This window comes from Uloborus diversus, chromosome 3, assembly GCF_026930045.1.
Source record: "Uloborus diversus isolate 005 chromosome 3, Udiv.v.3.1, whole genome shotgun sequence".
NCBI lineage: Eukaryota > Metazoa > Arthropoda > Arachnida > Araneae > Uloboridae > Uloborus > Uloborus diversus.
In genome coordinates, this window is record NC_072733.1 from 25,106,746 (window position 1) to 25,355,242 (window position 248,497).

Genomic DNA, 248,497 nt, shown 5'->3' on the forward strand with positions numbered 1-248,497 from the left:
AAAAAACAACTCTGCAGAACTCCTGAGCTCCACAATCGGGTCGAAAATAAATTGCAAAACTATAGGGGATGCCATCGGTCAGAGGACGACTAAATGAAAAAAAAGACGACTAAAAATCTGTCATTCGCCACCTCAAAATTATAAACTAATGACCTTAAAATATGCATAAGGCATTAGGCAATTCGTAAAATCTTTTCAACTAAAACCAAAATGCAGTCTGTTGAACTAATTTTTTAAAAATACTTATTAAAAATTACTTGCGTGAATTAGAGTACTTATGGTTATGCACTTCAACCAGGCAAAAAAAAAAAAAATATTGGTTAGCACTTAGAGTGAAAAATGTAGGAACTATTAAAAGTGGCTTTTTATAAAATTGCTACTATGAACGCTGGCAACAGAACATTTCTCCAGCTTTGCCCAGGGGCGCCTCGAACTTAAATTTTGGGTGGGCAGAAATTCTCAATTTTCAGAATAGAACTCCAAATTTTTCTGAATGATGATAATTTTTCCGAATAGAACTTCAAATTTCGCTGAAAAAATTTAGCCGAATGGAACTTCAAATTTTGCCGAATCGTCAGACAAAATTAGCCGGAAAAAATGTTTTCGGAGGTCACGGTGACCTCTCACTGGTGTCATCTCTGGATTTGCCCTTAAGTTAAAAATGCTTCTATCTTCCAGATTGGTGCTAAAGGACAGATAGTTAAATGAATTTCAACTGCTGAAAGATAGCAGATTCATCTTTTTTCTGACATATTTCCAAGTAAAGATGGTAACCCTTTGACACACGCAGACGGTCCTTCAGCTTGCTAGTTGAGTGCAAATTACTCACTCAGTAAAGCGCGACTTCCCTATTTATTTTCAAGTGGATAGTGGATATTTGGTTCACAAAAGCACCAGCCTTATGTGGAGAACATATTTTCTTTTCATGGCTGTTTTCGATGATCTTTAAATAATGGATACTTCATTTGACAGTTTTTCTCTAATGAAAAATTAATTAAAGAAGGTGAAACAAGTTCAAGTGACATCAAAACATCAAGTGACATCAAGTGTCAGTCAATTTAAATTAGTTAACTGTTCTATTTTGGTAAATCTTATTCATTGCACTTACGTTTTAGAACTAGTACCAAAAAATGGCGTTTAAAGTCATTCAGTAGTCCTTCTTTTGACAACCAAATATTACTAACACATACTTACATTTTTTGTGAAATTGTCTGCGTATTACTTTTAGTATTTGTTAAAAATTTCCTTTTTTGAATTTACGAAAAATATCGATTATTGTTCCTTCTGTCTTTCAAAGCTATGATACTGACAAAAAAAAAAGCTTTGTGCTAAGAAGTAATGTACAGCAGTGCTTGTTCAACGGAGCCATATACATTTTTACAATGCTTAATCTAAAAAACTCAAGTTATTTTCTTTACTTTACCCCCAACTACTTATTGCTGTTTTAAACTATCCACGTGCGTTTGTGCTTAATTAATTTCAGAATCTTGATTCCAAAATCTACATACTATTTAAATAACTTTAAAAAATAAATTTTTACTATATCTACTTTTGCCCCATAGGGGAAGAGAAAAGCATCTAAATTTCAAGAATTGTAAAAAGTTATCTCCTTTGCCTCATGCGTCATGAATTTCGCATCTGTAGGATATTTAAAAATGACGTACAAAAATGAAGCGAGTTAAAAAAATAATGAAATTTCAACATTACATTATGACACACAAGTCCTCTAAAGTGCCATTTATGAAACTAAAATCATTATTTCTGTAATATTCTTAAAGTATAGATAAACGAGCATCTTAGATATTTTAAATTTATTTTGTGCCGAAACTAACATTGAATTTTGTGTTTTTCTGAAGAATGTTAAAGTTAAAACACAACAACTGAGAAGTTTTATTTCGTTTTTTTTTCATATATTACGTTATCGAAGCATAAATGTAGCTAAGGTATTTCTTCTCTGCAGAACTTTCCTCACAGCTAGTAACAAACTAAAAAGCGTTTTGAGAATTTTTTTAAAAATAATTTTTAAGAGTAAAATTACACGCAAGAAAGTACCTGTCTTCTTAAGTTTTGGTTTGCAAGAAATTTGATCCGTGCGTCATTTCTTAATCACCCTTCCCCGAGTCAATATCATTTTAAAAATTCGCTTTATCAACACTAGCGGAGAAATATATCTTTACTAATCTTTAAAAAAAATGGCAGTTTTTGTTAAAAAAAAAAACAAGTTAATCTTGTGTTCGTAATTGTGTTTGGAATTAATTCAACGGGTACTATCTTTGACATTAATTAAATTAGTTCAGTATATTACATGTCAAAACTTATATAACAACTTAGTATATAAGAAGAGCATTGGAGATTCTTTTGCATGTTTGCAAGCTTTCATGACCGCGTCTGATTTATACTATATTCAAATATATTTTAGTATTTTGAAGATTAAGTATGCAAGATATCAATACATTAACCTTCTTTGACTTGAATCGGATTAACAACTGACCTTACTATGTTTTAAAATGTTTTTGAGAAGTGAAGAAGATTCGTCCTTAAATGAATGAATGGGAGCAAATATATAACTGCTAAATGATTTAAATTAAAAAAAGAGGTAAAATGATGAGTGTTGCTATTATTTCTCGATATTTTCTTAATTTGAGAATGGTGATTTGGTGAGGCATAAATTCAGATAAATAAAAATGAATTAGAAATAGTGCGTATCTGAGTTGAGCCATATGTTTAAACCATCTGGCTGACATTGATCTCAGTTTGAAGACATGACAAACTGAGGTGATGGTTAACGGTAAAGCGAGTCATTTACCAAAGTTTCCTAAGACTGCTCTGGAGCAACCATGTCAGTACTTATAAATAATTAATCTGTTGTTTGAAGCAAATTTAGAGTACATTATTCCTGAGATCAGGTATGAAAGGAAATCAGGATTGATTATGAGCTTCATTTGAGGACACACCTGATGCTGATCATTGGGATGGTTAGCGATCTTTCTAAATAAAAGATAAAGTTGATTAAAGACAATAGTACTTGCATGTCTACTTATTTGAAGAGATACATTATTCAGTAGTAAGTACATTCTTTTTTAAAAGAGGAAGTATTTGAGGAAATTGCTGAACTTCGAATAAAAATGTTTTGTATCGAAAGCAAGGCTGTCGGAGTAGGAGTCATGGAATCGGACTGATTTTGGGGTAAATTCGACAGTTAACGATCTTTATAAAAGATAAAGTAGATTAAAGATACTACTAGTACTTGCACGTCTACTTATTTGAAGAGATTCATTATTCAATAGTAAGTACATTATTTTTTAAAAGAGGAAATATTTTAGGAGATTGCTAAACTTTGAAAAAAAAAAAAAAATATCGAAAGCAGGGCTGTAGGCGATCGGACTGATTTTAATGAGTCGGAGTCAGAGGTCGTAGGTTTAAATTTCCAAGAATCTGAAACTGTTATTTTCCTTCTCCGCAACTCTGCTAGTGTTGTGGAGTCGGGGAGTCGGAGGTTCTAACACTTCCGGTCATTTTTCCTCCGATTCCTCATCCCTGATCGAAAGGGCGTTACAAATCCTAAAAAATACACAACAAATGAAATCAGGACGGATTACAGCTCACAATTAGGTAAAGACTGGGAGATTTGATCTTTGGAAAAATCTATTTTTGGACGTTGTCAAAGAAGAGTTTAAAGCTAGTTAAAGATAGCAATGCTTGCACGGTTATTTATTTAACGAGATAATTTATTCAATACTAAGTACATGTATCTTTTAAAGGAAATACTCGTGGAAAGGTCTGAGCTTTGGCTAAATTATTGCAAATAATGTTTCGAAAGGATGTCACTAACCCGAAAAAATACAGCAAATAAAATCTGCATTAAGTCAATGATTTTCTTTAGAAAAGCAAACTTGGCATAAGTAAGTTTGTGAGTTTTTGAAAGGAAGTACTCGCGGATATTGTTGAGTTTGAATAAAAATACTCAGCTTTTGATAAAATATTACAAATATTTAAAAGGATATAAAAACAAAGTATGGACAGAGTAAGCCTCACAATTAAATAAAGTCTAAGAGATTTAATCCCTGAAAAAGAGCATTTTTAGACCAAGTCAACGAAAAAGTTTCAATAAAGCACTACTTTTTGAACAAGGGCTGAGCTTAATTTGCTTCACACCTATTTTCAATTCTATGTGAATTTTCGTATAATCGGTGGAATTCAGGCTATTTATGCATTAAAATGTTTTTGAAGACTACAGGTCTCTCACACTTTTTTTTTTTTTTGTTAGAAATTAAACCCAGAATAAATGGTTTTCAGTTAAGGATGAACATAATATTATTGACACTTTTTATCAAACATAGAGTTTTCCTTGAATTTGAAAAACCTTTGAGCATGTATCCGGCATCATTATGTGTTGTTAATCTCTGGCTTTTCATTGTCAGATGCAAACGGATGTGCGGCTGCCCGCGCAGCTAGCACCCATGGAAGACCTTGGAAGCAAACTTTCGTCACTAAGCAGAAAGTTTAAACAATTGATTACCTTTTATTACATGTTCGTAGCAGTCGCAATCAAAACAAAGAGTTTAAGTAAACGATAGAAATATCTTATTCTGAATGTATTATAAACTGCAAAAAGATCAATCAACAAGCTGTGACCATGGTAACTGTTTGTTTATTTTTTCTACGTGCATGTTACTGACCAGTGCGTTGAAGGTGGCTGACCATTCTCCGTTTTCACACGGTTTTCTTACGCAAGTGTTTCTTCTTTATTGTGTTTTGCTCGATAGTTATAATTTGGATTTGTTGCGTAAATCATGTAGCACTTATAGTCAAATGTATTTTTATGTAATCAAAAAACCAAAACCAGCAATGTTTTTTTCTTAAGACAAGGTCAGTTACTTTTTCATTTCTTATTTCCCCATCAATTAGCGTCAGTTTCTTTTTATAGCTTATGCGTTGGTTATTATGGTTGCTTAAGTGCGTTCTAAATATTTCTCCGTTTTTTGCGTTTACTGCTTTGCACCAGAGATATTGATGTGATTTTTTCAAATCGTGAAAATTCTGCATGACATTTCTCATTTGAGTAAAACTCATTTTGGAGGATAGAATATATTCCAACAATGAAGACCATAATAGAGGTAAATTCCTTTTCTAAGGAAGAAATGTAAGATGGTGGGGGAAAAAATCGATGCATACTACACATTTTGATTTTTAACATTTAGAATTTTCAACTTTTCATACTGGAAAAAAAAAAAAAAAAAAAAAAAAAAAAAAAAAAAAAAAAATATATATATATATATATATATATATATATATATATATATATATATATATATATATATATATATATATATATATATATATATATATATATATATATATATATATATATATATATATATATATATAAGAATGACATTTCAAAACTACTTATAATTGCTTTTTCTCTGCAGTGTTCACGATACTGAATTTTCTTTGAAAAACAAAGCGCAAAAATACGGGTGACACATTTTTTTAACCGTATTAAAAAAAAGAAAAATGCGTGAAATACGCTTGTAGACGCGTTTAAAGTATTTATTAGGTTCGCTTGAAATTAAAAGCTTGGATTGAAAACAATTATTATTTTTTACTTATTTGTGGCATTAAAGGCGTTTTTATTTTATTTTTGTATGGTTCAGAAATCTGTTAAACTACATTGCAAAAAATTGCCATAAAGTTATCATTTATTTTTGATACCTTACTTTTGAGTTTAATTTTCAATATTTTAAGGAAATGCGTTCAATCATTGCTTGTTGAAATGAAGCCATGATTTAGACAAAAAATACACTTCTGTGCAAGTACTGTTTTAATGAACTGTGACAAAATTGATGACTTTTCAAAATTTTGCAAATGTCCTGAAATATTCGAGATTCTTGTTTATCAACGTTATCAAATGAATAATATATCGTGAAATACTTTCTTCAAACTTTTTCTTTCATATAAGTGTATGTAAGAAAAATGTGCTTGTATTATTCCTTGCAACAATAAAATAACATGTATAGCTATTGATATTAATTTGTTCTTTAAAAATGGATAGTCGTCTTATATTCTGAAAGGAGGATATGAAAAAAATGAAGTGGGAAATGTATTTAAGTGCTCCGCAGCCAAAAGAATGAACAAAATATTGATTTAAGAAGTGCAGAAAAAAGAAGAAACTAATTATAAAATGCATCGTTAAACGTACGAAAAAAAAATTAATTATTTACAACTTCTCAAAGTTGTACATACAGTAGTCTTTTGTGCTAATACACAAAGCAAGATGATCTCACCAAAGCACTAAGATACTTTTTGCTTTTCCAAGAATTTGGTGAAAGTGTTCGATTTGAGGCTACTCGTTGATTCTTTTTTTTTATCATGAAGTTTCCACAAGTGCAATCAAATGTCTGAACTACATTGAAAATCACAAATAAATTTTATATTCGGAGTAAAAATAACATAAACGGGGGGGGGGAATGCACTGAAACTAAATCTAAAATTTAAAACATGTCATGCAAGATCTGCGAAACGCAATTTCATCCCGTTATAAGCCAGGTAGGCGAGAATTCAGTTTGCGATATCATATTACGTCTGGCCAGTAAAATAAGACGCCTTTTTGCCACCGCACACAGACCTAAACACAATCTGTACGGACTCCCTTACCCATCCTCTCAGTGTAATCTGGGATTCAGATATGCCGCAGCTACTGGCTTTTTAACTCAATACCTGAAAGATTCCTCAGTCACAGCTTCATTGCCAAGCAGCCATGGACGAAAGCCGACTCTTGTGATCTTTGTGTTTTGTAAGAGGAGTAGGGGTTATTGTAAGAGGGTATTTCTGAGCATAAAGAATGCATGATTCACGCTCTGTTTGAAGAAGTTTTTGCCTCCTTGAATATGCCTCCTGTTTCTTTTATCATTATTATTCTCAAAGGAAGTGAAAAATGTATTTTCATTCAGATCTTTGGAAGTGATTGCTTTGACGATTTTGTTTGCTACGAGGATTTTAGATTGTAAAAAAAAAAGTTAGAGATAAATTATTTCATTAATTCCAGCATCTAAGATAGCTTTATTGATATATATTTTTTATTTAAATTGTTAACATAAATTGTTAAAGTGCAAAATGTATTTTCATTCAGACCTTTGGAAGTCATTGCTTTGACGATTTTGTTCGTTAGGAGGATTTACGATTGTGAAAAAGAGTTGGAGATAAATAATTTTACTGATTCAAGTACCTAAGATTTTACATAAATTGTTAAAGTGAAAAACGTATTTTCATTCAGAATTTTGGAAGTGAATGCTTTGACGATTTTGTTTGTTAGGAGGATTTTAGATTGCCACAGTGCAGAGGTTGACAAATTGATGTTTTATGACTATTTCTTTTGTAGATTTATTAATAACAAATTTTGTATACATTCTTAAGATGTCATACAATAATCCAAAATATTGATCTAGCTCATAAATACGACTTTTGATACTGATATAAATTGAAGTTCCTTAAGGTGATGGCATTCCCCCAGTCTACAATACTTTTGACTATTTTATTATTTTCTTTTCAATACAAAATATCAAACATTTTAAACGTTAAAAATCAAAACAGAACACGTCTCTTCTTTCCCTACTATCTTCGACTTAATTCTTTCAAGATTATTTATTATTATTATCATTATTATTATTATGTAATTGATCCTTGCAATGTTTTTTATTGTTTTCGTATATTTTACTTCTCCAAATTGAGCTCCACTCTTCAAAAAATGCCAAAAAGTATTTTTACGCTTTGTAAAAAACAAGTAGTACAGTCGAACCCACTTATAACGGGCTCGAAGGGACCGCGATATTTTCTCGTTTTACAGAGTGCTCGTAAAAAAGCGGGTTCGTGAAAAAAAATCATAAAAATGTATACATGCTTGCTTTGTTATTTTTATATTTCTGTACAGTACCAAAGAAGTTGTTCATCTGATTTGTTTTTGAGGAACGTAAGATCCAAACAACATCGTCATTTGCATCCGTGGCTTCAAAATGGATTGCAGTTTTTCTGCACTTAAGAAGCCAAGTATTGTCGAGGACTATTTAACTTCAAATTCTTCACATTTGTCGTTATGGTAATCGCTTACACATTTTTTTCTCTCTCTTGACGTTCAGCAATAATATCTTCAGAAGTATATATCTCAGAAATGACGACATTCTCTTCAACAAATATATAATTTTTAAATGTTCCTCCACTCCATGAATTTCAAAAACAGGGCTGTGTCAACACTTGTTCTCATGATTTATGTCTTATCTCTAACTTCCGGTTAAATTCAAAATGTTAATGGAATTTTTCCAAAAAATAGCATATTCTTTTCTGAGGAGGAAGTCAACAAACATTTTATAAATTACAAAAATATTGCTCGCTTTAAGCGGGGTTTTGCTTATTAAAAACAAGTTTTGTTCCCATGGACATTGTACCAACCAAATCTTTGATTTCCTCGCTAAATCCGAGTTCTCGTTAAAACAGGGCGGGTTCGACTGTATCTCTGTATACAGCCAAGCAGAAGCTCCATTTCTTTTTTTTTAAACTTAAAAGGTCGAGTTTTCTATTTATTATGAAATAAAAATTAACATTTTCTATTCACTCGTGGATGAAAGCTTTTTATACCCTTCTACCATTAATTATCACCATACTCCTTATTTCTTCCATGTCTATCCCAACCTTACCATGTTAATACAGTGCATTTTCTTGAGCGTTTGATACTTCGAGAACAAGACTAACAAGACAGTAGAGGCCCTGCGTATGTATGAATAGTTACTTAATGTAAATAGTCGCATATTATCACAATGATGCTATGTTCAACAATTTTTTTTACGTGACATTCGCAGATGATGTGTAACAAAGTAAAACTTATAATTTTCATACTTCTACCAAAACAAAGCTAAAATGAATTTATGCTAGTTGGTATTAAACTCGAATCATGTGAAAAGTTAAATATCTTTTTTTTCTCTTTTGAATTAAATAACACAGTATTGGAGCGAATTTACGATATTTTGTTTGTCCTATAAATGAATTAATTATCGATCCAGAAAACTATTTACGCAAAAATCATTTTTCTTTTCAATCTATAAACATATCTGGCAGCAAAATCTGATGAGCATATAACACGCAACTATAACCATTGACCGAAAACGGTATTTGAATGCTTACTTGCAGATATGAATCTTTATAATTTGTTAATTTTTTACAGGATACGTTTAACTTAAGGGTATTTTTAACGATGAATATAGTGCATGCATTTTGATATGTACCATTAAAATTAAAATTGCAGCCTGTTAGTTTCCAGCCTCTGTGCATGAAATTAACTCTCACAGGAATAAAAGTTAAAATAATTAAAATATGAGGGTAAAATATATTTTTTACTTACATAATTTTTAAATTTACTTCAGTTAGTGAGTGGTGTTAGAAGAATTTTCAACCCAAGAAGTAAAAATGATTGACGCATTCAAATAAATATATTTGTGTTGGGGAAAAAAAAAAATAAGCGAACTTTCGAATAAATAAAACTTCTTTCAGAAAAACTGTTTTAAAGCTTGTTTTTAAATAGAAAAAAAAAGTTTGCTTTTGATGTGCAGAAAGTCTCGATTTGTGAAACACCAGATGTACAGCATAATTTTAGAACTAATTTACACATATAAAACCTCAAACTTAATATTGAATTCAAAGAAATGTTTTTATTCTTTTAATTTTTAGGAAAACACATAGCTTTTGATTCATACTTTACCACTTCTTTTTCAGAGCATGTTAAAAAAATTCAAAATACGAAGCAAGTTATAAGTAACTTATGATATAACTAAAAGTCATTTCTAACTCTAAAACATGATGATGATAAAAGATATTCTTCAGCAGATTTGCTTCAAATTACGTTGAAATAATCTTACGTTTTTTTGATTATTTAAGTTGTTACTTTTTCCTTTTTTTTTCAATTTAAGCCCTAAAAAATTTAAGCTTCTCTAAACTTCGTGTAATTTATTGAAAAAGAATTTTTGAAGTTTTACGGAATCTAATCAACTTTTATTCTGTTTTAAATGTTTATTCTAATAGACATATTTTTTCCTTTGCAATCTTCTGGTAGAGAAACAATAAAAAAAATGTACTTGTTATATGAAAACTTAGTTTTATTTATAAACTGTCTTCTATATTCCTTATTTCGAAACTGAAGTGCGTTCAAATAGAAAATGTTTTTTCAAAAAATTAAAAAAACTTTTCTTTTTTTTTTCAATTCAAGCCAAACTAAGAAAACTAAGTTTTATTTATAAACTGTTTTTTTTATATCCCTTCTTTCAAGACTGAAGTGCGTTCAAATAGAAAATGTTTTTCACAAAATTAAAAAAACTCATAAGTGTTATTTACTGTTGACTGCCAAGTTATAGTAAATATAGTTTAAAGGCTACTAAAACATAGGTAAATATTCTTTTCGGATCAACATAATTGGAAAGAAACAATCTTGAATTCCCTTGGTAGTTTTTGTTTAAATATAAATAAAGCACAATTCCAAGCGTTTTTTTTTTTTTTTTAATTTTTGATTCCTAAAAGCTTTATTTACCCCAAAAAATGTTCACGTCATTTTTCGTTATTAAAATTACCCTATACAAATGCGTTCTGTGGAAACGTATTTTATTAATATTTTTAATGGCGGTGAGATGCATAAAAAAATTTTTCCAATCAGAACCCCTTGAAGTGAAATTATTTTAATTCTAAATATAGCTAAGAATACAATTTCTTTTCTGGTGTTAGTGGCTATAAATATGTCAGTTATCGCTGCGAGATACAAGTAGTCAGTACGTAATGTTGCGGAAGAAGCTGTTCTGAAAAAGAAGTGTTACCATTTCATCTAAACAAAATGCTACGTTACACGCGATACTCTCATTTAGTATTGTTTCTTGAAGAAAAATGAATTCAATTCCATCCCATTTCTTACTCCTTGGCCTTTTCAAGTTTATAAAGTTATTCTTTGTTTTAAATATTGGCTTTGTAACCAAGCACTGTTATTTTCTAAGAGGAAAAAAAAGAATTTACAGGATAATATTTTCTGTTTTTTTTTTTCAATGAATTCTGCTGCAAGCGATTTTTTTAAATTAAATTTAAAATGCGTTACTCATTCGAATTTTAAACTTCCTCTTTTTAATTTAAGCATAGCTGTTGAATTGTCTCTTTTGAAAAAGCCATAAGGCGAAACTTATAATATGTAGTTCATTTTAGATTTTAAGGGTACATAAACCTTATCCAGCGGTCAACTCGAGCAACTCAGTAAAGAGGTTAAGAGACCAGTTCTGTTTTTCACGAACAAATAAATTTGCCGTAAACCATTTTTTAAGTCGGATTTGAAAAGCGTGCCTCATTAAAATTTTAAGCTTCCGCATTTTACAAAAATATAGCCGTAGACTATATTCTCAACTGAAAAGCTTGACGTCCAACTTTTTTTTTGTTTGCGTTTAATTTTAGCTTTTAAGAGTGCATTAATCTTACCCCGAGGTCTACTCTGGTTATTCATCAGTTAAGAGATCGGTGGGATTTCAACACATTATTGTAGACCATTTTACACAGTCTCATTCTCTCTCCAGAAAACCCTGTATCTACAGGTACGCATACGGGGGTTTCTGGAGTGAGAATGTAACAACGTAATTGTTTTTTTTTTTTTTTTCAAATTCATGCGTGATTAACTTTCAGTATTTATGCACTGAAGAGTACTAATTGAATTACTAATTGAGACTGCATAAGAAATTTCCTCAAAAAGTTCAATATTTCAATGCATTTTCAAATTATACCCTGATAAATTTTATTTTGCTATGTGCAGTAAAATAAAAGATTACTAGATGAGTCTTCTTCAGATATATTTTAAAAAAATCCTTTGTTTCATTGTGCTTTGAAACCTTAAAGCATAATGTTCATTAGTTGTGCGCGGTAAAATAAAAGAATGCTAAATGAGTCTTTTTAAGATACTCAAACAAAAGATCATGTATTTCAATGGTTTCTGAAACCTTACCGTGATAAATATGCAATAGTCATGAGCAGTAAAATAAGATTGCTAATTAAGTCTTCGTAAAATATACTCAAACGAAATATCTATTTCAATATGTAATAAAAACTCACCGTGCTTAATATTTATTAGTTATGTACTGTAAAATAAATGCGTATCTGAATAAAATTTCTATCCTTAAGCATTAATCACACACCGACCACAAATTTAAATTTTCCGTGTCTAAAACTATTTGCCGACCATCTATTATCGGGGATTCGACTCTTAGCAGGCTTTTCTACTCTACAGCAACTTAGAATCTGTAATGAGCCTTTTGCTATTTTCCTGCTACACTAAATAATATTGAATTTTGCATTTTCCAATACTTCTCCAGCATTCTTAAACTGTTATCTAACTGTGAGTTTTACAACCTCATGTTGACTATGACGAATGGAGCTTGCTTCAGAGACCAGTCTGCCATTTTTTATGTTTTTTGTTTTCGCCAATTTAGGTTCTTTTCTTTGTTACTGTATTGAGGGTGGAAAAATCTATTTAAATTAAATATTGCTCAATGAAGCTTCATAAACTGTTTTTTCTGAATAATATAATGTTTAACTGTGATTCCTAACATTGCTGAAATCAACATCATCACTTGATGTAAAAAAAAAAAAAAACACGAGATGACAAAACTAAATGTTTTTAAAATTTTGTTTCAAAAAGCACAATTCCTACACAAAAACTGTTCAGAAAAATTATGCAATTATTCAGAAACAGAACCATTTAACAAGGAGTATTGATATTTCTCTAAAAGCTAAAACTTATTGTACCAAATATTTTTACACTTGTCTCTCACTTACTTATTAACTTCATATAAATGTAATATTTCAGAAAAAAATATCTATGAAGTATAATATTTTTAAGAAAAAAAAAGAGGAAAAAAATCAACCGCAGAAACTCTTAATTATTTTGCCCATATTTCTAATCCTAGAATGGTAAATCATGAACATGTAAGGTCTAATATTACTCAAAAGACCCCCCCCCCCCTTTCTCCCAGAGAAAATTTTGACTAAATTTCCCCCCCCCCCCCAAAAAAAAGAAGTTCTGGTTGCCTTGTGTAGTACGCCATAGTTAAATTATTGTAATTTTTATTATAGTTGAAAATTAAACATTTCAGCGTCACTCAGGAAAAGACATTGCTTTTGTTGATGAAGGAAAAATTATGTAACAAATTTAAATTTACCTATTATTCATCAAAACATTGATTTTGAATGAAAAAATGTCAGAATTTTTTTTTACAGCAACGTTACTGTTATGTATTTTCATTTCAAATGCATATAAAGCTTGCATTTTCAGGTAATTTGCTTCAAGGGATATCCTAAATTTTACCAAGTATAACTAGTTTAGTTTACTTCATACTAGTGATGTTAAATACCCGGGTATTTATTTTTAGGGGTAAATACCCAGGGTATATACCTGGGTAAATACCCAAAATGGGTATTTACCCGGGTATTTATTTCAAAACTTTATATTCAACTAAAATACTTTTCTGTATGTATTCCACTATGTATATATAACCAACCATATACAAAACAACAAATTTTTACCCTAAAATTGTATTTTGATATGCAATCATTTTAAAGAATTATATTTTATATATTTTAGATATTTAAAGAATTATTGTGTGAAACAACTAAGCAATCTAATGTGATATTCACATTAAATGTGTTGGATATGCCTACTCAATGTTGATAGCCAAATTTCAGACATAAAAAGCTATTATATAAAAAAAGAAAAGCTTAACTTGTTACAAAGAAAAGCAAACATCCCATTTAAGTTTTAGAATAGTTCATTCTAAATTCTGACAGTTTTTTTTATAAGATTTCATTAAGCCTTTAATTAAAAAAATAATAATACATTAATTTTTTAAATTTTTAATCTTTCATTTTACGGTTTATGTTTTAAAAAGAAAATCATCATTTTTTGATACCTCCCAATTTTTTTTTGCAAAATGCGCAATTACTAGGAGATTTACCCTGCTTTCGGATGAATACCCCAAAAAATATTTACCTTCCCACCCTACGTCACTTATTGCGTGTATTAAAAATAGTTTGAATTATCTTCATCGTGAAGTACTGGGGAGCAAATGAGCAAGGCAACAGAAAACAATATTTTGATTTTTTTTTCTTATTAATGTGAAAACTTCCAATAAAATAATTTAATAACATCACAGTCTTAATAACTTCTTAGCTTATTCTTCCAAACATCCCTCATGCTTCCTTTTTTTTTTTTTCATTTTCGATATGACTAACCTAGATTGTGATTTTGAAATTCTGAAGTTCATCATTGAATTGCTTATACTTCTCCAATTATGACATTGAAAAGAAAGATTCCTTGTTTCACGATATGTTTCTTTCATAATTTCATCAAGTCTTTCAATAAAAAATATTATAAACTGTGTAATACATATGTTTGTATCAGTTTTACCAATTATTTCATATTTAGATTTTTAAAAAAAAAATCCCATTCACTTTTTGCATTTTTTTGTAAAATACCCAGTTTTTGGGTATTTACCCAGGCCTTGGGTAAATACCCGGGTAAATACCCAAAAAATATTTACCTACCCGCTGGGTATTTACCCAATCCACATCACTACGTCATATAGAATTCTTCAAATGCAATTTCGCGTTCAGATAAACAGGACAGTGCAAGCATTTATGACCTGAGCCATTTACACTGCATTCTCAAATTGCTTTTAGCCAAATAAAAGATCTTTATCCGGTTTTGAGATGAAGCATTCCATTAACGACTTCGATAAATGGCTGCCTAAAAGAAAACTTGAACTTTGTACATAGTTAACCTTTTAAGAACTCTAAAAACTTAACACTCATATATCAAATTTTATGCATTAGTTATTTTCAAAAAGGTAATAAAATACAGCTAGAAAGATATAGTAGGCTTTCTATTTTGCTAAAGCGATAAAAGAACCTTCACCCATTTAAAGAAATGTCTGATAATTTTTCTACACTAAAAAATATTTTCTCCGATTTGTTTCAATGTATTACATTTGTTTTTAATAAATATGCTATGTAAGTTAGAGAATTTAAAGATACTTTTAGGGTGAAAATGTTGATAACGTAATTAATTTAGTTGTGGCAGATTATCATTCCTGATGCTGCAAATGAAGACTTCAGCTGCTCCAGAAAAGCATAGATAATGCCACTTTGCTTTGCTAAAGAAAACTTGTGAAAACTTTGTATAATTTGTTATGTTCATGACTATGTGTATATTGCACTTCGGTGCAGGACTTAGTATGCGTGGTAACTCACTGGAACTCGGATCCAGCTCTTCTTGTCAATTTTATGCAAATTTACCCATATTGGACAAGATTCACACTATTAACGCATTAAAATAAGTTCTGAAAACTGTGGTGATTCTACACTTCTCTCGTTAGAAATTAAGCCCTGTTCCGGTGCTGAGAAATATTTTGAAAATTACAAGTAATTATTCATGTACACGACTTAAGTACTCTTTTATTTTAGCAGCGGTTATGCATATATCACACTTTGGTGTTGAGAAATACTTTGAAAATTACGAGAGGTTATTGATCTACCCGACTTATTTAATATCTTGTGCTTATGCATCTGTTATGTGTATATCGTGCTTCTGTATTCATAAATATTTTTAAAATTACGAATAGTTGTTCATGTGTCCAATTTATATATACCTCGAACTTTAGTGAACTATGCGTTTATCGTGTTTTGGTGTTGGGAAATATTTTGAAAATTTGTACACAACTTATGTATCTTTCGTACTTCAGCATCATTCTGATGTTGGGAAACATTATGAAACATTTGTTTCATTCGCCTTGCAAGTTCATTCGCTCTTTTTACATTTTTAATTATATGTGGCCCGTTCTGCACAAAACATGTTAACGTTTCCTGTATCATAAGTACATAAAGCAGTAAGTACATTTTTCAAGTATAAAACCAACGTGTATATTGCCCAAATGATATGTTTTCACGAAGTCAATAATTAACTATTTGAAGGCTTCAGAAGCCCTTTCTTTAGTCCTAGCCAGCACTTAAGAAAGATGAAAGTAACTTTGTTTATTGCCTCGTTTATCATCTGGCTGTTTGAGTCTACCACCGATGAAGAAGCTTCCGAAGCCTTGAGACAATTGTTACCGTACATGCACATTTTTTATTCGTGCATTGCCCTCGTTGGTTTTGCTTTACATTTCATTCTTGCGCTGAGATATTTCTGGCTTTATTTACTACTCCTTTCCATCCCATTATTTTACAGCACAATGCTGTCCATTTCGAATATTAGGATACCATATACAGTGTGTATCACAAGTTCCTCCGTGGTTTAGATGATTTATTAAAACAAAGATATTACCAATACAGCAATACGTTAACCCCACTAGAAAGAAACACTACAAATTTTGTTTCACAAATGTTTGAACCGTGAAACTTTCATGATGCGGCAGACATTAATTCTAAAATATAATTCTTGTTTCACTCGCTGTAAAATGTGACGATCAATAGTTGTTCACAGAGGCGGTGATTGAGAACAATAAATAAATAAATAAATAAAAATAAGAAAAACGAAAGCTTAAAGCCATTGAATTTTTAGCGGCAGCAAAAAAGTGAATGAAAAAAAAGGGGGGGGAGGAGGGAGTACAAAATTTGCAAAGGCTGGTTTTGAGAGCATAGGAGTGTTAATCGATGTAAAATCTAATAGCTTAACTCACGTTTTTTTTTTTTTTTTTTTTTTTAATTTTGATGAATTATGTACACAATAACTTTCCCTGAAGCAACACTTAAACATGAATTAGACTTACATTCTTTACCCCAAAGTATTTTGAGATGTCACAAACACTTGGTAATTATTTCATTAAGCAAGTATGGCTTGTTTAAGTAAGGGTCATTCCATGTCAGTTCAACCACACCCCAACACCCACCATCTCAGATTTCAATGAAACTTTGTATACTTCTATGGTTCATAGTCCTAAGTAACCTCCTAAAGTATTTCTTCTCTACTAAAAATAGTTTTTATTTTATGACCCTTCAAAGTTTTGAGATTTTGCGTTAGTTGTCATTCACAGTTCTCTCAGAATGAACTGCAGCTGTTTGCAAAAAAAAATTATTTCTCAACAACTAAAGATAAAAAGTTTTTGAAAATTTTCACATTATACATTAAGACTTCAAGCATTTTAGAAAAAAATATATCAAAAATCTAAATTTATATTCAGCAATTAAAAAAAAATTAACAAACTAAAAATTTGAAAAAAAATTCTATAAAAAAATGATTTTCAAAATTTTTAATTTTTTGGCGTGAGGGTCTAAATTAAAATAATTTATATATTTTTTTAAATGATCAGTAACATGTGTGCTAACATATAAAATGAAAATCTTTAGGGGACTTTGAGGGATTCTGCCCCTTGCCCCCTTATTTTGATAAAAGAAAAAAAAATCGATCACAATCTTACAATCTTAGCTAATTACTAATAGCATCAAAGAAAATTTGAATAATGACATACATTGGTGTTTGAACCCAAATTTAAACATTTTAATACTCAAGATTTTTTTGAATTGAAAGTAGTTAATTAAATAAATTAATAATAAACAATAAAAACAGGTTATCGCAAAATTCGAAATTTTCCTACAACAATTTATGCATACTAAAAATTATTGTTTAGTATGCATTAAAACAACATAGAAATTTTAAAAAGAAAATCATCTAATTCTAATTTATAACTAAGCAATTAATACAAAGTATTACAAATCCTATAAATACCAGCTCATAGTTCTTAAATTCCTTCTAAATTACGTCTGCTTTCCTACTAAGAAGATTAGAAAAAACGTATGTCATTCTAATTGTTGTGTTGTGTGTAATCAGATCTAGGCCAAATACAAGTAAAACTTTGATATATGTCCAGTAATGATTTCTCTAACCAACTGGGCAAAGAACGGACTAAAAGACAAATTCAAAGCTAGACACTTCTAGTTCACAGAGCTTTTAACTTCTTTCATTAATCTAATATCAAACTGAAACATGGATTTGTTTTCCGCTCATCAAACAGATTACCCCAGAAAAGTTCAATTTCCCGTGCCTTCTCCAAAAGATTTTTCTGTATTCGTCCCTGAAGGGCGGTATGTTGTTTAAAGCCATTTTTTATTTTATACAAATGATTTATAAACATTCTACTCTAAATATTCCTGTTTAAATACAGTGAAACTTCAATAACTGGACACACTGATAACCCCTGTAACTGGACATTTATTTTTCTTAGGGTTGGCCCAGTGCAAATTTAATGGCTGAAAATCTATCTAACTTGACACACATTTGCGAGAACCCCCTATCAGTCTGCACCCAATTGCTATTCTAGTTCAATTTTTGCTACCAACATTTTTTCATATTAAAACTTTTTCTCAGAGTTTTAGGAAATCTCTTTTAGAGAATTCTATCTTTTATCCAGGGGAGTAAGCAACCACTCTGTGCTTTTTTCATATTAAAACTTTTTCTCAGAGTTTTAGGAAATCTCTTTTAGAGAATTCTATCTTTTATCCAGGGGAGTAAGCAACCACTCTGTGCTATTAGTGCAATTCTAAAAGGATAGCATAAAATATACCAAACTGTAGAGAAAGAAGGCACCATTATACCTGTATTCTAAATAAGTGTGAGCAGGACTTTTTATCTTTAACAGACATGACTAACAAGAACTTTTATCTCTTTTCAACAATTACATATTTATTCTTCACAATATATTCAAATATATTATTGATTTTACTATATACTTTTCAAAGAAAGAAAACGAAAAGAATAGAAAATTTCTTTACTAAAATTAGTTTTCATAATGTGAATATTAAGCATCAGTAAGTAAGTGATACTCACAGAAACTCTTTAGGAATTAAAATTTTGGAACCCCAGTAAGTTGACATCCACTTAAGTCGAAATTTTTTCATGTTTCCTTGGTTTGTTAAGCTATGGAGGTTCCGCTGTAGTTTGAATTAGCACATTTTATACCAATTTTTTTTCTCTATTCTATTTATTGCACTTAATTGCATTGCACTAGTGGACACCCCCAAAAGCAGTTGAGGAAAAGATGCAAGTTATGTTGGGGGAGGGGGGGGGGGGAGATCCGGACAAATATTGTTTTTTTTCCCTTGCAAATACTAATTTCGTTTCTTATTCACATTAAAAAATATATAAAAATTCATTGAATATGAGAGATGCAATTTATTTCCTCATTTGCTATGAAGGGAAGGGGGAAGGTAATTTACTTTATTTAGAACGTATTATTAGTAAGCAAGTCTAGGCTATTAACTTTTAAGGCGTGTTAACTGTAATTTCAAGAAATGAAAAGGATGAATTTGTTGCTGTACATCAGTAACACTAAAATGAAAAACAGTTCCACTATAGCAATTTTTCTCAAACATAAGGGTGGCGGTGGGAGGGGGGGGGGGGATCCTGAAAGTGCTAGAAACTGCATGATTATGAATTGGTGTTAAGACTTAATTTTTGTTTTCCTTTGTCTTAACTAAAATGCAGTAATCTGTATGCAGATATTGTTGTCTGTAGCTTTTAAATTTCATGATATCTTATTTTCAGAATGTCTATATTTTAAACAATTTTTAATTATTTCAAATTAAAAAAAAAGCTTGAATATTAAATTTATATATCTGACTTCAATATTAAACACACTTTATATTTAATTTTTTTTAAATTAATTGTTGGGAACTCTGTTTTCAAAGACATAGAAGAGCTTTTCTCTTTGATGCTTTCGTTTTTTCTGAAGGGGGGGGGGGGGGCAGAATCCCTAAAAGACCCATAACTTTTTTTCATAGGGGAAGTTAGGACACATACTCATGATCATTTTTCATTGTTAAACATGATTTTTAAAACTGACCCTGATGTTAAAAATTTGACAATGGCTTTTTTCACCAAAAAAAAAAAAAAAAAATCAAAATTTTTCTTTTTCCAATTTTTTTAAAATTCTTAGTATAAACCAAGATTATTATAATATTTTTAATAAAAATATTCAAAATCTAAGCATTTTTTATGAAAATTTCCAAAAAGGTAAATTTATTAGTTGCTAAGAAACAATTTTTTCCTATTAAACAACAGTTCAGTTTGAATGTCTTAAAAATGACAAAAAATGCAAAATCAAAAATTTGATAAGTCTATAATATCAAAATACATTGAGATTGAAAGAAAAAAAACTAAGGGGCTGCTTTTTACCACAAAATAAGGAAGTATACCAAGTTTCATCAAAATCTGAGATGGTACGTGTTAAAATCCCATTTTTACGGTAGATTTGAGGTAGAACTACCCCATATTTTAAGTTATTTCAAATGAAAAAGAAGCTTAGATTTTTTTACATTTGAGTTCAATGTTCAACACACTGTATATTTGAATTTTTGTCGTAATTGCTGACAATTCTGTTTTTAAGAATATGGAAGAGATTGTCTGTATGATGTTTCCTGCTTTTTTTTCAGAATGGGGGGGGGGGGGGGGCAGAATCCCTCAAAGTCCCCTAATGTTTTTCATTGGATAAGTTAGAACACATATTCATGATCATTTTTTTAAAAAATTATGATTTTTAAAGCTGACCCTCTTGTTGAAATTCAGAATTATGTCAGCACCTTTTTTTGACAAAAAAAATTTAAAATTTTCACTTTCCTAATTTTTTAAAAATTTCTCATGTAAACTAAAACTATTAAGATATTTTGTATCAACATGTTCAAAGTCTTTACATTGTGTGCAAAAATTTTCAAAAAAGATTATAGCATTAGTTACCAAGAAACAATTTTTTTAATGAACAACATCTTCTCAGTTTGAGTGTCTCAAAAATGATAAAAAAATGCAAAATCGCCAGATTTCAAAAGGCTATAAAATCAAAACGAATTGATATTGAAAGAAAAAAAAATTAGGGGGTTGCTTGTAACCATAAAGGGATGAAGTATACCAAGTTTTATCAAATTCTGAGACGGTGGGTGTTAAAATCCCATTTTTGTGGTTGATTTGACTTGGAATGACCCGTAAAACAGTTTATTTTTAAATATCTAAACAATCAATACATAAACTAAAAGTTACTACACGCGCTGAATAATGTTTCGTAAACAGATATACAAAGTAAAACAAACAATTATGATCAGAAAATTTCGACATTTCTGCTTTTTTAAAATAATTTCTAGTTTTGGTTACTAAAATGGAAAATAAAATGAATAAATGAACCATTAAAAGAGGGCTGTTGCCCCCCTTTGCCCCTCCCTTTCCCCGAATCGCCGCCACTGGTTGTTCACTTTCCAACTATATGGGGCACCCCTCCAATATCTCACAGAAGTTCACCATTTCCTCAACAACGAGCTTCCTGGTCGTTGAATTGGACAAGATTCTGACGACGACAATCGGACTGCTTCCGTGCCCACCATGCTCTCCGAACCTACCTGCAATTTCTTAATGGGATTACAATAAAGATGAATGTTTATGCAACGTTTAGTAGGTCTACGCCATAGGATCACAACCGTATTTGCAACCATTGATCGTAGCACGTTACAACAACTGAAACAAAAGTAATACTTTAGATTTGGTAACTGCCCTAGCACGAAAGATTCCCGTATCGAACAATTGTGAAACAAAATTTACAAAGTTTCTTTTCCACTAAATGTTGCTGCTGTATTGGCAATATGTTTGTTTTAATAAGCCTTCTAAAATTCGGTGGAAATTGATACGCTGTAGCGAACATATTGTTCTGTACGTAGTACACATTCTTGTGGTTAGGAAGCTGTACTGCAGAATATACTTGAGGTGGGGGGGGGGGAGAAAAAATGTAACAGATTATAAATAAGGCTTTAAATAAAGCTTTAAAATCAACAGCAATACTTAAGATGCTCGGGAATAACATAATGGGTATAAAATATAAGGAAAAAAATAATCGAACACAGAAGTTAAACATAAGAAAAATAAGTGTGTTCACAGAACTTGTGTCTTCATTATAGATTTGTACGTAGTCAAAATTTACATATGAGTCAGAAAATAATATTTTGCTATCACATTGGATGGTGATGTCTGATTAGCTCCTGTCTCTGCTTTTTTTAAAATATAAATACACGTGATGATTGTCCTTTGGGTTGAATTCAAAGAGCCAAAGTACAACTTTAATATATGAGTGAAATATTGTACCATTATCAGGGACGTCCCGAACTTAAGTTTTTGAGAGGGCGGGAAGTCTCAATTTGCCGAATAAAGCTTCAAATTTTACCGAATGATGATAATTTTGCTGAATTGAACTCCAAATTTCGCCGAATGATGATAATTTTGCCGAAGAGAATTCCGAATTCTGCAGAATGATGATAATTTTGCCGAATCATCAGACAAAAATTGCGAAGTGAAGACACTTTTGGGAGGTCACAGTGGTTTCCCATAACCTCCCATCGAGACACCCCTGGCCATTGTTGAATTTTAACAGAATATTTGGTAATATTTTTATTTTGCTTAGCACTTTTGTTACTTTTAATATTCTATGAGTTCAAAACACTTTTTCAACTGTAAGTCTTCACAGTCGGACCAAGTATCTAATCAGATTCAGGTATACGTAATGAAATAATTCTTAAAATGCCGTCATAAACAGTATCCTTTAATTTTCTATAAGAATAAATATTTCGTTAAATTTTAACTATGCTTCTCGCCTGGTCTATGCATTTTCTTGGAAATTAGAAATCAGATACATCCATTTCTCATACTTGCTTAAGCAGTAAGGCTTTATCATTTCAAGATCGCATTTTTTCTTGATAAGCTTTTAAGGTTTATAACAATTCGTAAGGAGAATTGCTACAATAAAATATATAGTGCAGATAATAACTAAGTGCACAGCAAATTTTGGAGTCATTGTAATGCTTGTACCTCAAAACGCTCTTGCGGCTGAAACATTTCTACATTTAATCAACTATTCTATACTCCTGTATTCAGATCACCAGATAAAATAAAGAGAACTGAGATTGGGAGGGAGGAAAACAGAAATGACTTGTATTATAATTCAGTTTCTTTATGAGATTTAAGTTTTGAAGCTCATTTGAAGTCTTATTTATTGCATGACTTGATGCATTGCTTAAACAAGTAAAAAAAATTTTGAAATGAAAAAAAAATAGTTACGTGTTTTATTTTCTTAAGAAATGAAATTACTCACTATTTCTACAATATGAATGTGTTTTAAAATAGGAAAAAAAATAGCCATTTTCATTATTGAAAAATATTAAAAAGAAACAAATTATCTTTAACAGTAACTTTAACAATAAACGAAATTTACAAAACCCCTATGTCGCTTTCCTCTGACTCTTCGCTACTAAATATAACTGCTCTTTTTTCTTTATCTTTACGATCATCTTCGTAAAAAAAAAGCATAGTTTCACATCCATAGAAAACGTTGCCGATTCTACATTTTAAAGAAAGGCTTACGGCGGTTAGTTCCTTCACTGTTTACTAAGATGTCTTAAATCAACTTACCCTGTCAAACATCAAAGCTAGTGCGTATGACTTTTTAAAGAAGACGCAAAGTTTTTTCCTTTCAAATAAGCTCACATTTTTTATGACGAATTTTTAAAATGCGCCCACTATTTGGAAAAACAAACATTTTATGAAGCGATTTTAACATTTAAGAATAAATTCTTATTATATAAGATTAAACGGGTCTCTTTGCTGAAATAGCCATTGAAAGAACTAATTTCTTATACTATTCTTTCTTCTATAAAATGTATACAACTATAATGAACTTATGATGCTTTTGATCAGTTACTTATTCTCCAATACATTGGTGAACACACAATATATATTTTATAAATAAAACTAACAATTTTTTTTAAGTAGCGTAGTGAAGCTAAAATTAAAGCAAATAAAAAAAATAGGATGGCTAGAAGAAAAATCAACTTATTTGCTTCTCGTCTTGCAATAATAAAATTAAGCGTTTTATCAATTGAATTAACTTAAAGGGTAAACTTAACTTAAAAAATAGGGAAGAAAAATGTAAGTGTTGGTGTACTTATAAAAAAGAAAAGAAAGCCTAGCATATGTTTTAAAAACCTGAAAAGTCAAATACAAACATGTTCGTTTGTTGTAGTTCTTAAAGTTCCGCTCAACCCAACTCGATGTGTGCAACTAAACACATTCTGTCAATTTTTCAGGAAAAATACATTGATTAAGCATATTACCTTTCGCTTTAGAAAACTTATTTCAAACTCTAGAAATCCAACTTTGCGTACGATCCGCTAATGGGTCTACATAATGGGCAATTCACTTTTTTGTTGTAAATCTAACTATAGCAAAATCATTTTTTTCATTCAAACAAGGTTTTGACTTCTTTTTCAACTTGTTCAAGCTCATTTGGCTGATCAGAACGGAATTCATCAGTAGAGTCAGTTTATGTTTAGATGTTTGAGGTGTTATGTGGGTTACAAGTGCCATCTAAGATTTTAATTTTTTACCGTATTTACTGCAGTGATTACTTAAATCTATCACTCATACTATGATAAATTTTATTATGTTAACATAGTTTTGAATGTTTAATGTTAATTTTAACTAAGTAAACAACAGTTGTATTGTTTTCATTGTGTTTATAATGTCATATGGATACTTGATCCCCAGGATCATGTATTCCTCTAAACGAAGGGATCAAATATCCCTAATATGCGATTTTTACAAACATAGTTGTTCTATTATTGACAATAAGTGGCAACTAACTAAAAACATGTCTCAGTTATTAAAGACTGTCTATACTTTAACATTACACTTGGATAATTTTTTAAGTTGTGTATATAACGGATAATGTAAACTTCAGAATGCTTTAATAAAAAAAAAGTTTCCCTTGACACTTTCAGACAATCATTTCTTGAGCTAAAACAAAATGGCTGAAAAGAACAAAGTGTTGCCAATTTTTATGTACAAGTATACCTTTAACTTAATTGTCAAGTTTTAAATCTCTACTTTATGATTTTGGTACATTTTTGGCTGTGGGATCATTTATCCCTAGGGATCAAGTATCCCCAGTCTCTCCTATATATTAGGTATTTCTTGGTTAATTTATGAACTAAAGCACATAACGACATTGACTCTACCAGTCATATAATATAAGCGAAATGCTTATCCAGTTATTTGCGACAGATTAGCAAGTTGTAAACAACCTGAACAAAAAGTGCAGGAGTTCAGTCGGAGGCGGCGATTGGGACAAAAAAAAGGGGGGGGGGGAGCATCTAAAAGCCATACAACTTTTAGCGGCAGCGGAAAAAAAATTAAAAATAAATAAAATAAAATAAAAAAGAGGGGGGGGGGGGAGAGTACAAAATTTTACGAGGGCTGGTTAAGCAGATGAGTGGTAATTGATGTAAATCTAACAACTTAACTCACGTTTTTATTAAGATTTTGATGAATTTTTTGCACAATAACTCTCCCTGAAGAAACACTTAGACATGAATTAGACTTACATTATTTACCCCAAATTATTTTGAGATGTCACAAGCACTTGGTAATAAATGTATTGAACAAGTATGGCTTGTTTAAGTAAAACAATTGATTTACTAATATCTAAACAATGAATACATAAAGTAAAAGTTACTGTTTGTGCTAAATTATGTTTCATAAACATATATATATACAGTAAAACCCCTCCTAACGGACACCCCTCATAGGCGGACAATTTTTAATTTCCCTGTTCCAATGCAAATAACATTATTAAACCCCTGTCTTGCGGACAAAAATATTTGTCCCGTTAGTGTCCGCATTAGAGGGATTTTACTGTATATATATATATATATATATATATGAGCCGCTCAGAAGTCAATGCGGTTAAGTCCATTTTTTGATATTTTCTGATTTTTGGAAATTTTGATGAAATAAATGATAATCTTCTTAGATATTAAAGGATTTACTCGTTGGTTACTTTTTTCTAGGTTAGACAGCACTTTTTTTAATAGCTTCCGAAATTATTGTATAATAATTTCAGAAGCCATTGTGAATAAGTCCACCTTTTATCAATATTTTTTTACATAAACTTTGAAATAAAAATTAAATTATTCTTCTTTCAATTATTGTCATCAAAAACATTAAATAAATTTTTTTAATAACTGTAAAAACTCTGACTTTTTAAAATAATAAAAAAGATTTATTGTAAGGGTATAAAAACTAAAAATGTCAATGGAAATATAATATAGTGAAAGTGGTACGATATTTCATTCTAATTCAAGGAGAGTTAACTGTATTGATTCCGATACATTGTCAGAAAACGAATATATAGACAATAATCAAAATAACGGAAAAGTTGGTAGAAAACGCAGCAGGAATCCTGCGAAATGGTCGAGAAACGTTGAGAAACAAAAAAGGATACAAGGTAAACAATATCAAAATAAAAGAATACTTCCTGCAAAGAAATTTGATAATAAACCTTGTAACTGTTTACGACTTTGTAATCGCAAGATGACCTTTTATCAAAGAAAACAGGCGACGAAATTTTTTTACAAGCTTAATGATCATCTTAAGCAAAATTTTTTTTAAGTGAGTTAATTAGAGTTCATGCTATCAAAAGAAAACGACCCAGGAATAACACCAAATTACCAAGATCTCAGTTTTTTGAATATTTTATTAGACATAACTCCCAAGATGTTGGTGTTTGCAAAAAATATTTAAGTTCAAACAGAATTTTGACGAGGATGATACCTTTCATGTAATTGATATTAAAAAAAATCATAATAATAATAAATAAAATACAAAAATAGGTAGGCCAGTAAATTTTAAAAATATAACTCAACCTATATTATATCCTAACAACAGAACATTTTCAAAAGAAACAAAAAAAGACATCATATGTTTATTAAAGTATATACCTTCAATTAAACACGACTTTTACAGGACATTAAGGACAACACGTGGAGATCAAGATTTACATTTAAATACCTCGGAAGAAGATGATGTTTGTTATGATGAATAAACATAAAAGTTATGACAATAAATGTTATTTTATTATTTTTACCTAAATTTCTTATATTTTTCAGCTGCCAAAAGGTATAAGTCCTCAAATTTTTAAGATGCTGTCATTATTTCAATAAATACTTACGTTTTTATTAACACATCCTATACATATCTTGTTTTTTTGCAGAGTTTATACCTTGAAAAAAGACTTTATACACTTTTCTAATTAAATTAATAAACCAAGAATTTTAAAAACTTATGTATCAAAAAACATTAATTTTCTCAATTTTTGTGTTTTGGACTTAACCGCATTGGCTTCTGAGCGGCTCATATATATATATATATATTAGGGTGGTCCTTATTTTTGAAGTTGCAGATATTTTACGCGACGCCCCCTCAAGTTGTTCCATTATACAAATAAATGATCCTTTCAAAATTTTAAGACAATCCATGAATATTAACACGTGCCCCTAGGGCCCCCTTTTTTGAGTTTCGGAGAAAAAATTGCGGATTTTCTCATTTTTATGTAAAAATATTCTAACGTTTTTTATTTAAAGTAATTTTGAACCTCAAATAGGTGCTGCTACTTCCAGACTGACCATTCTCTCACTTTCATTCTGTAAAATTTAACATGTTATAGAGGGTACATGTACACCAATGGCTTTGGGTTAAGCCGTACCGCTTTTCTGCGCTTGTTCCAACCAACCGGCAGGGGTAACGTTTCCTCCCACCAAGATAAACACAAGGGATTCTATAGGCCATTAATAAATGGCCCAGGCCATTAATGAATGATCTTTGACAGCAACAAATTGCCTCCTCCAGGCTTTGTGGGTGTTGATTTTCAAAATTCCCTGTGTATGTAATAGGTGTGGCAAATAGAGTCGCAAGATTTCAATGATATAAATATAAGAAATTGCAATTATATTTTAATTCGCTGTTCTTTAGTTATAAACATACCTAAATGCTTATGCAATTTTTAATTTTTAAAGTATAAATTTCGAAAAATCCTCGATTACTCCTAACATAAAAATATACTGTATTTTACATAGCTAAAATATAAATTAAAAAAAATATCCAGATCGAACAATGTAGAAATCTATAAATTAATATTCTTCTACTTCAGTACATAGTCCTTTATTATCATCAAATTCTTGCGATTCACAAGATTTAGAAACCGAAATGGGTATCTATCCTAACCTGTTGAACATTTGGTTTTCTACAGCTGGTCTACCACAATGCAAAAAAGCTTGCCAACTATTGATATCATCTCGTCTTTCATCACTGTTAGACAAATGCTATATTAGGGATAAAGATGCTCATTTATTTACAGCCTATGTAGATGCAGTAAATTTAAATCCAAATGACCTAGTGATCAATCGTACATTCCTTAAGAGAGCAAGAAAAAATCTTCGAGAGATAAAATTAAATTTCATGAATTTAAATTTAGATTTTGTAGTTATTCACTGGGATACAAAGCTACATTCAGATGTAACTGGAAAAAGAACGCCGACAGGATTACCATGATAGCTTAAGGTCCTAATATTGAACAGCTACTCGGAATTCCTTTGATATTTCTTCAGTTGTACATGATATCTTAGATGATAGCACTTTATTGCTAACTGCTCTAGCTGTAGTGTTTGATACAATGACTTGCAATACCAACCGTACAAATTGTGTATGCAATTTTTTAGAGCAAAAACTGAACGGTGATATATTACATTTGGATTGCCATCATCATGCACTTGAAATCGTACTGCAGAGTGTGTCCTTAAAGAAGTTCTTGCCTTTCTTAGTTCTAGATCAGATATTCAATTATTTAAGCGCTTCAAAACTTTGTGGAATGATCTCCATCATTCAGAACTTATAACATTTCAATCAAGTACACATACCACTTAAATTCTAAAAAAACGAAGTTGATGACATATTATTGTTCGTAAAAAGCAGAATTGAGAAAGATTACAGAGAATTCTAGTAAACTTGTAATAATATTTCCTGGTGAATTTCCTCCTACAGGGATATGTTTTCGGCAACCTAGAGCTTATCCCTGAGCCACATGGGTGGCAAAAAAAATTTTTGTTTGAAAATTTTTATATTTAGGAAACAATTTAAATTGACCTTACATGAAAAAAAGCCCTTCAATGCTGTTTTACAAAGCTGTTTTAAAATTAAATGCTGTATGAAGATATGGTTTTTCGCAGCAACTCAATCGAGGCTCCTTTGAATAATATAATATGTCTGAAAAACTAGCAGCGTACAAAATGATGACAAACATGCAGCAGAAGCAGTGATTGGAAAATTCATAAGTCACTTATGGTATTTAGGGGATAAAATAGTAGCTTTGTCGGTAACAGATGAAGGAATTAACTTTGAAGATAGGAAATGACTAGTCCAAAAAATGCCTGTGATAAGGAAGACGTGTCTGATGACTGTTTAACAAATTTCAGATATCAGTCGATGATTTGGAATACTTTTTTAGTAAAGATCTTCCTCTTTATAGAATCAATTACGAGTCAATAAAACTGTTTGATAAGTTACAAACACTAAAAGATTTTTTTCCTATTTGATCCTGATTCACGGCAAAATGAAGGAAGCTATTTAATGGGAAGAGTGATTGTTAAAATACTGAAAATTGGGAATGATACAATTGAAGGAGGAGCACAATATTAATCGAAGAATTTCGCAACTAATTTACCAAATAATGAGTCACAAAAACAATTGATTTTATTGACCGTCCAAAACTATCGGAAAAAAATACACGCTATCGAGGTACATTGAGAAAAGCGTACGATTAAGGAACGTTTCTAAAGCATTATTTCAATCTTATTCATTGTAAAATCTTTAGATGATGTAAAGTAATTAAAAAGATTAATTTTAGTGCTACCTCACTGTAAAAATATTTTGCAAACCTAGGAGAAACGATGTACTGGGTCTGATGTAAAAACTCGAAGATTTGTGAGAAAATTATCATAAGTGTTAAAGTTCAACGGCCTAGGGGCACGTGTTATTATTGACCGATCGAGTTCTAATTTTGCACACATTACTTTTTATTATAGTGTCACAAAACTAGGGGGCGTCACTTGTTGAATTCCGAAAAAAAAAAATTTCCCATATAAATAAGGACCCACCCTAATATATATATATATATATATATATATATATATATATATATATATATATATATATATATATATATATATATTATATATATATATATATATATATATATATATATATATATATATATATTAAACATTTTTTATTTTGATATTTCTGCGTTTTTTTAAAAATAATTTCTAGTTTTGGTTTCTAAATTAAAAAAAAAAAAGAACCAGGGGCATTTGCCTCCCCCCCTTTTTTGCTCCCCCGGATCGCCGCATTTTGATTTCAGTTATTCATAAAATCAGGCTACATAAAATATGTGCAAATCCAAGGACTTCCTTCAGCTATTTTTTAATGGAATCGAAATGTGCTATTTATCTCGTGGAAAAAGCTTTGAAGTTGCTATATTTTTAGTGAACAACAACGTTCGTCGACGGAAAGTTACCAGGGGAAAAAGTAATTTTTAGGGCACACACTAGCTCAATTTTTCGTTTTGCCATGTTTTCTGGTTAGGTTGCTTGAGCGAAATGAATCTTCCGCCTGGACTTTAAATATCTCATTGGAAAGACTTCTAAACTACATTTTACGTATCTAGTTCAAAAGTCGATACATTTTTATAACACAATAGTCGCATAGAAGCAGATCTGTCATTTAGGGGTGTCAAGGAGGGGGGAAGTTGTCTCTCTCTCTCTCTGGCTTTGAGAAGTTAATGTGTCTATACGTATGTGAGGGTGGTTTTTGTTATCTTTCGACTTAGTCCACATTGTGCACGGTACATACCTTTTACCCCCTTGGAGAAGTATGAAATGACGGGCTGGCGTAGAAGTTAGTGTACATGACATACAAAAACTACATAATCATTTCATTATTACGAGCTTGATATCCATCTAAGTACTTAAGCGAAGACTGAAGAAAATACAAGTAATGTAAATGAAGCTCAACTCCCCAAATGAGGCAGTAAGAAGCAAAGGGATGCAAGTGGCAAAATTAAAAATTTGGAGATAACCAGTAAATATGAGAGGTTAAACCTATCCTCTGTCTTGGGGCAAGAGATAGTACTAGTATCCCTGGTTGGTGCTTCAGTACAGCATCATTTAGAAAACTTTTCAATGAAAGCCTACCTTGGACCTTATCTTTAAACGCGTTTTACTCATAACTTGGAAATGTTCCCTTACATCCCTTTGCTTCTCAGTGCCTCAAATGAAATCTGCTTGAAGTCCTGTTGTAGATTCACGAAAAAGTTAAAAGACGTCACGAACTTTTCTGCAATTATATTTTATCTAAAATGCGAGTTGCATTTGCCATTAAGACGATAATTCTAATGACACTAACGATACATGCAGCTATGCGTTATTTTCTTGTAAATTATTGAAACCAGCAATGGGCATAGCGTGATGATGTTAAAATATTTACCAGAACTCCAAACGCTGCTTTCTTTTTTCTTCCGTGAAAGCAGCTTTCACAGTCGTTGACGCGATGCGAATGCGTGATAAACCACAGAACACGCACGATTTCCAGATCATGTATACATAAAGACCGAAAAAATCTGTTATTTATTTTTCTCATTTAACTCGGCTCGAGTTTCCTGCTTTGCAAATAAGATGGGTTATTTACAAAGGCACATCATATATAAAGCAGCTGTCATATGAAATAATATATGTAGTACCAAGAGGGTTCTGGTGCAGTTATTTATTTAGTTTGAGTAATCGTTGAATAAGCTTTAAAGCTTGCACTGTACATGCAAGGACATGTAAATGAAATTACATAATTTTATTTGTAATATTCAATTATGGGAACTGATTTATAAGAAAAATTCTAAGACTTTAAAAGCATTTTTTTCTTGTAGTAATATACTCTGATTTAACTCCTAGTGCTAGGTTTGGTGATCCGTGATTACCTTTGTAGCATATAACTGCCATACGTTACAAAAACGTCATATGCGTGCATTATTTATTCATACACTCCTCTACTCTTCTGAAGATTGTAGTTGCGTTTTGTTTCGAGTTCTTTAAGATTGTAATATCTTGCTTTGCTTAAAATCCTCTAAGATTGTAATTGTGTGTTTGGCTGAGAATTTCTGAAGCGTAATTACATATAGTACATTGTACAGAATCCTGTAGGATTATAATCAGGGCTGCGGAGTCGGAAGGAAAATGGCCGACTCCGACCCCGACTCCGACTCCTGGATTTTGAAACGCCCGACTCCGACTCCAACTCCAACTCCGGATTTTTTTTAAATTTTTTTAATTGTATTTTTTAAACTCCCTCTCTCCATTCAAGGGAAGGGGGAAAACCTCTTAACAGAGATTGAAATATTAATTCCTTTTTATGAAAATTTAGCATTTTGTTTTTTATTGTAAACCCAAGACGTCATACAACGATAGAAATTCAATTTAAAAATCAAACTTTCCAATAGTTACGAGTTAAAAAGTGAGATGACTTAAAAATCCCTTTTAAAAATTTTGAAAATGATTATCTGTAATTTGCCCCCCTTTAATGTTTAACAAATATATATTGAACAAATCGTGTGCTTTCAATTTTTGAAAGCTGTAACTTGAGAGAAAAAAAACTTTTTTTCTAAATCCAAGTTCTTGAGAGGGAGTGGTTTGCCCCTGGTGACATCCATCTAGTAGATGACACCCAAAGTTAATTTCAGAGTTTATAAAAAATATAAATACTTTAATTCTGAAAATTTTCACGAATATATTTTAAATTATATTTCATCAATAAAATTTCAACGAAAATAGGGCACATATGCGTCAGGAGCTAATTTTGCACAAAACGCGGCGGTATACAAATTTGTACGAATAGCTTTTACTATACCTATATTTCTTCTTCGCTAAATTTTTAATTTAAATTTTATTGGCTGCTTTAGAATTAACCTAAATATGAAGATTTTAAGATTAACTGCAATTCTTGAGTGTTGTAATCAAGAAATTTTTTACACTTATTTTGTTACATACTTTTTAGTGAGAACCAAGCTTACAGAAATAGTCTTAATAAAGAAAAAAACATTAGATTATTTCATCGAATCTTTTGGATTCGTGCTTTCGAGCCAGAACTTCTTTGAATTTGCAGATCACACTTAAACGTTTCAACCTTAGCTACAGGCGTCGACTTACTAATTTGTTACGTTTCTTTTACTATTTTAAACTGAGATAGAACAAAACACTATATTTCTATTTTTATTTGAAAGTGATTACTTGAAAATGTTATTCAACAAAACCGTTTGCTGACAGTTGCTATTAGTTAAGTTAAAAAGCAAGCAAACTAGGGGACGGCTACAGAAAGTTCGGTAAGCATTCAAGCTAACTGATTGCCATAATGGCAGTTATTTTCTCATAAGTATCTTTTTATACTTGTAATCGAACCAATTGGTAATCAATTTTTAAAAAATGCAAGGAGAGTCAGTGAAAAGGAAAGAAAAAAGAAGCCCGGAGTCGGAGTCGGAGTCGGCATGTTTTCCAACGACTCCGACTCCGACTCCTTTATTCCAAAATCAGTCCGACTCCGACTCTCCGACTCCGACTCCGACTCCACAGCCCTGATTATAATCACGTGCTTTGCTTGGAATCTTCTAGGATTCTAAGCAAAGTATTATACAAAGTATTACCAATTAAGTGCTTTGCTTAGAATCTTCAAATAATGTAATTACGTTATTTGCTTAGAATCCTTTAGCAAGGGTGGCACGGGGCCATGTGCTCTGTTATCTCTATCTGTAGTCAAGTCAATGCGCAACCCATACTTTTCAGATTCTGTAGACAAATCATTGTGAAGTAAAGATTGTGTATTGAAATGTCTACTGGTACAGATGTATCTTATACAAATCCAGTTTACGTAGGATCTTTGCCAAATTTGGCACAGAGCACAATTTTTTTTTTTTTTTTTTGGCCACCATTAGAACGAACCTCTCTCCCTTTCGCCAGAAAATCATTGAAATGGAATGTTTATGCTTATTATTTATTCTCCTTTCGGAGTTCAGAAAATTACATTGTCTGAACTTAATAATCCAAGGAGATCTAAATTTAAGTTTTTAGTCATAAACTCCTCTTTTCTGCATGTTGACTGGATATTTCACTTTTTTTTTTTTGTTTAAACCTGATTATTGAACATGCGTTACTTGACACAACTCTTATTTTCATGGTAGACCGTGCAAACGCAGATACGTAGTTTTCTGTACATTTGACAAGGTCACAACCTAGATTGCACATTGCCTTTTTAGACTATTACTATTTTAAGCAAACTTGAAATGAAAACCATATACAAATTTTGCTTTCAAAAATATTTAAACTTTTAATCATCGCTCTACGTTCTAAGTATAAAAAATGCAACTTTACTTTATGAAATTAAGGCTAAAAGGCACACTTTTAAATTATCGAAGTATAAGCTATCGAAAAAATTATTTAATATATTACGTCAGACCTTTCCCCTTTTCTGAACAGTGTCGTAATTCCAGGCACGTTCTTTGGAAATTTTCAGGGAGTGCGGAGGAGCAAAGGGTATGTAGCTGTCCAATGCAAATTATATTGAAAAACAACAAAAACCGCATGTTACTTTTCAATACAATTTGCATTGCAATACCCCAATTATATGTAAATATATTAATTTCTTAACGCTAGTGGGCATTTGACTCCTGCTGACCCCTTTAAATGACGATCCAGCTAGATTCTTTAAGTTTTTTTTTAGATTGTTCAGTAGATTACGCTTAACTTTCCTGTGCTTCGATTCTAGGCTTGATCAAAAAATTTAAAATGCTTGTAAATATATAAATACTTGTAAAATATTGGTTGAAATATGTTAAAATAATAATAGAAAAAAATCGATACCTGATTCGGATATCGAGTTATTCCAACTTTTACAACTACAGCACGAAATTAAAAATAACTGTATAAAATTAATGTCATTATACGTAAATATAAATAGTAAAACTATAAGAGCTTCATTTTACGTCAAATCTACATAGCGTTTGAACCTCAGTATCTGAATATTTCGCGAAACTAAGTACAGATGTGCTATTTGTTAGTATTGGACATAAAAAATAATGACATTTTTCTGAGACATGTTTTAGCTATAAAAAATTCTGCAAAAGTCACTAACACTTTTCACACTCTATCACAGATATCACGGAAAAGTTATTTTTTCAGAAAAGTGGAAGTTTCGAGTAAAAAGTACATAGTTCAAAATATAATCCATAAATAAATGTGATTGCAACATTTTAGAAGTAATATTGTTAACAAAATATCAGTTTATATTGTTTATTATCGTTTCTTGTGTCACAAAGAGCAATTGGTAGGCTTAACCAAAGAAACCTACACTTTGAATGAAAACATTTTAAAAAAATAAATAATTTAGGCTTTAAATATAGAGTTACTGATTGAAAATTTACATAAACCATTCTTTTAAAAAAGTGAAATAATAAAACACAACAGATATATTGCAGAAACAGAGACTCAAGAACTGAACAAAGTGAAGCTAAACTAGTTAATTTGAACTCTATCGTTCGAAATCGATAAGTTAAAAACAACTAACCATGTGATGAGGAAAATAATAAAATTGATTCAGGGTTTTTTTTTCGTTTATTAAATGGGAATTCTTAACTTCCTGAAAGTGATGAAGTACTGTTTATGTTTGCCCTGAAACTTTCGATTAATTGGAAAGTTTTAACGATAGACCTTCAGACTCTGAAAATGATCATCATTATTTGTTTTCTGTTAATTATTTGACTGAGCATTGACTTACTGTAACTTTCAAAATTTTGGGATTAAAGAAATATGTGTTGTGTGTAAAAAAAAGAGAGAAAATATTAAAGGTTTTATTTTGGGGCCAAAAATAGCTATTAGTAAATTACCTTAGGGCAGAAATCTTCAATCTGAGTTCTTTCATGTGAGGGCAGAGTCCTTCAACCAAGTTCCTTGGAATTTATACAGGGGTTCCACAAGTAATCACTATTTTCTTAACCAAAGCATCAAATTTGTAGAAAAACTTTAACTTTTACGAAAGATCGAATTAATAAAGGTGGTTTGCTTGTTAAAATAAATATAAAAAAGCTTTATTTGTAACTTTTGTTTACTCTTCATAGAATAAGCAGTAGTCTCCGCTTAATGAGATCACTTTGACACTACACGATTTTGATAACAATAAATGAATCAGTAAAATAGATAAATTTACCAATTTGAGCCACACATAATCAAAACTTTCAAAATAAAATGAATAAACGCATCTAGTAAAGCTTGCTCACGGAGAGATGGCGGATGACCTTAAAGCAGAAACAGCCTTTGTATTAGTTGTAATACGAGGTTTGTTATTTTTTATAATAGATAGGATCAAGTAGGACGTGCCTCTAACTACTTGGCGCTTTCTGACTGATTCTACCTACTACAAATGATGTTTTCTCTTCACGGTTATCCGCCATCTCTCCGTGGTCAAGCTTTATTTATGTACTGTGTACTTTCATAAGTTAAACAAATCATACATAATTTTAAAAAATCATTTATTGTACATGTACATTGTCTATAATTTTCCAGAAGCTCATTTATAAACTTCTTGTCACCACAATGTGTGACTAGTACATTTAATTTCCGATTATTTAGAGAATTTTTTGTATCGAAGAAATGCGTAGAATGTGTATAAATTATTGTGAAAACAACTGAAGGAAAATTCCTTGTAAGCAATACTGAACCATTGGTTTTCTGATAGTTATGATCACAAAGCTTAGATTAAAATGAAACTTCTATTTGGGGGGGGGGGGGGTAAAGAGAGTTTTGAAAAAGAAAAATTATTTTTGAACACATGATGTTGTGGAAAGAGCACATTATTGTTTTGTTCATCGGTTAAGTATCTTTTAGATTGAAGGATGGGGGAATATGTGATGTGCGCGGATTGTTGCGAAAATGGACAAAATGTGTATTTAAATCATAAAACTATTGTGATATGTGACATTATAGCAAATGCAAGAGTACATAGATAATATCTGCTAATCTTAACTGCAAGTGTGTTCTAAATGAGATAGAAAAAGCTGCAATTGAAAAAAATTTTGCTACATGTAAAGCAACATTTTTTGGCTCAACTTAGTCCAACGCACTTAACCTTTTGATACTAGTTGTTGCTTTGTATGCTACTAAACTTACATTCAATTGTAATGGATATAAAGTTAATTCAGCAGATTAGTGCTGTCAAATTATTTATAGATGGGAACAAATAGTTTGGCAAAAAAAATGCATTTATCAATAATAGCCACCGCTTTTTTACCGCGAATTTCAATAACTAGCAGTTCATTTTATTTTCATTTAATCCTCGTAGACATCTTTTCTTTTTACCTTATTTAATACTTACGAAAAAGCTTAAAAAAATAAATACAAGTTCCTTACTACAGTTTATCAATTAATTACTTTAGCTACAAATTCATGCTAATGAATAAAGAGCAAGTGCAAGTTCCGCAAATACAAATTAAAAAAGATAATGATATTGAAAGCTTAATTTAAAAAAAGAAAAAAAACTTATTTGTTGCACGTTTTTCATTTTACAATAGTAGAAAATGGTGAGGCAAAGTGAAATTTTTCAAAATGAACAAATTGAAAATTTGTTTTGAAAACTACAGTACATAAAGGAATAACAATGTATGTATTTTTTATAAAACTTGCATTGGAAACGTTATTTTTTTATTTTTGGCAGTAAAATTACTCTTTCAATAATAGGTGGGAAATTTCCGCCTTTTTTTTTCATGGGGGCAAAGTGGAAAATGAAATATTTTTCGAATAAAATCTTTTCTATTCGATTGTATAAAATATTTTTTATCTAACAAATAAGTAAATAAAAGGATGAATGAATAAATGAAAAGATAATGAAACAAAAAACTAGTTAATTAATATGTGAGGAAAAATAAATGATTGAATGAAATAGGGAATGAATAAGAAAAAAAGCAAATGAATGAATAAATAAGTGAATTACTATATGAAGGAATATAACTAAATTAGTTGATTAATGAATTACGTAAGTAGTTTAGAAAATGATTGAATGAGTAAACGAACTAAACTACTTCACCTTAGCGCCACATTCCCCTACTATGGTTCTGTGCTAGTAATACAATAGATACTTATTGTACATTTCATTTATTTACACGGAAAATATTTTTATTTTTAGCGTGTCTCGTTTTCATTATCTAAAGATTTATAAATATGTGTAAAATTTAGATTGCATAGCAAAATAGTACATGCTACGCTATAGATATAAGAAGGAATTTGGAGGTGCAAAAAATGCCAATGTTATGCTTAACTGATCAGAGCTTCCACTTAGATATTATACTTTTGAGGTTAACAAACATTATTGATAATATTCGATAATCAAGAACTATCGACTAGTATATACAGCTTCACATCACTAATTACAACAGCATCATTACCATTAGCAGCATGAACTACCAAAATCAACTCTTCCATTGGTGATTCCAGCAGTACCACCCTACCGTCTTTTTCTTTTATTGCGATTATTTCTTAGAGAACTCAAAATCCCCTTTCTTTTTCTATCTTAAAATGCCTAAGTTCAAGTTTCATTCACCAAATACAAACATAAAAGCAGACGCTAAGTCAACAAAAGAACAGACATATTTGTAACAGCAAAATGTTATCCTTGCTTGTCACTTAGATACAAACTTTAAACCCACACATTTTAAAAGATAATAAAAATAACTTATAAACAGCAGCATTTACCCTTTTAAAATCTTCTTTTTTGGTGATTGTATCCACAGGATTAAAGGTAGGTAATCTGATCAGTGAGATAACACTTAAGCACAATTTTATTTTTAGACATTCATAATGTTATAAAAAATTAGCATTTCGTACATACCATTGCTAGACTTAGAACAGGTCACTACAGATGAGTGAAGATTTATAGAAAAGGTAGAAGAACTTATAGAAACTATGATCATTACACAATTGTACTGACTTAACGCCAGCTCATATCTTGGACCGTCCAGATATTCTTGCTGCTCTTTAAGAAATATATGTCCTATTTTCGTCAATAGACCTCTATGAGGATAATGCCAAACAGATCGACATTATTTTGGTCCATGGTAGTGTCTGATTTCGTCTCTTCATGGACACGACATCATCGTCATCATTACCACATGATATTAAAAACATTTTTATTGATATGTGCAATTAAAGAGAGAACTTTTAACATTTTGTTCCGTTTTTTTGGGTGGGGGGGGAGGGGGGAGTTTAAAAAAAAAGTTTTGCAGCAACTCAGTAAATAATCATTGAACATGTCAGTAATCATGACATGTGGCTCATTAAACACATTGAGGTGGACTTTTTCTTGCAACGTCTGTTTCTCAACAAAACAGAAGGAAGTAAGTGTCGCCATTTCATTTAAGAAAAAACTTTTAAACTGTATTATACAAAAAAAAAAAAAAAAAAAAAAAATCTGCTCATGCCCTGATTTGTGTTCATTCACTCCAACGTTTCCTTGTTATTAGTATATATACAAAACGCGTTTCTTCAAATGTTTCAAAAACTCATTTTTGCAGATAATGCGGTTTACCTTTCCCAGGAAAAATCATTCCTTACAATCGAATAGTAAATAAAAATTCAAAGCAAACGTTAGAAATTCTGGTTTTAAAGCTCAAATATATGCGTATGAATGTCTCCTTTGTTCAAATGAATTGAACAATCTATTCTAACAAATTGTGTGCATTTCCCTTTTTTATTTGCCTAAGACACATTATAATTTAGGGACAAATGCATTGATTTTCTAATCAGTTAAATTGGAACTTTTTTTTGCTTTTTAATATGAAAGTAGGTTAATGTGGGACAAAGTGAAATAGTTAAGATGACTGAGCTTTTTCAAAATAAACTAATTGAGCATTAGTTTTGAAAATCACAGTACATAAAGAAAGAACATTGTATTTGATAACACTTGTACTGAAACAGTATTTTTTATTTTTGAAATAAATTTGCACCTTAAAAAAAATTAAAATTTTCACTTTTTTCTTCATGGGGCAGAGTGAAAAATAAAATTTTTTTTGATGAAACATTTTCTATTTCTTAATAAAAATATTTTTGTTCAAATAAATCTGTAAATAACAGGGTAAATGAATAAAAGAAAATATACTTAAACAATAAAAGATTAATTAAATAAAATAATAAATTAATGTATAAATAAAAATAAATGAGTGAGTACAAGAGTGAATGAATAGGAAAATAAGTTAATGCGTGAAAACACAAGTGAATTATTGTATGAAGAAATGTAAATGAGTTGGCTAAAAAATGAAGTGAATGATTGATAAGTAAACAAAATAAACTATTTCATTTTGCCTCATCCACTTTGCCCCACATGTACTTGACAAATTATACAAAATGTTTAAAATATAAATAAGCTTAATGCTAACTAAATGAATAATGCGCCGAATATTAGGTCCCAATAAAGATTTGAAATGTTAATGACAAAAACTTCATCATTTTATAATAAAAAAAATATTTTTTGACTTACTACAAAATATTGCAATAGGAGTATCAATTTTTAAAAATTTTCTGTGTTATCATATGCTTTAATCTTCGGCGATATTTTTGTTTGAGCAATCACGATTGCTTATTGCTTTCATTTGACTGTTTTGAGGTCCTATCATTTTTATTTTCCCTCCAGCATCCTCTGCAGCATTACCGTCGACCTTGTCCTCACGATGCTGCTCCTATAGCGAAAGCCGTCTCCAGGTTGCATCCATGTCCTACACACACGCGCATACATACACAGCTACACACACACAAACACATACACCTACACACACATACACATACACACACGCATACATACAGACACATACACACACACATACATACATACAACTACTCACACATTCATGCATACATACAGACACCTACACATACACACACACACCTACACATAATTACCCACACACTCATGCTTGCACACAGACACAAACACATATGCCTACACACATGCACATTCCACCCCCCCCCCCCACACACAAACACTCATACACACAACTACCCACACACTCATACTTGCACACAGAAATAAACACACATGCCTACACACACATACACATATCCCTACACCACAAATACACATACCACCCGACACACACATAAATACACACGCTTACATACACACACACACTTGTCATTGCGAAAAACATAATTTGAATTCAAGAGTTCAAAATTCATTTTTTTTTTGTCTGAAACAGGCTACATGTGCTACTACATAGTTGAAATACTGCCTGATAGCTGCCGCTAAAAACAGTAAATATTTTACCATTTCACTTTGACCCTCCATTTCACTTTGCCAGACGACTAAATTAAACACTTTGCCTAAATTAAAAAATACACGGAAAAACACGAAATTGCTTTCCCGATGTGTACAATTTAAATCAAAACAAGAAATGAATATCAACTTGAAATCTAAGTAAGCATGAATAACTATAAATAGTGTCTCATCCATCGTCCTAACTCAGTGTTTGAATGAATAAAATATCACATACTGAAACACATGCTTTACTTCCTCTTTAGAACTAGTCCTTGAGATAACTGATGACGTATTCACGCTTAAGACGACCAGCTACAAGCGTCGTCACAGTTCAAGCCTCACCAAGTATAAATCATATTTCCTTGACTGTGGAACTTTTTTCTACCATTAACTTAAATTAATGGATGTTTTCAATGGACTCCGACTGCTGTTTGAAAAAGTGTTGTGAAAAGAGAAATAAGTTACACGTGTATTTTTGTTTACGATAATAGGGTCGCTATTAGCTTAATGTTAACTTTGCTTCGTGAATAATGAACATTTTTTTCTGATGTTTTAAAATGCGTAGCGCGTTCACTAAAAATGTATTTGATTTTAGCATCAACAGTTTAAATATGATATTTTTTCATAGATTCCATCATCAAACGTTTTGGAAATAATTTTGGTCAGTTTTCATTTGAAACGACTGACTCTGTCGGAATTACTGTAATGACATACATTATCATGATAAATTATTCTAAGAAGGTTCATGTAGTTTAAATTGCTCTTCTTTTTTTTCTTTTGAACAATTCTTGATCAACTAAGTTCAAAGAGCATTTTTTTCCTTAAACCTGCATATCACAGTAAAAACTAGTTCACCACATTTCCTGCACAAAAGTGCAAATTGAGAAAATTTTCTTACGATTCTTTTTTTTTCCTTATAACATTATTTATTTGAATTTTTGAAAGTATTGCTTTGCGTACCTTGTTATTGTAGAAAATTACTGGCATTGATAACATATTAGACGATTAGGAATTGACCACCTGTTAATCCGCATAAGTGGATAGTTAATTGATGCATTTTTTTTATTTACTTCGAATAAACATGGATGATCAGTATATCTCAGTGTATGAACCGGTAGAATTAAATTTAACCTCAAGAAATACGGTTAAACTTTTTATCTCGTAACAATTCTCAGTAGTAAGAAAAGCAACTTTCTTCAAATTTTCTATATGACATTGTAAGTGTAACTTCCTAACCTCCAATCAAAACTTAAAATTACAACTCTAAATTATAACAGAGCACTTTATGGGATGTCAGAAATAAATTCTGCCATGTAGATAAATAATATCTACTTATTTATTCTTGTTACGTACATTTTTGTGCTTCAGTCGTCAATTACTGTCTGGTGGTCAATTACTGGCGAACCATCTTATTTGTTAGAATTTCAAAGCATGTTACTGCAGAAAACTCTTAGGACAGTAAACGGACTCGAGTGCACTCAAGGAACACTGAAGAGCAATTCTGTTGAAAGTAATATATTTGTCGTAACAGTTGATTGGAAAATTGATTAAGGGAATTCGCATTGCTTTCCCTTAATGAGGAGAATGGTCTGAACAAAGTCGCCTCTTCTTCTAATGTTCTCCGACAATCATTTTAAAGAACAAATGAAACAGAAAACAAACTTCATTCATAATAATTCCACATTTATTTTTCTTTTCAATGGGAACGACCTATATTCAAAGCTCTATTGTTTCAATTAAAAGGAAACACCATACACGATTCCTAACAAAAGTTCTACACAGTTAATTTAAACACTAGACTACGTATAACGCGCAAAAGCTATCATCTATCTTTTCGGTTCTGGTTGAGTTAGCAGCAGTGCGCAATTAATAGTTCCATACAGAAAATCAACACGCCATTTCATTATTCATGTGACGCAGTGTTGGTCGACTCGTTGGCAGCCGTAAGTAAAGAACACAACAACTCTATTTCCCGGTTGGTCGTAACTGCCGTTTAAAGGGATTTACATAGATGCTTTTACAAAGACTTACTTCGTGGAACAATAGGACGTCCTTGGGAGTTATCGTTGAATAATCACGCTTAATTCCGGATGCAGTTCGAAAGTGGAATTCGAAACTGTGAAAAGGCCCAACCAGAAGCAACGGCACACACTCTGTTTCCTCATTCTATCTATAACTTTGATTTATCCCAAGGGGGTGAAAACGCATTTTATTGTTTCGCTGATTGTGGAATCGAGCAAAAATAACTTATTGTTTCCCCATTCTGGAAAGGAGCAAGACTTTCTAATGCCTTTTTGACGTATTCCACTTAGCAGATTTATTGTATGAAATGTTTTAAAATGAACGTTCTCGGGGTGCGATAAATTTCCAAATGTTCCTATTTTGGCTATGAAAAGATTTTTGCTTTCATAGCTGACAAACATTATCCATAACTCATTAGGTAAATTTACAAAAGTAAGTGTTTTGCAGACAATTTTTCAGTCAATTGAGAGCCTGTAAGAAACACGCGAAATGAATTTAGCCGATAAGCTGTTAGTTTGCTCTTGCATTTATCGGTTTTAAAGACAAATGCTGATACATCAATTTTTTTTTTTTTTTGTTCAGTCAGTGACTCAGTATTGTTTAGTAGGGTGGGCCGAAAAAAGAATATTTTTGACAAGCAACTTCTAATAGCTAATAAACAACTACAAAAAACACAGCTAATAAATTTTGGAATAAATACTTCAGAAAGATATTATTTATACATGTATTTCTTGTTGAATAAGTTTAAGTATTTTTTTTTCCTTCCAAAAATCAAAAATTTAATGTTCTAATAAAAAAAAACTTCTGGGGAAAATATCCCCCCCCCCCAAAAAAAAAAAAAAAATTTGATGGCGCAACTTGCGCCATAATCCCCCCCCCCCCCTGTGGGCACCCCTGAATTCTGAAACTAGGCCTCTAGTCTTTGAGGAAGCTGAATCGGAAAAGTAGAAATTTTATAAGTTTTATAGGGGTAGGGGCTCGGTGACCAAACTGACAGGGAGCCCTCCTTAGTTCTCGATGGCTCTGCATACGTATGGACTTTTTTATAGATTTTATAAGAATAAGTTAGATCTTAACATTGAAATATATTTGTGTTTGGTTCATAAGTAATTAGTCATAATCTAACTACACTATTAGAAAAAACTTACAATTCAATGTCAAAAATGCATTTTTCTTTATAAAGTTAACATTGGGTTTGATCTCTTTATCCTCTTATGTACAATAGCCAATAATCTAATAACGCTTCTGACGTCATCGACAATGAAACTCGCGCCACGGCATGATAATTTAATAATTTGTTTTGAAATGAAGGAAAAGGCTTTGTCGCGGCAAAGCTGAATTGGATTCGGTTACTTAAATCTTTTACTGGTAAGACTCATTTCAAGGGAATGAAGAAGCGAAAAAGTAGACAACAATGAACGCTATCTAGTGGAGTTAATCCACTGGAGTTAGGGTTAAAATTTCAACTGTCAAAATATCACCAAACTGGCAATTGCTTCGTTCAAATGTAGAAGCAATTTTCCCCCGTCATATCTTGACGAGCAATTTTCTAGTATTTTAATAATTCTAGTATTTAATAATTCTAGTATTTATTTTCAGTTCATTTTTCGTTGTTTCAAATTGAAACGTAGCTATATTGTTTTATAGCAATTTTTTTTATCGTTCAAAATGAAAACTGTAGTTGCCTTGTCTGTTAAAAGTCAGAAGAAATACAGAAGTAAAGTTAAATTATTATAGTAAAACTTTTAATTTACTCAAAACTTTGATTTTGAACACATTATTTTCATTCACTTATTCTTTCAGTTATTTATCTGATTTCCTTCATATGTTAAGTAAAGATTATTAAGTATATTATTTTCTTAGAATCAACATCTTATACAGCTTTTCAAAAAAGTCTACAATAAGTTTTTTTTTTTTTTTTCACATTTGATTAAGAGTACAAACACCGTTTTAAAAATAATATTTTTGAAACGTTCATCATAGCAACTGAGAAAACAATTCTTTCAAGATTTATTTGAGACCTTTTTCGAAATGGTAGATCTACTTTTAGAAGTCTATGAACTAATAGTTTTTCTATACAAGATCGTAGTGTGACTACGGAATTTAGCTGGATGCTTTTGTGTTTTTGAGCGAATTACATCTGTAAGTTTTAAATTAACGAAATGGGGAGTCGTTGCAGTCTTTCATTTGTAGAGCAGAAAATAATTTATCTATTTAATAAGCATGGAAGGCATTTGAGGGGTTTCAAGGTAGATATTGGAATAATGTACGCACCATTTACGACAGAACTTTCAATAGCAGATTTTGAAGGGTAAACAGGAATCTTACTTTAAAGCGTGAACATTTCGTACTCCCAGGATATTATTTGCAAAAAAAAAAAAAAAACTTTGCAGTATCGAAAATAATTGCTTTTTTTGCTCATTTTATTTCTACCTATCCGAATTATTTTGCCTTTACTATAACGGAAGAGCCATCAACGAGCCTTTTCGAGAAATCCATCTACCACTACTTAAATCATACCTATTAGTCATCTAAGGCTGCCACTGAGTTACGATGTTAAAAGAAAATGCCTTAATAGATTTTTAATGAAAACTAGTCCCCAAAATAGTCGCCAGAAGCAAATAGTTAATAAAATAGTATTCGAATCTTTTGAAATAGTATTTATGTCGAAATAATGCAATGATATTTCGATAAATGTGATAGGTAAGCGGGACCACCCTGTCAAGCTCGTCAAAAGTGGTTTCACACCAAATTCAATTTGAAAATAAAAATATGAAAAGTATGCATGTATTAGAGATAACGACAAAAAGCTTTAAAAAATACAGCCTGTAATTTCTTTTCCTAAATGTAGCAAAACAAAAAACACGTTTTAGATTAAACTCATTTTTCAAGTACTTAGTAGGCATGCATCTATACTAAATGAAAAACTTATCATCCTTCCATCTATTATTCTAAAACAAAATGTATACCCATTCAACTTGTGCCACTACGGTTTTATTTTCCATATCTGAATATGATGCAATACCAGTCTTATTTTTAGGATAAAACTTGTTGTGTGCTATTAAAACGCTTTTCTGTGTATTTCTTATTTAATTTTAGAGTCAATTTTCTCTTGAAGTAAATTAAATTTCCGGCTTCTTTATCATTCTTTGGACCGTAGATTTTGCAATTAGAGCGTTTTGTTGTGTGATTACAGAAGCCGCGCTCGCATTTCAAAACTTGAACTCGTTAATGAAAGCTTTTTTTTTTTTTCCTTTTGTCGTGGGAGTTCATTTGATGACCGTCCAAAAGTGTGTAACTTGTCATGAGCATTTTTGAGTCGTGAAACACTATTCACAACTTTATAGGAGACGTTTAAGAGTTAGAACTTAATCAACAACGTTTTCCTGACCCATAAAATAAATTACTACTTTTCAGTTTGAAAAAAATTCCTCCAAAGACGACTGGGTAAGGGTAGGCTTGCCAGATTTCTGAAGTGTTCAACCGGGACACTGGAATCCCCCCCCCCCCCAGTATCGTTAGTATTCAAAAGGTTACACACCTGTGCAGGGGCGTGCACAGGAGGGGGGGAGAAAAGGGAAACCTGTTAGCCCGGGCCCGAGCCTGTAGGAGCCCAAGATTGGTGAAATATTTGTAGACACGTTGGGGTAAACAATATGGAGAGAGGCTCGTAAAAGTCATTTGTGATGGGCCCCAAAATTTCTGTGCACGCCCCTGCACCTGTGGCTGATTTTTTGAGTGCTTTATAGAGCAGTTTATTCTCAATGCTATGAATAAATAGTCACTAATTATAAACCGAAAACAGGGAAAAAAACATAAGCAGATATAATTTAAAAATTTCACTAGATACTTCTTAGTTGTAAATAGTTACAATTTATATTAGTTGGAAAAAACACTTTGAATGAGGAATAAAAAAAATTGAACAATACTTAGATGTCCTTTTCATTTTAAAGGAGTTTTTCGATCGCCTCTTTTGGTTTTAACCGTGTTGTAAAAAAACCTTCACAAACTAATCCAGTATTAATTTTACAAGTCAATGCTACAAATGATAAAGTAATTATCCTACATAATCCTTCACAGTTAATTATTTTTAGACCTTTTTGGCCATTTGTAACCAAATTTATCTTCTTCCGGGACATGAAGTAAATCGGCCGAGACACCGGGATTTTGTCCGGAAACCGGGACGTCTGGCAAGCCTAGGTAAGGGAAGGAAAAATGTTTAGATTTTTTTATGTTTCAGAATGCGCACATGTTTGAATTTAAAAGAATAAAAAAAACATTCAAATATAATAGTTTTAAACTTTCAATCTCCCTCCGCCCTCCTCCGTTTTTCATCTTTCAAAATTGTATTTTGAAACTTGAAATCATGCTGACGAAGTTTTTTTGGCATATTTTGAATTTTTAGTTGGTGAAAAACGCTTGTAAGTGCGTTAAAATAACTCTGCTGAAGCCATTAATGATTAATTTATATGAACATGGCCAAACACTACAGAAATAATCACGGAAAACTTTTTGCTACGTCTACCATATGACTACTTTCATCTTCTTCTTCTCCATTCTTTCGCTCTCCTAATCATTTCCGAGAAATCTATGACGGGGGTTAACAATATGAGATCTGCGCAGCTTATTAGATTCTACGTACGTTTGCAGGAATCCAATTGACCCTATCATCTAATACAGTCCCCCCTCCAATGGAGACTTCCTAATGACTGCCTGACGCCAAGCAATTTTCTAGAGGCTAATATGGGTGCTGAATGATCGAGCTTACAGATATGCACGAATAAAAACCGAAAGTTTGGACTCGCGAGTCAAAGACAACAATAGCTGCAATGGTACGCACAGATCAGTCATTTTCTAGAAGGTGGAGGGAACAAAGGGTATATATATATATATATATATATATATATATATATATATATATATATATATATATATATATATATATATTCAATGCAAATTTCGTCGAAAAAAAAACTTCTCCAACTTATGTGAGAAAACATTTATATTTTTTAATCCAGAGAGTCAGAGGGGTCAACTTCTTCCTGACCCCCCTAAATGACGGGTCTGGGTGCTCAGTATTACAAACAGAAATATAGCAAGGATTTTTTTTTTTCAAGGCGTGAAAAAAAACTTCATTTTCCACTAAATGCATTTCCCCGTGTTTGTCACAGGCGTTCTTATATTCCATGTTATTTTATTTCTGCTGCACCACAGCACATCTGAGTTCCGTTCGAGTAAAAATAGATAGGCTTAGTTATTATTGAACTTATTTACCATAGATGGCACAACTATGCACCATTTTTCTTGTGTGAACCACGTTTTTTTTTTTTTTTTTTTGCGTTAAGCTTTTCTTAGATGGAGAAAAGGTATTTTATCCATTTTTAAACTGAATTGTGAATTGTTAGCCATTCTTATGCTTGTTAGTATGACAATTTGATTTTGTTTAATTTGATTTTTTTTAAATTGAAAATAAACGTGTAGTGAAGTCGTTTACACTTTGTCATGGCTCTCGTTCCCCCCTTCACTCTCCCCATACTGAAGTTGCAAAAAATATCTTACACTATACCTATATATATTCATTGTCTGTCAGTTTTTTTTTTTTTTTTTAGAAAGATGAAAAAAGATATTAATACAAATTCAAATGTAAATTCTCGTAGAATTATCGTATACGAATGTTTAAGATGAATTGAGTCAAAAGGAACTGAATTTAAAGCACAAGAAGTATGCTAGGATTTTATTTTAGATCGAAATGTTTATTGATACGTATCTTTATTTTCACAATAAATTTAAAAATTGCTATGATTGCTATGATTGAAAATTTAAAGCAAAAGTTCTTTTTTGTAATTGCAATGTTTTTTTAGCAGTGGTTAAAACATTAAATATTTTTTTAGGAAAAAAAGTTTTATTTTCTATACACTCTGATTAAAATTTAGCTCTTTTGCAGCAGATTATATAAATATCGCTCTTTATTCAGTTATTTTTTTTAAGGGGTCTAAGGACCTTTAACCTTCAAAATTTTCGAATTTCTGGAAAAAATATATGTTATGCATATTTTAATTCTGAACAATTTGGTACCTTATTTATTACCATACGCCAAAAACTTTTCAAGTTATCGTAAAAATGTGTAAACTTTCCCCATAGAGATTTATGTTAACAGCAGCTGTTTAGGCCTTTTTTTCTCAGGTGCCGGTTTCTTCGGTTTTCTCGCTTTGCGCGCATGATATCTCAGAAAGTTTCTTCTATATTTCCGTAAAACTTTCAATGTATGTTTATCTGGTTTATATTTATGACCTGAACCTAAGTTTAGTTATTTTTTAAAAAATTATTTATTTATTCTTTTGAAATTTTATAAGTTAATATCGAAAATTTCCAAAATTTTGGGCAAAAATATATATTTTTTTAAATATTAACTTTTATTTTTAGTTAAAATGTAGGTTCAGATCATAAATATAAACTAGACAAACATGCATGAAAAGTTTTACGGAAATATATAAGAAACTTTTTGAGATATCATGCGCGCAAAACGAGAAAACCGAAGAAACCGGCACCTGAGAAAAAGAGGCCTAAACAGCTGCTGTTAACATAAATCTCTATAGGAAAAGGTTACGCATTTTTATGATAACTTGAAAAGTTTTTTTTTTGTACGGTAATAAATAAGGTATCAAATTGTTCAAAATTAATATATGCATAACATATATTTTTTCCAGAAAATCGAAAAATTTAAAGGTTGAAGGTCCTTAGACCCCTTAAATAGGATTTTTTCTGGGAGTGATTTTATTTGCTGTTTATAAATGTAACTTGCTCCTCCTATTTTTGCTCGCTCGCCAGTTAAAAAGAGCAGCTAGGGTTTCGACTATTCCCGTTTAAATGATAATAACAGTTTGAATTTACTGAAAAATATTGTCTAGCTGTTTAAGAAAATGAATCTGATATCATTTATATATTAACCAAAATGTTTCTTTCTCCCTTAAGTCTTGCATTTTTATCAATTGTTTTAACTCTTAAAAAGATATATCTGAACTAATTGCACTAAGACAGTCAAGAAGTAGATATTACAAATTGCTGCTTTCAGAAAATTAGTGTTTGCCATACGGGAAAGTAGGCTCATTTAGTTCATGAGGAACATATACTGTCAATTAATTATCAAGTTCGCTTCTGGTATTATGTACAAGTTACAATGCACTGACAGCATTTGTGATCAATTGTAACCCAAATTAGCTACTATAATTACGTTTAAAAGTGTTTCACAGTTACAAAACACCCCTTTTTTAGTCAAGTAAATTATTCGAGTAATCGAAAAATAGTGCCTCTTAACTCATAATTAATGAAAAAGTTCATTCTGATGCTTCTAAGGAAAATTTTCCTTTACTAAAAAAAGGTTCTTATTTTTAATTTTAAAATCAGTCAACAAAAAATACAAAAATTAAATAAATAATAGTATTTCAATAACGGTACAGTGTAGCAACTTTTGTAAAACTCATGCAAGTAGTAATACTTGAAGTAAAATTGAGTTTTATCTTTTTTTTTTTTTTTTGATTGATTAGTAAAGGTTGCAATTTTTGCCATCAAATTATTAACGCTTTAGTTTTTAATGTTTTTTTTAAATTTTAATTAATCTTTTTTTCAGTGTTTAAAAAATCTAAATTATCTTATTCTACTGTTTATACAAATGCCTTCTTTGTTTCAGAAACAACTGAAACGCCATGGACAGTCCTACCAACGAAGTCCCCCACAACAACGTTAAGCTCCTTGCATACCAAAAGTCGCCTGTGAAGGAAGGTGCTCCTTTAGCCACCGTAGAAGAGCCACCTCCTACGCCTCCTCCTCCATTGCCGCCCCCTCCATTGTCATTAAGCCCTCCACCAAGACCCACTGAAACTCATCCCCTCACGAACACCATACCGGAGGACGGATCCCACGATGATCCAAGTGAAAATGCAACACTCAACACTAGATGCACTGATGATACATCTTTAGTTAAAGACAGTTCAAGGTACACACAAAAGTGTTCACTGTACTGGAAATCTAGGAAATGTGCATTGAGCTTTTATTATACATTACAAAATATGATCCTTTAAGGTTTAGTTACCACAAAATGCATTATATTTGTTTATACGCTAAGGTTTCCTTCACACGAGGCAACTTAGTTGAATCAACTTTAGAACGAGCGTTTATCAACATTTGCAACCAGGTAGAAAAGTAAAGGTATAACCGGCATCCTTCACACGACAGTAAACTCGTCAGGCACGCGAGGTGCATGTGCCGCTACCAATCTCAGCCCGATGAGTTGAATCAACTTTTAGTTGATTCAACTCATCAGTGCGTTGCCAAGAGCTTGCCTTACACATGAGGAAATTAGTTAACTCCGTTTAGTTTTAACAGCGTTGTAGAGCAGCTGCTGAAATAAACTCGGCCTTTTGGAAGACAAGTTGATTCAACTAAGTTATCTTGTGTGAAAACAACGGAAAACGCAGGTTAACTAGTTGACAGGCAAATTTTTTAAAGTTGATTCAACTAACCGCCTTGTGTGTAGAAAACCTAATTGTCTGAAATAAAGATAGTGATATCACACATCATATATGGAATGATATTACATAGTGATAGTGATATTATTCCATAAAAAAAAAATTTCTTCCGGTAATTACCACTAAATATGATTGATCCCGTGAGCACTTTTATCGAGCTTTTGAGTCGGTGAAAAAGTCATGTAAACTGAGCAGGACAACGTGGTTTTAAATTGGACACAAGTGTGTGACCCTGATGGGCTATCGACTCTAAAGATCCTTTTTATAGAGAGATCGAACATTGGCGGACATCTTGTATCCTAAGTTGCTCATGTATTTACGTTTCTGCAGCTATTCTTTAAAATTTTGAGGGTTTGTGTTTCCAAGGAAGAGTTTGCTATGTCAGTGAGTGGCCAGCCAATCTCACATTTCGCCCTAAAGGATATCCATTCGTTTCTATTGCAGAGAGCCTACGTTTTACAGTAACAGTATCTTCATAACTTCACGTAAATCCAGTATTTCAAAATTGAAAAATTGGTAAATGAAAGTCAAGAAAATACATTATAAACCCATAAGAAGCATGGTTGAATCTATGTAGTACATAGTTATCATCACCAAACGTTGAGCTCATATTTTTCATATTTCATATACGTTGGGGCGAGAACGGCAAAAAGCGCTTAAAAATGTTTTTAAACCTCTCTGGTTTGTTTGTTTACACAGGCATGTAATGAACGAGTTTTTTTTTCGAATTGTTCAGGCTCAGGGTCCAAAGTTCGCAGGTTTACGCTGCTAATTCCTCTTCAGAGTCTTTCTATGGACCATTTATGTCTAATTAATATTAATTTCTAAGAGGACATTTTTTTGTAAAGTGTTTTGAAAAAAAAAAAAAAAACTTGAATTCTCTAGTTTTTGGTGCTGATCAAAACCGATTTTTCGCATTGACTATTCGATTATTCATTTTTTTTTCGTCCTATTACTATCGTTGGACACGAGAAAAGTTAAATATACCCCGATTTAATAAGAAAAAAAATATAGACTGCTAAAAAGCAATTTTTTCAAATTCCGCACGGGTTTTTCCCCGTTCAAAGGCTCCCTTCGGCTTTGTAGTGGACAAAGGGCTCTAAAATATCTGTTCTGAATGCCTAAGAGGTAAGCCTGTGCAAATTTATTAATCCTCAATCGGTTGAATATGGAGGGGGAGGGACATTTTTAAGCGCTTTTTGGCGTTTTCGTCCCACTGTGCGGTAGTTTATTAAAATGGGAATACGTTTAATTTCTTTTAACTATGTAAACGAACCTTTTGAAAAGCTAGTAATAGTCTAACTGCGCCATTTTTTTTCGAAAATCTATTTTACGTTACTTTATATTGTCTTTAAATTCAAAAATCTGGGCTTATTAATATCCATTATTAAAAAATAAAAAAAAAAAACACTTAAGCATTTAATAAATACATCACTTCTCACATTGAACAAGAACCCACACAAAAGTAATAAAAGCAACGACTTCACCATCCATTACTAATTCCTTATGGTTCGTTCTAACATTTCATGTCGTATTTACTACCGAATAGATCAGAACTAAAAATATTCTTTTTGATGGTAATCACGCACTCTTGGTCTACATATAAATGCGGTTCTAGAACAATAGAAATTGCATTTTTCATTAGTATCGGCTTACGTTTTCTTTGTAAAATGATACAATACATCACTAAATTCCTGAAATTAGTGACCTTTTTCTCTGCAGTACGTTAAACTTTGCTGATATTATATTATTTATTGCTTATGGGGCATTATTCATTTTCAAAATATTATTTTAAATGTAAAATGCAGCTATAGAATTATTTTTGTTTTCTTGTCGTACAAATAGCAAAAAATGCAAAAGAAATTGACTCAAAAAACATCACCTTTTTAGATTACTTTTTTTATTTCTTTATTTTATGAAAATTGAAAAGAAAAAAAAAAGTACCCCATTAACAAAAAACAAAAAAAAAAACTTTTTCAAAAAAAAAAAAAAAAACAAACAAACAAACAAACAAATGAAAAACGACGAATCAGAAAATCCAACTGAAAGAAAAACATCTCGAGAGCTATTGTCAATCGAAATGACTGTACTAAATCCATCTAGCTGACTCAACAATTTAAAAAAGAAACGAAGAAAGTCAAATTTTGTTTTCAGACATTTTGGAAAAAAAATGCTCCAAATTAGTTAATGCAGAAATTGTTGATTGAAAACAAAGTAAAAAGGTAAAATGGCTATTTATGTGACAAATGTAAATGGGTACAAAAGTTTCCCTATTGTATTACTTGGAGTACAAGTTTTTTCTTGTCAACATCGCACAAAAATACCTGATTTCCGACGACAGAACTCTGAATTACCTCCTCTTGCTTTAAAGGATATATTCATTTCTAATGTTTCAAAATTTATGTTTGGCATCATTACCACGCACTATAATTTCCCAAATAAATCCACATAAAAGAAAGATAAACTAGTTTTAGAATTTTAGAGCCATTTAATATCAGCGCAAAAAAAAAAAAAAAAACTGTTCGTAATCACCAATCCAAATGATAAATAAAGGAGATGAGGAGTCGGCTAAAATTTGCTGAATCCATTGGGTGCGACATTCACACGCATGTTTTTTTTTTAACCTAAATTCAGAAATTTGCAGCTTTGGCTTTTAATTTTTACATATTTGAATGTAAATGATCATTATGTATCTTAATATAAAGTTTTGACTGACTGAAAAAAAAATCTTGCTTTTAAAAAATAATATTTTACATGTTGCGGGTGTGACGTAAAAGCTAAAAAAGTCAAAACTTTGTAACAGATGACATTTATTTAACATCGTTTCTTGAATGACACCACAAAAATAAATATTACTTATTGTGCAGTGTAGATGTAATGTACCTAATTTAATTTGGAATTATTTCATTTTTATGCTAATACACATTTTAACAAATAGTGGGTTTGTTTAATGAAAAATAATCATATAAGCTTTGTGCTACTATATGATCAAAGTGAAAAACCAACGTAAATAAAGCACAAATTTTGAAGAAAATTTTTTCTTCAAAATTTGTGCTTTATTTACGTTGGTTTTTCACTTTAATCATAGTGGGTTTGTTCGTTTGTTTTTTCGGTAAAAGACTTTAAACTAGAATCATTAAAAATATACATCGATTGGAAAATATCGCTTTAAAGCCGCTAACAAGACACACTGTGATAGCAAAGAAAAGTGCAATCGCTAGTGAAATTCGTAGCTTAATTTGATATCAAGAGTTTTCAACTTACAGTGCTCGAGGGCTGTGACGACCTGTAATTACATACAGGAAGCGCATTCATGAAATGTAGCGGCTAGGATTGCAATATGAGAGGTTTATCTGACCAATCACGAAAGAGTTACTTTCGATTTAATAGATACAGATATTTTTTATGACAAATTAAAACATTATGGATACCTTGACCCTGGTATTTTCAATTGACGTTGAAAAAAAAAATTGATTTAAATTAACTGTCCCAAAAATGAGTAAAAGTACTTTTTATTCTTTAATGGTAATAATATGAAATTATTTCTAAAAATACTGTATCAACGTCAGATAGATTAATAATTGCAGTCAAAAATTATGAGAGGAAAAAAATAACCAACATTAAAATCTTTTAAATTTCCGAGAGAAAATTGGGAGTGTATTTTATGTGGTTGTAATAAAAGCAATCTCAGACACAAATTGGTATATTAAATATTTTATATGAATTTATTTCGCAATCAAGAAAATTCAAGGTCAAGAAGTTATGAAATAATATACATTTTTGGTTTATTTTTACAAAATTTATCTCGACCATGTATCTCATCCAAAACTTTAAACTGAAGACAAGTTATTCAATTAAAATTACTTGATTTATTTCCCTTTATATTTTGACTGCCTTACTAAGAACTGAACCAATAAACTAAAAAAGTTTTCATAACAAATTGTTGAACTTTCTACCGTAAACTATTTTTTGAATTTACTTACAGTGGCGGGCACAAAAACTGCATCGCCTGCAAAAAAAAAAAAAAAAAAAAAAAAAAAAAAAAAAACCTGGGAAAATGAAATATGTTTTTCATGTATACAGTTGGAAATAGAGTTGTGCAACAAATCTCAGCTGAAGTTATTAAGATTATCAATTTATTTATTCTTAATAATTTGAAAAAATAAAAAAAAGATACGTCTATGCCATCGATTCTCAACCGGTGGTCCGGCGGACCGGCACCGGTACGTAGAAAGATTTGATCGGTCTACAGAAATTTTTGCTCATTCACGTTAAGAAAAAAAAACACGGTAATAATAATATTTTATGGATCATCGTTTATGTAAACTTTGTGATTACTTTTCGGAGTTTTCTATGATTTTTCTGCAATTTTTATTAATTGTATGTTGTATGTATAATTAGTACAATAATTACTTATCTTATTCTTATCATTTGAATTTTTTGTAACTTCTTTAACAGCAAATCATGTTTAATTTACAGATATATTTATTTATTAATACATTTATTATTATTATTATTTTGTAAAAAAGGGGAAAAAAAAGCTCAGCCGTTCGTAAACATTTTTCACAAGTTTTCAGCGGTAACCGAGTTGAAAGTTTTTTGTTTTTTTTCTTTAGTAAAAAAGAGAGAGAGATATATATATAAAAAAAAGGAGGAAAAACCTCATCGGTTCGTTAAAAAAAATCTTTTTTAATGGTCCTCAAGTGCAGGGTTTTTTTCTTTCTTTTTTCTGAAAAAGGAAGAAAGAAATTGGGAAAGAAAAGAAGAGGAAAAAAAAACATTGCAGGTCCGCAATGTTTTTTTTTTTTTTTTTCGAAAGCTCTTTCCGATCTGCGGGTTGAAAAAAGTTGAGAAACGCTGGTCTTTACACATCTAAGACTATGTAGTATGACTGCAGTTATGCAGAATTTACATTAACAACAGAATTTATGTAATCGTTGCTTTCTTTGACCTTTTCTTAAATATTTCATTTTTTCCCTTTTCCGAATTTATTCTCATAAAATTCGGTTGAGATCCACCATAAAACTGTATTTTATCGTGACAACATCATCTTTGCGCAAAATATAACACATGAAAAATTGTTTGTACTTTTCTACTTGTTCGCAAATAATACTGTTTTTGTCTGTTCCTGTATATCTATCGTAATATACATGTCGGTAGCAAAAGTAGGTCAAAATGCACTTCACCTATTTATTTTAACAATTCACTTAAAAACTTTCATGTAATCTTGAAAAGTTACGACTTACATGAACGACTGCTTAGATAAGCTGAAAAAGTGATAAAAGATGTTTTGCTTGGGACAAGTACAACTCTGATATTGTTCTTTTTCACATCGTTTTCAGTGAAGAAGTAATGGAAATAACTCAAACGCTGATAACATTATAAATCTTAAATTTTTTTACTAGAATGTGAAATGTGATTAGAAAGCAATATTCATGAATGGCAGCATCGGGATTGTAGATGTGGTGTAATTGATGCGTGATAGAAGAGAAGATTTATAGTTGTTACTAGCTCAAAATGATCATTTTTTTTCTACAGTATCAAAAATAAATAATTATCAAAGAAAGAAAGGATTATTTTCTCCTGTTGTTTCTGTATGTGGATGCTTTGGAAATATACAAATGCAAATGCAGTATTGGTATGTACATACATAGAATTTTCATAGCTTTTCATTAATTTAAAGTTTCAATTATGCATTTTCAGCAGAAAGATGAAACAAATAACTTACAACTTTATAAATAGAAAAATAAAAGTTACAGCTGTGCATTTTAGTATCTTAATAACAAAAGTTGCACTTGTTGAGTTTATAACTTATGTTCATGTGGAAGCTACTTGTCTTTTAAAAAATCGTAAAATTCTATGAAACAATCATGATTTTGATTTATTACTCTTGATGAAATTTAAATCGGATAAAATGCATTTCTCATGAAATTAAAGCATATACTATTGCTATCTTAAGGATCAAGCGCAATCTATTTATTGATATATTTTTCAACTAAAAATTCCATTATAGAATCTAAATTAACTCACCTTGCTGAATCATATTTCACATAACCTCAAAAGTAAAAATAAATAACTCATGTTTAACCCTATAGTGCATCGTGTAACTATTTTGCAATATCTTTCATATTTTGTATTGAAAAATAACCATAATAGAAGCCTAAAAATACTCCAAGGGTAAGCTTTACCTTCACTTTTATTAAAAAAGTGAAATATGATGCCAGCAGAAGATTTGCTTGCTCTTGCATCTGCTTAAACTACATCATATTGACAACAGCCTCCATATGGCGATTTGGTTACTAAATGAAGCCACATAATTAAGCGAGATATTCCTGCATACTCTTTCTAGCAATGAAGAATGTCACCTTGTCATAAAACGTCACACTTCAGATTGCCTCCTCCAGGGATGCCCCCCCTCAAGAGTAATAACAGCCCGCCCTAAACATCGCGAAGACCCCCCCCCCAAGAGCAAGAGCCCTCATCCCCCCAAAAAGAGAAAAATACCCCGAAGAATTTCAATGTCGCAGTCTCGTCATAATCCCTCCCTCTCAGGATGGCACCCCTGGCTTCCCACTTCTTTGTTATATATCACGATATATTTCATACACGTTATATATATATATATATATATATATATATATATATATATATATATATATATATATTAGGGTGTCCCAAGATATAATGTCGAAAAAAAAATTTGTGAAATTGAATACGCATACCCTACAAATTTTTTCCATTTCACCTCAGAAACATGAGAAAAAATTTTTATTGCAATAAAATAAGGGGAACCCGTGCCGACTTGAGGTCAAAGTTGGACCTGAAATCCTGTACTGCGACTACAGTGGAATAATTGCTAACTGTATAATTCTTTACTACACGCAACATCAGTTTATTTAAAGCAGATATTTACAACAATATTAGACTACAAGAAACATTACTGTACATATTTTTATTTCAATGTTTGCTTTTTGCAGTTAGGATAGAGCTTTCGGAGCTCTTGAACGCAACGTAACACAAATTCTTTTTGTTCCTCATCAGCTGTTAGCAAACCATGTAAGTCCTGCATCATTTTTAACGCTCTTTCAGTTGCATCGTTTACTGCTCTAAGCATTGAGACAGTCTTTTACACATCAAGAAATGAAATATTATTGACCATACCATAAAAGCTGGATTAATTTTTGTAGAGCAGCTTTTGAGATATGGGTCCACATTTTCGTACACTTGTTTCAAAAAGCACAAATCTTTTTTGGGTGCTTTGACTGCGAAAATGCAATGCATTGAAGCCATGGTTTCACGTATGGTCACACTAAAAACAAGCAGACATCAAACAATGCTTCATTTTCCTTCGTATCTAATTTTAGTTGTGAACTAAACAATAATAGTTTTAGGGAGTAAATCGCTCGAGCCATCCATCGAGCTTGGTGCATGGCTCCCGATGGTCTTACTTTAAATTTTTTTTTCTGTATCTCCACCTAAAAATATGATAGGTAGTTCCATCAAATCTTGATAGTCATCCCTGACCGTAGTATTAGCAAGGGTATTAGTAAGTTTAGCACGGTAAAAGTCAAGTAAATTTTCCAAGTTACGGTACAGTTCGGGACAACTCTGCAGCTCCTCCATAGCACTGTATTTTAGCGGGATGGATCAGTTCATACATATGATGGCGCAAGCAGAGGAAAGCATTTCTCTATCAATTTTTTGCTCAAGAATAGTGCAAGAATCACTTAAATGACCTGTTTTGGAAGCTGTAGTATCATAACAGAGAGTTTTAACTTTGTCTTCGAGATTCCAATCTAAAACTGCCTTTCAAACAGCCTGTGTTTGTTCTTTTCCTGTAGAATTATCCGGTTTAGACTCAGCAATGAGTTGCTCGTCACATCCATATAAAATAACTATAGATAAGCGATCTTCTTTTGATTTTTGAGCACCCAAAGCAGGCAACAGTTTCATATCCCAAGGTAAATTCACTACATATGGTACCTCGTACTGAAAACTAATTTCTATTCTTTCCTTGTGCTCCTTCCGCTTTTCGGTTAGAATTCTTTCAATTGAATATTTACCTATGGGAAATTCATCAATGTTACACCCAAGTGTGTCAATAGTAGCTTCAAGAATAAACACATAATCTCGTATACTTGGACACCTGTCCAATGAAGAACTGATTTTGGAATAATAAAATCGCTGCTCATTACATATTTACTTGTTCTACGTTCTGATACTACTTGTTCCAGGTTCTGGAATACTTGTTCCAGGTTCTGGAATACTTGTTCCAGGTTCTGGAATACTTGTTCCAGGTTCTGGAATACTTGTTCCAGGTTCTGGAATACTTCTTCCAGGTTCTGATATACTTGTTACAGGTTCTGATATACTTGTTCCAAGTTCTGATAAACTTGTTCCAGGTACTGATTTAAATGTTTCAGGGAAATCTTCTGGATTAATGTTTTCATTAGATTTCGAGGAGGAATCTTCTTGTACAGGTTCATACACTTCCGAGGATGTTGAAGCGGAATCGTATTTAATGCGCCTGTTTTCTTCTTTGACAGCTCAAAGAGAAAATCCCATCTTCCTCTATTTTGATTAACCGAAGGGCATAAGCATGTGCAATACTGAATAAATTGTTTAAATTACTCTCGAATTCTTGTTGGCGCTGCCTGAATACTTCTTGCAGTTTATGTGCATCTTTTTGTAAGTCTCTCCAAATTTGATACAGGTTTTTAAAGTTTATTCACACAATTTAGCAACGATTTGGTGGGAATGCTTGCCTTTTCCCAAAAGATGATGCTTTCCCAAATAGCGAGATTTGCACTTTCACTGACTGTTAAATTTACTTCTCGAATGTCATAAAACAAAACAGACAGAACTCGTCCGTTAGAGGAAAGTTTCGAGCCCGTAATTTGGTGTTTTACGCGACTCCTATTAAAAATATCTCTTTAGTAATTCCACTGCCATGTTTCGTTCCCTATGGAAGGACTATACTGCGCTTGCTGACCGCATTGTATTCGTACTGATACGTTTGACGGTTTTCAAATTGCCACGAATAAGCCCCCCCCCCCCCCCCCCCAACATATGTTTTTTCTGTTTTCGTTTGTTTTCTGTGCACTATTTACAGCTAGTTTTAGCTTCGCAAAGTATCGCGTCGCCTGCGTTCGCTTGCTTATGAACACACGTGCTATTTACATGTTTAGGCCTTTAGGCGCAAGTCGGCACGGGTTACCGTGCTTCAAATTGCATGAAACTTTTTTAACAATGGTTTTCATATAAAAGGAAAAACATAAGAGGGTATGCGTTTAAAAAAGACGACTTTTATTTTTTTGGGACACCCTAATATATATATATATATGTGTGTGTTTTTCTTTTTCAACCAAAATGTGTGATGTCACACTTCTTGTTACCCCTTTCCTCGTAATAATCAGAAACTGAAACAGTTTTACGAACCCTCCTCTCCCCTCAAAGCGTGACATCACTAGTAGAGGACCTTATGTTCATAGTTATGCTATTTGAATTTTAAATTTTTACTTTTTATATTATTTATATCATAATTTAAACATTTCTCACTTTCATTTTAATTTTAAGTTTGAACAAAAATGGAATTTCGATTTATAACACTATTTTATCTTGTTACTTATGCAATTATTAGAAACCTAAATTTTTTTATGAGCAAATAGAAATTCATGAGCTGTAGAGTTAATCTGTTTTAATTAATAGTTTCATTCTTTACATTGTTATTGAACCTTCCTTTAGTTTCCCCTTAGCATAAATAATGCCTCTGATATCCCAAAGCCTTCAATATTTTCTGTTTTATTCCATACATTTGATATTTCAGCAATGCAATATTTACTATTAAAAAAAAATATTACTTTAGCGTTCACACCTTCACACACTTCAAATAATAGAAACTTAGGTTAAATTTAAACGCTGGCATTGACTCGTGTGTGAACTTCCTCTTTGCTCTTGCCTTCATTTTCAGTAATAGAAAACTGAAGAAACAACAAAAAAAGATTATACTTTTGACAAATGATTTTTTTTCAGCTGACATGTATAATCAGGGCCATTAGTGTTATGCTTTTTCCCCCAGTTTGTCACACAGTAAAAGATTGCTTTAGTTGAGGAGGTGATAGCAGCGTCATCGCAAACCAGACGCATCAATTGTGTGATGAGGAAGTTAGATGGACTTCTTTTGTTATCCTATTTAAACGTAATCTTCATTAACGCAGACTTGCCGAGTGTGAATTTCGATTTCAGACGCCTTTCATGTCCCTTATTAACATTTAATTTTACGTTCCTTACTGATAATTAAAACTTACGTGTCTTAAAAACTATTATGGAGTCATTATTGGTGAAAGAGCCAAGTCAGATTGATATAAGGGATGCAGCTATGCGCCTCCAAAATTTCGGGGCACTCTATAACGGAAAAAAAAATCAAAAGATATTGAAGTCACATTGAGAAGCTACGCGTATAGTAAATGCATTTGTTAAACTTATTTCTTTGAATCTATTAATTATTAAATATGCTGATATATCAAGTTATTTTTAATTGATATTATTGATTAAATTATGCTATTACTACTTCTGAACAATAGTAAGTACCGTCAGTTTCACACACTGTAGCTTTTAGAGGGAGAGGTACCAGGCGCTGGACCCTGCTTTGGGTGAATCGGCGCTGATAAGAGTAATGAAGAAAACGAAAAATATGCTCAAAATGCAAATTCTTCCCAATGTTACGAAATTTCTTCAAGAAGAATGTTTGAAATATGAACAGTGGAGGAATGTGGGGCAAACTGAAATGGTTAAGATGACTGAGTATTTTCAAAATTAACAAATCGGAAAATTGTTTTGAAAATTACAGTACATGAAGAAAGAACATTGTATTTTATAATAAAACTTGCGTTGAAACAGTATTTATTTATTTATTTATTTTTTTTTTTTTGGCAGTAAATTTGAGTTTTCAAAAAAAAAAAAAAAAAGTGGAAAAATTTCACTTTTTTTTTCATGGCGGCAAAATGAAAAATAAAATATTTTTCTAATGAAATATTTTTTACTTGATTATAAAACATACTTTTGGTCAGAAGAATTCGTAAATAAAAGGTTGAATGAATGAATGAAAAGGTAATGAAACAAAAAACGAATAATTAAATGAATAAATCAATTAGTATATGAAGAAAAGTAAATGAGTGAGTAAAAGAATGAATGAATAAGAAAATAAGTGAATGAATGAATAAATAAGTGAATTACGAAATGAAGGGATGTAAATGAATTAATAAATAAATAAAAACGTAAGAGTAATTTAAATCAAATGATTGAGTGAGCAATAGAAACAAAATATTTCATTTTGCCCCATCCACTTAGCCCCAAATGTACTTGACTAATTGTACAATTCATTTAAAATACAAATAATCTGAATATTAACTAAATTAATGCTGCATTGATTCTTAGGAGATCTCAATTAATATTTGAAATGTAAATCACAACTTTATCATTTTATAGTAACGAAAATAATTTTTGACTTACAACAAAATATTACAATATGAGTATCATTTTTTGAAAATTGCCTGTGTTATCAAAATGCTTCAATCTTCGGCGGTATTTTTTTTTCTGACTGGAATAGACTACATATGGTACTACATAGTTAAAATAATACTAGATAGGTGGAGCTAAAAGCAGAGAAAATATTTCACCGTTTCACATTGCCCCATGTTCCCCTACTTAAAAAGAGGTACTTCTTACTTGTATTGCGAAATAATATTACTTGAATAGAATTTGATATTAAAAATAAAATAACTGCTGAAGTTAACTCGGAAAAAAAAAACTGGAAAGGATCTTCAACCAGCAATGATTTCATAAGTGCTGTTGATGTTGAAAATACATATTGGCGGGAGGAGGGCTAAATAGTAATGACGATGATTTTTAAACCCTAAATTTTTAGCAAGTTTTTTTTTCTTTGAAAAATGATGCAATTACCCTGGTTATCAAAAACTTTTTGCCAAATCGCCATCTAGTGTGCTAGTTTTCCATCCTGAATAGATAAAAAATCAATTGGTTTTGGATCAAGAGATCTGGCGATGATATTTTGGATATGAGCCAAACAAGATTTTTTTTATCAAATAGCGACTGGATAAAGGGAAACCAGATGGTGCAATGTCGGGTGAGTTTATCCTTAAAGATTTCCACCTGAAAGAGCGTAGTTCTGCAGCACGATCATGGAAGACCAGGGTGTTCAAAACGATCCCTTTAAAAGCTGTGATGAGTGACCTTCCTCACCACCCTGATAAATAACTTGAAAAATCGGCTACATATCCAGAAAAATTGGCTACATGTCCAAAATACTATTTCCGGACATTTTGCTCCTAAACTAATTTCATGGATCCGGAGTTGAAAATTTACACGTTAAACCGACGCCCCAGAAGGGATATTTTACTGTTATTTTGAGACTTAAGTGTCTTTCAATATCTCTGAGGCGACGAAATAGAAAAAAAGTTGTAATAACGAGGGTATTTTCATCATAGTTAAAAATAAAAGCTTGATAAAAGTGTTTTATTTTTGGAAAAAAAAAATAAATAAATAAACAACAACAACAACACTTAGATAATTTCTCCAAAAAAATAAAAACATGCCTATACATTTTGAAAGTAGTCCAGTTTAGAGTATTGGAAATGCTCTGGAAATCGATCTATTGTTTTGTGCTTTAAACAAATACATTTGTAAGTGCCTATTTTGATTCAATATCTTCTATTCAGTCTTACAATTTTTAGTTTAGATTACTATTTTTCGGTTAGTGCCACTATTGTGTCTTAATAACGTCTTACTTGTTTTGAAGGCCTAAACCGGTACGTGGCACTACCCACTTACTAAGCAGCCTCTACGCAAAGCTTCTAGTTGCAGCCACTGCTGTTCTAGTCACCACAGAAATACTACCCAATAGTGTGCCATTATTCTTCTATCATGTAAGTTACTTTTATTTTCACATGTATTTTCATTATATATTAAATATTCCGTATTCTAGATTGAAACTAACAAGCCTAATGCCTTCAAAACCTGAAATTATTTGTGAATGACCAGAGTATTTGATCGTCATTGTTTATGAAATGAAATACAAAAGTTATTTGTGTATAAAATACAATTATGTTCCAAAATGACTCATAGTTATGTCGTTCATATACTAGTGGGACCGGAAAGCAATGCTGTATCTTAGTATAGTACACTGTAACAAATTTCGGAAACGTTTCTGGGTATATTGGAAACGTTTCCGAAATAATAAGAATCCTTCATCCAATAGCGAACTCCTCAATATTCAGAAAGCTTTTTGTTATTTCAAAAAATCTAGAAGCGGAAGTGAGGCGCAATGCTTCGAAACTTATTTTATCTTTCCAACACTGGCGCCAGTGAGTCGGAAATAACGAGAGCTTATTTTTTTTTCCTTTTCTATGGCTGCTGCAGTCAGCAACTGTTTAGCATTGGATTGCTTGTTATTTCATGTCTAGAGAGTAGTAAATTGTGTCGAAACTAGTTTTACGCCTTTGCATTTCGGGCTGCCCTTGATTTTTTAGACGATGTACGCAGCTATTAAGTTAGTTAATAACGATTTGCTTCTTTACAATTGCCGGTGCGACCATGATTACATATATATTGTGTGTTCAAGCGTGAATAGTTTGAACACCCGTTTTTATACTTAATGAAACGAAACCCTTTGGATTACTTTTTCAGTTGAAATGGAGGTACTTAGATTTTCTTCCGGTCATGTTCATTTGTAAGTATTAATGAATATTTTAAAACATGTTGTTATATACATTTATATTTTTGTTGATTTGCATTTGATGAGGCTCCAATTGTTACTGTTTTTGGGTTTATCGAATTAATTTTAAGTTATCCTACATACCTATGTGCGCAGTGTACTATTTGTTGTAACCAATTGAAACTGATTAATTACGCAAAAGAAATAAGATTTATATTTGAAAAGCAATCACAGAAAAGTTATTTCGAAATACTTAGATATACATACATTGGTTCAAAAAAAAAAAATCAATTGTTTAATTCATTAAAAATATGGTAATGCAAATGTTTTCTAGTATTGTAATATGCCTTACAAAAAATGTGCCAGTATTATTTATCTTTTTTTATTATAATTTATTCATTTATTTAAAAATAGTTGTACTATTAGAAAATGGCCCAGTTATCTATTAGTAAGCAACATAGTTATACAATTAATTCATGTGCTTATTCATTTTGTTAAATGTGGTGGACAATAAAAAATTCCTTGACATTAGTTGTTCGGTAAATAACATTTCCTTCGTGGATATACTAGTTTAATATAGGACAGTCAGGAGGAATGAGTCAGTGGCAAAAATGGAACAGCTGCAATTACAAGCCGAAATAAAAAGAAATATTATTTCATGTCATTGTTTTAAAAGTGATCATTTTTTAAATACTATGTTATTAATATACAATGTACATATGGGGAGAAGACGAAGGGCTTTCACCACGCAGACTGCCATTGACATTTTCAGGGATTGCTTTTTTTTTGGGGGGGGGGGGGGCACTTTATAGCATTTTATGGGTTCACCATCACTCTTATGGTGTGGGGGGGGGGGAAACTCGTATATATGAAATGGAGTAATCATGCAATAGAATTCAATGTTTTAATAAATAAAATACATAATGCATTTTGCGCACATTGTAAAAATAAAATCAGTACCCTATTTTGATTAAGTATTTATATTTGTGATGAACTGGAAAAGGGCAAGAACAGAAGAATCAACCCGAATGGTTCCAACAGGAGGACTTGGTGTCATATTTAAATTCACCAATTTCTCTGTTGGCACTTTTCAGTACACTTTGTTCGTCCTTGACGTGAAGGGAAGGTAAGTTCTGTCAAATTTTATCCGAAAATAAAAGCTATCAAGTTTGCTACAAGATATGTTTTTAAGTTCTGCATTAAAAATACAATATGTTGATAATTTTGTCTTGAAAATATTGAGAGAAAAACTGAAGTTTAAGATTGTTTAACAAACAATCCCACTTTTGAGAAAGTACCCCCCTTCCATCCCCTGACGATTTTGTGATTAGGAATGAAACTACTATATTATTTCAAAATTTTCATAAATTTTCAAAAATTTATAACTGTGCATATATTACGCTGTTAACCATGCTATTTGTCATTAGAAATTCAGAAAAAAAATCCACGAATGATTCTAAAATTGCTTGTTTCATTGCTGTTAGATATGAATGAACTGAAACTGATATGGTATGCAATACTATAGTAAAAAATTATATTTTAGAAAAAATCACGGAAAAAGGATTCTGAAATTCTCGGAAACGTTTTTGAAAATTGTTTGGAGAGTTCCGAAATACTCGGAAACGTTTTCGAAACTTTCATGAACCACAGCTGCACAGAATACTCAGAAACATTTCTGGAAATTACGGAAAGAGGATTCTGAAATACTCAGAAACGTTTCTGAAAAATACAGAAAGAGTATTCCAAAATACTCAGAAACATTGAAAGAGGATTCCGAAATACTCAGACACGTTTATGGACATTACAGAAAGATAATTCCGAAATACTCAGAAACGTTTTTGAAAATTTCATGAACCGCAGCTGCACGATATACTCAGAAACGTTTCCGGATTTTTTTTATAGTGTAGACCCTCGTTTTACGCGGGGGTTACGTTCCACGGAAATGCCGCGTAAATCGAAACCGCGTTAATTGAGACCTAATATTAGTGTTAAAATAGGGGTTTGGTTCCGTAGATAACAAAATACTTCATTTTAGTGATGACTAATTGTATAATAAGTTTAATGTGTAGTTATATCGACTTTTATGCACAACATGTATAAAGAAAACATAAATTAATTTCGTGTTCTGTTTATAAAAGGAGCTGGGTGGTCATTCCAAGCTCGTCAGCTTGCGAGATCGAGATTTTCGTTCACGTGATCGGTTGTGATGTAGAAATGTTGCAAAGTAGTATTCTAATCTACTCGAACCTAGTCGCAAGCTAAGTTCGAGTAGATGAGAATACTACTTAGCGACATTTCTACATCACAAACGGTCACGTGAGCGAAAATCTCGATCTCGCAAGCTGACGAGCTTGGAATGACCGCCCTGGCTATGATAGTCTTTTGGCAGTCATTAAGAATTTTTTTCTGTAATTCTTTGCAGAGCATTAACGCATCCATGATCACTTGAGTCATTTCCATGATAGAATCTTCTTTCACTAACAATTCAGAAAGATCATTTCTATTGTCTAGGAATGGCTCAAAATTTTCAATGTGAACGTTTTTGGTTGTGTGTCACCGATTTGGCCTCCTTTGTCACTCCTAAAAGCTCTTCTTCCAGTGAGCCCTGAACTGTGTGAGTTCAATAACTTTACTTCTAGAAAGAGCTCTGGAACCAATCGCGTAAAATGTCTCCAGTTTTTGGAGTTTGGATTTTTAAAGAGGGGAGAATTTTATATGTTTGCAGTGCCGCATCCGCGTAAAACCAAAACTCATCCGCGTAAAATAAAGTAAAGGTGTCAAATCTTAAACTCCTCTACCATTTTTTTCCTTTTTTTTTTAAATCACTGCTTTAATTACTCTCGTTATCAACAGTATTTTTTCCTTTAGTGCAACTTTAGTGTTTTTTCAACCCCGGATCCATTAAATTCAATTCGATTTCAAGCAAAATATCTGAAAAAATGGCATTTTTAATTTTAGTCCAGCTTTTGTTACATAGAACGTGTTTTGGTGATCGGAATAGAGGGAAATTTGACGGTGAAATGTATTGCGAGCTATTCCAGTGCTTGTCAACAGAAAAAGCAAGATTCTGAAACATGAGTATGCAAGACCACACTGCTTAGACGAACCCTGGCAGCAATTAATAAATTGGTTGCATTGATTGGAAGCAATTAACAAGTCAGCAGGTTGTCTCAACCACCATACTTTATCAACATTGCACCATTTGGTTTCCTTTTTTTTCCTATTGCTACGTATCGAGAAAGTGGAAAACCATATTGACATCTAAAGTGCCATTGCCGGATATTTGATCCAAAACTAATCGATTTTTATCTGTGCAAGATTAAAAATTTGCACACTAGAGGACAAAAGGAAGTTGACGACGAATGTAGTTAAATCATTGATAAAAATAAAATGCTTTAAAGTTATCTTTAAAGCATTTTATAATATGCATAATATTTTATAATATGCATAAATAAAGCATTAAAACGAAAAAAAAATAAATTGAATACATACCCCTTACATTTTGCAATATCACTACTATACTCATACCTACCTTTGGCAGGGTGCTCACAAAGGCGATATGGGAGTCCAGATTGGAACATTTCATGTATCTTGTATCATGGGCATAAAATGATTGTTTCTATTTTTTCTATGACTGTGCTTTTCATTTTTATATTAATCATTCTAGGTGTTTGAATGCATACCTTCTTTGTTGTTCATATTTTTAAAACATTTTCTTTTACTGTTAGTTTTTATAATTTAAAAATGAGTCTTTCTTTTTTAGGGATATTTATTTACATTCCTAATCGGAGTCGCTATTCTATGTATACTTTGCATTTACATGAGCCTTATTCTTCAAAAATGTCCCGGGCTAGACGAATTAGAAGAACTGGACCAAGACAATCCGGAAACAGAATCCGTTTTACGACGAAAAGCGTATCCCATTCCAGAAATCAGCATATTTTTCAGAGTTGGAGCTCTCGGTACATATACACTGTATAGACTTTTAGTATCTTTATATATTTGTTATAGTTTAATAATTTTTCATGCCCGTTTCTTCTATTCTGTTATTGGAATGGAATACTTTCTTAAAACTTCAAACTATACTAGTACAAGATCACATAGGTTGCATATTATATATCTTGAGACGAAAAATTGAAACAAATTCGAAGTTATGCAGGCGCAATGTATTGTAGATACTCATCGGGCTAAAAGGAAAAAAAGAAAGAAAAAGCAGAGAGAGAAAGAAAATATATCACTAAATAAGTACATCTTTTTCAAAAGCCACAATCTCCAATAAAAGAAAACTAAAATAAAAACGTTATTTTACGCAGTATAAAGTTGGGCCTAACATTCACTTCAGCGAAGAGAAGGTTTCAGATGTCTAGAAAAAAATATATGTCTGAGCAATTCCACGAAAATGTCAACCTGAGCACCAAAATTTCAATATTAACAAAACTATAAATATTGTATATCATTTAAAAGCTTGAAATATATATATTTTTTAAGTGTACCATGTTAAATTTTAATTTATAATTTTTCGTATTTAAAATAAGCCGTAACAGATGTCTATTTCCTTTCCTGATTTTTTGGGGAAAATTTGGTCTATAGTAATCAACCTTTTTCCCCCAAAAAAATTCTAACTAAAAGAAAAAAATGTTAGTACATTTTGTCACACTCATAATTTAGTACATATTGTAAGTTTCATACTGGAAGTTTACACCAATACATATCTTTATAATGTTTCGTTCAGAAACAATCTTAAAATCAGTTTATGAATGTCAGTCAGTTACCATAAAAAAACAACCTTTTCCCCTCAGCATGAAAATTATTGGTGGAAATATACCAAAATTCATATTCTCTGCCTACATAAGGAGTATTTAAATGCTGAATAAGTAGAATTGTAAGTTTACAACCGAACACCGAAAATTCCTGGGTAACTGACTGACATTCTGTTTAACTTTAAAATGGCTGCAGTGTATTTATTACTCCCGAAAACAGAGTTATTTTATTTTTAGACTTTTAATGATATCAAACACCCAACTCGTAATTTTAAGAACGATAACATATTTTATTGATTTTGTTCATTATTCATTCTTACACAATTTAGTAATGCTTGGGCCTAAATTTCGAAAATAATTGCCTAATATTCGAAAAACTCATCAATTCAAAATAGAAGAGGAAAGCATTTTATAGTCAGTACAGCCAAAAGACAAATTTACAATGTCACAACTTTCACAGGGTGGAAAAGAAATTCAGAAATATAGGAAGTGACTGCTAGTGAGGAACATTTCTATGGAGTTCCTTGTGATCTGCAATATTTTGTAGTAAGAGTGATAGATGATAATAGGGGAAAAGCTAATGTGCAATTCTTGAAAAAAAAGAACTTGTTCAGTCATATGAGTGACTAAGATGATGTAGAAGAAATAGAAAAAGTTTACTTTTTAAAGCTCAATAATTTTACAAGGATGAGATCCATTTTAAAATACTGAAGGGAAAAAAAAAGATTTTTTAATCCTCTAGCAATTAAAAAAAAAAACTGTGGGAAAAGAGGTTATCGATAGAAACAAATAAAATCTTATTTTAATTACCTTTCTTTTGCGTAGAGTTTTATTTACAAATTTTAAGGCTCTTAGACATTCGGTCAAACACATTTATAGATGGTACCAAAAAAAAAAAAAATCTAAGGAAAGGCTGCAGGGTTGCAAGCGCCTACAGTTTATGTTATTTTATATATTACAGCTAGAGTACACTGAAGGTGTAGACTACTTGAACAAAATACTGGGTAGCTAAAATTGTTATTTTGATGTTAAAAATCAATCTTTATATATACGTTTTGTATCGCCCTTGCTTTTAAACATCATAATTAGTATATTTAAACTAAATTACATAGTAATTTTTTATATGATCTAATCATTTTGGGGGTCCTCATAGGCTGAGGGAACCCTGGTCTAGCCCTAATATCAAAGAACGCTCTGCTTTTGTCTACATTTATTTGTTTGTGTTACTGCATAATTCTGAATTTTTTATATTAGGATATACAGGAATTTTAGAAATGTCAGCCAAATACCTCACCAGGGTGTTCTAATTACTGTAATTTTGTTATTTTAGTAATATTTTTGAAATCAAATGCCATATGCTAAAAGGTTATTCATTATTCCTTGACTCCAATTTAAATTTATAAAAATTTCCTTTTGCTTTCAGAGGACAATCTTTTTTCAATCTATACTACTTTTCCCGCAGGTTGCATTCATGTCAGTCAGTCACCATGCTTTTAACATTTTTTTTTAATGATATAGAATGCATTTAAAAAATTCAATTATACCATTAAACTCAGCTTGAAGAAATCAATAAAGTAGGAGAAAAAAATATATTTTTAATGGATATTTTGTGTTGCATGTTTGTAATATCAGTCAATTGCCAAATTGTCAGTCAGTTACTAACTTGTCGTATGTAATGCAAATATTTATTTTAGCAATACAGTGGCCGCCGCTTATATGAATCACGTTTGTTCTAAACAGTTTTGATTCCATAAAGCGGCTGATTCAATAAAGCGGCTAATTCAATTAAGCTAAATTTTATTCTGTTTTTGACAATTTGATTCATTAACGCGGTTGATTCAATTAACCACTGATTCAATAACCCACGTTCACTGTATTAAATTTAACAAACGTATTTTCATTGCTTAGCTTTTATGTGAACGTATTTATTAGTTTTTGCTGCTTTATTTTGAACATTTGCATTAGTTTATTTAGAAAATTTCAGAAATGTCAGTCAGTTACCGGGATGTCAGTCAGTTACCGAACCGTTCTAATTACTGTAATTCTTTATTGTATCAATATTTTCCAACTCAAATGCTGCCGAAAGTTTATCCATTGTTCTTTGATCCAGATCTGAATTCAATAGAAATTTCTTTTACTTTAAAAAAATCTGTTATTGAATCAATATTACTGTTCACACAGCTTACATTCATGTCAGTCATTTACCATGCTTTTAATAATTTTTCTAAAATCACCCAATATATATTTTGGAAATTCAATTATACCATGAAATTCAGCTTCAAAAGTACAATAAGCAAGGCGAAAATATGTTTTTAAAAATTAATATTTTATGGTTTATGTTTCAAAATACTTATCGTTTTGCTCTGTGAATGTCAGTCCCGTGGAATTGCCCATATAGGTTTTTCATAGTACCCTACAATAATGCATCTATCAATAACGCTGCGATAATGCTTGAGAACGCATATTTCATGTACTAATAGACAAGCTTTAAAACTGAACAACAATCAGGAACATTACAAATTTTTTCAAATAACCGATACAGGGAATACAGGAATGGGTTGATAATTGACGAAAATTAGAATTCATTGCTGCAAAGGTGAGAAAACGTTTATACCAAAATTGGGACGTACGTATTTTCAAAATTAGAAGTGAGAAAAAAAATTCAGTAATAAGTTGGAGGCTTCGGTTGTTTATCTTCTTATTTGGGCGGGTTATCTAAATAGTTTTGCTTGATACTAAAATCATTATTTAAAACAAGCAAAAATACATGCTTCAAATGATTCAGTGTCATATTTTAATTAATAAGCAAACGCAGATTATAACAGAACAAATGTTAAATGCATTTGTTATTTTCTAATTTTCAAATATTGAACAAATAGCTGCATCATATTTTGGAATATCGAATTTGTTTTAAAATTAAAATGCAAGTTTGATAAGGATTTTGGTAGAAGTTTTTCAGTGTACTATGAAATTTATTTATTTACACTAATTCTTGTGATTCGTATTTTGTACATGTTTTTGTTATTTAATGACGCTCGTGTTTTAAATCTCACGAATGGTTGAAAAACAGTTGAAGATACTCTTCTCCTTTGATTAAAATGTTCAGTCCTCAAAAACCGACTTGGCAAAACACGTGTGTCAATCGACAGTAAGTTACAAATCAGTATGTTATGTTCGTTTTAAATAAAGCAAAAATTGAAAGAGGAAAAAATCCAACTATTCTTAGATGTACCCGTACTCTGATAAACAGAAAAGTTGATGAAGAAGCAGTTTTTAATCATTAGTTTTATCATTAGTTAAGCTAACTAACTGCATTAGTTTTAATTAATCAATAAAAGGTGCTCCATGTATAGAGTCAAAGTCCAATCAGAGTAGACCGAAGAGTAAAAAAACATTCATGATTTTAATAATTAAGGTCTCAAAACATTTTTTTTTTTTTGTTGAATTGGGGACAGAAATAACTTTTTGCTAATTAACTTCAAAAAGAAAACTACTAGAAAATATTGTGTTTGTCTACTGGTTGGGGATGTTCTTTTATTGGGTTAGTACACTTGTTTCTCATTTAAATAAACTCCTCGAAAAAACGTGAAAAAGCATGATAACAGTTCTCTCAGTTCTTTATTGAAAATTACTCATATCTTTAAAATATTTCAAATGCTATGTTCCAAATACTACTACCGTTTCTAATTATATAAACCTCTGAAATTAATATTGTGATTAAGCTTTGGTTCATTTTCTGGCTTACTACTGGCTCTTTGGAAATTATATAAATTTTCTCTAATTAGCTTTAGTAGTATAAAGTAGGTTATTTCTTGTATTAAAAAAGTGAAGGGTTGAGAGAGACTGGAACACACGCACAAAATTGGAGACTCTACATCGCCTTCAAAATAAAACTTTCAAGAAAATTATCATGCATAAATACACAAATAACAAATATAATCAGAATATACCTAACTTATTGAAAATTGCACACAACCACAGATTATAAATTCTATCTAGCAAGGGCTGTATTTCTCAGGAAATGCTTAAAAAGTTTTTATTAATATATCCAACAGTCTTGAAAAATTTATATTTTTATGTGTTTCTGAATCTTCAGTTATAATCACCCTTAGCTTTGTTCTATTCTCGCATACCTATTAGTGACATATTGAAGCAGTTAAAACCTTCAAAAGCTTATTCAGATTAAATTGATTTATAATTTTCATTTTCTTTCAGTATTTGGATTGGGAACTCTCATTGCTATTGGACTAGAAATAGCAACACTATTTACGATGGAGAAACCATGTGTGGATAAACTTAACTTCGTACAGCCCATCATACTTGCTCTCTTCACTTTTATGCAAATGCACTTCTTATCACTAAACTCTCAGGTAACATTTTTATCTTAAAAATAAAATAAACATTCGTACCAAAGTAGTTTGAAAAAGCATATTACCATGCTTTTAAAACACTCATAGTAACGTTTACGATAACGTTTTGTTTTACAAAGTCAGTCTTGCACATTTTTAAATTTGACTTACTCAACAAAGTTACTCTTGATTTTTTAAAGCCACTTCTGAATTTTGTTCCTGATTGAGGCAATATAATTGCATACAGTAGAACCTCGATTATCCGAGCTAATTGGGACCGCTAGTGCCTCGGATGTCGGAATTCTCTGTTAATAGAAACGGTGTATAAAAACGTGTCAGGATCTCAAATTGTATTAATTAAAAATACGACAGAATTTTTTTTAAAGATGAATAGATTAAAAATAATATTTTGGGGTTAAAAAACTAAAATGGAAAATAACCTGTAGCAAGTTTTAAAAAGTCAATAGATTTTTTTTTAGCAATACCAAGTTAAATATTGAAAGATGATATTAAAAAAACACACAAATTTCCAGAAAATGTCTTTCAAAGCACACGAAAAGTGTAATCAAAATATCCGAACACAATATCCCAAACAGGACATCAAAACTTCAAAATTTGAAAGTAACTAAGATGCATTATTAGTATTAAATATGCGATATAAGTAAGATTTTTTTTTAACTTATTTTTTTATCTGAACCTTGTGACTACACAAAAATAAGTTGATAGGAATGTTTCATGAATCACGAATATGAAGCATCCCAACGTGGAAGATTCAGTCTTCAACCAGACTGACGTTAAGTGAATTGTTAACATCTCAATAGTTGCCTGAAACGGGGTTTCCAGAGTTGCAACAAAGTGTAATCGTAATATTATTAAGCAACGATTACGGCAATTTTGTAATGAGAGCAAAAGACATCCTCCCCCCTTTTTTTATACTACTTTTTGAAGCACAATATAGTCTTCTTGATTTTTACTATTTCCATATGGTATGCTTTCGACATATTAGTGTCATGTTTTTCTTTAATGCAAAATTTAAATATATTCTACATTTTGTTTAATATAATACTTACAAAGTCTCGTTTTTTGAAAAAATCTGTAAATTACAGTTGTTGAAAAAATCCGTTTTTTCAATTAAAAATGGAAGTATTGATCAATTGCAATGTAAAATTCAATTTGCTTTAAAGAATTACAGCTGAAAAAGAACACTTATCTGGAGTTTTCACGGACAAATAGTAAATAAAATATTACTAAGTAATAAACATGTTTTCTTTTTTAACAGAAAGCAATCCAGAATCTTGGATGGTGTCGTCACATAGTGCTTATGCACCTGATGGCTACTAATATTGCAGTATGGCTGCGTCTGATTGTTTGGGAAACAGCAAAGAGTTGGCTCGATGATAGCCATGCTAACCTAAATGCTTCTGATCGTTTCCCTCCAGAGGGTTTTAACATGTCTGCTCATGCTGTGTACTCTGATGGCAGGCATGAAGTTTATGGTAAATCTTACGTTTGTTTATTACTGTAAAATAGCTTATTAACTAAACTGTACACGTTTATCTTGTTAAAGTTGTTTAAAAATTAATTCATACATATTTTTCTTTTAGTGTCTCCTAATTGTATATGGCTTGAACATGAAGTTAAAATGGAAGATATTCTTTCGCTCAGGCAGTGTTATCAAAATACTACAATTGGTATCATTTGGGACAAAGCACAACCTTTCATTATACCATTCATAGTGCAGTACTGTTTAGTTGGCGCATCAGTAAACTATATTTTATGGGAAAGTTTCAGCAACTGCCGAAGAAGAATTACCAGAAGGGCAAACTCGTGGTCACCAAAAAGGGAAGGATTGGAAATACGTGTTGTCACTGAGAAGCATTCTCGTAAAGTTGACTGCAAGGGATCAAGTAAAGGCCTATTTTTGGGTTTATTGGTGTTGGCTGTAGGCATTGTTGTCCTCATTCTGTTCTTTGTTCTAACGAATAATCAGAATCTCAAAGAAGAAACCTTATTTATAATGATAACAGTTCATTGCGCCATTTTGGGTCTCTCCCTCTTAGGCATACTCTTGGGTTTGTGTCGCGTTGGGTGCATGTGCACGGATTATAGTCGACGCCAAAACCTTCATAGAGTTCTTCAGAATATTGGTGTTTTTGCTGTTTATATACACGGTACCTGCTCTTTAGTTGTAGGTTCAACTCACCTCTTGAATCCCAGGTACTTGGTGGTATTTATTGATGGAGGTTTAATGATAATTCAGTCTCTAGCGCAGTCCATTCTTTTTCATAAAGTCGGTCAGAAATGCTGCTCAGCAAAATGCAAACATGAAAGTTCACGTCCTGGTAGACAAATTGTCACTTTCCTTGCATTTACTAATATAGTGTTATGGATTACGGAATCGTTTACAGACCATAATCACGTCTCAAGCCAACTTCAGCTTCAATTCTTCGGGCTTATTCCTTGGGGTCTGATATCTAGACTGCTACTGCCTGTTGTCATGTTTTACAGATTCCATTCATCTGTTTTTATGATGGAAGCATGGAAGTCTGGTTATAGCATGGATAACTAAGATCATGTCTTATGCATTTATAAGCATTCCCGCTTTTATAAAGACTGAATCTTGTTTAATCTTGTTAAATATTTTATTCTTAAAATAACTAAAATAGATTTTGCATTAAAAAATTGCGCCAGGTTCTATTGGTTTTGTTGCTAGAGATGTTTTATTTCGAAAGACATTAATAAGTACATATTTGTTTTCAAAAAGTGTATTACTTTATCAGAAGTAAAAATAAATTAATTACTTCATTGAAATTTTCATATAATGCTAAGAGAATGTTTTGAATCTTTCACATCTCAGCCTAAATACCAAAGAATGAGCATTTATGTATCAGAATGGGATTTTTTTTAATTTTATAAAACATCTAAGTATATTTCATTTAATTTGAAGCATTTCTTGCCTTTATTTTTCGTTTTAGAGTATTTATCATTGAAGAAAAAACAAACTTTTTCATTCACAATAAACAAATTGTCACACATGAAAATATGAATTGAAAAGTTTTATTCATCTTTTTCACAAAACATCACCAGAAAAGTGTACAACTTTACCGAACTTTCGCAGCTCATTACTGTCATTAAAAGCTTTCTCATTGTAGCATTTATTCACATTTTCTAATAGTACTTGGTGTTGCACTTGAAACTAAACGATACTGCCAATCTAAAATTAGTGACTAGAATATGAAGTTCTCATACCATGCATCAGCAAAACATTTTGCAACAGCAACTTTTGGTAGACGTGATATTAGTGACACTCTTTTGCAGTTCACTATGCAAGAAATTAGAATTATTAATTGCTAAAGTCAAAATTTTGACCAAGCAGTGTGCACAATTACGTAGCAAGTGCAATAGTACCTTTTTCTGTTAAGAAGATCTCAAAATGTGATTTTTATAATTTTCTTAAATATCACAAGAGATAAATCTTCAATGACTGTTTGACTAAGTTTTCCCAAAGAACTTAACAGAATGAGAAAATATCAACTAAGAAGCATACAGATATTATAAATCGGAAAACCAGAAGACTTCTTATGTGAAAGATAACCTATCAGCCAAACAAAAAAGGTTATATTTTCTCTTAACACGAAATTGAATAATTGAATAGTATTTCAACACTGAACCTTAATTTTACATACATTTTAGCCTTTTAACCGAAACTTTTTTGATATCAAATTTTTATAAAAGGAAGACGTGTATATTTAATGTTAACTGGAAAATAGCATCATTTTAATTTGTTTCATACATATGCATAAAGCGAAGCTTTAGTGTATTTTTAGTTTTTGACTGTAAATATATGAATCTCATGTACTTTCCATTTCTGTTCTTATTTCTGTAAATTCATCGTAGTGCACTGCAAAGTTTATTAAAGGCTTTCATATGAAAGATGGATTTTATGTTTTATTTTGTACTCTGACATTCTTTTCTATAACATTAACTAAATCTCTAGCAGAAAGTAATTGACTTGATTTTGTGGTTGACGTATGAAAAATTTACCTAAGATGCATATTATTCATATATAAAGAACTGAACATTAAATATATTATTAAACTAAATCACTTATAGAACTTTCCCAATAACTGTTAAATAGTTTTTCTATTTATTAAATGCACGAAGATTCATGGCTGACCTATGTTATATCTATCCAATAAACGTATTGTTCATTCAAACCATGCAAAGAACTGAGCATTAAATATTTCACTAAACTAAATTATTTATAGAACTTTCTCAACAATTCTTAAAAAGTTTTTCCTATTCATTAAATGTACTTAACTTTATCAAAATCATTTGATATTTCTAATGCACCGCAATGAATATATATTTTAAATACAAGTTTCCAGACATTATTTATTTATCATTTAACAGAAAATAAATAAATAAATAAAACTAACAGCGCAAGTAAACTTTAAAAAAAAATTACCTTCTTGGACTATTTTATTACAGTTCTTTTATCACTATACTCCCGACTAACTCCTATCTGAAACAATATACAAAATAAAATATCATTGCATTAAATTTTGCTATTCTTTCCCAAATTGGAAAGGAAAATGATTAAATATTGTTCCGCCACGGATTTTTTGGGAAGGCGATCATTATAGATGAAGACAGACTCATCTAATAGTTTTCAAGAATGCCAGTTGGCCGAACTCGAAGTGAGGAATAGAAATGAACGAAACACGTGCATCAAAATCCTTTCGCTAGTTTCCCTTTTCCTCTGATAGACTCAATCAGATAGAATCATAACTGGCTGCTTGCCAATTTTTCTTAAACGTCGTAAGAGAGTATTTTGTTACTGTTTGAGGTAGTGTCCGTTTTTCACAAGAAGGCACTTGACTCCTCCCTCGTCACGTGGTATCCGATGATTCTATTTCGCGGTTTTTGGCAGAAGGTGTATTCGGATCATAGCATTTTGTTATAAAAGCAGCGGTTTTTAAAATGTAAGAATAACTAAAATGACAGACAAGTGAAGCAAGTGATATTAAGGACACTAAGACCTTTTTTGCACATTAAAATGCACGCCCAAGTTAAGGCTGTCTGGATGTCTCCTTTGGAAGCGCGTGGATTGCGTACCGATCACCCCCGCGTAAAATGGAACTCTGCGTTCAAGGGGGCGTGGTGAAGTGCCTTCTCTTGAAAACGGACAATAGCTATAAAGTTAGGCTTTGGGGTATTTTAAAATCAATTTTCGTCCATTAATTTTATTGGGAAAAGTTGCAAATGAATTCGTTTAGGGTCTTTTGTTGAAAAAGCTAATTTTTTCATGTATAATCTTAGAAGACTTGAGAAAAGGGTGATTTTTTGTTTCTTTTTAATGCTGGAGATTCATCAGAGAATTTATTTGCAATTCCTACTTAACATTGAAACAAAAAAGAAAATCGAGAAAAATAATTTTAAGTGCATAACACTATACTTCGAAGTATTTTTTGTACCAAAATTCAATGAAATTAGAATAACGAAATTGCATATACTACTTTTCTTAAGTAATTTTCCCAGGTAAGCTCCACCGTTACGCATAATACATTTTTCTTTAAAAAGTCTGTCTTTTTTTAAAAAAATAATTTGGAAAACAATTCTTTATACTGTCAAAAGGTTTAGAACAAATAGGCGTCTTCAGTCGTATTAACATAAAGACAGTACAGGCGTCTCTCGTATAAGACGGTACTTCTACAACACGGTTAAGATATTACACGGTACCAAATTTGCGATTATTATAACACGGTTTCGATATTATACGGTACAAAACGTTAATTCATAACTACACGGTTTTGATGTAACACGAATTTTAAAAGAAAGAGTTCAATTTTTGTTCGATACACTGTTAAAAAATGTATGATAACAACTGTAATAAGTTTTTACTTTGTTTTTATGAAACTTTTACGAAAAATTGTTTGTCTTGGGCTCAAAAGTTTGGTTTCCCCGTATTACACTAACTATTAACTATTAAATACATACTTGATTTTTTTTCATCAGTGTTCTAAAAGCAAAAAGGTGAATATTATTTTGTTTCCAATGCATTGTAAGCAAATAAAATTACGATTAAACATAAGCTAAATTTGGCAAACAATAAATGAAAAATGTAGTCGAAACAATACAACACGGTTTCGATATAACACGGAACGTGGTTTCAATATAACACGGTACACATTGACATGTATTATGATATGTACATGAATAATTAGGTTAAAAAATTGAGTAAAAAACCATTTATAAAAAAAGTCTTGTGTAACACGGTTTCGATACTACACGGAACGAATTAACCGAGTTATATGAGGGACGCCTGTATTTATATGTCTGTGCAAATGATTAAAAATAATACATAATGTACTGCAACCAGATTTTTTTTCCTTCCGGAAGGTATTGTTTTAGATATGACAGACGAATAATTAACTGTATATTATTATTGCTGTACCATATAAGAATTTTACTTGAGGTAATTCCCAATCGAATTAAGTAGTTAGAACCGCTATCTTTCTCTCAAACAAGTTGGGCTTCTAGGAGAAGAGCCTTACACCATTTACAATCGCACTCATAACACGTGTAGTAGTCCTAATAAATTAACCCTAAATGATAAGGAGATTGAGAAAAAGCATTGCTCTTGACCAGAGATTCTGGGATCATAACTGCAAAGAACTATCCATCTTGGTGGCGGATCGCAAATAGAACTAATTTGCAATCCACCACTGCGCAGCAAAAAAAAACTTCAAATTGCTTCAGACATCATTCTTGCTAGTAGCTATACAAAATGAACCTTGAATCCAAACGTGAGCACCGTTTTTTCTTACTCATCCCAGTTTTTGGAAATGTTGCCCCCCCCCCCCCCTCCTTTTTTTTCATTTTCGACAGTTTCATAGTCATTATTTTTGTTTGAAGAGGAAAGGAGCATTATATTAGCCATTTACACTCTTCTGAGGGGCTAGAGGTGCAAAGTTAAAAAGCATGAACATATGGAGCAAGTTGGGAGACTCTCTCTCTCTCTCATGGGGTTATTCCCCCTTAAATATTTAAAAAAATCATCCGAATCATCGTTTTTTCCAAGGGCTTTGTTTTTTAATTTTTTCGCTTGTTTTTTCGCATAAAACTTGAGTATAGGACTCACTTTTATGCACCCCAAGTTCGAAATTTTTTCTCCGTTGCCTGCTGATAACAAACTGCATATTGATAACGCTTTATCATCAGTTAGGCTTTCTGATGCCGATGAAGTCACGATCTAGCAAATTTTTGCGGTACATACTAATATTTTGCTCGTTCACCATGTAATGTTATTTTCTTTGAGTGAGGCAACATGAGTGAGTACTGCGGTCAGAAATTTGTGCTTAAATTGGTCAATATTTTTTTTTAACTAGTAAATTTTAGGGGTACACGATACAGGGGGTATCGTAAATACCAAGCCATTTAAACATGCCGGGCCGCTTTAGTATAGTGTCTTGTGGGACATCTAGAGAACAGAACAAGTGTAATGACCAGCGTAATTGTGTGCATGCATGCACAGGTGCTCCGTCCGGGCTTTGAAAAACTTGCGTTTTTACACATTCGTGGATGTGGTTTTAATTTTTTTTCTATAAAATTCGAGAGAATTGAGAGATTGAGAATACACTCTTTACCCCCCTCCCAACTCTCCCAAAGACAGGGCAGACGAGAGACCTTCAGCCTAGTCTCAAAATAGAGGTCCGGCCCTTGAGAAAACCTGGCTCAGACTAGGAGTAGTAAAAGTTTTATGGAAGGGGGCAGGGAGGTTATGATCAAACTGAATAGAGGCCCGCTTTGACTCTCAGCGCAGACTAGCCCATGAAAAAGATCGAAATGTATTCAGTTTTACTATTTCCAGTGGCAAAAAAAAAAAAAAAAAACTTAATTTTGAATTTTCGAAAAGTGCATCGTGCTTTTAGTTTGCCGGAATGCTTTGCAAACAAATTTTTTTAAATGCACATTAAAGAAGTTTTTTTTAAAATTCTTTGCTTCTGATTAATGCTAATGATTACTTCCGCCATCTAACGGCAAACTTCTGCTTTAATTTCAAAACCTCTTGATAAGGCTAAAAATTTAATTTCGATAGTTTGCAAGTAAATGATCGAAATGTATAACGAAATAAAATATAATATTTCTTTGAAAAAATTCTAAATTTTACTTCAAATAGAAATCAATGTCTTCAGAAGTTAAATTCTTTCAAGAAACATTTTTGGGAAAAGCATATAAGTTGTTGCTCGTAATTAACTAATTCTCACAAAATAATTAAGTTACTGCATAAGTCAAGTTTCGACTAGACTGTCATGCAGAGTCGTCATAGCGTTCCTAATAAGGCATTTAAAAATTTAATTCTAAAATATTTTGTCATTTTAGACCCAACTTTTTTTTTTTAACGCTCATTATAAATTCGTAAAAAAGATAAATCACATGAAATTAATGACACATCAAGTCCAACATATAGTTTAAATAGAAAAAAAGACTTAAAAAAGAGAATTTTTTTTGGATGATGAGAAGTTTCCAGATGGTATTTAGAGCATTGGTGTTAAGATTATATTGTACTTTTTGTAAATGTATTGCATAAACAGTACCGGAGGTTTAGGGGGGGGGGGGGGAGTTTCCGAGTCGGGGAAAATTTTGACGCTGCCGCTCTTACCAAGTTTTCATATTGAATTTCAATGAATAAAATCACAGAGATAGAGTAAATTCGCCGCCCCCAGAGGGCACTGGCTTGTTCTCCCCTAGATCCGAAACTGTGCATCAGCTTGTAGCGCTGATTCCACAGCGAAAGAGCGGGAAACACTTTATTAAAGAGCACTCCTCTTCCGTTTTTCCCATAACAGTCTTCCAAACGAACTATCGTAAAAACGGTTAAACACAGAATAAAATCATCACTACAGAGGCAAAAGCACGATCCCAAAAGCAGAACCTTCAGGACGTTATTGGGATTCATAGGCATAAAAACAATTACATTACAAAATGCCAATATATCTAAATTCATTTTTGATGTCAATTTTTTTCAATATGTATATATTTTTATTTCTACTAAAATGCACGATGTCCCACTTCCTGTACCCCATCTCTCCCCCTCGTCATAAACTCTCCGAATTTCACGACCCCTCTCCCACCTCAAAGTGTGACATCATCTGTGGACAATCCTATAGTTTATTCATAGTAAACTGACATTTCCGCAGTATACGGAGCTTACCTTCTGATTTTTTTTTTTTTTCGTATAATAATACATACCCTCCACTGCTTTTTGTTGCAGTTCGTATTTTATGCCTTATTTTAATAGTTTTAAAAAATATTAATATAAATATGTTGCACTTGATAGATATAATTGTCAATTTTTCGAATCTAGTTATTTTTTTTCCACTACGTATTATAAAATTTATAGACCGATATGCATCTCGTCTCATTCTATGGACTGTATTTTCAGAAAAATGAAATTCTTAATACTTATTCTTTAAATTATAATCTAAATTATCCATCTTCATCCCTCTAAAGTTTCATCGAACACACTATTATTTTTTTTTATTATGCACAATGCACATACATGAGGCAGTGAGAAACAAAGGGATGCAAGTGGCAAAATTGATAATTTGAAGATAACCACTACAAATGGTAGGTGAACCCCTCCTCTATCTTGGGACAAGATATAGTACTAGTATCCCTGGTAGGTTCCGGTATACAGCTTGATTTAGAACAAAATTTCAATGAAATCCTACCTAGGATCTGATCTTTAAACTCGTTTTACTCAAAACTTCAAAATGTCCACTTACATCCTTTCGCTTCTCACTGCCTCATATACCCTTCGCTAATGTTTACAATTACCGCACTCTGCCTATATTTTTATTTAAATATTTATTTATTCATTGCAAAGTTCTCGATCATCATTCTTTTACAAAGAAGAAAAAAACATACACTCGACACGCTACAACGCGATTCGACTTACACGAAATGGTTACAACGCGAATTTTTCATGAGCGACGAATTTTAGATTTGACGCGAATTCATCTCCCACAACAAGAAAATTTTCGCACAGAACACAGATCAACTCATTACTCTTTCTTATTCTTGCTCTTCTTCTGACGAGTTGATTGATGGTGCATACGCTGTCAAGAGAAGACTGATAACAATAGGATCGCACAGCATAAATCTTATTTGTTAGTTATAAATATAATTACTGTATCTATTGCACAATACTACTATAGTGCAGCATTTTATTGTTACTTCAAACCTACGTAACGTACTTGAAATACATAAAATACACCGCCAGCTCAGTCAATTCCAGCCGAGGACAGCAGTTTCGTGCTTAATAGGACACATCAGCCCGGCATAGGATTGACTGAGCTAGAGGTGGAAAGCCTCTTAAGGAAGCCAAAAGTGCCAAACAAACTGGTAGCTAATACAGAATTTGCTCAGACCAGACGAGTGACTGAAGCAATGGTTCGGTTCAACTCGAATATTGAAGGCAAGGCAGGTATATTCAGTAAGTTACCGCCCTATAGCCAGGGCTGAGACAGAATTACACGAAATACACCGCCAGCTCAGTCAATTCCAGCCGAGGACTGCAGTTTCATGCTTATTAGGACTCATCAGCCAGGCATAGGATTGACTGAGCTGGAGGTGAAAAATCTTTTAAGGAACTCTTAGCTCATATTTCAAAGAAAAACTCTTTAATGTGAAACATACATTTACATTGCATTACATACATGACATTTACATTGAACGGTTTGAAACCTATACTGTGTTAGTTTAAATTGTACAGTAAATGTAGATAAGAAAATTTTTTTTTTCTAAACTATATAACTCTGCTCACTGTCAAATTTTAAAGTTTTGTAGCGTGTTCTAATCACTGGATCGACAAGAGAAAAACATATAAGACTAAACAAAATAAAGAATATTTTATTATGTAAAGTTTATCTTGTTATATAGCGTGTTCAAGCTTTATACAGAATACTAGAGGACCCGACAGAAGTTGTTCTGTTCAAAGTTTGTAAATTGAAAAGTTTAAAACCTTCAATAAACTATCCAGTGTTTGAACCGTTTTGTTGAAAAAAATAAGTAAAAAGAAAATGTTTTAAGCTGCTTGGTGTCAGAATGCGTACATTTATCACAACTTGATTTATCTAATGCCTACTGGGCAGTTGTTTTATTAACTTTTTTTTCTCCCGTACTTGATGGTTTGTTCCATCAGCCATACGCAAATTATAAGAAACGTCCTCAGATATTTAGTGTAAAAAACTAACTACGCATCTAGAACAAACGGAAAATCCCGCTGCAACATCCCCCATATGAAAAAGAATAAAACCATCGGAAGGATATCGTTAAAAAAATGATAAAGGTAGAAACAGTTCTCTGAATAAGAGAAAATCACCCCCCCCCCCCCGATGTAAAATAAACACATTCTTCAATCAAAGTGACGAAACACTCTTTAAAAACAAAAAACAATTCTTTGCAATTCGAAATATTTCGCCAACTAAACAAAAAATACAGTTACATTAACAGTAGCTTTAAAATGTAAATGTAAACAAATGATCACGCAACTTTATTGTTTAAAGCCAAAGTTGCCAAGCCACCACGTTACTGTAATCCAGCGAATCAGTGAGCAAAGCTAACTCCGACCGATTAGCGGTCCGATTTTTTGAACGAAAACTTTTTAAACTTCAAATATTGCCTAATTTGTTCTTTCCACCAAAGCTAAAGATCTTCCACTGCACTGATCTTTTGTGTACAGAACTACACTGTTGTAATTTATCTGGACGAAAATAAAATTTGTTTCGTCTTTAAATTCCATCATCTTTTCCTTTAAGGATAATTAAACTAATTAGTTTATTATTAAAGTATTCTTGACATTGGTGCCAAAACTGAGATGGATTTGAGCCGAGAAACAAATGTTGCTGAGGACTGTACTTTCTGATCATTTGGTTAGGAAAACCAAAAGCACCGATTCGGTCAAATAGTTCAACTACCACGACAGAACATACGTTTTGCGTGAACTTTACCTTACCAGTACTTTATTTTTAAAAATATCTCGGGACCTAAAATCGTTGCTTTTAAGAAATGAAGGCTTCACTCTCTCTCTCTCTCTCTCCCTCTCTCTCTCTCTCTCTCTCTCTCTCCCTCTCTCTCTCTCTCTCTCTCTCTCTCTCTCTCTCTATGATTTATCTATTCTCAAATTGACATAGCACAGTAGGAAATTTCATTACAAAAAGCAGAACTGGTTTTCTTATTGTCCTTTGGCAACTGGTTAAATATTTATTTCAGTTCTCGCTCAACAATAGATTAAAAAAAATATTAATCATTTGGGATATATAGCCTTCCAATGTTTAAATTAATTAATCAATTAACAAAAATGTTTCCGATTCGATCCATCGCGCTTCGAAACCATGCTTGCCACAACTTAATTACACACAAAAAATTTGATCAAATTCGGTCCAGCCGTTTAAAAGCCTTATGGTGACAAACTTCTGCACAGAAGATTTTTATATATTAGATAATGATGTATTTCAAAATTATTTTAAACTTCAGTCTTTAGTTAAAAAAATATATTTTGTCTTTTTTTTCCTTGTAATTACTACATAACACTAAATTGCTGGCCAACTGTTTAGTGACAAAATAATTTAAAAAATTTAAAATACTAAAATCAATTAATAAATAATTAATAATAATGTTATAATGATTAACAAAAAATTTACAAACTGATGGTAGCAAAATAGTAAATATAAATATTTACACCTTTTTAACACTTATAATAACCATAGACTAATGTTTATATCACGGAGAGGATATAGGAACTGTTCTCATGCGTCCCTTCATGTTATGTTCACAAGTGCCCCATCATCTACCTTAGAACTAGTTTTCAAAACTAAAAAATCTTGATTTAATTTAAAGATTAACATTGTTATAAATTTACTTAAATGTTCAAATAATAGTTTGCAATAATTAAGTTTAGCTTATTAATAAGTTTAAAATATGATTTCACGCGAAGAAGACATCGATAAAATTACATACAAAACTTAATAAAAGAAAGAAGTTGTCAGCACAGAAACATAAACTGGTTCATTGCTCTAAAAGTTTGGCTAAGAAGTAGCACTGGTACTGCCATTTCTTGAGAATTTTTCAAGATTTTTTGGTTGACGTTATCCTAGTAAAACATATCATGTTCACATATGCCCCCCTTTCGTCGACTGTTTTTTTTTAATTATTTTTTTTACTTCAATAATTAATGTAATCTGTGACCTTCTGGGAGGGCGATATGTTCCCATCTCATTTTCAGAGCGATCCCATAATATTTTAAACTTGGGCGTCTCGGTAAACATTGGTCGTGCTAAGGTCAAACTTTTTGTGTTTGAATTGTTTTTTTTTTTTTTTTGTATGCCTGTGGTTTCCCTAAATATGAATGGGAGGGGGAGACATAGAGACTATATAAAAATAGAGATTTCGTATTCTTTTACTGAATTCATAATTCGCTTGATACTTTCAATTTCTTAACTCAGCATCTCATTTTCAGCATGTTTTTGCAATCGAAAGTACTACTAACGGTTGCAAAAATAGAAGTCGTGTAGATTAAATGGGGGCACGCTGTCTACTAAACACAGGGGTGTCCATACCCCCCTCAAGAGTAGGGACGCCTCCCCAATAACATATAGACTCCCCCCTAAAAAAAAACCTCAAAAAATCTCCCCTAAAAATTTCGATAGAGCAGTCTGCGCCATGACCGCACCTAGGTGGGCACCCTGCTTATCAGTTATAGTTAAATGTGCAAGTCAAAAAGTTAAAGCTTTTTTGGGAAAAGAACGAATGAGAAAATCAACGTTGTAAAGCCCCAAAGAGCAAGAGCAATAATATTGCAGACACGTGTTTCAAGGTTAGCAAGGAACATTTTATTAATGCAAAGATCCCAATTGAGGCATTGTTTTTTTTTTCCTAACATATTTTGCATAAAACGTTTGTGGCTATTATTTTTTCTCATTACTTTTGCTTTGAAAAAAGGGTTTATTGTAAACCCGAAACAGATTGTCTAAAATTTTATTTCAATTCGTGAATTTATTATTCAAAGTGTGATTTGTTTAATATATTTTTGTTTATCCTCTAAACTCAGTCATGTTTAAAGAAGAAAAATGACGTTATAAAAGCATCATTTTGCAACAAATTGCCGATATCTGATTCGAGGCTTTAATGAAGGCTTTTTTCAATGTTTAAAAGTTAAAAGCATTCGACAAAAGTCAAAAATCGGGTTTTTGCATTGGAGGGACTTGACGAGTTTTGACAAAAGAAAAGTAGCTCTTATCGAATGGCTTTACATCTATGAGCTCACATTCTTCTGCACTGAAAATAGAGTTCTTTGAACACGTTTCTACATTTTTGTGCAAATTTGTGACAGTATAACCTTTTTTTTTTTTTTTTTTTTTTTGTGCATAATTTTGTATCACAAATATATTTATTCATTTCTTATAATTATTTTTCTTGACATAATTTCAGAGGCATTAGTTTGTCCCTGCTTGCTCTTTTTACCCTACAATCAATCAAAGTAAATTTAATCAAGCATCCCACTTCATTGATTTTCCTGTTTCTCCAGAGTAAGATGCAAAGGTTGAGCGCCGATAACATCCAAACAATACCAAGATGCAGCAGAGTGATGCCCCAAATGGCCCACTTGTCGGTGGCAGAAACTCGGGCTTGTTTATGTGGTACTTTTATAACTTTTGAAGAGCAATTCTCGACTCGGGGTGCTAAATATAGGACCCACGCCCACAGAAGGCTAATTAACAATCACCGCTCAGCGTCGAAGCAACAGCTGAGTTTGAGAGAAACGGTATATTATTATGTGGGTCAAATTCTCGGCCGGATTGCAGAAAAAACGTTGCGTTTAGCTTTCGGATAACCTAGAATAAAAGAGCGGTGAGAATGTTCAGCTTTAAATCATTATCCCGAAAAGAGATGATTTCTTTTGAACAGGACAATACCTTTTTCGTTGCCGTAGTTTTAGAGATTTCTTTAATATACTTATACATAAATAGCAAGCCCGTCATTTCAAAATGACACAGCGGAAGGGGGGGGCGTTCCAGAACTAAGGGGAGCATACTGGGGTCCTTGTCTTGAACGTCATTTTAGTCTCGAGCGTCATTTTATGAAAACGGCAAAATCACCCTTTGTCTGTGTTATTTCGCTGTAACTTGATGTAAAAACTTGAAAGAAATAGGTAAGGGCGGGAGTAGATTTTGCCCCGGTTCGGAAGAATCGTAGATTCGGCAATGGGTAGAGGGAAACATAGGGTAAAAATGTATTTTACAGGGGGAAAACATCAAATTACATGCAAAAATGTTTAATTCCAAAAGATTCCTTTTTAGTTCAGAGTGTGTCCAAATAACGATTGCCCAAATGACGGTCCTGACTAATACACTGTTAAAACTACAGGTGAAAAGCTTGTTCACCAGCGGCACTCAATACGGAGCAGAAATGGCACCTCTTATTTGGGTGAAAAATAGGCAGCACCTTCTAAAAGACAGGCAGCGGGGGTGACAAGAAAGAACCTTCGGAGAGAAAAATGGGACCCTTACTGATTTTTACTGTAGATCCTCCTCCTCCTTCTCCCGTATTGTGTGCGTTTTTGAGGACAGTTGTGTAGGTTTTTTATATATTTTTAATAATTTTGATTCATGATATTCTACGTTTTGGACATTTTTCACATTGAATTCAGTACTGGAAATGATTAAAACTTGTTATTACAGCATTTGATCACATTTCAGTGTTTTCAACACAGTTAAGAAGTGCTCATTGTATTGTTTAATTCATCTGATCGTGCCCTAATTCAGTGTTTCTCAACCTTTTTTTTACCCATGGGACGTTAAAAGCAAATGAAAAACATTGCGGACCTGTAAAAGTTTTATCCTTTTCTTAAAAATAAATAAAAAAAATAAATAATAATAATAATAATAACTCTGAGGCCGTTAAAAACTTGTGAAAAAATTCTGCGTACTGATGAGTTTCTTTTTTTTTCCACAAAGTAATATTAAAAATGAATAAAACAATAAATATCTACCCACTTTATTGGTATCAAAGAGTTGTCACAAATATATTTAAATATATTTAAATTTAAAGACGATTAATTATTTCAATAATCATACTTAAATCAATAATCATTTGTGAGAAATAATATATTTACTAGATCCGTACCGACAGTAAAGTGTAGAGGTATTTATGGATTATTTACATGAAGAGGCAAAAATATTGTTGGATATTAAAGTTACGGAAAAACAAAATCGTTTCACAAACGTTCAAAATTTCAATCAAGAGAAAACATAAAATAAAATGCACATGAAGTTTTTCGACAGTTTAAAAACCTAAAGAAATTCCTAAGGCTATCGAAATATTAACCGCTAACAGGAAATTATTCAAACACCTGAATGAAAAAAAAAAAAGCTAGACCGGAGAGAGATTTCTTTTTTATTACTTTCGCTTGCTGTTCTGTTGTAAGCTACGAAGCACAAGAATCATGGTATTATTTTGGTGATTAAATGTTTCTTATCGAGTACTCAAGAAAATAATGATAAATATTTTTAGTAGCGTTTTGAATGATGGAAATTTCACGACAATAGCGGTGAACTGAAACTTAACGACAGTAACGGTAACTGAAAAGCAGTAAACCTACTTTTAACTATGTTTGAAATCCCAAAAAGCTACAAAGTGATCAAAAGCTGTACTTACTTGTTATTTTTAGATGAATCCTAGAAAAGTTGAGTTTTAATCCAATACTGTACTTCATTCAATGTGAAAGCCATAGAAGGCCACGCATAGATGCAACTTATCATTCGTCCGCCATATTGAAGTGGTTGAATGATGAATGTATGCTGGAAGCGCATGCGCCATCAAGTCATTTTGCGATTGCTTGCTGTTTTGGCAGCCCTGCTCTATTTCCTGGCCAGCATGGTATCCTTGGGCACCATGCTTTCACCTTAGAGGGAATATATTCACTCGTCTGGAACCCCTGGTTATAACAGTGTAGATTAATTGCTTCAGACAAACTGCTTTTGCGCATTATTTTATTAACATTTTATTCTGTTGATACCAGTATTTGAATACTACCTAAAAGTAATTTTAGATCTAAAAAGAAAACTTTATCACAGCAAAGAAATATAAAATGTGCCCATTTGAGTTCTAAACTGCCATACTAAGCACAAAAATCGAATTTGCAGCAGAGGTCGAAATGAGTAACTGCTTTTTAGAGTTATGTATGATTAATATGTTTGATTCAGATTACTCTTTTTCCTTTTTTTTTCTAATTTCCCGTATACAAAGGACCATAAAGCATTGTACATAGATAAAATATGTCATGTAAAATTACATCGTAATAATAACTCAACTTTGATAAAAATTGCAGATACGACTTTTGTGCTTAGCTGGGGTTCCCCCCTAAAAGCAAGGGTGCACCCCCTAAATGTCGCAAAGACCCCCTCCCAAGTAGGCACCCCTGAGTGCTTAGCACGGCAGTATTGCATCTCAGTTCACATTTCTCATTAAATACGAGTCCGAGTTCTTGAATACTAAATTAAAACCACTCCTGATTATTTTATACATAAAGTATAATTTTCTTTCAAGAAAACTTTTCCAAATTAAGATCATACTCCAGTTTGCTGAAAATATCTTTTTAAGCCTGTATTTTTCTCTAGGGATGTATCGCTCAAAAACGAACAGGTTTAAAAGAACGATTCCTCAAAATGAACGGTGAGTACGATCGCTTAAAAAATGTACGGCCGTTCCTTTGCACGAGTATATTTAAAAACTATGATAAATTTACGAACCATCAAGCTTTCTCTACGTAACTTTAACAGTCGGAATAAAGCTTTTGTCCATCTATTATGTATGCGGAATTTAAAAATATTATTAAATCTCAATAATTAGAGTAGTTTTAATCGTTTTCATACACAAAAATGAGATTCAAGAGTAATTCAGTCATGACCATGATCGTTTCAAATATTTATCGGTGTTTGTGTTGCGTGAAATCTACTAACATCACGTTAGATGCATTTTATCCTCCGAACTGACGATTTGTAAAAATCCTCTGTTCTTGACGTATTATAGCATATGCTTGTAGTATCGAAAGCCGTCTGACCCGTTTAATGAAATATTAACTAAAACTATTATTTTTATCAAATTTAATGAAATATTAACGTTTAAAGCAGTTGAATTTTTACTGCGCATGCGCGAAAGTTAGCAATTTAAAACATCGTAATTTAAAGCTCAAGTAGATCCATCAAATCATAGGAAAATTCCAGTTCAATATCTTAAAAATTTAAAAAGATATCAGAGATTTAATGAGACGAATTTCAATAATTCTTCGATAGGCTACAAATCATCAGGGATTTTTCACAAAAAACTTGTTTTTACTATGAATTACACTGAACGATTGCAGACAAGCATGGAAAATTTGCGAAGAACCCCTTACGACTGCCTATCCAAGAATTATTGAAAATAGGTTCATTACATCGCTGATTTTCTTTTTAAATTTTTTAAGATTTTGAACCGGCATTTTTCTATGAGTTGAGGGATCTATTTGAGTTTTAAATTATGAAGGTTATAAACTGCTAACTTTCGCGCATGATCATTAAAAATTCAATTACTTTAAACTTTCATATTTCATGAAGTTTTCAATATTTTAATTTCAAACTTTAGTATTATGCTTCTCTTGTACGCTGTCAAGTTTTCTGAATGTTTGTTGAGGTTTGATGGAAAACTCATGCTGCTTGTAATGAGCCAAAAACCTGCGAGTGAAATTGGTATTCATAAAAGAAATGCTTAGATCTTCGGGAATATAAGTGGTATTTTCACGAAAATATAAAAACAAATTCTATGTAATAAGTTTACTTATTTCTGAAATTTATTACTTTTATTCCCAGCTATTTAACGATGAAAAATGATCATTTTTTTTCTCTCAATTTGTTGCTGGTTTCTTATATGCATGGGTGATTTAATTTTTATTGGAAAATGACAGCTCTAGCATACCTTTTATGTGACGAAAGTTACAGATCAATTAGTCTTCTATTTCTGGAGAAACTCGTAAAAATGTGAATTTTTGAAACTGTCTCAATATTTTTTTTATATATTGTAGAGGGACCAGACGATTGTGAGGACTTGTTTTGCTCCTCGCGGAGTTACTCCCATAGCGTTTATAAAATCAAAAACGCGTTCCAGGATTATAAAGATGTTATGGCCTTTAATATGGTATTAGGAACCGGAATATATGGCAGGAACCGGACTGTGGCTATGATGCATGTCGTGTGACCAAGGGTTCACACACAGAACAGTTGTAATGTTTCCAAAATAAAAATTAACTTGCCCCTGTATTCCCCACTAAAAAGGATCTCAAAAAAAACTTTAAAAAAAAAGTTGAGAAAATCTGTAGGTATTTGGCCCACTTCATAAGCCTACATCTTAAGAAAATCTGCAGACTGAAGATCTCTAGATTTTCTGCAGAATGTTCTGAAGTTGAGAAAATATGAAGGTATTTGGCCCACTTTTAAACCTAAATCTTAAGAAAATCTACAGACTTAAGATCTGTAGATTTTCTGTAAAAAGCTCTGAAGAAAATCTTCAAATTTTTATTCTCAAGGTTTTCTTAGAATATATAGGCTTAAAGTGGGCCAAATAACTTGAGATTTTCTGAAGGTGGGCGTTTCTGAAGATTTTCTTTTAAAATTAATTTTTCAGAAATTTTATTTAATTTGAAAAATACAGTAATTAAGAAAATCTTAGAACTCTTTCGGCTAAAACATAGTTCCAAATGATTTGAAACTCCCTAAAAATTGCATAATGATAATTTATTTAATCTAGATTTGATTATGTGCGTAGATCATCCAAATAAAAGCTTAAGAAGCATTTTAAATTTAAATCTACATACATGAGATGCTGTCATAACAAAAATTTCCTACCAGAAATAACTTTGAATGTAGTACTTAAAATTAGTTCAGAAGAATAAACCTAGAGTTTTTTTTTTTTCATTGTGCTTGGCAAAAACAGATACCTTGAAAAAAAAATTTTTTAATTTAGACTAAAATGTGTTCACTGTACTGATGTAGGACAGCGTATACAATGTGTTTTTAATTCATTGGTGTTATGAATAGGATACACTTTTTTTATATCTTGTAGATGGTACTAATTTTTTTAGGATAATGGTCATAAGTCAAGTATTTCAAACATAAATTGACAACAGAAATCCCTTCTACTTCAAGAACAGTTAGTTATACTGTGGAAAATTTTGTTGTGAAAAGTATTTCATTGGCTATTTGAGAAGTGGTATGCACCTGAATATTTTCCCAATCAGAGTAGGAAGAATATAATTTAATAGGAAGATAGTAATAACCTTGAAATCATTTTATTTTTTTTACATTATAATATATATTTGCTCTACTCTGATTTTGAAAATATATATACTGTCGGCCCTGCTTAGTTGAATACTGTCAGTTCCAAGAAATATTATTTGATTAAGCGGGGAAATACTCTATCATGCCAAATTGACAACATTTGTCTTAAAACGTAATAATAATGAATCAATAACTATATAATGGAAGTAATGTTTTTGGTAAAAATATATTGAAACAAGCTAAGTGAACGACAAAATAATAGGTATAATAATTTTAAATATATATTAGAAGGGCGCAAGGAAAAAAATGCAACTTACAACCTCATCTGTTGCATGCGAAAAATATAATTCAATATTTTTACATGAATAATTGTTCATACGTAATTAATTTTTAAATTATTTAAAAAACTTCTTAGTAAAATATTGTGAAAGCTGATCAATATTGTTCGATTAAGCGAGGATCTTTGACAATTCCTCACTGGGGAAGTATTCAGTTCCAAAAGGTTTGGGGTATTTGTTTATCCGTTACCCGTTTAAGCGGGGCTGGCAGTATATATAAGAATACACACACAATATAAATTTTTTGTTCTGATATGAGATATTTAGCATCAACTCTACACTTCTGAGACTTAATTATGCAACAATTTCTTTATTCCTAAACACATTTAAATATATATTACTGTGAAAGCTTTAAATAAGAGAATGTTGACTTTCTCTGTCTCATGTGGACAGTTGCCAGATATTTCAAACTTTTAGTTTCATGTAGAGTGAAACTTTGGAAACTCGACTTACGTATAACTCGACTAACCTGGTAGCTCAACATCTATTTTCCTTATGGTTGGCTCAATGCTAATTTCAATGGGCTAAAATCTCTCTAACTTGACGCACATTTTCAGGAACCCCTATAAGTAAACATCCAATTGCTATTCTAGTCCACAATTTTTTCTTTCAACATTCTTTCATACTGACCTTTTCTCAGAACCTTATGCAGTGATTTCTTGGTCAGTCAATCCTTTTTTGGGAAGCTCTTTTAGAGAATTCCATTTTTATCCAGGGGAGTCAGCCACTACTCTGTGCTGTTAGTGCAATTCTAAAAGGCTAAGGTAAGATAAATGTCCTCTAGAGAAAGGTGGCACAGCGACATGTTTTTCAAAGGTGAGCAGGACTTTATCTTAAGACGTGGCTGACAAGAATCTGTTGTATCTCTTTAAAAAAAAATAATAGCGAATTTATTATGTACTTTTTAAAATTAGAAAATTCATTTACTGGAATAAACTTTCATAATTGTGAATATTAAGCATTTGTAAGTGACGAGGCTTCAGAGTAGAGGGAAAAAATGACCGGCCCTGACTCTGGGAATTTTAGATCCTTATACTCGACGCCACTAGCAGTGGCAGAGTTGCAGGTTTTGGGAGAAAATGACCGACTCAGACTCTTGAAGTTTTAAAACTTTGACTCCTTTGCCACAAAATATGTCAGTCATCGATTCCGCATCCCTGGTAAGTGATACAGAAACTGTTTAGGAATTACAATTATGGAACCTCAGTAAGTTGACTTCCACTTCAGTCAACATGTTTTCATGTTCCCTGGGGGTGTGAATTCAGACCTGACTGACAAGAATCTTTATTATCTCTTTTCAAAAATTATGGATTTATTATGTACTTTTCGAAATAAGAAAATTCATATACTGGAATTAGTTTCCATGATGTAAATGTTAAGCATTAGAAAGTGACAGGGCTGTGGTGTAGGGAGGGAAAATGACCAGCTCCGACTCTGGAAATTTCATACCCTTAGACTACGATTCCGCGAGCAGTGGCAGAGTTGCGGGCTTAGGGAGAAAATGACTGACGCTTGAAATTTTAAACCTTCGACTCCTGAATCTGACTCTTTTGTCCTAAAATCTGTCAGTCTCTGACTCTGCAGCCTTGGTAAGTAAAAGTGATACATAAACTCTTCAGGAATTAAAATTATGGAACCTCAGTAAGTTGACATCCGCTTGAATCAACATGTTCTTAATTTCCCTTGGGGTGACGAGTTATGAAGCCCCACTGTATATATATTCAGTGATGTTCCCATCAATTTTTCTGAGGTTATACTTCCAGTAATCCATTACCCACAATTGGTGTACATGATCATATACATAGTATATTATAATATGAAAATTTATGAAATTTGAGGGTATACTATATGTCTAAAAAATGTTTGTGAGTATATAGCATATATGAAGTATACCCTATAGGAACACCACTGTATATATTTCAGTAGCAGCGTCACTACAAAGAGCAATGTTTAATCATTCAAATTTTAGTGAAAATAGAGCACTATATTGCAGGGAGGGAGAGGTTATTTTGCATGTGTATATACTTCCTTTAATCATAAACCTAAATTTTATCAAATTTTTAGATCAGACAAGATAAACAATAATAATGTAGGGCAATCACATGTGTTTATGTATGCAGAGGCACTGAAAATCATGCAAGTGCAGGCTGGTACATTTAGAGTTTTGAAATCCATGACTTTAGTTGCAACTTTCCATGACTCATGAGTTACAATTTCGTAGAAAAAACATGCATTTTTCACAAGAATACCGAAATTTAGTATTTTATGAAAAATAAAATTTCAACCACATGAACTACAGTTAGCACATTAAATTAAAGCGAAATGTAATGAGCTGAACTACTATTGTAATTAAAAAACAGAAATAATAAATTTCATGAACATTTTCTGGTTTTCAACAAATCATACAAAAATTAGGTAGGAATTTTCATGAAAGCAAATTTATTATTTTTTCCTTGAAATATCTGATACAATACACAATAATCTCTCAATTACTAAAAATACTGATTTTACAAAACAAAGGAACCTGCTAAACTGGTTTTATTTACTGCATTTTTTTTTTTTTTTTGAAATTTATTTTTAAAAATATGTTATTTTAAGAACAGAGAAAGACGCTAAGATTTAATTCATTTGAAAGCTAGCAGTTTTCTTTTTTAAATGCGTGACTATCAATAATTTACTAATTACTAAAATCAAGTTCAGAATCAACCAAATGAAATAAATAAATAATCAGAATAAAATAAACAATTAAATTAACTTACCAACTTGATCAACAAAATTTTAGGAAAACCTACAAATATTTGAAACATTCTTCATGTTGTGTAAACTACATTTCCACACTTATGAATAATTTTAGATAAGAATTACCCGAGCTTCCCATTTTCTATCAACATTTTTACATGTTCCAAACGGGCAAGTGGTAATGGTGTATTTTGACCCTATAATGAATATGCATAGATATTACAGAGGCACATGTTGTGCGCACATACATTTGCTGTAGATATGTGCATTGCCTGATAATTGTTAATTAATATCCATACTAAGTATTATCTTCAAAATAGGTAAATTAATGCAAAAAATTCCCCTTTTGCTGTCATGGATATATGATTGGAAAAAAAGCCAATGGGATTGTCATTTATTTTCATCTTTCAATTGCATATTGTTTTTCATTCCTGCAGATATTTTTGAATTTTCAGCGTGATGCTTGATGTGAATAAGTTCTTTTCTTACTGTAAGAATAAGTTCTTGGCTAATGTGAAATTTTTGAAAATCAACTCTTTTCGTGCTTTGAAAAAGAGTGCATAAATAAGATATTATGAAAGTAGAATCAGAATTAAAATGATAGCATTTTTTAGCAATATATTTTTACCTTTTAAAGCATAAAGTAGAAGCATTCGTATGTAAAAGAGATACAGTAGAGTCTCAGAACTGGATAACTTGGCAGCCTCTCAGAAACACATCGAGTAGGGTGAAAATACTGTTGTTAAACCCCATTCCCGAATTCCTGGCATTTCCAAATTCGGCCACCGTTTACTCAACATTAGGGTAAGTTTTTTGACTCTGCTGCACACGGTACTTGCCGTAATTGTGTAAAATCTAGGAATGTAGTGATTTCATAAGCACTGTGTGCCTTTTAGGAGCACTAATATAAAATAATAATCCCCTCACACAAGCTGATTAGAAAATCTTGTTTTTTTTTATTTTAAATGCATTTTAACGCATTAGACAAAACAAAGCTTTTGTAGAACTTTCCAACTTAAAAGGAGTTTATTCGAGATATAAAGAACTTTGTATTGAAAAAACTAAATTATTTTAGGACTGAGTGAAATCCTCGAGATAAAGAAATATTCAAGTTGTAAGGCTTCGTGTTATCGAGAGTCGACTGAATAGGACACCTTTGATCATGCTTGGATCTGCAACTTTTGGGCCCCTAACTGTCCACCAGAATATGCTATGGCACTAATGGCCACTGCCGTTTTAGAGGCGCGCAACCCCCCCCTTCCCCACATGACAGGTACGTTAATTCGGGCCTGCCTTTGAAGACATTACGGTAAGGAACGGAGGGGGGGGGGAGTACACTATTACGTAAGTTTTGAGGAATGGAAGTTAAAAATTTATCTGAGATGATCTTCCATGATGTTACAAGGCGGAGGTTTGCGAATTTATAAAAGGTAAATATCTGAAATCAATCTATTCCTCCTTCTTAATTCGCACCTGCAGAGAATACAAATTAAAAAATTTGGGGCAGTCTCAAAGTTTCACAACTGTCACAGAGGAAGAAAATAGATGCCACCTCGGCAATGGGATCCAAGACAGAAAAAAAAAATTGATTTTAAGTAGAGACGTACCGAGTAGCACTTTGGCCGAGTACCAAGTACTCGGCCTTTCACTACTCGGCCGAGTACCCAGTTCCAATTGTGTTTTAAGAAATACCACTGACACACACATGACGAATTATGAACTGATTGGAATAGTAGTATAGACCTCCATGTCCAAATAAGTTTTTAAAACAAAATTCCAGCTGAAATTTAATTATGCATTTTTTAAAGTAAAAATAAAAAAAATACATTAAAGGTAGGATTAATCAAGTTGGAACTAAAACTAAGCATATCAATCTATACTTCTAGTCCGGCAAACAAATAATTTTTTAAAGCAAATGAAACAATGTTAAAAGCACAAACGTGCGAGAGCACTGCAGACACGTCAGTGACGGCTCGTCACTATGGGCCGAGCCCACCCGGATAAATTGTGCATAGTTAGATTATATAAAAATGTCTTTTTGTGTTTCAGTTTTAAATAAAATCAGGCATGAAACTGATTTTAAATTTCTAGCACTCTGCTAATCACTAATATAAGAAAAAATTGTTCCTTTTCTGTTGACTAGCGACAGCACTTTAAGAATGATCCTTCAGGCCATTTCAACAACGGCCCACAACTTAACCAACAACCGCGAGCATTACGAAAACGGCAAGCGACGTCACCCCACATGATGTGTATGGGCCGGCTTCCTTCCTCTCCTTCAAAAAATATCTTCATCCAATAGCAATAGTAGAAGCAGTGGGGGGAATGTGTCTCGTCTCGTGTTGCTTATACAATGTTTCAGTGAGGCAAAGGGCAGAAATTTCGGAGCCCACCCCACGGGGAAAGGAAAAGTTCTCGCATTGCTTTCTCTCTCTCACTCTCTTTTGATTTAATCCATTTTTTCCTTTTCTTAAATCTTAAACGGCTGTTACTATCAGGTATTGGGGGTTACAATATTTTGGGTTCCCACTCATTTCATTGCATGGGATACCTATTTTAATTTATTTATCTTTATGGAACTAAAAGCGCATTCTCGAAATTTCTGAATGGAGATTTTATTTTCGAAAAGGCGTTTGTCATTTTTTAAGTTTCAGTTTGAATTTAGGTTCAGTTGGTTTTCAGTGTCGGGATAGTATAATAAGAGTTAAGACTATTTTTTTGAATTAAAAGCTGTTCCTAAAATAGTCTTCATTGAGTGTGATTTTTTCAATTTTCTTTCAAGCTAGATATTTGGTTAAAGTAATAAGTCTTAATCGTGTTGGGCTTATTTTCATGCCTCTACTATGCTAGAGTATTCTAGCACTGAGCAAACCTAAATTATTACTCAATTAAAATTAAAAGTAATTTAATTTTCTTATAAAAATAACGTATTGGTAATTAAGTAAACTACGTGTTTCTAGAAAAATTAGTTACCAGTTTCGTAATTTGATATAAACGAAGCATGTTAAAGTGAAAGTTAGTGCTGCTGCATGATCCCAGTCACAATCTAATTTTTGCTATCCTGCATGGGAAAAAGAGGGGGGGGGGGGGGTCTCATTGGTCTTCATTGCCCTATTATTTGGCATACTCACCTTAGTTGTCTTCATTTTATCTGTTTTCCTTTTTTTTTGTGAAAATTTTATACAATTGTCAGAGGCAACCCGAACTAAAACTTTTAGGAGGAGAGTGGTTAAGTTGTCAATTCACAAAATGAAACTCCGAACTTTACCAAATGATAAAAAATGAGCATGCACATACTTAAATATAATTAGAAGATACTCTAGGCCTAAACAGCTATATGGACTCCAAATTTGCCAAATAAAGAATATTTTGGGAGGCCACAATGACTTCCATCGGGGTGCCCCTGATAACAGCTGGCCCACCCGCCAAATTAAGCCACGAGCCATCAAGACAAGTGTTTCTGTATTACAAGGAACATCTTTTTCAGTGCATAAAATGGGAGAATATGAATGTAAAAAAAAAATCGGATATTTGTCGGATGTCTTTAAATTTGTAAGCTCACATTTTGTGCATTGAAAAAAGCATTCCTTTTAATGCCAAAACACGTGTTTGCAGTGTTCCTGCACATTCGTGCTTTTGACGTTGTTTTATTTTTTAAGAAAAGGTATTTTTATACTTCTTATAAATAATTTTGGAAATGGCAAAAATCCATTTAATAATATAAACATTCCATATTTTCTGTACTTACCTTTTTTGTCCCCCATTTTTAATAATTAAGTTTTATCAACTTTGGGGCTTTAAAATATAAGATTTACTCCATTGAAGCATAACAGACTTCATTATTCTCAAAATTTGAATTTTACTTGTAAGTTTGAATTGTAAATGATTGCGGTATTTTATATGCTTGTACTTTTTTATTAACTGTAAAATCCGGTTTGAACAATATTCAATTTTTTACAACTACTCGGTATTGGCCGAGTACCTCATCAAAATTTGGCTGAGTACCGAGTATTCGGCAAATTGTCCAAGTAAGCCGAAGTACCGAGTTCTCAGTATGTCTCTAATTTAAGCTATTTTTTTATACTTATTGACAAAAAATGAAAGACGTATGCAATAGGTTTCTGGCAAGGGGGACCGACCTGATAATAAATGCTTCAGCTATGGTGTATACGTCTGCCTTGCTACGCTTTCACTCATTCTCCGCTTTGTTCTTAATTTCGGGTTACTTATTAATTAGAAATTTTTTACTTACATTCAAGTTTTCATTTACATTTTTCACTATATAGTCAAGTAACATGTGTCTATCTTTCCATGCTTGTCTACTTGCACATTGCTCAATTTATTTTTAACTATACATTTGATATTTGAGTGTTATTATGTGAAATTCGTTTTTCTTTAGGTTACTTCTATGCATTAAGTTACTCACAGTCAACTGTAGTTTCAATCTCGTGCAAATAACGCAATAAATAAAAATAATCATAATAAAAGTAAAAAGAAAAAACCCGAACATATCAAATAAAACGAACAATGTTTCAACTCCCAAAATACGCAATAAAAGCTGCACATGAACAAAAGTGTGATTTTTTTCCCCTCACATTAATATGAAAATTAAAGCACAGTAGGGACATCAAAGACTCAATTTGCATTAAACAAAAACAACGAAATAACGAAGCTGAAAATTAAGTATATATCTAAAGAATTAACTAGCAATTAAAGCACGTGTTTCACGTTAACAAGCCCAGCGATTTGGCGATATACGATAGTAAAGAAATCACATGACAACAAAAACCCTGTAGAAAAAAAAACCTGTAGCTCAATTAATATGAGCAAAAGCAGTTTAAAGACAAAATAAAGCTTAAAATTATAATAATAGCGAAAAAAAATTGAATGAGCGAAACCATGGAAGAGGCAAACACGTCGTAAACAAATCGCCGGTCGCCGGTAAAGCTGCAAGCAAGTTCTCTTCACTTCAAGCCCGAAACTGATTAGTATGGAGCAAAAAAAATATGAAAAAAAGTTGTTCATAAATCATTAAATTTAAAAAATCTACAACGAATTAAAAAAGAAAAAAAATGCAGCATTTTCGGACAAACTATCAGAATATGAACTAGTGTTGTATTAATTTTCATTGTCGTCAATTGCTTAGATTTTGCTGGACTAGATTTTGCAGTAGGACAGGAAAGTTATTGCGCAATCAAAAGTTAATTTCATTTATAGATTGGTTCTTTTATGTCAATCGTATCTTGTTTTTATGGATAAAAATGTAGAAATATGTGTTCAATTAGTATAATTTTAATTCAAAAAGTAAAAATCAAAATTATGATATCAGTTATAAAAAAATAATTTAAATAAATACTTGATAAAGTAAATAAGTATTTTCAAATTTCTAGTTTCAATCTTCAAAAACATCAAAATTGCATTGTACTATCACAGATTATATACTTAAAATCTAAAGGACACCTATGTTCACAATAATTTCTTTAACATCGAAAAACTCCATTCGACATCAACATTTAATAAAAGAAAAAAAAGTGTAAAATTTCCCAAAGAGCTATTTTATGACTCAAAATTTAAATTTATATAACTTTGGATTTCTTACTTTTTTTTTAGAATCTCAAAATTTCAGTCATTGTAAAAAAAAAAAAAAAAGTGTAAACATTCTGTTTCACAGATTTTCTGGCGAAACGCCCTGGAGGATCTATCCCCCCCCCCCCAGCGCAAAGGGGTGAAAACCCCTCATGTAAACTCCTCAGCATTAAGAGCCTGTTTCATATTTAGCAATGATCCGATGCTAACTGTGGATTAGTATTAAAAAAACTCCATGGGGGCGACCCCCCCCGCCCCCCACATATGGGCGAAAATCCACCTATGCGAGTTCTTACTGATCAAAGGATTTCTGTGTCAAATTTGTGAAAGATCCAACGAAAACAGATATTGTACAAAGAAGACATCTCAATGAGGGGGGTCGCCCCCCCCCCTCATTAAGGGTCCCCCCCTCCCACACAAGTCGAGATTCCCCTTGCGTAAATTTCTGAGCATTGAACGACCTCTGTTCAAATTTAGCAAAGATCCGATGTAAACTGAATTTTTATAAGACCCCCCCCCATGGGGGTCGACCCCCTACAGGGAGCAAAAACACCAATATGAGCTCCTCCTGATCAAAGGACCTTGGTGCCAAAATCCCTTTAGATCCGATGAAAACTGAATTTGAATAAGAAAAACCTTTTTCAATGGGGGGGGGGATAATCGACACTCCCCCCCCCCCCAACTTTAGGAATGAGAGGAATCCTCATCTGAATTCTTGAGCATCAAAGGACCTTCGCACAACATTTATAAAATGAATTTTCAAAAAAAAAAAAAAAACTTTAAAATTTCGAAAAAGAAAATCGCAAAAATCGTTGTTCGTTCGATGTTAATGGTATCTGCAAATTTTTTTCAGATTTTACTTTAGCGCCAAATTGTTTTTAAATTTGTGTAGAAATTCTTGAGACAAATTTAGCAAGCTGTGAATGACTCTAAAATGGTTCAAAAAATTCTTGAGATATTTTTGAGGCAAAACAAAATCTTAAAAATATCTTTAGATTTCTGCAGAATTTCTCAAGAAAGCGGCACTTTCTAGAGAAAATTTTGAGATCCTTTTTAGTGGGGTTCATTCAAGTGTTCTTTTTTTTCTTCGAATTCGTCTTAGTATTTTTATGTTAGTTCTTTGTGATCCGGAGAGAATTATGGATTACCCTGTGTTTGTCTTGCAGTCAAAACAATTCTTAAAGCAAACTTAGCAACCTATTACCAATTTTCTCTAACGTTCCCAGGTATTCCTAATGTCCGAACCCAACTAAGATTAATCACCACACAAAGTAATACTAGGATCATTGGCGGATTGGGTACCCCAAGAGGGCAGTTATCTTGACTCACAAAGGCGCACAGGTTCGAGGGCAAAAAGAAACCCGAGGTCGCGCTGATTCGAGGACGCAAAAAAAAAAAAAAAAAAAAAAAAAAAAAAAACGCAGACGCTCCAGGCAGAAAGCGCACTTGGTCCGCGGATCGATGGGTTGGCGGACCAGTCCACCCCTGACTAGGATTAGCTACTGTGCGAATAGTATGATACTGAGTCACTAGCAATCTTCACGCTCATCTAACGCAACTACAGACAAATTTCAATGCTTCATTCTCCCACCAACTGAATGATTCATCCCGCGAGAGAGAGAGAAAGAAAGATTCTCTTAATCCTCGAGGAATAAATATTTCCTCAGAACTCTTCCTTGTTCTTTTCTTATTTATTTTATTACCTACCACCACCCGTCAAAAACATCCTTCTCTTCCAGCCAAATCCTCCTTAATCAAGCTGTTCCCCTTCCCTTGATAATGAAAATGGACGCGCTCCATGTCCGATACGTCATTTCTGGGATACTTGCCAGAAATAAACTTGCTCTTCCATCCACACGGCACCCATATGATATCGAGCCATATAAGGTACGTCATCCCTACGGAACTTTGGCCTATAGCCCAATGTAACCTTTTGGACATATTCCTATTAGGTCTATGGACCTAGAGTCCATTTGTAGAGAGGAGAGGGGCAACAGTTTACGTTGAAACCAAGATTTGATCGCGTCTCGTTCTACCACTTCCGTCAAGTCGGCGCGGCGTTTGTTAATGAAATGTGTTATCTAACGCAGTTCGTCAATGCCAAGAGGGATTCAGTGGGTCCGAAAAATAATAGCTCAGTTTTAAAGCATTTGTAAAGAGTTAAACATATGAAAAAAATTAATAAATATTACAAAAACAGTTTTTTTTTTTTTTAAATATTGCAGAAGCACGATATTTACATCATATGCCTTCATGTATCGCAGATGCATGAGATTGAAGGTAAAATTTGAACTAAAGAAACGATGCTAACAAATTAACAAAAAGAGTAATATCAGAGATATTGCTTCTTCTTTTTTTTTTTTTTTTTTTGAATCAACTTGTAAAAAGATTTCGTGACATTTTAAGTCATTGAGATAAAATATTTAGGTAATAAACTACCAAATTTATACGCGTATTGCTTACGTTGTCTTTTAGAGTCTTTTGAAACCGATTTTCATTTTTAAAAAAGTAGCGCTTACTATTGGTGTTAAATTACCGAAAGCACATGAATTAATTGATATTATTGACGATGGCATTTTAGAAAGTTATTCATTTTAATCTGTGCTGAATTTAAACATGCAGTTCAACTCTTAAAATTCATTTTTTTCTTGCATATTTATTTCTTGCATCCATAAAAATTAATTGGTTTCTTTTTTCTTTTTTTTAAAGCTATCAGTCAAGCTTTCGGAAGATAAAAAAAAGCACTGGATGAACAGCAGACATGGAAACGTAAACAAAAATATATTTCAGCTAGTCACCTGATTGCTTCATTTTATGGAAAATATGCAGCTTTCATAAAATTAATATTTCTACTCATGCGTCACTGAAACACCTATAAGAGAGAAATTCTTCTGAAAATGTAAATTTTCTGACAGAAAAGTCTTAACATTACAATGATAAATCGATTTCATATTTGTCTAACTAAAATGTAACTACGTTCTCTAAATTTTCTGTTTTCAGAATTGTTATTATGATAAAAACCTTCTTCAGAGTATCAATCTAATCATGTGCGATTTTTTCTTTTTCCTTTTTTTGGCTACAGAGCTTGAAAAGAATTATATTTAAACCATTTGCTTTAGGGCTAGTTCTTTATAACAGGGAAGGGCGAAAAAAATTGCAAGTTTTATTTTACTGTTGCTGACTTATTTTTGCTGGAACATTTTTATTATTTTTTAACCGACTTCAAAAAGGAGGCGGTTATCAGTTCATACCGTATGTATGTTTTTTTTTTTTTTTTGGTCCACTCACAGCGTCTCACCTAGTGAACCGATTTTGATGATTCTTTTTTAATGGATAGAGGATGGCTCAACTTAGGTCCCATTACTTTGTTTGACCATATTTGTCTTTTAGAAAAAAAGTTATGGGCAAAAAACCATAAATTTCACGCAATTTCCCTATTAAATGATTAAATTAAAAACCCATTGTTATGAATGTTTGGTGCCATACGACAGTAACATTAATAGTAATTGTAATGATAATTTTGAATGAAGGCTTCTCTGAAGCAACCATCAAGTTTCTTCAGGGGGATATTTCGATAATAATCGGGAATCTGGCGCTGTCGTCTCATTTTTGGAGTAAATAATTTTATTTTGGTAACCTTACTGATTTATAGTAACAATATGTGAATTATCGAAATCTTCCCTTCTTCAGTGCTATTGCTCCATAGTGGGGGTAAACCTAACCTGGAAGCGAGGTGATGCAGCGATTAGGATCTGCTTAGCCTTCACAATGCTACCATTAGGTTTGCTTCAACTACAGTAGTATTTTTTTCGTTATCATCTATGCCAATAACAAATGATGGGGGCTAAGTAAGAAAATACAGAATTGCATCATGAGCAACTTAAATGCTGTGAAATGTAAATTAGTTAGGAAAAACGTAATACTTAAATGATTATAATTAAATTAACTACACATTAATTCCAAAGAGGAACAAAAATAAGTTTTTAGTGCCAATCGTTTAAAGTTTAACGCGTGTTTATAGTTTTTTTTTTTTTTTTTTTTTTTATTGTGGAGCATTTTTATGAAAAAAATAAGGTGAAGTTTCGTGATGGTAACTTCTTACTATTTATGAAATACCTACATTTACACTAAATTGAATGAAATAAAAAAATTTTGGAAAAAAAAATAGAGCCGACTTCAAATTTGCTCTAAAAAGTGAAAAATAATTTTATTCTTTAAACACCATCGATAATGCTTTTAAACATAATTTTTGAAGTTGGCGCAAAAACGATAGATAAAATATTCACAGCCTTAACTCAACTACAACTATAAATTTAATGAGGCCCAGTTTCTTCACTATCACATAAAGTATGCATTGATGACAACATATTTGAATAACGATATAAATGTTTCGTTCGTAACTTTGGATGCTTTTCTGAAAAAAATATGAACAAAGCATGGTTACACTGGATTTTACATTTTGTTTTTGCGCCAACTTCAAAAATTATGTTTAAAAGCATTATCGATGGTGTTTAAAGAATAAAATTATTTTTCACTTTTTAGAGCAAATTTGAAGTCAGTTCCATTTTTTTTTCAAAATTTTTTTTATTTAGTGATTTTTTTTTTTACATTTTATTAAAAGTATCCTAGAAACAGCTAACATGGTTTGCTAAAATTACACCTATTACTGCGCAAACAGGAAGTAAGTAGATTATCATGTATGTTTTAGGTCAGGGGCATTAAACTTTACCTACACACAGTGGCGTAGCTAGGGTGGGGCGGAGTGGGCGGTCCGCCCCGGGCGGCACTTCTTGAGGGGCGGCAAATTAACCCTTTTGATGTTGAAAAAATAAACGTATTTTTCAAATAAGGAAATTATGGTTTTAATCTGTTACTGCAGGCAAAAAGAAAACCTTCGAATTGTAAGACTTGTGTTATTACTATATTAAAATTACTTTTATACAATACTTTCTGCTTCCTTTAAAAATCTTTCAAAAATCTTTCTTGATAGCATATCAGTACCAATCCTTGTTTTTTTTTTCTGAGGGGGCGGCAGCGGACAATCATGGGAACAGTGCTTTTTTTAGACTGTAGAAGTTAACTCCAGGAGGTAGAAAACAATGAAGTTTTCCAATTTTCGTTGCAAGAGAGCGTTAACACTGGATTTTAAGAGAGTTTCTTAAAAACCTCCTATTGAAACAAAAACTTTTTTTTTAACTTCAAGAAAATGGTGACAAGAGTAAGAAAGAGAGGGGGATTGGAAAAATGGTACACAACAGTTTATTGCTTATCACAGGGGTGGCTTTATATGTTGCAAAGTTTACTTTGATTTCTCATTCATTACATTCCAAGAGTTCTCTAATTCAAAACAAGTAAAAGGGATTTCTTTTTTCTCGCTTTTGAGAGTAGAAAATCTATCCAACAACTTTGGATCACATGTTAGTCTATTCCTCATGGAAGGTAAGCGAATTTCGTTTTCAACATTTGGTTTGGTCCCTCAACTTGGCCAAGCATAGTCTAAAATTGTTTTTTAGCGTATTCAGTTTCAAATAATTCCGGTTGGGAACCTCTCTCACCTCCACTCCGTAGTCTAACAACTTATAAGTTCAAATATTTTTAGGTTGGAGAGCTCGGGAATCTTTCATCTCTTTTCCTGATATCACTAAAGATAGCTTAGAAATACGTTCTTAAATCTCAATGTTTAAAAATTTCTGGGTAGAACCCCGAACCTTGCGCCCCTAACGTAGCAAACACAGCCAAAAAGTACATATATAAGACTTTTCTGAAAACTCGTACCCTCTGTTCTAAAGTCTCTATATATAGCCTATAATTGCGTTTTTAAAACTTTGATACTTCAATATCAATTTTCGAAAACATCGCTTGAACCTTGACTATGTTTTATCTTCTAACGTAATTAAAGATAGCTTAAAATAACTACTTTATAAATGAACTTCAGTTTTTAGGACTTCAGATCCGGAAATTTTCCGAGAACGGTACTTTAATCCCTTCCTTTCCCTCCCTCATCTAACGTCTCCAAAGATTAAAACTGCCTTCTGGAAACTTCCATTTTGAAAAATTTCTGAGGAAGGAAAACTCCTTGGACCTTTTCCTAAAATGAACTTCAGCTTGAAGAAAGGTTTTGGGAGGGAAACCTGCCTCTGCCCCCTTTTGCTCCTAACATTATCAATATCAAACAAAGCCTAAAGTCGGGCGTCAATTACGGAAATTTCCCATGAGAGCACCTACTGACTTCACAACATTTTTGGTGCCATTAGGTGTTAGAAAACCCTTTAACGTCACCAAAGATAGCCTAGAATTGTGTTTTTGAAACTTTGGTTTTGAACAATTTTCAAAGAAAGAAGACGAACGTTCCCCATTCCAGTAAATCACCAAAACTACCCTTAACTGATTTAAATTTAAAAAATACTTCAGTAAGAAACCTCAGCGTCCCTCCCTCTCATAACGCTTACAATTGCTTTAGAATACACATGCAATTGCGCTGCCAAAGTTAGCCTAAAATTGCATATTTCAGATCTGAAAATTTTCGAATTGAGTATCCGACCGTTCCCGATTTTCTTAATATCTTCACAAAATATCTTAAGCTGCATTTTAAAACTTTGATTTTCGGAACATTTTCTTGCGGTGCCCACTGATCCCCCAACGTCGACAAAGAAACATTAAGAGAATTTAGATTTTAAAAAAAATCGGACGCAATCCAATCTGCCCTTTCCCTTCACCTTACCAAAATCTGCCTATGCTTTCGATTTTTTTACGTAAATTTAGCAAATTTCTCCAAGAGTGGACCCCCCCTTCTTTTTTTTCTTTTGTAAGTTTGTAGAAAAATTTTATATCTTTTTTTTTTCTTTAATTAAATTTCTAGTTTCAATTTAAACACCCTTGACAGTTTAAAGTATTGGCTATTTCCCAACTAAAGGGCGGCAAATTGAGGAACCGCCCCGGGCGGCAAACACTGTAACTACGCAACCGCCTACACACGTACCTCTTTTATGTATTTTTAACGTACCCCCCCCCCAAAAAAAAAATCTTTAATTTCATTAAAATGCGTTATATTTGCTAAATATAACTACTAAACTAAACAAATTAATTGAACATAAAATCTAAAAAAAAAATGCCTGAGGAAATAATTAGTGGGAGCACTGGGTCTGATTTTTTTTTCCCATTTGATTTTTACTAGTTCTTTTTTCTTTCATTTTTTCTTCTTTGATTTTCTTTTTCATTTTCGTGTTTCTTTGTTTATTCTTATTTTCTTTATTTTTATTTCTTTTACTTTCAATTTTTTTCTGTTTCTCTCCCCCCCCCCTCCCCCCGACGTTGATCAACTTTTGGTTCTGGCTTGGTCACACACACACAAATACAACTGCAAATCATCCTCAAGCTTGTTAAAATTCTTGTTCTAAAAGTTAAAATCATGAATTCTTTTTCGCGGAAGTATAGTGTCGTGAAAAAAGTACTTGACAGAAATTTCTGCCACTTAGTGTTCTTTTTCAATATCAGTCAGGAGGTAAAGTGCTCAACTTTTGCATGGCACAATTTTTTAACATTTTAACTACAATCTAATGTATTTCTGGTGAATATTTCTGCCATTGGTTTCGATTTTATTGAATGTTTTAGATTTTTAGCCCACACGTATTGTTTTATTATCAGAGTCATGAAATGTAGCCAAACATTCATTAGGATTATTCAGGTAGTACCGATTTTTCAAATTCGATTTCGTTCTTTGATTTCATTTTTAAGCAAATTTTTTCCGGAAATTGCGTATATTGCAAAAAAAAACGAGCTGATGTGTGCATCACATGACTTCCTTTTACACCAATTTAATGTTATTTCTCTATTATTGCAATTTTAATGTGATTCTCTCTCTAACTCTCTAAATATCACCAACAATGGCTACATTAAAACCAGATTTTAAAAAAAATAGCCAAATTTGTCGCCAAGTTGGCGAAAAAATTTGGCAACAAAACGGCTACCAAAAGACTGGCGATATATCGCCAAGTGTCCGCCAAATTGTAACACCACTTGAGTTTGCATCGAAATTAACAATGAATTCCCCCCAAAAAGGGGCAAAAGTCCCCGTTAGAAACACCCGAATGCAACCAAAAAAGGAGGTGCACAACTAAACCTCACTAGGAGTCTATGTACCAAATTTCAACTTTCTAGGACATTACGTTCTTGAGTTATGCGACATACATACGCACATACGTACATACAGACGTCACGAGAAAACTCGTTGTAATTAACTCGGGAAACTTCAAAATGGATATTTCGAGCGTCTATACGTTCTTAGGTACATATGTACGTGTGGTCGGGTCAAAAAAAAAACTCAGCATTCATTTGGGGGTGAGCAAAATGGAAATTAAGGCCGATTTTTGAGTGAACATTTTTTCGCGAATACAATACTTCCTTTTTTGTAAAAGGAAGTAAAAAAGAGTCACCACTGAGCTGAATATATGTTTTTTTAATCTCATTCTTATAAAATAACAAATCAGGAATGGCTAGGTATATTTGGCAGGAGAACAATTAATTTATAAGAAGCACAAAAAAAAAAAAAAAAAAAAAAAATCGTCGCCAAGTTGGCGAAAAAACTTGGCGACCAAAAGCTTGGCGATACGTCACCAAGTGTTTACCAAATTATAACACCACTTAAGTTTGCATTGATATTAACAATGATTTCCCCCCAAAATGGTGCAAAAGACCCCCTTAGGAACATCCGAAAGCAACCAAAAGGGGAGGTGCACAACTAGACCCCACTACGAGTCTATGTACCAAATTTCAACTTTCTAGGACATACCATTTTTGAGTTATGCGAGATACATACGCACATACGCACATACGCACATACATACAGACGTCACGAGAAAAGTCGTTGTAATTACCTCGGTGATGGTCAAAATGGATATTTCGCGTGTCTATACATTCTTAGGCACTTTTCCGCATGTGGTCGAATCGAAAAAAAAACTCAACATTCATTTGGGGGTGAGCAAAATGGAAATTAAGGGCGATTTTTGAGTGAAAATTTTTTCGCGAATACAATACTTCCTTTTTTGTAAAAGGAAGTAAAAAAAATGCGCGGGGTAAGTTTTATACTAATCCAAGCACAGTTTCAAAATTACTATTTTAAAAGCAAAAACCTACATTGTTAACCAAAAGTGAATGAAAAAAAAGAAGGCAGAAGTGAAAATTTAAAACTATACATACAAAATAAATCTGGTGTGTAGTGCGCGCGCGCGTGTGTGTGTGGTGTGTGTTTAGTTTCATTTAAAATCAATTGTATTTTCAAAAATTAAAAAAAAAATTTAATTTGTAAATTCAGAATATCAGCTACAGTCTAGTTTTTACGTCTATCAACAATCTCAGCATCAATTATATACATTTTGGTATGGTCCATTTCAGTTCATTTATAAAGTAAATATTGATACAAATATGGGAAATATTTAAAAATAAATTCCCAGTTTATATCATTCAATTTTCCATGTATAAAAATAATAAACAAAACCCATACTTAACTTTCCACGTAATCGATTTACTGTATTACCCCTCTTTAGCTGACATGCCGAAACGACCCGACATGCCCTGAGATTGACCAGCATGCCGGAAAATTCGAATTTTGAGGCATGCCAGATAATTTGGGGTTCATTTCGGAAAAAATTGTAGTTTCAAAAATTAAAATAAAAAAAGTTGTAAATTCAAAATATCAGCTACAGTCTAGTTTTAACGTTTATCAGTAATCCGAGCATCAATTACATATATCTTGATATTTAATTAACGAAACAGAATCTTTATTTTTCTTTTAGAGTGGGAAGGAAAATGTATATACGCCAAAAGAGCTTTCTTTAACCTTATAGCAAGAGCGCAGCCGTGCGGGTAAGACAGTGTATCCTCAAATCTGTTTTTATGCGGTGAATAGGGACCGTATAAAGAAAACCGCATTAAAAAAATCGTTCGTTTTAAACAAAACTTCATCCGCTTTATAAATAATTTCGTCAATTGAGTCCCAATCTGATTGAAATTTACATATACCGCACAAAAAAGTTTGCATAGAAAAATCGCATAAAAAAAATAAATAAAAAAAATAAAAATAAAAATAAAACCGCACAAAAACAGGTTTGAGTGTATTTACAAAATTTCTGCTAAAATATTTGTAATATTTTAGCAGAATCAAGTAAATAATTTTACTTGAAATATTGGAATAAGTTTCTTTTGGTAGACTACTTAAGATTCAGTTCAATTTTATTGCGCTTACGATGGGTAAACAACCCTTTTGTACTATAAAACTACTATTAGTGTTAACTATTAACAACTGTAATAAATGAAAGTGAAAAACAAAAACTCTTTTTTGCAGCCAACAAGCTGTAGACACATTACTTATCTCAAAAGTATTTTTTTTCAAAAATGACTACTACAGTGGGCGGTAGCAGAAAGAGTGCGATGCTGCAACGATCATCACAGATTCCTAAGGAGGTTTGAAGAATATTTATGAATTCAATATTTTTTCGTTTTCACACAAATCAGTCTAATTTAAAATAGAAAAATAAACTTCAAAATAAAACAGAAAGAAAACGTTAAAAAAAAAAAAAAAAAAAAGACGCCTAAATATGTGCAAGAGTCCTTTCACAGTGACTGAGATAAGCACTACGGCAGATACCTGCACTAGTGATGTGCCGGATCGTTAAAAAAAGTAGATCCGCGGATCCGGATACGGATCCGGATCATTAGTGCCAAGATTCGCGGATACGGATACTGATACGGATCTCAAAATATTTTTGTCCAATCCAAGTTTAAAATTTATTACGGAAGGTATTCCCGTCATATTAATAACACTGTTTCTTCAAAAAATGTCATCTACCGCGAAAATATAATAGAGACTGATTTACTCTTTAAACAAATCTCCGTTAAAATTGAGGGAGAGTTGGAAGGAATGGGTCAGCGCTGTACTAATGCTTAGATGGAATGTGAAAAATTATTTCTAGCTTGCTCGGTAGATGTAGGATACAGGAGCAAGAGTGTAAACTGCTACTGGATAGGCTAGAAATAATTTTTCGCATTTTATTTCAGCATAAATGTAGCGCTGACCCATTTCACTCAGATTACTCCGATCGACGGAATAACAGAGCCAGAAACACCTTTACAAACAGTAAATAGAGAATTTTGTTTCACCTTTTTTTCAAGGATGCCGAGAAAACCCAAAATGAAGAATAACAGAAACCCCAAATTAATATCAAAAACTAATATTAAACTAAAAATTAAAAAAGAAAAAAAGAAACATGTCTTAGAGGGCCGTTGGCGTCTGAAATGATACCTTATAATTTAAATAGGGAATAAAACCTAATTTAAACGGAATTTAAGAGTCTTTTATTCAAACATTTAAGAATTTTTAGAATAGAAAATATCCGTTTAAGATCCGTCAAAAAAAGTAACGATACGGATGCGGATACAGATCTTTATTTTTCCTCGGATATCCGCGGATACGGATACGGATATCCGGAACATCACTAACCTGCACCTCAGTTTTCCCTTTTATTTGAAGCATTAGTCTACGTCTTACTCATAATTTTAAACTTAACATTTTTTTCAGGCATTTCGTGGTGATGATTTGTGGTAAACACTTTTTAAACAAAAATAATTTTCTCTACACGATATAAAGTGAAAATAAAAATTGTTTTTATTTACAAACTATTGTATAAGCTATTTTACACCGCGATTTTAACTGGTCAAATAATAATACACCTTCAGTTCACTTTTTATATTTTTTGTAATTAAACTCGTTTTGAACATCACCTCTTCAAAAACTGAAACTTAATTCAAACATAAATTTATATAGTACTCAGAATTTGTTTTCACATCTTTTTGTTTATAGTTGCTTTTTTTTCTTTTTTTTAAGTGTTCAAAATATATTGATAGAATTTCTATTGCTTATCCTTTAATGAGCATACCCGCAAATGTTCAAGACACCCTTTTCCAAAGATATTTATTAATGCTATTTAGAGCAAGGGTTCAAGAGCTTTTTCAACAAGCTATTTCAAGTTGGAAAATTCAAAAGGAACACCAAGGGGAGGTATTCAAGCGAAGCACTTTCACGATTACTAACTCAACGGAAATCACTTTTAGGAAGGGAACTATTAGACGATGCTCTAAACTTTAACTAGAATCAAGATAGTTTTTAGTAAATGAAATTGCTATACTTTATTTGCAATTAAGACTGTCGCATTATATAAGCGTACAGTCAATTTAGAGTAAAAGCGTACAAGAGAATTGACTGACCTTGTTTTGTCTTGTAAGATCTTATACATGTTACAGCCAAAGACCGACAATGGTCAGTTCGCGTTTTGGCCAACGCTGCTGTGAACTTACCGGCCAACGTTTGATCTTTTCTTGATTTCGGACTTTAGCCGGCCAATTCGCGAAGTGGCTTGGGATGATAGGCCAAAGTAGGGAGAAGGAAATCAAGAGTAGATTGTTTTACACACTTAAAAATGAAGTATTTAAAAATGAGTTTTACTGTGTACTGTTTTCTTTTATTTTGTTAATGAATTGTTTCAGAAACAAGTTAAAATATAAGTGAAATCTGTGAATTAAAAAGACACTTGTAATATTTTATTAAATAAAATGCTTTTTGAATCTGAAGACTATTTCTATGAGCTTAGTTCGCATTAAAAAGTATGAAATAAGATAAGTATATGATTACGTGATTACAACACTCAAAAAAATTGCAGTTACTCCTAATATCGTTATATTTAGGTTATTTCTAACGCAGCCAATGAAATTTAAATTAAAAATTTGGGAGGAGATGAAATACAGGCGGTATAGCAAAAGTTATCCGTATAAAGTCGCATACCGCCTATTTCTTCCCTCTAAATTTTTAATTTAAATTTTATTGACTGTTTTAGAATTAACCTAAATGTCAAGAAATTAAGATTAACTGCATTTCTTGAGTGTTTTTACACAAGAAATCATATACTACTTCTTTTATATCATACTTTTTAATGTGAACCAAGCTTATAAAAAGTCTTTAGAATTGAAAAACTTTTTTGCATTTTGTAAAAAATTTTCGTTTTGAAATTTACTTGGGGTGAAACTTTTTAAAATTTAAAACATATTTACCTGTTACCTATTGTGTTTTTAAAAGAAGGAATTCACTTATGTTTAAAGAGAATTGCTTATATTTAGTATTATCTGCTCAAATATTACAAATTTTGTATGCTCAAACTTAAAAGCAATTGCGAACACGTATTATGAAAAAAAGAACACATTTTAAAAGCACTTTTAAACTGATGACTTAACTTGAATCAAAGAAAGCTCGAAAACCTGCATTGTTTGAAAAATTTAAAATACCCAAAATCCAAAAATATATGTTTGCCCTGAAATTAATTTGTTTAATTTATTAAAAAACTAACTTCATAGTGACTATTATTTTTCATTTCTTTTGACAACAATTAAAAAGTGGAAGTAAAACATGGGCATTATGACAGAGAAAGTAAACTGAGAAATAGTCTTTAAAGTCTTTTTGCCTGAGGACTGAGTTTGAAGTTCGGATTTCCTCACCCAAATATGTTACGTTCCATATAAGATTCCTATATTAATAAATGTTACTTCGTTTACAGAAACAAATGATCAAACTTTCAATTTGCATCTGGTTAAAACTGGCTGCTAAAACTTAACGTAGAATTGCTATTCACTTTCAATTCATAATATCATTCTTCTATAACTATTATAATTAACCAAATACAAAAATTCTCCTTAACTCGTAGTTAAATGAGATAGGACAGAGCGGTGACAAGTTGGCGTATGAAACTCATATTTTTAGTTGCCAGTTTCTTTTAATCGCCAAGTGGCGAGACATGACCGCTGAACTTGATTTTTACATGTCAAGGGTTATTGTTCTAAAATTCCTACTTTTGAACGAATTTCCCATACTAGTTTTGTCTACACTTACAAGAGTTATAGAAAGATGAAGAATGCAGGGAGCAACACTTTCGCTTCGAAAGGTAAACAGAGCAATAAATATCATGTGCTACTGATATGAAAATGATAAAATGTCTACAAATCATAACAAAATCTGACGAAAATAAGTAAAATAATAGAATAAAAAATACCTAATACTACTGCGAATTATTGTTTACTTGTAAATACACACTCATGTTTGTGAAAATTGCAACACCACGAAGGACTTACGGGAGTGAGCTGAAAATTGCAGGAAATGTAAAGTAGGGCATGATATGCAAATGATTAGAATTGCAGTTCGGTAGCGCATGCGTATGCTGAGCAGCGCCTTCTGAACGACCGATCGAACCGAATATAAATAGACGGCTGTAGCGAGGCGTGTATGATTATCGGTGGTTATATGCTAGAGTAAAAGTTAACTGAATCTTTACTATGCCTCTTCGACGAAAGAAAGCGAAATTTGAGCAAACTTCGGAGTTTGAACGTGCCAGAATCGTCGGCCTTCGTGAAGCTGGATTGTCTTATCGTGTAGTAGCTGCTCGTGTGTAGCGTAGCAGCAGCACAATCATGCGTGTTTGGAAGCAGTGGACGGATGAGGATCGGACAGCTCGGAAATCCGGAAGTGCACCCCAAAACGTGACGTCAGCTCGCAATGACAGACATTTCTTTATACAAGATTCCTGTCACGCAAAACCATTGCTGACTGCGGCTACAATGGACCAATGTGCATAGGAGCTGGCGTGCTGATTGGCAGCAGGAGCAGGTCGTCTTTTCTGACGAAACCCGCTTCAATTTGTGGCACCATGATGACCGAATTCGTGTCAGGCGCTATGCCGGTGAACGGCATATTCCGGAGGGCATTATCGAACATCACAGTGGACGAACACACGGAGTTATGGTCTAGGGTGCCGCAGCATATCATGGACGATCACAATTGCTACGAGTTGTGGGCAATTTGAACAGTACCCGATACATAAACGAAGTTTTACAGCCCCAAGCTATTCCTTTCCTGCAAGGATTGCCAGGGGCTGTATTCCAGCAGGATAATGCCCGTCCACATGTCGCCAGGACTGTCAAATCCTACCTTGATTCGCAGCAGGTACAGTTTCTTCCTTGGCCTGCATATTTCCTGGATATGTCACCGATTGAACATGTGTAGAATTTCGTTGGGAGGCGTCTCGCTCGTGATCCTCGTCCTGTTGCTTCGACAGACGAACTTTGGTTGCGCATACAAACAATATGGAATACTCTTCCGCAGGCAGATATTCAAATTTTGTTTCACTCCATGCCGAGTAGTGTAGCAGCTCTTATTGCGGCGCGTGGTGGTCACTTAAAATACTAATTTATATCTCTTTTTATTGTTTGTTCGGTTTGAAAATGTAATCATTTATTTGTACCATTACCACTCAACTGTGGATTCACAAACAGGAGTGTATTTTGCAAATCAAGTACGATTAACGTATGAATTACGTATTAAGTTAAGCGGTAAAAACTTTTCTGAAAAGAGAATTGTTTACCTGTTGAATGCGGTTCTCGCAATGCTTCGTGTTGAAGAAGGAAAAAAAAACTTCGACAGGGCTTTTCGATAGGAATTTCAACAATGGTTTAACATGTTGCATGGGAGTTTCACCGAATACAGCCAAACAACACTGGACCAAGTTTTGTGACGAAACCACCAAGTGACTGCAAATTTTATCACATCACTTTCGTTTTTACCCTGCTTATCTTCTTCAGTTTTTATGATAAAACCTTTACCTTCTTCGTGCCAGAAGAGGAATAACTGAAAAAAAAAAAAAGTGTTACAATTTAGTCTGTAATTTAAAAAAAATACTTGTTTAAATGAGTAAAAATTAATTAATTCAAAAATTTTCACTTGAACTATGATAAAAGTAGATTCCTATGTTTTGACGGGTAGCCAGACATTATTCGGCAAAACATGGATCCATAAGTAATTATTTGGTATTATTCATCAATTATAAATATTACAATTAGAAATCACAGTCTAATTTCTAATTCGATTCGTTACGCAATAACATGTTTCATTCTTACCACCTACTACATCAATATGTTGAAGCTCATATAAAAAATTATATTCATGTAAGATTTCCAGAAATTTTTAACTTTGCAAAATACTGCAGACATGTGCCTGCTATTTAAGCAGACTAAGCCGTTTTTTAAGGGACGGAATCTGCTGTGAAGCGATGTTCTGTTCGTTTATTTATAGATCTGTTCTATGAAATCATAACTTTCGCGCAATAATGATTCCATTAAATTTGATACAATGTTCTGTACGCTATTTTTTATATTAATAAGAAATCAAAACTTTTGCACAACGAAAATCCATAATTCTCTTTATTGATGTGACACCATTAAATTGGAGGATTGGCACTTGTATAGCCTATAGCAGTGATTCTCAACCAGTGCTCCGCGAGTAATTTTCATGTAGTCCGCGAACACAGCAAGTGAAAATCCATCTACGCTGAAACCTGTTTTTGTGCTTTTTTTTTTTTTTTTTTGGGCGGTATATGAAAACTTTAATCAGATTAGCATTTTATTGACGAACCTATTTATAAAACGAGTGCGAGGTAGTACCTTCAAGTGAAGACAGGGTACCCCGATGGGAGGTTACTGTGAGCTCCCAAAAATTTCCTTATTCGGGAAAAAATTTTCCGACTAAACGGCAAAATTATCATTACTTAGTTTATTTTGATTTCGCTTAAAGAAACAATTCCTTGTTATTTCTTAAGTTTTTGGATTATTTTCTACGTGAGATGTTTTTATGCGGTCCCTATCCACCGCATAAAAAACGCTTGTACTCAACTAATTTCATCTTATATAACTATTGTGAAAATATTATTTCTATCGTATCTAGACCGTTTACGATTCGGAAGGGTACCAAGAATTCCTCACTAGTGAAAAGGTTAAGAACCACTGGCCTATTGCACGATGTTCTATAAGCTATCTTTCATTTTAATAGGCCCCCGCTTTGATATCAAAACTTGCACGCAATAAATTTTAAATAACTTTCTGTTTCCATGACGCCATTAAATTTGCGTATGGGTCAACTGCAAAATCAGGAAGAAGCTGCAGAGCTAAAGCCCCTTCTTAGGTCTCAGAAATAGGATGGAAGCACCTGTGAAGCGATGCAATGTGAACAATCTACGCTCTACCTCTTCACAGCTCCAGAGCTTCCCACGCCTTTTTCAAAACTAAGCCCACTGTGCCAGAAGGGGGATGCTAGCTGAATGAAAATAAAAATAACAAAAATCCCCCTCCCCCTTCTCTTGAAGATCCCAAAACATCCCAGACGTCTCCTCTCTCTCTCTCTCTCTTTTTATCCTCCAAAGTGGAACACCGGAGGGGTATTCGGGACGTTTGGGACACTTTCCGTCGGGATGCAGGGAGTGTTGCTAGATCTGTGACAAGGCTCATCCCCTCCCTCTTCCAGCAGCAGTGACGTGCAACTCTAACTTGGGGAGAATCCACAGGTCCTACACTCGGAGAAAAATGGCTCCCTCAAAATTGAGTTGGATTCTACTTTTGGGTGGAATATTGCTTCTTGGATTGCCTACTGGAGGTACGACTTGTCTTATTTTTTTGATAAGTAATCGTTTTTGAAATTTTTAATTAGCTTTTTGAGATCAAATATACACTGTTGCGGCCAAGGTGCCCTTGAGGTAGAAGAGGCCTGATTATGATGAACTATAGATTAGCCAATGATTTGATATTTTTAAATGCCGAAAATAAGAACTATTACAATGATAAACATTTCATCTCATTAAAATATTATTAAAAGTTTCGTTCATAGAAGAAAGTCAAAACAGTAAATGCAATACTTTAAATTCCTGTGATGTTCGTCCTTAGACTGCACCATAAATATCTCTTCTGAAATTTTGTCCTCATAAAAGAATGTTATCTTAACTTTATTCTACATAATAAGCATTGAAACTGCAGTCATCATAATACACAAGCATTTTATTAAAATTTATTCATAATATTAACCCATAATCATAATCATTATTAATATTTTCGTCCTAAATAAATTCAGCTTATTAATAACCTTATATTTAGCCATTATGAATCATTTTTCCTACATACGCATACTATTTTGATTTTATTCAGAGAAATAAACTGATGTAAAAAAAAATCATCACAGGGTCATTCCATGTCAAGTGGTCCAAAGTTTTTCCCTTCACCTTTTTGTATTTCTTTGAAATTTGGATCATCAGTTACCCTTCAAGTTCATCCAAAGTCCAAATTTTTATCTCTTTTATTTTTTTATTTATGAAACTTTGATTTTTCGGAAAACCCTCTCCTTTTCATGGAATCTTGAACATTAAATGGACGATAACTCAGCACCAAATATAGATAGAAAGATTTGGTAAAAAGCATTTTAAAGTACATTAGTTGCTGTTTAATAGGATATGCAACATGACTAATTTTCAGAAAATTTTTCATTTAAAAAAGATGAAATTTAAACTTTAAATTTAAATTTCTCAGAAAATGTATAATAATTTTTTTAAAAAATTCTCAAAACTTTGTGTGTATTTTATCTTTATTTGTGCAAAGTTTCAAGTTGGGATCTCAATGGGATCATATTTTTATGAATTTTTAAATAAAATTTGACTTATGAAATAATGACATTTTTCAGATTCTAACTAGAGATCCTATATACGGAGAGATTGGACAACGGCGCGCCGATCTCCGCCATGTTTAGTCTAAGTGTTCTCAGCTCGAAATGCTGCGCTGTGTGAATTTTTATTTATTTATTATTATTATTTTTTTTTTTTACAAAACTATTCAAAAAAAAAAAAAAAAACCTGACACGCATAAGAGTTATAATCATAATAAACTGGGACGCACGCTGCTAAACATAAGTAGTGACGACTAAGGCTTATAAATGGGGGGGGGGGGGTCATAAAAACTAAAAGTCAGAAAAACTTTAACACAAAAATGGAACCACTCATTTGCATCTTTTTTTTCCCCAAAAGTTAGACGGTAGATTGAGGGGGAGGGGGGGGGGGAGTAATCTGGAATGAAGTTTAACAACATGGTAGGTTTTGCTCAATCTAGCAAAATTTTTTTGATCTATAACTGCTTTTAATATATGTATAAATAGATCTTGCTGCATTACTCTGCTTTACAACTGAAATTAAAAAGAAAACTAGCATTAAAGAAAAGAAAAAAATAGCTGCACTCCTAATGTTGTAGAAAGACAGTTTTATGCACAGACATATGACCTGATACTTAGATTTATTTTTAGTTTAATGTGAAAAGAATGGGAAAACACTGAAACAAAACGGGGGGGGGGGGAACACTACTATTTTGCTATGATCTTGGGGCAAAATATTTCTTTCCTCCCTCCAGAATTGAAGGTTGGTGCAGTGGTAGGGATGAAATGAATCATAATTTTCCTTATATCAGATAGTGAATTAATCAAGTACTCTTTGAAGTTCGGATTGAAAAAGAAACACTTGGTCTAAAAAAAAGCATCAGGTGAGGCGCCCCCACCCAAACATACGACTAACACTATACTATAGTTTAATCGTATGTTTGGGGGGGGGGGTAATGTACTTTGTCTTGCTTTAAAGAAGAACTTTCACCAACTTTTACTACGTTTTCTATTCATTTTGTTTTATTTTATTCATTTATTTATTTTTTACATTTTGAAAACAGTTAAAAAAAGAAGTGTTGGTGCGGGGGAGTGGGGGGGATTTCTTGCTTTGAAGAAGAGCATTTACCAACTTTTAATAAGTTTACAATTCATTTTGTTCTTTTTTTATTTCTTTATTTTTTACATTTTGAAAAACAGTTAAAAAAAATATTAAAAGTGGTGATGCGGGGGGGGGGGGGCTTACCAATCTACAAATTCATGTCAGCTCATTTCAAGCATAGTCATGATCAATTACTACTTACTGGATCATCCCCATAAAGAGAACCCCATATTTAACTAGTTAGAATCTGAAAAATATTATTATTTCATAAGTCAAATTTTATTTAAAAATTCATAAAAATATGATTTCATTGAGATCCCAACTTGAAACTTTGCACAAATAATGATAAAATACAGACTCATTTTTGAGAATTTTTTTTTAAAATTTTATTACACGTTTTCTGAGAAATTTAATTTTAAAATTTAAATTTCTTTTTTTAAAAATTAAATTTTTTCTGAAATTAGTCATGTTGTATGTCTTATTAAACAGGCAACTAATGTACTTTAAAATGCTTTTTACCAAATCCTATCTATATTTGGTGCTGAATTATCGTCCATTTTATGTTCAAGCATTCATGAAAAAAGAGGGTTTTTCGAAAAATCAAAGTCTCATAAATGAAAAAATAAAAGAGATAAAAATATAAAAATTTGGACTTTTGATTACCTCGAAGGTTACAATCGATGAGCCAAATTTTAAAGAAATACAAAAAGATGAGGAAAAAAATTTCCCAAATTTTGGATCACACTTGACATGGAATGACCCCACAGTAATTCTGTTTCAAGTTAAGAGAGTTTAATTAGTATCCACCATTTAACCATCTTAATAAGAATTTAGACTGTTAAATTTTTTAAAAACATTTTTGAAACGCCATTTGAATCTGTTTGATACGTAGGTGAACTGTTAGTCATGAAAAATCTTACCACGCAATTATTCTCATAATCTATCCTCACAGCCATTTTAACTCATATCCAATGATCGTAATAAGCATTTTATTGTATTAAATTTTAATGTTTTTTGTAAGAATCGCAGCTTTCCTTCATTTTCTTTTAAAATTTAATTTATATTTCAAAATGAAAACAAGAATTTAAGGATGAGAATTTAAGTTATTTAATTGCTTTCACGTTCCCTCATAAGAAATTGGTTTGGATTACAAAGAATAATGTTTGAATTATAGATTCAACTAGTTTGAAATGTAATAATTATAATATTAAAAATTTACATTTATTTCCCTGCACTAGTTTTTAGCAGTGAACACAATTTTCCTTATTCTAAAATAAATGAATTAATTCCGTAAAGCATTTTGCATTACACTTAACTTGCAAAACCCGCTTTAGCGTTAATTTTTACATTTGCAAATAGATGAATTATGTTTAAAAATTACTATAGTACATTTGCAATACTTAAATGTAAAATCAAGTTATTTCTTTTTAAGTTTGAAGCGTATGAAATGAATAATTTTGTAATCCTTAAAATGATTGGTATCTTTTGCCGTCGTAGTATTTAATGTTTACAAGAAATTTTATGAAAAATAAACATTCGTCTATGCATCAACAATTTTAAAATTATTTAACATTTTCGTTTAGTCACTACTTCCCTGCCAAAATCTGATATTTAAGTATATTAGTTTGAAAATAGTCATATTTTCAAACATTTAGTAATAAAAATAAAAATTCATTAAATTGATAAAAAAGAACTGCATTGAATAAACAGGTCATCCGTTTTGAGCAAACGGTTTCAATACACATAAATGAAATTTATTCTTACTTTTAGCACGATAAGTATCTGGAAACACGTTTTCCTTAATACGGAAAATAATTTTGTTTAGCACAAAACAAACCTAATTTTAGAAGTAAAGAAGTCATTAAAATCGGTAGATATGCGATTAGTTAAAAAGCATATCTGTTAAAAGATCTCGGGTGACTCTGGTTAACTGCAGTTTCTCATTGAAATCGTAAAACTTTTTCTAAAACGAAAAAAAAAAAAAAAGAAAAAAAATCCTTACAACCACAGAAAATGTGTATGCAATATGTTCATACCTTTATATTTATATGCTTATTTTCAAGGCGTAGATTTTATCATTTCATGGAATGACATTCTTCTTTTAAATAAGTATTCAGAAGCTTTAATCACAATTGGAACAATCAGTTGCATTTGAATTTTTAAAAATTTGTTTGGTACTGATTTTAACTAGTTTTTCTTTAATTTATTAATGTTTAGTCTCATTATGTTTAAATGCTTATGAAATCTTCAAAAAAATTATGAATGTGTGATTATGAAAATCCATTTGCTGAAAGATATATATTTCCGCATCATTTTACGCTACAGCTTTTAGGAATATTTTTAGTTTCAAAAAACAAATAAAAATCAGACTACACTTTTGCCTGAAAAGCTGCATTGTTTGTTTTGATTTGAATACATTTTAATGAATGATATTTCATAATCCCAATCTTACCGATCAGTTGTAAAGTAAAAAATCTGTCTATTCCTGCTAGCGATAGACAAATGAAAGCACCTGCAAGCAAGCGCCTCATCTAAAACTCTCCATCTTTATATACTTAAACTAAATAAATTAATACATTAAATGGATAGTAACAAAATATTGCGCTTAAGAAACTCGGGTATAAGTTTAAGTTCCTTCCTACCATTAATCCATCCCTCTAGTGGCAATGCCCCTCCACATCCCTTGGTTCCCTCTCCTAAGAACGAGACACACAAAATGAAACCAAAAAAATCCTCTAAAATTACCCCTTCACTCCATAAAAGTTTAAATGGCGCATTCTGCTCTATGAACACCCCTCATTGACATCCTTGTAATACTAATTCTGAAAAAATGAACTGTTTATTCATTTCAACTCTAAAATCAGTTGAAGAAAAAAAACTACTATTCAGTTCATCTGTATGAATATTATTTAGTTAAAAAATCCAGTTATGAACACTTTTTTCCTCGAATTTCATTCACTTCTTTACTTATTTTGAAACGTTACACTTAGATTAAATTTTATACAAATGTACGTTTATATTTGTTGCACATAAACATGCACAAAAATTGCATATAAAAGTACATTTTTTCGCAAATATAATACGTTGTAAAATTATGTGTTACAAAATGGAAACGCAAATTAAAAAACATAAACAACAACTTAGAAAGTAAAAGAACTAAATTATATTCATTACTTTTTCATATTTCACTTTCAGTGAAATTAATCATTACTCGATAATATAACTGTTAGTTGGAGTGTATTGAAATAAAAAAGGAGAAAAAAACAACTTGCCAAGTGAGAAAATGCCAAATGTCGTTCATCTTCATAAAAAAGCACCTTAACTGTGTAACTTAAACTTATCAGCAAGATTGCTTGCAGATAACTTGGGATACGTCCAAGTTTCACAAACTCAATTTCCTTTACTAATTTCAGTAGCGATTTCGAGTCCAAATCTTGTTTCATCTTAAACCTAACTACATTTTATCTACTGTTTTAGTTTAAATATTTAAAAATGCCACAAAATAATTGGCGTTTCCACAGAATATTCTTCAGTATCGGAAATATCAAATTGTTTACACCCAACATAAAAATGTTTCCCAACTAAAAATATCATTTGATTTTGTTTGCGCAACATTACAGTGTATGTTTATTGATGTGTTACCACAATAAACCAGTAAATTTGCCTTTATTTTCTCAAATTTCTTACTGTCCAGAAAAGGACGATAAGTATAAGTAAGCCATGTTGAAAGCTCCCTAGTGACGTAGTAAGTACTGTAGGGACTGTTGCGCCGAAAACCTGGGTTAGAACCTCGGCAATGCCATGGAATTTATTGATCGATATAGCATTTCTTTCAATCATACTGCTGGTCTTCCTAACTATTTACACAGGCAATTCGTGCCCACTTTGTTTAGCTAAATATTACAGGGTGATTCAAAAAGAAAGGTGAGGTGTCATACAGTTACCTGTTTGGGTTGCTTTCCATCACCCTTTTGACAATCTCTACTGTAGAGTGTAGACAATTGTGCCCTGCTGACTTTTATATGCGATTGATTTAACAAACAAATTTGGGATAATAAAAAAAAAACATTTTTTTTTATCTTTCAATTGTTTCGCAGAATTTATTTCGTTTAAATCATTAAACAAAACCATTAACAATTTAATATATTTTTAATTAATTTTCTTTTCTGAATGTATTTTAGCATCGGAAAACTCCTATTCTGTATACCATCTTTTAACAAATAATTGTCCTTAAATATATCATTTGATTTCAGTTGTGCAACATGACTGTGCATGTTTATTATTACGTTAGCACAAGATACTAGTACATTTACATTTATGTTTCTAAACATTTTTACCGCTGACCAAAGGTGGATATCTACCTTTTGACAATCTCAATTGTTGAGTATACACACTCGTGCTCACTTTTATATGCGATGATTTAACAAACACAGCCAAGATAATTATGACTTTAAAATCATTATTATTATTTTTTGATTATTCCACAGAACATTCTAAATAGAGGAGACTGAAAATGTAAAAGAGATTGTGTACGCTTTTACCGAACATACGCGCGCATATACTGTTTACGTAGTAGGTATAGCAGGGATTGTTGCGTCGAGAACCTGGGTTAGAACCTCGGCAATGCCATGGAAGTTATTATCGTATAGCATTTCTTTCAATCATACTGCTGGTCCTCCTAACTATTTACACAGACAATTCGTGCCCACTCTGTTTAGCTAAATATTACAGTGTGATTCAAAAAGAATGGTGAGGTGTCATAAAGTTACCTGTTTGGGAACATTGGACCAACTTATTTCTTTCATTCTAGCTCTCTCTATGGGTAGAGCTAGAATGAAAGAGGAAGTTGTAAAGTTTCAGTTAGCTACTGCTAGATGTCTTTGCGTGTTATTGTGTGCGTCCTACTTCTTATTTATTAATCAGTTAGACAAAATGACGGTCAAAGGAGAGGTGATTTAGCACTTTATGATTGGCCGTCCTGTCAGCAGACCTAACACCATGTGGCTTTTTCCTGTGGAGATATGTAAAGAATACTCTGTTTTCCCGCTTACCTGCAAAATCTTAACGAACTGAAAAGTGAATAATTGCAGCAATTGCTTCTGTTACTGCTTACATGTAACAATGTGTATGGCATTTGTTTGGGTACAGGTGGGATATCGTTCAGGCGTCAAGAGGAGTATACACAGAACAATTTAGAATGATGTTTTATTCGTTTTTGCCCAATGTTAACCCGTAGAAATGTACGCATCTGAAACCTCACTATTCTTCTAAATCACCTTGTATGTAGGGGAGGGTGGCCCAAAGCGGGTTGGTCGCCCAAAGCGGGTAGCCTTCGTATGCCCTTCCCCCCATGATTTGTAAGAGACGATGCATACGTATGTCGTGTTTACATGAACACCCCCGAGTTTTTATCAGTCCCAGCGAAGCAGCAGTGAAGTGGCATGGCGCGACCAGGCTTAAAATTAAAAAAAAATTATACATTTCGAAAAAAAAAATAATTAAGTTTTGTAACTTATGATTAGAGTCGAAGACTAGATTATTTTTTTAAATTGTAAATAACATTACGTTGTTCTGACACCATCCACCTACAAACTACGATAGTCTTTTCGTTTGTTTCTTTTTTAAATTTAAGGTTATAATTACTGAAATGAAAAAATGCTTTTGGGCAAAGCGGGTCGAGCAAAGCGAGTATAGGATTTGATGATGTATTTATTATAATTTCTTGATTCGTGTGCTGATTTAGATTTCAACTCGAAGATTGAAGGCAAGGCATTGTATATATTCATGGCCTTGCCTTCAATCTTCGAGTTTAACCGAACCATTGTTTCGGCCCCTCATCTGGACTGTGCTCATTCTATATTAGCTACCAGTTTGGCACTCTTCGATTCCTTAAAAGGTTTTCCATCTCCAACTCAGTCACTTTCCTATGCCGGGCTAATGAGTGCTAATAAGCACGAAACTGCAGTCCCCGGCTGGAAATGACTGAGCTGGCGGGGTATTTCATGTATTTCTGCTTATAGCACTGGCTAATGGGCGGTAATTTACTGAAAATGGCAATTTGTTGTCACCGGAATTTGTTTGTTGTCATGTCTCGCTTTGTACTTGGCAAGATAATATTTAGAAGCAAGATAATATTAAGTGCCTTGAAAATTTGCATAGAGATAAAGCATAAGGGCATGTCCATGAAACTAGGGACATCACAGTAAAAGAAAAAAAAGCTTCATTGTATCAGTATTTTTTTTCTTTCATATGAGGTAAAAATTACTAAATTTTTTAAAACTTAGCAAAAAAAGTTATAAACATTTTTTTTTTGAAAGTTTTGTAGGCAAATTTTGACAACACTACTCAGTGCACATGTGTCGTTGCATTAGCGATTCTAAAAGTTAATCTTTTCTTCGCTTAGGAAATTAATTGCTATGTCTACAATCTTATTTTTTATTGAAAAGTGGTTTATCTAGGAAGAGATTAGACCAACAAAGAAACTTTAAACTGTTATTGTAGCAATTGTTTTTAAACTAGGCCTCATACTAATGTAACATCAGTCACAAAATTGTATAAAAGTTTGCATTGCTCAAACAAAAACGAACCCAAGTTTGTAAAAAGTCATATTCTCTTCATTTATGATGATATCTTTAATATTAATCCCTTAAATATTTAGAAATAGTTGAATTTTATTATTTAAAACTTATTTACAATATGTAACATCAGCCACAGTAACATCAATCACATTTCTGTTTTCGTTAATAAACCTCAAACAAATTGCACAAATAACATTGACCGCTGCAGAAAGGCAAAAAAAAAAAAAAAAGGCGGTATAAATTAAGAAATGAAGGAAAACATGAAAATTACAAAAAGTAAAACAAAGTAGAAGCTGAAAAGAGCGGATGATAAAAAGATAAATAAAAATTATTTTAAAAAACCTAGCATAATTACCAAAGTTAGTTTAGAATAAAATTAAAAAAATCCAGACTTCTGAATTTATAAGTTAAAAATAGAGTAAAATTGTAACATCAGTCACCGTGGACAGACCCATGATCATTTGAAACATATTTTCAGATATTTACATAATAGTAATTGTAAAGAATTTCGAAAAGAAAGCGAAAACGAATAAAAGAAACTAACAAGGTTATATTTAGTAAAGTTCATCGTAAATTTCAAACCAAAGGGCTAATAATAAAAATCAGTGGTTGGAAAAACTTTTTTTTTTTTTTTTTTGTAGCGAACTACAACTACTTTTGATATGTAGTCGCTACTTCACTACTTTCTAAAATAGAAATAAATAAAAGCATACACATACACACCGTTTGAAGATTGAATGAAAAAATTCAAAAAATGGTTTAAATTAAAAAATTCGCTCATTTGAACATGGGACATTCTCTGCTGCCAGAAAACATAAATGCGGTACTAAATTAGCAGTTATTCTTCTCTTTCTAAGCTGTGCTCTATTCAAGATGAATATTGGGAAAATGTGAAAGTTTCGATGCCAAACAAACTAATGGCGTCAAACAGTTAGAACGTATGGCATCAAAACTGCCCTAAATACCTTCTTTTAATTCATTTTTTTTTTTTTTTTTTTGAAACTTTATTAAAAGTAGTTTCCAGAAATCGCTCCAAATTCCCTTTTTTTTTTGTATCGAACTACTCGCTACTCTACTTTATTTTAAAAGTAGTGCGCTACACTACAAACTACTAAAAAATGTAGCGAATACAGCAGCGTCGCTACTTGTAGCGCGTTACTACCAACCGCTGATAAAAATCAAACACAAACCTATCCTGCTCAAGAGAAAATTATGTTAATATTGGAAAAGTATCGTCTCTCGTAAAGAAATTACAAATAGCTATAAATTAAGGAAAAAAATAATAATACAAACAATACAAAAGAAACACACCCACACACACAAAAAGATTTATCCAAAAATAACACGCAAGAGATCGAATTATTTGAAGATGAAAGACTTCTTGATTAGAGGTTTCCAAACTTCAGACCTCTGTGAACTCCCTCCGAGAAAATTATTTGAAGTATAATATCCCAGCTGTAAAAATGTGTCGCAATGTTTGCATTTTACTTAATATAGTTTTATAACAATATGAACTTCGTCATGTACACAACATTAATTAATGTGCAGTGTTTACTTCCGAGAATTCGAGTAGGGGGGGGGGTGCTGCATCCTGCATGTACTTAAGCAAGAACTTTTTTATTCCTCATTAAATGTGCTTTCTTTTTGAATTAAAATATCGCTACTCGTCCTTCAATCTCAAAAATGTTTAAGGTTTTACTGTCTGTTCTCGAACTCTGCGACTAGCAGCTGCGAACGGCTCCAATTGAAAAAGGGGTGATGATTTAAGGAAGCGCACTTTTCCCGATGCATTCAGTTTTTGCTTGCTCGTAACTTCCTTCTTGCTATCACCCCTGTTTTGATAAAATCAGAAGAGATCTGACGCATGCGCAAATTCGAGTAGAGTTTCACGTTAAAATATCGAACAGAAGCTGGATAGCACCGCGGAACACAGTCCGCGGGTCCGTGGACCACAGTTTAGGAGCTCTGTTCTAGGCAATCAGAGGAGGTGTATCGCGCATTGACAACAGTACCACCGACCTGCATGAGTTCAGAAAGAAAAGTTTTAACTGTTGGAAAGTAGAGTACTAAATGAGTTCTAGGCTCAGAAACAATTTAATCGTTGCATATTTTTTTTTACTATTATTAAATTTTTATTATGACATTTATTCCTTCATTTTACATTTGTTCAAAATACGTTTTCATAAATAATACAGTTTTTCTACAAAATTATGATTTGTGGCAACAAAACAATATGTTTTCAAGTATTTTTTGAGAAATTTCAAGTACCGGTATTGATAGCTGTATTCCGCTATCACGTTTTAAAAATACTGAATACCGGTGTTGAATTTTTGGTCCCGTATTGCAATCCCTAGTTACAAAAGAACTGTTCTACATTCACCTAAAAAAAAGTACCCAAGCTTTTATAAACGCATACTTTTGCATTGTTGCCATTATTTTTGAACAACGATTTGAATAATAATGCGTATCGTACACAGCATATTTTATAGAGATTTAAATTTCAAATGAAAATTAAGATGCAATTAACGCAAGTAATGAAAATTAATATGCAAATATTTTAATTAATGAAAATTAATGTGCAGTCAATGAAATCTAAGAAGTAATTAATATAATTAATGATAATTAAAGTGCAATTCACTTTATTGCAAGACGAATCGTTTAATCTTACATACAGGGATTTCAATCACCTTTAAATTTCAGTAACTTTTTTTTGACTACACGATCCCTCATTGCTACTTCTCAAAACAAAAGCTAAGATTTCAACAGAATGCCGCACTCGATCTCAACTGCACAGGCGACCGTGACGTCCCATGTATGCTTGCCGACATCGTTTCATCATGCGAACTAGAAAGCATGCGACATCTGGGTGGCCTGTGTCGTTGAGATCGAGGTTAGCGTTCTTCTAAGCTCAGAGTTTCTCAAAGCTAGACTTGCCAGACATCCCGGTTTTCAAACAAAATCCCGGCGTCTCGGCCAGTTTACTTCACGTACCGGAAAAATTTAAATTTGATTATAGATGACCAAAAACGTTTAAAAATAATTAACTGTGAAGGACTGTTTAGGATAATTACTTCGTAGTGTGTATTATTGACTTGTAAATTAATTTCGGATTAGCTTATGAGGATTTTTGCAACAAATTAAAACCATAAAAACTTTCTAAAAAAAATACTTGCCAACGTACATGTAAATATTGTTAAAATTTTTATTCCTTATTCAAAGTGTTTCTTCTTACTAAAGTAACTAGTGAAATAAAATTTTAAATTTATTTCCTTGTGTCTTTTATTATTACCCCATCATAACGTTCATAATTAATTACCATTTATTCATATCATTAAGAATGAACTAACCTCTAAAGCACTAAAAACCAGCCAGGATCGTGTACCGATTTGAATACTCATGAAGATGGGGGGAGGGGGGGGGCATTTCAATGTCCCGGTTGAATGTTTTAGAAATCTGGCAAGCCTACTAAAAACTCTTGAGAAAAGTCACAAAAAACTATAAAATGCGTCTGCTGTATCATGAAACATAGCTGCAATTAAAATTAAAAGAAAAAAATAGTTTCATTTAATGATTACCTTAAGAGCACTGTGACTAAATGACCCGTATGCTAAAGTTGCTTAACTTTCACAAATCGTCACTGTAGCGTCATTAACAGGTTGCAGCTACAGTCGTGTCCCGACTTACGCGAGGGATGCATTCCAAGACCCTTCACGTAAGTTGAAATTTCGCGTTGTGGAAAAGGGTATGTGTAAAAACTTTTATAAACATACCCATACGATTAAAGACACTTGTAAACACCATCTCAAACTGTTAAAAACCATTTCTTAACTATACTTTACTGTTTCCTAAATAAAAAATTGAATTTTTATTTATTGTATTTAAAAAAAAAACTTTTTATTTAATATAAAAAAACTGTTACGATGCACAAAATCAATGATCAATGGGAAAGAAAGACGTAAAATAAACAACTACGGTAGATACATTATGTAGTAAGAAAAACAAATGCACTACAGTTGTACCAAAGAACATATACTATACAGTAGATCCAGTAATGATGTTTGTAACTTAAAAAATCGCAGATGGTGATGATTTATGCTGCGTGATCAAACCGTTATCTATGTATATAAAAATGAATGTTTGTCTGTATGTCATCCATGAACTCAAAAACTACCCAGCAGATTTGGCTGAAACTTTCACCGTTTGTTATTTTTGGTACTGGGAATGTTTATAGACCAGTTCGAAAAAAACCGATCGATAGTGCCTTTTTTATTCCAATTTAAGTCACAATCCATTGGATAAATACGAATAAAATTATCGGGAGCAGAAATTAATTCGCGTGAAAGATCTCATTGATAAGAAGTTAGCTGTTGCCATTTTTCTTGAGTTTGAACAAATAAATTCTTTCTTTATTGTTTTATGGCTTTTCATGCAACGGGGGGATTTAAAACTTTTTCTATTTGATATTTTAAGCGATTGATTGATCTTGCAAACTGCGTGAGTACAAAATTTGAGTATAGTCACGGCTTCACTTGATACCTAGACCGATAAATTATAAAAATTGCTATATATATATATGTATTTTTCCGCGGAGAAGGTGCATAATATGCTCATTGAAGCCACCAGGTGGCACTGCAGAGTAGCAACTTCTGCCCCGTTCAACCGATTGTCATGAAAATCAGTATGATGATGTATTTTTTTGTTGGCGTAGCAACGCGCGTCGGGTACAGCTAGTTCTTATATAATTTTAAATACACAATACAGTTGCTTCACTAGTTCTTTTATAACGTTTCCATCTATGGCTACACCCCTCTTCCTGATTTCTTAAATTCACAATGCAAGAGGAGCTTCCATTTTCATAATTTTTGCATTTTGCTTAGAAATTACTCGGTGAACTTTTACGGATTTCCTTTTCTTGCTTTTTAATTGTAGATATGGAACATTCACTCATACTTAATTGTCGTGCTACCTTCGACGCATTTTATAGTTGTTCAAGCACGTAATCTTTAGCTTTTTTTTAATTGTTAGAGAGAGAAACTTTCTCTTTTTCCTTCTATCTTCACAAACTTTAAATCAAATAGTGCTCTTAGGTGTCATGATATTTCATCAACTTTCACATATTGAATGAAAAAAATAAATGGAAAATGAGGAGTACAGTTATTTGTATAAGCGATGTTCAGAATAGTACGGTGCGGAAACTTCCGCTCTCAGTGATGCCAAAGGGATGAAGGTCAATTCACGAAAACACCGCGATTCTCTTCGGAAAATTTGTGTGTTGCGGGTGAAGAAATCGCGTTAGGAATAAAATTCTTTACCGGGGAAAAAATCGCGTTATAGCCATTTCGCGTAAGTCGGATTGCGTTGTATCGGGAGTCGACTGTATTTGTGAATGTCAATTCGTAGCAACGTCACGAAGTGACGTTGTAATGACGTCATCAGATTGCGCAAAAATGACGGATCACAAACTATTACTTTTGTAGCAACGTTGGAGTGAAGTAACAGGAAATACGTAAGAAACTTCAATTTACTTTGCCCCCATGTACTTGAAAAACAGTACTAAACATTTAAAACCAAAACATACCTAATATTGAATAAATAGCTACTGCACTGATCATCAATAGATAGAAATTAACATTCAAAGTGTTAGTAGGAGCTTTACCATTTTATAATTCCTTTTTTTTATGTACTACAAATATTAGATTTGAAAACCAAATTTTTTGAAAATGACTTGTATTATCATTCACCATGATCTTCAGAGGTAACCTTTTACTGATTGAAGCCAACTACTTGTTTGATAGCATACTCCTTGCATTTTGGCACACGAAATAATGCAAAATATATTCAAACGTTTTACACGTTCAATACACATCATGCTACACTCATTGGAATATTCAGCAGCACCGATCAGACACTATGGAAGATTTCTGAAATTCTTGTTTTTTATATCTTGTCACAAAAAGAAAAAAATACACAGCTGTTTAGTCCTTAAATACTCCTCATTACCAAAAAAGAAGCACGTGAGAACAATAGAACGCTTTAACGAGGCTGTAAAAATAATGAATTGTCTTTTAGAGATAGTAGGAATTACGGAGTAAAATAAAAGATCTTCGTCTGGATCTGGCTCAATGGTGCCACAATCTCTGGCTGGATTTCAGACTTTTTAACCACTAAAACTTCCCCTTCAAATCTTGGCTTTGAATTAATGCATTTTAGGCGTCTAAGAGTTTGAGACCTTTCTAAAATTTATATGCTTGCCGGCTTTAATCTTTGTTTTATACTAGAGCCGTTGAAGAAATGTATAATTAAACTAACCTTGACTACTGACATTTTTAATGAAAAATTCATTTAGCTTTTATTTTGTAAACTAATCTTAAAAAGTAATTCATTTAAAAAGTCCGCTTAAAAATTAGATATTTTTACCGTACCTTTCATGAATTGAGTTTTGTTATTTCTTTTAAAAAGGAAAGTTAAAGGTGTTCTAACACGTTTGGAGCAAAACTTCCGAAACTTGTAGTATAGAACATTAAAATGTTTTTCAGATTTGAATTTAATAAAAAGGAATAACAGAGCCCTGTTTTTTATTATAAATACAAAGCTTCATAAAATAAAAATTGATTTACACAGTTTTTACAGGAAATTTTCGAAAACTTTAAATACAGTGAAATCCCGTTACAACGAACTTCAAGGGACCGCACATTTTGTTCGTTGTAATGGAATTCAAATAAAATAATAGCAGTTGCAAAGGGACTGAAAATGTATTTCGTTAAAACGGAAATTTCGTTGTATTGGTATTCGTTGTAACGGAATTTCACTGTATCATCTCATCATAATAATACTGTTAATATTTTTAACATGGTTTTCTTGAGAATGTACGAAAATAATTTCTATAGCATTATGATTTTATGAAATTTTATTTCAAAAAATATGGGAAAAAGGAGTTAAAAATCTACTAATAATTGATCAACTACCTCTTAACTTTTTATTTAATCAAATAACTATTCGATTTTTGTACATTGCCTTGATCTAAGTATGCAGTTCGTAAAAGCGTTAGTTTTTTATTTGGGTTGCTATGAAATTTTGACCTCTAGCACGTTTGAAGTTTTTGAAATTTTCCAGTTAAACACCATAAATTTAAAATATTTGTCAATTTGGGCTTATTTATATCCAAAAATACTGCTCTGTAGTTCATCTTTGCCAAGTTCAAATTTGAAAACTAATTAATTGTGTTCTATATTATTAGTTTCAGAAATTCTGCTCCAAACGTGTCCGAATGCTATAAACATAGCCGTTTATTTATTTATTTTATTACTATTATTATTATTTGAGCTAAATTTATCGTCACCACTCATCTAAGTCACACAGCAGTATCAAATTCTCGTTCAGTATGCATCAGACTTTAAAATTACGCAATTTCCATTTTACCAATATTAGAACTTCTATATTATCCTTTAAGAGATAACTATCGCCTTTTTTTTCTTCTTCCCGGAAAATATATTCTCCACTGCATTTTGGTACGATTACAAGTTTGGTATAGTTATTACCTGACACAACTTCTGTAAGTTATCGCCTCATTTGACGAGACGTTCAAAGAGCCTTGACACTGGATCTTTGGAAGCAATCCAAGTGTAGAACAAAACATCAAATAAGCCACCTTGGATAACAAGCGACCTAACTAAAACTTTTACCCTAGTAAGCTCAATGAGTTCAGATAATGGTAACCCTTATCGTTTTGTCCATTCGTCAAGTTACTGTGAACACAGCAAATTGGTATTAAATTGTCTCTAAAGTTTGCTTTTCACTTATTGATTGACTATTTCCCATCTCCCGCCACCCCCTCTCACCCTTCTGGTTACTGTCTCAGACACAAAAATACGATACTAATGGCCTTTTTCAGTTAAAAATTAATATGTAAGGGCTTTCGTCAGCATTGCGGTTATTTTGTTTCATTGCTAATATAAAATATGTATAAATAAGTGAAAAAATTCTAAAACAAACCCCTGAGAACAAAGATCAGTTTTGATATTTTTTTCAATATTTCAGAGGGGGGATATCCTTCTCAACTTGCTCCAAGTGTTCATGCTTTTGAACTTTGTATCTCTCTAGCCCCTCAGAAGAGTGGTAATGGCTAACATAACGCCATTAAAATATAAATAAAAATAATGGCTATGAAACTGTCGAAAGCTGAAAAAAATTGAGAGATGTCATTTCCAAAAAAGTGGGACATGCAGGGGGAAAAACGGTGGACATATTTAGAGCCAGGAGGTCATTTTACATAAAATCAACAAGCATTACATCAGAAGCATTTTGAAGGCATTATTTGGCGGCGCAGTGTAACTGGTTTGAGAAATAAGTTGGTTATTGTGATCAACAGAGTTTCTCAGTAAATGTCTTTACGGTTTTCACTTATTTGCAATCCACTCTGTTCGGAACTGAAGTTCGAGTACGAAACTGAGCACTGCAATAATTGTTTTGAGATATGACATGATTGTTATAACGACATGTAACAGAGTTTCTTGGCAACCCTGTTCTGCAGACATTTGCTAAAATGTACTTGCTCAAAGCTGCACCATTTGATTTTCCTTCCTTCCGATTGCTACACTTTCTACGAGACAAAAAAACTTGAGAATTTGGCTGGTATCCAAAATGCCATTCCCAGAAATTTTGCTGCAAAAAAAAAAGAAAAAAAAAAGAATTTTTATTGATCTGAAGTTGAAAATGTTTGCACTAGATGGCCAAAAGTAATTGAAAACGATGGACATTACGCTATTGATTAAAATAAGAACTTGTTATAAATTTATTTGCTTCAAAAAATGACAAGACTTTCCGATCCCCCCTAATACTATTGCTGTTACTTCAAACCATCTAAACTAGGTTAGTTATTCATGTGTTTGTTCTGAACCGCTTGTGAATTCTTTTGATAAAGCTTTCCCCAATGTACCGTACATCACATCAAAGAGGCGATTAAAATCCTTCCTAATTTCCTCCATTAACAACATCATGTTCTTTTTCTGCTTTGCCGCGGCTTTTTCCTTCAAACGAGAAGCTATTCCAAAACCTCAGATATCAAAGACATAGCTCAATAGGTTCGCTTCCGACCTCTTATTAGAAAGTGCTCTTGGCCTCGAGTAGACACACAAGTCTTCCAATCGCACCCTAGCTGGAACATTTCCGAATCCCGATTTAGATCAGCGTGGCAGAGAAAGCCCCAGTTGACAAAACTTTTCTGGTAGAAATATTCCGGAACGGATGCCTTGCATTGTAGCAGTTATTCTAATGTAATTAACGTCGAAAATCTTAAAATCTATTAAAGAAAAAAACCTAACTGTTTCAGCACGAATTTTTGGACTTGGACTTTCCTCATTCTTGAGGTTCCTTCTTAAATGCTTGTAACTTTGTTAACGTAATTAGGTTACTAATGTAAAAGAAAATACCTATAAAAAAACCCATGTGAATATAACCGAATGAAGACTAATGGAGCTTTTTGTGCATATGTGAATACGTATTTAAAAAAATAATTTGCATTAATTCACATATACACGTATTAACGTTTAGAGGTCAGTGCATGTGAGTTCGCTTCCTCCATAAATTACATTCAACGATCATGCAATTATTATTTGAAAGACCGGAAAGTAGCGATTTTGTTGTAACTAAATATATACTGGGTAGGTTTTAATTTTTAATCATTGATTTAACTACTCTTGTTAACAACTACCTTTTGCTTCAAATGGGGAAATTTGTAGACTCAAATCGCCGAAAATCGATTGGTTTTGGAGCAAAATAACTGGTGATAAGTTTTTGGAGTTTTTTGGGTTTAGTTATTACTCGTAGATACATCGAGGGTGCTAAATCGGATGGTTGGGACCTAATTTTTCGCAATTTTTCCGCTTTTTACCGTGTACGTGATTCAAAAATGGCTTTCAATAGTATAAATATGTTAGGGGAATTAGACCCTCATCATCGGGTTCGGCATCCTTGATATATCTTTGACCCATGTTTGAAAAAATTCTGGAAAACAAGCTCATTCTGTCCCCTTGTTAGTAAGGCAATGATGAAACTCACTCTTGAGGCATTTAGTATCAAATCTAGTTCAATCCATGAACTTTTAAAAGCATTTTCCCTCGTAGTTTGTAACTTTTTAATTTATACAATCAGGTTCCAAAGCGATTTGGAACTCATCCAGGTCCATCAGGTCAAAAACTTCTGTTGGCAAACGCTTTTGTTACAAAAACAAACAGTTCAGTTCGTGAATGTTTTTTGCCTCTCCAATGAAATTTAAAACAGATATATCTTAAACTCGACGTGTTAAAAAGCACAAGAAAAAAATATTTTCGTGTTTGTATTAGCTTGATGTCTCTAAGAGGTAAATCTCTAAAACTTCGATAAAACACCCAAGAGCACGTGCTATATACTTATGATACGCTTTTCTTTGAGATTTTCAATGCTTTCCATTATTTCGCTTCATGCAATTTTTTATGTGTTTATGCGAATGATTGTTGATTCAGCTGAAGGGAAAAAAAATTCCCATGGGGTGGGTTATGTTCACATCCATTCCGACTGCGTGACAAGAGAAATAAGAACGATGTTATACAGAATGTTAGTTTTCAAGACAGGTTTAAAGCGTTTCTTTCTGCCTATAGTTCTAATACATTCGTTGTAATAACATGCAGAGATCGGTGAAAGTTGCTGTTTGTCAGAATGTCTCGTTGCTACGACGCGACGGTCGGTGCGTTATCACTGCGAAGCATATAACTGATAATAATGAAAAACAGCTGCAGGCCACATATTTCGAGAACTGTTTTAAACCTTTCTTAAAAACAAATATATTGCGCTAAATCTTTTAAGTGCAATAAATTTTAAAAATGCTTCCCATCCATCAGCTCCTGAATGTGATGTGTGCGCGTAGCTCGTCAACATTGCGTTTTAGAGTCATAAGTTTCTATATATATATATATATATATATATATATATATGTGTGTGTGTGTGTGTGTGTGTGTGTGTGTGTAAACTTTTTGTTTTAAGAATCCCCAAACAAAGAAGTCCACTGGTGTCAGATCTGGGGATCTAGGTGGCCAAGAAATGGGGCTTGTGCGACCAATCCATTGGGGATACTGTTCAGTTAGAAATTCTCGAACGGCATTTGAGGAATGTGCTGGGGCTCCATCGTAATGGAAAATGATTTCCTCTCTCTCTGGAACAGGAATAGTATCAAGTAAGCCAGGCAAATGATGTTCAATGAACTCTAAATATGTGTTTCCTGTTAGGTTACCTCGAAACACATACGGACCAATCAAATGATCTCCTATTACGCCAGGCCAAACCTCTATGCTGAATCGAGTTTGGAACGATGAGTTCCGGGTTAAAAAAGGATTATGTTCAGCATAATGATGCCAGTTATGCAAATTTATGATGCCCGCTCTAGTGAACAACGACTCATCTGTCCACAATATCTTTCTCAGAGAATGGTGTTCTTCGGTGTCTCGGGATAGTAGTCATCTGCAAAATCTTACCCGCTGTTCTAAATATAAATTGCGCAATTGTTGTACTAGTGTAAAATGATAAGGGTGATGCTTGTTTTGGTTCAATGTTTTCATCGCTTTACGATGTGAAAGTCCACCTTCTCTAGCAATCGTGCGTAAACTCACACTTGGGTTTTCCACTACTCGGTCCAGTACATACTCTTCAACATCGGCAGAACGGTGATACTGCGAGCACATGATTTGTTATTCACTCGAGGGGGCATAATTTTGGGGATAATTTTGCACAACTGGCATCAGTCTGCTGAACAAAATCCATTTTTAACCCCATGTACGGTGACATGCGGGGTGTGGGCACAATAATTGAACGAATTAGAAACATAAACGACTATATTTATACACACACGAGTATTTACATTACGTTTTCTTAACGAGATCTACACAGAGACCGAAACATAGTTACTGTGGAGCATGCGTCGACGATCGCTCCCTCTAGCGGTGGGTTCTCCTAGTGTACTTACCTCGAACATTCCACCCACCTTGAAACATTGTTGTTTCAATATGAAATATTTAAGTGTTACTACAAATACAAAAAGTAATTAAAATATGAATAATGTAATTATGAATACAAAAAGCAGTAATTTAACCAAAATAAAATGTAAAATAAAGTTCAAAAGTCAATTATTGTCCATTGGCAGTTTGCATAACTTAACAATGGCTCTCTTAAGCAGTCCGTCAGAAGTTTTTACTGCTGCCACTCTAACACAGCCGTCCTTTCCTGGAAAAACCTCTGAGATGCGTCCCAGACGCCACTTTAGCGGGGGTAAGTTTTCATTTTTAACCAGCACAAGGTCTCCAACTTTCAAATTGGGTTTTCTGGAAAACCACTTTGGTCGTTGTTGTAAACGGGTCACGTACTCGGAACTCGACGCTTCCAGAAGTGCTGCAATAGACGTTGCGTCAGCTGCCAGCGTGTCAGATGGTTGAGTTTAGAAGACGTAAAATCTGTTTCTGGAACAGCGTTTAGAGGACCACCAGTAAGAAAGTGTCCTGGTGAGAGCACTGAAAGGTCATTTGGATCACTGGACAGAGGTGAGAGAGGACGAGAGTTGAGACAGGCTTCAACTTGCACTATGATCGTGTATAACTCTTCGTAAGTTAATATTACGTTTGATATGATGCGCTTAAGATGGAATTTCACAGAATTGATGCCCGCTTCCCATATGCCTCCCATGTGAGGAGCAGCTGGTGGGTTGAAGTGCCAGTTGATACCTTCATCAGATAAGTAATGAGCGATTTTCTCGTTGTGGTTTGGTGATCTGAATAATGCATGAAGTTCGTCAAGTTCCTTCTTCGCACCAATAAAATTAGTGCCGCAATCACTGTAAATGTCAGAACATTTACCGCGACGTGAAATAAAACGTTTAAAGTCAGCTATGAAGGCATTTGTTGACAAATCACTAACTAGTTCACAGTGAATTGCTCTGGTTGAAAAGCACACAAACAGACATAGATATGCCTTGCAGGTTTTTGCTCTGGAGCTCTTTGACATCCGTATGGAGAAAGGGCCACCATAGTCAACGCCACATTTAAGAAATGGTCGGGATGGAGTTACTCGTGCAGCTGGCAAATCGCCTAACATTTGCTGAGCGGTTTGAGCTTTAATCTTGGCACATGTCATGCATTTCCTAATGCGTTGTCGAATAGCATCTCTGGCAGATAGTATCCAGTATTCACGTTGAATGCAGGTTTGAAGTAACTGAGGTCCGGCATGTAAGTTCGTTACATGGACTGAAGAAATCAACAGATCCGTGAAAAAGCTGCGTTTAGGTAACAAAATAGGATATTTTTGATTTTCCGGTAGGTTTGCATGGCGAAGACGACCGCCCACCCTGAGCGAACCATCATCATCAAGGAAAGGATTTAGACACAAGATCTTACTCTTTGTAGGTAGTGCGCGAGAATGTTTTAAACAGTCTATTTCTGGGTGAAAATTCTGTTCTTGAACTTGTTTGATCCAGAATTTAAGTGCATGGTCAAGTTCTTGTGATGTCAGCAGTCCTAAATTTCTTTTTTCCTTTGAACGTTTGAAATTGTAAATAAACCTGAAACAATAAGCTGTAACTCGCTTCAATTTGGAGAGCAAAGAAAATTTATGCAATAATTCTAGAATGTCACTATTTTCTGCTGTCGCTGTTGCGACGTGGGTTGCAGGTACGGTTTTCTTTTCTTCTGCACGAATTTCATCAGTTTCAATGTACTGAAATGGTTCGTGCGAGATATCTTCTTGCGAATACAAGAATTCAGGGCCTTGCCACCACAGCGGAAAGTTCTGCAATTGTTCAAGGGTCATTCCCCGTGAGGCAGTCTGCTGGATTTAATTTGCCGTCTACGTGGTTCCAAAGAGCTTCAGGAACAAGTTCATGAATCTTTTCTACTCTATGCGCAACAAACGTTTTCCACCGGCTAGAGTGTGATGCTAGCCAGCACAAAACAATTGTAGAGTCTGTCCAGCATAATGTCTTAACTGAATCGAGTAGTAGCGCTCGAGATGTAAAGCGAACAAGTTTAGCTAACAAGAATGCACCACAAAGTTCAAGTCGAGGAAGAGAAACAAATTTTATAGGTGATACTCTGGTCTTGCTAGTAACCAGTTGCACGTTAATGTTGCCATTCATCGAAATCGTTCGTATGTATACTGCAGCCGCGTATGCCTTTTCGGAGGCATCACAAAATCCGTGAAGTTCTATGAGGTTGCTGTAAGGTTGAAGAATGTACCTGGGTACTTTAATTTCTTTTAGTTGAGATAAGTCTTCGACTAGAGATTTCCATTCTAGCTGTAAATCTGGTGGAAGATTTTCGTCCCAGCTGAGCTTTAATTTCCAGAGGTGTTGAATAAGCAACTTGAATTTAAGAACAACAGGAGAAATCCAACCAGAAGGATCTAAAATTGTAGATATGAAGGATAGCACGATACGTTTGCTGCAAAATTCTGACACAGGAGGTAAGTTCCACCTAAAAGAAAAAATGTCTGTTGCTGGGTTCCGCAGAACTCCAAGGGTCTTAACATCATCTCTAATTTCCAGAGGCAAAGATGTTGCACGACTTTCTGGGGGAATATTTTCAAGCACCAATTCTTCATTCGATGACCATTTTTTTGATTTCAAATCCTCCACGCTTCAACATTTCAATTATTTCTTGTTGCAGTTGAATTGCTTCTTCAACGGACTCGGCTCCAGTCATGAGATCGTCTACATAAAAATCTGATTTAACTACTTGAGACGCGTGCGGAAATTTCTCACTTTCTTCTACTGCAAGTTGTTGCAAACATTTCGTGGCCAAATATGGAGCTGAAGCTGTGCCATATGTGACTGTCAGCAAGCGGAATTCCTTAACTTCCTCGTCTGACGATTATCTCCAGAGTATTTTTTGGTATTGTGTGTCGTCCGGGTGAATCAAAATTTGCCTATACATTTTAGCAATGTCACTTGTCATAGCGATTCTATGTTTGCGAAATCTCAATAATAAGGTCGCTATGTCGTCCTGTAAAGTTGGACCTACCATAAGCTTGTCGTTGAGAGATGCTCCACTTGATTTAGCAGACGCATCGAAGACAACGCGAAACTTAGAAGACTGAGATGATTTCATAACAGCGTGATGCGGAAGATAGAAATGTTCTCCTGAATTATCATTTTCTGAACACAGTTCCATGTGACCTAACATTACATATTCGCGCATGAATTCTCTGTATAATTTCATTTTTTCGGGTTTGCTGACAAAACTCTTTTCATTTTGAATCAACCTCTTTTCTGCGACTTCACGAGATGAACCCAATTTTAGATTATCATTGTGAAAAGGTAACCTTACGATAAACCTTCCCTCATAATTACGTGTAAATGTGGAGTGAAAATGGTTTTCACATGCCTGTTCTGAAGGGGAGAGTATTTTTTTGTTTGGAATTTCTTCTAATTCCCACAACTTCTGAACTTCGAACTCCCCGCAACGAGGGAAGTGAGTATAAACGCGATTTGAGTTGCCTTGAGTTTTTCCCACTTTTCCCAAGATAACCCATCCAAAAATTGTTTCCTGAGCCATCAAATTCTCTCCTGGAATAACAATATGCCCACTCAGCATTATGTTTGCTAGCACGTCAGCACCCAGTAGGACATCAATGGTGCTAGGTTGATTACAATTTTTATCTGCAAGTATCAAATGCTTAAAATATTTCAATTTCGCATCATCAATTTTATTCTGGGGAAGATTATTTGTAATTTTAGGGATGGTTAATGCATCAACAGTGAGTGTCAAATTAATATCTGAGACTGGCGATATTTTAATTTGAGCTGCACCCGAAATTTTATTCGATTCATTAGAACCTAACCCTGCAACAGTAACACTAACCCGCTGCCGTGGAATTCCTAACCGCTGTAAACAATCCTCTCTAAAAAAGCTTGCTTGAGATGCACAATCAATTAGAGCTTTACAAACATGCGCATTTCCATACTTGTCACGCACATTAATAATAGCAGTTGGAAGCAAAACATTTTGTGCATTCAAATTAGATTCCGAATAATGATTTGATACTAACGTATCACTTTTCTGTTCTTCATTTTTGACATTTGCCGTTTCGTGGAGCAAAGTGTTATGCTAACGATCGCATTTTTTGCACTTTGAACTCTTACATGTATTAGCAAAATAATTTGGTCGTAAACAATTCAAACAAATTTTCATTTGCATTACAAAGTCCTTTCTCGCACTAATTGGCATTTCTTTAAATTTATCGCACTCATAAATTGCATGTGAATTATCCTTACAGTATAAACAAGTGCTCGTAACAGCGATATGTTTTGACTCTATTTTGTTTTTTGATGAGAAAGATTTTTCGTTCGGTGTGCTTGACGAAAATGATCTGGCGCCATGTGTGTTATGACTCAGACACGCTAAAGCTGCAGCGCGTTTTTCAATGAATTCGCGAAATGATTTGAATGTTGGAATTTCCGATTTGTTCAATTTCAATGTAAATTGACGTAATGTTTCAGAATCCAGTTTCTTTTTCAAGAAATAAACTAGAATGGTATCCCAATGAGATACTGGTTGTTTTAGTATTTTTAAAGTGTCGATACACTGATAAGTAATATCTAATAACCTTCTTAATCCATGAGATGACTCAGAATTTAAATTTGGTTGCGAAAATAATCGGTCTAGGGTTGCATTTATTATTTCCGATTCATTTTCATACCTATCACTGTTAATTTCCATGCTTTATCGTAATTTTCATTCGTGATTTGTAGAGCTTGAATTAGAACAGATGCTTGGCCTTTAATCGAAAGCTTGAGATATTGCAAACGTTGAGCATCAGAAAGAGATGAATTATTATGAATGGTTGCAATGAATAAGTCACGAAAACTTAGCCATTCACAAAAATTACCTGAAAACGTCGGTAGTTCTATTTTTGGTAATTTAACAGGGTTCAAATGATGTTCTGAATTAAACTGGTTTGATACGTGAGAAGTATTAATCGTACTGGTCTCACCTGCTGTTTTGGTTTTAATTTCTTTAGAAATTGTTACCGTTAAACTTTCAATTTTGGATGCGATTTCATCATATTCTTTGTCGTTTGCCTCGATTTCTGTGTCCTTTTGAGCTAGGATAATTTCCGTGTTTAACTCATGCAGTTCATGCCATAAATCCCGAGCATCAGAGTCATATATTTCGAGTTCATCAATAGTAATTGCATCTGAATTAATTTTATCGTTAAGAATATTAATTAATCGAGTGGTCCTACCTTTGAGGTAGCTCCGTTTCTTCTTGAGATTATCCATAGTGTTTGAATGTTCTACTCGTTGACAATTGAATTGCGCTTCATCCACTAATTTATTGCTCCGGCTCGACGGACCAGAAACATTTACGGTGACATGCGGGGTGTGGGCACAGTAATTGAACGAATTAGAAACATAAACGACTATATTTATACACACACGAGTATTTACATTACGTTTTCTTAACGAGATCTACACAGAGACTGAAACATAGTTACTGTGGAGCATGCGTCGACGATCGCTCCCTCTAGCGGTGGGTTCTCCTAGTGTACTTACCTCGAACACCCCAAGTTCCAAACTCGATTTAGTTTAAATGTTTGGTTGATCATAATAAGCGATCATTTGATGGGTCTGCGTATGTTTTAAGGTGTTTTAATGCAGGAAGCACATATTTAAAGTTCATGGAACATGATTTGCCTGACTTACTGGATGATATTCCTGATTCGGAAAGAGCGGAAATCATTTTTCAACACGGTGGTAGTTCCTCTCATTTTCAAATGCCGTTCAGAATTTTCTAACAGAAAGTATCTCCAATGTATTGGTCTTACGGGTCCAGTTCCTTAGCCACCTATATCGCCAGACCTGACACTAGTGGACTTCGTTTGGGGATTCTAATAAGAAATATACAAAACAGAAGTAACCAGTTTGCAGGAATTGTGCAACCGGTTTGATGGAGCAGTAGTAAAACTAAGAAATGAAATTTCACTGGGAGCAACGGTTGTTTCAGTTCGCAAAAAGGCGAAAGCATGCATCAGGTGTGGCGGCGACTAATTTCAGCATCTGTTGTAAATTTTGAAGATTGATCAAACGTACTCATTGATGTTAGTGTAACTTTTTTACTAATGATTTTTCCTTTGTTGAAAGCACGGGAAATTAATGCTTTTTTATTTCTGCTTATTGTTATCTCCTGTGTTTTTTCACTTAATAAAATGTTAAAACTATTATTTTGATATAAAAATATCATTTTCTTAAACAAAGAAAGCAACATGCTTACGTGAAACAGAAAATTTTAAACGGAAAAGTCCGACTTTTCACTGGTTTTCCTTTTTCAACGAATGGAGATTTTTACACTGTTTCAAATAAAAGCCTGAATTTCTGCTGAATTTGAAGCCCAATATGATTTGTTGTTGTATCATCTGAAAGCTAGTGAAATGGGACAGTTTTTAGTAGATTTGCCCGCTTTTAGCTCATACGGTTGCTTTTGAAAATGTCGATTGAAAACTTCGGCACCATTTCAAAGCTGTATGTGTCCAATGCTTCAAAGCTTGTAGCTCGCTGTAAAATGCGACTATTTTGATGAACAAAGTGTCATTTTAGGATTTAGTCTGCTCTTTCCAAATATGTACTTATTTTGTGTGCAGGTTCTACAGGAATTTCAGAAATCGGTCGTTTTCTCAGAATTTTGTTTTTTACTCATTTTCCTTAAATCTACCTTAACTCGATTTTGTTTAAAGATTGGACACGATAATGGGTGGTTCTATACTCCGCTTGGGCTCTTCTATCACCCCCTTTCGTATGGCAGATTCGAACAAAATCACCCTGTATATTGAACCCTGCCGGACAAGTAAATTGTTCTTACACCAGCAACCACTCTTAAAAATGCCATTTTTTTTCTGAACAAAAATATTTTTTCATCTTTTCTAGATCTCATTATTACAGTTAATTCAATTTCATTTGACTTTGTCACTATAGTATATACTTATTTGATACTAGAATATATGTAACACTCTACTTAAATGATTGTATCGGTTTAAAGAAATCTAGTTCTAAATAGTTTTAATGACCTGCAGTTTTGGCTTTAATGCATCGCTCTTCAATAATAATAATAATGTAATTTTCATCTCTTAAATAACAAAGAGCTGTGCTAAGCAATGGTATTTTCGCTGACTCATAGTTGATCTATCATAACAAATAATAATTGTAATAGTAAAAGTAATAATAAAATAAATAATATTATACAGTAATGTAACAATAATTTTGGTCAAGTTGAAAAATATCGTTAAAAATTCTTATTATAACTGATTCTTCTTCACGTTCAAAAAAACGAGAGTTTTTCGGCTTTATACTGCATTCGCTGGACAGAGAGACTTGGTGGGAAAAAGAAATGTACTAGTTGGTGATGTCCATCACGTGTTTGATTTGGATAAGAACAAATTGGTGCCAAGCAGACGGCAAATGAGAATACTGTTGGTTAACTTTTTTTTATTCCAGAGAAAATCTCCAAAAGTGGCATTGAGGCAAACTTCCTGGCAACCTGTTTGTTTACTTTCAGTCTATCTTTTACTTGAAAAGTATATAGAGAAGTTTCAATGTACACGAGTGGTGTCAAATAATAGCACTATCAATTAATTGAGTTTCTAACAAATAAAAGTTATTTTCACAAGCAATAATACTATCGAGGGGAAAACAATAATGAATGTAAAATTTTTAATTTTTCGTTTCCTAGATTGATTTTTATATCTATAAATTATGCCATGTATTCCTAATTGCTCATTAATTTGCATTAGTCGGTTTTTTCCGCAGGTGTGAATAAAAAATGCACTAAACTTGTTCAGATATAGTAAATTATACGCAAACACGTCGAAACCTCATCCTATTTTATTCTCCTCACAAATCATTTATTCCATTTATTAATTTAATGTCTCATTACAAGCAGATGATCTTTAAACGGTCAAAATGAGCTAACCACATTTTAATAATTTATGCTCCAAAATTTTGAACCTAAGCAGACGTAAAAGAAAAAGTAATAACGTTAGAAATGCGCAAGGCATGTAAAAAATTGCTGACACTACTTTCCGAGTTATTTGCATTAAAAAAATGGGTTTTTGGAACCGAGAAACAAGAGTTTTTTTTTTCATTTTTTTTTTTTTTTTTTTTGCATAACTTTGCGTTTTAAAAGTTGTTGTTTGAGTTTTTAGTTTTTAGCACACAAGTGTTAATTTATTATTTAAGCAGACTTGATTCTGTTAATTTGATACTTGCGTTTGTTCATTTATATTTATGTGATTTTTTTTTTTTAAAAAACATAATACTTAAAGTATAGAGAGTTTTAAATGCATATTTTTTTCAATGTTCATCTAGAATCATTAAATGGAAGAATATATGAAAAAAGAGGAACCGCACTGTAAAAAAAATCAATATTGAGTTGGAGTTTTATTAAAAACTAGATCTTTTTTCAACTATACATAGTTTCACACTAATAATCAGTAGCGTAACTAGAGGTTGGCACAAGTGGCTCTCGCCAGGGGCGCAGCAGCCGGGAGGCGGCACTTCGACTGACTAAAAAAAAATTTTTTTTCATTATTTTATTTTATTTTACTTATTTTTTTGTTAATAGAATTTTAAAAATGCTTTAAAAATTTTAAGAAAAAACTCGCAAGAAGAAGAGCGAGAGAGGGTATATATATATATATATATATATATATATATATATATATATATATATATATATATATATATATATATATATATATATATATATATATATATATATATATATATGCACACATACATAACATCTACTGAGAAGAAACTTTGGAAATCGTTGAAAACAATTCTAAAAAAGAAAATAAGAAAAAAAAATTGACAATGCTGCCTCTTATTTGTCAAATCAATTAATCAAAATGTTCCGAAAAAAAAATTTTTTTTGGAGGTCACAATAACTTCTGGTGACTTCCCATGTGGGCGACTCTGGTGTGGGGGGGGGGCGCAATTTCTTTAGTTCGCCAGGGGCGCTAGACCCCATAGTTACGCTACTGCTAATAATACATATTTTATTTTTACTTGTTCGCCTCGAAAGGAAAAAAAAAACATACAGAAGAAAAAAACAGAAACAAGGAATACTTAATGCTGTTAATTTTATTTAGCAGATAAACCTCCACTGCTAATTGATCCTAAAATATATTCCAATTGATTAAATACCTAAACCTGTGCTAATTCAAACACTAATTAAAAATTTACTTACAAATTTTAAAATATGGAGGTGGTTCGTACACATAGTGGGAGAAACTGTCATCTGTTGCAGAACAAGAAATGATATTAGTAGGTATTCCCCTGGTGGGTGTTGCTGTACACCATGATTTAGAATAACTTTTAAATAAAAGCGTACCTATGGTTTTTAACAAAGCACGCGTTTTATTCAAAACTTTAAAAAGACAATTTATAGTATCCCTTTGCATCAATTCATTATATAATTCTTCAGCAAAATAGCGATTAACATATTGCATATTTTTAGTAGCTGAATATACAATCAATTCTCGATGAATAAATTGAAGTCCCAAGGGCCCGGATAAAACCTTCGAGTCATTGGAGTTCTCAAAGTCTTCTTAAGAGTTTACGAGCCAACGCAAACTTCAAGATAAACTTATATTCGAGTTAAAAGGCCTCGAGTCATCGCGAGTTGACTATTATTTATTATTATTGTTGTTATTATCATTAGTGTTTTCATGATTTCGTTTTATTTATTTACATTAAATGTATTTATTTTCTTCTTTTAAAAGAGTTTGAGCGGCATTGTCATATTAGAATACCATTACGCGAGGAGAAAATTTATAGAGAACAAAAACATCCTTATTTTTCTATTTTTTCTTCTTTTTTGCCTCATGAAGTGCTGGCTGACTAACGAACGAAATCTTTTCAAAATTTTACTGACGTCAAACCAGATGCGGTTAAATCTTTTTTTAGGTCTACTGCTATTTAGATTCTCAAAAACTTCTCAGATCTCTTGCTAGAAGAGGAACTATACACAAATTTGCTGCTTCATCTATACTAATATTATAAAGAGAGAGGGCGGATTTTTGTGTGTTTATATGTTTGAGGTAATCTCCGGGACCACTGCACCTATTTGAAAAATTCCTTCACTATGTGAAAGATGCTTTCTTACTGATTAACATAGGCTATTAATTCGAAAAAATCGGATAAATAGTCCTTTTTTTATTAAAATTTAGGCCCAAATTTCACATAAATTCCTGAATATGGGAGTGAAAAATTAATTGCACATATTAATATTACAATCGTTGAAAATGGTAGAATTTTCCGCGTTCCAATTGTTTACAATTTTCTAAACAATTTGTTTCAATGCTCTAACTTAATTACGGCGTGAGTAATTTGCGTTTTTAGCTCGCACTTTTTTAGGATTAGCTGAAATTTAGGCATTGCTTTCTTCATTAAATCTATCAATAAAAAGTGAAGGAATTATCCCACAGTTTTCTTTTTGACTCCATTGGAAAAAGCGACATTTTTTACTCCAGATTGCTCACGGCCTATGGTCGAAAACTTAGCTTCTATCTTCAAAGGAAAAAAAGTTACAAGCGTTTTTAAATCAAGTTCGGAAAATGTCATTTTGATTCAGGTTGTCAATCATTTTATTTTCGCGTTTCCACGGTTACGCTTTTTGAATCCATTGTTTCTTTCCTTATTTTGCATTTAATTTCTTAAACTTATTTTATTTCGTGTTTCCATGGTTACGCTTTTAAAATCCATCTTTCGCATTTTAATTTCTTTAAAGTATTTTAATATCTGTCGTCATTGTTTGGATGGGTAATTTTGCATGGTGTTTTTTTTTTTTTTTTTTTTTTTTTTTTTTTTTTTTTTTTAAAGGTAGACCGGGCAAAGTCGGGCAACACAGCTCTTAATAGATAAAGATTTGAAAGCTACTGTTAATGTGATTTTATACTTTTTTGTTTGTTTGGCGAAACATTTATTATTGCCAAAGAAAAAACATCCACTTCACTCGCAAAAGGGGTGTGTTACGTTAGGCGCTGAGCAGTTCAGTCTAGGCTTATTGTTTTAAAGCAAACGTAAATGTAATTCATTGTTTTGGCGATTTGTTTTGAAAGAAAAGAAGTTTTTGATTTGTTTTTATCCGAGTGAAATGTATGACATTTTCTTTTTTTTCGGACGATGATTTTTGAATGTTCCACAGGATGGTTTTTTTTTTTTTTTTTTTTCGTTAGACGGATGGATTATGATAGCGTGGTTGCTGGGCGAGTTTGGCGGTAAACAATAGAGTTGCGGAATTATTTTTACATTTGAAAGATATTATTTGATGTATTTTTTTGTTTATTCGGCGAAATATTTTAAATTGCAGTAAAAACCGCTTCACTCGCTAAATAGAGTTTTAAAGCAACTGTAAATCTAATTTAATGATTTGACGAAAAGTTTTAAATTCCAAAGAAACTTTAATAGTTTTTTTCTTTGAAAAGGTGTGTACGCATTTTATACAAAGAAAAATAATCATTTCACATCAGAGGGGGAGGGGGTGTCAATTTTTTTTTATTCAACGGACTTCCATTTAATTTTTAGCACGTGCATCGCTGTGCGGGTACTGCTAGTAGTTTATAAAAGAAACAACTTAGTATTGAAGTAAAATTATTTTTTTAATAAAAATTTAATTAATTTTTTTAATCAATCTATCGGGGATCTTAGCACGACTCAAAAAAAGGAAAAATAAAACTATTATTCTATCATTCTATGGACCGATATTATTTGAATGAGGCGTTTAGAATTGAAGCTAGTTCTATTTATTTTTCCTTTTTTTTTTCAATTTTTAAAAGAGAGACAAAAAAAAAGAAAGAAAGAAAGAAAAGAAACATTTCACACTTGATTATTCAGAGGCACTAATTTTCGTTTGAATACCCTATGGCTTACCACTTCATTTTCTTTTTTAAATTAGCTGCACTGTTAATTTATTTATAGAAAAAGTAAAGTATCCGACTAGGTTCAAAGCAAAATGAAACAATATTAATGTTTTTTTAGAATCTTAAACACATATTTAATTTCAAAATGAATCATAAAATCCTTAACTATTTTAAAATGGGTGATGTTTTGGTTAAAATGACTGAAAATTAGAAGTTAGGAGAAACGCTGGAAAAAAGTTATACAATTTACTTCGATTAGTATACAGACGATTCTCGCTACAACGCGATCCGAATTACGCGAAATGGGTATAACGCGATTTTTTTCACCAGTAATTAATTTTAAACATAATGTAAATTCCTTGCTCGCAATACGAAAAGTTTCGGAAGAGAATCGCCATGTGTAAGTATCGGCGTTGTTATTGGCTATTTAAAAAAAAAAAAATTCTTGAATGAACTTTCATCCCTTTAGCATCACTGAGAGCGAAAGTTCCCACACCGTACTAGTCTGATACATCGCTTATGCAAATAACTACTAGTCATTTTCCTTTTTTCTTTCAACCTAAATGTGAAAAATGTTGAAATATAATGACATCTAAGAGCGCTGTTTCATCTTGTGAAGATAGAAAGAAAAAGAGAAAGTTTCTGACAATTAAAGAAAAGCTAAAGATTATGTGCTTGAACAACTATACAATGCTTCGAAGATAGCACGACAATTAGGTATGAGTGAATTTTCCATAATGTACAATTAAGAGGATTTATGTAATCGGCAGCTATTTAAATTCCCTACCACGGTTCTAAGCCGGGTCATTGTAATCCCATTGTAAACACGTCATTGGTAATTTATATACATTCACTGCCAAAAGTTAGGCACGGAGAGGAAAATGTAAATTTCTTGAAACCAATCCCAATTGGAGAAGCTGCAATTCCCTGTAGAGGTAGATAGAAGTATGCAAATAAGTAAGATAACAGCTAATCACAGTTTCATGTCGAGAAATATGCAAAAAAAGGCAGTCGTATAAGAAGGCAGCATTTTGAAGTGTTACAGGAGTTGCTTGTAAGTGCTGATAAAAATTGTTTAGAACTTTCGTACGATTTGTTTTCAAGACAGACGTGTTTGTATGGCTTCCAGAAGACGAATGGAAAATTTTGAGCGGTGGCGTGGTGTCGGAAGCACTGAATCAGGACTATCAATTACAGATGTTGCTCTTTTCTTTGGCGTTCATCACTCCGTCATTTCACGATTATGGAAAAAGTTTCTAACGAGCCAAACATTTGCTCGAAGGTCTATGACCGGTCGCCAAGGGTTAAGAACCACGTGGAAGATCGATATATTGCTGCTGTAGCCAAGCGGAACCGAAGAGAGACCTCTACACGTGTGACATCTACGGTTGCAGCGGCCATTGGTAAGACGACATCATCCACTACTGTATGCCGAAGTCTGTACATGAATGGGCTGTATGCACGGGTACCAAAAGTTTGTATTCCTCTCTCACTCCAATCCAGAAGGGCACGATTAAAGTGGTACCGCCAATATGTCAGTTGGACTGTGTCTGATTGGGGCAATGTTATGTTCACAGATGAGTCAAGATTTGCTCTGCAACCCGATGTCAAACATGTAAGGGTCTGGCGAGAGCAAGTCACGCGTTATCGTCCCCAGAACATCACCGAACATCACTCATTCCCAGATGGAAGAATCATGGTCTGGGCAGGGATTTCGTTGGGGTTTCGCACCGACCTGCACATCTACGGACGAGTTCTGTGATGGCTATGCGGTATCGGGATGAAGTCATAGACCCCGCTGTAAGATTGTACGCTGCAGCAATGGGTCCTGCTTTCATTTTAATAGACGATATTGCGCGTCCACATAGAGCTGTCATCGTTGACGACTACCAGTAGAATGAGGGTATTACGCGTATGGACTGGCCAGCATACTCACCCGACCTTAATCCCATTGAAAATCTTTGGGATGCCCTCGGCCTTGCCCTTAGTACACGTTTTCCACCCGCTGCCACTCCCACAGAGTTAGAAAGTCCTCTACATGAAGAAGGGCGATTTCTCGATTCTGTGGTGGTTGATCCCCTCATGAAAAGCATGTTTACACTCTGTAAATTTTGTATGCAGACGAGGGATGCTCGCATCAGTTTTTGTTGTTTGTTTTAAATTAAACATTATTTTGTAAATGATTACGATATGACGTCATTTTATAATTTATTAAAATTTACTATTATTTACTATTGTTGTCATCTCTGTATGTAATTCTTTCTTTGTTCATTGCATAAACATATTTGCTACTTTCCTGCCTTATTTCATTTCAATCAAAGCAGTATTTATCCATTATTTCGCATTTTACTTCTCCGTGATTAACTTTTGTCAGTGAGTGTACATTATTTAACGTTTTCCAGAACTGAATGTATCATTTTTGTAACCTTTTTGAAGGTTTTCGAAAGCTTTTATTAAATTGTTTTCTCTGCTGGTTTCTGTAAAATTTTTAGCTGCCAATTTTCTGTCAGACTTTGCAATTACTTTTCTACACAACAGTTTTGATATTTCTATTTCTATATTTTAACTCTAAAGCACGTGCTTGTAATTTTCAAAGCGAAACTACGCTGGTTTTCTCATATTCTTTAATGATTGTAACCTTTTAATGAAAATGACAATAGTCAGTTCCTTTTTTCTCAGCGACTATCCTGATACAAACTCTTCCAAACTTGGGAGCACCGTAGCAACGGCCAAATTTGCACGTCGTGAAAAATAAGATACGATTACGAAATGTGAGGTGTCCGTTAATCGAGATGTGTTTTGATTAGATTAAACTAGTAAATAAGCATGTTCTATGTACAATAGAGCGATTTGGTAAAACAGCCGGCAGATAGTTGGCAATGAAAATAATTTTCAATTCGTTATTAGTGCATGGAAAGTTTTATTTCTGTTTCCGGTCCGACTTCAGTTGGAAAAAAAATAACCCGTTGGAAATCTCGTGGCATCGGGCCAATTGAGATTCTGCCATTGCTGGTTCGACTGTATGATACATAATAATTTCGGAACTCTTGGTATCAAGTGATGTGTGGTCTTAAGCAATAAGAATTACTTTCAATAAAATAAAACAATTAAAAATTCGGCTCAAGTGAGAGAAATTTAAAAAGCTATTAAAGAAATTTTTTCAGGCAGAATTCTCTAATTACTGTGAATTGATATATTAATCAATATTGTGACATTTTTTGTCATAGGTCTTCTCTCTCGTTCATACCACATTTTTTTTCATCATTAACAATTTGTACAGCGCAGTCAAAACAAAAAATGTGTGAATAAATGAATTATCGTTTATTGCTCAAGCCATACCAGAATTAATTTCCTCAACTTAATAAGGCATCATACACACTTTGCTTAAAAAAGGGACATTAAAATATAGGAAAATGAAGGAATATTAAAGCGAATATACAGACCAAAAGTAGGTATATAGTTATATATACATAACTGTTTGTCTCCTTTTATTACAAAGCTGACTTTTTCTGGGGAGTACTAAAGGATAAGGTTTTATCCAGAAAACCCGTAACCGTACGATAGTTGAAGAATTTCTTCGATTATGAGTTTAAAGAATTTCGTTCTAACCGAAATTTGTGTCGCACTGTATGTGAAAGTGTCGGGGATAGGTTGCAGAAGAGCATCAATGCTGAAGATGGACATTTTAAGCACCTTTTGGATTAAATATGTAAATATATGTATGTAATTCAAACTGCAATTAAAGTACTGCTATAAAAGTAACCGTATACCTCCTTTTGGGCAGACCGGTATGCACAGAGGTCTCAAAAGTCATGGGTTAGCAAAAGGAAAATATGCAGCTATTAATAATGTTGTGTTCAGAATGTATAGAGGGACAGTTCATTGCTAAGGTTTACCTTTGTAGTCAAGAGGTTAAAGTGAAAAGGTTTCTAACCTGAATATGGTAGCATGACGCTAATTAATATACTTTGAACCCAGAATGGTAGTTAGAACAAGACGCGTGGAATATTCCATTTCGAAATCCGTTGAGGAAGTAAATAGTGTGAGATTCTTATTAGTGCCCAAAAGCGCGGCGAAAATAAGTAATATCGTTCAAAACCTCCCACCATGGACGGAATTTCAGAGGGCAGTTTTGCGGGTAATTTTTCCGTTTTAGGTGTGTTAAACAATTAAATGTAAAGGTAACAAAACTGCTAATATTTGCAACAGCTGTATTGTAACAACGTGTGCGTAGAAAATTTGAAAAAAAAAAGCTTTTGTACAAATTTCTGCGCTTATGAAAAATCCTGGATTTTTTTTAAAAAAATTTCCTGCCACTCTTATTACAAGAAAGTTCTTAATACTAATATATTTATCGATATATTAATACGAACTATAATATCTCGGCTTAATCTACTCTCAGAGGAAATTTGAATACAGATTCGTTTTTTTTTTTTTTTTGGTCTTTTTTTGGACTGAAATTTAATGCAACTGAAATAACGCTAGATATTTTAACGGCCTTAAAAAATAAATAAATAAGTACTTCATCATTTATCTTGAAAATATTTTATATACTTTGAAATAGACTGTAATTATAATTAAGAATATTTATGTCATTTTTACAAGTAACATAACATTATGTAGGATATTAAGGATATTCCTTTTAACGAGGGTCAAAATGACCCCTGCCATATTTCTAGACCATCATAATTCCATTGTTAAAAAAGCTATACGCTATGTGTTATGCCTTCTGAAATGCATTTAAACGCTGTTGCTTTCATCCAAAATATTTTAGAGTGGGACCATGAAGGGATGAGCCAATTTTTTGCAATTGAGGAGATTTTTTTGCGTTTTTTGCTTAAAATTTTCGAAAATTCGCAGAGCAATGATTTAATGAGAAAATTCAATTTTTTTCAGACAATGCGTGTTTTTTTATGGTAGCTGCTATGCCATGAATTATTGTACTTATAATGTAATTGTAGTAGTTATTTTATGTATTAAGTTTTTAATAGATTTAATTGTTTACGTTAAAAATATTTTTTGACTTAAAATATAACTTTTGCAAATTTATGGAATGCTTACTACGTTTTGCACTTTGCTGAAATGATTACAGATAGGATGAAAACTCCCTATAATTACACGCTGTTAGTTTGACAAAATTATTTTCTGTTTAAAACTCTTGTTTTTAACGCAGCTTTCACTCTTCTTTTTTTTTTTTACTTTTATGATTTAAATACATTAAACACATTATCGGGAAAAAAATTGAATTTTCGAAAAAAAAAACATTTTTTTGTGAATTTTAAATTAACTGCTATAATTTCCAGTCTGACTGCTACAATTCCCAATGATAGAAAACACACGAGGTAACTGTAATATTGAAACACTATCATCGACCAAAATAAGGTGTATTATAAGTATATTCCATTAACTTCAATCCAATGCCACCTTTTGGTCAAAAAATGTAACCTTCCAGAAAAACAAAAATCCAAAATTAAACAACAATTATTAAAAACAATGTCGCAAAAACTTTTGACTTTTTAATTTAAAGTTTTGTGAAATTTTGTTTTTTTACGAAATGCATTCATGTGACCTATCAAAATAAACTACATATAATTTTCTTTAAAATAAGCTATCACACAGCTGTGTAGCTCCCCCCCCCCCTCTTCTAGAACATGCATTATAACATTTTTAAGCACTGTTGGCAAGTAAAAATAGTGCATTTGAACGAATTTCAAAAATTACTCATCAAATATGATAGATAGCTTTTTCAAAAATTATTTAAGGCGTCAAAGAGTAAGGTTTACGAAAATTTCATGACATTCTGAGATGGCATAAATAAGAAGAAGTATTTTGTGGTTGATTTTTCATGGAATGACCCAAAAATCACCTGTTAAATGGAGAAGGAAAGTATTTTTTGTTTATCGCTTTAATAACTTATAACTTTATACGCATAGCATTCACAACTGTTCCCTATTTTTTCGCAGTAGGGCAAAAACAAAATTGAAAAAAAGTTTTCCACTCCCCCGTATTTGACACACATGTACTCTGCATGCAGGGTTTCCAATAGGATTTTCCGCAAAACCCATGATAGAATCATAAAAGTCTTAAGTTTTAGCAAAACACAAAATCATGTTAGAAATTATTCTTGAAATGTATTCCCTTTTCCTTTAATGGTTACTTTTAGCTGGTCAACTCTATTAATCTGAAGCATGATATAGTAAAAGCATGTGATAATGAAAACTAAAACTGATCTCTCGGTATTTGTTTCCTCGGAAACAGTTCTTAAAAACTGGTGTAAAAATCATCGACTGCAAAGAAAAGAAAGTAATATTTATGTCCTAAACTGATGCAATTGCACAGATAGTAAAAAACAGATTGGCAGAAAAGATTTGCAACATAAAGAGATAATTAGATCCAGGATTAGATCGGGGATGGTGTTTTCTTCCCAAAGAATTTTTTTTTTAATAGTCATAGCATCTGTATGAATAAAACCTATATTCTAGATTGCTTAGCTAAAAATTATTTTAATGCATGTGTAACTTTTTAATAATTAAAAGATTTAATAAATGCATATCTATATATATAAAAATGAATGTTTGTCTGTATGTCATCCATGAACTCAAAAACTACCCGGCAGATTTGGCTGAAACTTTCACCGTTTGTTATTTTTGGTACTGGGAATGTTTATAGACCAGTTCGAAAAAAATCCGATCGATCCGAAAGTTCCTTTTTTATTCCAATTTAAGTCACAATCCATTGCATAAATACGAATAAAATTATCCGCTGCAGAAATTAATTCGCGTGAAAGATCTCATTGATAAGAAGTTAGCTGTTGCCATTTTTCTTGAGTTTGAACAAATAAATTCTTTCTTTATTGTTTTATGGCTTTTCATGCAACGGGGGGATTTAAAACTTTTTCTATTTGATATTTTTAGCGATTGATTGATCTTGCAAACTGCGTGAGTACAAAATTTGAGTATAGTCATGGCTTCACTTGATACCTGGATGGATTATTATGAAAATTGCTATATATATGTATTTTTCCACGGAGAAGGTGCATAATATGCTCATTGAAGCCACTCGCCAACAGGTGGCAGGCAGAGTAGCAACTTCTGCCCAGTTCAACCGATTGTCATGAAAATCAGTACAATGATGTATTTTTTTGTTGGCGTAGCAACGCGCGTCGGGTACAGCTAGTTTATGAATAAAACACAAAACCAAACAGTTTAACAAAACCCCAAGGACTCAAGATATCTATTAAAATATTAAGAGATCGGTGGAAAAACCCAAATTTGGGCAGCATTGCTCGCTTGCACTCAATATCCTATAGTCATTGATCATGTAAAAAAGTACACAATGAGTAATTAAGATATTTAACAGACTTATAAGTTAACTATATATATATATATATATATATATATATATATATATATATATATATATATATATATATATATATATATATATATATATATATATATATATATATATATATATATATATATATATATATATATATATATATATATATATATATATATATATATATATATATATATATATATATATATATATATATATATATGTATGTATGTATAAATAACATCTATTGCAGTTACCGTTTTTGTCACTGTACAAACAGAAGACAAATTAGGAAAAAAAATAACTACTATAAGCAAATGTAGAAAATACTGCAAAGAATTCGGTAAAAGCAAAACTAATTTTTGAATCTAAAGCCCAAACTTGGGCAGCATTGCTCGCTTGCACTCAATATCCAAGAGTCATTGATCATTGATCACGTGAAAAAGTACACTATGAGTAATTAAGATATTTAACAGACTTATAAGTTACCTATGTTACATATTTATATATATATATATATATATATATATATATATATATATATATATATATATATATATATATGCAAACAGTAGACAAGTTAGTAAAAAAAATAACTATAAGCAAATATACAGAATTTGGTAAAAACAAAACTAATTTTTGAATCTAAATAATCAGGGTTTTAATCTCAGTAGCACTATCGATGGTAAAAATATTTATCGAAGTTATTTGATACTATGAATTAATCGATAGAACTAATGATAGTTTGAGTTTTCTAATAAGTACATAGCACACAATATGCCTCGCTAACAATAAATGTAGTATATGTAGGGGAAACCCGGCTAAAGTGGATACCCCGGGCAAAGCGAGTTTTGCCTATAACCCCCAAATAATTAGTTGACCGGCAGCCACGTTGTCATAGCAACGGTCGCCTGTTGTCGCTCCGTGTGCGGCATACACGTCGGGACGAGTTCGCGTCATGCGACGCTAATGACCGAACAAAGTATGTTTTGGGGAAAACCATATTAGTTTACAGAGGTTAGTGTTTCATCTATAACTTGAATACTATTTGTGACATGTTCTTAGTTATGACTAGGGTTTGATGTACGATTACGTAGCTTTCAACTATCCGTAGACGACGAGTTTAGATGCTCTGGTTTTTTAGAAATTTTTAGTAACCTCAAAAATGTACCTGAAGGGCAAAGCGGATTGGGCAAAGTGGATACCATATTCACTATGCCCGGTCGTGACAAGTAACTTCATCCGAACCTGGAAGTCCTTCAATTTTAAGATCTCAAGACAATGCTACCATTGAAGACCGTCCTCATACTCCCATGGGACCTGAAACTACAGAATAAGTCCAAGGCAATGACGTTCCCGCCGCTTCACCCAAACCTGGATGTGCTAAGAACTACTACAGTCCTTCAGTTTTACGGCCTATTTCTCAGCCTGCTAAACCAATAACAACCCGTAAGCTAAAGCTACCGAGTTCTACACTCCTGACAAGTACTCCAGTAAAGGACAATCAGAAACAAAAATTTGAAAAATCAAAAAAGGCTGTCATAAAGTAACTAGATGATGTTTCGACTAAAGCTTCTCAAAAGACTTTTAAAAAGACCACTACCAGAAAGATCTCTGGTACAAAACATAGAGCATAAGAGAATGATAAGAAGAAGGGAGTAAAGAAATTTGATGATGAATGTGCATTTTCTGTGATGAATTATTCATTAAAGAAGATGATCGGCCAACGGATAAATTGTGTATTTGTACTCAGTGGTGTCATAAAAAGTGTTCAGCATTCGAAAATAGTAATGATTTTCTTTGTGATAACTGCAATGATTAGTATTGTAGCAGAAAAATGTTTTTTTTTTTTTTTTTTTTTTTTTTTTTTTTAACATGCTCCTAAATTTTGGATATTGACTTTTTTTAGTTTAATTTCTCTGTTTGTTATAATAATTAGTATTGTAAAAAAAGTTTTTTTAATACGAGCCTTTAATTTTCGATGCTTGTTTTATTTTAAGTTCTATTTCTTTGTTTGTAATAACTACAAGAATTAGCATTGTAGCAAAAAATGTTTTTTAATATGCTCCTTTAATTTTCGACATTTATTTTATTTTTAAATTCAATTTCTTTGTTTGTAATAACTACAATAATTAGCATTGTAGCAAAAAAAAAAAATGTTTTTCGGATATGTTCCTTTAGTTTTCGATGGTTATTTTATTTTTAATGTTTAGTTTTATGGCAAATAATGTTGCTGTTCGCTTTGCCCTAGTACCGAATCCACTTTACCCGGGGTGTTGGGCAAAGTGGATATTTATGCCATTGTTGAAAACTGGCCTTATACCTAATACTGTAAGTAATATTAAGGGGAACTGTTACTGCATTACGTAAGTTCATTAAATGAAGAATGATTATAAACAATTGTTTCAATTTCCAAAGTAATAACTGAACGACAATAATCAAGAAAAGCTTAAGGTATTCACGTTGCCCGGGTTTCCAGTACTTGAAAAAAGGAGTACTAGAAATGGGGCAGTTGATGATTTCTATTCTACGCACAACGATAAAGGAAAAAAGAAAATGCAATTAAGAAAGTATTTAAAGTTGTAAAACTAAGTGAAAAAAAGTAAATAAACGAATAAAATGCATTAATAGCTTGAAAAACGTTTAGAATACTTTTTGAACTACGTAAACTTGTTAATGAGATTAGTGTACTCGAAGGATCTCAACTACTTTACTAAAAAGAAAACATCGCACTTACAGAACCACGTTCGCCAAATGTTCTTTTATTCACAATGCATAACCCAAGATCTTCCGAGGGTGATCTCATTGTCTTGGACATCCACGTTCTTTGAATTCCATGAAGTAGGCCGAATGATTAAAACCTTGCTTTCCAAATGCAAGAATTTGGCAACGTTGTATCTCCTGTCAAATAGAAGAGCAGCTCCACCAAGCCTCATTAAAATCTATTTAAAATATTTTTTAGTATTCTAGAGATTATTTTTAAATATTTTTCCCCCTTGTTTTGTATTGCAAAATAAAGTACTCATTTTTATCTTGACATTGATAAGTATTTTAGTCATTTGTCCTTGAATGGTTAATTGTTTTTTTTTTCTTTTTTTTTTTTTGTATTGCACTCAAGCATTGGTTTTTTAAAATATCTAAGAGTTTCTGGATTAGCTGTTTGATAGCACTTAACCCTTAACTAGCGAGACGGAGCATCTGACACCCCTGAAAGAATTGACTTTTGCATTTCAACGTTTTTTAATGTTTGCATAGATGGTTGAATATGTATGTCCCTCATTGTTGGGGATTGTGGGGCAAAATGAAACAGTTGGCAAAAGTGACATGGTGAAAGATTCACTCTACTTTTAGGGCCACTTATCTGGTAATATATTAACTAGGTAGCATCACATATGGTCAATTCCAATCAGAAAAAAAAAAAAAAAAATACCGCCGAAGTTTAAAGCACACGATACGAAAGTCACTTTTCAAAACCTGATCCTCTTATTGCAATATTTGTTGTAAGTCAAACATTATTTTTGATATTATAAAATCATAAAGTTTTTGTTATTAACATTTTAATTATTAAATGAGACTTTTTAATATTTCGTGCAGTATTTATTTAGTTGAGATTAAGCTTATTTGTATTTTAAATAGTTTGTACAATTACTCAAGTTCATTCGGGGCAAAGTGAAATAGCTTATTTCATTTACTCAATCTATCATATACTAAATTTGACAGACGTATTCATTTATTAATTCATTCATTTACATTCCTTCATTTGATAATTCACCTGTTTTTCCATTCATTCACTCATTTTCTTATTCATTCACTCTTTTACTCTTTGCTTTTCTTCATTTATCAATTAATAAATTTATTTAATTATTCGCTTTTTGCTTCATTATCTTTTCATTTATACATTCAAACTTTTAATTACTGATTCATTTTAGCAAAAATACTTTTAATAATCGAATAGAAAATATTTCATTAGAAAAATATTTTATTTTTCACTTTGCCCCACGAAAAAAAAATTAAAATCCTCCCTCCCATTGTCTTTTTTTTTTACTTCCTTTTACAAAAAAAAGGAGGTATTGTTTTCGCAAAAAAAAAAAAAAAAAAATCACTCAAAAATCGGCCTTAATTTTTATTTTACTCACCCCCAAATTAATGCTGAGTTTTTTTTTTTTTTAACCCGACCACACGTGGATAAGTGCCTAAGAACGTATACATACCCGAAATATCTATTTTAATGATCCCCGAGTTAATTACAACGAGTTTTCTCGTGACGTGTGTATGTGTACGTATGTATGTGTGTATGTGCGTATGTTCGGATGTATGTCGCATGACTCAAGAACGGTATGTCCTAGAAAGTTGAAATTTGGTACGTAGGCTCCTAATAGTGTCTAATTGTGCACCTCCCTTTTTGGTTGCATTCGGATGTTCCAAAGGAGGTCTTTTACACCTTTTTGGGGGGAAATCATTGTTAATTTCAATGCAAACTCAAGTGGTGTTATAATTTGGCAAACACTTGGAAATATATCGACAAGCTTTTTGTTGCCAAGTTTTGTCGCCAACTTGGCGACAAATTTGGCGGTTTCTTTTTAAATCTGGTTTCATTTTGGCCACTATTTGCGATATTTAGAAAGTAAACCGTTGAATCACATTAAAATTGCCAATATAGGGAAAATTAATCTGTATAAAAGTTACGAAAGGCGCACACATTGAACATTTGTAAGTGAAAAAAAAAAAAAAACTTGGACAGTTTATCTTTACTTTTTTGTATAATTTTTAATGTGTTTCCAAGCTTATTATAAGGCACTATTAGTATTAAATAGGTGTAAAAGGAAGTCATGTGATGCACACATCAGCTCGTTTTTTTTTTTTTTTTGGTTTTTTTGAAAGGCGTGAATTTACTGCCAAAAATAAAAACAGTATTTCAGTGCAAGATTTATTTTAAAATACTCCACCATGTATCGAAACAAATTTACAATTTCTACATTTTGAAAAAATTCAGTCATCTTTACTATTTCACTTTGCCCCACATTCCCCTACATTTACAATTGTATTTATATAGATAAAAAATACAAAAATTTGTAATGTTTTCTACTTTAATTTGCTAAGTTACTGGTGTGCACAAGAAATATAATGCTGAGGTTATATGCACCCCACCTCAGCACTTACGTTTAGGGTTAATGACGAACTCAAGTTGATGGAGTTGTCGATTAACAGTGATTTGCGAAACCCCGAGCTGTGGTGACACTAGCACTGGAGTTTGACTGCAGTTGGATAGCTTTGATTTCAATTCTTTATTAGAATCATGAACTTTGGTTCTGGTAAAAGGATGCTTGACCTTGAATGAGCTTTTTTATGTTTGAGTTGAATGAGGAGAAATTCATAGTTTGGCACAACGCCAGCAGTCGTTATCGGCGACACAAACGGGTTCTTCTTACTCTTATTTTAGCAAATAGAACCGCTTAAGCTTCCACGCATTAGAAGCTAATTTCTTTGTCAATCTATATGACCGCTCAGATCTTCGTTGTTTTCACACAAGACTTGAATTATACCAGAATTGTACAAACAGATTTTTTTTTTTTTTTTTTTTGAAATAGCTTTTTAATTAAATTTGGAGGGTGCATTCACTCTGAAAACATCGAATCTCTACAACATTTTTTTTAACGAACATTAATACTAATATCTCTCCATCGAATCAAAATTCGTGACCAGGGGCTTAAATTAAGTATGTGACATACGATTTTAAATCAAGGGCAACAAAAATGCATAAATTATTATTGTTATCATTATTTATATGTAGTGTACTTCGCTACTTCAAGTAGTATAAAGTAAGTGTAAAATAAAGTGAATTACTATTTATCATTAGTTTTAAGCTTTAAGTCAGTTAAATAAAAACTAAGATACTAATTTTAAAAAAATTATTAGAACATACGATAGAGCTTAAGCAATAAAAAAATAATTTATTATTATAAAAAACTATAATGGTAAAAAATAATATTATTGCATGAATATGTTTCATATACAACACTGAAATAATTAAACTCAGATATATTGCTACGGTTTTTCTTCTCCCAAGGCCTAAAAATATTTCTTTGCAATTTTTGGAGTAATCAGACTCATTTAAGCGAACTGAGGTAAACAAAAACGTTTTATACAGATTAATTTTCCTTATATTGGCAAATTTAATGTGATTCAATGGTTAACTGTCTAAATATCACCAATAGTGGTCAAATTGAAACCAGATTTAAAAAAAAAAAAAAACACGCCAAATTTGTCGCCAAGTTGGCGATAAAACTAGGCGATATATTGCCAAGTATTTGCTAAATTATAACACCACTTGAGTTTGCATTGAAATTAACAATGACTTCCCCCCAAAAAGGTGTGAAAGACTCCCTTTGGAGCATCCGAATGCAACCAAAAAGGGAGCTGCACAACTAGACCCCACTAGGAATCTATGTACCAAATTTCAACTTTCTAGGACATACTGTTCTTTAATTATGCGAGATACATACGCACATACGTACATACAGACGTTACGAGAAAACTCGTTGTAATTAACTCGGGTATCGTCAAAATGGATATTTCGGGTGTCTAGTCGTTCTTAGGCATGTATCCACGTGTGGTCGGTTAAAAAAAAAAATTCATTCGAGGGCGAGACAAATGGAAATTAAGTCTGATTTTTGAGTGAAATTTTTTTCGCGAATGCAATACTTCCGTTTTGGTAAAAGGAAGTAAAAAAGAAAGAACGAAATAAAGAAAAACAAATAACAAAAGATTCAATTGTAATATTTTTTAAATTCCGTTTATTTCCCTCATTTACCATCATGCTAAATTTTTATTTAAAACAGAAAGTTTGAAAATACAGTTGACTTAATTTTTTCTGCTTTTGTCGGATTTTCAATAAAAGAAATACGCTTGTAAAAATACGTCTGATGCTGAAAATACCTCTGATGAAACTACTGATTTGGTATAAATTTTTATTATGTCATCTGCGGCATTTCTATCCCACAAAAATTTCAAAAATGATAAAATAAATTCAAATCATTGTATTGTGTTCAATAACTACTGCACTTGAGAAACTTCTCTGACTTTTAGAGATTTAATTTTTATATATTTGAATGCAGTCGAGTCTTGACTTACGCGAGGGATGCGTTCCAAGACCCCTCGCGTAAGTCGAAATTTCGCGTTGTGGAAAAGGGTATGTGTAAAAACTTTTATAAACATAACCAATCATTTTAAACACTTGTAAACATCACCTTAAACAGTTACAAACTTTTTCTTAACTATACATTACTGTTTTTTACATAAAGAACGGGATTTTTTATCTGTATTTAAAAAAAAAAAAACGTTTTATTGAACGTAAAATACTGCTATGATGCACAAAAACAATGATCAATGGGAAAGAAAGACATAAAATAAACCAGTACCGTACGTATAGGATGTAGTAAGAAAACAAATGCCCTATAGTTGTACTGTACAGTTGATTCAGTAATGATATTTGTAACTTAAAAAAAAGTGAAAATGATGATGATTTATGCTGCGTAATCAAACCGTTATTCTAATATATTTTTGAATACAGTTGCTTCATTGGTTCTTTTATAAAGTTTCCATCTCTGGCATTACCCCTCTTCCTGGTTTCTTTAATTTACAATAAAGAGCAGCTTCCATTTTCATAATTTTTGCATTTTGCTTGGATACTATTACTCGATGAACTTTTATGAATTTCCTTATCTTGACTTTTAATTGTACGTCTGGAAGATTCACTTATACCGTCATACCTAATTGTTGTGCTACCCTTCGAAGCATTTTTTGGTTCAGCTTCAGCTTTTCGAGAAGCTTTACCTTTTCTTTAACTGTCAGAAAAGTTCTCTTTTTCTTTCTATCTTCACCTACTTTAGATGAAACAGCGCTGTTAGGTGTCGTTATATTTCGTTAACTTTCGCATTTAGAATGAAAAAAATTAACGGAAAATGAGAAGTAGTTATTTGTATGAGCGATAAAAGACTAGTACGGTGTGGGTACTTCTGCTCTCAGTGATGCTAAATGGATGAAGGTCCATTCACGAAAAAAACTTACACAACGGTTCCCTTCCGAAAATTTTCATGTTGCGAGCGAGGAATTCGCGCTAGCTGAAAAATTCTTTTTTGAAAAAATCCCGTTATAGCCATTTCGCGCAAGTCGGATCGCGTAAGTCGGATCGGGCGTGTAGCGGGAGTCGACTGTATTTGGAACAAATTTGTACCGTAGTATTAAATATCAATTTTATAAGAAAAATATTTTTTGTACTTAAAAACAAGGATTTGTACGAGCTGCGGATTAGACCGTGCAGTCACACCTGCAACGCGTACAAATTATTATTTTTAAAACACAGATCGAAAATTTCAGAACGCTGATTCTTCATTTGATACATAACGGTCCCTCATATTAAAATACTTAAAAAAAACTTATTTTCGCGAGCAGTAATTTTTGCGAAATAAAAGTATCTGTGATTTCGTGAGCTGAAAATTTCGCGAATTACATATGAACAATGAAAATCTATTATGTAAACAATGTTGAAATATTTCGTTACGCTTAAATTTTCGCGATTACAGCAGGCTTACAAAAATTGTGAAAACTAAAACCTCGCGAAAATAAGTGTTTTGACAATATGTTAAAATGAAAAGCTGAAATTCAAAATTCCGCGAATCAAGTGAAAATATACGTATATGCGTGTAAATGTTACATCCGGGCAAGAAGCAATATTATTTTGTTTTAGGATATGCTTGTGTTGAAATTCAGTATTACTAGAGGGCTGCCCTTTCTTCCTTAGAGGCTGCATATCAAAGCTATTTTTTATTAACTTTAATTTAGAAAACTATCTAACAAGACCCAACGAAACGGTGATGATTTTTAGAAATTTCTAAGGAAACGATGAAATGTATAACGCAAATAACTAAATCGAATGACAACAGTTTGCAAAGTAGAAGAAGGGACGATGCTAGTTTGTCGTGATTCTCACTAGGTTCAGCCGGTTAAATATCGGTTAAACTGGCTTCGATGTCGATTTCGAATAAATCACAAATTCGCTCTCGTACTTTGATATTTTAACCAATAGAGTCCGGTGGGGGAAAGTGGTCAATAGGGTAAAGTAGTCATAAGTCAAATAAATGGCTATATCTTGGAAATAAGTGTTCGAATGAATGTAAAAGTTTTATTTTAAAGTAAAGTAGTTAGAAACTACATTTTGAATACAAAATTTTACAACTGACAAAATTTTACTTGGTTAAAAAAAAATATTTTGTGTGAACATGAAAAATTTTAAAATCTAAACACCTCTCTTAACTTCCTTGGGAAATTTTCTTTGTTAGCATTTTGAACAGATTGACTGCACAGAAAGCTTCCTACATGTCTCAAGAATTCTTACTCATTAGCAGTTAGCTGAATCTATTTTAGATAATTTTTTACAACTGTTTAAGTAAGATGTGGTAAAGTGGCCATACTATTAGGATTAACGAATATTGTTCTTCTAATGTCACTTAATATTTAAGTATAAGCCAGATATACATTAAATATTAATTTCACTTAATATGTATTGTTTTTCAGTAAACAAGGTTAAATATACGAGTATATGCGTATGCATAGGCATACGCATAGATACTCGTGTAGGCACGAATATAAACGTATTCACATTAATGCACCAATAAATACGTATATGAGTATCTGCTAGTATTTTTTATCTATACAGATATACATTCGACTATGTACGTAAACGCTCGCTTACACTCGTATATATACAAACACTTATATACTCAGGTGGACGCGTATATACGCGTACGTACTCGAGTAAACACTTACATACAAGCATATGATATACAAGTATACAGAGTGGGTTTAAACTCTTGAGCAAATGGTTAAAAGGTGTTAGCGGTGAGTATAAGAAGCAAGAATCACACACACACACACACACACACATGAGGAACATACTGTGTGGCCACACGAACCAATCACGAATCATTCTCTGTTGCAATAACGAGACTTTCGAAAAACTTTCATCAGTCGCTGTGTTTGTGTTGGGATGTGTGTATTAGTTACTACAGGCAGTAACTTTTAACACTGCTCTAAATATGTCTTAAAAACTAAAATGTTGAGTAAAATCATCTTTGTTACTACCTGTAGTAACTAATACACGCATATCAACACAGACACAGTAACAAATTTGTGACCTGTTTTGCATCCATCAATTTCTGGCTTTGTATGCATGTAGCGCGTCAGCGACCAAGAGTTTTTTATGATTCTTTGCTTCTTATCCTCTCATTTTGCACCCGTTATATTTTTGCCCAAGAGCTTGGATTCACTCTGTAGATGCATACATGTATATAAGCGTAAGCGTATATACTCCTGTACACATACATGCACTGATGTATACACTTAAACGTACGTATATACGTCTCTACAGGTATATAATCGTGTTTATACGTATACATACGTATATATATATATATATATATATATATATATATATATATATATATATATATATATATATATATATATATATATATATGACACGTATACTTGATCATATATTCGTGTGTACGCGTATATACTTCAGTAGGCACGTGCATGCGTTCATCTGATGTGTACATGAATCTACTCATATATGAACGTGTTTACTCATAATTACACGACACGTGTATACTCGCATGTACTTGTGCATATACTTGCAACTATAAAAATAACTGATATATATGAATATTAGGGTTATTTATAATGGTTTTGCATCTATTTTTAACTATGACCACTTTACCCCATGTGGTAAAGTGGTCATAAATACATAGAGAAAAGAAATTGTTATAAAAAACTACTTAAATCAATTTTTTTTCCTAAAATTCAATGTACCGTGTTCTTAAATAATGCAATGTAAAATAACAACAAAAAATAGAAGTGTTTAAAGAATTTATTTTATTTATTATCCATTTTTAAGTTGAAAACCTACGATCTTATGACCACTTTACCCCACCAGACCCTATTTACTTTTAAAAATTTGAAAGCTCAGTAGACCGATTGGTTTATTTAGCTATTTTACACAACCCAAATTTTCAAATTGATGCTAAGTATTGTGAACTGTAACTGTGATCTTGAATGTGAAATAGGTGAAAGAATGTATTTAGAGATAAGAATAACTTAATGTATTGTTTTCTTTTTTTAAAATAACAAACATAAAAAGACAACTTAAAATAAATTGAGCGTTTTCTGGATGTAGGAAATGCAAGTTTATAAGTAGCAACGTTTCTGTTTCCTGCAAGCTTTTCAAGAATTCAAAAGGCCTGCAAGAAAAAGGAATTTTTTAAAAAATATAAACAAATAAATAAATAAGAGTAAAAAAGTATCTTAGCTGTACGAAAATATATTCTTATAAGAGAACCAAAAATTAAGAGGCAAAATAGTTATTTCCTGCAGAATCGGTTTTGGCTCCTGTGGCTACTGAATTCAGAATTCTTGATAATTCACAGGCTGAATGGGTTGCTTTCCCGAAGAATATTTACAATGGGGTTGTATCCTTCAGTTAAAAGTACTACTTTTAGTCAGAGTCACTGAAATGGATTGAATAAGCGAAAAAAAAATCAAATAAATCTATACATATAATAAAATAAAATGTTTGTGTGTGTGTGGCGCGCTTCCCAGAAAAACAGTAAGGCTTAGAAAGAAGACATTTGGTATACAGGTGCAAATTTAGCCGAAGATGTGCACTTCGGGATTCGATTTTTGATATTTTAACTAGAAAAAAAAGTTATTTAATGTTTTATGTGTTCATTGGCACTTTTTAGTACTTTTTATCTCACAGAACCTGAACCAATTGCGCCAGACGAACATTTGTTGTACTATAGTGTAGGAAATTTAATTTTAAATATGGTGGACAAAAAAATCGAAGGTAAAGCAATTTTTGTATTTTTTATGAATTTTTGAAAAAACCTTTATTTTGCATTTTTTGCCTATTTTCGCATGCCTGCAGATCGGTCGAAGAAAACATTCTTCCTTTCTGCTGTGCCGTCACAACCTGGATTCATTATTGAAGAAAAGAAACTTAATCGCTACAATTTTTATTATCATTTTTTTTACTATTTCTTACTTCTATATGTTAACGGTAGCGCTTGCTTTTTCTTTAGTTTTTGAGCAATCACGATTGCTTATTGTTCTCATTTGACAGTCCTTGACGTTGGGATTATTTTTCAGCTTGGACCAGCAGCACCACCGCCCACCGGCGCGGCGGCGGCGGCACGGCTGCTCTCTTCCTTAGCACTGTCCCCGGGAATCCACTTCTGCTGAGTGGTGGCGTCCATGTCCTTCACACGCATGCTCATACACACTCGCCAACGCGTGAGCCCCTTTACGCACATACACAGGTCTACGTGCACACACTTAAGCCTGCACACACACACAACTATACACACATAACCACCCAGGAGGAGGGACATGCTTGGGGGGGGGGGAGCCATTTCTAGAAACAATAACTCTAATGAGTAGGGTCTTGTCGCAACTCGTGATTGCGAAAAACATAATTTGAATTCAAAGTTTCAGAATTCAAATTAGATTTTTATTTATTTATTTATTTATTTATTTATTTATTTTTTTTTTGTTTGTTTTTGTTTAGGGATTTCTTTATTTTTTCGATCCGCCCTCATTCCCGCAGGACGTTTTGCCGCATCTATTTTACGTTACATACATATTTGCGTGCATTTAATTCGATAAAAGGTGAGGTTTTTTTTTAGGGGGGACGCTATTTTTGCACACTATGGGGAACAAAAGGTAGAGCTTTTTTTTGCTGTTGTTGTAGATTTTGTACTATTTATTTAAATAAATAAAACGCAGGGTTTTTTGAGTGTTTTTTTTTTTTTTTGTTAGGGAATAGGCGGTTAGGTAACGTAAATAGAGATGGATTGTATATGTAGATAGAAGCCGCTGAAGGCGGCAATCTTAACGTAAAACGGTGCATGGCACAAAACGCAACTGGAGGCAGATATAGCAACGTCAACTGGAGATATATATATAAAATATTTTATTCAAATTAAGTTTGATATCGATAGACAAGATTGATAAAAAAAACGCCACACAATTTATTTAAACAGTCGCTGAAGGCGGCAATCTGGCGCAAAAAGGGGAATGGCAAATAAACCAAACAGAAGCCATAGATCGCTGTTTTCATAAAAAGGCGAATGGCGGAAAAAAGCGAACCAGCTGGTTGCCGCAGGCGGCTAGTAATAATAAGAATAACATGGAGCGAGAAAAAACTTTCATTTTCCCAACGCTTAGTTTTTAAACTTTTTTTTTAAATTTCCGATTTTGAAATTAAGGCGTAGACTTATGACGTCACAAATGATGTACTTTGGCGCATCTGTCTACCGCGACCGCGTTTCCACGTTATGACAATCAAGAAGCAAATTTAATATTGCGCTCTACGTTTGCTATCAACCATTTCGTTGCCAACACATGTGAGTAAAGAAGCGAATTGATTATTGTGCTCATCATTTCATCATTTCTAATATCATCGGCAGAAGCATAAACAATGAAAGCGCACCGATTAAAGTACTTTTTTAAAATGTTATATTAAACTTAGTCATATTATTTAAAAAATGGTCAGATCCTATGTTTTTAAGCATGCTCTTTCAGAAAAAAAATACTTTTAAAATTTCGGAAATGACCTCATATTTCTTTCTGCTTCAAACTAAGGTTTGGGAGATTTGTTGCTTTTCTCCGTTTCGCACATTTAGAAGTCAAGTAATATAGTGAAAATTATCGTCTGATAATTCAAAATAAATTTTATGAAAAGAAATAAATAAATAGAATCGGTGCTTTTTTACACTTTTTTTCCTTATTGACTGCCAAACTTTGCTTAATTAACAAAACAGTTTTGTCCTTGTATTTTTTTAAACATGGATAATAAAAACAAATGAAGTTTTCAAAAGTTCGATGTCTATCATTGCTAAACGCTTCCGTTTTATTTATTTGAAATAAAGTATGAAAGACAGACTAATGACTAATTATTCCCGGATCCACTCTCTATAAGGACAGGGTTTCAGCATTTTCTTTCTTTCTTTTTTTTTTTTTTTTTTTTGAGCAATCGCGAATTGTTTATTGTTTTCGCTTGGTCGTTGTTAATTTGTTCTATCTCTTTATTTTTTTGCTGAAAATACATTTCCTCTGGCGCTTTGGTTGAAAGAAATTTTGCGGTAAATAAATATTGTAAAAATTACCATTTATTATTTTTTTTCGTTGATATTACATTTCTTCTCGTGCTGCGGTTGAAATAAGTTTGCCGACAAATTAATATTGTAAAAAATTCTTAATGAATGCAAGAGGGGAAATTTTTCACCAATTTGGTAAGTTCCAAAATATGATTAGCCCCCCTAAAATTCCTCAAAAATGTATTTAAAAAACCGCAAAAGAAGTAAATTGGGCCTTCAAGAAGAAATCCATTTTATTCAACTTGTATTGAAAATATTTGGATGATCTAATAATGCAGTAGAAATAGGCCAAAAAACACCTTGGGGTCAAACAAATTGCAACAGAAATTATTCTTATGGTAAATGGTAGGTAGCACACTCCTAATGAACATACATCCGTACTGTTGGGACAAATGCGTTTTTTGGCCGCCATCTTGAAAAACCATATATATATATATATATATATATATATATATATATATATATATATATTAAATCGTGTGTTGTATCAAATGAAAAGAAATTTCATGCTGAAAAAGTATTTAAAATTGGATATTTAAAGTAAAGTGGGCAGAATAAAAACTTATATTCGTACTGAAGCAAGAAATTCCCTTTATTATTATTATTTTTTTTTTTGTCGTTATCTTGAAAAATCATGGAAATTTTTCAAAAATAAAAAGCATGTGTGGTACCAAATAAAAGGAAATTTCATGCTCAAAGAGAAAATGGTTTTGATTTCGACCGAAAAAAAAGGAAATGATGAAATAGGAGCCAAAACACTGAAGTGTCTTGTGTTAAAAACATTATTTATTAAGCTAAGCGGTTTAACATTTTTCAAAAGGACATTTTTCAAAAAGGTTGAATAAATACATTTTTTAAAAAATTTAAGTAGAAGGAAAAAAACTCATGAATTTGTAGAAGTTTTATAAAATAAAATATTTACATCATCAAAATGAAATCTCATCTTCATCCAAATTCAAAATGTTTCTTGTGTTTGTGCAATTATTTTCGCAACAGTTTTTACAAATTACCGAGTATGAAAGTCCATATCGACGACATATACATTTTGTAATGTTACATGGTTCTTCTAGTATATTTTGGCAAGTACATTTAATTATATTTAATAGTTTATTTAGTGTTGAGCTCAATTCTGGGCATTGGCTGAAATTACTCCATCTACCAACTGCTATCCCCATCAGGAGTTTATAATTCAAGGTATTTCCAAATAAAGCTCAGCAAATGTACTCGATATAGATAATATTTCGATGTATTTTGCGTTGGCGGCAAACGAGCTATGTCCAATTCTTTTTTTAGCTGAAGCTATTTTCCTGAAGTAGTATTAGTAACATCTTTCGATGATCCTAAATAGGATGCTCAACAGTCTTAAGAGTCAAATCTTAAAAACAAAAAATGTGTTATTCAGTTGTATTATTAGTTTGTTAATATGGATGACGATGTTGGATTCAGTTTTAATAAACATAATAGTTGAAATATTATTACCGTATATTCTTTATGGAATTTTAAGAAAACATAACAAGGCTTTCCCACCAATAGATTTCTGAATGGATTGAATTTCACGAACTTTATCAGAATGTGTGGCAAACTGTATTAAAATATTCAACTAGTGAGTTCCTACAGAAACAGGAATAGGAAACATTCGGGGGTGATGTATTGAACTATACTTAAAAGAATGATACAGTACAAGGATTAAAATGTCTGCATCATCCGCAACTACCGTCATGTATTTTCCTAGGCAATTTTTACAGCTGCTTCCACTATAACCGTGTCTGCGTCACCTTCCGCTTGAATCACAGAATGACATCTCCTTTGAAAACAGCTCGCCAGTATGTTGACAAAACGTTGTTTGTTGATTGGAAAGATTGTTTTTCGGAATAATTCTAAGTGAATTTTAATCAAATGCTACTTCAACTGACGACTGCTTTATGCGCAACATATGCTCCTTGTATTTATATTTGGTTTCTTACACCCATTGAATACTATGGTCTCTTTTCCACAATTTTTGCTTTCATATGCTTCGTGTTGACTTTCACATCTCCAAATATTTTAGACGTGGATCATGGTAACTGATGAACCAATGCGCCACCATCAAAAAGTAGGAAGTACGCTGATGCAGCTATATTGTATTAACATTCAAGGTATCTAATGATTTTGCTTTCAAGATTTATCTGTTTTTCTCATTTGCTGAGTACTATGGTCAAATCGTGTAGTTGGTAGAGTAGATAACGCGTAATTAAAAAGTTTACTATTATCTTGAGCGTTCTTGTCTAAGCATCCTCTGTGTTAAACGGCGTGAATATACGTAGTGAGTCTCAGCAGCAATGAAAATCCTTTTTCAGTAATCGCGTTACTCATCGTTACTGCTTGGTTTGATTTCATTGTTATTAAGGCCTTTGCCGGTGAGCTTATCTTGGGTACTTCTTCCAATGGCATTAGAATTTTCTGCAGTAACTTTGGTTTTGCTATCCATCATTCCGTTAAGTGTTCCATAAATCACTTGAAAGCAAATGGATTATAGTCTATGAAGAATTGCATTAGCACTTGCGGTTTATGTAAGCATATTATTGTTTTACGATTTTCTACCTATTTCCTCTTTAAAAACACTTCGCTTCAAAAAGTTGATTAATATCCTTTTCAGTATGAGATTTACTTTTATTTGACACCACCCATGCCTTTTTTTTTTTTAATTTCGGAAATAGTTTATGGTTTTTCAAAATGTTGGCCGAAAAAAACCCCACTGTTTCGCGGTAGCACTGACGTATATTTTTACTATGCTCACTTCACTTTAAATATCTCATCCGATATTCCTTTTCATCTTGAAATTTCCTTTCATTTGATACCACACATGATTTTTTTTATTTTAAAATTTTTTTCATGACTTTTCAAGATGGCGGCTAATTCACACCATTTTTTGCGATATTACGTTAGAATATTTTTAGTATGTTCTCTTCTCTTTTAATATCTCATATTTTGTTCCTTTTTAGCCTAAAATTTTCTCTCATTTGATCCCACAAAGGATGTTTTTTAATTATTTTTTTTTTTTTAATGATTTTTCAAAATGGCGGCCAAAAAACATATTTGTCCCAACAGTACGGATGTATATTTTTAGTGTGTTCATTCGAAGCATGTTACCTACCATTTCCCACAAGAATCGTTTCGCTTGCAATTTGTTTGACCCCTAACGCTATTTCTACTGGACTATAATGCGAGAGCGAACCATCATTCATAATGTTTATTTTTCAATGAGAAAACTCAAAGTTAGATTAATACATTTGGATTTTAAAAATTAGGAAATCAGTACTACTCATGTAATACTTGAAACATTTATATTTAATTAATTTAAGACAGAAAGCAACATTTGCAGCATATTTATATGTTGATGTTGGAACTTTAAAAATCACATTGTTCACTCTGGCATAAGATCACCCATTTTTTACCAATCAGTGTTGCATACGTTAATCATTTTTTGAACCGAACATATTAATTAATTTAATCAACGAACGATAATAAACAAAAATAAGGGTTGCCACTAAAAAAATTACTTCTGAAATAAAAATATATGAATTTTAAACAATCACTGTTCAAACAATAAATATTAGTTGGTTCTTACGAAGTGTCTAAAATGTAAAATAAGATCTGGCGGGGTCATAAAATCCAGGTTTTTCAACATAGATGAATAATAAATAAAAAAAACACTTTTTTTTTTTTGTTATTTTACATTACATTAATGAAGAATACGGTACATTGAATTTCAAAAAGAGAGAGAGAGAGAGATATATTGATTTAAGTTGTCTTACACCACTGTTTTTTTCGCTATGTATTTATGACCACTTTACCCAATGGGATGGTGGACAGTGGTCATGTCATGTGATAAAGTGGCCATAAATAAATAAATAAATAAAAAACATGAATCCATTATGAAAAATTATAATATTTGTGGTAACATGTATATACACCAGCTTACACTAGTATAAACGTTTATACATGAGTATCTGCCTGCATATGTCAGATGCGTGTTTGTACCTGTCTAGTCGAGTATATACGTGTAGACATGAGTATATACGCTTGTACGCGAGGGTAATGCGTCTTTTCACGAGCATATCCATGTCACGTGAAAATATGTTTACGTAGATTATAACAAGTATTTACGCGTATAGACGTATATATACCTGTAGAGACGAACATCATACGCGTGTGTGCATCCATCTACTAGTGTATAAATGTGTGTACAAGTGTACACACAAGTATATACGTGCGTATGAGTGTATACTCCAGTATATCAGTGTATACTCGAGTATATACGTGTCTACTCGTGTATACACGAGTACATACGTGCATACACAAGCATATACGTGCACGAGTGTATACATTTGTACACGAGAAAATACATAAATACATCAGATGCTTGTATGTACGTGTATACTCGTATATCTACGTGTTACGTGTATATATGGGTCATTCTTCAAAACGTGTAATTTTTCTGTCACACGCCTTTTACAGTAACACCTTTAAGGAACAATACATTTAACAATGTTTTCAATTTCATCAAAAATATATCTCTTTAAGCCAGCAAACAATTTTTAATATTAATTTTTATTTTCATATATTTTTGGTTCACAGCATGCGAATTCTCACTTCCGCGGCATGTCACACACGTGACTGTTTATGTTGCTAAGTAACTTGTAAAATTAAAAATATGTATTTATTTATTTATTATTTCTTTCACAAGTGTCTCAAATACTAATTGTTAAAGTATGTTTAACTTTCAATATTGTGTTTTTGTTCGTTTGAGGGGGATAAGGAGTTATGTCACACAATAAATTCTCATCTCCGTTACCCAAACACAAAATGCCATTTCTCCTTAACAGATGGCAGTAATGGCATTCACAATTTATTTCTCCTGATACAAGGTAGCCCCCTTACTGATTTTCAGCCATAAAAAAGTTGCAAAATTTTTGTTGAAAAACAAGAACATGGATTTTGTTTTAAAATCCCATGCGTGGTTGTATTGCCTATTTGGCAAACAATATTACTATTCAGGTATGAAGTAGCAAGCGGTACAGGATTTTCTCGCCAGTAAAAGGGTTGCAATGGTAGCCCAACTCTGCGCCTAGCAATTCCTCTTAAAGAAAAGGACTTGTTCAAGGCCATAGCTCAACTTATCGGAGCTGAACAGTTCATGCGTATAAATATGTATGTACTAGTGTTTACATGTATATGTGTATTTGGAAAAGCACGTGTTTTCGGAGTCACGTGCCCCCCCCCCCCTCTTCCCCGTCATATTTTTACCCGGGGTAAAATCACATATTTTAATTAGAAATCCCGAGTGAACTGTCGGTTTGGAGCCGATGTGTTAGTTGAATATTTTTTATGTCAGAATCTTTTGTTTACTAAAGAATAGAATTATTAACATGCAATCCTTAATACACGTTTTGCTATTCATAACCTGCACTTAGCTCTGCGCAAAGAAGTACTGTGCCGAAAAACACAACTGATTGTTAAAGACAGAAAAAAATTACAAGCAAAAAAAAAATACAAAACTGCAGTTTATTTGATGAGAAGTGATAGCGGAAATGAAAAATGGAATATGACATTAAAAATATGAATGTGACTTACCCTGAAGCATTGCAGTCCTATCTGGATAGTAAGTTAGTGGAAAGAACGTGTGTCAAACCTAGAGATGAAAACAGTCCGAGAAAAACGGAAAATTTCCGAAGAAAACGGAAATAACCGTTTTTTTCGAAGGAGTTTACTTCCACTCCAAAAAAATTGAATATTTTTCAACATTTCAGGAAATTTTAATTGAAATTTTCATCAAAAAGTGATAAATTAGAAATTTCCCATACTTAAATCCTGACGCTATTTTCTTCTGGCCCCACCCCCTCCTTGTATATTAAAATAATGTCTAACTTTGATAATGAAAGTTGTTGTGTGATATTATAATTTGCATATAGAGAAAAAAACATTTATTACTTTTTGCACAAATATCAACTCTATATTAAGATCACTGAATTTTCTTTAGCGAATCCAATATCCTTAGTGAAGAATTTCTTTTCCTTCTTTGCGAATCAAACAAGCATAACTTTAATCACATAACTATGTTTGAGCTGACTGTGCCGAACCAAATGTATACTACCGTGCAAAGCCCAAAAGTAGAATCTGAAGTTGAGCTCAATCTGAGATATTGCGTTTTAAAGTTTTGCTCATCCATATTTTGATTCAGATGCCATTTTTGTTTTGCAGAATTTTTTTTAAAAACAATTATCGATCAAATGACCCTAAAACATTTTATTTATTAAGTAAAATACGAAACAGAGAGCAACTTGGTTACAATAACTCAATTTTGTTCAAAAGTGCAGGTATGACTACTTTTACTACTATGCTTAGTACGGCCAGCAACTAGTTAACTGGACTATAGTTAACAGAACTTAGTTATAGTTAACTAACTATAGTTAACTGAAACTTCAGTTTAAGTTTTGGTTCAGCTTTAGAAACTATTACGCAGTTTTGGTTTGGGTTTTCATTTGGAAACATAGAGAAAAGCCAAGTTAATAATGACTTGGACTGGATTGGAAAAATTCAAAACTCAATAGCTTTCATTTTCAGACAGTAAAGTTACATTGCAAGGGAAAGGGAAATCATATTTATTTTTCATTCAAACAAACTGATTCAATTAACCGACGTCCACTGTATTATTATGTCATGTTTCAAAGGCAATCTAAAATAGAAAACGTAATTTTTATGATTAGACACACCTTACCCAATATTATTGGTTGAACGAAGATTTGACTTATTTCTGGTGTTTGACCAAAAAAGCTCTCAGTTATAAAGCAAAAAGGCTATTTTTTTTCTAATTAAACTTGCCTTTATGTGCATTTCTGTCAATCATAAAAAGAAGATGTGTGGATTTCATACATTTTTAATGCTCAACCCTTCATACGTTCCAAGAAAAACAGAGTATTAAGAAAACCTATTTTTATTCATGAAAAATTAATTTTTCCATTTTTTCCAATTTTTCCAGAAAAAACTGTTTTTTTTCCGACTACTTCAAAATTTCTGGAAATTTTACATTTCTAGTCGAACTCTAAAATGTTGAGAATCCACTGGAGGCTTTCAAACTTTCAGCATTTTCAAACCTCTTATGTGTTTAAAAAATTCATTGTTTTTACAAATCCCAAACGCCTCCATAAAAAGGTTCCCGCTATTAAAATAATGAAGCCGTTTTTATGATTCATCATGGGTAAGAAAAGATAGAAAGTTCAAAATTTTATATGTTCGCTCACAAAAATAGGAAAATAAATGCCAAATAACGTTTAAATTTATTTGTGAAGAAGTAACTCAGTCTATTTGCGTCCTTTGAATAAACTTTTTTGTCCTTTGTGTACAGTGTTTATTTTATTTGCATATTATCATTATTATTATCATTAGTTTTATCATCATAACTATTTAATTTTTTCTTACAACAAGTTAATGTAGAAATATTTTTAAAAAATATTTTGTGCTTCCCCCCCCCCCAGTTAATTTTTTCTTTATCCACCACTGGGTACAAGTATATACTCGTGTACACAAGCTCATATAAACATATATTTGAGCATGCACAAATATATACCTATTATACGTGTTCATGTAAGTATTAACTGGAATATATACGTAGGAGAAAGGTGGCACATGTGAACAATTGAAGAATTTTTTAAAAAATTCCATAAAGTAAATATTTTGTCTAAAAATCTGAAAAAAAATCCATGGCACAAAGAAAAGACTATGCAATCATGAGGACACTTTTGCTCTGAGAAATTGATATTTTTTGAGAAATTAAGAAATGAAAAAAAAATTACATTCTGTCCCCCTTTCCTCTATAAAGTAGTATAATGCGTATATTTTCGTAAACTAAATCTTATTTCATCCCATTTACTGTAAAAATTATATGTTTAGTGAAATTAATATCTAACTATTACATGTCTTATGCGTTCATATGACTACTTTACCCCCATCGTACTTAAAATGCTCTAAAATATTCTGTAAAAAGAATACAGCTAGTTGCTAATAAGTAAAGGTTTTTTAAACGTATAGAAAGCTTCCTGCACAGTCAATCTGTCATAAATTCTGATAAACAAAGTTTCCCAGAGAAGTTGAAAGAGGTGTTCATATTTTAAAATGTTTCATATGCACACAAAACAAATTTTTTCACTAAATGACATTTTGCCAGTAATAAAATTTTGAATTCATAATGTAATTCTTAATTGCTAAACTCTGAAATAAAATTTTTACTCTCATACAAACATTTATTTTCAAGCTACAGCCATTTATTTGATGTATGACCATTTTACCCCTTTCACCACTTTCCCCTACCAGATTAGTTTACCCAATTAGTTTCGAGCGCATGTAAAATTTTCGGCTGGAAAATTGTGACTTTCTAACTTTCAGATTTTCGGAAAAATGGACTCTATATTAAAATTTGATTAATCTATATCTCTAGATTTTATAACTGATTTGGTACATATGACAAAGATTACTTAATTTTTTTGTACATTTTAAAAATTTTACACTGTATTCAAAGTCTTGCTCTTTAAAATTTATTTAAAAAAATTATTGCAGATTTAAACATAATTTTTTTAATTCGTACTCTAATCCATAAAAAAAATTGCATACTCCTGCCTTGTGCACCTTTCGTAGTTATGAAAAGAATTAGACGATTTTCACCTACGCGCCCAACACTAGCGCAGCCTGAATTTACATTGGGTTGATGGTTTGATCGCAGCAGTGCTTGATTGGGTGTAAACTGTTGTACTGGAATTGGTAATACGTGTTAAAATAGAAGTCTCCATTGGGTTGACCCTCTACCCCCCTCCTCCCCCACACCTTCCCGCGCACCAGGTACTACCTAGTCTATCTGTACGCATGATATCGTGCTCCATTAAAATTTCCTTTAATGTGTCAACAATGGCTATAAATGTGCAAAAACCTTTTCATTGACAAAACCTTACAGTAAAAGAATGCGTGGAGGTTTTTCTTTCATTGACGCAGTTTTTAGTTTTTGATGTCAAATAAAATAAAAGTAACTATTGCTTGACACACTATTCCGAAACAGCATTCCATCCAAGAAGAAAGTACCGGAGCATCGTGCAGGGCTAAACTCCACCCCTGCTTCGGAAATAGCGGATTGAGCAAAACTGCTTTCATCGAATAAAGTAAAATATCTTACTTGAAAAATTGTACCTCGATATCTTGTGCTCAACGATTTAAGTAACTACATGCATCACAAGACTTCACCATAACTATTTTTCATCATAAGAATATTAAAGTTTAATTTTATTTCACCATAAATATATATGGACGAAAAGCACTGCCTCGCCAGAAAGTCACATTTTAGTTATGCTTTCTTCGGGGCATTGTGTCCATCGGATCAATTACTAACTTGGTAAATTGTTTGACTGATATACTTCGAGGTATAGTGCTTAGTTCTGAAACTTATGCATGCATAGAACATGTATTTAGGGGTTGAAGTAATAAGCTCAAGTTTTTTATTTAAAATTTATCAGTGACCTTGCATTGCTTTTGAGGTTTCTATTATCTAGCAAATTGTTACTTTGTTACAGTTTAATTAAAAATTTGAAAGTGTTTGTTAAAATGTGTCTTCACTTATATTTTACTTGATTTATAGAATGTTTGCTAGCAGGAATAGCTAAAGCGAAATACTGTGAGAAAATTGGAAAGGCAAGTTTTCTCACCACATCATATGTTTCAGATAAATTCCTCCATATATCAACTATTGTACTGCCGTGGGTGGGTAAAAGACAGTAACTACAAAGTCTTCTTCTTTTTTTTTTTTTTTTTTGTCATCTATAGTACGTTAGCTTTATTGTACAAGCTGTTTGTTTAGTCTAGCTTGAAAAAAAAAACTGGAGGAAAGCGTCTAATTCCAATGTTTCCTTTTTGTTAGTATGGAATCCAAAACGCATTTCTTTCAAATATCTCGAAAACTCATTTCTGCCCATGGCAGTATAGTACTATCCAGCATTTTTAGTTGTCTACTTGATGTTAGTGGAATTTCACTTCTTCTTAGTGGAGGATGGAGTCAGTTAATTTGTTGCGTGTCAAAAATAGTCGATTTCAAATTTCTCATTTGCATCCTGGATGAAACGCCATCTGTAACAAAGCAAGATCAAGTTTGCTGATCCTTTATTTAAAAGAATGTTCGAAATGTCAGGGTAGTTCTATTTTCTCTAAATTATTGAAAGAATTAACCAAAACTGTTTCGTTTTATAAAACCGACCTGATATAATTTGTTTCAATACAAAAGCTTTTTTTCGTGCTGTTTTAAATTCTAAAAGCGAAATCAGTCACTTTTCTTCATAACTTTGGTAAGAACTTGTATTTGCTACACAAAAGAGTAAAATACATACATGGCGTTAAAAAGAAAGCATTTCCTAGGACAGCAAAAGGTTCTAGAGTTAGTAGAAATATAAAAATATTCAAAGTTGTAAATATTATTACTTTCGCTCAAGTTAATATGATGTGATCCATACGGTATATTTTTGACACCCTTTCAGGCGACAGGATTAATTTTTCTTCAGAGAATAAATGTGTTTGAAAGAAAAACCTGGACTTTGAAGTCCTAAGTCGGTTTTGATCTTGACCGTCGTTGGACAGGGCATCAATCTCACATTTGGTTACACTTGAATCTAGTTGTTTAACTCTTTCTGGTCTTCTGCGGATATTTAATTGGATTAACTACTCTTATCTTTAGAGGAGATATGATTGGCTTATCTTTCTTATTTTGAGAGGATGATGTAGTTAACCCACATGTAGTTAACTTTTAGATACATGCACTGCAAATGAAACTGCAGTACTACTAGAGAGTGTCTAGGGAACTGAGATTCCATAAAGGTTTCTAGTAACAATGCTACTTCTTAAGTAACATTGACAGTGTTAGAAACCGAAGAGTCCCAAAAGCCGCTAACACCAGTGTAAAGAAAAGTATACGGCTAACAATCCGGTGCTTTGCGGATATCTCCTATGTGATGACGATATTTAGAGCAAGGAACTTGAATTTTAATGTTTTTAACTATGAACTAAATTAATTGTCAAGTGTTCAATTCTATTTTCAGCTAAATATAGTGTATCTTTTCAAACACTAAAGTAAATTCCCCGGATTGCTTAGTAATGTCTTTCTACTCAAAAACAAAAATATGCCGAATTCACTACAACTGAAAATCAGCAGAGAAGTGAGACAAAGCATATTGATATTAAGAAAACGTCAAATTGTTCTTGGGTTTCTTCCAGAGCAAGCAACGAAATTTAGAAAGAAAATTATTTTCTTATCCCCCTTCCTTTGTATTTCAGAATATTATCTTAGTGCATGTTTCAGCAACTGATGCAGCTAGTTTTGTTTGTGTTCTTTTGATTTGCTATAATGCGGTTGCCGCTCAAAAAAAAAAAAAAAAAAAAAAAACTACAGGTTTTTTTTTATAACGCACATAGAACACAATTTTCATTCGTTTTTTATCCACATAAAAACGGCTTTTATTTTGTAACCATAAAAACTACATAATCACAACACACATATTGCAAGAAATTGCTGGCACACCCTTTTTCAGTGCATAAAATTATGAGCCTGTAGTTGAAAAGTCATCCAAAAAAAGTACTTACGTCCAAAAGCTCACAATCTTTTGCATTGAAAAAAAAAAGGTTCTTTGAAACCTAGAAACGCATATCTGTAAATCTGAAGTGCTTTCATTACGTTGTTGCTTTATGTTTCTTTTTTTGCCCAAAGGTATTTATTAATTTCTTACCCTTTTCCTTATTTGCTATAAAAACTGACCATGACAATAATCAACAAGAACGGGAGCTTAAAGCAAGAGTTTTCCATATTTTAAGCGAGAGCAGTTAAACTTGTTACTTACTCTCCTAGAAAACTAAGCATAAAAATAAAGTTCAATATTTTGCCAAGAAATAATTTGAATATAGCAAAATTTATCTGCAACCATCTTACTAGTGATTAATATCACCAATAAGATAGTTCTAGCGAAATTTTGTTAGATTAAACTTATTTCTTAATAAAACATTGAACTTGATTTTAACAGTGTAACTATATATGTGTATCAACTAATGAAGGGCAATGCGCATTCTAAAAAATTCAAGTACAGTTTCCAAACCAGACAAATTTACTTCCATGCAGTTGCTACAAAAAAAGAGCTTTTAAATTAAAACTTCTGTCAATAAAACAAAAATTTAACTTGTTCAGTAGGAGTTGGTATGTCTTTCACTGTTATTGCTCGCGTATTCCTACATTATTAAACGTAGTTCACTGAGCTTCATGTAAATATATTCAAACAGAAATACATTTAAAAAATTCTTTCAATTGCTTTAACAATAAATATATCATGAAGCCGGTTTAAATAGTTTAAAAAGTGTTTTTTTTTAATCATCAAAATATATATATTACACAGTATGAGTCAATCAAGCAGTCAAGTCTCAAACACATACCGTTTTACATTATCTTAGTACAGTAGAGATGTTTCAAAAATTAAGAACGTTCCTCACCTAAAAATGTGCTTTTGCTATTCTAGTGAGACCTGAAACATCAAGTGATGAGATCAAACCGTCATCTGTAAAAGAATGCCGAGTGCACATTGAAAAAGCTTTAGAACAATACTGGGAACAAAAAGAACCCCCAAAAGAAGGCGACTCAAATGTACCTGAATCCGATAGAACTCCATTAAACATTAACGAAGATAGCAATGAAGAGGAGGAACCTGAAATTCTAGAAAGTAAAACACACACAGAAAACGATGAAGAAGAAACTGATGAAAGTGATGAAGAACCTGCTGATAACGAAGAAAATGACGAACATGATGAAACAGATGATGATGAAGAAGAAGAACCAGCAAACGACGATGTAGAAGATGAGGATGATGATGAATCCGAAAATACATCAGAAAATGAAATTGAAGAAAATGATGATGAAGAGGATGAAACCAATGAGGAAGAAACAGAAGACGAGGAGGAGGGAAAAACTATCGATGATCAGAATGATAATGAAACCGAAGAAAGTGAAAATGAAGATAGCGAAGAAAATGATACAAATGAAACGGAAGAAAGTGATGAACATTTAAAAACAGATAGTAATCAAGAGTCTAATTTAAGAAAAGACGACGACGAAGCAACAGGGGAAAGTTCTTCGCTGGAAAATGAAGAGGAGGAAGAAGAGGAGGAGGAGGAAAGCTCCCAAAATGAAGAGCACGGAGAAGAAAAGGAGGAGGATGATGAGGAACATCAGGAGGAAAAAGATAAACAGCAGGAGGAAGAAGATGAACATCAGGAGGAAGAAGATGAACAGCAGGAGGAAGAGGAAATAGATGATATTAATGAGGCTGATGATGAGTTAAAAGAAGGCGCATTAACTAACACCGCTAGTGAATCCACAGCTGATGAATCAGAAGTATCAACAGATCGTCTGGCGGAAAGTCAGGAGGTAATAAAAATGTTTAATATGGAACGTTTTTGGATCTTGGAGAACAGTTAATCAATTACAAGCAAAGATTTTGTCTTCATAGCCTAAATCACCAAACAAATATCAAACAACAATGTAACAAAAAACACTCAAAACCAAAAATAAATAAATAAATAAATAAATAAATGCAAGGAATAATAATTACACGTTATCTTAAACATCGCTATGATGATGATGCAAAAGACGAAAACTAAGCTAAATACGGAAAGGACCAGAATTTAACTAAAAGCTCGAGGACACTCACACGAAAAAAAAAACCTCTTCAAATCTGGTCACACATTAAAATCGACTTAGAGATAAGTTTGAGATCTTTAATAAATAAAAAAACACTGATTGAAATGCTATTTGATAATAATTGATATCGAAAAATGAAAATACTATTACTGTCGAGCTAGAAAATTTTAAGGTGAACCTAGTTAGACAGCTTGAAATACTTTTGCAAAGTTTATTGGTTTATTTATCTACTGTGGGGAGAGCGAGCTTCCTTTTGAACCTCTGATAGTTCAATAAATTAAAGAATGGCTTAAGATACTGTGTTTCTTTTCATTTGCATGATCATTTTTCTTATTAAATCCTAGAAAATTAAGAATCTGTCTGTTAAAAGAGTTCATTATACATTTACGGCAATGTAAAAAAGAACAAAACACTCCATTCCATTTAAATCTGGAATCTATGCTTGTTATAGGTGGGTCCAACTAAATAGTGTTGCTGTAAATCATCTTTTTTCAGCAGTAAAACGGCTATAAAGTGTTTTTTTTTTCATAACTAAACGTTATGAGTTTTAAATGGTGTAAAAATGGTTAAAAAAGCTTTAGAGCTGAAGATTTACACAATTGAAGATCATCATTTTATTAAATGTTCGTTTTAATTTTTATGTACGAAACCAATAAAGTTAAATGAAGAGTATAATTTGGGTTTATATAGTTTTTAACGAAAACATTAGCAAACAATGAATTAACTTAAAAATTATGTTAAAATGTGCAATAGAAGCAATAAAATGGTGAAATTACTCTTTATGCGATAATAAAATAAAGACACAAAATATTAAATTTTATTTCACAGAAATAACTTTAGAAAGGGAATTTACTCAACACAGCTAAATTGCCGCTGTGTTTCATTACTTAAATATAATTTCTATTTCATGAACTTTAGAAAAGTCCATGTTAAGAACGTGGTTGACTACTGGGTTATATCAACCAAACACCATTGGACAGGTGGTCGGCTTGTCATGGTTGACAATTGGAAATGAAAAAGAATTATACAAACGGTGGTTGGCCACCCCATTAAAAAAATTAGCCTAAGAAGAAATTTGCTTTTCATTGAAACATTATGTTATGTACTCCATTACAACTAAAGTTATACAAGCTTACAGTATTATAAAAAAAAAGGGAACTCATCATTTAAGGAAGATGTTCCTACTTAACTGAAAAATAAGCAGAATTGCAGACTAAAATGACGGGCACTATTTAAAATGAAATGGCTCATTACTACTTCAAGAAAAAGTACCAACAACTTAACTCTTATTGGATGGTAATTGGGAATCGGTAAGTTAACTTGAGAATACGTCATACCCAATGCTGAGCTAAACATATACTATTTATAAGCAGTTTCATGTCGCATTGGCCGACTTCCGGAAACTGACCGACAACTGGTGCACTTGCCCCAGTTAAAACATGTGATCAGATTTGAAAATTTTCTAATGTTTCTTTAAAACCTAACGTAAATTTTTAAAAGTGCAAATATTGAAATTCAATAAATTCAAAATAATTTTCTAAATTGCCCTTAGCAAAGAACTCAGTTTCACCCATTTCACTGTATTTTAAAAGCACCGATTTCGAAAAGAAAATTAACTTTATTGTTACCGTGAAGATAATCGTAATAACAAACCATAAAACTTTGCTTTGAAAACGGTTGTTCTTTACCATGTTTATCTCTTTGTGTCTCAATAGATCGTGTTATTGTTACCTCACAAATACTCTCACTTTTTAAGCGGTTGTTTTTTTTTTTTTTTTTTTTTTTTGCTTATAAGCGAAATAGGAATTCTTTATAGACTTTGTGCATCGACCACCAAAAAATCATAGGGGCCTCAACCGTTCAACAAATGGTGTATGTTGAATTTTGAATTTTTTCCAATAATGGGGATTGAGATGAAGGAACAAATCAGCATTAATGAAACCGACTATTCACAAGAACATGTTTCAATATACTAGCACAATAACTTACCAACAGCAACCAAAAGGACGACTTATGACAATTAAAAAATACACTTGTGGGGGTAACTAAAGGAAATCAGAAACTTATTCTTAATATGAAGCACCTAGAAGCAAAGGGGTGTAGGTGGCAAAATAAAAATTTGAAGACAACTTGTACAAATGTTAGGATAAATTATCTTTTTTGGTGGCAAGGTTTTGTAACAATAGCCATGGCAGAAGCTGGTTTACAGCGTGGTATAAGAAAACTTCTCAATGAAAGCCAACCTATAGGTTGAACTTAGCACGCTGCTAACTCAGAACCTGTATTTTGTCACTTACATCCCTTTACTGCTCACTGGGGCGTATGGTAGTGACACAAAAATTTTTAAGGATTTCTAAATGACAACAGCTCGTCAGGGAAAATGGTTAAACTGATACGCGAATTTACCACGAAGTTATTCTCTTTAGAAAACTCTTTACCCGCCTTGTTACCATTAGCCAAAGCTCATTGTTAACTGGGAATAAACTTTTCTTTTCTGGATACATTTGTTTTGTTCCATTTCTACTTCTCGAAGGTAACAGGTGAAACTGATAGTGCTTCAACTGGAGTGGCACCGGAACTTCCTACTGAAGAACACCCCTTTAAGCGGACCGAGGCCGCGCAGGCTGCGGAAGAGACCTCCAACGTAACAGTCCCAGAGGAAGAAACCCAAAATATTTCCACGGATGAAGCAGAGAACCAGACAATCGAATCAGGTATTCAATCATCATAAATTTGTAGTCCCGAGAATCCAAATATCGAAACTTAGTAGTAAAGCACGAAGCTAGTAATAAAGGTTATAATGAACTTTTGCTAACCATTTTTATAACAACTCCAGATACGTAATTGAAATCGCAAACCATAAGCTGTCCTAAGAACTGTCATCTCCTTGAAATCATTTGTGATAATCGGAGCAAAAGACTACTATGCCGTGGGGATATAAAAAAGTGGATCAAATTTTACAGGTTGGTGGAACGCAGCTATAAGAGCCATATTCGTGCAACTGTTCGTCAAATGTGTCGTGTGAAAGTATCGAGCAATCATTTCAGCCGGCGTACTTTCTGTTGAGCACTTCTTTTGAGGATGTACCAATTATATTCCTGTTAATAAAATGTTTTCTAAATTATTTTCTCGTCTTTTTGTGTTAATTCTTTAAATGAGAGGTGGAAAACTACCTTCTAACTTCTCATTGTGTTCCGGCATACATTTTCTGGCAAATATTGCTCAAATAGCTGTGGTCTACCACCCGCACAGTTTGTTAAGTAAAATACATATGTGCGTACATAAAATTCCTAATAAGACTAAAGGTTTTCCTACAATTGGGGGAAAAATATTTGTGGAAATGCTTCCTTATTTTAGAATTTTGCATGTTTGTATTTCTTCTGCACCTATTTTGTAGTCAAATAGAGTAAGATCGGATGAAACCTATATAAGTTGTGAAGTGTTTTGAATTTTCAGTGATTTTACAGCTGTTCCGCTCTTTTCCTCCGTATTCTCGGAATTTCGCCGTTGGTAGTTAAGTTTCACAATGTTGACGTCAACTAAGTACGATTTTGTGAACGTTCGAATTATTATGAATAAAAAATATGTATTGGACTTTTTATAAATTCAATACTCCGGTGGAAAAGGTTGTGACTGCCTCCTTGAATAGGACGTGTGAGGGTGATTAATCACATGAAGGTTAATGATGTCACTAGTTAGTATCTGTTGGTTCTATAGAACACTTTTGGTCCTTGATCCATGCGTGGTTTTTGAGCAGACAAAGGGACAAAAGCAGCAGACAATTTGAGCAGACGAAAAACTTCTATTTGATCTGCTGACCTTCGATTGGCAGAGAATGCCACGTCTTCTTGATCGACTACGGCCCATATACATATTATATCGTCGCCTCAGAGCAACAGTAGGATATCTTAGTGTTATTTCTGGGATTAGATGTCTTAGTTTTGCTCTGAGGCGACGATATATCGTCCCCCGGCGGCAATAGTAGTATATCTCAAAAATTTGAAGAGAAAAAAACGACATAACAATAAATTTAAAATATGAATTTAATGTTCTTTCTCGCCACAATACTAGCATAAAGCCAGATTACATAACTGGTACTTGGTGAACATTGACGATATAATCAACTGTTGCACATCATTTAAAACTTCACAACTTCAAAGAAGAAGTTTAAAAAGTTTAACTATACACCACTAATTTAGATTAAAAAAACGAACCATTTAATATAGCAGTAAGGCTTTGTTAAAGCATGGTCCTGCGAGTTTATGAGCACCATAATTTTAGGGATATCAAAATATGGTGAATTCATTGATTTATTTTATGTATTTATTTTTTGAAATTACTACTTTGAAAATGTGTGGATTTTCTTGTGTAAGGGGCATTAAATTTTACCAAGACCTGGGCACCACTTTCTCTTGACCATGTCCTGCATAGCATCGTAAATATTTTCATTATATTGTATTTCTTGAGAGTAAATTAATTGTAAGTAGCATGGTGCAAAACTTTGACTTTCTCAAATACTGTGTTTTGGAGATGTGCTACTTTAGTCGTCGATATGTGTACTTCTATTTTGGCTTTCGTTACATGTTTGTTTCGTACTGAATGATTTTCTGTGTCCAGTTACCGCACGCAATCACATTATTTCGATACGACACTCTGAAAAATGACAATTTTAACTGACACATTCAATCTGTAATTCGTCTGCAATTTTTAGGTATCAATAATTCTTGCCTGATTATCCTTATTTGTTTTAAATAGCTAATTAATTATTTCTGAAAAACATTTAAACATTTTTTGTCATATATTTCAGGGTCTCAAACAATTCTCTAAATATGATCGATAGGAACAGGGTACTGTAAATGAAAATTAAACTTTCGTAAACCTAACAGTCTGAAACAGAATAAATAACAATTTCTTAGATGATTTTGAGTAGTTTCCTAAGTACAACTGTACTCCTTTCAATAACAGATAAGAAATTATCTATTGAACCAAAATAAGTGTAGACCACATTAAACCACGCGTATATGTGTGTGTATATATAAATCAATGGGTGTATGCATATGTATTTATAGAATGTGTGTTGTTGTTAAGGCGTTTTCTTAAGTTAAAGTCTAATGACTGGTTCAAAGAATGGTTAATTTGCAAATCATCTCGTTATGTTCCGAATGAAACCATTTTTCTTTACCTAAACTCAATTTGAAAATGTATTGGTAAAGACATTGTCAAATGACTGAGATAAAAAGAAAGCATGATCACTCAGCTTTAAATGGTAGGTTAATATAACAATGGGATTTTTTAGAAAAATCACTTAAATATTTTTCAATGTGTAAAATTGTGCAAACACGGTTATCAAGAAATCAAAACTGAAATTCATAGCTAATAAACATTCAAATAAAGCTATGAAAACATTCCACACTGTAACCCACTCGTGCTGAGCTTCAAGAAAAGGCTAACGTTAATTTAAAAAATTACCCCCCCCCCCCCCTCTCTTCATGGCACATAAAAACCGTACGACATGATTAAAGGCAACTTACTTTTTATTCCCATGCGTTTTTTCTTCAAGCTTCTCAAGTGTGTTTCTGTTTTTTTTTTTTTTTTTTTCTTTCTTACATTACTCAAAAAAGTTCTCAAAGCGCTTTTCATTGTTCAAGAGCAAAAGCCAGTTTTTCAATCCTGGGAATGTTCGATGGACCGAATATTCGTTCAGAAAAGTTGAACGGACGGTATTGTTTGGTATCGGCGAAAAAGCAGCCATTGGTAATAACAAAACAAGTAATAAAAACTTTACACAAATAGTTTAATATCTTTAACTGCTGCAGAAGGGTGGAAGGGTCGAGTGTTACAATATCGTAAAAACTATTGTTGAAATAATAAGAAAAATATATTATTCAAGCACAGTGGTTCATTTTCCAATGAATTACAACAACTGGAATAATACTCAAATAATAAGCGAGTAAAATTTCATTACGAAGAGATATCTTTCACCGCCGCAAAGGGGTCAAACCTGGGATGAAATAGTTAAAATATTATCTGTCGGTTTTTTTAAAATTAAGTACAAAACACTTATAGAACTGAAATAAATATAATAACTTGTAAGGATTCAAATGTTTAGCTATTTTCATAACGGCCATTAGAGTCATTAAGGGACATCTCGATATTTTGTGGGAAGATGATGAATAACCAGTTAATATGTCAGATTTAAATAGATCATTTTTGAACAAAACCTTTGTTCGTAAATGAGTGCTATCACATTGGGAAAATTTGGATTGACTTAAAAAGAACATAAATTATGTAAATACAATAAAAAACACAAAAGCCAAGTGTCCCCAAACGGAACACACACTAACAATACACCAAATTTTTTTCCTCCATTTGACTGTAAACATTTGTTGCATTTAAACTGGGTTTTATTGTTATTTTCTGCACGCACCTTGAGGAACCATCTGTTGACGTCTCCAACACAGTTCACTCACTTCTGTCCGATAGTATCATCATAATAGTATCTACTAGACTTCCCACATCTTCCCTGCTTTCGAAGTTCGACTAAAGGGATTTCATAAACATGTAGCTGTCGAAACAGTTCTTTATCGCTAGTTGTCACAAATTAACCGATTGTGTGTTGTGTCTTGCTATAGTGTTGCTGTAATTAAGTGTAGTGTCTTGTTATTGCGTTGTTGTTATTATTGCACTTAATGTTCGTGGTCCCAGTTTGTGTTTCAATCCAACACGATAATGCTGTATTTTGGAAGCATAACACAAAATTATTTTCTGTTTATTTTTAGACAAGAATATAGGTTTCTACATTCAAATTTTTAGGTTTAAAATTTTATTTACATTTAAGTAAAATTTTTAGCCGTGCGAGGGTATTAGCGTCACCTATAGAGAGTCAGATAAAAATATAAAGTATTTGCGCACGCAACTCAAAAGTATCTGCAAGCTAATAATTGCCTATCACGTAATTTAAAAAAAAAGGGGGGGGGGGTTCCAAAAAAAAAACATTTTTGATCATAAGAAATAAATACATTTTTTAAAAGTTCGTTGGTTAAAACAACGTTATGAAGCACAAATTGCAAATAATTGCAGGTTATATGCTTTGAGGTTACAAGGAACAATTTTCATGTCCACTATGTGAGCCTATAGATGCATAGACCTAAGTTAAATTTCAAAATTTTAAACCTAAGCTTCCTTAGCAGATATCTTTGCATTCGTAAGCTCACATATTTTTGGAAATTATATCTCCACTTCAGCTCATACATTGGTAGGACCTTTCTCTTCTTAAGCTGTTAAGTCAAGAAATAAATAGGATACCCAAATTTCTGAGAACAAAGGAAAAACTAGCTATTCGTTACTTCTTGGAAATGCTCTGTTGAGGGAGGGGACAAAAGCAAATGCAATAAATCTAGTAGCAAGAATGTTATTTATGATGATGAAAAAGATACCACTAGGAGCAAGTCCCCCATCTGCCTTTGGTCCCTTAATAACCCAATGCACACAAGAATTCCGAAACTATACCGTATTTTTGGGTCTAAGCATCGCGGCGCTCACTAGAAAAAAAAAGTTTATAAATTGCCGATGTGGCGGATATAGCAAGTGCGGCTTATACCATGTTTTTTGTTTTACAATTTACAACATTTTACAGAAAATAAACTATTTTCAAAAGAAGGAAAATAAAATGTTTGGGGGTTTCTTTCTTCGAAATGATCGGAATTGTGTTCAAAATGTGTTTGGAACAAAAATAACAAAATTTTCCTTTTGAATTTCTGGTAGCATTATTTAACACGCTTTTTTCCCCATGACATTTTAACTACAAAAAATTGATGAATTCACAATCGGCATGTCCCGCAATTTTCGCACAGTTTAGCTTCTACTGTAATTTAAGTTTTTAATTACGGGAAGATAATATTAAATTATTGCTTTAGTTTTTAGTTAAAAGGATAGAGCTAAATTCGAAAAAAAGGCCCAAATTTTCGAGTATAGATCGAGAAAATTTTGCGGAATTTTAAAGACCGAATATCTTGCTTTAAGCATCGTTGTTTAGACTAAAGTGCAGAAATTTAAGCGAGTTTATCCTTTGATTATTTCAAATTAAGTTCATAAATGTTTTAAACATCCAATAAACGCCGGGTGTGATGCAAACTTCCAAAAATACGGCAAGTGAGAACTTGCTGGCCCCATATGATTAGCTTTAAAGCCACAGGTGCTTTTGTGATTTGATATGGAGCGCCAAAAAAAGAGGGAAAAAAAGAAATACTAAGCTACATGAAAAGAATTGCTCACTTATCACCACTTGATGAATAGGCGAAAAGAAGGGAGAATTTACAGCAGCGAGTGTATCTGCGTCCGTCTATATTATCTAGCTATGATTACTACGTTTTACATTAGCAAAATTAATTTTAAACAAATTAGAAGTAAAGAAGGAGAACTTGAATGATTGTCGCGAGATGCGCGTGCTCACAACGAATGTATCCGCACAGCAGCGAATATATTCACCTTACGCGCTAGCGTATATACTCTATCTATTAATAAATTTTACAAATTAATTAAATAATATCAGTTTAAAACAAATTAGAAGTAAGAATTTGAACGATTATCGCGAAACGCGCGTGCCCGCAGCAAATACATCCACCGAACGCTTGGGTGTATATACTATCTGGTAATAATTTTTACAACTTAAATAAATAATATCAATATCAATTTAAAACGAATTAGAAGTAAACTAGTCGACCCGTGCGGAACTCCGCACTATGCTTCGAATCGTTTCATAAGGCATTTCGCTTTTTAAAAATTTCAAAAGAAGAACATTATGAAGAAGAACCGAAAAAAAAATAAGCGCAGAAGAGAAGGTATGTAATTTAAAGACATCAGTAACAAAACCTCGTTAAATACAACGCTGTGAAAATTTGATCATCGCTCACCTTTTGGCCGTATACATTTTTAATGCAAACATAAATATCATTAAAAGTGGCTGAGTAGTGACTCGTGAAAAAGCAATATTTGTGCATGTGAAAAAACAGGTTGTGGCAAATACGGTCCTGCCCATGTGAGCATCTGACAGGAAAAAAAAAGAAACATTAAAGAGATATTTATTGGCACGGATTCGAATTTGCGCCATTCTGATTAACAGCCCGACACCGCAACAAACCTAGCAATTGCGCCTTCCTTTTCGAAAGATATTCATTGAAGGAATGCGTAGTAAAAAACAGCAAAAAAGCTTTTTGGCAAAAAAAATAACAATAATAAGATGATGCTTCTATATTTTGTCATTAACCAGCATGATACGATTTAAAATTATTCGTAAAGCATGGAATTTGATTAAAGAATGACGAATACCTCACGTAGCAATTGAAATAAACATTCTAAAGAAGTAATAAATTAGATTGAAAATAAGTGTTTTTATCTTTGAATATTAAAGTATTTCACATAGAAGGTTGCTTTAACCGTTACGGCTTAAATGGACGCACATGTTTCTCTTTTAATCGAACACTTAAAATTCAAAACCAAAACCAGTTGAACTGAGTCCGTTTTTTAAGTGTAATTTTTCGAACGTAGACAAAATGTTTTTTTTTTTTTTTCAGCAGAAAGCATAGGAGTAGAAAATGATTTCTTGCTAATGAAGTTGATAATAATTTTAATGCTTTATATCGTATTCGCGCGAATAAAAAATTAAAGGTTTACTGGGTGAAACTCGTCGTTTTCATTTGGCGTAGTATTTTTTCATTTGTACAAAAGGTCGAACACTGCTATTAGAAACATCTACATTTCAGCATACAATGAAAATGTTTTTCTGCACAAAAAGGATTTCCTTTGGGTAAATCTAATATTTTTTTTATGCTCACATTATGCTGAGTGATCTGGTTGTAGTCAAAGTTTTAAAAAAAAGGAAGAATACCCTTCGATTAACAGTCAACTTATCCGAATGATAACTGTAGCCTGCATAAAGGAGTCGAAACACCAAGTAGAATTCCTACTGCATTTATTTTATTACGTTTGTATGTTATGAGTACATGTAATGCGTAATACTAATATAAATTTGGTATTATATCGGACAGCCCAAACTTGCCCGAAGTCCAGATAGTTTATAGCCAAACGCTCTACCGAAAAAAAACTTATCAATTTAACCGAACAACTAAGTCCAGTGCTTTTAAGCTTTATTAAAATATGAACACACACACAGGCTATTTTTTTTTTTTTTTTTTTGCCGAAAGCGACGTAAAAAAATTGGAAAACTGCATTAGAACTTTGCTTTTAAAAAAGGCATAAGAACTACAGGCAGCATCAAGGTTTTGAAACAGCAAGAGGCGTTTTCGAAAACTTGATTTTTCGACCGTAAGTCTATTTTTTTCATCAGCCAGCCTGATAAGTTTTAAAATGAGAAGGGAATAATATATAAGATAAGATATTGAAGAAACATTTTTTTATTCTTGAAAATGTTTACAATTTGCTACCGCAGGCTGCTTGAACCGTTATGACTTTGTTGCAGATTGTCCGGACGTGGGCCCAAACACGCATTCTCCAGGTTACGAAGAGAACGCTCTACCGATCAAGCTATTCAGCTCTGTCGGCAATAGCGCAAATTAAAGTTATAAGTTTAACCGAAAACCTAATTCTGGTTATTTAAAACAGGTTTTTCGGCTGAAAAAAACAATTTTTAGACCGTGGGTCTATTTTTCGTCAGTAGAAAGCACCATAAGCTTTAATATAAGGTGTAAATCAAAGAAATCGATCAAGAATTGAGGAAAATCTGGCGTAGAAACCAAAAACAGGCTACAGAAATAATATATAAGGATAGTATGAATTTTACGATTATCGGATGACGTGCAACTCCGCGGCGATTTATCCGCACGTCAGCGGATGCATCCGCGCACGGCGTGCGTCTACATTACCTAGCTGTGCCCCTACATGGAAAATTTTGTAAAAATTTCACTTCAGAATGAAATAAAATAACAAAATTGAATTTTTAAAAATCACCGTCATGTGCACTGCCGTGGACAGATAAACGGCAGTATCTGCAGAAATGAGTTTCCGAGATATTTGAAGAAATGTGTTGGTATCAATACTAACAATAGGGAAATGTTGGAATTAGGCGGGGTTTTTTTTTTTCTTTTTTTTTGGGGGGGGGGGGCTTTTTTTTCCAGCGGAAACCAAATAAGCAAGCTTGTACAGTAAAGGTAACGTACAAAGGGGACAAAAATGACAAAAAGTGAGGAATGAAGAATTTGCAGTTACTGCCCTTTTCCTGCCCACGGCAGTAGCACACCCAAAGGGTCCTAACGAATGTTGTGGCAAGCTTCATGACTGAAAGTATCTAATTAAAAAGATTTGTGAGCAATGGCCCATTTATGAGTAACTTTGATTATATGATTTTTAGTCACCTTATTGGAAAGAGTTTATTTTTGTCCTAATTACAATTACTTTCTTACACATTCATTTAGAAACTATATTTGAAGACATGCAACTCTTGCTCATTTTGAGGAGCATAAAAAATTTATTGAGTTTCGTGAGAAAAGGTCCACTAAATCACTACAACAGAAATTGCCTAATCCAACGTTAAAGAAATTTTGTCACATCTCATAAAAATTTACGATGAATTACAGCTAGAAATCAGCAACTAAAGATGTAGTAATAATCCTTCCCTCCTTAATTAGTTGCTACATTGAAACTTCTGAATCGATGATTGATACTGAAAATTTTTCCGTTTTTTTTAAAACATTTTGTTGGAATTTCATCGTACGATGCTATCAATTAAAGCATTGTGAAATATTCCGTCCTTCCCTTTTTAAATCAGTACCAAAATAGTTTACAAAATGTAGAGTTAGTGCCAGGCCCAGATCTGCGTATCCACAGACCACGCAGTGCGAGGGAGGGGGGCATGTCCTTAAGGTGCCCATCGGCCAAAGACATTGAAAAAAAATTGAAAAAATCTAGAACTAAGACTTACTAACGTTGCAAATATACACTGCTGGCCTCTATGAAGGGGCCCAACATATCTTCTCGCAGGGGGCCTAAAATTTATAGATCCGGGCCTAGTTAGTACACTCTCAAGCTGCACCTTATTTTGTTACTCTACCACAAGTGTACCAGAAAGATCAGTTTGCTTTCAAATGAATTCTCAATTCTTTAACTAGACGACAGTTTTATGTGATTGCTGGAAAATAAGAGCATTTATAAAATAAGACGTGGCTTAAGAGTTTCGAACCTTAGATTTATAAACTCATTCGGTATTGATTTAAGAAAAAAAAGGGGGGAGAATGATTGATATGTAAAAGCAGTTGATTGATATCACAGCACTCTGAAATCTTCGAAAATTGTTCAAATAAAACCATAAAACCAGTTTCCAAATTTAGCATAAAGGTATTCAAATCAAGCAATTAATTTAAGGCAATATGTTGCGAAAAATTTGGGACAGAGGGAGTATTTATTTATCCTTTTACATATTTGGACAGAAGTTAGCTATTTTTAAATCATTTTTACGCTAAATAGGAACTGACACGTGACTAATTGAATTGAAACAAGGTCAATACCTAACGTTAAAGATGCGATATATTCACTACTAAAGTTTGTATAACGTTTTTAAGAAATACAAAGCTTTCTAGCATAATGCAACAATAAATGATTATACAAATACAAATACAAAAGTGACGACCAGCAACAGGCTCTGGGCCTAGCTAGACTGGTCCTAGTCAATTTACAATTCCCAGTGAAGATCAATGGCCCTCTTAAAACTATCTACTCCTTTGCTCATTACCACCTCTTCCGGTAAACTGTTCCAAGGTTCCACTACCCTGCTAAAATAATAATTTTTCCTAACATCCATGTTAGCCTGAGATTTAAATAGCTTAAAACAATGACCCCTTGTCCTGTTTTCAGTGCTAAACTTCAGCCCCGTAACATCTTTCATTTTAATAAATTTAAACAACTGAATCATGTCCCCTCGGTCTCTTCTTTGCTCAAGACTGTACATATTTAGCCTTCTAAGCCTGGAATCATAGTCTAAGTGAGAAAGTCCATTTATTAGCCTTGTAGCTCGCCTTTGAACCCTTTCCAATACATTAATGTCTTTCCTAAGATAAGGAGACCAAAACTGAACTACTCCAAATAAGGTCTTACCAAACTTCTATATAAGGGCAGAAGAACTTCTTTAGATTTGTTTGAAATAGATCTATTGATAAACCCAAGCATCTTATTGGCCTTGTTACTAGCAATGCTGCACTGTTGGCTAAACTTTAAATTCTGACTTATTAAGACCCCCAGATCAGTAACTTTGTCTGCCTGACTAATGACTGAACCTTGCAAATAATAACTTGTACACTGATTTCCATGCCCTAAATGTAGCACTTGACATTTCCCAACATTAACAGCCATACCCCATTTATCAGCCCACTCCGTAATATGATCTAGATCCCCTTGCAGCTGTTTTGCTTGTTCTTCATTTTCTACAGTCCCCATAACTTTGACTTCATCAGCAAAACAATTCATGTTCCAAGAAATATTTTTGTGAACATCGTTCATAAAAACAATGAACAAAACAGGCCCTAACACTGATCCTTGAGGAACCCCGCTTAAAACCTCACTCCAATTAGAATAATTTCCCCTTACTACTACCCCTTGTTTACTTCCGGTCAGCCAGTTTTTTACCCAAATGAAAGTTTGATTGATACTGAATAAAAAGAGATGCAACAATGAGTGATTGATGCTGAATAAAAAGAGAAAAGAACAAGTTCATTTTTCACAAAGAATGATATTTTGCTATAATGAAGAACTGGAAACTGAATGATTTTAACAACTTTGTTTTGCAATCATTTAATAATAATCCATTTCCACGATGATGTCTCTTTTACGAAACAAAATTATCCTTTTTACAAAATGCAATCAATTTGCACTCTAGCACAAAAAAAAAAAAAAAGAAAAAAGAACCACCAAGAAGGAATTGTCAGAACGAAACGAAATTTTATATACGCAAAGGCAACATTGATATAAGAAAGGGATTACGAAATGAAAGCAAAATGATTATTTATTACTGGAAAAAATCCCAAATAAATGGAAGTTATATGCCTTATTGAGCCACTTTAGCGTGAATGTAGAAGGTGATATGATACAGTCTTGGGTAGTAAAGTACGGGCAGGGCCGGATTTAGGGGAGGGCAGGCGGGGCTACTGCCCCGGGGCCTTCACAACAAAGGGGCCCCCACAGTAAATTTTTTAAAAAAATATCCTAACTTTCACGGGTCGAAAATATCGGATATATACATATATATCAAAATATTCGGATAAATATCAAAGTATCGAATATTTTCGAAAATATGATGATCTTTTAGAACCCTGATTAGGGGCTTCCACTCCTTCGTTGCCCCGGGGCCTCCACATTTCCAAATCAAGCCCTGTGTACGGGGAACAGCAGACCAGTATGATATCCTTCACTGTCTCGTACAACCATGGCTATCTGCGATCCTGCCCCCCCCCCTTGGGGATCGCAGATAGCAATGGTACAACAGTTTCTGTAAATGCACCAATAGTTCGATCAAATTCAATAACTGTCCAATTTACCGTCTCAAGTGATGCTTGACTGTATCGCCTCGTACATTCACGCTAGAGGTGACTCAATTCAACAGGTACTAAAAACCTCCATTCATTTGGGATTTTTCCAGCACTACTAAATGATCATTTTGCTTTCATTTTGTTATCACTTTCTAATACCAGTGTTGTAATCACGTGTGTGAAATTTCGTTTCATTTTGACGACACCTTCTTGGCGCGTCGATGTTTTATTAGTGTTATACTTCATGTTGAGTTGAAAATAGTAGTATGTTTCTAAGTAATTACGAGAGCATCTTTACTTTCGAAAATTAAATCTTGCCTAGCATTGTAAATTCGTTATTTTAAATCTTTTCTTGCAGTATTGAAATAAAATGTGAGTAGATTAACCTAGAGAACATCTGCTTTATCATTTTATGCATGTAAAGAATTAAATATCTCTCATCGATTAAGTGTTTCCCTTCAAAATGCGTCTCAAATTTATGTACAGAATTTATACAGACACAGTTGACTTGGCAATTTTACATTTTTGTACCAAAAAAAAGCCTTTTTTGCTATTAAATAATATTAAATATACATGTAGTTTCTTTAATTTGTTCCGTATCATAAAACATATTTTTAGAAACCTCAATTCGAGAAACACAAAGCAGTTTTCCTTTATTAAGTCCCAAGTCACGCATTTTTTCTTCATTACATTTCAGAGGAAACCCCTCTTCCCAGGTTATTCTAGTGTAGCACAGTTAGCAGGAAAGTTAAAAAAAGAAAAAGAAGGAAAATGAGAAAAATATCTTTCCCTGTTTTTGTGAAAATGTAATTTTTCGTTCAAATCTACTCAGAAAACCCAGCAAATTAATCAGATTATCACTCTTAATAGTGACTCAAAATGTCTAAGCTATAGCTGAATTTATATTTTCATTGTATTTATCTACTTCTTGTTAAAAACATGTTCATTTTTTTGCTTTTAGGGACCGAAAATATTGACGATGTAGAAGATAAAGACGACGATACGATCGAGAATATCTACGAAGAAGATGAAGACGACGATTCAACTGCAACGATGACTTATCGTAGCCGAGATCACGTTGATGCCATCTTGGGCTTAGATGAAATAGGCACGGAATATGAAAAGGAAGAAGAAAAGTTAGCACAGTCAATATTCCGTGATATTAAGAAGATTGAGCAAACCATGATTAAGCCCATGGAAATGCTCTTTAAGTATGCAGACAGTACATCAAGGAGTCTAGGAGGTGAGGTACAGTTCTTTCTTGATATTTTTACGATGAATATTACAAAATATTCGCGTTCAAAATTACAAAAATGTTATTAAAACTAAGATGGGACAATAGCTACAAAAATAATTATTTATGCTTAGTTAGCTTTAAAACTGGCATTCATGCTTGAAAAGAAAGAAAAAATTTCTCAACAGTTTTATTCTCAGCTCTTTCAACATCGATAAAAACAGACAGATTCTTTAGCTCGTCGATAATCGATGAATGGTCCTCTACTTCTCTTATTTCAACACAAGCTCCTCTTTGCTTTTTAATTTCTTTTTCTTTATTAAATTCAAAAACTTTTATATTTGCATCTGTATGCATTTCCCCCCCCCCTCCTTTCCCGAGATTATACTACTAGCTTTTTAAAACTTTCAAGTCTCTTAAGGTTTTGAAAAATCTTATGTCAAAATAACGCCAAAATTAAGGTCGGTAAGGTTTTTTAAAAATAATATTAGTTCGTCTAGAGCGTTTATAATGTTGTTAATGGATAATATTGTAAACGTACAAAGGAAAACTCAAATGACAAAGAGAAGTCAAAACTTAAATTTGCTTCATGAAAAGCAGCTTATTTAAGCCACTCGTTTCCATTAAATTGAGAATTTGTACGTTAAATATGTTACATTAATCAAAACTCAAATGATTAGTTGAAATTGGGTAATAATACAGTGAAAAACGATTAGTATGGGAAAATTTAAAGCACTTCTCGCCAAAATTACTGTATATAGCTTTCCAACTCTCTTCTATACATATAATAAAATAAGATGTTTGTGTGTGTGTGTGTGTGGCGCGCATCCCGGGAAAACGGTAAGGCCTAGAAAGATGAAATTTGGTATACAGGTGTAGTTTTTGCTGAAGTTGTGCACCTCGGGTTCGATTTTTGATATTTTTATTAGAAAAAAAGTTATTTAATGTTTTATGTGATTTTTAGCACTTTTTAGTACTTTTAACCTCACAGACCCCGAACCAATCGCGCCAGACAAATATTTTTGGTACTATAGTGTCGGAAATTTAATTTTAAATATGATGAACAAAAAAATTTTGAAGATAGAGCAATTTTTGTATTTTTTATGAATTTTTGAAAAAACCTTTAATTTGCATGTTTTCCTGGGTTTTATTTTTTTCTAATATCATCCTGCGAGAAGTATCAAAGCCTCATTTCTGAAATTTAAGTTGGTAATAGTAAAAACATTTTGCCCTCTTCAGAAGAAAAAAGTTCTTAAAAATACGCAATATTTTTTTTTACAATTTTTTTAATGCTGAACACATCATGTCCTTTCACGCATCAGTCGAAAAAAGCGTTCTTCAATCTTTTATGCCTGTGACGTCACTACTTGGGTTTCGATTCGATATTTACGATGGAATCTTAATCGCAAGCAATGTTAATCTTTTTTTTACTTCCTTTTACAAAAAAGGAAGTATTGTATTCGCGAAAAAATTTTCACTCAAAAATCGCCCTTAATTTCCATTTTGCTCACCCCCAAATGAATGTTGAGTTTTTTTTTCGATTCGACCACATGCGGAAAAGTGCCTAAGAATGTATAGACACGCGAAATATCCATTTTGACCATCACCGAGGTAATTACAACGACTTTTCTCGTGACGTCTGTATGTATGTACGTATGTGTGTATGTGCGTATGTGCGTATGTGCGTATGTGCGTATGTATCTCGCATAACTCAAAAATGGTATGTCCTAGAAAGTTGAAATTTGGTACATAGACTCGCAGTGGGGTCTAGTTGTGCACCTCCCCTTTTGGTTGCTTTCGGATGTTCCTAAGGGGGTCTTTTGCACCTTTTTGGGGGGAAATCATTGTTAATATCAATGCAAACTTAAGTGGTGTTACAATTTGGCGGACACTTGGCGATATATCGCCAGTCTTTTGGTCGCCAAGTTTTGTCGCCAACTTGGCGGAAAATTTGGCGATTTTTTTTTATCTGGTTTTAATTTGGCCATCGTTTTTAATATTTAGAGATTAAACTATTGAATCACATTAAAATTGCCAATAATGGGAAAATGACATTAAAATGGAGTAAAAGGAAGTCATGTGAGGCACACATCAGCTCGTTTTACTATATAGCTTACTTCTACATTTTCTGACGTGATGACCAAGTGTTTTTATCGGCAGCACTTGCTTTTTTTTCTTTCCTTTTTTTGTTTTATTTAGGGATTGCATTTATTTCTTTTTCCATCCCCCCCCCAAGCTGGACCTTTCGCTGTATCTATATTACGTTACATTTCATAGTTGTGCGCATTAATTCAATAAAAACAGCGAGATTTTTTTTATCTTTGTCAAACGCTACTTTTTGCACACTACGGGGAATTTGAGTTTTTTTTTTTTTTTTTTGCTCTACTTAAAAAAAAGGGGGTTTTTTTGAGTGTTCTTTGTTTTTATTAGGAAATTGGCGAGGAGGTCAAAATAAATAGAGATGGATAAGAAAATGTAGAGATAGATTGTAAGGGTAGATAGCCGCCGAAGGCGGCAATCTTGGCGCAAAAATGTGAATGGCACCAAAAAAAAGATAGAGATGGATTGATTAATACTGCTGCCAAATTTATTTAAACAACCGCCGAAGGCGGCAAACTTGAAGTAAAAATGTAAATGACAAGTTAGCCAAACAGCCGCCGTAGGTGACTGCTTGCACATTGGGTGTCAATGCCCCCCTCCCTCCCCCACATGTGGAAGTGCTTTTTGTTATTTTTCGACAAAATTTGCATGAAGAGTACGTCGTTTGTGTCTCCCCTCCCCCTCCTTTAAAAATATTCCAAACGACGAAACTGGAGACAGATCTAGAAAATATTTTATTCAAATTATTAATGATATAGATAGATATAGATTGATTGATACCACCATGAAATTTATTTAAGCAGCCGCCGAATGCGGCAACATTGGCGTAAAAAAACGAATGAGAATACTGATTTATAGAGAAAAACATTGATTAATGTCGTCGCTAAATTGTTTAAGCAGCCGCCGAAAGCGGCACCCCTGGCGTAAAAAGGCGAATGGCGTAAAAAGGCGGACCAGCTGGTCGCCGCAGGTGGCTAGTCTTACAATAAAATCAATGAACTTGAGAACTGACTGAAGTAATATGCACTTACTGCGCTAAGATTATAGGTCTTCCTTTGACAGATTTTGAAAATAAGCAACCATTTTTTCTTAAAAGACAACAGTTCTTTTAGGTGCGACAAAAACTTGATTTATATTGGCGTTTGAAAACGCAATCCTAATAAGGTTTCTAAACTGGAAAAATTACTCTGGTGATCTAGACAGTGATTCCTCTGCTATCAAAAGATTAATTGCGTAGCAGAGATGAGCCCGTGGTCTACACTTGCTGTACTATCTTTGTATTCAAAGGTACCAGTGAGTATTTTGAAATAAGCAGAATTTAAATATCATGAGGAAAATGAACATCACTTTGAATTAGACTTGATTGATTGATTGAATGGAGTTTTTAAGTGGTTGCTGCCTATCCTACAAGAGGAGGCTTATACCATGGCAGGAAAAAAAGGGGAAGAACTCGGGGGATGCACGGGAGGAAGGAGAGGCAAAAAAAAAAAAAAAAAAAACTCAAAAGCGATTAGAAAAAGCGACAAAAGTGCAAAACGCACGAATGGAAGAGCAATTGGCGCAAATGCGAGAAATCACAAGGGCGAGAGGGGCATTGGGATCAGAGATGTTGAAGCGCGAGAAAAGGGAAAGACCGAGGCTGGAGAGACATGGGCATTGGAGCAAGAAATGGTCAATTGTCTCAATTTGATTGCACAAGGGACATAGTAGGGAAACACTGCACTTGAAACGATGGAGAGTCTTTTTGACAAGGAGAGTCCCAGTGCGGAGTCTAGTGAGGAGAACTCCAAGTTTTCTGTTAGTAGTCCAGTTGATGTAATCTTTGATGGATCCAAGATAGAGCTTGTGGTTGAAATATTTGCTATTAATCCAATCACTGTTGATCTTTGATTTGACTTCTTTTTTGTTCATGGTAATGATATCTTCAGAGGCGATATCGTACGTGGAGCAACTTGAGAAGGGCCCGTTTTTGGCGAGGAGGTCAGCTTTTTCGTTGACCGGAATACCAAGATGACTTGGGACCCAGATTATGGTGATAGATTTGACTTTGCGCAGGGCTTCAACAATTGCTTCTACGGTATAAAAAGTAGCAGAGTGAGAATTCAGGTTGAAAGAAGAGATTGGACTTGCTGTCAGAGAAAAGAACGTAATCTTCATAATTGTTGGCGAATTCAATGATAGCTAGGGAGATATATATATATATATATATATAGCAAGGGCTTCAGCTGTAAAGACGGATGCATTATTATTGATGATGGCCGCAGCATCGATATTATGAGAAATGTTGATGGCGGCAATACTGGCGAAGTTGTTATTCTTTGAACCATCTGTGCTAAGAATGGTTTTTCCTTGAAGAAAGTTTGACTGGTATTAAAAATAATACAGGTCGTAGTCGAGTTGATATTTTTGTCTTAGAAAGGGAGGTCATCCGAGACAATGTGAAAGTTATTAATATTGAGCAGGTTTTCATTATATCTTTTTTTAATTATTTTGTTATAATGAATATTCTTGTCTTTAAGGTAGTCGTAAAGGCGGGGAAAGGTGTGCTGATTGTCTCCTTTAAAGCGATTGTCAATGTTGTGTTCTTTAGTTTTGTTCAAGATAGGGGACATCCAATAAAAGAAGAGATGATGAACGGTATACTTGATGATCATGGGTGAACGTCTGTCGCTGATGCGGTTTTCATTTGCTTCCCGGTAAAGAATAGGGAGAGGAGTCCAACGAGGGAGGCTGAGGGCCCACTGATGAGCACTGTTGTATAACACTTCAATCTTGTTGAGACTGGAATTACTGTCCGCGACGTAGATAATAGATCCGTAATCAATTAACCCTCTGATGAGGCTATTAGCTATGGTAACGAGGTTCTTTGCATTGGTGCCATTGTTGTTATTAGCAATGATTTTAATGTAGTTAAGACGTTGAAAAGCTTTTTTCTGAAGGTTTATGATGTGGCTGTTGAATAAAAAGCTATTGGTGAAAGTAAAGCCAAGAAGTTTCATATTGGTGTCCCAGGGAATAATTTTCCCGTTGTAATAAAACTGGAAATTGGTAGAATATCTTTTCCTAGAAAAGTTCATGGTTACACTTTTCTCTGGAGCGATAGTTAGTCTCCAATTTTGGGTCCACTGTGTAATATGGGAAAGGGCAGTGGCGTAGCTAGGGAGGGGCGGAGGGGGCGACCTGCCCCAGGCGGCACTTTTTGGGGGGCGGATATTTCACACGTTTGATGCAAAAAAAAAATGTAAAGCGTTTTTCCAATAAGGAAATCATGTTTTTGATCTATTACTGGAGGCAAAAAAGAAGAAAAAGTCTTTGAATTGTAAGATTTTAGTACGACTATGATAATAAAATTACTCTAATACAAAACATGTGTTTTTTTTTTGTATACATCTCACCACTATTGTTTGTTTGTCCTCTTCTTTCTCCTGAAGCTACAGACTGAAGGAGGTGGTAGTGTAAAGTCAAGGACCATGTTTTTGTTTTTTTCTTTTTATTGTTAAGATTAACTATTACAGAGGAAACAATACATTTCATAACTTTTCGTTATATAATGAAGCTACCACTTGATTTTAAGTAAGTTCCTAGGAAACCACCGTATTTAAAAAAAGAAAAAAAATCTTTTTTTAAAGGAAAGTGACAACAAGAGTAAAAGGAGAAAGGTCTGAAATGGTGGGCGATTTCTTGTTCATTTTCAGGATAGCATTATCTGTTTCAACAATTGCTTTGACTACAAAATTTTCACTAAGACAGAATGAATTTTATGTTCATTTTATAAACTATTAAAAAAAATACTATTCACAACTCGAATAGTAATTGCTTGTATTACTGTATTATAGCAACTAGTTCCCTTATACAATGAGTTTCACATTTAGTCATTTATTTTAAGGAAAGGTTTTTAGTTAGTAAAATGATCTCTGGGCAAAGACTTAGAACATTTCGACCTCTATTAGTGAAAAAGAAAAATCAATCAAATTTGGTAATATAGCAGTATCGGATCTAGGGAAGGGGAGGGGGTGAGTCTTGCTCGTACCCTGGATGGCAACTTCTGAGTTTGTTAACATTAGGTGAGTCGCTCAAGCACGGATCCAAAAGGGAGTAATAACTCCCTTTGAGAAGCCAAAATGACCCTAAATTTGCGTTTCTAAAACTTTAAATTAGGAAAATTTCCCCGACCTTTACTCTTTTTCCAATTGTCGCAAAGCTTAAAATGCAATTTCAGTACTTCAATTTTGAAAAAAATCCTAAGGAGAGCCACTTTCTATCCCTCTCTCTCTTAATTTGTCCAAACATAGTCTAAAACAGCTTTTTGGGGGGTTCCATTTACACTCCCCCCCTTTTCGTTGTCTAAAGTGTTATTAGCTTTAAAATGTGTTTTGAGGCCGGAAAATTTCGATCAACTGAGGACAGCTTAAAATTGCGTTGTTAAACACTCAATAAATGTCACATTTTCGGAAAGAGCAACCAAAACTTCCGATCCCTTAACGTCACCAAACAGCCCAACAGTGCAGTTTTAGTCCTAGAGTCTCGAAACATTTCCAACCGATGCCCACCCGATCCCTTCACATCTCGACTTTTAGCCTAATATTGATTATTGAGTTTTTATAACTTCAATACCAACAAATTCATGAGGGCGGTCAAGCCTTGACCCTTCCTGTATAATGATTAAAGATAGTCTAAAGTGTGTATTTAGGACATCAACTTCGAACTTTAAAATCCCCATCTCATCCGATGTCACCAAAAATAGCTTAAAAATGGGTTTTTGAAACTTAAACTTTAAAACATTTCTAAGGGTAGGGACCCCAGATGTGCACGAAATCACCTAACGTCATAACAGTTGACTCCAGATTTCGTTTTTAGAAATTTCTGAGGGCAGACCGCAAACCCTTTTTTTATCAGCAGTGAAGAGCTTAAAATGAGCAACAGTTTCGAAAAAGATTTCGAGTGGGAAACTCCCTCTGAACTCTCTTATAACGTTGTCCGTCAAACAATGGCTGAAGTCACGTTTTTAGGGCGTCATCTGAAAAAGTTTCAAGGGGAGACGGAAAAACCACCTGACTTCCCAACATTTTTAGAAACATATGGAAACTATTGCCGTCAAAGATAGCCTACAGTGGGGTCGTTTCCAAAAATTTAAAAGTATTTTTTTCTGAAAGAGCATGCTTAAAAACATAGGATCTGACCATTTTTAAAGTAATTTGACTAAGTTTAATATTTTTTAAAATTACTTTAATCGGTGCGCTTTCATTGTTCAAAGCTTCTGCCGATGACATCACAAATGATGAAATGCCATTCACTGTTGCCATTCAGAAGAGCACAATATTTAATTCGCATCTTTACTCACGTGTACTGGCAACAATATGGTTGATAGCAAGGGTAGAGGCAATTTTTGATTCGCTGCTTGATTATCATGAAGTGGAAACGCAACGAAAAATGCGCCAAAGGACATCATTTGTGACGTCATAAAGACCACGCCTTGTTTGAAAAATAGGACATTTAAAAAAATTATTTAAAAAACAACTGTTGGGAAAATGAAGGTATTTTCTGGGTCCATGTTTTTTTTTTTTTTTTTTTTTTTTTTTTGCTTATTCTATCAATTTCTGTGGATAAAAGTAATACTTTTGACTGAAGAAACACCCCCACTGTGCTTTTGAAACTTCGTCATCGAAAAATTTTCAGAGAGCTCCTGAACGCTCCCTATTCTCTTTAACGTCATCAAAGATAGACTAAAATTGATTTCAAGTTTGAAAATATTTCGGCAAGAAAATCCAGTCTCTGTTGGAGTTAGGGGAGAGTCTTACACCACTAGACAGCCTCCTACATTTACGTGTTTTTCTGTTTAGTTGAAAAACTTTCCGGACAGCGGCTGCAAACCTTCCCCAATGTCTTCACGCATCCAAAAATAGCCTAAAATTGCTTTTCAAACACTTCAGTTTTGGAAATTTTCCTTGAAAAGTCCTGACCCCCTCACGTCACCAAAGAATGCATAAAACTAATTTTAATTTAAAAAAAAAACAACCTGGCAGGAACTCCAAGCATCTTTTCTATCAGCGTTACTAAAAATTGCGTAAAATTCCGAATTTCGACTTAAGTTTTGGAATGTTTCGGTGTTGCTCTGAATTCCTTTTTTTCCCCCTTCTGCAAGAAAAATAAGAAGGAAAAAAATAAGTTTATTTTCTTGTTTATTAAAATCATATTAAAATACTTTTGACTCTTTAATGTGTCAACTATTTCCCATCATAAAGGGCGGTAAATTGAGGAACTGCCCCGGGCGGCAGAAAGTGTAGCTACGCCACTGGGAAAGGGTTTTTTCGATTTTAAATTTGGCGTTATCAGGAAAGTCTCCTTGAGAAATAATGATAATGTCGTCAGCATATATGAAAATTTTGGCTCCAAATGGGATATCATCAAAAATGTCGTGCATGTAGGTCATGAAGAGGAAGGGTGCAAGAACAGATTCTTGAGCGACCCCAGCAGAGAGGGTGTGGGAGGAAGAGGTGGCTTCTCTCCACCGACCGAACTTTGATTTTCCTGGCTGGGAGAAACCTATTGATCCAACACGCAATTTTGCCGCTGATACCACATTTCAAAGGTTTCCATGTAATGCCGTCAATCCAGACGCTATCGTATGCAGATTTAATATCGAGTTTAATGCAAAAAATAAACTTTTTGTTTCTGCGGGCAGTTTGGATGTCTTCTGAAAATTTAGTTAAGGCAGTATTACAGTCACGAAAAGGGAGGAAGCCAAGGTGATTACTATGAAAAAGGTTTTTGGAAATGAACCATGAAACGTTGCGGCGGAGGATGAGACGTTCGAAGGGTTTCGAAGATACTGAACCTAAGGCAATAGGTTTGTATGAGGAGATATCTGCGGCAGGTTTATTAGGTTTCTTTATGGGGATGATGATGGAGGTTTTCCAGTCTTCAAGGATGGTGACATTGTTCCACATGGAGTTGAAGTTATTCAGGAGATTGGTTTTGATATTGTCGGGGATCGGTTTAAAGATTTTTGCAGGGATCCCGTCTTCACCGGGGGAAGTATTCTTCATGTGATTAATAGCTACGTTCAGTTCTTGAATGCTGAAGTTTTTGTCGAGATTGTTGCAATGATTGGAATTATATTTAAGTGGGATGCCAGGGGGAGACGGGCGGGAACAGTAGTGGAAGCAGAAAGCGTTGGCTTGAGCCAGAGCGGAGGAAACCGAGGTGATACCAATATTGATGATGTTGTTAGACTCTGTGATCCCCTTGGATCTTTTAGATACTATGGCTTTAATCATGCGATAGGCATTTTTGCTAGAGCCAAGATTATTGCAAATATTGTTCCATTAGTTGCGAGATACTTTTTTAATTTCTTTACGGAGATTAGTAGAGAAATGCTTGTATTTAAGCCAGTCGTCACGTGAGACTTTTTTTTTCTTGCTTTTGGGAGGAACTTGCGTTTTTTAACGGGGAGGAAACTGCATTTTTGAGTCCACCAGATAGTGTATTTGAATTTCTGTTCTGAGTGGGTCTTTTTTGTTGGTGTTGAGAGCTGTGATAAAAAGATTTTGGAGATCATGAAAATCAGTGTTATCCTGGAAGTTGCTTTTGATGTGGTTTACGACGTATTTCCAATTATGGCTATTCTTCTGGTAAGTTGTAGAGATGTTGGAGGTAAAAATCTGGGAGAAGTCGATAATGATAGGGTATCAGAGTCAAATAGGTCAGGTTGGACGTAAAAATCTAAGAGGGGGAAGAGGTCCATTGAGCAAAGTGAAAGATCAATTAGGGAGTGAACGCCGGAGTGGGCCCTATGAGTAGGGGAGCTATTGTTGATAACGCAGATATTATTGTTAATGATGCAATTAGCGAGAGAATCAGCATTGTGAGAGTTAAACGAACTGCCCCAGTAATTATGATGAAGATTGAAGTCTCCGAGAATAAGGAAGGACGTGGAAAGGGAGTTTTTTTATCAACAAGCCAATCAGTTTGAATTTTGCATTTGGGGGAATAAATATTGATGATGTCAATTTGTTTGTTGTTGTTCCAAATGCTGACGCCAAGAATTTCAGTATGAGGGGAGTGAAACCGGTTGAGATTGATTTCGGCAGAGGGGAAGGCTCTAGGGATTATTGTCATAAGGACACCCCCCCCCTCCGCGCCCACTCATCGATCTTTACAATAAATGGTGGAGTTGGAAAAGGAAAAATGGTCATTTTTGAGAAATGTCTCTTGGAAATCAAAAATGTTGTTATCTAAAAAGGGGGGCTGGTTGAAGTACAGGCGCTTATTCATGATACTACGGCAAATCCACTGGACTATAGACACGCCTTCAGCGACGAAAAAGAAAAGACAGAAAAAAAAGGCCCACCGGACCGAGGGGAGAAAAAGCGCCAAAAAGAGGGGGGAACAAAAAGGGAGGCCCGCTGTCACCGAGGACCAAAAGAGGAGGGAGGAAGGGGAGGGGTTGGGTTGGGCAGGGAAGAGCTGGGAGGACTGACATGAAAAAAATTGCTGGAGGTATCCATAACATTGGAGGACGAGCAGTTAGGAGCGTTAGGGACTTTCCTGGGACGCTAAGGGCTAAGGGGCAATTTTGAAAAGACATTGGTGAGCATATTTTGGATACTAGAGAGAGTGCTATTCATAGCTTGTTCGAAGATTTTAGATTGAATTTCAACAACTTGGTTGAATTTTTCCACCATCCTCTTCAGGGCCTCAGTGAGGATACTTTCGACTTTAAGATTTAACTGTTCTTGGGGGTTAGGGACACCTTCCATTCTGAAAACTTGGGCGAAGGAATGATTTTGTTCTTTGCGGTATCTGCGCTTGGCCTCCGGAAAGAAAGGCAATTAATACATTTAAATTTTAAAAAATTTGTTTCTTCAATGTACTTGGGCCATAATTTGTCTGAAGCCAAGTGATCACCCTGACAGAGTGCGCACCTTTTGGTGTTGCTCTCGCAAGAGGCAGTGGTATGATGTTCAGCACAGCGGCCGCATAATGTTTCTGATTTACAACTCTTGGAGCTGTGGTTATACTGTTAACATTGGGTGCATGCCCTAGGTCTATCTACGAAAAGTTCAACATTGTGGTTGGTGTACCACAGTTTGATTGAGGAGGGGAGATTGGTACCGTAAATGGTACCTAAAATCGATTCGCTTTGATGTTTGACTCCTTCTTTAATGTAAGAAAATCTACGAAGTTCTTTACTGTATGCTCCTTGTTCATATAATTCGGTGGCTAAGTCGTTGAGACTGAAGAAGAAGGAACCTAGTCCTAGTTCCGTCATTCAAAAGTGAACATTCTGTAGTAATGCTGAGAATAATTCTCTTTAGCTAGCAGTTCTTTGGCGCCTGCTGCGCTGTAAGTTTTCACTATCATGTGATTAGCACGAGTTGAAGTCGATTGATTTTATCTGATTGTGATTTATGATGGATTCTTCAAACTCTTTTTTGATTAGCAAAGGTTTATTGCGGAGGAGACCGGCTGTGGGCTGGTCCTTAACTTTGAAGAAAATATAAAAATTAGAGCCACCGTTGCCAGCAATAGTATCAATGGTGGTCGGGTAATCGGAGATACTTTGGAAAACATTGGGGTCCTCCATTCCTGCCATGAGAATGAAAGCAGGTAAATGACACTGTAACCAGAAAAGCCAAAATCCGGAAAGGAAAATTAAAGCAACCTTACCAAAACCAAAAAGTGGGAAGGAACACAAAAAAAAAAAAAAAAATTGACTAGGCGGGAGGGTTGTCCCAGGAACAAGAGGCAGCGGTCATAAGTTGCCTCAGAAAAAAAAAAACCCGAAGAAAGAAAAAGGGCCAAACGCCCGTCCCGTGCATCCCGCGAGAGAAGCTGCTACACAGCGAGCACCACACGCGAAAGCTTCGACTGTCGAACTGCAACTAAACCACGAGGAAAGGAACAGTTTAGGTTGCAGTCTGAATTAGACTTTACAGATATCACGACACGTGCTGCTATTTACATTTCGAGCCAACAAAATGGAATGGTAACCATTACGGTTACCGTTAACTGGGTACAGTGTTGGGCATTAATCAATTATTTTTTCAATTGCCTTGTTAATTGATTAAAAAGTAATTGTAATTAAATTAATTGCAATTAAACAATTAATTAAACTTTGCAATTAATTTAATTTAATTAATGTACGTGAATCATTTCTCACAATTAAAATAATTGCAATATTTTTTTTAATTGTTTTATGAAACAATTAAAGCTAACAATTAACTTTATGTATCAATTGTTACAGCGCACAGTACAGAGTCTAAAATAATACTCTGTTTCGTATTTTCGTTCAGTGTTGATTGCTCGTTCGCCACGTGAACTAGTCTCGTCTTGACAAGCTTTTCCTCACGTAAATGTTTATGTTTTAATTAAGTGTTTTGAGTTTGCTTAAATCATTGTTTTAGTTTAACACGTAACAGGGGAGGTGAGGTTTCAGAGACTGCTCTGTTTTAAATTTAAAAAAAAAAATCGTGAGCGCGTGTAATTTAGATACATTTCTATAATTCATCTCAGATGTTCTTTGGACTTTTATTATTGCAGAAAAAAAAATTTTGAATTTTAATTGAAACATACATTTTCTAAGGAAATTTTACTGGAGCAATAAAATTTTTTGAGAAAAGTCATAGTTGCAGTAAATAATTTATTGCTTGTAATAAAGTTGCAGTTAAGCGTTGATCTTTTATTTGTAGCTAACATATGCAGTTAAAAAGTTAGATAGTAATATGTATAGTGTCCACGTCCCAGGTAGACCTGTCGCCTATACAGTATAATATGCAAAACCAGTAATTTTTTAAGAGTTAGTTTTAATTAAAATTCACAAAACAATTGACAATTGTTAACTGTAGTAAACTTCAATTAACAATTAATCAGTTGTTAACTGTAGTAAACTACAATTAACAATTAATTAATCGTTAGCTGTAGTCAACTACAACTAACAATTAATTAATTGTTAACTGTAGTGAAGTACATTTAACAATTAGGTAATTGTTAATTGTAATTTTCCACAATTATAATTGATCAATTGTTAGTTGCTGTGGTTACGTTTACCAATTAATCAATTGTTAACCTTTAATTGTCCATACAATTAAAATGTGTCCAACTCTAACTGGGTACATTCCTCTTTGCCATCCGGTTACAGTATATAGAGATCGGTAGATTACATTAGCTTCATACGGCGATTTTCCAAGTCTGTCTTCTTAAGCTCATATTATCAGTGAAAGAATATACAGTAAAACCTGTAAAGTTGACCACCTTTGTAAGTTGACCACCTGTCTATGTTGACCGCTTTTGTCAAGAACGGAATTAGTCCTATCTTATGTAATGAAGGAAAACCTCTGTAACTTGACCACCTTTCTATCTTGACCACCTGTCTATCTTGACCATTAATGAACACCAAATTTGGTTTGGAGTATTGTAAAAAACCCTTTGTAAGTTGACCACTTGGTTTATTTTTTAAATTTTATTTAGCAAATTACTTCATTTTATTATCATTTTTTTATAGCTTTCCAAGAATATTTTTGATGCCAGACCAGCATTTTATCAACTAAATGAAAGAGCAGCATAACTAAACCTCAGCCCAGCTTGTTGCTCTTTGTGTTATAGTTTTACATAATAGGACTTCATAAAGAAAGTTAGTTGAACTTGAGATTGATAAAAAGTATGAAATATTAAAATTAATTGAAAAGGGAGAAATCCAGAGAAAATTAGCTGGGAGACATATGGAATTTCCAAAACTGGTCTAATAAGTGCGCCAAACTTCAATAAGGAGTTATTTTGTTGAAAAGTATATCATCATGGGGTTATAAATGTATATGAGAAAAAAAATAAAGCGAAAAATTTGTAATTTTTGATTAGCTATGAATTTTTAGGAACTATTAATATCAAATAAATAACTTTTCATAAACAATTTTTTTTTGATCAATTTACTGAAATTTTAAATTTGCATGACACATTATACGTCATTCTGAGAAAATAACCTCTAAAAATATTTGAATAACATTTTAAATTATTGTTTAAAAGTAATACTAAACAATGAAAGTGAGTTGAACAGAAAGAGTAAGTGTCAATTAGTAAAAAAATGTGCATGGTGCAAGAAATGACAAAAAAAAAAAAAAAAAAAAAATCATTACCCCCTTTATAAGTTGACCACCTGTCTAAGTTGACCACCAAAGTACTGCACCGCAAGTGGTCAACTTACACAGGTTTCACTGTACCACCATTTTTGCTGTGACCAAGAAGTCTTCGGTTCCATGACCAACGAGGACTTTTAATCAAGCCAGGCATTTCGAAGTTTCCCAGGTGGGGTTAAAGAGTAGATAATACATATTCTAACAACAAAAACGATGCCCATATGCATTCCACTTTGAAAAAACAATGTGCGAAACACAATGATTTTGCTAGGAGGACACTGACCCCTCCTATGTACCCTAAATGACGAGTTTGCTCTTAAGGTCTAAACAGTTTATAAACGTAATTAGAGAAAGGCACACAACTGGGACACTAAACGGACCTTCCTTCTTAGAGCGTCAAAGCTAGTAATTTCCACTGTTCTGCCACGGAGTTTCCTCTCTCTATGAATACTAGCATTCAATAAAATAAAGTCATTCAATGTAGTCCTCCAACATATTTTCGCAGGCGACGATTCCGTTACCATGCAGGATCACCTCCCGAATGATAGCGGCGCAATTTTTACTTCCATTTATTTTACAATTAATAATCGTAATAGTAGTTCCTACACTAAATATACAATTGTTACTGAAGTCTTATCCTCCATAAAATTCAAATCCAATATCGTTTCAAATCACTATTCCATTGTCACCAAACATATATTTTAGGCATTTGTTGGTTATTTAATTCTCTGGAACGAGATTTTGCTGCCAATTACCAATCGTTATTGGTCATCGCTGCTCTTAAAACATCTTTCTATACTCTTTTCGTATATGTCTTGTGATCTGATAGTTTTTCTTCAGATTGCATGGCCATTAAACGTTCCATTTAACTTCCCCGCATATAATGACATTGAAGACTTACTAACGAAATGTTAGACTTCATGAGAAACTACAGTGAAAACTAAGATTTCGCTGTGCATGCAAATTTAATTCTGAAAAATATGTCTAAAAGTAAATTTACTAATATACAATCATAATTCACTCAAACATTTCGAAATTTTTGTTCATTTTCTTAATTATTTATTGTTGATATAGAAGCTAATCGTAGTAAAAATATTCAGATTGGTTTATTTTACCCCAAAGTTTATATGAAAAATCTTTTCATTTAACAATTGATGGATATTTTTTCCAGATTTAAAAACTCATGTGTTTATCATCTCTAAATTTGTTCGTAATTTAGCTTGTTCCCATATCCTTCATTTTGTTTAGTTCTGGACTTTCCATTCTTCTACTTCATTTTATTTCCGCAGTAATAGTTATTGCAGAAATTTTTTAATTGAAAAACTTTTGTGTCCTGATTGCTAAAAGCTATTGTTGCAGTTGTGCCTGAAAAAACTTCTCGCACCTACTGCTGCCGTGCTAAGCACAAAAGTTGTATCTGTACTTTTTATCGAAATTGAGTTATGGTCACCAAATGATTATTTGTCACATATTTTGTCAAAATACAATATTTTATGGTAAATATTTTTGAAAAAAATTCTGAAAATGTTGCATCTGTATCAAATACATGGAGGCACACAATTTTAAACGGGAATTTCTCGTTTGAACTCAGATGCAGACGCGACTTCTGCGCTTAGCACGGCAGACTGGTTTCAAGTTTAGTGTACTAAATGTACGGCAATGTAGCCTGTTTCAACTAAATAAAGTAGAATATATAATATAATGGTGCTTTTCGTGATAAAATGGCTAATGAAATGTATTGATAGTGTTGGAAAAATATTATTTCAAACTTATATGTGGGAATTTATGACAGTTTAGAAAAGAAATCTCCCCACCGCAATCCTCTGAGACACTTGACGGCGTTTTGAAGTCTAGGAGGAGCGATTGATGATCTCAGCTGTTTCAGTTTTATAACTGCAGCGTGGAAAAAAAATAAAGTACAAATGCAAAAAAAAAAAAACACACAAAATTTGGACGATGGGGAAAAAAACTAACTTAGAGGAACAATTGGGAATTTTGAAAGTTCACAAACTCCAACCTTTTTACACGTTAGTATTAGTCCTATAGCATACGTATTTAAGGTTTTCTTCAGACGATATCATTTCTAAAGTCTCGTGTATGCTCTCAATAACAAGTTGTTGCTTAAGTAAAATTGAACAAAAGCTGAAAATACACTTCGTAATGAAGTTTTTTATAAATTAAAGTATAATTCAAATTTAGGGTTTATGTCCGAAAAGAGTATATAAGCAATGCTTGCTCATATAACCGGATACTAATGAACGTTATGAGATGTTATTGGTGAGATGATTTTGCATTTCAGTACGAGTAATGTCGACTTCCTTCACAAAACTGGTGTGTGCCAAAAAATTTTTTCGTTCAGAATTGTAATATAGAATCCTACTGTTATATATGATCTCATTTCGTACTTTTTCATTGCTAAATGGAGATGTTCTGTAAATAATGTGTACTTTTATTTCCAACACATGACAGGAGCCTGGTTTTCATGGATGAAATTTTGAAATGCAATTGATCTGCAGTCATGAACTACTTTTATCATTCCGCTGTCAATATATTCCGGCTAGCATTTTTGCGATACGAAGGATGAATAAACGGCTGAATTACACCTGAAAGGCGAAACAAAAATATTCGATCCTGAAGTTTAGTTCAGCTAATATATTTTGACTATGCTGAAAGTACTGAAGTTTAAGAGTTTTCAATGACATTCACATGAAACAATTTTTTGGAAGGGGGGGGGGGAGATCAACAAAATCATTAGTATTTTCTGATTATGTATCAAAAAGTTCATTGATTTCTACCACAGACTAAAAGAACTTTTTAAAGTCGTAACTCTATGAATACAATGTATGACTCAGAAGTTGCAAGACTGATCTCAGAACTAGAAATTTATTGGACATATAAGTACAGCGTACTAAAATTCTCCTTCAGCATCAAAACACCGCTGCCAGCGCGTCTTCCGTTGTTCGTAGCCCTTCTGGAAGTCCTCGGGCGACATGCTGTCAATGGCTTTCCTCGAAGCCTGCTGGACTTGTTTTATTTTATTTTTTTTTTGCATCGATGGAGTCGAATCGCTTCCTTTTTAGACCTATCTTGATAAGGGGAAGATGAAAAAGTCTCTTGGAACCAAGTTGAGAGTGTAGGGTGGCCAGTGTTGTCAATTTAAATTTGAACAAAATTTCGTCGTCGGCGAGCGACGTGCGAGCGCGCGTTGTCGTGGAAGAGAATCCAATCGCCCTTGATCGCCAGGCGGAAGTGGTAGACTCGATTCCTCAAGCGGCGGAGCACTCCATCGTGAAAATCTTTTTTTGTATCTCCCGTTTTTCGACCGAGGTCAATGACACGCACTCACGCAGCAAGCGATGCGCACTCTCTAGTGTTCCGAAGCCAGCTGCCGCAGCTTCCGTCCGTTCACTGACACCCCACACTACTTCCCCAACCCATCCGCACCAGTCCGCGCACTCCCCTTCTCGGGAAACAAAATCAGTGTTCTGAATCACACCTTGTATGCTTCAAATGTATGTGACAGTAAAATATTTGTTTCTTTTCACAGATGCCGAAATATTCAGCAAACCCATGCTTCTTTTCCTCGGACCATGGAATGCTGGCAAAACAACAATTATTAATTACTTACTGGGTGTGGAAAGAACTCCTTCTGCACTGAAAACAGGTACAAATTATCTATGAATTGTGAGGAAAAACTGCAGCTACAAATTTATCAGCAGTGATTTAATTTCCCTTATTGCGTGTATTCTAAAAATTTAGGATCATAGACTATTATTTTTTATGAGCATATTGTTCGCAATTTCTGTACTTACAACACATACATTTGAAACATCATTCTTTTTTTTTTCTTTTTTTTTCTGGTGAATTCCAGGAAAAAGGCGACATGACACTTGAATTTTAAAACTTAATATTCTGTCACTTGCCACATACTCTTGAGAAATAAATGAATTCTTTGAATCTTAACCTGTTCTTCCCATACAGTTTGATTATTTCTAGAAAATCAACGGCAAAATCAAGTTTTCTCTTTATATTTTTACAGAGCAAAAAATTTATTTTTTGTTACATGCTGTAATTTTAATAAACTTACTATCAGCATATAATATTTAGGTTAACTTTTATCTTTTGAATGTCTAGTTAAACTTTTTGGTAACTAATTTAAAATTTCTTTTTTTTTCAATCCAGAAATAGGCTCATTACTAAGGTGACAATTTGATGTCCTTTCGTTACCAAAATACTACATCTCAGTTAGTTCATTAAGAACCTATTGGGTATAGAAACGAATGTTTTTTTTATGCAAAGCAGAATTCTGCCCCTCTTCAAGGAGGCATAGTTATAATTTTAATGGATATTTAATTTATATGGTTTTTAATGGCAACGGAAGGACAAAAAAATACGGTAACGGAAGGACATTTTATTATAAGCTGATACAGGGTAAAATTTTAGAATGCTAGTATGAAACAAACTATGGTTTAAAGTTAGTAGTCAAAATAAAAACATATGTAAGTAATATTTGTACAAAAATTATGTGTGCGTTTATTTAAAAAATAAACTTTTACTTTTTTTATTTTTATTATTATTATTTTTTAATTTTTCGTGATTTTATTTCTTTTACTGTATGTGATAAAAATCATGAAAATTACACGTAAAAACTCCTAAGCATGTGAAAATCATTTTGGTATGACATGTTTGTGATATGACGAGTCAATTCAAGCAGAAACATATGCTTAAAAACCTGAAATTTATATTGGAACAATGCTAAATTGAAATTGCTTTCAGATTTGCTGACACAAGTCACAGGAAAGGGCTGTTGAGAGCATTGATTTAATCGTTAAACGCATTGCGAAGAGATCATTATATTCATAGATCTACTTTCAAAAAAGATGGAGAAAAAAGGATCTAAAAAGATCCATTCTCATCCCGACACACAAAAAATGCACTATTTGAATCCTAAACAAATTATGTTATTGAATATAGTAAGTACTTCAAGAAATCGAACGAGATATCACTTCAAAGTCAACAGACTCTCAGTTATAAACAATATTAAAAATGAAGATTCTCTGCTGAATTAAATACACCAAATCATAAGAATATGCTAAAGGATTAATTAACTTTTGGACAAGTCATCCAAGTTGGATGGAAGGGAATGAAATTAACAAAGAGCAATGTTGGATAGGTACTTCATATAGAAGATGAAGGAATAGAAATAACTTGTTTGAGAATGCATAATAATGTGGGAATGATCTTCGTGTTTGCTGAGAAAGAAAATAAATGTTCTATGGATTATGATAAAATTATTGTATATTTAAAGAATTCAGAATTCGAACAGATGGCTGAGGCATTAGATATTGTTTCAGACTGCTGTATTAGCTGAATAAATGTTTGTAAGTTGAAATTTTCCAAGTTTAATTGTTTTGGACTTCTTGTCCTTCCGTTACCCTTAACAAATACATAATTTATATGCTTAAAATAATTATTTTTTTTTACTAGAGGTGGAATTGTAATGACTGAACACTCATGTATGTGCTCTAATTTTTGTAAAATTTTCCCTTTTATAGTTTAGCCGAACTTTTGGGGAGAACATGATAGCGTGAAAATCATGACGCAAAAATGTCCTTCCGTTACCGTTTTTTTTAAATTTGATTTAAAAAAAAAGGCTACTAACAAAAAATTCTCGGCTTTGGTTCTTTTAGCAACTTAATATGATGTGTATGAAAGTCTATGCATCAGCTTTTGAAAAAATATGCATTTTTAATATGCCTACAGACAGAAATGCATCGATTGTTTTTGTAAAACTGTCCTTCCGTTACCGCTGGAATTCACCTTATAGAAGTATGCTTCAGAGAGACAAGTAAAGTTACATTTGTTTTTGAACTCTCAGTAAATAATCTTACTGTCCATCGAAATTGCAACCGATTGACATTTGATACATCACTTAAATTTATTAGTATGTACTACATACTGGCTACAGGTGGTCATCGCAAAAACTGACCTCAAGTACTAAAATGTTATTGCTAATGTTAAATGTGATGTAAATTTGGTTGCGCAAAATTTTTAAAAAAAATTGCTAACCCAAAGATGTTGAAATGTGTAACCTTGTGTATTTAACTTTTTGCTGAACGTTTTCACGACCTACTTTGAACGACTCAACTGCTTGTAATCATTGTGTATGTTTCAAGTTTGTACGAGTGGACTCTTTTGTACTTTTAAACAAACATCATGCACAATCTAAAATGAAACCATAACGAAAACATAAAAAGTCTCCGAAAACAACGGCAGTACAATCATGTAAAAAAAACAATCAAAAGTACAAGTCTTGGAAATCTTTAAAAAATTGAGAGATTTATTTTTTTAAAATAGCTAGCAAGATAAACCAGGCTCTTAAACATAAATAAATTTTTCAATAGTACTTCTCATGGAAGTGATTCAAAAAAGTAAAGAGCACTCTCAGTGCATTAATTTTAACGTTTTGGTTATAATGCATACAAGCAGTGGCGTAGCGAGAAATTTTTCATGGGAAGGGGTGTGGGGGTAAAATGTTTCGAAATTAAAGGCTGAAAAGCGAAGTTTTAGACCCTTGCAGGTGTGCTTCATAAAATTCTGTTGTTTCATGGGACAGTGGTAAAATGTTTCGAAATTAAAGGCTGAAAAGCGAAGTTTTAGACCCTTGCAGGTGTGCTTCATAAAATTATGTTGTTTCATGGGACAGTGGTAATGAAAAGCCCCCCCCCCCCCCATTTTTTAAAGCCCGCTGGGCACGAATCCGATCTCGTAAACCTTTTTCCACCAATCACTGATGACACGAGACGTTAAAATGAGCTCTCTTGAAAACTAGTTAGAGTCTCTCCTCTAAATCATTCATTATTCCGTAAGTCCACCCTAGTTTCAGAATAAGTAAAATCGTTAAATTAAAAAACTATTATCGCCGTTCAAATTTACCTAACTGAACTCATGATTCTCAAGCTCATGCACAATTCGCAAAATTATATTTTAAAATCATTCTATGCATTTTTAGGAACTGGAATCACAGATGTAGATTTCTCTTTGATCACATATGGTGACCAAAGGCGGACAGTTAGCGGTACGGAACTAGTAGCAGACTGGCATTACGCTGGACTCCAGAAATTCGGGCAAGGGTTCCTCGACCATCTCCGAAGTATCCATTTACCACACACTCTTTTAAAAAAGGTAATATCAATTTTTAGTTCTATACGAAGATATCATTTTCCATTATGCGTTTCGAAAGAGATATGGATAATGATACCAAGTATCAAAAAATTGAAGGTGTAATTATGTGATTGAAAGTGCATGATGAGGGAATGATTGCAAGTGAACGTTTCAAAAACAGGCCCGGATTACCCAATAGGCCACCCTAGACCCTGGACTAGAGGTGCAAGCCGAAAAGGGCGCACATCACGGAGAGAAAAAAAATTAATAAACAGCTCGTTGAAAAAAAAAAAAAAATGTGGCACTCTAGTACATCTGAACAAGCAAAATTCAACTAGAATAGATTGCAACTAGCCCGTTTGGCAGGAAAAAAAAACAACTGGAGGATAGGGAAGGAGCGTAATGATTGAGTTGAGTTCCTTTTCTGATCAAAGCAAATAATTTTCAATATCTTTGATTGGAACAATATTTTGTTAAATATATAGCTCTGCCCAGGGGCGAACTGGGTCCTCCAAGAGGGCGTTAACCTTGACTCCCGAAGGGCACACAGGTTCGAGGACTCAAAAAAAAAACGAAAGCGCATAAGTTCGAGGGCCGATGGGCTAGTAGCCCCGGCTTCGAAAGGTGAAAAAACTTATTAGAAGTTTAGAAGTAAGTCACACACAGGAAAACTAGAAAAAACCATGACCTAGGTTCAGTTATAAAACTTGTTACTGGAAATATTTTTCTCTTGATGTCTTTAAATTACTTAGTAAGTATGTGTTTCGCAATTAATAATTTATTAATTCATACTTGTTTATAACTGATAAACATCAAGGGTGCCCAAAGTTAAAATTTTAAGTTCGGTAAAATTATCAATTTACCGAATAAAACTTCAAATATCACCGAATGACAAAATAAGAGCACGCACACGTACCAACACTTTTCGAAAAGAAAAAATAGACATCCTATTTTGCATAATATATTCACCATATATTGCTTTAATTCTCTACACACACATGCATTGCATGCAAGTTCCTAATAAATAATTTATTATACACAATTTTATGTATTTTTACTTATAATGATGTAAGTTATCTGTTTTTACTTCCAACATATTAATTTTATGAATATTGTTACAAATCCTGTAAATATTAATTATTGTAGTAACGTAACCTGTAAATAGTTTCCCGTAATGAATATACAACCCCTTAACATATGGCTAAAGTATACGACCCCCCTATTTCTTTTTTTGCTTATTGATAAAATTTGATAACGGTCTACTATTTTCCAGAAGCGTTTGGAATATTTGAGAGATTTCTTTCGGTGTGTATATAAACCGTTACGCTGGATAAAGAGTTAAGTTTCGATTGAGAATTCGTACTGAGAGTGTATTAGCTCTGTTGATAGCGAGGCATTTCGCTGTGTTGTTTTCGTATTTGGAAGTAAATACGTGTGTAACCGTTAAGTTTACGGTGTTGAGTGAAATTTGCTTAATTGCTGATGATTAATTTAGCAGTTGTTAACGATTTCTCCTGTACATAGTGTAAATAAAGCTCCTGTGTTTTTATCAAGAACTGTGTCTTCATTTCAAGAAAGTGGAAGTCGCACCGAATCCGTTACAATATTTTTATTCAAAAGTTCACCACGAAGATCTGAACAAAGTGGATAAAAAATGCATGGGATACTCCGAAGTATGTTTTAAATAGAAGAAAAATTAAAATTAGAGAGAAAGAGTGATTCAGAACATTGTAAGGTAGAGACACCAGCAGTTCTAAATTTTTCTAAGGTAAAAAAATGAATGGAAAACAAAAGTGCATCAAGAAATTCAGGAGCTCGTATATTTAAATTTAAATAAAAAGGAAAAAAACTATGTAAGATATCACTGCTGAATATCACCTCAGGCCAAAGCGTCCAAAAAAAATTTTTCCAGGGCTAAAAGTGTTTGTTTTTCAAACAGACAAAAATTTGAAAGATAAATTTGAAAATTCCATTATGGAATAACTAAAACAATTAAATGTTTTGGAAAAGAAATAGTGAGTCAGGATGTTTTACAACATATTTTTAAAAATGAAAAAAATATAATGGACAAAGCAAAATAGGGGGAGGAAGGAGTTTTCCAAGTCTATCCCCATCTTTTACGTCACCAAAGGTAACCTAAAATTGCATTTTATAACTTCAATAGAAACATTTCAGGGTAGATTCCATGAACCCGCTTCCGCTATCATCTTCAAAGATTATCTAAACTTTTTTTTTTTTTTTAATGAAGCATCAATTTAAAATTTTCCGAGTGAGACTCAACGAACCACATCCTTTCCCACAACGTCATATCAAACATGATCTTCAACTGTGCATTCAGGACTAAAATATCGAAAATTTTTGGTGAGGGTCCTAAACACTAATTCTCTCCCAAATACCATCAAAGAAAGCAAGCAAGTTCGTTTATAGGACCTCAACTCTTAACATTTGTGCAGGAGTGCCCTCGAAACCCCCCCCCCCCTTTCTGTTTCATTTTGAAGATGGTCTAAAATTTCAACCCTTTCCGGAGGAAATTCCTTAAACCCTATTCAGTCATCCAGTATTCGAAGTCCCACAAATGCATAGAGTTTTTCATTTTTTTCGGGGGAGGGGGAGGATCTCTATAACGCCCCACCTTCACATCGTATCAGATAGTCTAAAACTTTGTTTTTAGGAACTTTAGCTCGAAAACTTTCCTAGAGAGTGATCCTAATTTCAGCCCTCCTCCTACCTTATTGAAAATCGTCTAAGATTTTGTTTTTAGGACTTCAATTTTGAAATTCTTTTCTGAGAGCGCCCCCGATTTCAGCCCTTCTCCAACATTATTAACATTATCCAAAATTTTGTTTTTACGACTTTAAATTCAAAACAACTATGGAAGAGAGTAACCGAACTCTATTCCTTATCGTAACGTCATCAGAGATGGTTTACAATTGAGTATTTAAATTTTCAATTTCGAAAACTTTCTGGGGAAGAACGGTTAAATCTATATCCAGGCGTCATAAAAGATGTCCAACAATTTTTTGAGTTTCAGTTTCGAAATGTTTCCTCGCTAGAGTCACCAATCGCCCTGCATCAAGAAAAAAAAATCGATAAAAATTGCGCTTTAGGACCTCAATTTCGAAAAAATTTCAGGGGAGTTCTCCCGACTCCCACCGTTCCCCAGCATCATTAGTAGCATCGTCGAAAATTTCGTTTCAAAAACTAATTACTGCGGGGGGAGAGTTTCCAAAATCATTCCTTTCTGTAACATCATCAAAGATAACATACAATTATGTATGTAGGACTTCAGTTACGAAAACTTTCTGGGGCGTGCTCCAAATGCCATTACTTCCCGTCAAAAAGCTTTAGATGGAATAAAATCGTATTTCTAATGCTTCAATTTGAAAACAAATTCGGGGGAAGCACCCCCAAAACCCCCTCTTTTGAATATTATCGAAAGAAAAACATCTCCCATTTTATCAACGGGTTGGGGGGGGGCTCGAAACCTTCAATTGTCACTGGACGCAACTACGCCTCTGGTAATGTATGGGAGGCGGGGGGGGGGTACGATTTCGGTTGAGCTCGGATATATGAGGTGGGGCGTAATCATTAAGTTTGGCCTAGGGCGTAAATAGATGTTGATCCGACCCTGTCAAAAACACATTGCATTTGACTATACAAAGAAATACTGATCCAATGAATTTACTTAAAAAGAAGTCAAGCTTGAATATTGGAACAAAATGTGCTTGAATTTAAAATATTTTCATTACAAAAACTCAATAATATATTATTGTGATTATAATTTGAATGTAGATATTTCGTAACTTTACTAATACGTAACCCATTAGTTATCAGTTAGAGCGTAAACATAATATTTGACAAAACACGGAATTCTCAACTTCAATGAGATGGCATCTGCCTCCAGCTCGGTTAGAACCTAATGTAGTTATGATCACTATCTCCAATATGATCCCCTACACACAACCCCTGAACAGAACTTCCTACGTCACAGAAAACTAGACCCAAAATCGCCTCCTCTCGAGTCCCCTGAGTTACTTCTTGATCTAAGAAACGAAACTCAATTACTTCTAAAAATTCCTCTTCTCTGCCATTACTAGGATAAAAAAATTTCCAATCAATACCCGGAAAATTGAAATCCCCGTTATGATGACGGATCCCTTACTGGACATGTCAGAAATAATACGAAACATCTGTTCATCTTGTCCCTGGCTTGAATTAGGTGGCCTATAAATGTTTCCAGAGCGCAATTTTTTGCCCTTATTGCTCATCAACTGCTGCCAAACCATATCAATTATCAGTAGGTTTATCATTTTATGACCAATTCATTGCAAATGAAATTGTCTCTAACATAAAATAAAACCCCACCACCTATTTTGCCTACTCTATCTTGTCTAAACAAATTATACTCAGCAATATGTTATAAATCTACATCAAATTCGGTATCTCATGTCTCTGTAATTCCAATAACATCCAACTTCTCATCTATAATTATGCTTTTCAAATTCTTCCATCTTGTTCCTAACACTGCGAGCATTGGTATAGTAAACTTTAAGCATGCCCAAATTGCTTTTATTTAACACCCTGAAATTTTCTAAACCACAATTGTTAAAATAACTACTCTTGTTCGACACTTTATTTCCATTTCTAGCAATACCCAAAAAATTTTCTTCCTCCCGATACCTGATGCTTGCACCATGCTCCCCATTCAAACTTAGTTTTTTGACTCCGAAGAAAAAATCAAACCACTAACCATTTTGACACCTGTAGAGTTCAGATGCGGGTCATCCCTAGCAATCCAATCCTGTTTACAATGACTCCATACATCAATGAACCTAATACTACGCTTTTCGCAAATTGATTTAAATAGTAGGCTGATACAGCTAGCACGTTGATTTAGCCAACTCTTATGTACTCCATACCTGGGAAGCAAACCAACCACATGGACATGGTCGAACAGTTGTTAGCTTTGGCCAACAGAAACTCTCATTCCTTTGAAAACTCCTCATTTTTTCTGTGGCCTACATCATTTATTCCCACCCACAAAGTAACCATATCCTCCTTATTTAATACCCTCTTCTTTTCAGCAATCTTACTAACGTCTTTCACCCAAGCCCCTAGTAAACAACACCTAGCCACCTTACGCTTAACTCTCCCAACTGTATTACCCACCTCCCTTATTATCGAAGTCCCCTAAAATTACACCCTTAGTTCCTCAGTCTGCCTCCTTATTTGAAGCTTCCCCCTTATCTCTGGAATATTAACAGTATCCTCTACAACTGACCCACAACCTAATGCTAGCTGGGCTTCCAAAGTTAGCATCCTTACTCTTAAGGCTGAGAGTTCAGCACATTTAGTGCAAATATAATCCTCCTTAAAAACAGACTCATCCTCCCCCTATATAGGCAGAACATATGACATAAATCACAACAGACCCACCTACCCCCCTTCCTACTCTTAAACTCTTTCATAATACATATAACACCCATTTCTACTCAGGGAATACTCCAAAAAACTCACCAGAATGATAAAAAATGCAAAAAAAAAAAAAACACAGAATAATACTACAAACTACAAACAGCAAATATAGCAGTAAATAAACAGAGTTGCTACACCCAAAAAAGCACACAAAGCAAAAATTAGAAGATCACCGCACGATAGGTTTAACTCCAAAAAATGCAAAAACACTTCAAGAATACAATAAAAGCAAAAATGAGCCCCCCAAACAATACAAAGCTAAATTAAATGATGAAATACAGTAAAAAAACTAAAACTAGACAGTAATAATCAAAAAATATAGTAAGAAAACACTAGCAATAAATCTCCCTGCATCAGAGGCGCCCTCTAATGGCCATCTAGTGCCACTAGAATTACTTGCAGAGAAATTCACGGGGTACCGCATAAAGGGCCCCTCCTCCCTTACAGTTCGGACCTGAATCCGTGTGACTTCTTATGGGGTTGCATCAAAGGGAGAATCTTTAGGAAACCCCCTGATTCACTTGTTGGTTGCGACACACTCCAGCAAGGAAAACATAGTTTCAGAAGTAGCTTTATAACACTATAGCCAGCGACGGTAACCTTTCGAGTACCTTGTACATTAAATGTATATTTCACATTTTTATTAGATGAAATAGGTTTCATGTTCTTGTAGTCCGTTTTTTTTCACACAACGATTGTTTACTTTCTTTCAGACTTTTTGGTCCACACTAATAACTTTAACTAATATGAATTGCACTCTCACAACGATAAAAAATACTTAATTCTTCCTTCTAACTTTCCAGGTAACAATTGTTGATACTCCTGGTATATTGGAAAACCGAAAAAGTACCGAAAGAGGTTACTCCTTGAACGATGCTTTTCAATGGTTCATTGATCGAGCTGATGCCATATATGTTGTTCTTGATCCTTCAAAAGTCGATATCGGGGGTGAACTTGGATCAGTGATTGATCAACTTAAAGGGCGTGACGTACGTTTTATTTTGAATAAAGCAGACACTATACGCAGAAGTGACTTGATGCGTGTGGTTGGTCAACTATTCTGGAATTTGTCTCCTTTGATGAGCAGCACTGAAGCCCCAGTGATTTATGCAGTTTCACTTACTACAAAACCATATCACCCCTCCGCCCCTGTCAAGTTCCTTGCTGATCAGGAAAAGAACTTCTTGTATGACATGAAAGACACTTTAGACAAACGTGTTGAAAACAGAATTCTGTACGCTAGGAGACATGCTGTCAAGGTCAGAAATCACGCTAACATGGTAGACTGTTATCTAGCTACGTATTACCGACATAAATCTATATTTAGTAGTAAGAAGAATGTTGCTAAATTAATTACAGAAAACCCATTAGAATATAACATATTTGAAGGACTTAGCAGTATGACAAATGTAAGCCGCTATGATCTCCCAAATCCTGCAACATACAAAGAGTTCTTTAAACTTCACCCACTTTATGATTTCAAGCCACTCGCTTCAACATGCAGTTACTTCAGAGGATGTCCTATGGACAAATTGGATGCAGCAATTGCAAAAGAAATCCCAGAACTTTTTGCTAAGTACAAAAAAGCTAAAAACAGCTTTGATGCTCCAAAACAAGAAGGGAGGTGAATTATGGGCCGTGAAAAAAATATTGAAGCAAACGTATTAATTAATTCAAAGTGAAAGTTTAAAAAAATTATGTTTGGCTGGAGCAAAACGATTTTTGCCCAGACGCATTTAGTAATAACTACCGAGAATTTCGATAAGAAAATTTACGTGTGATTATATAATTAAAAAAGTGATCTTTTGCCGCTCAGAGGAAAGAAAATGTACGCATTCTGAAGAAGTTGAAAGAGAGAGAGATCTTTCGAAGTATTTAAAACATAAAATGTTTCATAATGCTGAATAGTACTGTATAATAACTTTCAAAAATTATAATACAAAAAAAAAAAAATCATTGTTGTCAGTTAATGAGTATACAAATAAAATGTGAGTAAATCTTTCGAAACGAGTTTACAAGAATGCTGTAAGGGGATAAACAACTGCAATTTTCATGATTTCAAAAAAAGCACAAGCAATAATGTGATAAGAACTAAATGTTCCAGTATTGGAAAGTTTACGTGTTCCCTAATGACCTTCAAAACAAACTGTGATCTAAGATGACCAAATCGTTTGTGTTCAAGTGGTTGGATGTCTAAAAGAGAGTACAGTTCTAATTAACCTGGGTTAATTGAATGTGATGCTTATGAAATTCTCTATGATGAAAAACTAATTAAATGTATAAAAATTAACTATTTTCTGTTTAAATTTTAGTAATGTAATGACATTAAACATTATAACTCTAAAAGATATTACTAGTATTTGTGGAAGTAGTCTTTCTGCGTTAGAAAAGATATAAAATAATGAGCATTTCTTGGCATTCAAATGAAATGGAACTGCTTAAGTAAACTTATTGTGTGATTTTTCAAATCAATTATTTATATTATAACATTCCTAAATCTTCATTTGTGTACATTCCCATTAACTGACAACACTGCAAAAAATGTAAACATATGCTTTACCTTAAATGCAGCTTTGAGACGCATCATGAATGTGGAAAATGTACGCATGCGTGATGTTAACTACGTGGGATAAAATTTAGTAAACTTCACAGTCGGGGGGGGGGGGGGGGGGGAGGTCAAAGATTGAAGTTCAGCTGAGTTAAATATACACAACATGTTCACGATATTTTGTCTGATTTTGCTAATAAAATATATAAGTACTAGTTGGACGATAAAATATATTATCAAAACAATTCTAAAATTAAGAATAAATAAATTGCTATTTGAATCAATATTGTAAATGTTTCATTTCTACTTTGCGAGAATTATTTTTATACGACAAACTCAATCTCGACACTGTTATACTACAGAGTAGATAAAGCTTCTTGAATACTAAATTAAACATGATAAATATCTTTGAGTTGTCTATTCTTGTGAAATACACACCATACCACGTAAACTGTAATACATAATCAAATTATTCTGTATATTACTTTAGGGGAATGGAAACTGAATGGAAACAAGTAAGCTCCCTCCGCCACTCTAAAGAAAGTGAAATTCCAAAGAAATCCCAAATTATTAGATTCCATTTTTTTTTTTTTTTCTGACGCAAAAATACAGTTTAGTTAACAAACTGAATTCATTGTAGATCTACTTCATACAGTTGCAGTAGACCTAAGACACCATGGCATATTTTTTGCGTATTTTCTAAAATTAAATTTAGTACACATTAAGAATTGAACAGCGTCGTTTAACACTAGAAAGACTGAAAATTGCCGTATGCCTCGAAAGACGGAAGTGGCCAATATAGTCACTTCCGTCTCAAAAGAAATTGCAATAATGGTCAAAATAAGATGCAGAGTTAAGATATGAAAAGTTTGAAGCGTAAGAAAGATTTAGTGAAAGCATACTAAATATTATTTTTTACATGGTCCTCAAGTCTCCTACATTGCATTTAGGGAAATCACAAGCATGAAAAAACAGAACTCAAAAAAAATGACATGAGTAGGACCAGTAGTCACGGAAATATGAAACGTACGGTTTTAGGACGTATACCAAATTACACTCCCAGTCAATTACAATTTTTGAAGGGAAATATAGTGACCAACAAGGGTTTAAAATAATGTGTGCGCATCCAGTGTAATTTTTCAAACTGCACGATTTTTTTAGTGTGTTTTTACGTATAATAGCATAACATTTACTAGTATTTTTCAATAGCAATGAAAAATAAAAATTTTGTTTTTTTACTTCGAAAACAAGTCTTTCTTCTGAAAGGGCGAAAAGTTCCAATTTCATCTTCTGCATGGTCCTTAATAATTATGAACTCTAATCTCCTTGAATTTTGGTCGTAGTTGGTTCAGATTTTTTGTGTTTGTATGACGTTTCAATGGAGATTTTTTCCCTGAATGCAATTTAGAGGACTTGACCCATTTTGCCCGGTACAGGATCGTTCGTTGCAACGCTCGGTGAAATGGACTAGTTCGTAGCGTTCTCCAGGCCGCCGCCATATCCGTCGACAGCAGTCATTCTTCCGCAGACAGAAGCGAGATTCATCTGGAAACAATACCCGATTTATTCTGATTGTCTACGTTGGATGACTGTCACCGCGTCAGGCGTCTCGACCTGTGTTGAGAAGCCGATTTCCTGTGACTGGTACCCGTACACGTAACTGTAATGTATGCAATATATTGCGCGGGGTTTAGGCGGCTAGTTGATCACAGGCCGCCCCTGGTACCCATTGATGTCAGTTTGACAGTAAACCGCTACGTGACAGAAGCTGCAGGGCCATAAGCCACGTGTTCTGCTCTTATTGCATGCTGCACCCAACACGATATTACAACGAGACAATACCGGACCACATGTGACACTGGCAAATCGTAATGGCCTGATCAGATTTAACATCCTTCATATGCCTCTCCAGATGTTTCCCATCGGACACTTGTGGAATCTCATTGGAAGTGACATAAACCGAGGACCACTGACACAAACCACTGATGGTATACGCACAGCAATGAATGGGGCTTGGTTAAGGTTATCTCAAGCATCAAGCAACCGTCAATGATTTCATTAATAGCATGCCTCACCAGATTACGATCTCTATAGCTGCTGGATGCATCACATACTAAATAAAGTGGTAAATTTTTAATATTTTTTGTGTTTTTTTAATCATTTCTCATCTTTTTCACAACTATCACTCCTGCAATTTTTATGCCGCTACGCACATTTTTTCTTGCTGTTGCAATTTCACTTTTGAGGAGTATAAATAAATAAATAAATAAATAAGTAAATAAATAAATATATATATATATATATATATATATATACGGGGTGATCGGAAAATGAAAATGCACGTGGATAGGTAAAATTCATACACATGCTTGAAATGACATGGGATTTTATTGAAACCACGAAAAAAAAATGTGTTGAGACATTGCGTTGGATGTTATCTTTTAGCCCCCCCCCCTTTCTCCTATTGATGTCGGTCGATCGCGATAGTGTTGACTTCAGGCATCCTCAGAACCAATAATCACATGGAGTGAGATCTGAGGACCTGGGAGAACAAGCATGACGAAACTTGCAGCCCAGCACGCGATCATCACCAAAAGACGCCCGCAAGAGACGTTTCACACGTCTAGCAGTATAGGGTGGAGCGCCATCCTACATAAAAATTCTGCGCATATCTATTTTTCGTGGTTACAATAAAACCTCACGTCATTTTAAGCATGTGTGTTAAATTTTACCTATACGCATACATTATTCCGTGTATTATCAATTTTTCAAATGTATACTCATTTTCTGATCATCCGGTATATAAACATATATTAGGGTATTCCAAACTTTTCAACTTCGTTTTTACTAATGTCTCACCCCTCATTTGTTTTATAACTAGTCTAAAACTAAAACCAGAAAAAAAATTGGGTAGTTCCCACAATTTTACATGGTGCTGCAAAGGCTGTAAGTGTGGCCCTTTTTTTTTTTTTTTTTGAAGATTCAGATTTTTTTTTTTCAACTTTAAATTAAAAACTATGTAATATTTTATGCACTCAAATAAACTAAATACAATATCAAATGAGCATTAAAGCATATAGCTTTCAATGACCAGCATAAACTTATGCTTCACAGTAGGAGGTGCAGCTTACGTGACGTCAGCAATTCTAGTCTGGCTTTCAGCTTTCCGCTATCTTGCCAATAAAACCATTGTATGGGTTTTTTTTATTTTTATTTTTTTTAATTTTATTTTTAATAGCGCAAATATGTGAACTTCGAAATCGCTTGCATCTGATTCGAGAAGAATAAAATCAAATATCAGACATCAAATTACCTTCTACTAAGCAAAGTATGATGCGCAAGTGATTGTTTTGAGTTAAGTAAAATTAGATTTCTGTGAAACACTCGCGAAGAGAGAGAGAGTGATGTTCTCTTCAATTGCCTTCTGGCAGTAAGAATGATATAGTAGCAGTTATTCACAATTTTCTTGATAAAAAGAAACCTTTGTCCATGATAGAATTTGCGATTGGATGATGTGCAAGTGATTGTTTTGAGTTAAGTAAAAATATATTTCTGTGAAATACTCGCGAAGAGTGTTGTTCTTCAATTGCCTTCTGACAGTAAGAACGATATAGTAGTTATTCCACAATTTACTTAATAAACATGAACCTTTGCCCACGATAAAAGCCTTGTGTTGTTACACCATTGCGTCGTACACTGAAGTACTAAAGTGTTCTCACCTTTGTATTAGAATAAAACGAGGAAAAGATCTCTTACTTCACATGAGGCAGTGAGATGCAAAGGGATGAAAGTGGACATTTTCAAGTTTTGAGTAAAACGCGTTTAAAGATAACATCACAGGTATAGGATTCCATTATTTTTTTCCTAAATCATGCTGTATAGCAGCAACTACCAGGGCTACTAGCGCCATCTTTTGCCCCAAGACAGAGTTCACCAACCATGAGTACTGGTTATCTCCAAATTTTTAATTTTGCCACTTACATCTCTTTGCTTCTCACTACCTCATATAGTCTGCCATATATTGAAGGGACCAGATGCACTTACGGACCAAAAAAAAAAAAAAAAACAACGCACTAGGAAGGAATTGTCTGATTCAAAAAAAAACATTGTACGTAACAGCACCGATAGGAGATATGTAAATGATTACAAAACATAAACATCTTTTATTAGCCCAGAAATGTGCAATACAGTGCAGACGTTAATAGCCTCTCATATGAAGTTCGTATACCTCGATTCCCGGCCAAAGCAACTTAGGTTAAACTCATGAATCACGTTCATCAAAAGTAAGAAATTAGAAATTAAATAAACAAGTTATTAAAAAATATATATATTAAATGATTGTCCCAAATGACATCATCCGAAAATAACCCTCCTGAAAGTTTTCAAGATGGCGGAAGGGTCACGTGATCATCCAAGTTGGCGGAACCCCTTCCCACTGTTAAATTGTTTTCCTCCTGCTTGTCCCTATATCGCGTCTGTTACTACTTCTCATCGTATTTTCATCCTAAATTCGTCGCCTCGGAACAGCACTGCTCGTATATTGCTCCAAATCTCATCGGTATAGGGAGCAAAATTCATCGGATTTCGATGATCGGATTCTGCTATTGCCGATGAGACATATTGGAGCAATTTCCGATGAAAACTAATCGGAATCCGATCATCGGCTGATCAAAGTTTGATCGGATTTCGATGAATGGCCGATGAGTTGATGCTACTCGGGATATACACTGGTGTACAAAAATTAAGGACGAGACGGTGTTTTCAATATAACTTTGTACAAAAGCCTTCCAAATCAACACATTTAATACCGTAAGATCCCCAATACGTAAGGACATGTGTAATGTAAGCAACACTTACTAAAAGAGAAATCAGAGGGATAAAAAGAAGCTTCATTGAAAAAGTAGCATGGAGCGCAATGCGACTGAAGGCCGAAACATCCCTGTGATAGGTGTCCAGCAAGAAACATCCGGTCTTTAGTAGGGGATATGATCTCCCCCGACTGCTAGGCAGGTTTCACAGCGTCTGCCCATGCTGAGAATGACGGTGTCAATAAGTTGTTCAGGCATTGCTGCCCATTCGTCTTGCAGAGCAATCGAAGCTCCCGAATCGTTACTGGTGGTAAGGTACGAGCTGCCAAGCGTCTACCTAGAAAATCCCATACATGCTCGATGGGATTGAGATCCGGAGATCGTGCCGGCCAATCCATACGTTCAATATCCTAAGAGCTGTTCGGCAGCTACTGTGCGATGACATGGTGCATTGTCGTCCATGAAAAGGAACTGCGGACCCATAGCACCTCTAAAAAGACGTACATATGGAAGAAGAATCTCGTTACAATAACGGGTCCCGTTGACTGAACCTGCGTCGAAGATGTGAAGGTCTGCACGACTGCCTTTCATGATGCCTCCCCAAACGAGAACACCGCGACCTCCATACCTGTCCCTTTCAATGATGTTCGAGGGATGATTGCGGCTTCCCCGCTCTCTCCAGATGAGTATGCGATGACAATCGCTACTCAGACTGAATATGCTCTCATCTGTAAAGAGTACTCGTCCCCATTCATTGTCTCTCCAAATCCGGTGTTCCCGGCACCACAGAGAACGCCTTCTCCGACTGGCAGGCGTTAGAGGTACACACCGTATAGGGCGTCGTGCAAACAGACCACCACCGTGCAGTCTTCTGGCCACGGTAAAACGCGATATCGGTCGTCCAGTCGCCTGTGTCGTGTGTCTCGCGATTTCTCCCGCTGTCTGCCGCCTGTTTCTTCTGGCCTGTAAGACAATATACCGGTAATCTGCGGGTGTGGTTCCTCGTGGACGACCACTACTGAACCCCCGGATAGCTGTTCCTGTAGTTTGAAATTGTCTCCAAAGTCGTGAAACGATGCTGTAAGCAATTCCGAACTCTGCAGCCACACTTGTCACACTGCGGCCTTCCTCCAACTTATCAATTATTCGACCTCGGGTAAAAGCATCCAGATGTCGTCTAACAGATTGATTATTCGCCATTTCTCGCTGAGGCAGCAACTCGGTGTGATTTTAACTGCTATACGGCGTGCAATCTCTTTGCCAGAAATACTGATCTTACACCGACAACATGCTTTATACTACTCAGACACTCCCCCATTACGTCTGCCTGCATATCTGCGCATGTGCTACCGTACATCACCTTACTTAATCTCCTGATTGGTCTTTTTGTCCGCTCTGCCTCTTCGTTCAGCTGATATGCTAATTTTTCGACTTCGTCCTTAATTTTTGCATACCAGTGTATATATATATATATATATATATATATATATATATATATATATATATATATATATATATATATATATATATATATATATATATATATATATATATGTATAGAAAGAGAGAGAGAGACAGGTAGGTGGATAGACAGAAAGGTAAATAGAGAGTTAGAGATAGGTAGGTAGATATATAGACATTTCGATAGATAGATATATATGGTAGTTAGATATATAGATACATAGAAAAATAAATAAATGTGTAATTTAATGTAATATAATATGATATAAAATACAGTGGACTCTATCTATTCTGAACACTCCTGGGACCGAACAAAAGTTTTCAGATTATGGGGGGTGTTCATTATAGAGGGAGATTGGATAATGTATGTATATGTATTCTTTCTAGTGTTAATGGACTAAGTTTAGTATTGTGCCTAGTAAGCTATACCAGTTCCTGAGATAGATGTGCTGAATTTTGGTTTGGTGGCGAGTGCATAAAGTCTAATTCAACTCAATAGGACAGAAACTCTTGCATTTATTTTATTCTTTTTTAATTTAAAAAGTTTTACGTAACATTCAACTATGAAATACTACAATACAGCTATCGGTACAATAAGTAATTTTTATTCTGTTTTTGCATTGTGTAATGCAGGGCTTCTCAAACTGTGCTCCGTTGACCCCTTGGGGGCCCGCCAAGTTTTAGTTGGGGATCCGCCGCAATCTTCGGGGAAAAAATGTTTAAAACGTTAAATGATGTTTAAATAATGCTTTTTCATTTGAAAACCAGAATTTTCACCTTTAAAGTACGCAGTTATCTTTTGATCAGTACTTATCACGTCTTGACCAGTTTGTGACAGCGTTAAATTTTCAGTGTCAGAATGCCAGTCAGAAATACTTAAATCCTTAGTCGTAACCAGTTTTTTGTTATAGAGGAACGGAATTTAAGCTTAGTAACACATTTGAGAAGAGATTGAGGCACATTTGAGAGCAGTTTGGGAACACATTTGAATTCAACTATCAAATCAGTGCTATCTTTCTTACAAATGAGTCAGTGAGAAGCAAAGGGATGTAAATGACAAAATTAAAAGTTTGGAGATAACCAGTACAAGTGGCAGGTGAACCTCTACTCTGACTTGGAGCAGGAGATAGTACTTGAAGCTTTGGTAGGTGCTGCTATACTAGCATGATTTAGAAAAATTAAATCAATAAAAGCCTACTAAGGACTTATCTTTTAATGCGTTTTACTCAAAACTTGAAAATATCTACTTAGACCCCTTTGCTTCTCATTGCCTCAAATGTAACTTCAACAGCTTTTTTTTTTTAACTACCAATTAACAGAATCTCTCAATATGACGCTGCTATAAATTTTGTTGCAAAAATTCGCTGCCGATTGGTGTCAAGAATGCCGGCAAAAAGAATGACCCTCCCTGCGCGAAGAACACGGCGGTCTAATTGGTATAAACAAAGAAGTGTTTCATAAGTGCAAAAAGTGTCCCCCAAGAGTTAGGAATTGTTCTAAAAAAGGTATCATGTGTCAGTGTTCAAAAACGTTCTCAAATGCTTTCCCACAAGTTATTTAAAAAAAAAGATAAAAACCAAGTAATTGATCTGAAAAGTGTTCTCAGTCAGGGGCGGACTGGCCCGCCGACCCATCAGTCAGCACCAATGCGCCCTCAAGCCTGAACATCTTTTTTTTTAGCTGTTGAATTTCTCCTTGCTTTTAATTTCCCCTTTAGTTCTTTCTTTTTTTTTCCCCACCTATTTTTTTCCTTTTACAATTTTTTTTGAACTGTTTTTTTTTTTTGCACCTTTTTTCCCCCTTTTGCAACTTTTTCTTTTCTTTTCTTTCTTTCTTTTTTTTTTTTTTTTTGCACCTTTTTTTTTCGGAACTCAGTCCGCCCCTGTTCTCAGTTGCATGTTTTGAAAGCTGTACCAAAAAGCATACTTCAAAGTGTTCTAAAAAGGGAAAGTTCAAAAAGTGTTCAAAAAGTCCAAAAATTTGTAGTGCAAAACTAAATACGGAAGGTGTCAATATTCTGAACCCGGTATTCGCCTAAAGCAGTCAAAAATTCAATTCAATATAGTAAAACTGTGTCAGCTAAAATAACTTCACTTTTCTTTTTAATTCGATGTTCAATTTTCAATTTTAATTACTATATTACTAACCGAATTCTGTCTGATCAATTTCATTTTTGAACTCCAGAGGTTGTCAAAATAATAATAATAATAATAATAAGCATTGTAAACTTCCTACCAACTGCTTTTTTCAAATAGTAATGAAATCCTTAAATAAGTAATATAGTTAATTCAATTAAGTTCAAGTAACTGCAAACTACAAGTATCCATATTACACTCTAATAACAGGGGTCCATCCTAAATATTGGTCTCTGGAAGGGGTTCGCTGGTTATAAAGTTTGGGAAGTCCTGGTGTAATGTATTTTCTTGCAAGGTATACGTGTTATCATCCAAGTGAAAATTTGTTCTCAGCCGCACTTTGCTTGAAGGTAATTTATAGGTACTTCAAAGGTCTTGAATGTTACTCGATACAATCGTTGGATTCTTGAAATATAGTTCAGTGGCAGAAACTTCAGGCTCATATTGCGATTTTGTGTGATGCAGTAATATCCAGGAAAATAATTTTTCTCCTTCCTTGGGATAAAATTGTAAAAGTATTTCGGCCTTTCCAATTTGATTCATAGGAATTCTTGAGCCCAGGATTGTGAACATGTTCAGTATATAGAGAGGTAATAATTGAACATTATAGCATTCATAATTCGGGGGGGGGGGGGGGGGGGGAGGAGGGTTCATATTATAGGGGTGTTCAGGATACACAGAGGTCAGCCTATTTTAAGTCTATAGAGTTTTGCCGGGACCATCCAAAAGTGTTCAAAATAACGGAATGTTCACATTAGGGAGTGTTCAGAAACAGAGAGTCCACTGTAGTTAAAAAAACGAAAAAAAAAAAAAAAAAAACAGTAATATGCTAAAAAGTGTATTGTTAGTAAAGAAAAAATAAAGAAATAAAAATAGATAAAATAAAATATATAAAAAAATAAACACATTAAACCATTAGCATTACAAAATAGTACAAAAAGGAAAATACCTCACAGAAAACTTCAAATTTCTTTTTAAATCAAAAGAAATTTTGCCAGTGTTCATTCACTGACAAAAATTGTGTTCATTTACTGGTTCGAGGTGTTCATTAACTGGGTCGTTGTGCCATTTTTCCATCAAACATCCAAAAAAGCCGGAAACAGTACCTAGTACCATTCAAGTTTCTGCCTTTTTTTTTTTTTACATTTACATCGATCAATTAAAATGTTTTAACTGTCACGAATTGAATATTATAATTTTTAGAAACACAGGCGTCCCTCGTATAACACGGTTAACTCGTTCCATGTAGTATCGAAACTGTGTTATACGAGACTTTTTTAAAAATAACTTTTAACTTATTTTTTACACTAATTAATCATGTGCATAGTAAAACTCATGTAAATCTGTATCGTGTTGTATCGAAACCATGTTTCGTGTTACATCGAAACCGTATTATACAAGACTTAATAAATAATGTAAATCAAGGGATGTGTACCGTGTTATATTGAAACTAAGTTTCATAAAAACGAAGTAAAAACTTACTAGTTTTCAAACATTAACAGAATGTATTAAACAAAATGAAATTCCATCTTTTTTAAAGATAACATTCGTGTTATATCAAAACCATGAAGTATTAAAATCAAGTTTCGTACCGTGTAATATCGAAACCATGTTGTACAAGTACCGTGTTATACGAGGGACGCCTGTACTGATTTTAAAAAATGAAATTGTGCTTAAGTGCTCATTCACTGGTCGGTTTACCCTATGTCCACTTATGTCCTTCAAACAAAATATCAAAGTTTGAGAAACAAATAGTTATTACTTGGACACATCAAAAAACTTTTAATTAGATTCATTTTCCCGTTGCATTACAGCGAAGGAATAATTTCCATTGCAGGAAATATGCTCTCTAGCGCGACACCGCAACAATTCCCTCCTCCGGAGAACATTTTATATATTTTTAATGGGCATTTACTGATTTTTCTTTTTTTACATGCTCATAAAAATTAAGTATTGACACTTAAAAATTTAAAGTTTGAAATGGAATTCTTCTTATTTTTTATTATGCCATATCAACTAATGACTTGCGAGTATTGAAAATCAAGTTTTAATTTTTCGAGGATGGGTGCCCCCCCCTCAAACGCAGCCTGTCGGTGAGACTCTGCTTGCCCCTCCTAATGTGCTAACTCCCTCCCTGAAACAAATGTTGTAATAAAAAAAAAGTAGTTCTTGTGCTCCTTAGATGAAGAAACTAGTATATCCAGTGGTATAGCAAGATTTTTTTCAGTGTTGCTGGGTTCACTTATAACACATGCATATACACAAACAGGGTGTACCAGAAGGCCGTGTACAAACTTCGAGGAGATGTGGGGAACATGGTGGTGGCAAGCAAGAATTATATCAGAACATACTACTGGAAACGCCCTGCCGATGAGCTACATGTACACGCAGTCAGAAATAGACGGATGTGAAATAGGTTACAAATTTATTGCAAAATGACGATTTCAATTTTTAAGCAAGGTTTCAAGTCGTAGTTAAAATTTTCGGTCCTCAGCTACATTATATGCATCTCAATGACAACGCAGCAGCCGTCGCAATGTCGAGCTGTTTTCACAAGCTTTCATCGATTGATGCGTTGACGTTGCGACGCATGTAGGTCGCAAATTTTAACAACGGCTTTAAACCTTCCTTAAGAACAAAAATGATGTGTGAAATCGCCTTTGTAAAATAAATTTGCAACCTGTTTCGCATCAGTCTGTTTCTGGCTTTGTGTACATGTAGCTCGTCAGCACTGTGTTTCAGGTCATATGTTCCGGTATAATTCTTGCTTGGTGCTAGCCACCATATTTTCTATCCCTCCTCCAACACAGCATTCTGGGACACCCTGTATAAGGTAGTGAATAGCAAAGGGACGAAAGCGGACGTTTTAACGTCTCGAGTAAAACGGTTTAAAGTTCCAGTCCCCGGTAGGCTTTCATTGATATTTTTTTTCTAGATTATGCTATATAGCAAGAACTATCAGAGCTACTAGTACTACTTTGTGTCCCATAACCAGAAGAGAGTTTCTCCTACCACTTAAACTGGTTATCTCTAAGATTTTAATTTTGGCACTTACATCCCTTTTTTTCTCACTGCATCATATGTTCTAGGGTTTGATCAGGGATATGACTCCTCCTCCCCGGTACAGATGTGATATACCCCCCCCCCCATTTGGGGACACCGATTTTTTACACAAAATTGAATCTTTTTCTCGCCAATGAGGCAATAACTTTTTAAGCATGGCATCCCTGGCTAAACTAACCTGTGTTTGGCAACCCGAAGGCAATCTTTGATCTGTTCAAACTTGCTTACTTGTTAGCGGTCCACATTACATAAATTCCTGTTTTTTCGTGCAAGATACCTTAGAGGAAAGCTTATTTTGTGTTGGTTTAGATTCAGTAGTTGTGTTTTGATGAATAAATGTTAGAAAATGCCAGTTTCTTGAAACTTGACCGTTAATTAAGAGTAAAATCCAACTTGGGGTGTGTCTCGGTAAGGCGCATTGTTTCAGACTTAAAAAAAAAGAAACTCTCACTTCCGAAATTCTTTATGTTTTTTACAAAATCTTGAGGGTATCTTGTAGTTTTTAACTTTATACTTACTGCATATAAATTTATTTAACAAATTTAGTACAGTTACTTTATTCTAAAAGTTAATTCTTATCGATGCCATGAACTATTCAAGCATATTCTGTAAACGTGCGTCCTTTAGGTACTGAATTTCTGAAAATAAGTTGACTCTACGACTTTATAAAAATATGAAGGTGTTATTTTATGTAAACTATTGTAGATATTTTAAGTAGGTATTTCGAAAGCATGTTTGAATAGCAATGTATGGTACTTTTGTATTGTTTTATGTTTGGGATGTTTTGTCGAGACATTTTTGCTTTTTATACATCAAAATTTGAATAACTAAGCGTTTTTTTTTTTTTTTTTTTGGCAAAAATAGTTATATTTTGGGGATGTTTTCTGCTTTAAACATCGCATATTGAATCGCTTTGCTCTTTTTTAGTAGAGTAAAAGAATTGTTTTTGTTCGACGAAATGCATGTTGGAAAATAGCTTTTATTTCTATTGGTACATATTTCTTTGGTGAGCTGTGATAGTAATTTTTCTTTGTGTACAAAAACTTTTAATTTCTGGTATTTTTGAAGCAAATATTCGCGATGTTTTTTGCTGTGGTTTTATGTTATTTTTATACATATTGTCTTCTGAAGTGCTTTGATCATGTTTTCTTATCTGAATTTTTCCTGTTGGCGTTAAAAAAGCATCGCTAAGAACGATGTATGACTTATGTCGTCATACATCGTTTTCTTGGCAACGCTTTCTTAGCGTCAACAGGAAAAAGTCGCCAAGGGTGGGGTATATGACATTAGGTTACCTCTAAGATTTTAATTTTGGCACTTACATCCCTTTTCTTCTCACTGCCTCATATATTCTAGGGTTTAATCAGGGATATGACTCCCCTCCCCCTTCCCACTATGTCACCGACTGTATCATAATGAAAATTTTCTTAGCATAAGAAATGAAAGACACAAACAGTTAACTGACTTCTTTTATTTACTCGATGGATTATACAAATTTAAAAGAAAAAAAAATCCATTTGTTCAACTGTTTTTCCTAAAATAACATCAACTGCAGTCATTCAAGACAATTCTAATTTGAAAACTTTCTTATGAACTAAGGTAAGTCAGGTTAAGTGCAGATCATAATTTTCAACTAACCTTTGAATAAATCGATTTAACTTTGCCACTTCGGGTGTAAAAGTTGAAATTAAAGCAATGTCTCAGTTGAAACTAAACTCAGATTAAAGCAAGTATGCAGTTCCTGAACAGAGCAGGGATAGCTGCATATCTGATTTTCAATAACTTATGAGGTTGAAGTTTAAAGTAGACACAGGTGATAACACTTCACTGTACTTGCCCACAGACTTCACCACGATTTTCTAACACTAGAAATTTTATTGGAAGTACATGCTTATTAACCAAATTTTAAAAAAATAAAACAAATACATAAAAAGTAACTGTTACATACAAGAATAAGTATATATTTATCTCAATAACAGTGCAAGAATATAGTGAACATAACTGAATAAACTTTGCACAACCTTACCAGGCACATCCAGTTAATTCAACAAGTTTCAAGTTTTAACATTTTTCCTCAAAATTATACTTTATGCTTCAGGACATGACTATTGACCATTTCAAGTTCAGGTTTGTACTTTTCTTTTTCAAAACATTATGACAACTTTGCCATTATTCTGGAAATCATTGAAAATCTACACTTGTCCCAACTTACCTTATTTTGAAAATGGTACTTCGTATCCTCATAAATTTTTTTCATTGAAATCAAAATTAGTAACGAGAATCTTTTAAAAAAGTTTTATTTATATAATGATATTTGTACAATATTGAAAAATATTTTACATATCTCACAATAGGAACAAAGGTTTTTATGTAGTAAAAACAAACATTGTACAAAAATATTTCTGTCTACAGTCAACAAGTACATTAACGAATAATTCACTTGTCAGATCTTTAAATACTAATAACGAGGCAATTCAATTTTTTTTCTGAAATAAAAACCTTTTTATTTCGGGAGGAAAAAAAAAACTAATTTCAAAAGGAGGAAAATGTTTAATAGAATTGCTGCAATCAAATAGTAACGTTGCAAGGCGGTAAAGCACTGGTAAGAGGAATCAAATATTAATATTTTATGGTAAAATCAAACGCTTAAAATAAAGGTTTTTTTT

General features: G+C 33.1%; 2 protein-coding genes across 2 annotated transcripts; both read left to right on the forward strand.

Moving 5' to 3' along the window:
- The first annotated feature begins 50,787 nt into the window (after positions 1-50,787).
- LOC129218018 (proton channel OtopLc-like) lies at positions 50,788-78,614 on the forward strand. Its single transcript, XM_054852196.1, has 6 exons — positions 50,788-51,314; positions 64,664-64,790; positions 69,342-69,540; positions 74,554-74,708; positions 75,967-76,183; positions 76,292-78,614. Exons 1-6 carry the CDS (start codon positions 51,025-51,027, stop codon positions 77,254-77,256), a joined length of 1,953 nt encoding a protein of 650 aa, XP_054708171.1. The 5' UTR covers positions 50,788-51,024; the 3' UTR covers positions 77,257-78,614.
- Positions 78,615-121,010: 42,396 nt separating this feature from the next.
- Positions 121,011-234,771, forward strand: LOC129218071 (sarcalumenin-like). Its single transcript, XM_054852260.1, has 7 exons — positions 121,011-121,240; positions 188,004-188,908; positions 191,715-191,895; positions 204,674-204,955; positions 222,725-222,841; positions 226,190-226,362; positions 232,620-234,771. Exons 1-7 carry the CDS (start codon positions 121,171-121,173, stop codon positions 233,442-233,444), a joined length of 2,553 nt encoding a protein of 850 aa, XP_054708235.1. The 5' UTR covers positions 121,011-121,170; the 3' UTR covers positions 233,445-234,771.
- The last annotated feature ends 13,726 nt before the right edge of the window (positions 234,772-248,497 follow it).

Bases quoted from the DNA above. Each gene is read 5' to 3' on its own strand.
- LOC129218071 (XM_054852260.1), top strand. From the start codon at position 121,171: ATGGCTCCCTCAAAATTGAGTTGGATTCTACTTTTGGGTGGAATATTG. The intron at 121,241-188,003 runs GTACGACTTGTC...TTGCTATTCTAG, and splicing joins TCTTGGATTGCCTACTGGAG to TGAGACCTGAAACATCAAGT. The intron at 204,956-222,724 runs GTGAGGTACAGT...TTCTTTTCACAG, and splicing joins TACATCAAGGAGTCTAGGAG to ATGCCGAAATATTCAGCAAA.
- LOC129218018 (XM_054852196.1), top strand. From the start codon at position 51,025: ATGGACAGTCCTACCAACGAAGTCCCCCACAACAACGTTAAGCTCCTT. The intron at 51,315-64,663 runs GTACACACAAAA...CTTGTTTTGAAG, and splicing joins TTAGTTAAAGACAGTTCAAG to GCCTAAACCGGTACGTGGCA. The intron at 76,184-76,291 runs GTAAATCTTACG...TTTTTCTTTTAG, and splicing joins TGGCAGGCATGAAGTTTATG to TGTCTCCTAATTGTATATGG.